Consider the following 242691-nt stretch of genomic DNA (forward strand, 5'->3'; position numbering starts at 1 on the left):
AGCCTATCGAACCACACTAAAGGTAGCCGTGGAGCGCTCCTGACCAGAACCTAGGCGCCTCGTCACAGCCTGAGAAACTAGCTAATCCTGAAGATAGAAAAATAAGCCTACCTTGCCTCAGAGAAATTCCCCAAAGGAAAAGGCAGCCCCCCACATATAATGACTGTGAGTAAGATGAAAACACAAACATAGAGATGAAACAGATTTAGCAAAGTGAGGCCCGACTAGCTGAACAGAACGAGGATAGGGAAGATAACTTTGCGGTTAGCACAAAAACCTATAAAAAACCACGCAGAGGGGACAAAAAGACCCTCCGCACCGACTAACGGTACGGAGGTGGTCCCTCTGCGTCTCAGAGCTTCCAGCAGGCGAGAAAAACCAATAAAGCAAGCTGGACAGAAAAATAGCAACAAAATAACATAAGCAAAACTTAGCTTTGCAGAGCAGAAGGCCACAGGAATGATCCAGGGAAAAAACAAGTCCCACACTGAAACATTGACAGGAAGTATAGATCAAAGCATCAGGTGGAGTTAATTAGAGAAGAAGCTAACGAGCTCACCAGATCACCTGAGGGAGGAAACTCAGAAGCTGCAGTACCACTTTCCTCCACAAACGGAAGATCCCAGAGAGAATCAGCCGAAGTACCACTTGTGACCACAGGAGTGAACTCTGCCACAGAATTCACAACACCCCTCCCATCCTTATATGCGTGGCTCTGCTCCCCCCTCCCATCCTTATATGCGTGGCTCTGCTCCCCGCTCCCATCCTTATATGCGTGGCTCTGCTCCCCCCTCCCATCCTTATATGCGTGGCTCTGCTCCCCCCTCCCATCCTTATATGCGTGGCTCTGCTCCCCGCTCCCATCCTTATATGCGTGGCTCTGCTCCCCCCTCCCATCCTTATATGCGTGGCTCTGCTCCCCCTCCCATCCTTATATGCGTGGCTCTGCTCTCCCCTCCCATCCTTATATGCGTGGCTCTGCTGCCCCCTCCCATCCTTATATGCGTGGCTCTGCTCCCCCTCCCATCCTTATATGCCTGGCTCCCCCGTCCTCCTTCAACCTCCCCATCCACCTTCACCCTTCTCCATCCCCCTGCATCCTCCCTGTCCACCTGCATACTCCCCCGTCCTCCTTCATCCTTCCCCGTCCTCCTTCATCCTCCACCGCCCTCCTGCATACTCCCCCATCCTCCTGCATACTCCCCCGTCCCCCTTCATACTCCCCCGTCCTCCTGCATACTGCCCAGTCCTCCTTCATACTCCCCCATCCTCCTTCATACTCCCCCATCCTCCTTCATACTCCCCCGTCCTCCTTCATACTCCCCGGTCCTCCTTCATACTCCCCCGTCCTTCATACTCCCCGGTCCTCCTTCATACTCCCCCGTCCTCCTTCATACTCCCCCGTCCTCCTGCATCCTCCCCGTCCTCCTGCATACTCCCCCGTCCTCCTTCATACTCCCCCGTCCTCCTTCATACTCCCCCATCCTCCTTCATCCTCCCCCGTCCTCCTGCATACTCCCCTATCCTACTTCTTACTCCCCCATCCTCCTGCATACTTTCCCATCCTCCTTCATACTCCACCATCCTCCTGCATCCTCCCCGTCCTCCTGCATCCTTCCCCATCCTCCTTCATACTCCCCCATCCTCCTGCATACTCCCCCATCCTCCTTCATACTCCCCCATCCTCCTGCATCCTTCCCCATCTTCCGTCATACTCCCCCTTCCTCCTTCATACTCCCCCGTCCTCCTCCATCCTCCCCGTCCCCCTGAATACTGCCCCATCCTCCTGCATACTCTTCTGTCCTCCTTCATACTCCCCCGTCCTCCTGCATCTTCCCCTGGGCCGTCATACTCACCCTCCTCACAGCGCGCTGAACTCCCTGCATCAGATTCTATGTCCCGACTCCCGGCGGCAGCTTCTTCCTGTGTGAGCGGTCACATGGTACCGCTCATTAAGGTCATGAATATGCGTCCATATTCATCACCTTAATGAGCGGTACCATGTGATCGCTGAGAACAGGACGAGCTGCCGGCGCTGAGACCGTGGGAGCTGCAGGCACCGCTGGAGGAGGGTGAGTATGGGCGGGCGGGGGGAGGTGGGCGGACGGTTGACCCCAGACCTTAAAAAAAAAAAAAAACCTTGCTCAGCTGCCGCCCCCTGCATTCTGGCGCCCTAGGCACGTCCTCTCGCATGCCTAGTGGCAAATACGGCCCTGCTTCCATCGTTCAGTCTTGTCCCACGCTGTAAATCCATCTGAAGGGGTTAAATAATTTTACAGCCAGGAGCCTGCGAATGCAGCTGTGCTCCTGCCTGTAAAATCTGGGGAATGAATGGAATGCAGGGGAACGTAGCTACCTAGACTTGTGGTGCTGTGCCCCCTGCAGGTATAAACTCATATGAACTCTAGCGTGAGAAAATATTCAGAAAAATTCCCACGCTGGAGTTAATATGAGTTTATGCCAGCACCGTAAGTCTAGGTAGCTACGATCCCCTGCATTCCATTCATTCCTCAGCTTTTACAGGCAGGAGCACAGCTGCATTAGCAGGCTCCTGGCTGTAAAATTATTTAACCCCTTCTGATGGATTTACATCGTGGGAGAAGACTGAACGACGGAAGGTATGGAATATTGTTGATTTTTTATTTTAACTTTGTTTCAGGGTCTTCAATTGGATTGAGAGTAAAATAAACTATTACAACACCCTGTGTCTTTATTTCATTAAAATATTTTTTTCCTAATGTGTGTGTGTTTTATTAACCATTTACTAGTATTGGATTAATAATGGATAGGTGTCTTATTGACACCTCTCTATTATTAACCAGGCTTAATGTCACCTTACAATAGCAAGGTGATATTAACCCTTTATTACCCCATATCCCACTGCTACAGGGGAGTGGGAAGAGAGTGGCCAAGTGCCAGAATAGGCGATTTACTTTATGTAAACCATGTCTCATATCCTGTCGGGTTTGTGAAGGAGATAGCAAAAGCCGGCAATTGAATTACCTGCTTTTCTGCTATCTAGCGCTGTATTAAATATATATATATATAGGTGTCTCACTGACATATATAAATATATATACATATATATATATATATATATATACATATATATATATACATACCTATTCTATGTGTATATATCTATTCTATTCTAGTACCGTCAGACTCAGCGACGCTGCAGCGATATAGACAACGAGCCTAGATCGCTGCAGCGTCGCTGTTTAGGTCGCTGTAGAGACGTCAAACACAGCAACTCCAGAACGATGCAGGAGCGATCCAGTGACGTAACGGTGACTCACTTCTCATTCTCGCTGGTTGCTATCTCCATGTCAAACAGCCGGAGTGTACCGATCCGACACACATCTAGGGGCCCTATGCTCGTTGCTGGCGTCATTGCTTTTGATGTCAAACCTGACAATACACACCGACCTGGCGACTAAATAAAGTTTTGGACTTCTAGCTCCGACCAGCGAAGGCACAGCGGGATCCAGATCGCTGCTGCGTGTCAAACACAACGAGATCGCTATCCTGGACGCTGCAACATCACGGATTGTTGTCATTCTCTTTGCAAAGTTGCTGAGTGTGACGGTACCTTAACCTGTCAGTGTGATTTTACTGTACACCGCGCTGAATTGTCGGCTTTTCAAAGGACACCGGTGCGTAAAAATCGGACAGAACTCGCATGGTGCGAGTGCTGTGCAATTTTTTTCTTGCACCCATTGACTTACATTGGCGAGTCTCGTTTGAGAATCGCAGCAATACGCAGCATGCTGCAATTTTTTTCTTAGTCCGATTTCAGCTGAGAAAAAAATTGCAGATGAGATGTCACCCATTGAATAACATTGGTCCGAGTGCAATCCGATTTTTTATCGGATTGCACTTGTCCGTTTTTCTTGCAAGTAGAAATGAGCCCTTAGACTGACTGTCATTTGCACCGACCATTTAGGAAAATCTGAGAAGAGTGTCATTTGCATAATAATTTGGAACATGGTGTAAAATAGATCTTTAGAGGGTTAGCTCACACTTGCATATAAAATACCGGTCCCATTCTAATCCAGGAGAGTGGGACGATTTTCTTCTCACTTCTCATCTGTGTGAAATCCGTTTTTTCCTCAGCCGTTATTAATCCTTTACAGGACCATTTACAGTTTCCTATGCTATGCACCAAGACATAGCAGCGCGTACTCAGGTGAGCGGTGTGATCCGCTCTCCATCCCGACACAGAGTTACGGCGCTGCGACAGGGCGAGCTCCAGTCGACCAGAAGGGCAGAGACTGCTGTGCTGAGGGAAGCAGTGTGCCCAGCAGTAATCCAGAGCTGTGCAGAGCTGCACAGAGCGGAGTCGTGTACACAGAGCAGAGCCAAGCAGAAGCCACAGAGAGTAGTGCTCCAGCCGGGAGCACCACCGCCAAGCAGATCAGCGTCACCCACCGCCAACAGGGTGGACCAGGGAGAGAAGGATGTGCGGTGGGTGTCCAGTGACCGCCAGAGAGAACCAGGTGCTGTACACTACGCGATTGTGAGTACTGCACATGGGCTGCCCAAAGAGAGACCACACACGGGACTGACACTAGTGCCCTGATGTGGGCAGAGAATAGTTGTCCTGACTACTGTCCTGAAGGTACCAGAGACCGTCCACTGCCGCCAGAAGACGGACCAACGACTACAGTACCATCCTGGAAAGGGTACTGCGCCCTCCGTTTCTGGCGTTATTGAGTTCGCAGCAGGAGCTGCAGTGTTAGGGCTTCCTGATACGCTTGCTACCGGAGTGTCGTTATTTGTACCATTGCACTTCATTTTGCAATTCATATTATTTAACTCTTTACCTCCCTGCGTGGAGTATCCCCCTGTGAATAAACCCGTTAACCCTTGCTCTGCCTTCCGTCCATCACTGTATCCCGCGTTCCTGCAAATTCTACACAATTATAATTCACCAAAACACCATACATAGCGCAAGCAGATTTTTATGAGAATTTGCCACAAATCTTTCACACAATCTAAAGTTGAACATTTTCATGTATGAACACACTCTTGATCCATCCAGCTAGAAGGAAATCTACATTTATAGGGATGTTGATTAGGACCTTACTAAATAGCGCTCAAACTTCAAACCAAATAATAAAACAGGATTTAGTAATATCTCCCATTCGGCTGCCACAATTTTATCATTGAACCCTATTTATATGGCAGGGATTTGGAACCTTGTATTAGATTTTTAACCTCATACAAACACATCACAAAAATGGTACTGCAACTCAATAATTGAAATTTATAGCAAAATCACCACTGCAATTTGGATATAACGTAGATGACTTTCATCACATTTTTTTTTTTTTTGCATAGTTCTTGTCTGGTCCAAAAACAAAACATTTACACGATGGAGCAGCCTATATGAGGAGCACGGTTTCCTTCCGCATAATTTCCTGCACACTTCAGCTTTTCGCTTTAGGAAACAAGTGAGTAGTAAAAACTTGCAACCATTAAGCACATTGGATATAAAAAGTCTACACACTGCTGTTAAAATGCCAGGTTTTTGTCATGTAACAAATAACACCAAATATCACACCTTTAATATCAGCTATTATCTGTACAATTCAATAGACAAATAAACTAAAAAGTTTTCAGGTGGAAAAATAAAAATTAAAAGAAAAGACGTGTCCCTGGCCTGCGAGATTCCTTCTCCCTGGCTTCATAGTGAGTTAACCGTGGATCCTGTTTCCTGATAGCAGACCCTGCAATCTCCGAGAGGTCCTTTTCTGCCCAGGAGGACATAATCTGCACTGCACAGCTACAAGTGATGTAAACCCTGGGAAGGAAAGTCCTGGGTTAGGCCGGGTTCACATTAGCGTATCTATGCGCATAGATCAGCATGCATCTTGCGTACCTATATTTAACATTGTGTACGCAGGGACATGCGTTGGCATCAGTTTGTGTGCGGATACGTCCGCATGCGTTGTTTCTCGGCGCCCGTCGAACGCAACATGTTGCATTTTTTGTCTCGTAAAACATGCGCAGGCATGTGCATGCGGATGAGTGCATCAAAACAATGCATTACTGTCTATGGGAACGCATTGGAACGCAAGGAGATGCGTACGCATGCATTCGATGCGCTTGCGTACTTCGGACTGCGCATCTCCAAGAACACGCCCATTGAGACACGCCCTCCTGGAAATATCGAACGCATGTGCATAAACAATGCAAACGCACGCAAAAAACGCATGCACACGCAGCATTTTTTTTTGCATCATGCGTAAGCTGATGCGGATAAAAAATGCAGCGTAAGCATGCCTTTAAATGCGTTTTGGCTGCGTTTGCACATGCAGATGATACGCTGCGCACAAATACACTAATGTGAACCTAGCCTTATTCTGTCACTGTAGGCATTAAATCCTATTACAAATCCTATTGCAGTGTCCAACCGCCATCTACTGCCTTCCTAACATAACTACACCATCAACTGAGCATACAGATTTTCCATTTTAAGTCTACTTTTGTTTTCACACTTTTACAGAACAACACTATTGGGCGGATCTTTACACCGGTGGCCCCCAAAACAGCATACCCTTTTTTGACTAAAGTGGCACCAATGCCTAACTTGTCAATCCCTTTACACAGGACTTCTAAGTGCACCCAGGAAAACCCTCTTAAAACTTTGACCAATACCTACATGGAAGATAGCCCCTCTCCTACTTCTCAGTATATCACTCCCTATCATGTTGAAAACAGAAAGATGGGACGCACCTCTGCCAGTACGGATAAGTTCGCTATCCCACATGACAGCACACAGAGGCGCTATCCTCTCCATTGATTTCAAATGTCCACATGTTGCGGGAACTCATACATTCTTTACCAACAAAACAAAATATTGACTCCCTAGCGCAGAGACTTGAAACCTCTTATCAGCAAGCAATTGAGTCATTATTAACCTTGGTGCCTTGGGAATTTGCTGTTTCTCACTGATGGAGAAGGATGTTAGCTCATGGTGAAGAGTTCCATAGTCTCCAACACAATTACATTTTCCTCCTTATAGCTACCCAATTTAGGGAAAGATAAAGTGCTCTACACATTCTTAGACCAATGAGCGATGATCTTAGGGGGATTTTAACGCAGCCTTTGACCCATCTATAGACAATTCCAAGAGAGCTTCCTTCATGTCCCACACAAAAACACATTTTAAAATGCCTGCAAGAGCATCAACTGATACTTGGCGTTTGCTCCACCATGCAGACAGGGATTTCTCCTTCTATTCCAACGCTAATGATGCTTATACGAGAATAGACTACTTTTTACTAAAACATCAAGACATTACTCTATTCCAAAGGGCCTCTATGGACAGCATCTTCTTCTCGGATCACGTCCTTGTTAGTGTTTCGATTACATTTTCTATCTTTAGACCCAAGCAATGCCACTAGCTCGTCTCTTCTCGATTATCGCATTGTCCAACCTCCAGAAATCTATTGACACATATTTCAAGGTCAATTCTATTGGGGAAACAGACCCATGTATTGTGTGCGAGGCAAATAAGTGTGTGGTTAGGGTGCTACTTATTAAACATGGGATGCAGGTGAAACGAGAACGCACCCATGAGATTACCTATCTGCTGGAGAAGATTGGTGACCTGGAAAGTCTACATAAACACATCTCTTCTGAGGGCGCCTGAGGAAGGTCCTTACAACTAAACAGGAAGCCCTCCGCTCTTTATTCTTACACAAAGTGAAAGCCAATTTTTCCAAATGCCGTTGTCATTACTATGAACATGCTAACAAAAGTGGCAAGTCACTAGCGCTGCCCTTGAGAGAACAAAGAAATAACACCTATGTTCCTCACATTCTGGACCACGTGCTATGTCCCTCACAATTACGGGCAGCCGTAAAAGAATCCAAATCAGGGAAAGCTTTGGTCCCAGATGGGCTTTCCTTTCCTTATTCTAAATAGTTTTGTGGTATCTCTTGCTCCCCACCTTATCTCTAATTTCAATGCAATGACTCAGGGCTCCTCATTTCCAGGAGACTCCTCGACAGTTCATACATCAGTCATTCATAAAGAGGGGAAAGATCCATCCCTTTGTGCAAGTTACAGACCCATCTCACTCCTTAACGTAAACATTAAATTATTAGCAAAAATGATTGCGTCCAGATTGACCCATCTTTTAACTGATAATATTCACCCATATCAGGTGGGGTTTACGAGAGGTAGTGAGGCTAGAGACAATACAACACAGACATTAAATCTCATACAGAGAGCTACAGTGAAGTCCAAGCCCCTCATGATCTTATCGACTGACACAGAAAAGGCTTTTGACAGGATAAACTTGTCTTTCATGAATGATACATATATATCCTGGGACTAAAACATAGTATGTTACGTTGGATCTTATACTCAAAACTAATGCTTGAGTCAAGGTTGATGTGTTTCTATCTCAGGACTTTACGCAATGGTAAACGGCAAGGTTACCCTTTATCCACTTTAATTTTTTTTACTAACACTAGAGCACTTCCTTAGGAGGATCCGGTCCAACACTAACATAACGGGCCCTTGTATCCGGCATTCTCCAAACACGATTCCGGTTTACACAGATGACTTACTTTTTTCATATCCATATCTTTAAAATTTAATGACAGTATTCCACTTATACAACAGCCTATCTAATTTCAAAATCAACTTCTCCAAATCAGAGGCCACGAACATTAACATTCCTTCCTTTACTATAGCGCCCTTGAAAACGGCATTCAGTTTAAAATGGGCTAATTCAGCCTTGAATCTTGCTTTAAAAAGATGTAAACCTGACATGCTGGCTCAATTTTCTTAAATTACTTCAGTCAGTACAGCAGAACTGCTCAAGATGGACGAGGAATGCTTTTACATGGTGTGGCAGAAGCGCAACTTTAAAGATGAACATTCTCCTTTGGATCTTGCATGTAATACGAGCCCCGCTCCCCCGGTTGTGGATCCCTTGTCTTTATTCGGGAGACTTGCAGCGGTACAAAGTTTATATGGTCGCGGAAGCCACATCTGATCAGAAGAGCTGTTTAATATCACCCGAATCCTCAGGCAGTATAGCCCTGTCTGATTTCAGTTCCTGCTATATCGCCTCCTACCTTCTAAGAATCTTGAAATGGTGGGCGCAGAGGCTGGGTTGGGATTGAACGAACTTTCACCAATATTCCTCTGATTGCTACTCCCTAGCTGGACTTGACTTTGGTTAAATCACTTAAAATACATCCTGCGATTGGAGCTACACTCACCTGCTGCACCCTTCCTATTGTCTTCTGATATATTATACCGCAATAGTCCCCTATGTAACCCATTCTGGGTAATCCCCTCTTTCCCCCAGGATTAGATGACGACGTGTTTCGTACCTGTTCAATTAGAGGCTATTTCAGAATATCTCATTTTGGAGCTAGACAAACCAAGTCCTCAAAGTTCCAATTTCTCAGCACCACTGCAGCATCCCCCTCAGGAATCTGGAGAGTTGGTCAACTTTCTCATTTATTTCACTCACCCCGAGACCGTTCTATAATCATGATAAAATGACTTTTGACACAGAGTGTGTGGGCATGGGACCTCTAAGACATAACTTATTCTCATATTCTTTATTGATTGAACCCCCTGACCAACTCGTCATCCCATTTCAAACTCAATGGAAGGGTGACCTGGGCATATCCGTATCTAAGGATCAATGGAGACAGATTTTTCAATAACACACAAAACATCCATTTGTTCTTGTTTCCATAAAGCCGGACATAAACTGCTGTCGAGTGGTATAGTGTCCCGACTCGCCTACACTCCATCTTCCCAGATGCCAATCTCAGGTGTTGGAGATGTCGGGAGGAGGAAGGGGACATGCTACATATATTCTGGTCTTGTAGACGTCTGACTCCGTTCTGGGGACAAAGTGCAACAAGTGATATTTAGGATTGCTAATCTGAAATTGGACTTTAAGCCAGCTCTCCTCCTTCTCCATCACTGTGACATTCCTCTGAAAATCTATAAGCATTCTAATATAAAGCACCTAATTGCTACTGCAACCCTTTGATTTGGTAAAAGAAATCCACTCCAACGGTCTCCCTGTGGTTTTCTAAAATGAATGAGGTAATGCTGATGGAACCTCGGACTTCTACAGCTAGTAATTCATATGACTGCTTCTAGAAAACTTGGTTTTACTGAATGGAATTTGTAACTTCTGATGAATATCGGGCCTTGGTCTAGGAAAGCTAAGCCCTTGGATCCAAGACTCTTTGTCTGACTACCTACCCTTTCCTCCCCCTTTATTATTTCTTTTCTTCAATTATTTTGTATTGTAAAATGGTTCATTTGGCATTACAATGCACACTTGGATTTACTGTTATGGATGGATTCATGTTTTAAAAAGTTCAAAGTAGTTCTATGTGCTCTGTATATCCATCTTTATTGATGTATTTCTGTGTTGGTCATTATTACTACTGTTCTCCCAATCTGATCCCCTTAGATTTTTATCTTTGGGGTCATCTGAAGGCAATTGTCTATGCTGTGAAGATGCGAGATGTGCAGCATCTGAAACAACAGATACTGGAAGCCTGTGCTAGCATTTCTTCTGTGGTGTTGCTATCAGTGTATCAAGAGTGGGAGAAGAGAGTTGCATTGGCAATTCAACACAATGGGCAGCACTTTGAACACATTTTGTAAGTGGTCATAAACTTGTAAATAACTCATGAAAGAATAAAGTTACGTTAAAACCAAACACACCATTGTTTTTCTTTTGAAATTCTCCATAAGTTTGATGTGTCACATGACCCTCTTCCCATTGGAAAAAATAAAGATGGATCCAAAATGGCCAACTTCAAAATGACCACCATGGTCACCACCCATCTTGAAAAGTTTTCCCCCTCCCATATACTAATGTGCCACAAACAGGAAGTTGATATCACCAACCATTCCCATTTTATTTAGGTTTATCCATATAAATGGTCCACCCTGTAATACTTTGTTGAGGTGACCCTTGAAATTATGACAGCATTCAGTATTTTTCGGTAGTAGTCTATAGGCATGGGACATCTAGAACTGGCAATCTTTGTCCACTCTATCTTGTAGTAGTGTTCCAAACCTATCAGATTGTAAGGTCATCTCCTGTGTACTTATTGACTTTTCATCAATTTTTGAGAGGCGTCCAGTTCCAGATGATGTCACTGGTGTACCAAAGTAAGCCACTTCTTGATGACCATGTTCACACTGTTCCATGGTATATCTAATGCCTTGGAAATGCTTATGTACCTTTCACCTGAATGATAACTTTCAACAATGAGATGCCTTTGCTGTGTTGTAAGCTGTTTACGGACCATGGCTTTTACTGTAAAATGCAACTAAGAAAATTCCAGAAAAATCCTACTAGAACAGCTAACCTTTATATTGAGTTAATCAACATCAGTGTAGATGATGGCAGCTGTGCACTGACTATTATTTAATATGAGTTTAATTATAAGAGAGCTGTCACAGTTAAGCAACCTATTTATTTTAGTTCTGTTATTTTTATTTTCCCCCTCAAAATGATTTAAGTTTTTCAGTATTTGTCAATAAATTAGTGCAAACTATGAGAAACTATGTAAATCGGAAAATGGGGGTTAGAGCAGACCATGCTGTGCAGTTTATATGCCACGGCTGAAGTCTGAGTGGTGGGTGCCGATACTGCTGGTGAGGTACAGCTGATAATGAGAAGGAAGTCCGGCACGACTACCCAACAATAAAAGAAGACTTTATTTAAATAACACAGGATCCAAAATTACATCTTAAAACCTGACGCATTTAGTCATAGGATATGAAATGGAATCATGTGTAAACTATTTAAATGGGTATGAACCAATCGTATAAGTAGAAACATAGCCACATTTGTCATGTCTCACGACTTAGGAAATCATTCAATGTTTGCATTGCTTGTGTTCGATCCTTCTTTCTAGGCAGAAGTTTGCCTTTCCCTGTATTTTGGCCCAACTCTCTCACTGTAGTCCTGTGATGTATGTTTGTTCCCGCCCTTATTCTCCATTTTGTTATCATTCCTCCATCTGTATGCGTCCTACTACATGTCCTCTGTTGAATATTCCTTTTTACCTGCTACTTTCATCATAATACAAGAATTTCAGTTAAAGCAACCCTCTTTTCCTGGAGTCTTCTTACATGAGATCGTGGCTGAGTTAAGCTGTCTGATTAATCGGTATGAACGTGAGTACAGGTGAATACGGAAGCGCCTAAAAAGAAAGGTCTATCCAGACACCACTACGTTCTACATATCCATGAGTCAGAATAGTAAAAAGGAATAGCCTGCCTTCAGAGACAGTAACTCAAGGTCTGTGCTGAACCTCAGTGGAAAAGGACATTTCCCAGATAGATAGCACCCAGTTCCCAGCCAGACCCCAGCGTGCATAGAAGCACACACTGCAGATAAACAGGAAGAAGTATATCCCTCATCCTCCACTCTTCCTGCCTGCAATCAAATCATGTCTGAAGCAAGGAATACAATGTCCCTACCAGACTTACAAACACAGGAAAGAGACCCAGATCCCCATCCACCAGCTAGTGAAAGGGGAAAACGTACAGTCAAACCTACATGGAAAGTCATGGAGAATTTAGAGACTGCAAAATGTGTCGTATATAGTGATGTGTCTTCACTGTGGGAGAAAGTGCTGAATCACATAGACACTGTATCAAGGCCTGCTTCTCATGAGTTACCACTTGAGGGAGCCCTAGAACAATTATGCACAGCATACCAAATGTATATGGAGAAGACTGACCAATACATTATTCTCCTGAAAAAACTGAATCTGCCACAGACTTTAAACGAATTGCAAAGTTTCCAGCAGCTTAATTCTGAAAGAGACTGCACCGTACGTGACATTAAAACCAAGTTAGAGGCTAAAATTGCACGGACACCAGATGCATCAACTCGCTCATCTAAATTGTCCAAGCACTCAAAACGCTCATCTAGGTCAAGTTCATCAAAATATTCCACTCTCAGGGAGCAGCTTATAAGAGCACGTGCTAAGGCAGAAACGTCTAAGATACAAGCTGCCTTTGCGCAAAGGAGAGCAGAAATGAATGCAGCCACAGCGCAAAGGAGAGCAGAAATGGATGCAGCCACAGCACAAAAGACAGCAGAAATGGATGCGGATGCAGCACGCAAGGAAGCTATGGAGAAGGAATGTGAGCACGCGACAGCCATGGCAGAGTTAAGGATCCTGGAGCGAGCTATCAGTGGGAGTCAAAGAGACAGCATCAGTTTGTGTGAAGTGGAGGCAGAAGACCCTATTGAACGCACAAGAGACTACGTGCTAAGCCAAAATGGCGAACCGCAGATCATTACTAACATTCCTGATGGCGTTCATGCTTCTCCAGGGCACCAGGATGCCGATCCACTTACAGAACCCAGCATTCAAGGTCAGTACAATGCTCCCAAACTTGAACTTCCTTCGTATTCCAGTATGCGCCAAGACCCCGCATCTCACCAAACTCCACAGGCTAATATCTACACGCAACCCAATATGCCGGCAGGTCATTATACTCTCAACAACCGCGCAGTGCCAGCTCCGCATGTAGCAGAGACTATACCCACCAAACCGGTTGCTGGACTAAATGTATATGCAACTCCATACTTACCCACATTTCAAGGCCAGGACGTCTCCACCCCTATGTACAACACTGTTCAGCCTACATTAGTGCATCCTAAGTCAGAAAGAACAGACATGTCCGACTTCGCAAGGTACATGATTCGCCGCGAACTTACTAAAACCGGTCTCACAAGGTTTGACGACCAACTTGAAAATTACAGAAGTTGGAAAAATGCCTTTAGAACCGTAACTAGTGACCTTGGCATCACTGCTACCGAAGAGCTGGACCTGCTAATCAGATGGCTAGGACCACAATCCACAGAGCGTGTTAAGAGACTCAGGTCTGTACATATCAGTAATCCAACGGCTGGTCTCATGGCTGCATGGGAAAGACTAGAGAAAAACTTTGGCAGTCCAGAAGCCATAGAGGATGCACTGTTCAAGCGATTACAGAGTTTTCCAAAGATATCAAGCAAAGACAGTTCAAAGTTCCTAGAGCTCAGTGACTTGCTGTTAGAGCTCCAGCTGGCCAAGGCAGACACCCACCTACCTGGCCTCAGCTACCTGGACACTGCCCGTGGAGTAAATCCCATTATCTCCAAGCTACCGTACAACGTACAAGAAAAGTGGACTACACTAGGGTCAAAATACAAGAAAGACCATCAAGTGTCATTTCCTCCATTCTCCTACTTCTGTGAGTTTATAAAAGACGTGGCAGAGCGTAAGAACGACCCAAGCTTTTCCTACGAAGAATCCAGTGGCCCAGCTTCACCTCCTTCTAAATACGTCAGCACACGCTCGAATTACAGAAACCGCAGGGGTCCAGTGTCAGTGAAGAAGACGGATATTCTTCCCTTACCAACATCAGCCCCAGGCAAGAGTAACAAGGGTGAAAAGATAGAGAACCCAAATCGTGAATGTCCCATCCACAAGAAGCCACATCCCTTAAAAAAGTGCATCGGCTTCAGGAAGAAACCGCTCCAAGAACGTAAGGAGCTTCTAAAGAAGTTCAGGGTATGCTACAGATGTTGTGCTTCTACTGAACACCTTGCTAAAGACTGTAAAACTACAATTAAGTGCATGGAGTGTGACAGTGAGGACTACGTACAAGCACTCCACCCATTCCGTCCTGACTCTACACTTACTCCTTCCCCCACCACGAGCCATGGCGGGGAGGACGCAGCTCAAACTGCAAGCCATACCACAATATCTTCTTCATGTACAGAAGTCTGCGGAGAAGACCTCTGGGACAAGTCCTGTGCGAAGATTTGCCTGGTGAACGTGTATCCCAACGGTCACCCAGAGAAAGCCGTGAAGGTGTATGTCCTTCTGGATGATCAGAGCAACCGATCACTTGCAAGGTCAGAACTCTTTGATATGTTTAACTTAAAGGGAAATGCTTACCCTTACACCTTAGGTACCTGCAGTGGTGTTACAGAGGTTTCTGGGAGAAGGGCCAGTGGTCTTACAGCGACATCTCTCGAGAACACCGTCGAGATACCGTTACCTACACTGGTCGAGTGCAACCAGATTCCATCCAATCGAGAAGAGATCCCAACGCCAGAGGCTGCTCTTCATCATCAACATCTCAAGAGGATAGCAAACAAGATACCAGCCCTCAACAACAGTGCAGATGTCCTGATTCTGCTGGGCAGAGACATTCTCCGGCTGCACAAGGTACGTCAGCAAATTAACGGACCACACGATGCACCATTTGCCCAACGCTTAGATCTAGGCTGGGTAATCATAGGCAATGTTTGCATACACAAGATGAAGAGACCTAACAACATCTCCTCTTACAAAACACACATCTTGTCAAATGGTCGCAGCACCCATTTCCAACCATGCCCACATCACTACTGGGTGAAAGAGAAAGTGAGCAACACCAAGTGGCAACAGGAATCCTTCAACAACATGAACACGCACCAGCCCTGGGATGAAAACCTCGGGTCATCAGTGTTCGACTCTACAAGTAGTGACAACAAGTTGGCACCCACAAGGGAAGATAGAGAATTCATAAAGGTTATGGATAAAGAATTTGCTCAAGATGACTCCAACAGTTGGGTAGCTCCTTTACCCTTTCGTTTCCCAAGAGTGAGGTTGCCGAACAACCTGCAGCAAGCAACTGCAAGGTTCTCATCCTTAAAGCGTACCCTAAAGAGGAAACCAGAGATGGAGAAGCATTTCATTGACTTTATGCAGAACATCTTTGACAGAGATCATGCTGAACCTGCGCCACCACTGAGGGAGGGAGAAGAATGTTGGTATCTTCCATCCTTTGGTGTCTATCACCCTCGCAAACCTAATCAGATCAGAGTCGTGTTTGACTCCAGTGCTCAGTTTGAAGGCCTCTCTCTCAATAACCTGCTCCTAACTGGGCCCAACCTGAACAACAGCCTCCTTGGAGTATTGATCCGCTTCAGACAAGAACCTGTCGCCATAATGGCCGACATTCAGCAGATGTTTCATTGCTTCATCGTGAAAGAAGACAACAGAAACTATCTTAGGTTCCTATGGCACAAAGACAACAATGTCAACAATCCGGTCATAGACTACCGGATGAAGGTCCATGTCTTCAGGAATAGTCCCTCACCTGCTGTGGCGATCTATGGTCTGAGACGGACAGCCCAGGAAGGTGAGAGAGAGTACGGATCCGATGCTCGGCAATTTGTAGAGAAGAACTTCTACGTGGACGATGGGCTCAAGTCCTTACCCACAAGTGAAGATGCAATTGACCTACTCTCCAGGACACAGGAAATGCTATCCACATCAAACCTCAGACTCCACAAGATTATCTCTAACAGTCAAGAGGTAATGAACGCGTTTCCATCTGAGGACCATGCCACAAACCTAAAAGACCTCGACTTGGGTTCTGATGTTCCTCCAACACAGCGCAGCCTTGGTCTACTGTGGGATATCAAACGGGACACCTTCACCTTCCAAGTGTCACCCTATGACAAACCCTTTACCAAACGAGGAGTCCTATCTGTCATAAATAGCATCTATGATCCTCTCGGGTTTGTAGCACCCGTCACTATTCAAGGCAAGATACTGTTAAGACAGCTTACGGCCGAGAACACGGATTGGGACACCCCGCTTCCAACTCAGAAACAGCAAAGGTGGGAAGCATGGAAGAAGTCTCTGGAGTTCTTACAGCAACTCCAAGTTCCACGTTGTTATTCTCCAAGATCACCTTTGACTGCAATCAGAAGAGAAGTCCATATTTTCTCTGATGCATCTACTGAAGCCATAGCCGCAGTAGCTTATCTGATGACCTTAGGAGCCAATAAGGTGCATTGTGGTTTCATCCTGGGTAAGACCAAATTAACTCCAAAGCCTGCACACTCTGTACCCAGACTCGAGCTTTGCGCTGTGGTATTGGCAGTAGAAATTGCTGAAGTTGTACGAGATGAAATGGACATTACAATTGATTCCTTTACCTTCTACACAGACAGCAGGGTGGTACTCGGGTACATACACAACCAAACGAAGCAGTTCTATACATATGTGAGCAACAGAGTAGAGCGCATCAGAAGTTTTTCTACCCCTGAGCAGTGGCATCACATCTCCACCGATTTAAACCCAGCCGACCGAGGTACAAGACTCACAGCTGCTTCTAAGTTTGGTGATAACATGTGGTTGGCGCCTCCTAGTCTCCTGTACGAAGATTTCTGTGCTAACAACACCAAAAATGCTTATGAGCTGGTGGAACCAGAATCTGACAAGGAGATAAGACAAACTATCTCTGCTCACTATACTTCAGTGACATCTAGGCAAGGTTTGAAGTCTCACCGCTTTGAACGCTTCTCAAGCTGGTCTTCTGTTGTACGAACTGTAGCTCGTCTTATCCACATTGCTCGCTGTTTTACAAAGGACAAGCTCTCAGGGTGCCATGGTTGGCACGTGTGTAAGAGTTGTCTTACTGCCGACGACATAGACCATGCTGAACAAGTCATCATCAGGTGTGTGCAACAAGAAGAATATTCACATGAGATTGGCAGTAATACCAAGGGAGTCAGTGTGTCCAAAAACAGCACCCTACTCGACTTGAACCCAGTAGTCGATCATCTCAAGTTTCTAAGAGTGGGTGGACGTTTAAGTAAATCAGACCTATACGATAAGGAGCAGAACCCTATCATCATTCCAGGTCGACATCACGTCACTACTCTGTTGATTCGGCACTATCACGAACGAGTACAGCACCAAGGCAGACATCTTACTGAAGGTGCCATCAGGTCTGCTGGCTTGTGGATCATGGGAATGAAAAGGTGCGTCTCCTCAGTTCTCCATAGATGTGTCAAGTGTCGAAGGTTACGAGGAAAACACCAACAACAAAAAATGGCGAACCTCCCAGCAGATCGACTGAGCACGGACCAACCGTTCTCATATGTTGGTGTAGACGTCTTCGGGCCATGGTCGGTTGTTACCAGGAAAACCCGTGGAGGAGTTGCGAACAGTAAGCGGTGGGCTGTCCTATTTACCTGTCTCAGTATCCGTGCAGTTCACATCGAGATAATTGAATCCATGGATACCTCCAGCTTCATCAATGCCCTAAGAAGATTCTTTTCCATCCGGGGGCCTGCCAAGCAACTCCGGTCCGACTGCAGCGCACACTTTGTAGGAGCCTGCAAGGAACTGCAGTTTGACAACTTCTTGTCCGACAATGGATGCACTTGGGTATTCAACCCTCCACACTCTTCACACATGGGTGGATCTTGGGAACGCATGATTGGTGTTGCACGAAGGATCCTCGACTCCATGTTGCTGGACCATAAACTTCCCCTTACTCATGAAGTTCTGGTCACTTTCCTCGCAGAAGTGTCAGCCATAATAAATGCTAGACCTTTGGTTCCAGTATCATCCGACCCCGATGCTCCAGCGATCCTTACTCCAGCTACACTCCTTACACAGAAGACTGGAGCTGCTACAGTTCCGCCTGGGAATTTCGATAACAAGGACATTTACAAACGTCAGTGGAGGCAAGTACAACATCTGGCTAACGTGTTTTGGCATCGCTGGAAGACTGAATATTTGCACTTGCTTCAAAACCGTCACAAATGGCAGACGCCCAGTCCCAATCTCCAAGAAGGAGACCTCGTTCTCGTAAAGGACAAAGAGGCTCATCGCAATGACTGGCCAATGAGACTTATCGCCAAGGTCCTACCCAGTGAGGACGGAAAGACTCGTAAGGTAGAAGTTAAGGTGACAAAAGGGGGCTCTACCCGAACCTTCTTCCGCCCGGTCACTGAACTCGTGCTGCTTCTACGAAAGGAGGACATCACATGAACTGAACATGCTCCTGGACGTTGCTCACGGCGGGGAGCATTCCTCCTTGTCTCCCAGTTTTATTGAATATTGACATTTTCCATTGGATTGAACTGTTAACATTCCCATTGGATTCTGGGTTGGTGGAAGAGTTGGCATGTTTGCGGCTTCCCCAATCTGAAGATGGGTTTAATATATTTGGACTTATCTTTCGGTTTGATCTACGGGTCGACAACAACGAGTTTGGACTTTAAAATCTTTGATGTTTATTATTGCATGCATGTTTTCTTTCCTCTTGTTTTTTCAGGTTCGAACGACTTCGAAGAATTACGGACATCGTGAAATCCAAGGATTTCAGACGGGGAGTGTCATGTCTCACGACTTAGGAAATCATTCAATGTTTGCATTGCTTGTGTTCGATCCTTCTTTCTAGGCAGAAGTTTGCCTTTCCCTGTATTTTGGCCCAACTCTCTCACTGTAGTCCTGTGATGTATGTTTGTTCCCGCCCTTATTCTCCATTTTGTTATCATTCCTCCATCTGTATGCATCCTACTACATGTCCTCTGTTGAATATTCCTTTTTACCTGCTACTTTCATCATAATACAAGAATTTCAGTTAAAGCAACCCTCTTTTCCTGGAGTCTTCTTACATGAGATCGTGGCTGAGTTAAGCTGTCTGATTAATCGGTATGAACGTGAGTACAGGTGAATACGGAAGCGCCTAAAAAGAAAGGTCTATCCAGACACCACTACGTTCTACATATCCATGAGTCAGAATAACATTGAAAACAAAACAAAAGCTGTGTGCTGCAAAAATCAATAAATTATATTAAAGTATCAATAATATATACTAGTACTTATACTTAGTGCAAACTATGGCTGACATTAAAGGTGTAAAAATTTCTGAAATTCTTCTTGTCGTGATTTTTTTAGGCGGCAAAAAACTGGCATTTTAACAGGGTGTACTTTTTATATCCACTGTACATAAACTAGGCCAAGTTGAGTCTTATCCTGCATAGTCAGATCTTGAAAAGCATTGCAATTCTGCACATTTTACCTAACTCTCACTACATCAGTGGTCGTAACCATGGATACCTAAGGTCCTGCAATGCCAGCACATGAGAAAAGAGCATAAGGAATCAGAAAAACTAGACTACATTTCTAATTGGAGGTATTTATTATTACATCTACTACATATTGGGATATGATCTTGGAGATGGGAATACCCCTTTTAACTGCTTTCTCCACTAAAACATAATCATTTCATTCTTTAGATAAGTGGGGGATCCTCCCACTGATTTCACCACTTTCTATGATGCAAATGTGCTTTTAAAAAGTTAAACTAGAAAACAAATTTGAGTGCAAATTATAGTATAATGTACATTGGGTAAAACCTTCTTTTGCCACAATTTATCCAACACTGTAAAAACGTATTCCCCTACACCATATTCCGAATTTCCCTGAAATCTCATCCACAGGAGATCATCAATTTAGACATACCCTGAGGCTATATGCACACGTAAGGATTTCTTCCGGATTTTTCGAGGTTTTTTCGCTATAAAAACGCTTAAAATCCGCATACATATGCATTCTATCATTTAGAATGCATTCCGCAATTTTTGTGCATATGTTGTGTTTTTTCGCGGAAAAAAACGCAACATGTTCATTATTTTGCGGATTTTTTGCAGATTTCCCACTATATTATTGCATCCCAGAACCTCCAGAAAAATCTGCAAAAAATCAGCAAAAAAAACGCATGAAATACGCGGAAAAAAAAACAAAACACGAAAAATCCGCATGCGGATTTCTTGCAGAAAATGTCCGGTTTTGTTCAGGAAATTTCTGCAAGAAATACCTGATACCCTAATAGATAGTAGCCGGACCATTGGAAGGTCGTAGAGGCATGGTCTAGAATCTCATTGATTGGATTATGGGTAGATAGCTTGCTACTCTAATGTCTGAATTTTCTGATTTTGTTTGTTCATGCCCCCCTATAAATTATAATGTGCTCTGGAATATGATGGCGCTATATAAAAAAAAAATTACCGGTATGTTATAATTATTATTATTGTTGGTGTACCTTTTACTATTCTGAGCTATGCTTTATTTATGTTGGGTAAAGTTCATTTTAGACTGAATGAAAAGTGCCATGTTTGTCCATGATGCAGAATAACATACATACATAATGTAAACCTGCTAAAAAATATCGCTGTTACTGTGCAGTGATCCAAAGAAGCAAATAAGAGATGTTGATAATTTATAGCACGCAGTCAGATGGATTGTAGCTTAAAAGATTTATTACAAGGGTTTTTAAAGGTTAAACATTGAAAGAAAAAAGGCAAATTTAACAATAATTGCGATACTGAAAATGCATAGATTTAATAAATGGTTTGTTCATTTTTAGTAAAAAGGGTTTGCTTTTATTTATTTATTTTTGCTTGCACAAACAACACCACTCTCATTTATGGGACAAGGTGGCAACACGAGACACTGGGAAAGAAACAGAGCAGACCATTTTTTCCTAATCCTAATATGTATAGGTTATGGCATTCTGAAACTGTTAGGGTGCTGTCACCTTGCGTTCTTGTCCACACTCCCATCAGGCTTTGTGTCCGAATCCCCCGCAGTACAGGATTCAGGCGTATGTGCCGACAGGGCCATTGACTATAATGGTGCTGACAGAGTCAATGTGGGCTCTGCCATATATCATTTTCATCCGTATATGCCTACAGGAGGCAGACACATGGATGTGGTAGACTGTGTCTGAGTGCCCAACTCCAGTAGTAGACTGTGTCTGAGTGCCCACCTCCAGTAGTAGACTGTGTCTGAGTGTCCTCCTCCAGTAGTAGAGTGTGTCCGAGTGTACACATCCAGTAGTAGACTGTGTCCGAGTGTCCACCTCCAGTATTAGACTATGTCTGAGTGTCCACCTCCAGTAGTAGATTGTGTCCGATTTTGTCCACCTCCAGTAGTAGACTGTGTCTGAGTGCCCACCTCCAGTAGTAGAATGTGTCTGAGTGCCCATCTCCAGTAGTAGACTGTGTCCGAGTGTCCACCTCCAGTAGTAGATTGTGTCCGATTGTCCACCTCCAGTAGTAGACTGTGTCTGAGTGCCCACCTCCAGTAGTAGACTGTGTCCGATTGTCCACCTCCAGTAGTAGACTGTGTCTGAGCGCTCACCTCCAGTAGTAGACTGTGTCCGAGTGTCCACCTCCAGTAATAGACTGTGTCTGAGAGTCCACCTCCAGTAGTAGACTGTGTCCGATTGTCCACCTCCAGTAGTAGACTGTGTCCGAGTGTCCACCTCCAGTAATAGACTGTGTCTGAGAGTCCACCTCCAGTAGTAGACTGTGTCCGATTGTCCACCTCCAGTAGTAGACTGTGTCTGAGTGCCCACCTCCAGTAGTAGAATGTGTCTGAGTGCCCATCTCCAGTAGTAGACTGTGTCTGAGTGTCCACCTCCAGTAGTAGACTGTGTCTGAGTGCCCACCTCCAGTAGTAGAATGTGTCTGAGTGCCCATCTCCAGTAGTAGACTGTGTCCGAGTGTCCACCTCCAGTAGTAGATTGTGTCCGATTGTCCACCTCCAGTAGTAGACTGTGTCCGAGTGTCCACCTCCAGTAATAGACTGTGTCTGAGAGTCCACCTCCAGTAGTAGACTGTGGGGGATTGTCCATCTCCAGTAGCAGACTGTGTCTGAGTGTTCTCCTCCAGTAGCAGACTGTGTCTGAGTGTCCACCTCCACGCTTGAAAATGATGCACGATAGAGCCCACGTTGACTCGGTCTGCACCTTTATAGTCACTGGCCCTGTCAGCACATACGCCTGAATCCTGTATTGCGGGGGGTTCAGACGCAAACCTCAATGGGACCAATGAGTGTGTACAAGAACGCAATGTGAAAGGAGCCTTAGGTGAGAGTATCACATTTTCAACTTTTTACTTTATTTTCTACACCAAATTTGCAGCTTTCTCCTCAGCCACCATTCTTTAAAAAGTCCTTGATGTCTGAGAAATCTTACTGTAATCCACCTTCCAGTTTATTATTTACCCCCTGCCTTCATTTCTATCCACCCCAAAGGTCTGTCTCTCAGTACTTGCTTCACTTTCACTATTCACTTTCCATAATCCCCCTACAATCCCCAAACATACTCCTATCATTCATCTGCCAACGTACCACAGCTTTCTAAAAGTATCGCACATACTTGGATAAGCCGTCAAGATGGGTCACTTACATGAACTGCTCCGGTAAAGATTACTTTATACACGTTGCCTATAATGGTGGCTCTGATTACTTCAACCAGTATGGAAGTTGGTAACGTAATGGTCGTAATGGAAATGTGATAGCCGGTATCTCCTAATTTTGTTTTCATCTTTATAAAACACTTGTCTATATAAACATGACTGGATCCTTTCAATGTAAGAATATGCTTGGAGTTATTCCAATGCAGAGCTATTAAACATGGCAGCCTAATAATGAAAAATCAAGAACATACGGTCACACAAATAGAAAGGGATGGGACCAGCTTTCTCCAAAGACCCATCAGAACTGCCTCTATATTATGTAAAGATATCTATATGGGCCAGGTGCATTATGATCATTCAAAAATCTTTTTTTCGTTTTTATATTATTATATTTCAGTTTCCCCTTTATATTGGTATGTGACTCATTTAGATTATCGGAATGGTGGATACATTTTATACCTTGGAAATGATTATTGCTCATCCTTTCTTATCAGGGTCTTCTTCAACATGTGCAAAATGCAAAACTGAAAAACCTAAAGTGTTCTTTCCATCGAGATTATTTATGTCATCGCTATCTGATATATGGGGTCCCAGTGGTGCCCCATTTGGGAACACCCCTCTAACAGCTAGTTACCGTATTTTTCGCTTTGTAAGACGCTCCGGATTATAAGACGCACCCCAAATTTTGAGGAGAAAAATAGGAAAAAACTATTTTTTAATAAATTGGTGGGGCGTCTTATAATCCATGCGTCTTATTACTTACCAGGGGTTGTGGTTGTGGTGGATCAGGGTCCCAGGCTCGTTGCCGGAGGCAGGAGTGGAGCATTGCTGCAGGCTGGGATGAGGGGGTCTGCAGGGGGCTCCTGTGCTGCAGGGGGGCTCCTGTGCTGCAGCCTGGGATGAGGGGTCTGCAGGGGGCTCCTTTGCTGCAGGCTGGGATGAGGGGTCTGCAGGGGGCTCCTTTGCTGCAGGCTGGGATGAGGGGTCTGCAGGGGGCTCCTGTGCTGTAGGGCTGTCTCCGGTGCTGCGGGGGGCTCTGGCGACATTTTGTGAAAGACCAGAGCCCCCCGGCAGTTCTTCCATGCGTTCCAGTATGACTAATTCCGGGAAAATGGCCGCCGGAATCTCGAGAGATGAGATCTCAGCGCTGAAATCTCATCTCCCGAGATTCCGGCGGCCATTTTCCCGGAGTCAGTCATACTGGAACTAACTCCGGGAAAATGGCCGCCGGAATCTCGAGAGATGAGATCTCAGCGCTGAAATCTCATCTCCCGAGATTCCGGCGGCCATTTTCCCGGAATTAGTCATACTGGAACGCATGGAAGAACTGCCGGGGGGCTCTGGTCTTTCACAATATGTCGCCAGAGCCCCCCGCAGCACCGGAGCCTTCAGCATCACCCGGGGCAGCAGCGGACAACCCCGGCAGTGGCGGCGGACGACAGCGGCGGCAGGCGGTAGCGGCGGCGGACACCCCCTCCTCCCAGCCTGTAATGGTAAGCGGTATATCCGCTTTGTTAGACGCACCCACATTTCCCCCCCAAATTTGGGGGAAATAAAGTGCGTCTTACAAAGCGGAAAATACGGTATTTAATTATTTTCTACTAAGTTAGAGAACCCAGTAAATAATGGTAAGGAATAATATTGTATTTCATATATTAAAAAAGCTACACAAGCAAATCCCCTTTGAGACCAGGGTTGAAAGTTTTAGTAATAATATATATATTAAAAGCTTTATATTAAAAACTCGCAATGTTATAATTCTTTAATAAAAGAGTAGATATTTTCAGTGATACAGCTGTTGTTATGTAGAGAGCCAGTTATAGTATTGGGGATATTATTATAGTTGGAGCAGGTTACAGATCCAGTGAATCTCTATAGCCCCAGTGGCCACGATGCAGCTTGGGAACAACCTTTGTGCGCCCTCCACCATGTTAAGATTTCCTGAAATGTTCAATGATTTTGCCTAGTCCTCATCTTTCACTGATATGAATGTCTTGTCTTATAGGGATCATATGACTGGCACTATTTGATGGTTAATGCTTGATATTTGTGCTATTTTGCCAACACTACTGTAAGGGAACTACATTGGCATATCTGTGCCATCATTTTGGCAACTGGTGTGGTCCTTGTGTGAAAATAATCTGCTGTGAGTACTACAATATGGAATAGTTTGTAGTCAAGAGCACCGGGTATCCACAAAACACAGTATTGTGTTGAGATTACAGTCAGGGTTTGTGTTGCAGGAAGAGGGATGGAGCAAAAATGGGGCTTACATGTGGAATGGGTTCCTATGTGTCCACGATTGAGGCTCCTACACACAGCTAGTGATTGTTTTGGCCCCCAAAATGCGGTTTGGCAGCAACATCTCCTGTATGGAGGTACAACGACCTACTATACGGCTGTACCACGGTCGAGCTCATTGAGCAAAGCAGAGTGAACTCTGAAGATCTCTTGCCTGGTGGGAGACTGGTCTATGGACGACTTCTCACTCATCTTCTCTTTGTTTTCTAGTCCAGAGGACCTAAAATCTCAGAACATAGCAGAGATACAGTTTGATATAATTCATCAGATTCCATCATTATTCCACTAGGCAAATTACAGAAAAATACATATACAGTTTTAGCTGCTAAAATAACTGATTCTGTTGTATATACTAATAATTTTGTGAATTATTTTACGGAAGTACAATATAGCTTTAATTCCTCAAGGACATAGAGATAATTCATCGAGTAACACATTTATCTAGATAGTCTGTCCAGAGCAGAGAAGCTGTTAAAGGGAATCTGTCACCCCAAAAATGGCCTATAAACTAAGGCCACCGGCATCAGGGGCTTATCTGCAGCATTCTGTAATGCTGTAGATAAGCCCCCGATGTAACCTGAAAGATAAGAAAAACAGGTTATATTATACTCACCCAGGGGCGGTCCCGCTGCGGTCCGATGGGCGTCGCGGTCCGGTCCGGTGCCTCCCATCTTCATATGATGACGACCTCTTCTTTGCTTTCTGCCACGGCTCCTGCGCAGGCGTACTGATTTGCCCTGATGAGCAGGTGCTGGGCCCTCAATAGTGCAGACAGAGTACGCCTGCGCAGGAGCCGCGGCAAGAAGACAAGAAGAGGACTTGATCTTATGAAGATGGGAGACTCCGCACCCGGACCACGACGCCCATCGGACCAGACCGCAGCGGGACCGCCCCTGGGTGAGTATAATATAACCTGTTTTTCTTATCTTTCAGGATACATCGGGGGGCTTATCTACAGCATTACAGAATGCCCCTGATGCTGGAGGCCTTAGTTTATAGGCCATTTTTGGGGTGACAGGTTCACCCATAGTACCTGGAACCAAAGAAAGTATCTTCTCCTCCCATATGAGGGCATTGTAGTATTTAGCTGTCATAAGTATACTATTATATTATATTTTTTTCTGTTGTCTATGTGCTAATATTTAGGAAATTGGAACAATTCTGGACATTCGTCATATTTCACATTGGACATATAGAGCCTTGGCTGTACTCACTTCTTTTTAAACAGTTTTCGGAATGAGCTTCTGAAGCCGCCCTTCTGGTCTGATCTAGGATGATGGTCACTGAAAGATGTTTGCTCCGTTTCGTCCTTATGGTAAAATCTTGCATTTCCATCCATGTGGATATCCTTAAGAGAAAAGCAGATGACAGGTTAACTATTGTGATTTCAGTTCTAGTAATAAGATTTAAAATTAACTGTTATTCAGCATCACAATTAAAAAAAATCTCAGTTTTTTTCTATTTATTCTAAGAAAAGCATGACCCAGGGTGAAGTGAATTCCAGTGATGTGATACTTACTAAGCTGCTTGTTGCTATTTCAATAAAACAGTGATTTATCATCAAGAGATTATCACTAGAGGACTAGTTCTGATGCCATATAGACTTACTCCTTTGTGAACCCTGCCCCCACCAATGATTAGTAGCTTTCTGCCTATGCACAGCGTACAAAGAAAGCTGCCAATCAGTGGTGTGGTCGGGGTTATACAGAGCTCAGCATTCAGAAAACTGGTAGATCCACAGCAGTATAAATAGTGATTTTATCAAACCTACAGCAAGCAACCCAGTAAGTGATAAATCACTGGAATCAGGGTCTCTTCTCCTATATAATGCTTCTTTCAGCTAACAAAGCAAAAACCTGGTGATAGATTATCTTTAAAAATACATAATCACTTTCTCATTTACATTTAGCCCTTGAACAAACACTTAACACAGACTATGATATCTAGTTATCTAATATTCTAAGATAAATAGGATTGGCCTTGTTTTGCAGAAACTCTAGTTTATTGGCTGTGTCTGGCATTGCAGCTCTACCTTATTCAAAGCTGAGCTGAAATGCCAACGACATCCCATGGATAAAAGTAGAACTGTATGTGAAATAAACAAAATAGTTTGTATTAGTTTTACAATTGTGAACGTTGAGAATAGTCCATGGAGTTTCACCTATGATAAAACTCAAAACTCATGTGAAAAAGAACTGTAAGATTTCTTCCGCTACGATGTGTGAGCGAGCACGCCTTATTGAATCTCAAAGGGGTTTTCTAAATATTGCCAGTTATCTCCTTTCCATAGGATTGTGAATAACTTGCTGATGGCTGGGGGTCCAACTCCTGTGACCCTCAGTGATGCCAAGAAAGGGATTCTGCAGAGCCTGATCATAAATGAATCAGTCCGCGTCCCTGACCACCACTTCATTCACTGTTCTTGGGACTGCCAGATACAGCAGGGCGCTGTACTCGGCTTTATCTAGCAGTTCCACAGACAATGAAGGAGAAGGGATTACTTGGGATTTTGGGAAAACCCCCATTTCATATTAGACTGTACTATGATAATGTAGTAGACGATGTCAAGTTCTTACAAAACACTGTGCCACATCATGTGTATTGCACATAGTAGATAAAATCTGGAAGCTTCTTTATTATAACTGGTAAAAAACAGATGCAGCATTGATGCGAAAAAATGAATGATATTAGCAGCACCTAACCATTATGGGCATAGTCATTGTTAGTATTTACTTTGGTCCTTTTATCCTTTTAATAGTTTAGTGTATGTATAGAGAAGATGGTGTTGCTTGGAGAAGAGCGACATGGGTCAAATGTGCCTACTTGTTCCAAAAAAGAATTCCCAGGATATTGGTCTAAAGTAAGCTGATTATAAGGACGAGAAAAATGCCTGACAAGTCCAGCAAGATGAACCACATTTAGCCTCTTCAAGACATATAATGCATCTTCTGCCTGCCCAATCTGGACTGTACCACAATGATACATTTGGTGCATCTTCTGCCCACCTAGTCTAGCTTGTGCCACTATGAACAATTTAGTGTTGGTGCATCTTCTGCCCACCTAGTCTAGCTTGTGCCACTATGAACAATTTAGTGTTGGTGCATCTTCTGCCCACCTAGTCTAGTTTGTGCCACTATGAACAATTTAGTGTTGGTGCATCTTCTGCCCACCTAGTCTAGCTTGTGCCACTATGAACAATTTAGTGTTGGTGCATCTTCTGCCCACCTAGTCTAGCTTGTGCCACTATGAACAATTTAGTGTTGGTGCATCTTCTGCCCACCTAGTCTAGTTTGTGCCACTATGAACAATTTAGTGGATCAATCAATTAGACAGCTTGGTCTATTTTTAAGTCTAGGTTTAAAACTAATAATAAATCTGTCTAAATGTTCTCAAAATGACTAAGTCATGAAATCACTCACCTCTAGTAAAGACCTACTTTCCACTTGTGGTCTCTGTGAAATGTAGAAGGGCCTGTGGGAGTTGTGGGTTGAAGCTGACAGACCATGAGATTGGATACCTCGATCCTGCTTGAACTGCATCCTATTGGCATGGGTACTTCTGGTGCTGTACAACCTGGTAGTCACTGTCTCATGATTTCGAGGGAACTCCTTGAGTGATCGGCTCAGTTGCTTGTTCTTTGCATGAATACCTTCGTGTCTGTAACTACTGTTGCTCACCGGTGACATACAACTCCTTGGCAACGGTTGATGAGAATGGTCTGTTCGGTTGGACTCAAGTGTGAAATTGATTGGCCTTAAAAAACAAATATCAAGGCTGGACTCTGAGGACCCTGCTGAACATGACTCATAAAGAGTCCTATTAGGGAAGGTTTCTTCTTCATATGGAGTCGAAATTCCTATTATTTCACCACCATATTCAAATTCTTCATAGTTGCGGGCAAAGTTTCCTTCAGGTAGAATATTGGATGAAGTTCTCATCGATCTTTCAACATCAAGCATTGCATCCACAGAATTACTTTCATATTCCATTTCAGGGATAGACTGTAGAGGGATGGAATTTGCCTCTTGATCATTCCCAATGAATGTCATTGGTGCTGTGATGTTCTCTGGCCTTTCATGCTTCTTTCCCTCAACTTCCCAATCAGATGCCTTTAATGGTTGGATGGTGTCCAGCGGAGTCTGTCTGCTCTTCTTCATATGAGGAACTAGATGCCTTAAAAATATAAACATGAATAACTGCTTCAATTACAGTGTGTATGATATAAACCTGAAAACTTAAAGGGGATCTGTCACTGGGTCAATAGTGGCCAGTTGTTATCTTACTTTATTCCCACTGCTCCCCTGAATATTCCATTATTATGTTTATTTAAATAAAAATACAACATACAGTACTCAACGAAGCAGCGGGAATAAAATAAGAGCAAAAACTGTCCACTTTTGACCCAGAAACAGATCCTCTTCAAAGGTGTTTTCCTGCCCAAGACTTTTATCAACCATCCACAGAATAAGAGATAAATATCTGTTTATTATGGAGCCCAAAACTGGAACCGCCAGCAATCATGAGAATATTACTCCTCACTTTGTTTGGGAGTAAATGAAGCAGTATGTTAGCTGTCATTCCATTCAGTGTCTATGGGACAAATGGATCGCCCCCCTAAGGCAGTGGGGTACTCGGTACCGGGTCCTTCGGTTCTCAAAGGGGATGTCACGGTGGCAGACCCGGTCCATGGCCCTCGGGAGGTCCGTTGAAAAAGGGGAAAAGTCTTTAAAGGGATAATGTTCGTGACTCCACCTGTGGTATTTGGTCAGGGTGACCGAGGCTGCTTAGGGGTCCGCTGGGGTGATGTTATGGCAGCTGGATGGTATACCTTCCCACAGGTGAAGTATGTCCCCAGGGCTTCCCAGTGTGTGGAGGGTGGATGGTGTGAGGCGCAGTGAAGAACGAGGACACAAGGTTGCAGTCTCTTTACCTTTACTGAAGGCTTCAGCTTCCACAGTCCAGAGCACCAGATCACAGGTCAGGCAGAGTCCGGCCGGTCTGAAGGCAAATCCAGAGTCCCCTTATCCAGGTGGAAATCAGTAGCCTTCCTCTAGCGCCTGAGTGTTGTAGTACCTCCCTGCTGTGCGTTTCGGTAAGGTCCTTACAACTGTTGTAGATGTTCTAGATGTTATGTCTCTTTCTCTCTCTGTCCCCCTGATGGATAGGATAGGACAAACCCATATGATTGATGGCCTGAGGCTTTTTACCGGGACTCTATCACGCCCCGGCCCCCACAGTTGCCACTGTGCCTCCTGGGTATAAGGTCGGGCAACTAATATGGAACTAGCTGTCCTGCTGGTCTCTGGAGCCAGGCTTGGAGACGATGACTCCCTTCGTGTTCCGGCTACCGGCTCCTGCATCTCAGAAAGGAGGCAGCCTTTTACAGGGCAGAACTCATTCTGGTTTCCTCTCCTTTTTGCTATGACCTCGTTTCTCACTCTCTGCAACACAATTCCCTTCAATGTCTCTTTCTTTGGATGCTGCCGCATTGGTAAGCAGGTGCAGCTCCGTGTCCTTCTGTCTAGGCCTCTCACAGGATCCCACCCCTGTCAGGGGCCCACTACCTGAGTGGAGCTCAGAAAGCAGCTCACTGGGTGAAGCCCAGCTCGCTTCTGCCTGACTGACTGTCCAGCCCACCAGTTTTACCTATTTGTGAAGAGTGCCCTAATAAATAGGATATGAGCATAGCTCCCCCTGGCGGACTGGAGTGTGAAGTGTGTTGTGTGGTTTGTGATACCTGGTAAAATGATCTCCTTTATTGCCTTCAGACGTAACATCACTCCCCCTGGTGGAAGAATGACATTACTGCAACGACCAGGACCCTGGGGCGCCGCACTAACAGAGACGGCGGAGTACAGCACATATATCAGCACATATAGACATGACCAGCATAGTAAGATGGAACCAGGAATCAGGGTCCCCACCCCATGGTCGGTGGAGGTCCCAGAAGTGGAACCCCCAGCAATCAAACATTTATCACGTATCCCATGGGCAGCTGATAAGTGTCTTCGTTTAAAAATCAGCTTTAAATGTTTTGTTTGTTGGGTATAACAAAGAATATACTGTAAGAGAGAGATCTGCAAGGAGACACTGTATGTACGGTACTTATTTTATTAAAGATTAAAGGTGTTTTCTGGGCAAATTATATTGATGTACTATCTTTAGGATTTTTAAAAACAGATAGTGTCTGCATGCCATCCATTTTTATTAACACATGTACTGAGTTTACTGGGTGAGTATGATACAAAGAATAGATCAGAGTAATGCATTCTGTGATTTAGGGTTCCCTCACATCAGCGTATTAAAAATCGCTCCAATGTTCATCCTAAAAACTTGGTCAAGTGTCATGCGTGTGTCATGCATATGCCACTCTGTATGTCATACGAGTGCAATGGAGGTGTACAATTTTTTCCTTACCTAGCATCTGTATGACATGCGAATGCAATCCGTGTGCTAAGCTTGATAAAGAACAAACGTGTTCGAAAGGCGTCACTTGCTCTTGTTCAGTGTCTACCATTTTTTTTAATTGTTTTTGGATGGAATAAAGATTACACTGACAATTTTATCAGAAACTTTTTTATAATGCTCTATGTAAATTAAAGCTAGCTTACAAAACTAATAAAGCAATATGATATAAAGATATAGAGAGATAATAGAAAGATGTTAGATATATAATAGATGGATAATAGAACATTTCACAAGCCCCCTACATATAATAAGCTTGTACCCTTTAAAGTGAACCTGTCAGCAGGATTGTGCACAGTAACCTACACACAATGTCAGGTCAGCGCCGTTATACTGAGTACAATGATACCTTGGTTGATGAAATCCATTTTGTGGTTGTTGTTTAATCTTTATTGTCAGTATTTAGTTAATGATATGCTCGTGCCCCGGGGCGTCCTGAGAGGGGTCTTCTTGTGATGCTCTGATTATATATTCATCTGTTATGCTTATGACAGGTCACTGATCCCTCACTGACCTGCCCCTTATCTTACATATTGTATATCCTATTGTTTTGAAAAAAAAAATTACATTAATCATGCAGGTGACGGCGGCGCCTGCGCTGTAGCATGATCGGATCTATAATATCCATATATTCATTTTATTTAGTTATATAAATTTAAGAAAAAACATTTCTTCTTAAAAATGGCGCCGGCCGTGCCTGCACAGTAGAATAATTCAGACCATTATAGATGCTACTGTGAGGGCGCCACCGTGGGTGCCATTTTGCTAGAGGAAAAATAATTTGTCTCCACCAAGATGGCGTTGGTTCTGATAAATGCCACTGCAAGGGTGCCACAGGTGCCATTTTGGTGGAGACAATTTTTTTTATCCTCTAGCAAAATGGCACCGCTGGTGGTGCCTGCGCAGTAGCATCTATTGCAGTTCAAATTATGTTACTGCGCAGACGCGGCTGGTACCATTTTGAGGGAAAAAAAATTCTCAACAAATTTATATCACTAAATAAAATAAAATATGGATATTATAGATCCAATCATGCTACAGCAAATGCGCCACCGCCGACACCTGCATGATGAATATGAATTTGTTTTTTCAAAACAGACACTGCTCAAGAAAATAACACTTAAACAACAGAACACTTAAACAACAGAATATAACTCCAAGTAAACCAAACTTCTCTGAAATCACACTGTCCACTTAGGAAACAACACTGTTTGACAATCAATTTCACATGTTTTTGTGCAAATGGAATAGACAACAGATAGAAATTATTGGCAATTATCAAGACACACTCAACAAAGGAGTGATTCTGCAGGTGGGGACCACAGACCACATCTCGGTTCCAATGCTTTCTGGCTGATGTTTTGGTCACTCTTGAATGTTGGTTGTGCCTTCACACTCGTGGTAGCATGAGACGGACTCTACAACCCACACAAGTGGCTCAGGTAGTGCAGCTCATCCAGGATGGCACATCAATGCGAGCTGTGACAAGAAGGTTTGCTGTGTCTGTCAGCGTAGTGTCCAGAGGCTGGAGGCACTACCAAGAGACAGGCGAGTACACCAGGAGATGTGGTGGGGGCTATAGGAAGGCAACAACCCAGCAGCAGGACCACTACCTCAGCCTTTGTGCAAGGAGGAACAGGAGGAGCACTGCCAGAGCCCTGCAAAATGACCTCCAGCAGGCCACAATTGGGCATGTGTCTGGTTAGAAACCGACTCCATGAGAATGGTCTGAGTGCCCAACGTCCACAAATGGGGGTTGTGCTCACAGCCCAACACCATACAGGATGCTTGGCATTTGCCATAGAACACCAGGATCGGCAAACTCACCACTGGCGCCCTGTGCTCTTCACAGATGAAAGCAGGTTCACACTGAGCACGTGTGACAGATGTGACAGTCTGGAGACGCCGTGGAGAGTGATCTGCTGCCTGCAACGTCCTTCAGCATGACTGGTTTGGCAGTGGGTCAGTAATGGTGTGGAGGGGCATTTTTTTGGAGGGCCGCACAGCCCTCCATGTGCTCACCAGAGGTAGCCTGACTGCCATTGGGTACTGAGATGAGATCCTTAGTCCCCTTGTGAGACTATATGCTGGTGCGGTTGGCCCTGGGTTCCTCCTAATGCAGGACAATACCAGACTTCATGTGGCTGAAGTGTGTCAGCAGTTCCTACAAGATGAAGACATTGAAGCTATGGACTGGCCCACCCGTTCCCCAGACCTGAATCTGGTTGAACACAATCTGGGACATCATGTCTCGCACCATCCACCAACGTCACATTGCACCACAGACTGTCCAGGAGTTGGCAGATGCTTTAGTCCAGGTCTGGGAAGAGATCCCTCAGGAGACCATCCGCCGCCTCATCAGAAGCATGCACAGGCATTGTATGGAGATCATACAGGCACGTGGAGGCCACAAACACACACTACTGAGCATCATTTCCTTGTTTTGAGGCATTTCCACTGAAGTTGGATCAACCTGTAATTTGATTCTCCACTTTGATTTTGAGTATCGTTCTAAATCCAGGCCTCCATTGGTCAATAAATTTGATTTCCATTGATGATTTTTGTGTGATTTTGCTGTCAGCACATTCAACTTTGTACAGAACAAAGTATTCAATGAGAATATTTAATTCATTCAGATTTAGGATGTGTTATTTGAGTGTTCCTTTATTTTTTTGAGCAGTGTATTATATTCAGTATGTAAAACAGGGGGCAGGTCACTGACAGATCTGTGACCTGTCAGAAGCCATGTAGATGAATATGTAAGCAGAGCACCATGTGAAGACACCCCACAGGCCGCCCCTGAGCACGAGAATCTCATTAATTGAAAAATACAAATAAAGATTAACCCCTTAACCCCAGGCTATTTTCCGTTTTTGCGTTTTCATTTCTCTTTCCCCTTCTTCCCAGAGCCATAACTTTTTTATTTTTCTGTCAATATGGCTATCTGAGAGCTTTTTTTTGCAGGACAAGTTTTACTTTTGAACAACACCATTGGTTTTAACATATCGTGTCCTGAAAAACAGGAAAAAAGATTCCAAGTGTGGTGAAATTGCAAAAAAAGTACAATTCCACAGTTGTCGTTTTTTTGTTTTGTTTTATTTATTTTTTTACCATGTTCACTAAATGCTAAAACTGACCTGTCATTATGAGTTCACAGACACCAAACATGTATAGGTTCTTTTTTAAGTGGTGAAAAAAATCCAAAATTTGTAAAAAAAAATAAAAATAAAATGGCGCCATTTATCAAGATTGATAGCGTCTCCATTTTTCGTGATCTGGGGCTGAATGAGGGCTTATTTTTTATGCGCCGAGCTGCAGTTTTTATTGATACAATTTTGGTGTAGATGTAATGCTTTGATCACTTGGCGAAAAAGCGAAATTCTTGCGTTTTTAATTTTTTTTTTCGTTACGCCATTTAGCAGTCGGGTTAATTATTTTTCTATATTGATAGATCAGGCAATTCTGAACGCGGCAATACCAAATATGTGTATATATGTTTTTAATTGTTTTATTTTTGAATGGGCCGAAAGGAGAGGGGTTTGAACTTTATATTTTTTTTATATTTTTAAAAGCCCTTTTCTTTTTATTTTCTGCCTGATTCAATAGTCTCCATGGGAGACTAGAAGCTGCAATACTTTGATCACTTCTGCTAAATACAGGCAATGATCAGATCACCTGTGTGCAGCAGAAATACTCTCTTGCTATGAGTGCCGACCACGAGGGGGGACGGAGTCACCAATGGGTGGGATTAGTGATGTGCTTTCTGTAAGCGTGAGTTAAATACTGCTGTCAGAGATTGACAGCCACATTTAACTAGTTAACAGTCACAGGTGGATCGCGATTCCACCCGTGGCTCTTGCGGGCACATGTCAGCTGTATAGATCAGCTGTCATGTGCCCAGAAAGGTGCGGTCTCAGCGCTGGAACCCACACCAAACAGGGGGAATCCAACATGGAGCACTTGACTTGATCTCCAGTCTAGGATGGGTTCATGAACACGTATCCACGGAAGGCCCAGGGCCCAGGAGAAGTGGATGTAAGAGATGTCTATTTTCAGTAAGCTAGGAGGACTAGACTGTTTTCTATATGTTGACTTTTGAATTTATGTGTTTGTTCTTTGGTTGGTCAAGAAAACATAGACTTTTGTTCATATAAGCCTGTAATATTGACTTTTAAGATAATGTTTGTTGTCAAAACTATGCAAATTGATTAAAAAGTCAAACAAAGCGAGTTAATCTCAACACATCTTCCAATGTCAACAGTTGTGAGCTATATAAATGGGATATGTCCCTAAATATACACATCCAAATATCCAAGACACCCAGACAGCCAAGAGATCCACAAATCCAATGAACCAGAGACTCTTTAAAAAAACCACAACCAGGAAGACTTTATAGAACAGCTCCAAGATCATGGCTCCATCATGAGGGACAGAGATTTGACATTCTACAGGGTGCCAGCTTAGGGGACCACAGCTCCGGCCATCACTAAGCCCATGGATACATTTGGGGAGTTCAGGATGTGGACCCATCGTTCACCTGAGCTCCATGAATATGTTTGGGAAAGCCAGGAATGGGACCCACTGGTCAGCTGGCTCCATGGAGCTGTTTGGAAAAGCCAGGATGTGACCCTCCGGTCACCTTGCCTTGTACCTGAATGGACTGTCAGCTTTCTAACCTTAGAGTAATGTTCAATCACCGCACACTCTTAATAGATGCTTGTGAAGACTTTATTATACAGGTGTGGATGCAGCGATAACACAATTCATGAATAAGGAATTGGTGCAGGGATAGAGAAAATGGTGAGGCGACAAGAACATAACGATTCGACCCTCATAGGGTCTTATTCATTTAGTCGCTGTTGGCAAAGTTCACTGAACGGTGTAAAAGATATCCTGCTTGCAAAAGGACACCTGAGTCCTAGGTAGGTCTTGGATTGTAGGCTATGAGGGTCGAAACGTTACGTTCTTGTTGACTCACCATTTTCTCTATCCCTGCACCAATTCCTTATTCATGAATTGTGTTATCGCTGCATCCACACCTGTATAATAGAGTCTTCACAAGCATCTATTAAGAGTGTGTGGTGATTAACCATTACTCTATTACGGGGATTGCCATCCCACTTCACCAGAACCTCGGATCTCAACAAGAGTGCTCGCCACACTACCTGTATAGCTTTCTAACCTTTTCATTACCTCCTCTCTGTGCTTTCCACAGGTTGGGTAGTCAGCCCTGCAAGCTCTTAAGTCACAGCTGCTCTTATCCCTGCGAATCAGCGAAAGATTGAGAATCTGTAATTTTGCACCATCTTGGGTATTTTGCTTGAACTGTTCTATGTGTTACTTGCCTGCTTTGTGGTTCAATAAAGTATTGCTACACTATTTTACTCTCAACCTGTGTTGTCTGAGTAGTATAATGCCCATGTTAGAAGGAGAGCGGATGTTCGGTTGGATGATACCTGGTCCATGTGGTTTTGGCTAGTGAACTAGAGCACCCGCTGACTCCCCATGTCTCCACATCATGATGGCAGCAAAAGGACACTACTCAGCCTGGTGAATCTGGGGGAGCAGCAGGGCATTAGTGTTCTCAGACACCGTCCAAGGCTCTACAAACAGAAAGGCACACAGACAGACAGGGCTGCCACTAGGAATTTCGGGTTCTCATACTGGCAAAATTTTCAGGGGCCCCCCTTGAAACTCCACCCAGGCTCCACCCCAACCCTGCCTCCACACCTCGAACCATCCACAGTCCCACCGCCCTCTTGAAAAATTTCCACTTCTGCACCACATCCTCACCAATCACACATTTACAGTTCCCATCACCACATAGATAATCAGCAGCTTTTGTTTTGGCCCAAAGATTTTTTAAATCCACCACCACAACAAGGTAGACTCTTCTGGCCGGACTCTACTGTAACTTACTAAACATTTGTTAAAATAGCCAATACAATTTAGGTATATTTTTATTTATTTTTCAATTTTTAAAATGACCAAGAATATCACATACAAGGGACAAATACCACCGTACCATGTCCAGACCACATATTACCACCACAGTGACTGAATAATATCACATACAAGGGACAAATACGACCTCACCATGTCCAGACCACATATTACCACCACATGATGACCAATAATACCACATACAAGGAACAAATACCTCCACACCATGACCAGTCACCATATTACCACCATATAGTGATCAAATAATACCAACTACAAGTAACAAAAACTGACACACCATGACCACCACAGTAACCGAATAATAGCAAACTCAAGGAATAAATACGGCCACACCAGGACCAGATCACATATTACCACAATATAGTGCCCGAATAGTACAATACTGATCATTAATTAAAAAAACACAATACTAATATCACCATAAATGCCATTATACACGGGAGATCTGTACATCATATACAGTGTCCGTGTACAGGTAAAACAGAGATCACCAGTGACATTTTACACAGGAGCTCTGTATATAGTGCCAGTGTACAGGTAATAGAGTGAACATTATACACAGGAGCTCTGTATATAGTGTCAGTGTACAGATAATACAGTGATCATCAGTAACATTATACACAGGAGCTCTTTATATAGTATACAGTGTATAGTGTTATGACCTGGTGGTCAGGACAATAATGGACCTGGTGGTTAAGAGCTCACGGAATGACCTGATATTTACTGATAATGTAGGACGAGCTCTGGGACGTGGGAACTCTGCTGACCGCAATCTCTAATCCTATCAAACACACTAGAAATAGCCGTGGATTGCTCCTAACGCTCCCTATGCAACTCGGCACAGCCTAAGGAACTAGCTAGCCCTGAAGATAGAAAAATAAAGCCTACCTTGCCTCAGAGAAATTCCCCAAAGGAAAAGGCAGCCCCCCACATATAATGACTGTGAGTAAAGATGAAAATACAAACACAGAGATGAAATAGATTTAGCAAAGTGAGGCCCGACTTACTGAACAGACTGAGGATAGGAAAGGTAGCTTTGCGGTCAGCACAAAAACCTACAAAAAGACCACGCAGAGGGCGCAAAAAGACCCTCCGCACCGACTCACGGTGCGGAGGCGCTCCCTCTGCGTCCCAGAGCTTCCAGCAAGCAAGACAACAATAAAAATAGCAAGCTGGACAGAAAAATAGCAAACCAGAGAAATACAAGCAGGCACTTAGCTTCTGCTGGGAAGATAGGTCACAGAACGATCCAGGAGTGAACTAGACCAATACTGGAACATTGACAGGTGGCATGGAGCAAAGATCTAAGTGGAGTTAAATAGAGCAGCCAGCTAACGAATTAACCTCGTCACCTGTGGAAGGAAACTCAGAAACACCCACCAGAGGAAGTCCATGGACAGAACCAGCCGAAGTACCATTCATGACCACAGGAGGGAGCCCGACAACAGAATTCACAACAGTATAGTGTCAGTGTGCAGGTAACACACTGACTCACCAGTGACATCTCTAGTTGAAGTTCTTTATCTTCGCTTTTCATCTTCATCCAGCGCACACCGCCATAACTTCTTCCAGCCAGGACTCGGGTGTGCTGACAGAAGCTCTGACACAGTGGAAAGACAGTGCTCCACAAGGTGAAGTCAGGATGACAGTGAAAGCCATACCAGAAAATATGACCGGACGGAAGTGTGGGTCTGACCAACTCTGGGACTTGGCAGAGGTGACCAAAGGTGTGACCATTGAAGACTGGGAAGCTCCAGGATTGGGGTCCGTCACTGTTAGAAATGGGGACCGCCTGTTCCAGGATGACCGATTGGGTGGTGGTGACTCCCATTCAGATGATGATACCAGCGGAAAAGAGTGCAGTAAGGCTGACTCAGGTACAAACGGCAAGGCTCCAGAAAACCTGATGCTGAGGACCTGGAGTGTGTGAAGTACTCTAAAGTCCCAAAGAACTGGGACAAAGCTAAGGTTAACACCGCTGAGACCAAAGAGAGGGTTGAAGATGACCGTGCTGAATCCAAGGGTGCAGAGGTGGAGGAAGCCACCAAAGGTTTGGGGCCTGAAGCAGATACCTTCTCGAGTGAGGGAAACTCAACCAAACCAGAGGATGGGAGAATCGAGTTAAGGAGGATCCAGGAGGCAATAGAAGCCCATTTGAAGAGGAGCTTCGGAGACAGGCAGCTGAGTGCCGAGTGGGAGCCTTGGAGAAAAAGGTGTCTGAGCTCAGAGGTCACCTGTCAACGTGGCAAATTGTGACCAAGGCCCTAAATTAGTTCTCATGCTTCGCACTGACGAGGGCCAACAGCCCGAAACACCGTGTCTGCGAATTGAGATACTGATTTGGCTTTTATCCTAAGTCATATTGCATGACTCGTTAAAGGGTTGATTGTGACTTGTAGAATCGCTACTTCCAACAGGTGGCGCTATAGAGTTTAAGTCCTCTTTTTTCTGAAGAGGCAATTTGCATATTATATTTCCCAGAGGAGCATTGCATGGCGAATAAGCCTCCTTACCTTGACAAGCCAGAGCTGGTATGTCACTCTCCATAAGGAGAAACGTTGCCCCTTTGACCCCAAGGCCTTAATGGAAGATGTGGAAGTCCTCAGAGAAGCTCTAAGAGGCCCTCTACAAGAGAAAGAGGTGGTGGTTGCAGACATACCGTGGCGGTGCCAGAGTGGTAACAAGGTGAAACCGCCAATGCCCATCCTGGCCAGGGGTCTGGAAGAGTGTAAAACGGAGGAAGAGTTGGTGCTAAAAGCAGAACAAGACAGTCACCTGGTTGTGGCAAATGTCTTGATGGAAAGGTCCATAGCAAAGCAGGCGCCGTCCGTCCATGAAGAGAGTGAGACCCCGCTCTTCAAGTGCATGATAGAGGTACCCGAAGACGTGCAAGACGCATGTACCAGTGAGGATGTGCATGAGGCCTTTAAAAAGGCAGTAGAAACATGTAGTGTGCATTGGGCACCAGAGACAAAACAGTTCGTGATACTGTCGACTAGGGAAGTCACAGTTCCTCCGAACGAAACAGATGATCCTGTTGAGAAATAAGGAAGCCACTCGACGTTTGGAGCAGGCCAAGAAAGCTCAAAGTCGACTGGGCTTTGTGGAAAACATCGTTCAAGTACCCAGAAATCTGGTGGGGAAAGTCATTGGAAGATTTGGGAAAGTGATGCAGGACCTGGTGAATAGATCCGGTGTGGCAAGAGTGAGGATTCCGGATTATGGCTAAGTCCAGGTAGCTGGTGAAGCTGGGATAGTTCCATTTGTCGTAATTGGCTCAGTAGAAAGCCTTAGGAACATTCTAATGCTTCTTGAATACAGGATGACATACCTGAGGGAGATAGAGTAGCTAAGACTGGACCGGCTGCAGATTAATAAACAGCTGCAGAATATAAGATGGCGACCACTTTCAACCCAGGGTATGGAGATACGAAAAGATACTCTAAAGAATAAAAGAGTTCAAAGTAGTGACTCCTCTGTTAGCTCAGGGCTGATTGACCCAGGCGGGAGACCCGGTAGCAGATGAAGTAGCGAAGAGTCAGATTCAGATCAGTCACTAGGCTCAACTGGACGGTGGACTCATGACCGCAACAACAGTGCGAGGCGGCCACGGAAAGAAAGGTCCCGTAAGGGGGTACACTTGGAAAGTGGGTTTCCTAAAAAGGGTATGGTCACACAAACAGATGGTGAGACAAAGGTTGAAGCCCAAGGCCGACCAACTGACCGCTGGGGCAGAGGATGATACCCCAAACCGACTGAGACGGTCCTTTCAACTTGTAGGGCAAGGTGACATGGGTACCTGGTCTCGGGACGCCTGGTTTATGTCAAGTGTTCAACCCCGAAAGTTTGAACAGAGGGAGAGGGTATGTGATGCAGGGTTATAGGATGTTTTGCCCCCAGCAGTTTGCTCCCAGTAGTTCACCCCCAGCAGTTCACCGCTGGGTACATATAGCCCCCGCACATTTTGTCCCTAGCATTTGGCACCCAGGATGATACTTACCTGTCGCAGCTGCAGCTCCTTGGGTCACGGAGTGCAGTCTAGCGGTTCCCCATGACGTCAGATTGAAACAGTTGATTTAACATGTCACAAAAGTGCAGCACTCTGTAAAGTGCTTTTGTGACATTTGGATTGATGACGGATGGGAATTCATGAACCACAAAGACAAATGGGGGTGAACTGCTGGGGGCGAAAAGTACCCGGGGGCGAACTGCTGGGGGCGAACATCCAAATCCCATGATGAAGTGACCCATGTTACAGCCAGGGGGTGCTGTGTATGCGCTTCAGGATGCACTTGGAGGCATAACTATGATGGTGAATTAGGGACTGGCATTATTGTAAATGGCCGGTATGTGTCGCAAAGGTGCTGTGCGCTGTAAGCCCAAAGTGATATGGTTATGCTGGGACTTATAATTCCACAAGTGATTGTTGTGTTTACTTATAAGGGGGGCTTATAGGGTTAGCTGGTGAGCTGGGTAGGACTGGCTAAGCACACACACCACCCACCTATGTGGGTGGTTACAGCTACATAATGTATAATGTGACCAGGGTTTGGTCATATGCTTCAGAGTGTGAGTTCCTGTATAGCCTGCGTGTTGGAACGTCCTGGGATGGACTGGATTCCTGGAAGCACATGGTGAGACCATGGACTGAATGGTCAGTGTGTTGGAATGTCCTGGGATGGACTGGATTCCTGGAAGCACATGGTGAGACCATGAACTGAAGGTGTGTGTGCCTGGGACTGGACTTCCTGAATAGTGCACGGAGAGGCTGTATCTGCAGAGCCTGGAATGGCTACTGTGTTGGGGAAACTACAGTTCTTACTGCGGGTCTGGACTATCTGAGGTGCCCTGGTCACAAGGACGGTGACCCCAGTAAGGCAGCTTTCCCCTGGGAACCAGCACTGACAGAAGTCAGTATGTGAAGCCGGAGCTCCTGCAGAGAAGTATCTGCCATTGGAACAGACTGTCGGTGGATAATGTGTCCCGTTGACATGTATAATGAACTGTTTGTGACACGGTTTCTGAGTCTTAATAAACCGGAAAGACTGTTTATGTGGAGAAATCGTGCCTGAGTGCTTTAATTCCCGTTGCCAAGCGAATTTCCCCAACCCACTCAGGGAGCGTTATCTCACAGTGTAGACCAGAGTAATTACTGCACTTTAGCAGTCATATATGCATTTATGTAATTTTAAAGATTTGTTAATAAGAAATGCACTTGTTGACTATTCCTTACTGATGTGCCAGCATTAAAGTCCAAAAAACTGTTTCTAGTTATTTGTATTTTCTTGGATGTCGAGCACCCAACTACTTTTTGAGAACATTTGTAATTAGCATCTGGGTGTGTCTGAATAGATAAATATAAATTTTATTCTTCAGATAAAGCCCATTGTTTAAGGTGTGAAAAGAGCCTATGTTTGTAACTAAAATGTAGATATTTTAGATGAGAAATTAGAGTGGGGTGCATTTCATTCAGCTTACATTTCATATACCGTAAGTGATAATAGCAATCACGGACATTACTCCCAGACACTGCTTTCCCCACAACCTGCAGTATCGAACTGTGGAACTTGAGTCCACACATTTACAATTTTTTTCCACAGCTATGACCTTTCTGGTCAGTAGTCAAATTCTAAATATTTTGTAGAATTAAAAAGTAATTTAATTAAGAAATACCTCTGTCTGATTTTCAATGTTTATTCTTTAATTTAAAAAAACTGTGTTTAATCCACCAAGATCCTAATATGTCATCATAACCCCGAATCAGCTCTCAGTAATTTCCACTGTGGGTTGACTTACATGACTGATGTGGAGGAGCCTGATGTTGTGGTATAAGGCTGGAGGGTCTCGTCAGACTGGGCAGCATTTTCTTTAATGTTCGCAGAATTATTCAGACTAGAAGGAGCTTCGTGGCCAGACGCTGTGCACTGAGATGCAAGGCCTTTATACAGTTTAATTAGTGATGATCTAAAAGAAATGATCATTTTTGTAGAGGTTGCTATTCATATGATATGTTAGCAGCAACAAAATACCCAGCATCTTAACATTAGATTGTCCAGGATTATGGATAGTTCTGAGTTGTGTGTGGTATTGTAAGGAGCTGAACTGCAAAAATGGACACAAACCACAGTCAGATTTCTGTGAACAATATAGTTATATACTGTAGTACGATTGAAAAAAACAAACAATCAAGTTCTACCGAGAGATGGAAGAGAGTAAAAGGATGTGGTAACGTTACATCCTTAAAGAGTTTATCCAGAACTAATTTTTTTTACTATTGGTCTAAAAACTAACAATAAGGTAGTTGCTAACTATCTGGCTGTTCTACTCGGTACTGGCACAGAGCAATCACTGACCGCTCCTGCCAGCGATTCAGCTGCTCCACATCAACAAAGCAGTTCCTCTTCTGGGCTGCTCTGTCAACGGTGTGTGATGCTGATTGACAGCTGGGTCCCTGGCATTCACACACCATCAACAGAGCAGGTCGGAAGAGAAGATGCTGCTGTCAAGTGACATTAGCGGGAGCCGCCGGGTCTCAAGCAGGAGCAGTCTGTGACTGCTCTGTGTTAGTGGAGGAGATCGGCACTGGGCACAACAGGCTGGAAAACAGCAACTGGATCAACATTCAGAACAAGAATTGTAGCCATATACACATAAATTTATGTTATTTTCTTCTAGTAAAGCATCTTTTCTTTATTTTTAGCCATGGACAGTTTCCACTGTGACCAACTCCTGAGGTGGGTTATTCCACAAATTAATAGGTCATAGTAAAGAAACATTGTCTCCTTTTCATCTCTTCTCAAGATCTCCCTAAAATCCTCCTTTCCTCTTATACGATTTTATGACTCTTATTTTTACTTTTTCTAACTCTAGGGCATAGATTCTATGAACTGGTGCTTAGAACTGAACTGTATATTCAGATTCTGTTGCACTAACACTTTATGAAGTGATAGTATTATGTCCTTTTTGCACAAGAAACCACCAATGTTATTCTATGGGGCCGTGCACATGTCCGATTATTTCCTCGAATCAAGTCTGTCTGAGAGAAAATACACTTCATGCACAATGCTGGCATGGATCACACTCAAAATTGCAAGTCAATGGGTCCATCAAAAAAGTCGGACCAAACTTGGATGACATAAGAGTGCAGTCCGATTTTCACAGACTGACAGAAAGAAAGCATTTTTTTTCCTTCTTCACATCTGAGAATATCAGATCACACTCTGATCAAAGAGTGATTAGCAAAATTAGAGGAAGTACAGCCTTGTATGATCTTGGCCTAACTTTCATTAATGGGGTTGCCCACCACTAGGACAACCCATTCTTAAATTAAATTTTCGGCCCCGATAAAATAATAAAGCCTACACTCACCTCCAGTGCCAGCTCCAGTGACGCCAGCGCTGACTGAGAGCCAGTGTTACATGTCACAACACAGCATCACAGCCCTAGGGAGAGTGAATGCCAACACCGTGGGAACGCTGTCAGCATGGGAAACGAGTACTGGCTTTATTATTTTATCGGGGCCCAATATTTAGTTTAACCCCTTCATGACCAGGGGATTTTTCGTTTTTCCGTGTTCGTTTTTCGCTCCCCTCCTTCCCAGAGCCATAACTTTTTTATTTTTCCGTCAATTTGGCCATGTGAGGGCTTATTTTTTGCGGGACGAGTTGTACTTTTGAACGACATCATTGGTTTTAGCATGTCGTGTACTAGAAAACGGGAAAAAAATTCCAAGTGCGGTGAAATTGCAAAAAAAGTGCAATCCCACACTGTTTTTTTGTTTGGCTTTTTTGCTAGGTTCACTAAATGCTAAAACTGACCTGCCATTATGATTCTCCAGGTCAGTACGAGTTCATAGACACCAAACATGACTAGGTTATTTTTTATCTAAGTGGTGAAAAAAAATTCCAAACTTTGCTAAAAAAAAAAAAAAAAAAAGTGCACCATTTTCCGATACTTGTAGCGTCTCCATTTTTCATGATCTGTGGTCAGTCGAGGGCTTATTTTTTGCGTGCCGAGATGATGTTTTTAATGATAGCATTTCGGTGCAGATATGTTCTTTTGATCGCCCGTTATTGCATTTTAATGCAATGTCGCGGCGACCAAAAAAACGTAATTCTGGCGTTTCGAATTTTTTTCCCGCTACGCTGTTTAGCGATCAGGTTAATACTTTTTTTAATTGATAGATCGGGCGATTCGGAGCGCGGCGATACCAAATATGCGTAGATTTAATATTTTTTTTATTGATTTATTTTGATTGGGGCGAAAGGGGGGTGATTTAAACTTTTATGTTTTTTTTATTTTTTTCACATTTTTTTTTAACTTTTTTTTTTAACTTTTGCCATGCTTCAATAGCCTCCATGGGAGGCTAGAAGCAGGCACAACGCGATCGGCTCTGCTACATAGCAGCGATCTGCTGATCGCTGCTATGTAGCAGAAATGGAGGTGTGCTGTGAGCGCCGGCCACAGGGTGGCGCTCACAGCCACCGGTCATCAGTAACCATAGAGGTCTCTAGGACCTCTATGGTTACAATATACAAGCATCGCCGACCCCCGATCATGTGACGGGGGTCGGCAATGACGTCATTTCCGGCCGCCCGGCCGGAAGCGGTAGTTAAATGCCGCTGTCTGCGTTTGACAGCGGCATTTAACTAGTTAATAGGTGCGGGCAGATCACGATTCTGCCCGCGCCTATTACGGGCACATGTCAGCTGTTCAAAACAGCTGACATGTCCCGGCTTTGATGCGGGCTCACCGCGGAGCCCTGCATCAAAGCAGGGGAGCCGGCATCGGACGGTATAGTACGTCCGATGCCGGTAAGGGGTTAAGAATGGTTTGTCCAAATACAGGTCCTTCTCAAAAAATTAGCATATAGTGTTAAATTTCATTATTTACCATAATGTAATGATTACAATTAAACTTTCATATATTATAGATTCATTATCCACCAACTGAAATTTGTCAGGTCTTTTATTGTTTTAATACTGATGATTTTGGCATACAACTCCTGATAACCCAAAAAACCTGTCTCAATAAATTAGCATATTTCACCCATCCAATCAAATAAAAGTGTTTTTTAATAACAAACAAAAAAACCAACAAACAATAATGTTCAGTTATGCACTCAATACTGGGTCGGGAATCCTTTGGCAGAAATGACTGCTTCAATGCGGCGTGGCATGGAGGCAATCAGCCTGTGACACTGCTGAGATGTTATGGAGGCCCAGGATGCTTCAATAGCGGCCTTAAGCTCATCCAGAGTGTTGGGTCTTGCGTCTCTCAACTTTCTCTTCACAATATCCCACAGATTCTCTATGGGGTTCAGGTCAGGAGAGTTGGCAGGCCAATTGAGCACAGTAATACCATGGTCAGTAAACCATTTACCAGTGGTTTTGGCACTGTGAGCAGGTGCCAGGTCATGCTGAAAAATGAAATCTTCATCTCCATAAAGCATTTCAGCCGATGGAAGCATGAAGTGCTCCAAAATCTCCTGATAGCTAGCTGCATTGACCCTGCCCTTGATGAAACACAGTGGACCAACACCAGCAGCTGACATGGCACCCCACACCATCACTGACTGTGGGTACTTGACACTGGACTTCAGGCATTTTGGCATTTCCTTCTCCCCAGTCTTCCTCCAGACTCTGGCACCTTGATTTCCGAATGACATGCAAAATTTGCTTTCATCAGAAAAAAGTACTTGGGACCACTTAGCAACAGTCCAGTGCTGCTTCTCTGTAGCCCAGGTCAGGCGCCTCTGCCGCTGTTTATGGTTCAAAAGTGGCTTTACCTGGGGAATGCGGCACCTGTAGCCCATTTCCTGCACACGCCTGTGCACGGTGGCTCTGGATGTTTCCACACCAGACTCAGTCCACTGCTTCCTCAGGTTCCCCAAGGTCTGGAATCGGTCCTTCTCCACAATCTTCCTCAGGGTCCGGTCTCCTCTTCTCGTTGTACAGCGTTTTCTGCCACATTGTTTCCTTCCAACAGACTTACCATTGAGGTGCCTTGATACAGCACTCTGGGAACAGCCTATTTGTTGAGAAATTTCTTTCTGGGTCTTACCTTCTTGCTTGAGGGTGTCAATGATGGCCTTCTTGACATCTGTCAGGTCGCTAGTCTTACCCATGATGGGGGTTTTGAGTAATGAACCAGGCAGGGAGTTTATAAAAGCCTCAGGTATCTTTTGCATGTGTTTAGAGTTAATTAGTTGATTCAGAAGATTAGGGTAATAGGTCGTTTAGAGAACCTTTTCTTGATATGCTAATTTATTGAGACAGGTTTTTTGGGTTATCAGGAGTTGTATGCCAAAATCATCAGTATTAAAACAATAAAAGACCTGACAAATTTCAGTTGGTGGATAATGAATCTATAATATATGAAAGTTTAATTGTAATCATTACATTATGGTAAATAATGAAATTTAACACTATATGCTAATTTTTTGAGAAGGACCTGTAGTTGAAAACCCCTTTTAGGCTCTGTTCCCATAATGAGTATTTGGTGAGTTTTCGATGTTGCTGAATTTCTGCATGTATTATACAACCCCTGGCAAAAATTATGGAATCACTGGCCTTGGAGGATGTTCATTCAGTTGTTTAATTTTATATATATTATGGTTGGCGCAAAATGAATTAGAGATGCTTGTTGCCGCTGCAAAAAACAGGACAATAACCACCAGCGTTGTCCAAAATAAATACTATATATAAAAAAGAAACTATAAGTTCGTTTTGCGCTGAACAAAAACAATCTCTACTGGCATTACAACACACTCTGTCCCATATGCCCTATGGCATGTCTAGAGTACCAAATATAAAAGCACTTCAAAGGTACCTGTAAGAATGGTGAAATAAGTCTTCACGGTGGCGGAATTGTTGCACCCGTTGTCCGGGAGAAGCGTGTAGTACCGAAGAAAGAAATATCTTCAGGAATGTAGTCCCGGCCGGTGACTCACATCCCCCTTTTGTTTGTGTCCCCTCTGATGGTGCACAGATAGAGCCGGTGTACGCTCGGAACCTGTGGCGCTGCAGACGCCGAAGCAGGACCTGGCGTGACGTTGGAGATCACGTGCCCGTCTGAGGTAAGGAACGCTGTGTGGACCAATTCCTACGCGTTTCGAAGATCACGAAACGCGTAGGAATTGGTCCACACAGCGTTCCTTACCTCAGACGGGCACGTGATCTCCAACGTCACGCCAGGTCCTGCTTCGGCGTCTGCAGCGCCACAGGTTCCGAGCGTACACCGGCTCTATCTGTGCACCATCAGAGGGGACACAAACAAAAGGGGGATGTGAGTCACCGGCCGGGACTACATTCCTGAAGATATTTCTTTCTTCGGTACTACACGCTTCTCCCGGACAACGGGTGCAACAATTCCGCCACCGTGAAGACTTATTTCACCATTCTTACAGGTACCTTTGAAGTGCTTTTATATTTGGTACTCTAGACATGCCATAGGGCATATGGGACAGAGTGTGTTGTAATGCCAGTAGAGATTGTTTTTGTTCAGCGCAAAACGAACTTATAGTTTCTTTTTTATATATAGTTGTTTAATTTTGTAGAAAAAAGCAGATCACAGACATGGCACAAAACTAAAGTCATTTCAAATGGCAACATTCTGGCTTTAAGAAACACTAAAAGAAATCAAGAACAAAAAATGTGTAGTCAGTAATGGTTACTTTTTTAACCAAGCATAGGGGAAAAATTATGGAATCACTCAATTCTGAGGAAAAAATTATGGAATCACCCTGTAAATTTTCATACCAAAAAATAACACCTGCATCAAATTAGATCTGCTTGTTAGTCTGCATCTAAAAAGGAGTGATCACACCCTGGAGAGCTGTTGCACCAAGTGGACTGACATGAATCATGGCTCCAACACGAGAGATGTCAATTGAAAAGGAGAGGATTATCAAACTCTTAAAAGAGGGTAAATCATCACGCAATGTTGCAAAAGATGTTGGTTGTCAGCTGTGTCTAAAATCTGGACCAAATACAAACAATATGGGAAGGTTATTAAAGGCAAACATACTGGTAGACCAAGGAAGACATCAAAGCATCAAGACCGGAAACTTAAAGCAATATGTTTCCAAAACAGGAAATATACAACAAAACAAATGAGGAATGAATGGTGGAAACTGGAGTTAAGTCAGTGACCGAACTGTAAGAAACCGCCTAAAGGAAATGGGATTTACATACAGAAAAGCTAAATGAAAGCCATCATTAACACCTAAACAGAAAAAAACAAGGTTACAATGGGCTAAGGAAAAGCCTGGACTGTAGATGACTGGATGAAAGTCATATTCAGTGATGAATCACGAATCTGCATTGGGCCTGGTGATGATGCTGGAACTTTTGTTTGGTGCCGTTCCAATGAGATTTATATAGATGACTGCCTGAAGAGAACATGTAAATTTCCACAGTCATTGATAATATGGGCTGCATGTAAGATAAAGGCACTGGGGGGATGGCTGTCATTACATCTTCAATAATTGCACAAGTTTATGTTGATATTTTGGACACTTTTCTTATCCCATCAATTGAAAGGATGTTTGGGGATGATGAATTCATTTTTCAAGATGATCATTCATCCTGCCATAGAGTTAAAACTGTGCAAACATTCCTTGAAAAAAAGACACATAAGGTCAATTTCATGGCCTGCAAATAGTCCGGATCTCAATCCAATTGAAAATCTTTGGCGGTAGTTGAAGAAAATGGTCCATGACAAGGCTCCAACCTGCAAAGCTGATCTGGCAACAGCAATCAGAGAAAGTTGGAGCCAGATTGATGAAGAGTACTGTCCATGCCTCAGAGACTGCAAGCTGTTATAAAAGCCAGAGGTGGTGCAACAAAATACTAGTGATGTGTTGGAGTGTTTTTTTGTTTGTTTGTTTTTCATGATTCCATAATTTTTTCCTCAGAATTGAGTGATTCCATAATTTTTCCCCTATGCTTGGTTAAAAAAAGTAACCATTACTGACTACCACATTTTTTGTTCTTGATTTCTTTTAGTGTTTCTTAAAGCCAGAAAGTTGCCATTTGAAATGACTTTAGTTTTGTGCCATGTCTGTGATCTGCTTTTTTTCTACAAAATTAAACAACTGAATTAACATCCTCCAAGGCCGGTGATTCCATAATTTTTGCCAGGGGTTGTATAAATTAAGGAACTTGCATTTTTTCTTTGTGTTTTTGATGCTGAGTTTTTTGTCTCTTGGTGTGTAGTGCTTAAAATAAACCTGCTTTGTGTTTGATACCTCCTAGAATTTGGCTGTGACAAGACTTTATCGATACAGTCATGAGCGGATAACTTACATGCGTTTTTGGTGCGTTTCTGCAGCGGAAAAATAATAAACATGCATGTGCATTTTTTGCCTGTAGATTTTCTGCATCTAATGCAATCTATAAGAAAAATCTGCTAATAAAACTCAGCGCACCCAAAAGAGAAATTGACATACTGTGGATATGAAACATGCACCGCAGGTCAATTTACGCTGAGTAAAAAAGAAGCACAGTGATCATGAGATTTCTATAAATTCCATCCACTTTGCTGGAACTGTAAGATGTGTTTTTTTTAATGCAGCGAAAATATACAGAGTCAAAAACTCTCCAAAAACTCAATGTGGGCACACAGCCTAAAGGTGTCTAATTAAGACATGTCCATATGGACAAAGTTGTCTGAATTAGACAAGTTCCAATTCTCAGTGCTAGTTCTCTATATTCCTGTTGGATTTTTTTTACACATACCTTCTTGTTAGTTTGTGCACCCCTCCAGCCTTGTACCTGCAGTTTTGCCCCCTCTTTGTATCCGCATTTTGTTCCTACCGTAGAGTCTGATGCTATCAAGGGGTTGGTCTGAGTTGCGAAACCAGACACAACCCATAGACAAGAGTTGTGCTGTTTCTAGACCCTTTCTTTCTAATCGAGAAAATCTCTTGGGAACAATTAGATATAAACAACAAATAGTATTTTAATTTTATTTCATGAAAACATACTTTTTAAGCTTTTTCCGTTTCTGGATTAATAAATCCTCATTGTACTGGAAGAGAATGCTATAGTGTGATATAAAAACACGCAGCCTTTGGACACAAACCAATAGCAAGTAATAATCCGGGTGCTCCTGTTCTGTATACTTCAGGACATTCTGGATAAAAAATAAGAAAAAAGATAAAATAAGCGGATAAAATACAATTTTGTTCAATATGTTACAAAGACAGCTGTTATAATTTTAATGACCACAGTATATTCTTATTTGGCATTTCCAAACTCTACAAAAGGTATATAACAAACAAAAACAATAATTTGTATAAGCTGAAAAGCAAAAATACAATAATTTATTCCAAATTAACAAATCTGTTTTGGATGCATAAAGGTTTATTTTAGTTTTGAAGACAATCATATTTAGGGGTTTTACCAAACTGACATTTATGACATATCCAAAATATGCTATTCCCATGTATCGAGAGAATGAGGTTTCATTCATATCCTTATTTTTTAAAATTGTAGCCTATTGACTTTACAGAAGAAGGTTATACAGCTTGTTCTAGATATTCCAATATTTTATTATGTAAAGAAAATAACTTACAGACTACTACCTATCACTTGTCTGGTGCTGCTGTTTTTACTTTACAATAAGGTGGGCAGCTAATGTCAGAAAATTTCACTAAATATATCTTATTAACCAAAATGTTCCCAACGGTCCACAATGGCAGGCAAACGTACCCGGCATTGTAACAAGTCAGGCCTGAACTTCCAGGTTGTGGGATTTTGACATTCAGTGTTAAGTCCCACAACCCTCTACACCCCTTCATTGTAACTGTGTGAGCTTTTGCCGTTGATTGTGAGATGACCTGCTTTGAATTAGGTTAGCGCTGCCACATCATTTATTAAGCGATTACCAATCGTTAACATCATTAGCGTGGTTACCGATCGGTAACGTCTTAGTAAATGTTGCAGCATCGCTGGTCTAGCTTAAAGCAGGAAATCTTGCGGTAATACTTTCACACTAAGGGGGTCATGGAGGGTTGTGAGATCCTGCTTTGCTTGCCGGGGTCCCACAACCCAGGTGTTAGACCTATTTTTGTGAGAATGCCTTTAGCCTACCATTAAGGACAGTTAGGGACATATTGTTAGAATAGAAAATCATCTGTTTGCAGATCCCCGCTATTTTCTTACATAAAAAGGGACACCGATTGGCTATAGGTACTCTTTAAAGTGGTTATGCAGGACTATATTATTATTTTTTTACTATGAGTTCAAAAATTAACAGGCAGGTATATTCTAGCTACCTGTTCTATCCAGTGCTGTCTCACAGTGGTCACCGATTGCTCCTGCTGGTGATTCAGCTGCTCCATGTCAACAGAGCAGCTCTTCCTCTTCCAGGCTGCTCTGTTGATAGGCATGACTGCTGACATCAAGCTGATTGTCAGCTGGTTCCCCACAGTTATGCAGAGGGGAGCTGGCTATCTATCAGCACGACATCAGCAGTCACGCCCCAGCAACACAGAAGAAGAGAAGCCCCTGTCCTGTCGACGTGATGTCAGCGGAAGTCACAGAATCACCGGAAGGAGCTGTTTGTGACCGCTCTATGCCGGCAGAGATTGGCGCTTGGCAAAACAGGCAAGTAGTTATCAACCAGTTGCCTGTTAGTTCTTAGGCCCATAGTAAAAATGTATAATGTCCTGGATAACCTCTTTAATGCTATTTGGGAAGCATTGATAAAAATGGGAAATTACAATTTAAAGGGATGACAGGTTTACCTGTAGCAGAATAAGATATTCCGGTATGCGTTGAACTACATGGAAAAGCAGAATGTACAGATCTGACTTCAGGTCTTCTTCAGCCTAATCAGGTAACAGAAATTTCCAGACTTAATGTATTTTTAGATAATGAATTAATATTCAATGCATTTCAGCTATGACCACAATTTGGTTTGTCTTATTACGAGAATTACTATGTAAACTGTTGTGAATTCTGCTCTTGGGCTCCCTCCGGTGGTTATGAGTGGTAGTGCTGCGGTCGTTGGATCGCAGCATTTATCAGGTGTATCCATTTTTTGCAATTTGGGCTGGGCTATTTAGTCCTGCTTTATCCTTTAGTCAGTGCCAGTTATCCATTGTTTTTGGAGGATTCACATCCATACCTGGTCTCTCCTGTTTGCTGTTCATTTCAACAAAGATAAGTTCTGGCTTTGTTTTTGCTGTCCACCTGCCGTGGACCTTATAGTTCTGTGCATTTTCATGTTTTGTCTTGTCCAGCTTTGTCTGTGAAGGATTTTTTGCAGCCAAGCTGTGTCTCTGGAGATGCAGATATACCCTCCATGTCTTTAGTCAGATGTGGTGATTTGTATTTTCTGTGGTGGATATTTTCTAGTGTTTTAATACTGACCGCATAGTACTCTGTCCTATTCTTTCTTTTTAGCTAGTATGGCCTCCTATGCTAAATCCTGATTTCATGTCTGCGTATGTTATTTCCCTCTCCTCTCACAGTCAATATTTGTGGGGGGCTGTCTATCTTTTGGGGATTTTCTCTGAGGCAAGATAGTTTTCCCGTTTCTGTCTTTAGGGGAAGTTAGTTCTTAGGCTGTGTCGAGGGGTCTAGGGAGTGTTAGGTACCCCCCACGGCTACTTCTAGTAGCGCTGCTAAGTTCAGGGTTTGCGGTCAGTACAGGTACCACCTTCTCCAGAGTACGTCTCATGCTGCTCCTAGGCCACCAGATCATAACAGTAAACTAAGCAAACTTATATGAACATTTTTGTGATGGAGGAGTCGTGGGTACAGTATGCGTTTACAGTGCATTCACACATACAGGTGTTTTGCAGACAATGGAATTTTTAGCTAGCGGTATAGCTTGCTGAATCCTACAAGTGTGTGATTCACTCACTATTAGGATTGGCTCTCCATATCTCAGTTTCAGTAGTTAGAAAACTGTATACTTGTAGTAATTTACAGGAAAATAAGGTGTCTGAAAATTACGATCATGTCACAATTGTTCGAAAACCGTAAAGCAGAGCAAAATACTAAGTGTGTATATTGCACACTGTCAGAATTAGGCAAGCTAAACTGCTGTCTAAAAATTAGATCTGGTATGGAAAACCCCTAAAGTAGCGCCATCATAGCTAGCACAGTGGCCACTTTATGCTCCTATGAACTGAAAGTTATTCCTTATCCATACGTTAAGGGATAACTTATTGACTGATGGGGTTCCAGCTCCTAGGACCAAAAGGAACTTGAGAAGAGGACTATATAGCCCTATCTGAATGGAGCAGAGATCTAGCATGCGCATCTCAGCTTCATTTACTGTCTATGGAACTATAATGAATGATCCGGTGGTGTGTAAGTTCGGCCTCTGTTCCATTCAGCCGGTCCCTTGCATTGTTTCCATGAGAATCGTGATTTCATTACCAGGGCAAATAATTGTAAATTTGGCATGCATGGTGTGTGATTAGAGAAAGGAAAGAGCTAGTGTGATAGTTCTTTACTTTAAAAGGAATCTGTGAGTAGGATCAACGCTCGTAACCCGTGTATGTGAGCATGCAGGTCATAGAAAGCTGAATAAAATGATACATTGATATCTGCAGTCTGATGTCTTATTCCAGAGAAATCCACGTTTTCATATATGCAAATTAGCTGTTCAAGATTTTGGGCAGGACACTGATCTGTATGAGAATCTGCCTCCAGAGATGATTTTACATGAAGAGACAGTTCCCAGTATGAGACAAGTAACTAACACAAAACAGGAAAAATGACGTGTCTTCTTGTAAACACATTTTTTGCTTCTCTCTCAGCTCTGCTGTGTTGTAACAATATTGCAGCCCTGGTAACACCTACTTCATGTAAAATAATCTCTGGGGGCAGAGTTATCTTCCAGACAGCATCCTCCCCAGAGCCTGGAAAAGATCATTTATATAAAGTGATAAAAGATTATTTATCAATAAGACATTTGATATGAAGCACAAAGGAAGGACTTTTTTTTATCAGTCTACAGAGTGGGCCATGTATATGAATACACTTAAATAAAATAGGAATGGTTGGTAATATCAACTTCCTGTTTGTGGCACATTAGTATATGGGAGGGGGAAAACTTTTCAAGGTGGGTGGCGACCATGGCGGCCATTTTGGATTTAACTTTATTTTTTCCAATGGGAAGAGGGTTATGTGACACATCAAACTTATGGAGAATTTCAAAAGAAAAACAATGGTGTGTTTGGTTTTAACAATAACTTTATTCTTTCATGAGTAATTTACAAGTTTCTCTTTCTTTACAGCCATTGACATGTCGCAGAGGTTAACACGTGAGGAGTGGATAGAAATTGTGTTGATGTCTGGTGAATGCACTATCGGGTAATTGCAGCAGATTTCAATGCAAGATACCCTACGCAAGAAAATTGTCACCATTCCCATGTTATTTAGGTGTATCCATATAAATGGATAACCCAAAAAAGTTTGGCTCATCACTCAACATAATGTTCTGTTTAAACTGAGGGTCCTGTTCCAATTTGTGTTTTGCCCATTCTGCAAATTCAGCGCGTCGATCTGGCATCAGTCGAACATCCCTTTTGCGGATATTAGCTACTCACAAATGGCACCCTTACAAAATCCAGCTGCTGCAGCATCTCAACGAGAATGACCCAGATCGGTGCGCTGAATTTGCAGAATGGGCAAAACAAAAATTGGAACAGGACCCTCAGTTTAAACAGAACATTATATTCAGTGATGAGGCACACTTTCACTTTTTGGGTGGGCCATTTATATGGATACACCTAAATAACATGGGAATGATGACAATTTTCTCGCGTAAGTTATCTTGCATTGAAATCTGCTGCAATTACCCAGGTACTGCGTTCACCAGACATCAACACAATTTCTATCCGCTCCTCACGTGTTAGCCTCACGTGGTTGTAAACAAAGAGAAACTTGTAAATAACTCATGAAAGAATAAAGTTACCGTATTTTTCGGACTACAAGACGCACTTTTTCCCCCCAAAAAAAGGGGGGAAAATGTGGGGTGCGTCTAATAGTCGCAATGCAGGCTTACCATGGCGGCAGAGGTGTGGTGGCAGAGGTGCGGCGGCAGAGGTGCGGCGGCAGAGGTGCGGCGGCAGAGGAGACGCAGTAAGCGGGGTCCCTTTCTCCGGTGAGGTGATGCAGCAGCCCGGTAAGCAGCAGAGCCGGGTGAATCCTGTTGTTATCGGTGGTGGCGGCCATTTTCCTGAGGCCGCGCGTGCGCAGATGGAGCGCTCTGCTTCCCGGGGCTTCAGGAAAATGGCCGCCACAATCTCCATCTGCGCACGCGCGGCCTCCCGCGGCCATTTTCCTGAAGCCCCGGGAAGCAGAGCGCTTCATCTGCACACGCGCGGCCTCAGGAAGATGGCCGCCCCCACCGATAACAACAGGATTCACCTGGCTCTGCTGCTTACCGGGCTGCTGCATCACCTCACCGGAGAAAGGGACCCCGCTTACTGCGCCTCCTCTGCTGCCGCACCTATGCCACCGCAGGATTCAACCGGCTCTGCTGCTTACCGGGCTGCTGCATCACCATACCGGGGAAAGGGACCCCTCTTACGCCATACCTCTCACTGCGCCTCCTCATCCCAGCACCTCCTCATCCCAGCACCACCTCATCCCAGCACCATGCCTCCTGTGACCCTGCTCTGCCACCGCCAGCCCTCAGGTAAGATACTGTAAATTCGGACAATAAGACAGACCCCCATCTTATAAAAAATCTTTTTTTCTGCAATTTTCACCCCAAATTTGGGGTGCGCCTTATGTTCCGGTGCGTCTTATAGTCCGAAAAATATGGTATGTTAAAACCAAAAACACCATTGTTTTTCTTTTGAAATTCTCAATAAGTTTGATGTGTCACATGACCCTCTTCCCATTGGAAAAAATAAAGATTTTTCCCTCCCACATTTTAATGTGCCACAAACAGGAAGTTGATATTACCAACCATTCCCATTTTATTTAGGTGTATCCATATACATGGCCCACCCCCTATAACCTGTATACACATATTAATAGTTTAGATAGGTCAAATATGGTGACAGATTCCTTTAAGAAATACAAGTCTACTTTCCATATCTATGTACAATACTTACCTCTTTAAGAACAACAATGTGAATCACTGATATACTTTCAGGTAAGTCCTTCAAGTAAGCAACATAGTAGTCCAAGAAATTGTTCTTTAAAAAAAATAGACAATTGTTTGCATTACCATAAATTGATTTTTAATATGCAATCATATAAATGTAGGAGTTATTACTGAAGCTGTGACCAACACAGAAAGTAGAGAGGCGTCCCTAATGATATAATGAAGATTAGAAAGGGAGTACACAGGAAGCTCAACATCAAAAGTAATATGTTTAACAAACATATTGAAAGATAAGTACGGTAAATATAATATATTTTATTATTTCAGAGCATTTTGGATGATTTTTGAAACAAAAAAAATAAATCAGTGATGGACAACCCTTCAAGCATTAACCCTTTAACCCCCAAAGCTGTTTGCACCTTCCTGACTTTCAATTTTGATGCCTTTAAATCAAAGAGTTATGTCACACAAAACAGTTAATAAACAACATTTTCCACAAGTCTACTTTACATCAGTACAATTTTTGCATCTTTTTTGTTTTGTTAGGAAGTTAAAAGGGTTAAAAGTTGACCAGCGATTTCTAGTTTTTTCAACAAAATTTACAAAACCATTTTTTAGGCACCTTATTACATTTTACTTGACTTTGAGGGGTCTATATGACAGAAAATATCCCAAAGCGACATCATTCTAAAAACTGCACTCCTCAAGGTGCTCAAAACCGCATTCAAGAAGTTTATTAACTCTTCAGATGCTTCACAGGAATTTTTAAAATGTGGAAGGAAAAAATGAGCATTTAACTTTTTTCCACCAAAATTTTACTTTAGACCTATTGTTTTTATTTTCACAAGGGTATCAGGAAAAACTGGACCCCCAACATTTGTTGTGCATGGCAGGGCTCGGAAGGGAAGGAGCGCCATTTTAAGTTTGAATGCAAAATTTGTTGGAATAAATAGCAGATGCCATGTCACGCTTGGAGAGCCCCTGATGTGCCTAAACAGTGGAAACACCCCACAAGTGACATCATTTTGGAAACTAGACCCTTCAGAGAACTTATCTAGACATGTTGTGAGCACATTGAACCCCCATGTGCTTCACAGAAGTTTATAACATTCAGTCGTGAAAATAATAAAAAAAAAATCACATTTTCCCCACAAAAATAGTTTTAGCCCCAAATTTGGCATTTTGATGAGGGTAGCAGGAGAAATTGCACAGTACAATTTGTTGTGCAATTAGTCCTGAGTACGCTGATACCCCATATGTGGGAAAAACTACTGTTTGGGCGCATTGCAGTTCTCGGAAGGGAAGGAGCGTCATTTGTCTTTTTGAATACAAAATTGACTGCAATAATTAGCGGATGCCAAGTCACATGTGTGGTGAGCAGCTTGAACCCCCAGGTGCTTCACAGAAGTTTATAACATTGAGCCGTGAAAATAAGAAAAAATAAAATTTTCCTATAAAAAAAAATTTGGCCTCAAAATTTGCATTTTCACTAGGATAACAAGAGAAATTGCACCATACAATTCTTCTAGGGGTGCACTGATCATATTGACAACACAGGTGGGTTACAGAATTTTATGCCATTCGGCTACCTGCTTCCTGCACGGCAACTGCTAATAGCTGCACCTCAAATGGATGAGGAAGTGGACCACAACCAGGTAATTAGAATTTTTTTTATTTTCTATACTGAAAGCAGACATATGTGGCAAGGATGGGAGAACATATGGGGAAGAATGGAGACATATTGGGCAAGGATAGGAGAACATATGGAGAAAGGGTGGAAACATACGAGGCCAGGATGAGAGAACATATGGAGTCACATGGGTGGCCAGGATGGGAGAACATATGGGGACAGGAAGGAGACATATAGGGCCAGGATTGGAGAACATATGGAGCAGAATGGAGACACATTGGGCCAGGATGGGAGAACTTATGGGGGCAGGGTGGAAACATACGGGGCCAGGATGGGAGAAAATATGGAGTTATATGGGGGCCAGGATTGGAGAACATATGTGGGCAGAAAGGAGACATATGGGGCCAGGATGGGAGAACATAAGGGAACAGGATGGAGACATATTGGGCCAGGATGAGAGTACATATTGGGACAAGGTGGAGACACACAGGGTCAGGATGGGAGAACATATGGAGGCAGGATGGAGTCACATGGGGACCAGGATGAGAGAAAATATTGGGGCAGGAAGGAGACATATGGGACCAAGAAGGAACAACATAGGGAACAGGATGAAGATTTCTGGGCCAGGATGAGAGAACATATGGGGGCAGGATGAAGACACATGGGGCAAGGAATGAGACACGTGGGGTCCAGAATGAAGTACACATGGGACCAGGATGGGGGACGTTATTACAGGAAGAAGCCAGGATGTGGGACATTATTACAGCAGAGGTTAATTAAGGGATTAATTAAGGGAAATGTATTTCATTTTTGAGGGTACTGTTTTCAGTGAGGGGGTTCTGTTACTGTGCAGTTCAACAATATTTAGCTTTTTTTCTTCATCTGGCATAGTGTATAAGTTGGTGAAAAATAGGGGAATGTGCTCTGGAAGTGGTGATCTAGATATCTGTGTGTTACTTTCTGGAGAGAAAAGTCCTGGCTGGAAGTAGTGAGGGCGATTTGTGCTAGGTGAAGAAGAAAAGAGAAGATGAATATCTTCAACTAGAGAAATCACTGGTGAGTAAGTGTGTTACCTGTAAACTGACACTATACACTGTGTACTATATATAGAGCTCCTGTGTATAATGGCATTGGTGATCACTGTATTATCTGTATACTATATACAGAGCTCAGGTGTATATTGTCACTGTTGAGTCAGTATGTTACCTGTACACTTACACTATATAGTATATACAGAGCTCCAGTGTATAATGGCACTGCTGATCCCTGTATTACTTGTACACTGTACACTAGCTACAGAGTTCCTGTGTAAAATGTCACTGGTCATCCCTGTATTACCTGTACACTGACACTATGTACATAGCTCCTGTGTATAATGGCAATTATGGTAATATTAGTATTGTGGGATTTTTTTTATTAAAGGGAACCTGTCACCCCCAAAATAGAAGGTGAGCTAAGCCCACCAGCATCAGGGGCTTATCTACAGCATTCTGGAATGCTGTAGATAAGCCCCTGATGTATCCTAAAAGATGAGAAAAAGAGGTTAGATTATACTCACCCAGGGGCGGTCTCGGTCCGGTCCGATGGGTGTCGCGGTCCAGTCCGGTGCCTCCTATCTTCATCAGGTGACGTCCTCTTCTTGTCTTCACGCTGCGGCTCCAACACAGGCGTACTTTGTCTGCCCTGTTGAGGGCAGAGCAAAGTACTGCAGTGCACAGGCGCCGAGCCTCTCTGACCTTTCCCGACACCTGCGCACTGCAGTACTTTGCTCTGCCCTCAACAGAGCAGACAAAGTACGCCTGCGCCGGAGCCGCAGCATGAAGACAAGAAGAGGACCTGATCGTAAGAAGATGGGAGGCCCCAGACTGGACCACGACGCCCATCATACCGGGACCGCCCCTGGGTGAGTATAATTTAACCTCTTTCTCTCATCTTTTAGGATACATTGGGGGCTTATCTACAGCATTCCAGAATGCTATAGATAAGCCCCTGATGCTGGTGGGCTTAGCTCACCTTTGATTTTGGGGGTGACAGGTTCCCTTTAATGATCTGTATTGTATTATAAGTTTTAGTGCTCAGACCATGTTCTTGCACGGTCAGATGCAGCCATTACATAGTACACAGCCGGGGAACATTTACAAGATTATCTCAGCACAGGAACATTTTATTTAACACATCCAATTGCAATACATATTTTGAATATCTATATCCAATATCTATTAATTAATATCTATTAATTTAAAAGTACTTTGTTCATGGGACAACCCATTTAAGGACAAAATCATTGTAAGAAGGCAGGATCAGAGAGCTCGCTGAAATCTACCTTATCCAAACTGAAAAGGCAGACATTAACAATAATTTCTGAATGAAGGTATTAGATAGTGAATGGTGAAGATAATAACAAATTTAAGTAAACTTTGAAATACTTTTTGTAGTCAGGTCAGTAAATAATGTTACATTAAAAATAATTTTGACTAGGAGATATGAAGACAAGTGAGATGTGATAAAACAGTATAGCTACCTCATCATTAGTTAACTTCAGGAATATGTCTCCCAGGATTCCTTGCCTAGACCATTTTACTACCCTCTCTTGTAACACGTGGAGCAGGTCCAGGTGATGCTGGATCAAATACCGCAAAGAACTGGGGAAAAAACTGAGAAATGAACAAAAAGTGACCCTTGAAGATGGTTTCATCCTTAATGGAATAAAATGAATAAAAAGATTATCTGATGACACAAGAAGAATACAGACGATAAAAAGTTACAAATACACACATAGTAGATTTGCTGATGAGTTTTCAGCTGAGTATCTTTAGCAAAAACTATGTGTGAACCCAGGGGGTGAAGGAAGAAGCTAACACAAAACGCGCGTTGGTGTTTTGGCGCCCCACCCTCCAGTAATTATTACTGGTTACTATTTACCCTTTACTTATTATGCATGTCTGTTTTTTTACATTGATCACAAGAGAGAATTCACCTCATACCATTTACCTCTGATTCTACTGTCAATATCATTTAAATCCATCTGGACTGGTTTGTACTAATATTTGTATTTATTAAGCATTCTCAATATCCTGTTGTAGGGGAATCCTAGGTCCACATGGATCATTATATTTAAGCACTTGCACTTTTTTCCACTTTTTAGGAATTTCATCACCATTGAGTATTGATATACTGTACCTCTCACCCATGTATGTATTTCTTACTGAACTCAGGTATATTGAGCGACATTTCTTTCATGCATGTATTTGGGATTATATTTATGTTTATGTATTATGGTCCTTAAGCAAAGGTAATTCTGCTGTCTCAGTCTCCCTTTATGATTAAAACTTGTCTTATTTAATTTGATTCTAATAAAATTTACACTCTTGTTTCTACATAGGCTGTTTGACTTCCCTTTTATTTTGGTATTTATATTTCATCAAAAACATTATTTTCATGCAGGACAACGATTCACCGCATGCATCAAAATCTCCACTGCTTGGCTGCCAGTAAGGACCTTAAAGATGAAAGAATAATGCCATTGTCAGTGCCTCACCTGACCTAAACTCTATTGAGAACTTGTGGGCCCTTCTTAAATGGGAGATTTATGGTGAAGGAAAACAGTTAATCTCTCTGGACAGTGTCTGGGACCTTGTGATTTGTGTGACTCAAAAAGTTGATCATTAACATATTAACAAACTGAAAGGCTCAATGGATTGAAGGTTTATGACTTTATTGAAAAGAAGGATAGCTATATTGGTCACTATTATTATTATTATTATTATTATTTATTCTTTTTTAAATATCAGAAATGTAATTTTGTATATTTTGAGTTGTTTGGTTATTATCATTTTAACAACTGAAAATAAACTATAGAGATGGGAAAATTTACGTGATTCATTTAGTTGCATAATAATTCTGCATACTAATAGTTGACCAATAATTCTGCCCAGAGATATTATCCTAAGAAAGACACAACCTCCCTTTTACTTTTTTAGTTATTCAGGTTTCATCTACTATATAATTGTCTAAGAGTCGCTTCCATCTGTCTGTCTGTCTGTCACTGATATTCATTGGTCGCGGCCTCTGTCTCGCAAAACGCCCATGACCATTGCCACGACCAATCAGCGATGGCCAGAGTCTGGCAGCGAAATGGCCGCTGCTTTACTGCCCTGCAGTCAGCGCTGACCGGTCACACAGGGTTAATGCCAGAGTTAGCGGACCGCGGTGTAATGCACTCTGTTAACGCAGCTATTAACTCTGTGTGACCAACTTTTTACTATTGATGCTGCGTATGTAGCATCAATAGTAAAACGATCTAATGTTAAAAATAATAATTAAAAAAAAAGGTTATTCTCACCCTCCGCCGTCGCCTGCTGTCCTCGGCAGTGCAAGCGGCAGGTTCCGGTGCCAAGGATGCTATGCGAGAAGGACCTGCCACGATGTCACGGTCATGTGACCGCGATGTCATTACAGGTCCTGCGCTCATACCAACCCTGAGACCAGAAGCAGCCGTGTGCACCACACACAGGCGCCAGGACTTCAAGGGGTCTTCGGAAGGTGAGTATATGTTTATTTTTTATTTTAAGTCTTTTTTAACCACGCATATAGTGCCCACATTGCTATATACTATGTGTGCTGTGTTACATACTGCGTGGGCTCTGTTATATACTACATCTCAATGCTATATACTATGTTGCTGGGCAATATACAATGTGACTGTGCAATATACAACGTGACTGTCCAATATACTACGTGCTCTGTGCTATATACTACGCAGCTGTGCAATATGTGGCTCTGTTATATACTAGGTGGCTCTGTTATATACTAGGTGGCTCTTCTATATACTACGTGGCTGACCAATATACTACGTGCCTGTGCAATACACTGCGTGGCTATGTTATATACTACGTGGCTGTGTTATATACTACGTAGCTCTGCTATATACTACGTACGCTGTGTTACATACTACGTAGCTCTGTTATATACTACGTCGGTTGTGTTATATACTACGTCACTGTGCAATATAGTACGTAGCCTGTGCTATATACTACCTACATATTCTAGAATACCCGATAAGTTAGAATTGGGCCACCATCTAGTATTTAATAACTTTTTAGATTGACCAAAAGTATTGGGGTTGTTCAATAATAAAAATTTTCCATCAAAAATACAAATTGCCTAATAATACCTCACCACAATCTTCATCCCAACCCTAACACATCTCTTCAACCTGTCACTAACAATTGGTGTCTTCCCCTCATCCTCAAAAAGCTCTCCCTTGAGCCATCCTCTCTGTCCAGCTAGCGCCCCATATAATTTCTTCTCTATGCCTCAAAACTAGTGGAATAATCTGTCTCTTTTGAACTGTCCCTTCACCTCTCCTCCTGCTCCCTCTACCTTTTACAGTCTGGCTTCCAACCACACCATTCCACCAAAACTACCCTGGCTAAAGTCACCAATGACCTACTAACTGCCAAATCCAAGCAACACCACTGTCCTCCTCCTCCTGGACCTGTCATATGCCTTCGACACTGTGGACAATCCCTTTTATTACAGATTCTCTCTTCTCTTGACATCATAGACTTGGCACTATTCTGGATCTCTTCATACCTCACAGACCGGACATTCAGCGCCTCACACTCACACACCACCTCCTCATTTTGCAACCAATGTCTCGGTGTCTCCCAATGTTCAGTTCTAGGACCCCTGCTCTACTCCATCTACACCTTCAGCCTAGGGCAGTTCATTCAGTCCCATGGCTTTCAGTAACACCTCTATGCTGATGATACACAGATCTACCTCTCTGGACCTGATATCACCACAATACTAACCAGAATCCCACAATGTTTTTCTGCTATTTCATATTTCTTCTCTGCTAGATTTCTAAAACTTAACATGGATAAAACAGTTTTCGTCTTCTTTCCCCATCTCACTCAACCCCCCCAACATACCTATCCATCAAAGTCAATGGCTGCCCACTCTTACCAGTTCCGCAAGCTCACTTTCTCAGGGTAACCCTTGATTCTGATCTCTCCTTCAAGTCATACATTCAAGCCCTTTTCACTTCCTGCCAACTCCAACTCAAAAATATTTCCCAGATATGTACATTCCTCAACTAAGAATCTGCAAAAACACTAGTGCATGCCCTCATCATCTCCTGCTTCGACTATTGCAACTTCCTGGTTTGTGGGCTCCCCTCTCGCACCCCTCCAATCCATCCTATACTCTACTACCCGGCTAATCCACCTGCCCCCCCACCATTATTTCCCTGACTCTTCTCTCTGTCAATCCCTTTACTGGCACCACATTGCCCAGAGACTCCAGTTGAAAACCCTAACCTTGGGATACAAAGCCATCCACAACCTGTTTCCTCCAAACATCATGTGACCTAGTCTCCCCGTACTTACCTGCACGCAACCTCCGATCCTCACAAGATCTCATTCTTTACTCCCCTTTTATCTCCTCTTTCCACAATCGCATACAAGACTTTTCCCATGCATCCCCTCCTACTCTGGAACTCTCTACTCCAATGAATCAGACTCTCACCTACCGTGGAAATCTTCAAAAGGAACCTGAAGACCTACCTCTTCCGACAAGACTACAATGTGAAGTAACCCTTGTTCCAGCATACCACTGCATGACCAGCTCTCTCCTCACCTACTGTATCCTTACTCATCCCTTGTAGATTGTGAGCCCTCGAGGGAAGGGTCATCTCTCGTCCTGTACCAGTCAGTGACTTGTTTTGTTCAAGATTATTGTACTTGTTTTTTTGTTATGTATAACCCTTTTTAACATGTAAAGCGCCATGGAATAAATGGTGCTGTAATAATAAATCATAATAATAATGGTGCACACAGTTTACAATGAAAAGAGGGCTAAAAAAGCTGAAGAATTACCGTAACTCAATTATCCTTTTCCAATATCAGCATTTCAAAAAACAGATTTGCACTATGCCTTTCACTAATGCTCCTTTATATGTTATTTATTGCATTTGCCAGCTTTTTCTCTCCATTATCACTGCCACATGTCCCCATGTATAAAGGTGGTGCTTCTTAGGCTAGTTTCACACTAGCGTTTCCCTGATGTGCGGAGGGCTGCGGACTTCCTCTGTGAAGCCCCGCCCTCAGCCGCACCTCCACTTGTAGCTCCACCTACATCTGCATGCGGCCCACATGCGGCCTGCGTACCTATCTTTAACATTAGGTACGCAGGTCGTGCGGGTGTATGCGGATGGTGCCGCATGCGTCGTTTTGACGATGCGGAAAAAAAAAATGCTACGTGGCTGCATCTCCGCTGGTTGCCGCATCGTCAAAATGACGCATGCGACACCATCCGCATACAGCCGCACGACCTGCGTACCTAATGTTAAATATAGGTACGCAGGCAGCATGCGGGCTGCATGCAGATGTAGGCGGAGCTACAAACGGAGGTGCGGCTGAGGGCGGGGCTTCACGGAGGAAGTCCGCAGCCCTCCGCACATCAGGGAAACGCTAGTGTGAAACTAGCCTTACCTCTGCAGCTTCTCGATCTCAGGACTACAATTCCTATAATGCATAGTGCTGCCTGCCATACCAGTTTGAGCAGCCTCCTGTTCGCAAGAGGAACTCTGTGTAGTCTGATGCTATCTGTTGTCTGTAGATGGACTGTCAGTTTTGATGTCTCACAGACAGCCGCAAGTGGAAATCAAGACTGAGCTTTGCATACCCAAGTCCAGGCAGCACAACTTCTAGAGAGCAAAAAGAGTGCCAGGGTGCATGCTCCATTAGAGCTCACCAGTGCCACTTGCTCAGTAAGCTTCAGAACATAGAGAGATGGAACAGCACTCCAAGATAAGCAGGTTTGCCTCAAAATACATAATTTTTCTTTTTAGATCTAATAAGACACGCAGCAGGCAAGAATAAGTGGTGACATACATCAGAAAACCATGGTGGTTTGAGTTTAAGACTCAAGACCACATAGGAATATACCAAGGAGTAGGTGTATATTCAGGAAAAAATTACAGCGAAGAGCCCTCCTACACGTTCAAAGTTTTAAAGCGTAGGCAATTACTATACCGCTACCATGATTTCTGATTTATCCCGTTACTTGCTCTTGCCTGACAAAGGAATTGTGACCTAGAAGGTTGTTCTCGCAAGAAAATATATTCATAAATGCAGTGTGTCTTTTTAGATCTGGAAAAATGCAATATATATGTTTTGAAGCAAACCTCCTTATTTTGGAATCCTGAGCTTTTTATATATGACACCAAAGGTAGATGGAATAAAGATGGCGGTGGTCACATAGGACAGGTTGTACTCATTATTATTTCTGTAGTATTTGCTGGCTGCTGGCAGTCATTGGCTGATAAGCTGCTTTCTTGGACTGTCTTCACTTTCTACAGTCATTGCTATATTTTACATTGACAAATAAAGAGAAATCCAGTACCTTCTTTCCTTAGTGGTCCTCTTGATGTCAGATACTTGTAAAGTGGCCCTTATCTTAAGGATATGAGAAAGATTCAGAACATATTTTCGCTCAGATTCTAGAAGATCTTTGGCAGCAGTCTGTCTTCTTGCTTAACATGGAAAATATGAGAATATTACAACACACACATATTGAATCCATAAATTACTGTAGGCTTTATGACTACAATAAGCTGCCTATATACAGTTGTGGTCAAAAGTTTACATACCCCGGCAGAATTTTTGCTTTCTTGGTCTTTTTGTCAGAGAATATGAATGATAACACCAAATCTTTTTTTCCACTCATGGTTAGTGGTTGGGTGAAACCATTTATTATGAAACTACTGTGTTTTCTCTTTTAAAATCATAATGACAACCCAAAACATCCAAATGACCCTGATCAAAAGTTCATGTACCCCATTTCTTAATACTGTGTGTTGCCCCCTGTACCATCAATGACAGCTTGAGGTCTTTTGTGGTAGTTGTGAGGATAAATCTGGTAAGTTTTAATACAGACTCAGAAGTGATCGCATTATCTTCCAGAAACATTCGGCAGGTGGTTAGTCCATCTTCATGTGGGATGTTAGAATATAGGGATTCCACATCCATGGTGGCTAAGATGGCACCCATGGAGAAGTGATCTTTTGTAGACAGCTTTTTCAAAAGATCCATGGTGTCCTGTAAATAGTTGGCTGTTATTCTTACCAGTGTTTTAATAACATTCTCTATAAATCCTGAGATTTTTTAAGTGAGTGTTCACACCCCTGAGATGATTAGCCTCCCTGGGTTGCCTGACTTATGAATCTTGAGAAGCATAAAGAAAATTCCTATCCTAGGACTCTCAGGTATAAAGTCCAAAAGGTTTGTGGAATCTGTACACAGGCCACTGATGACCTTTCTCAACTCTTTCATATATGTTGGGGTTGGATCATCATCCAGTTTGGTGTAGTACTGTCTGTCAGCTGTCTGTGAGCTTCATTACTGATTGTTGTATTGAGGAAGACTATGGCACCACCTATATCCGCAAGCTTAATATTAATCTCCTTGTTGTTCTTCAGCCTATGAATTGCTCTTCTTTTTTGCACACTGATATTTGATGTTTCCTTTCTCGGTTTATCCAATATTGTGGTCTGCACCAAATGTTTAATGAGTAATGCAACTGAAAGATCTTCTGAAAAAACTGGCATAATGGAAATAAAGAATGTTCTAATTATTGAAATTGGAGATATCCACTATATCAAAACTAATATAACAATAATACCACATACAAGGGACAAATACTGCTATACCATAACCAGCTCACATACTACCACCACATAGTGATCGAATAATACCACATACAAGGGACCAATACCGTCACACCATGGCCGGACCACATATTACCACCACATAATGACTTAATATTACAATACTGATCATTAACCCCTTAGTGACAGAGCCAATTTTGTACTTAATGACCAAGCCAATTTTTACAATTCTGACCATTGTCACTTTATGAGGTTATAGCTCTGGAGCACTTCAACGGATCCCACTGATTCTGAGACTGTTTTTTGTGACATATTTTACTTCATGTTAGTGGTAAAATTTCTTTGATATGACTTGCGTTTATTTATGAAAAAAAATGGAAATTTGGCAAAAATTTTGAAAATTTTGCAAGTTTCAAACTTTTAATTTCCGTGACCTTAGTTAGAGAATCACAGCACAAAAAATAGTTTAAAAATAACATTTCCCACTTGTCTACTTTACATCAGCTCAATTTTGGAAACATAATTTGTTTTTGTTAGAACGTTATAAGAGTTAAAAGTTGACCAGCGATTTCTCATTTTTACGACAAAATTTACAAAACCATTTCTTTAGGGACCACCTCACATTTTAAGTAAGAATGGGGGGTCAATATAACATATATGATAGAAAATAACCAAGTGTGACAACTGCACCCGTCAAGGTGCACACAATCACATTCAATAAGTTTATTAACCCTTCAGGTGCTTCACGAGAAGTAATTTTTTTCACAAAAAGTTTAATTTGGAACCAAACTTTTTTATTTTTACAAGGGTATCAGGAGGAAATGGACCACCAAATTTGTTGTGCAATTTCTCCCCAATACCCCGTATGTGGGGGAAAGCCACTGTTTGGGCGAATGGCAGGGCTCAGAAGGGAGGGAGCACCATTTGACTTTTTGAATGCAAGATTGGCTGGAATCAATAGCAGGCGCCATGTCGTGTTTGGAGATCCTCTGATGTACCTAAACAGTGGAAACCCCCAATTCTAGCTCCAACCCTAACACAGCCCTAGCCCCAACATACCCCTAACCCTAATCCCAACCATAACCCTAACCACAACCCTAACCCCAATACAACCATAACCCCAACCCTAGCCCCAACCCTAACCCTAGCCCCAACCATAACCATAGCCCAACCCTAACCCTAGCTCTAACCCTAGCCCCAACCCTAATCCTAGCCCCAAACCTAATGGAAAAATGGAAATAAATATATTTTTTTATTTTATTATTTTTACCAAATTACGGGGGTGATAAAGGGGGGTTTGATTTACTCTTTTTTATATTTTTAGCACTGTTATATGGTCTATCACAGTGATCAAAATGAACCAATAGGAAAAATCTCCTATTGGTGCTGGCCGGCAGATCTCGACGGGCACACTGCGCATGAGCCCACCATTTTCTTCCCGGAAGAAGACGTCGAGGGCCAGGGGACAGACCTGGAGGGACACCGCAGGTATCGGGGGCTCGGGGGACCCCATTTCTCTCTCCTCTGATGTGGATGTGATATGAGAGGAGATAGAAATACATAGGAAATCAGACTTTTTTTGCAGTTGCCGTTATTCCGTGAATAACGGTGATCGCAACACTGGGGATGGTAAAAACTGACGCAAATCATGTTCTCTTGGGTCTCAGCTACCCCGGTAGCTGGGACCCCGGAGATTTTCCGACTCTGGGGGGCACTATATCCTTATTTCTTAGTGCTGTTAAAAAGCCATGCTGAGGAATAAGTAGAGTAGATAAACAGCACTAATGGGTCAAATTCCCACAAATCTCTTACATGTAGAGGATATCAGCAATAGAGAAAATGTTAAACCATAAATTCCAAGGAAAAAGTGAAATAAGTGTAATTAAAAAATCACTCTTGACCTTGTATTGTTGCCGACTGCACACAGAGATGTCTGTATTTAGTCACATCACAGACTTCAATGCATATGTAGCATATGCAACTAAACCCCGTCCTAGATACCTAAGAGACTGGATAAATTTACAAAATCAAACCACACAATATGTATCCTGTGATCACAGAAAGAGACAGATTTCCCAATGAGTGCCTCTCTTTATTAGAGGAACAAAAATATGTTCCACAATGATCAAAAGATCACAGTACATATGCATGTATATCATGAGTGAGAAACGACAATAACCATATAAACACATACAGTATATAAATCTAGTATGGAACAATCTCACCCATGTATGCAGAGGACGTCACTTGTCAGATGTAATCTCAATCAGCAAGAATTCATCAGGAGGGATGGGGAACAATTGCCCTATTATGTCCTGTAAAGGCTGGCATAACCTGGACCCCAAGACTCCCGCCCTTACAAGGGCAGTCCACATCTGACCCTTGCAATATCAGCTCTATGCTTTCCCTGTGCATTCCAACGCGTTTCATCACTCCGTGAATCTTCAGGGGACCTATTAGCACAAAATGAGCATACTGCTACTGCAGACCTATAGTTATAATGGATCAACAGCACCCGGTATGAATGCATATATGTATAGCTTGTTAAGATTGGTCAGAATAAAGAGTCCAATCATAAGATTACACCCACCGATACTGAATTGACATGCATGCGTGCCATCTGATCGCGCCATGGAACGCATGGTCAATCATGGCAGGTAGTGAAGAATGCTTCAACTGTATTCGCTGACACGCACGCCTGCCTGCTAACCGATCGTCTCCTGGAACGCAAAGTCCTATCATGGCCGCTCTACTTTCGGTTCATCATGCCAGAAGGGAAGAATGCTCCACCACGTAAATGCTTCGTACTATACTGTGTATCATTATTAAACCCTCCGATAGCAACATAGGGAAGTAAATATAGTTCCGGATGGATCAAAAAGAGGCAACAGTTCCGGATTATTTATCAGAGGTAAAAAATAACGAATTAGATGGAAAAATACATCCAAAATGCAATGACCCTTATGATGATAATTACAAACGTATAAGAGTATCATTCTAAACGCAGGATTGTACACTGTGGCCCCAGCAACGAACAACGGAATTATAGCTGCTTTATATAGGATAATTTGATTTATGACAGTCTGTTCTTCTTATGTAGCCAATAGACTGTCAATACCTATTTCTTGTTTAGTAGCTACCTGCTATTTCCTATTCTAGATATTTAATTATCATCTACCTATGAAATGAAGTTTACTGTGTTTTCCCATATTACAGCAATATATGTTTTATATGGGAGTAACTTTTATATTGGGCTCTGGGTAACCTAGGTAGTAGCTTTAAAGAATGATGCTCCAGGAGACAATACAGTGATCACTGGGGACAATATACACAGGAGGACGCACATTCAATTGAAACCAGTGTTGTTACTGGTGGACCCCTTCTGCCTCCACAATTGGTTGACCCTGCTGAAGGAACCATCGAGGACTCAGGGCCCACAGGAGGATCCTCCGGTTTTCCGGCAGATCAGTCCGACCTTGTATATATAAGAAAAGCATGACTTTCTTGGGAATAAGAAATCGGATTGCAGAAATCATTGTATCATTTTATTCAGCTTTCTATGACCTACATGTCCATATAGATGGCTTGGAGGCTTGATCCTACTAAGAGATTCCTTTTAAAGGGAACCTGTCACCCCGTTTTTTGAGATTGAGATATAAATACTGTTAAATAGGGCCTGCGCTGTGCGTTACTATAGTGTATGTAGTGTACCCCGATTCCCCACCTATGCTGAGAAATAACTTACCAAAGTCGCCGTTTTCGCCTGTCAATCAGGCTGGTCAGGTCGGGAGGGCGTGTTCACAGCGCTGGTTCTTCCTCAGCTTTACGTTGGTGGCGTAGTGGTGTCCGCATGTTGAGGTGACTAATCCACTGTGGGCACGTGAACAAGCAGCGCGCGATCTGCGCTGTCATCCCTTTCGTCGGTGGGGGCGGCCATCTTCCTGGGGCCGCGCATGCGCAGATCGAGTGCTCTGCTGCACGGGGCTTCAGGAAAATGGCCGCGGGATGCCGCGCGTGCGCATTAGAGATCGCGGTGGCCATTTTCCAAAAGCCGAGTTTGCATTGTTCACGTGCCCACAGTGGATTAGTCACCTCAACATGCGGACACCACTACGCCACCAACGTAAAGCTGAGGAAGAACCAGCGCTGTGAACACGCCCTCCCGACCTGACCAGCCTGATTGACAGGCGAAAACGGCGACTTTGGTAAGTTATTTCTCAGCATAGGTGGGGAATCGGGGTACACTACATACACTATAGTAACACACAGCGCAGGTCCTATTTAACAGTATTTATATCTCAATCTCAAAAAACGGGGTGACAGGTTCCCTTTAAGTTGAGTTTCATTTGCTGGAACATTTTATTTCCAAACCTGATGATTTTTTTTTACATTATTGATGTGTTTATGTTCATATTGCAACACACAAAGGAATAGACTGCAACCGTGTCCACAATATAAATATTTAAAGTTAAATTTAACAGGGTTCTTTCTATGAGAAGTGAAAGAGGTTACATTTATATTGCCAGAATACTGTCCTAAGCCATCAAACTGACACTCCATAATGACTGTACAGTGGTGGCGTGATACCTCTGAGGATCTCAAAGCACCGTGTAAAGCAGTGTGGTTATTAATATTAGTGACTTTTCTGTCCTTGAAAAGGTGTCTGTAAAAACAAATGGACTTAAAATGAGAAAGTGGTGCATAGGAAAAGATGAATTCAGGTGATTCTGGATGCACCCTGTTTAGCTATAATGAGTGCACCTTGTGAAATACCCAAACGTGCAAAATTCACAAGAAACATTCAGCAGTTTCATTACCAATGCTATCTGGCTGATGTTTTGGACACTTATGTTGGTTGTGCTTTCACACTCGTGGTAGCATGAGACGGATTCTACAACCCACACAAGTGGCTCAGCTAGTGCAGCTCATCCAGGATGTCACATCAATGTGAGCTGTGGCAAGAAGGTTTGTTGTGTCTGTCAGCGTAGTGTCCAGAGGCTGGAGGTGCTACCAGGAGACAGGCCAGTACACCAGGAGACGTGGAGGGGGCTGTAGGAGGGCAACAACCCAGCAGCAGGACCGCTACCTCAGCCTTTGTTCAAGGAGGAACAGGAGGTGCACTGCCAGAGCCCTGCAAATTTACCTCCAGTAGGCCACAAATATGCATGTGTCTGCACAAACGGTAAGAAACCGACTCCATGAGGATGGACTGAGTGCCAGACGTCCACAGATGAGGGTTGTGCTCACAGCCCAACACCGTGCAGTATGCTTCGCATTTGCCACAGAACACCAGGATTGGCAAATTCACCACTGGCGCCCTGTGCTCTTAACAGATTAAAGCAGGTTCACACTGAGCACATGTGACAGCCGTGACAGAGTCTGGAGACACCGTGGAGAATGATCTGTTGCCTGCAACATCTTTCAGCATGACCGGTTTGGCAGTGGGTCAGTAATGGTGTGGGCTAGCATTTCTTTGGAGGGCCACACAGCCCTCCATGTGCTTGCCAGAGGTAGCCTGACTGTCATTAGGTGTTATGATACGGTGGTCTAGGAGCAACATGGAACGAGCTCTGAAGGAAGTGGTAACTGTACTGACCGCAGTCCCTAAGCTCAACACAACACTAGAGGTAGCCGTGGGATGCTCCTAACTCTCCCTAGGCACCTCGTCACAGCCTAAGAGCTAACTACCCCTAAAGATAGAAGCAGGAAAAACTATCTTGCCTCAGAGAAAATCCCCAAAGGATAGATTAGCCCCCACAAATAATGACTGTGAGTGGAGAGGGAAAAGACATACACAGAATGAAACCAGGATGAGCACAGGAGGCCAGTCTAGCTAAATAGATAGGACAGGATGGAATACTGTGCAGTCAGTATAAATCACTACAAAAAATCCACGCAGAGTTTACAAAAAATCTCCACACCTGACTAAAGGTGTGGAGGGTAAATCTGCTTCCCAGAGCTTCCAGCAAGACAGAATTAATTCATACCGATAAGCTGGACAAACATAGAAAGCACAGAACGGATAAGTCCACAATCTATGGACAGAAAAGAGCAAGCAAAAACTTAGCTTTGCTGAACTGGTCAGGATAACAGGGAAATCCAAAGAGATGTGAATCCAACCAGGAACCATTTACAAGTGGCACTGGCTGAAGGAAAGAGCCAGGCATAAATAGCCAAGCAGAAAAGACGATCAGTGGAAGCAGCTGAAGACAGCTAAATCCAAGGAGCAGCCATACCACTAGAAACCACAAGAGGGAGCCCAAGAGCAGAACTCACAAAAGTGCCACTTACAACCACCGGAGGGAGCCCAAGAGCGGAATTCACAACATTAGGTGTCCAGGAGTCTTGCAGTTGGCAGATGCTTTAGTCCAGGTCTGGGAGGAGAGCCCTCAGGAGACCATCAGCCGCCTCATCAGGAGCATGCCCAGGCATTGTATGGAGGTCATACAGGCACGTGGAGGCCACACACACTACTGAGCATCATTTCCTTGTCTTGAGGCATTTCCACTGAAGTTGGTTCAGCCTGTAGCTTCATTTTCCACTTTGATTTTGAGCATTGTTCCAACTCCAGACCTCCGTGGGATATTAGTTGCGATTTATGTTGATCATTTTTAGGTTTTATTGTTCTCAACACATTCCACTATGTAATGAATAAAGATTTACAACTGGAATATTTCATTCAGTGATACCTAGGATGTGGGATTTTAGTGTTCCCTTTATTTTTTGGAGCAGTGTATATATATATTTATTTATTTATTTATTATTATTTATTTATATAGCACCATTAGTTCCATGGTGCTGTACATGGGAAAGGGGTTACATACAGAGTTATAGATATCGTATACAGTAAACGACTTTACAATAACAGACTGGTACAGAGGGGAGAGGACCCTATCCTTACGGACTTACATTCTACGGGATAATGGGGAAGAGACAGAAGGTCGGGGTGCAGCAGCTCGGGTGGTCGTGAGGCGGCATCTCAGGTGGTGGTGAGGCAGCAGACTAGTTATTGCAGGCTGTAGGCTTTCCTGTACAGATGGGTTTTCAGATTCCATCTGAAGGATCCGAGGGTGGTGGAAAATCGAACGTGTTGAGGCATGGAATTCCAGAGGATGGGGGATATTCGGGAGAAATCTTGGAAGTGGGTTGTGTGAGGAACTAATAAGTGTGGTGGAGAGTAGGAGGTCTTGGGAGGATCGAAGATTGCGTGAGGGAAGATATTGGGAGATTAGTTCAGAGATATAGGGAGGGGACAGGTTGTAGATTCCTTTGTAGATCAGTGTTAGTATTTTGAGCTAGATTCATTGGGGAATTGGGAGCCAGTGGAGGGATTTGCAGGGGAGTAGCGAGGAGAAAGGTGGATTAGGCGGGCAGCAGAGTTGAGGACAGACTGAAGTTGTGCAAGAGAGTTAGCGGGGAGGCCACATATATATATATATATATATATATATATATATATATATATATATATATATATATATATATATATATATATATATATATATATATATTGGCACATAGTGTCAAGGTGCTGTGGGCACCTACCTGATTCCTCAAACTAGTCAAACCAAATGTGAGAGGATAAGTATAAACGTTCAAACCAACTCCACGCAGCAATCTCCAGAAAAAACTCTCCAATCGCCAATTTCAAACACTGAACTTTCTCCTTCAACACCAAACCAGGAACTAGAACTATCACTGGCAACTCCCAAGTGCCAGTGCTGAGCATTAGTGATGAGCGAGTATACTCATTACTCGAGATTTCCCGAGCACGCTTGGGTGTCCTCCGAGTATTTTTTAGTGCTTGGAGATTTAGTTTTCATCGCCGCAGCTGAATGATTTACATCTGTTAGCCAGCTTGATTACATGTGGGGATTCCCTAGCAACCAGATAACCCCCACATGTAGTTATGATGGCTAGCAGCTGTAAATAATGCAGCTGCATCAACAAAAACTAAATCTCTGAGCACTTACAAATACTCGAAGACCCCCGAGCATGCTCGGAAAATCTCGAGCAACGAGTATACTCGCTCATCACTACTGAGCATATATACCAGAGGGGAGTTCCCAACACAGAACAGCTGAGGCAACTCAGAATGGAGAGCTCCAGAAGATGAACTGAACTGATTAACCCTTGCCATTACCGAGCAAGGGAAAAACCTGCACTGTTTAATAGGAGGTGAAGCAGTGTTAATAAATGCAGTAGTTCAGGTCATGGTATTGTATAAAGGTAGGGGGTTTGGGGCTCTGAATCAAAATTTGGAGTGCCATCTACTGTATAGATATACATTAGATGACAATCCAAATTTTGATTCAGAGCGCAAAACCCCCTACATTTCAACCATACCATGCTGACATCCTCTAGCTGCCATCAAGGGGATTGGAAAGCATGGACTGAACACAATATTAACACAGTATACAATAATTCCCACATCCCCTTTATATGGTAAATGCAGTCATATCTTTTAAAATCATGCAAATGGAGAAAGTTAAAAATACGTGTAAAATAATATTTTGCTCTCGCATACTTCTTATATAATATTCTGTTCTTGAAGAAGGTGTAGTAGTCTGACTCCTAAATGACCTGAGATTTTGAACATTACCCTACATACATGATACATGCAAATTAGTACAGACCATCCAACCTGCTGCTGTAAAAACTCAGATGATCTATTTTCTGTTATCTGAAGCTTTGGCTATGCCAAATAAACTTAGCAATGTCCATAAAAAATGCTGAGAAAAATGTTGAGAAAACATAGAGCAGATCTGTTCTAAGCTATTATGGGGCATGTTCTTCTTTCCCCTGTGTGTTGCTGCCTTCTTATGATTGGCCATCCTCACATAGAGGAAAGAAGGACACCCCCCAGTGAAATCTCACTGGTAATGCACACTAGGACTTAAAAAATTAACTGTTCCTGTGTCCAATATTTTGATTGTTATTATCTCATCAAAGATTCATTCTACAGCACCTAATACATTGTGTGTTCAGTTCAACATGAAAGATTAGTGAAAGCTCCTCTTTAAATCCAACGTAATAAAATATACCGTAGGTGGAATTTGTATTTTATATATAGCTTGCAGTACCTTTTACATCCACTGCACAATAGACAGAGCTGTGCCACATTTAGTGCACCACAGTACTCGCACAATCATTTAGGGATGGAGTCAGACCCCCACTCATCTAATACTGCAGACCTATCCTAAAGATTGGTCATCAATATTAAAGTCACAGAAAACTCTTTAATTAGGTTAGTCCCATCATCACTATCGATTCACTACTACGAATCAAAAGCAGTCCGAAGCTTATACATCAGTGTTTATAAGAGGAGAGCCAATAAGTAACTAAAGTTTCTGAAATCTACCATATATAAAAATGACTGTATTTTTCAGACTATAAAACGCACTTTTTTCCTCCAAATGTGGAGGAAAATGAGGGATGCGTCTTATAATCCAGATGTACCGGGTCTGTCTGTGGTGGGGAAGTGAGGGAGCGGCATTGGCGGAGCACTGGGTCACAGGAGGCTGGAGCTGGCTGCGGCTATCTCTTGAGCCCGCTGCTAAAGAAAAATGAATATTCACTGCATTCCATGCCCATGGAATGGAGGGCAATGGATATTTATTTATCTTTAGCATCCTGGTCTGATTGGCCCCATCCCAGTCCTGGTATGCATGGCCCCACTCTTATTCCGGTATAATTGGCTCCCCACCAGATTCCTGGTATGCATGGTCCCATCCTTATGATTGGCCCCCACCCACACCCATCCTGGTATGCATGGCCCCATCAGAAAAATAAAAAAACAAACAAAAAAAAACAAAACATTACACTTACCTTCCTGGCACTCCCTCGTAGCATTCTGCTCTGTTGCCAGCATCTGCTTTATGCTTAGAAGCAGCACATGGCAGGGACATCATGTGCAGATTGCAAGCCGAAGGGCAGCTGCCGGAATACTCACTGCTCTGCACACCAGGACTGTGCACACAGAGAGCCGTGAGTATTCATTGCTCTTCAGTAGTGCACACTGTCAGCTGGAGCCTTCCTGCAGCTGCCGGGCTGCGTATGCTACTACTGAAGAGAAATGAATATTCACCTGTCTGTGTGTGGAGAGGTGAATATTAATTTCTCTTAAGTAGTGGCACATGTGACCGCCGACAGCAGAAGGAAGGCTCCGGCTGACACTGTGCGCTACTGAAGAGCAATAAATACTCAGTGCTGTCTGCACGCACAGTCCTGGCATGCAAAGTAGTAAGTATTCCGGCAGCTGTGCTTCGGCTTGCAAGCGGCACATGACGTCCCTGCCATGTGCTGCTTACAAGCATAAAGCAGCTGCTGGCACTGGAGCTGCGAGGGAGCGCCGGGAAGGTAAGTCATGGTTTGGTTTTTTTATGTTTTCTGATGGGGCCATGCATACCAAGACCAGAATGGGGACCAATCATACCAGAATAGGGATGGGGCCATACATACTAGGACGAGATGGGGCCCTGCATACCACGATAAGGATGGGGGCCTTGCATACTAGGAGAGATGCGGGCCCTACATACCAGGACAGAGATGGGCCATGCATACTAGGATGAGATGGGGCCCTGCATACCAGGATAGGGATGAAGCCATGCTTACTAGGATGAGATTGGGGACCTGCATATTAGGATAGGCATGAGGATGATCATTCCTGCCAGGATAGGGATGAGGGGGACCATTCCTGCCAGGATAGGGATGAGAGGGCCATGCACACCAGGATAGGGATGAGGGATCCATGCATACCAAGGTAGGGATGAGGTGACCATTTGTATCAGGATGGGGATGAGGGGACTATATATATCAGGATAGGGGATATTAAGTACACAATTGACCACATTTTTGCTTCATTTTTTTTCCCCTAATTTCCTCCTCTAAAACCTAGGTGTGTCTTATGGTCCGGTGCATCTTATAGTCTGAAAAATATGGTATATCTAAGAATGCTGTGAGCTGCATGTGCACACAATGTTGGATGAACAAAGTTAAAGTTTTTAATAACAGAGACATTTTTTAATATAGAATTTTACCAAAATTACTGGGTTCACTGAGGACATTCTCCACTGGGGCAGATCGGCTCTGTACTAGGTCCCTTGGCCTATGTGTTTGTTCTTTCGAACCTTCTTCCTCCCACTCCCTTCCATCTTTTGGCTGTCTCCAGATGAGGGAAGGCATATACATTCTGGACTGACCTTCAATTGTCACTGAGGACTTGAAACTTTCATCTGTTTCTTCATGAGGAATCCGAGCTAAATTAAAGTAATAATCATAGAACAATTGAGAAAAACATGCACAAAAGAGACAGCCTTACCAAGAGCAGACAGATGGTATATGCACTAGCAGGATACAGCAGGCCTCCATTATATAGGCTGGGGCAGCACAGGTGCACTCTATTGATATAAGCAGCCACTCACACACCTACCAAAATTATGGAGGGGTGGCTGCCTAGTAAAAAAAAATGCAAACAAATAGGGCTTGAGTAGGACACCATTCACATAGGCATGTGTGGTGCAAAGTGTCTGGTTCGCAGCCAATTCATGACGCCCAAAATAATATAAAAGGCGGGCTACCAGTACTAAATACATGTAGCACTCTCGGACCGATGCCCTAGTAAACCCAGCCATCAAAAAGAGGCCTGGCTGCATCCTGCAAAAAAATGGTAAAAAGTGGAAAAAAATAAATAAAAAAATAATAATGCTGCTACAGTGAAAAAAATACATAAAAAATAGCATAAAAAAACACAATGATATAAATCAAAATCAAACAAGTATTGCAGTTAGTCCAAGATAATATGCCTGCAATAAAAAGTAAAAAAAAATAGGGGAAAAGTTTTTAAACTATTAAGTATTTAGTTTAATAAAAATGAACAAATAAAAGGGGAAATATAATTTTAAATAAAAGCTTTGTATTTTTCAAATTTTTTTTAGCAGTTTTTGCTGTCAATTGGATGGGGTCTTTTTATTTTTAATCCAGAAATAAGGGTCACTGCAGTTACATTATCAGAATATACTGTATTTGCAGTCTACAGACTGTAGGTAGGTTATGTTCAATGTAATAAGTGAAGTGGGGAAGGTTAGCCTAATTCCGTGATGAACTAAATGGAAAGGAAAATAAGTGATATTGAGAAATATGCACCTAGATAAGGTAGGGTAGATCACAGCTCAAGGAAGAAAGGTCAGCATGAGCTCTGAACTTCACCAAACATTACTGATAACCGAAAATTTACAATGTATCAGTAATTGTAATGCTCTTTTAGGGCAGTCTCACACGTCCAGATATTTCCGGTACCGGAAAAATCGGTACCGGAATTATCCGTGTCTGTGTGCCGATGCGTTTCTGTGGCACATCAGTGTGGCACACGTGCGGCACACGTGTGCCGCCCGTGTGCCCACTGGGTACCACACGCACCGTGCCGGAGACAGCGCTAAAGTTTAGCGCTGTCCCCAGCATCGTGCTGAAGCCCCATTCATATCTTCCCTGCAGCAGCGTTTGCTGTAGAGAAGATATGAATATTAGTGTGTAAAATCAATATCCAGGTCCCCAGCCCCTCCCACCCCCCTGTGCGCCCCCCCCGCTGTGATTAAAATACTCACCTAGCTTCCGGATCCCTCGCAGCGTCCTTTTCTGGCCGCACCTTGTACTGTATGAGCGGTCACGTGGGAAGATATGAATGGGGCTTCAGCACCAGTGGGGGGGACAGCGCTTAATGTAGCGCCGTCTCCTGCACGGCACACGGACTGCACACGGATAATGTCCGTGTGCGGTACGTGTTTTACACGGACCCATTGACTTTAATGGGTCCGTGTAATACGTGCGCTCCCACGAACACTGACATGTCTCCGTGTTTGGCACATGGAGACACGGTCCGCAAAAAATCAATGACATCTGAAAAGATGCATTGATTTTAATGTGTCTACGTGTGTCAGTGGCTCCGGTACGTGAGGAAACTGTCACCTCACGTACCGGAGCCACTGACGTGTGAAACTGGCCTTAATTTAACAGTAGAAAAACTAATAAAATATAAGATGTGAAAAAAAATTCATAATTTCCATTTTTTTAAGTTGCTTTTTGTTATGTGGTGTTATTCGTTAACTTTTTTGGCATTAGATTCTTCAAACGGAGAACGTGGTTTATGAATTTTGCTCAAAACCAAAAATGCTTTGTTTTTGTCTAACCCATTTTGGGACTTTTTAGAACAAAAAGTTGTATGCTCAACTAAGATGTCACAAATATAATTAAAATCACTATGGGGGGTACTTGAGTACATTTCCAATCAAATTGGCAACTTTTATAAAAAAAATAAGCAAGTGAATACATATAAAATAGACAAAATAAAAGAAGGCAAATTAATAAAAATACGGCGCACATGTAAAACATGCAAGAAACATGGAAAACTAGAAAAAAAAGTCTCAAATTTAATAATAAATCCAGTTCAGAAAGTTAAGGGAAAATTATTGTGATTAAACTTTCTTCTACAATACAAGAGTCTTTTTTTCTTACCTGTGTTGCTGATCGCCACATTGCTTTCATTGCCAGCGCTTAGGGACCTGGATGCAGGTGCTGGAAACAAACATGTATGAGTGATTAAACTTATCTTGCTCTGTTATATTAAAAGATGGATTAAAACAGTTTGCACAAATATATTCACTCCCCTTTTCAACCTTTGTATCTATTCTAGAAACCTTATTCTGACTTTTTGGTTTTAAAAAACTTCTTATTAGATTTCAATGGTTTATACAGATGATAGAGAGACCATAGTAAATTTTGTGGAGCTTGGTTCTGCTACCCAGGACATAAGGAAATTACATTTACTCCCCTACCGCCACCACCAAGCTCTTATTTATCACCCCCTTGTTAGCAAACAATAGTTCCTCTGGGGAGGGAAGTCCTACACTTGTTTTGCAAAGGGACTGAGACATGGATCCCTAAAATGGAAAGTGTGTGGCCTTAAGCTACAAAGTTATTTATTTGGTACAGTCACAAGCTGAATTCATGCCACCTATAAATGCCCTTATGTTGCATTTGAGTGACACAGGCTGGACTGATGCCCTTTGCAATTTTATGATGTCATCTTGGCAAAAAAGAATAATTTGGAATATTTTCTACGAGATTTGAGCAAAAATTATACTGAGTTACTTATTTTTAAAGTATGATTACCATACAATCTGGTGCCAGATTACCATACAATCTGGTGCCATCCCTTCCCATGGGTGGTCATAGCATGGGTTAACTTTGAAGGAGTTAGTGACGTAAATGAAACGTGTGGGTGACATTTCTATGACATGAAACGGTGTGGGAAAGCAAGTGACTTTACTGTCTAATAAGGACGAGATCATTTTTCATGTCAAGCGGAAGGGTGTGGAGAGATAGTGTGGTGTGGATGCCATAACTAAGTGACTGCCTGGTCTTTACTAGAGCCTCTGATGGTGAGGATAGGCTTGAGCCATTATAGTCACCAGGTGCCATTCCAGGGCTGTGCCCAGACTTGCAGCATCTGACAAAGGGTCAAAGGCACAACACAAAGCACCAATGGCAAAGACAGAGACATGGTCAGACAGTCCAAGATTGAGTCAGGCAGCACAGGATCAAAATACAAAGCGGGGGTCAGGAGTGGAGAGGTCAGACAAAATGAGTGAACAAGCCGAGTCGGTAGCAGGAGAGTCAAAACAAACATGCACCTTGACACATTACTAGAGGTGTACTAAAACTAGGAACTTAAGTTCAAGCAAGATGTGGTGGAAAGAGCTGCCTAATAAATCCAGGGAAGCAAAACTCCTTAAGACACAGAAGGTTAAATTCCTGCAGAGTCTGGCAGCGGTGGAGGTGGAGACTCTCTGTCAACAGAGGAATGCAGAAGTGATGGGACTGCTGCAATAGGCAGTTCAGCGCCTGATACTGGGATAAGCAGAGCGGTGAACGCGGTTAGGACGGCGCTGAGAAAGCGTGCGAGTTACAGTCATGACACAAGCCAAGAACACCAAAAAAAAAATAAAGTGGAAAAAGCTGTGTAAGTGTTGAAGTTTGAAATGTTTCAATTTAATCGCATCCAATCGCCTCCAAGACTTCTGCCGAATATCCCCCATCCTCTGGAACTCTCTGCCCCAACACGTCCGACTATCAACCACAGTTGGATCCTTCAGACGGAACCTGAAAACTCATCTCTTCAGGAAAGCCTACAGCCTGCACTGACACCGCTGCCGCCTCATCACTATCGAAGCTACCGCCTCACCAACACCGGAGCACCTGCAACCCCCAACCTACTGTCTCCTTCCCCATAATCCTGTAGAATGTAAGCCCGCAGGGGCAGGGTCCTCGCCCCTCTGTATCAGTCCGTCATTGTTAGTTTGTTTACTGTAAGTGATATCTGTAACTTGTATGTAACCCCTTCTCATGTACAGCACCATGGAATCAATGGTGCTATATAAATAAATAATAATAATAATATATAAATGCATAAGTGTTTTGTTGGGAAACCATTTAATCCACCAGACTACACAGGGTGCAGCGATCCATTTTACTGCCTCCCTTTCACAGACATGAATCCCAAGTTAATTCAGGCAGAATAACTTATGACGAGTATATTGCAAGGAGTTTGAAAATAAATATGGCACTTCTTTTAAAAAATACTTTTTTTTATTAATCCAGATGAAGATTACAACATACGGCTCGGAGCGTGATACCTTCTCCTAATACATCTAATAGTGTCATATTTGGTGGAGGCAGCTCCGCCTGTATATTGTAATCTCCGTATACATTAATAAAAGTAATATTTTTAGAAGATCGATGAGTGCTACACTGATTTACAAATTCTAGAAAATATCTTGTTCTTCTGTGAAATTTTATAAACACCTCCTTGAATTAGAAGACGCACTGACATTTTAATAGAAGCTGACATTGTATTGCCGACGTGCCTGGTGTATTGGAAATTATGGCAAGTATGTTTCCCATCATTTTGTTTTATCACTATGGGACCAAAAATAGCTAGACGTACAAAACTTAATGGTTTTCATTAAATATTAATATAAAAGCTTATGCTAATCTAATAATCTAAGTATTTTATATAACACTTAACACACTAAACATCACAGTACCTTTCTCATATGGGGACGGCTGCACTAGGTTGTTATGATAATTGACCATCAGAGATTCGGAGTGATTGGAATTTTGGAAGGTGCTGTTCTGGACTGATTGGGTTTGACCTGTATGCTCTTCTTTCTGGATCCTTCTAGGGACAACAGAAAAATATAGACAAAAAGTATGTGTCAGAAAATAATTCATACTGTACATTAATCTATCTACCTATCATGCCATATGCTTTATATCATTGGAGAATTTAAAGAGAACATTTGGATTTATGGAAATTCACATCTACATGAATAACGTGTCGCCACATTAAAATCTCTGTGCAATTGCAGCAATGCTTCAAAGCCAATTCTCCCTCAAAATCCACTCTGCCAAAGTAACAAACCCTTAGATTTATGCACATGTCTTCAAGGGAACTTGGGAGTTTTAAGATCACTAAACTAAATACGTTGTTAGGTAGGTTTAGGCAGGGTCACACATACTGACCTGACTGCAAATGGATGTTTCATTGAGAAAATCAACTTTGATTCATAGAATAGTACGCTGATGCAGGACTCCCTCCCACTGATGTGGGCTCCTGCGGTGAGCCCGCATCTTTCCCGGGACATGTCAGCTGTTTTGAACAGCTGACATGTGCCCGAAATAGCCACGGGTGGAATCGCGATCCACCCGCGGCTATTAAATAGTTAAATGCCGCTGTCAAACGCTGACAGCAGCATTTAAATGGCGCTTCCAGCAATTGCGCCGGATATACGCACACCAGTGACCTGTGTCACGTGATCGCGGGTCACCGGTGTGTCGGCATGACAACCAAAGGTTTCCTGGAGACCTCTATGGTTGTCAGTGCCGGATTGCTGTGAGTGCCACCCAGTGGCTCTCATAGCAAGTCAGCAATTCTACTAAATAGAGGCAATCTGACCATCGTCTCTATGTAGCATAGCCGATCGGTCTATGGCAGTTTCTATTCTCTTATGGAGACTACTGAAGCATGGCAAAAGTAAAAAAAAATATGTGTTTAAAATATAAAAAAAATATAAAAGTTCAAATCACCCCCCTTTCGCCCCATTCAAAATAAAACAATAAAAATAAATTCAAACATACACCTATTTGGTTTTGCCGCATTTAGAATCGCCCGATCCATCAATAAAAAAATGATTAACCTGATCGCTGAATGGCATAGTGAGAAAAAAGAGAAAACGCCAGAATTACATTTTTTGGGACGGCGTGACATTGCATTAAAATGCAATAAGGGGCAATTAAAAGATTGTATCTGCACCAAAATGGTATCATTAAAAACGTCAGCCTGGCAAGCAAAAAATAAGCCCTCACCCAACCCAAGATCATGAAAAATGGAGACACTACGGGTATCGGAAAATGGCAAAAAAATTTTCTTTTAGCAAAGTTTGGAATAGACATGTTTGGTGTCTATGAACTCGCACTGACCAGGAGAATCATAATGGCAGGTCAGTTTTAGGATTTACTGGAACTAGCAAAAATCCACACAAAAAACAAGTCTGCAATTGCACTTTGTTTGCAATTTCAACGCACTTGGAATTTGTTTCCTATTTTATAATACACGACATGGTAAAACCAATGGTGTCGTTCAAAAGTATAACTCGTCCCGCAAAAAATAAGCCCTCACATGGCCATATTGATGGAAAAATAAAAAAAAGTTATGGCTTCGGGAAAGAGGGGAGCGAAAAACGAAAACGCAAAACCAAAAAAAGCTCCAGTCACGAAGGGGTTAAATCACTGTAGACACAGAAGCATTCAGAAGGTCGCCGAGTTAAATAGCAACCTATCAGCCCCTTGTAATCGAGTCAAGTTGGGGCAATGAGCTCTGAAAGTGACAGTGCTTATCATTGAGGCCTTTTAAATGCCATTGTCATGTGTGAGAAGGACATGTAAGAAGTTCATTTGCCAGCTCCAATTGCATTAGTTGCTCTCAAGTGCTGGCTATTTAGTGCAGCTTGCACGCACATTGTAAAGAGCAGGCTCAGCTCCTGAGCTTGTCCCATGTTGTAACACAGATCTGCCATTGTACAGTTACACAGCTAAGAGAACAATATAAAGGTAGAGTTGGTACTCCTTAGGGTACCGTCTCACAGTGGCACTTTGGTCGCTACGACGGCACGATCCGTGACGCTCCAGTATCGCACCATTATCGCTCCAGCGTCGTAGACTGCGGTCACACTTCGCAATGCACGACACTGGAGCGATAATTTCATGACGTGTTTGCGATGTAGAAGCTGTTGGTTACTATGCGCACATCGTATACAATATCGTGCACACCTTTGTTACACCATGCGATCATGCCGCCACAGCGGGACACTTGACGACGAAAGAAAGTTTCAAACGATCTGCTACGACGTACGATTCTCAGCGGGGTCGCTGATCGCAGTAGCGTGTCAGACACAGCGAGATCGTAAGTATAACGCTGGAACGTCACGAATCATGCCGTCGTAGCGATCAAAATGCCACTGTGTGACAGTACCCTTAGATAAGTTTCATAATCTGTGGCTCTACAGTTGTTGTGAAACTACAAATCACATCGTGCCATTACAGCCTACTGGGGAACACTGCTTTAGATACATGGCATGTACATTCTGGTGCTACATTCCCCAGGTTAAGAACCTAATCTATACATTACGCGCTAATGAGAGCTATGGATGTCAGGCAAAACTTCCAGGATCTGACCCATTTGGTATTAAAGTGAACCGGTCATCTAATGCATGCTGCCTAAACCACGGACAGCACAAATCAGAGCTGACTGCACGATTGCAGGCAGAGATTCGTTTTTCTGAAATACTCCAGTGTTAAGATCCAGCCGGGGATCAGAGTTGTGCCGTTTCGCTCTCCGGCTGCCTCCTTCCAGCGTTGCTGCAGGTGATTGACAGGTCTCTCCAACTTGTGTGCGTAGGGAAAGACCTGTCAATCACCTGGAGCAGCGCTGTGACCATTGGTTCTTTACAGTTTATCTTCTGTGAAATGCTGGAGTGATTCAAAGAAAAATATTTGGCTGCAATCAGGCAGCAAGGCTCTGATTCATGCTACCCATGGTTTGTGCAGCATCAATCGCCTGACAGGTTCTCTTTAAGTTCTGTGGTTCTAATAAAGCATTTTTTTTCTTTAACAGCTTTATGGAAAAAAAAGATAATTAGATCAGTATCAATCCTCACCCTCCCAGAAAGACAAGAAACCAAACGCTCTGTGAATAACTTCTAATTAGAGGCAGGGTGACCTCATTCTTAATATGAGGAACAATACAGTATTTTATAATTAGTTTAAGTATACTCCCAGGATTTGTGACATCCAAACTGCGACTCTTATTATCCCATTTGTTTTAATTTTTGTTTTCTAGTATTTTCACTTTCAAGCTGCGGTATGTACATACATGGAAGTGAAGGGAGCGATTGTGGTACATTATACAGAGTTACTAAGTCTGGCCAACAACCACTCACTTATTCTTCATTTTTCTGGATTCCCTCTTTTTTTCTTGTTGTAGTTGTTCAATCTTCTGCTGCATCTCTTCCTGTTTAGCGATGATAGCGTGAATCATTGCCATGGCCGCGTTCACCTCTTCCTATAACATTATTGATAAAGGGAATTAATATATTTGATTGTGTTAGGGTACCGTCACACTCAGCAACTTTCCAACGATCACGACCAGCGAGACGACCTGGCCGTGATCGTTGGAAAGTCATTGTGTGGTCGCTGGGGAGCTGTCACACAGACAGCTCCCCAGCGACCAACAATGCCGAAGTCCCCTGGTAACCAGGGTAAACATCGGGTTACAAAGCGCAGGGCCGCGCTTAGTAACCCGATGTTTACCCTGGTTACCATTGTAAATGTAAAAAAAAAAAAAAACACATACTCACATTCCGGTGTCTGTCACGTTTCCCGGCGTCAGCTTCCCTGCACTCCTCCTGCATCCTGTGTAAGCGCCGGCCATAAAGCAGAGTGGTGACGTCACCTCTGTGCTCTGCTTTACGGCCGGCCGGCGCTGACACAGGATGCAGGAGGAGTGCAGGGAAGCAGACGCCAGGGGACGTGACAGGCACCGGAATGTGAGTATGTGTGTTTTTGTTTTTTTACATTTACAATGGTAACCAGGGTAAACATTGGGTTACTAAGCGCGGCCCTGCGCTTAGTAACCCGATATTTACCCTGGTTACCAGTGAACACATCGCTGGATCGGCGTCACACACGCCGATCCAGCGATGTCAGCGGGTGATCCAGCGACGAAATAAAGTTCTGGACTTTCAGCGACGACCAACGATGTCACAGCAGGATCCTGATCGCTGCTGCATGTCAAACACAACGATATCGCTATCCAGGACGCTGCAACGTCACGGATCGCTATCGTTATCGTTGTAATGTTGTTCAGTGTGACGGTACCTTTAGAGTTGCTGTCCGGCCTTAGGCTAAGTCTGCAGTCACTCTATGCGGCATTTTGTATGACTGGTTGTGACTTCAATAAATTTATTTTTGCACTACTCTTGTAGTCCTCGGATTGATCTACGATATCTATGTGACTGCAGACATGTGAATCCTCACATCGCGTGCACTGTGCACTGTGACGATGACTAGTAGAAATCATTAAAAAAAATTATCAAAACAGTGAAATTTGTATATTTAGTGTTATAGAGGTTGACCACTACTTTTTTATTGATAGTCTATATATAATCGGTGAGGGTGCGACACCCAGGACCTCCATCAATCAGCTGTTACCGGCGGAACTGGCAAGGGAAATTCTAAGATTATGCTAGAACACAGCAGCCCCCTCTGATTTCTGTAGTGGCCATGGTGGGTACTACTGATCCATCCACTCAGGGCCGGCGTCAGCACCCGGCACAGCGGGCAAATGCCGGGGCCCTGGGGAGAGAGGGGGGCCCACTTAGCTGTCATAGATACAGCTGGGAGAGCATAGCAGGAGATAACATGCTCTCTCCACACACAAAGTCACTGCTGGCTGCGTTCTCTTAACCCCTATGTGCCAGCTCTGACACAAGCATCTTCTCACTCAGTCAGTGCAGCCAGGCAGGCACACATAGGGGTTAAGAGAAGGCAGCCAGTGTGACATTGTTTGTGGGCAGAGAGAGCATGTTCTCTGCTCTGATCTCCGCCCCTGGCTGGCTGCCGTGCTGCTGAAGTTATGAGGCAGATTCAGGAGGAGCTCCTAGTCCTTCCAGTGCCTGAGTGAGTGGCACTGCTATATACTACGTGGGCTGCGCTGCTATATACTATGTGGGCTGCGCTGCTATATACTACGTGGGCTGCGCTGCTATATACCACGTGGGCTGTGCTATATACTACATGGGCTGCTATATGCTACGTGGGCTGCTATATGCTACGTGGGCAGTGTTATATACTACATGGCTGTGTTTATATGCGATCATGAATCGGGGTATGTGTTAAAGGGGGGGCCCACTGAGACTCTTTCGCCCGGGGCCCTCAAAAACCTGGAGCCGGCCCTGCATCCACTATTCAGATGAATTTCGGGTAGATCTACAGTACTCAGCCACAGCCAGTATAGTTTTTAAAGAGCTGCTGTGTTCCAGCAGTATAAAAAAACTTCTGTCCACCATGACCGCCAGTAACAGCTGATCGATGGGGGTGCTGGGTGTTGCACCCTCACCAATCAGATATATATGACCTATACTAAGGATAGGCTATCAGTAAGTAAGTAGTGGCCAAAGAATCTCTTCTTAATACTCTATTAGTGGTTGAGGTGCAGAAATGCTAAGAGGGGCTTCCTAATCCAAGGCCTCCATAAATTAAGAGCTTACAGAAAGATTATAGATAGATGATACTGTGAAGGTGCCTCCGCTGCAATTTTGATGGAGCCATTTTTTTTTCTGTAGAAAAAGGCGGCGGCGCCTGAGCAACAGCATCAATTGCATTCTGATAGATGCTACTGCAGAGGCTCCGCTGGCGCTATCTTAATGGAGCCAAATTTTTTTTTTCCTCTAGCAAAATGACACTGGAACACGATAGATGCTACCGCGCATGTTCCCCTTACTGGGTAATGTGCAATAAAAAAAAACGTATCACATAGTACCGAGCTCCCACCCAACACAGTCATTATATCCCATTCAGCATTCATACCTTCAAGTTGTTAAGGGAATTTTTCAACTCTGTGACCTTCTCTTCCATGGTACAGCGACAGCTTTTGACTTTCTCCTCCAAGGCATATTCACCATGTTGAATTCGGGACAATTCCTGCATAGCCTCTGTGAAGCCCGTCTTAAGTTCAGAGGCCAAAACCTGCAACTAATAAATATTTTCAAAATAAAATGCCCAAATTCTCTACTTCATATTTTTCTGATTTTTCACCATTTCAGTACTGATTTCTCTGTAGATCAACAACATGCTTAAAGGGAACCTGTCACCAGCTTTTTCCCAAATCCGCAGCAATTCCTGAACGTGGGCACATACCCTAAGACATCACAGCGGTTTTCCATCCCGTAAAGTGATGGCATGTATTGCTATAATACCCAATCTCTTTATGATCAATGGCGATCCTAAACAGCAAAAGCACAAAAAGAGGATTCAGAGATCCTCCAAAAATGAGAAAAAAAAGCAAAATACAGCAGAGGTGCTTACCTGCCTAGGCCTCTAAATAAATGCACTATCAGGATGCAGTGGACCCATGTGGTTAAGATGGAGACAACACAGGTGCAGCATAACCGATGAGGCAGCCACTCACAACCTACCAAACTAATGGAGGGGGTGGCTGCTTGGCACATTGCTGCACATAAAAGACTTGTATGTGGCGCTGTTCACACAATGGAGATGCACAGCATCCAGGCAAGCCTAGTAGTGACACCCTTCTATTAGATCAGGCGGGCCTGCCCAGCGCTATCCAAATGCACCCCATGTGAACAGACACCACAGTTTACAAGACAAAAATGGGCCCAACTGCACCCCGAAAAAGCAGCCACCCCCTCCATTAGTTTGGTAGGTTGTGAGTGGCTGCCTCATCGGTTATGCTGCACCTGTGTTGTCTCCATCTTAACCACATGGGTCCACTGCATCCTGATAGTGCATTTGTTTAGAGGCCTAGGCAGGTAAGCACCTCTGCCGTATTTTGCTTTTTTTTCTCATTTTTGGAGGATCTCTGAATCCTCTTTTTGTGCTTTTGCTGTTTAGAATTAGGGCTCGTAAGCGTGGGGACCCTTGACGCGGGTTACGAGCTTGCGTGTTTTGGCCAAAGTATAAACTAATACCTCACAAAAATTTTATATATTTTTTTGTGTTTTTTGCACTTTTTTTCAGGGTGCAGTTGGGCCCATTTTTGTCTTGTAAACTGTGGTGTCTGTTCACATGGGGTGCATTTGGATAGCGCTGGGCAGGCCCGCCTGATCTAATAGAAGGGTGTCACTACTAGGCTTGCCTGGATGCTGTGCATCTCCATTGTGTGAACAGCGCCACATACAAGTCTTTTATGTGCAGCAATGTGCCAAGCAGCCACCCCCTCCATTAGTTTGGTAGGTTGTGAGTGGCTGCCTCATCGGTTATGCTGCACCTGTGTTGTCTCCATCTTAACCACTTGGGTCCACTGCATCCTGATAGTGCATTTGTTTAGAGGCCTAGGCAGGTAAGCACCTCTGCCGTATTTTTCTTTTTTTTCTTTTTTTATGATCAATGGCGATCCAACGTCTGGAACCACCATTGATCCTCAGAAGAAAAGGCACCGACACTTTCCTATGGCCACTGATGGGGACACAGAACTAAACCAGGACTTCTGCCCTTTCACTGTCAGGACTTCTGGAGAACCTAGTGATATCACATTACTTTCTTTATGAAGTTTGAAATAGCACAATAGTGACCAATAACAAGATATTCATCAATTAAACAATATGCATTGCTATTTTTCCGGTGAAAATGCACAAAAACATGACCGATCCCTGAGTGACCCCACTCATTGCTGCCATTCGGCTACCCCCGCTTCTACATCACTGTAATAAAGTAGAAAATGATTGTGAGGGCTAGAGTTGAGCGACCTTGACCTTTTTAGAGTCGAGCCGGGTTTCGCGAAACCCGACTATCTCAAAAGTCGGGTCGAGTGAAATCGGCCGATTATGACGTAAAGTCGGGATCGACCGAAACACGAAACCCAATGCAAGTCAATGGGGCAGCATAGTCGGCAGTGAGTGGGGGCCAGGAAAACACCTAGAGTGCCCATTTTAATGTCAAAACCATCCATTCTTCTTAATGAAGCTTGTCAAGCGTAATTTACCTTATAATAATTGGAAGGCATTTGAAATTGGGGGTCATTTGGCTAAAGTTGTGGTGGGTAGGGCTGGTTCAAGTAATTAGTGGGCCCAGGAAATCTGGACCACGTCACGGCAGTGGAGCAGGGAGAGGTAAGTATTTCAACTTTGCAAGTGCTGTGAACCTGAGCAAGCAGGGGGGGCCCACTCGTTGGCACTGGCACAGGGCCCCTCAAAGTACAGCGGTGTGTTTGCACGGCGGGGGCGCCTCCCACCGGCAGCAACACTTTTGCGTACTATGAGAGGCCCTGTGCCAGTGACGTCGCCAACTAGTATTCCTCCCCCCACCTGATGAAGGAACCTGCACTTTCCTCTTTGTCCCCGTGTAAGGTGGTATGGTATGCGGGAAGAGCAACCTGACTTTCAGCAGGGTCACAATGTTGTTGTGTAGCGTGCACGGGGAATGTTGCGTTATGGGTCAATGTACCAGCAGACTCATCTATCACTGGCTGGGCAATGGGCAAGATGAGGAGGAAACACAGATATAGGCCCAAAGAATAAAGTTGGCTAAATGCAGTTCAAAATTGGTAACACAGGAATAACCAGGGGGCATTGCAGTGGAGGACAACTGGAATGAGAGGCTGACACAGAGAGTAGGCCCAAATCAGTAAGTAGTCGAAATGCAGTTCAAAATTGGCAACCGTAGTAAACAGGCGGCACAGCTTTGTTCAGTGGAGGAGAACAGCAAGGAGTGGCAGACACCGATAGTAGGCCCCAACCCAACTAGTAGGCCAAATGCAGTCTAACATTAACAACTACTTAACGAGCGCCTGAAAACGGAATTTCAGGACAGGAAACCAGGAGAACAGCAAGGAGCGGCAGACACTGTTAGTAGGCCCCAAACCAACTAGTACGCCAAATGCAGTTGTTCCATTTAACCACAATTTAACGAGAGCCTGAAGATAGAAGCTCAGGAAAGGCAACCTGGAGAACACCTTGGAGTGGAACACACCATCTCTCTCCACCCCATACCCATTTTGTAGGCCTAATGCAGTGTAGTTTTCTACAACTACTAAACGAGAGTCGGAAGACCGAAGCAATGGCAAGGAAACCTGGGGAACACCTTGGAGTGTAACACACCATCTCTCTCCACCCGATACCCATTTTGTAGGCCTAATGCAGTGTAGTTTTCTACAACTACTAAACGAGAGTCTGAAGACCGAAGCAATGGCAAGGAAACCTGGGGAACACCTTGGAGTGTAACACACCATCTCTCTCCACCCGATACCCATTTTGTAGGCCTAATGCAGTGTAGTTTTCTACAACTACTAAACGAGAGTCGGAAGACCGAAGCAATGGCAAGGAAACCTGGGGAACACCTTGGAGTGTAACACACCATCTCTCTCCACCCGATACCCATTTTGTAGGCCTAATGCAGTGTAGTTTTGTACAACTACTAAACGAGAGTCGGAAGACCGAACAGTGGCAAGGAAACCTGGGGAACACCTTGGAGTGTAACACACCATCTCTCTCCACCCGATACCCATTTTGTAGGCCTAATGCAGTGTAGTTTTCTACAACTACTAAACGAGAGCATGAAGATCGAAGCTCAGGAAAGGCAACCTGGGGAACACCTTGGAGTGTAACACACCCTCTCTCTACACCACGGAAGGGCTGATTCTTAGGAAGGAAGGCTGTCGGAAAGAAGCAGGGCGCGTCCGAGGGTGATTATATTCTTATTAGGTATATACTCACCCTCGGACGCGCCCTGCTTCTTTATTTGTAATGAATGTTTATTTGCAATGTGGTTTTGACTTACTCTATTTTTTTGGTAAATAATGATTTTATTATTTTCATTGTTTTGCATCTTCTTGGCAATAATATAAAGAAGACGCGACAGGACAACACTCGGTGGATGCCATATCTGTGTTTTAAATTGAAAAAAACTTTCAGTTAACTACTTGCAGGAGAAAGTTATTGTAGCTGGTGGCCATTTTTAGTACTGTACCAGATTTTTGTTGTATGTGTTTGTTTTTAATGTTAAAATGTCTGCATTTGATATCTCTCCAGTATTTTCTTTTTTATAAGCAAAATACTTATTTTTATATTTTCTGATGTTGGTTCAAGGGGTACACGGGCAGCAGTAGACAGGTCAGTGGAGGCCTAGTGGAAGGAGGGACCGCAGACAGGCTTCGAAGGCCTAACATAATAAATTGGGCTGGCTGTAGGCAATTTAAAATTTGTTCCAGGGGAACACGGGCAGCAGTGGCCTGGTCTGTGTAGTAGTAGTGGAAAGAACGGGCCGCAGACAGGCTTCGAAGGCCTAACATAACAAAAATTGGGATGTAGGCAATTTACAATTGGTTCCAGGGGAACACGGACAGCAGTAGACAGGTCAGTGGAGGCCTAGTGGAAGGAGGGACCGCAGACAGGCTTCGAAGGCCTAACATAATAAATTGGGCTTGCTGTCGGCAATTTTAAATTGGTTCCAGGGGAACACGGGCGGCAGTAGCCAGGTCAGTGTAGTAGTAGTGGAAAGAACGGGCCGCAGACAGGCTTCGAAGGCCTAACATAACAAAAATTGGGCTGTAGGCAATTTAAAATTGGTTCCAGGGGAACACGGGCAGCAGTAGACAGGTCAGTGGAGGCCTAGTGGAAGGAGGGACCGCAGACAGGCTTCGAAGCCCTAACATAATAAATTGGGCTTGCTGTCGGCAATTTTAAATTGGTTCCAGGGGAACACGGGCGGCAGTAGCCAGGTCAGTGTAGTAGTAGTGGAAAGAACGGGCCGCAGACAGGCTTCGAAGGCCTAACATAACAAAAATTGGGCTGTAGGCAATTTAAAATTGGTTCCAGGGGAACACGGGCAGCAGTAGACAGGTCAGTGGAGGCCTAGTGGAAGGAGGGACCGCAGACAGGCTTCGAAGCCCTAACATAATAAATTGGGCTGGCTGTAGGCAATTTAAAATTGGTTCCAGGGGAACACGGGCAGCAGTAGACAGGTGAGTGGAGGCCTAGTGGAAGGAGGGACCGCAGACAGGCTTCGAAGGCCTAACATAATAAATTGGGCTGGCTGTAGGCAATTTAAAATTGGTTCCAGGGGAACACGGGCAGCAGTGGCCTGGTCAGTGTAGTAGTAGTGGAAAGAACGGGCCGCAGACAGGCTTCGAAGGCCTAACATAACAAAAATTGGGCTGTAGGCAATTTAAAATTGGTTCCAGGGGAACACGGGCAGCAGTAGACAGGTCAGTGGAGGCCTAGTGGAAGGAGTGACCGCAGACAGGCTTCGAAGGCCTAACATAAGAAAAATGTCAATACAATGGTATTGACAGTGCCAGGCATTGAAGGATGTCAGCGCATAGACTAAACATTGGTGGAGCTGTGAGAGAAAATTTTGCAAGTGGTAGAGCACTGTTTGAGCTGGGGGGGGGGACTGTCTTGTGGCCGGCGGTACAGGCCCAGGGCCCCTCATATTACAACGGTGTGTCTGACGTTGGGTGCGCACCACCACCGCCAGACACTTTATTGTACTATGAGGGACCTAGTGGCAGTGCCGTCGACCAAAAGCGGGCACACCCACCTCCTCAGACAAACAGTACTCTCACGGGTGCTGGCGCCAAGTGGCGATACCACGGCCCCGTGTGGGGACTTTGGCCATTTAGGGAGGTGTTAACATGTCGGATGCTGGACAATCAGGTGCTGCAAATTACGAGATTGGAAAAGTCGTTCAGAATAGTCCACAGGCAAGACCTTTAAATAGGAAAGCTAGGTGTCAGCCGGGCAAGGTGGGGCAAAAGATTTCGAAATCCAGTTGTGGTTCATTTTAATGAAGGTTAGATCATCTACATTTTGGGTAGCCAGACGAGTCCTTTTTTCTGTTAGTATTGAACCTGCAGCACTGAATACTCTTTCTGATAGGACACTAGCTGCTGGGCAAGCAAGCTCCTGCAATGCATATTCTGCCAATTCTGGCCAGGTGTCTAATTTTGATGCCCAGTAATCAAATGGGAATGACGGTTGAGGGAGAACGTCGATAAGGGATGAAAAATAGTTAGTAACCATACTGGACAAATGTTGTCTCCTGTCACTTTGAATTGATGCTGCAGTACCTGTCCTGTCTGCGGTCATAGCAAAATCACTCCACAACCTGGTCAGAAAACCCCTCTGGCCAACGCCACTTCTGATTTCTGCTCCTCTAACACCTCTGGTCTGCTGGCCCCTGCAGCTCGTGTTAGAACGATCACGGGCGCTGTGTGCAGGGAATGCCAGAAGCAAACGGTCAACAAGAGTTGATTGTTTGGTTGCTAATATTAGTTCCAAGTTCTCATGTGGCATTATATTTTGCAATTTGCCTTTATAGCGAGGATCAAGGAGGCAGGCCAACCAGTAATCGTCATCGTTCATCATTTTAGTAATGCGTGTGTCCCTTTTGAGGATACGTAAGGCATAATCCGCCATGTGGCCCAAAGTTCCAGTTCTCAAATCTGTGGTTGTGCTTGGTTGAGGGGCAGTTTCAGGCAAATCCACGTCACTTGTGTCCCTCCAAAAACCAGAACCCGGCCTTGCCGCGCCAACAATTTCCACTGGCCCCGGAAAAGCTTCCTCATTAAAAATATAATCATCCCCATCATCCTCCTCGTCCTCCTCCTCCTGTTCGCCCGCTACCTCGTCCTGTACACTGCCCTGGCCAGACAATGGCTGACTGTCATCAAGGCTTTCCTCTTCCTCAGCTGCAGACGCCTGATCCTTTATGTGCGTCAAACTTTGCATCAGCAGACGCATTAGGGGGATGCTCATGCTTATTATGGCGTTGTCTGCACTAACCAGCCGTGTGCATTCCTCAAAACACTGAAGGACTTGACACATGTCTTGAATCTTCGACCACTGCACACCTGACAACTCCATGTCTGCCATCCTACTGCCTGCCCGTGTATGTGTATCCTCCCACAAAAACATAACAGCCCGCCTCTGTTCACACAGTCTCTGAAGCATGTGCAGTGTTGAGTTCCACCTTGTTGCAACGTCTATGATTAGGCGATGCTGGGGAAGGTTCAAAGAACGCTGATAGGTCTGCATACGGCTGGAGTGTACGGGCGAACGGCGGATATGTGAGCAAAGTCCACGCACTTTGAGGAGCAGGTCGGATAACCCCGGATAACTTTTCAGGAAGCACTGCACCACCAGGTTTAAGGTGTGAGCCAGGCAAGGAATGTGTTTCAGTTGGGAAAGGGAGATGGCAGCCATGAAAATCCTTCCGTTATCACTCACTACCTTGCCTGCCTCAAGATCTACAGTGCCCAGCCACGACTGCGTTTCTTTCTGCAAGAACTCAGACAGAACTTCAGCGGTGTGTCTGTTGTCGCCCAAACACTTCATAGCCAATACAGCCTGCTGACGTTTGCCAGTAGCTGCCCCATAATGGGAGACCTGGTGTGCAACAGTGGCAGCTGCGGATGGAGTGGTTGTGCGACTGCGGTCTGTGGACGAGGTCTCGCTTCTGCAGGAGGACGAGGAGGAGGAGGAGGGGGTGCGAACGGCTACAGCCAACTGTTTCCTAGACCGTGGGCTAGGCAGAACTGTCCCAAACTTGCTGTCCCCTGTGGACCCTGCATCCACCACATTTACCCAGTGTGCCGTGATGGACACGTAACGTCCCTGGCCATGCCTACTGGTCCATGCATCTGTTGTCAGGTGCACCTTTGTGCTCACAGATTGCCTGAGTGCATGGACAATGCGCTCTTTAACATGCTGATGGAGGGCTGGGATGGCTTTTCTGGAAAAAAAGTGTTGACTGGGTAGCTCGTAGCGTGGTACAGCGTAGTCCATCAGGGCTTTGAAAGCTTCGCTTTCAACTAACCGGTAGGGCATCATCTCTAACGAGATTAGTCTAGCTATGTGGGCGTTCAAACCCTGTGTACGCGGATGCGAGGCTAAGTACTTCCTTTTTCTAACCATAGTCTCATGTAGGGTGAGCTGGACTGGAGAGCTGGAGATCGTGGAACTAGCGGGGGTGCCGGTGGACATGGCAGACTGAGAGACGGTGGGAGATGGTATTGTTGCCGCCGGTGCCCTAGATGCAGTGTTTCCTACTACGAAACTGGTGATTCCCTGACCCTGACTTCTTTGGCCTGGCAAAGAAACCTGCACAGATACTGCAGGTGGTGCAGAAAATGGTGGCCCTACACTGCCGGAAGGGATGTTGCGTTGATGACTAGCTTCATTGGCCGAGGGTGCTACAACCTTAAGGGACGTTTGGTAGTTAGTCCAAGCTTGCAAATGCATGGTGGTTAAATGTCTATGCATGCAACTTGTATTGAGACTTTTCAGATTCTGCCCTCTGCTTAAGGTAGTTGAACATTTTTGACAGATGACTTTGCGCTGATCAATTGGATGTTGTTTAAAAAAATGCCAGACTGCACTCTTTCTAGCATCGGATACCTTTTCAGGCATTGCAGACTGAGCTTTAACCGGATGGCCACGCTGTCCTCCAACAGGTTTTGGCTTTGCCACGCGTTTTGGGCAAGATACGGGCCCGGCAGATGGAACCTGTTGCGATGTTGATGCCTGCTGCGGCCCCTCCTCCTCCGCTTCAGAACTGCTGCCGCCTGCACCCTGTTCCCCCAATGGCTGCCAATCGGGGTCAAGAACTGGGTCATCTATTACCTCTTCTTGTAGCTCGTGTGCAACTTCGTCTGTGTCACCGTGTCGGTCGGTGGTATAGCGTTCGTGATGGGGCAACATAGTCTCATCAGGGTCTGATTCTTGATCAGCACCCTGCGAGGGCAATGTTGTGGTCTGAGTCAAAGGACCAGCATAGTAGTCTGGCTGTGGCTGTGCATCAGTGCACTCCATGTCAGATTCAACTTGTAATGGGCATGGAGTGTTAACTGCTTCACTTTCTAAGCCAGGGACGGTATGTGTAAAGAGCTCCATGGAGTAACCCGTTGTGTCGCCTGCTGCATTCTTCTCTGTTGTTGTTTTTGCTGAAGAGGACAAGGAAGTGACTTGTCCCTGACCGTGAACATCCACTAACGACGCGCTGCTTTTACTTTTACCAGTTTCACGAGAGGAGGCAAAAGAGCTAGAGGCTGAGTCAGCAAGATAAGCCAAAACTTGCTCTTGCTGCTCCGGCTTTAAAAGCGGTTTTCCTACTCCCAGAAAAGGGAGCGTTCGAGGCCTTGTGTAGCCAGACGACGAACCTGGCTCCACAGCTCCAGACTTAGGTGCAATATTTTTTTTCCCACGACCACCTGATGCTCCACCACTACCACTACCCTCATTACCAGCTGACAATGAACGCCCCCGGCCACGACCTCTTCCACCAGACTTCCTCATTGTTTTAAAAACGTTACCAAACTAACGGTATTTGTTGCTGTCACACAACTTACACGGTGAGCTATAACTTCAGTATGATTTAGCTACCCCTTTACAGGTGGGTGAGACCACAACGAAAATCAGGCACAATGTTACACACTCTGTTGTTGGTGGCAACAAATGAGAGAGATGCCACACACGCAGGACTGTCACTGAAGCGCAAATGTAAATATTAATCTCCCACTGATTTGTTTTTTTTTTTAAAAAGGGAGACTTTAGAAAAAAAAAAATAATAAAAAAAAATGATTTTTTAAGGAAGAATTTATAAACCAAATAAAATGAAATGATTGTTTCAGGGAGAATTTAGAAAACAAATAAAAAAAAAATAGGCTTTCTATGGCCCACTGAGTGAGAGATGACGCACACAGGAGTCAGGAGTAGCACACAAGCCCAGAGGCCAATATTTATCTCCCACTGATTGATTTAGTGATTTTTTCAGGTAGATTTTGGAACCCAAATCAAGCAAAAAAATAAATAGGCTTTCTATGGCCCACAATTGGAGAGAGAGAGAGAGATGGCACACCCAGGAGTCAAGACTGGCACACAAGCAGAAAGGGCAATATTAATCTCCCACTGATTTGATTTTTTTTTTTTTTTCAGGGAGACTTTAGAAAAAAAAAATACAAAAAAAATGATTTTTTCAGGAATAATTTAGAAACCAAATAAAATAAAATGATTTTTTCAGGGAGAATTTAGAAAACAAATAAAACAAAAAATAGGCTTTCTAGGGCCCACTGAGTGAGAGATGACGCACACAGGAGTCAGGAGTGGCACACAAGCCCAGAGGCCAATATTTATCTCCCACTGATTGATTTAGTGATTTTTTCAGGTAGATTTTGGAACCCAAATCAAGCAAAAAAATAAATAGGCTTTCTATGGCCCACAATTGGAGAGAGAGAGAGAGAGAGAGATGGCACACCCAGGAGTCAAGACTGGCACACAAGCAGAAAGGGCAATATTAATCTCCCACTGATTTGATTTTTTTTTTTTAAAAGGGAGACTTTAGAAAAAAAAAATACAAAAAAATGAATTTTTCAGGAAGAATTTAGAAACCAAATAAAATTAAATGATTGTTTCAGGGAGAATTTAGAAAACAAATAAAAAAAAAATAGGTTTTCTATGGCCCACTGAGTGAGAGAGGACGCACACAGGAGTCAGGAGTGGCACACAAGCCCAGAGGCCAATATTTATCTCCCACTGATTGATTTAGTGATTTTTTCAGGTAGATTTTGGAACCCAAATCAAGCAAAAAAATTAATAGGCTTTCTATGGCCCACAATTGGAGAGAGAGAGATGGCACACCCAGGAGTCAAGACTGGCACACAAGCAGAAAGGGTAATATTAATCTCCCACTGATTTGATTTTTTTTCTTTTTTTTTCAGGGAGACTTTAGAAAAAAAAATACAAAAAAAATGATTTTTTTCAGGAATAATTTAGAAACCAAATAAAATAAAATGATTTTTTCAGGGAGAATTTAGAAAACAAATAAAACAAAAAATAGGCTTTCTAGGGCCCACTGAGTGAGAGAGGATGCACACAGGAGTCAGGAGTGGCACACAAGCCCAGAGGCCAATATTTATCTCCCACTGATTGATTTAGTGATTTTTTCAGGTAGATTTTGGAACCCAAATCAAGCAAAAAAAAAAAATAGGCTTTCTATGGCCCACAATTGGAGAGAGAGATGGCACACCCAGGAGTCAAGACTGGCACACAAGCAGAAAGGGCAATATTAATCTCCCACTGATTTGATTTTTTTTTTTTTTCAGGGAGACTTTAGAAAAAAAAAATACAAAAAAATGAATTTTTCAGGAAGAATTTAGAAACAAAATAAAATAAAATGATTGTTTCAGGGAGAATTTAGAAAACAAATTAAAAAAAAATAGGCTTTGTAGGGCCCACTGAGTGAGAGAGGACGCACACAGGAGTCAGGAGTGGCACACAAGCCCAGAGGCCAATATTTATCTCCCACTGATTGATTTATTGATTTTTTCAGGTAGAATTTAGAACCCAAATCAACCAAAAAAATAAATAGGCTTTCTATGGCCCACTATTTGTGAGAGAGATGGCACGCTCAGGACTGGCACACAAGCCCAGAGGCCAATATTAATCTCCCACTTTTTTTTTTTTTTCCAGAGAAAATTTATAAACCCAATAAAAAAAATAATAAATAGGCTTTCTATGGCCCACTATCTGAGAGAGAGAGATGGCACGCTTAGGACTGGCACACAAGCCCAAAGGCCAATATTAATCCCCCACTGATTGATTTATTGATTTTTTCAGGTAGAATTTAGAACCCAAATCAACCAAAAAAATAAATAGGCTTTCTATGGCCCACTATTTGTGAGAGAGATGGCACGCTCAGGACTGGCACACAAGCCCAGAGGCCAATATTAATCTCCCACTTTTTTTTTTTTTTTCCCAGGGAAAATTTATAAACCCAATAAAAAAAATAATAAATAGGCTTTCTATGGCCCACTATCTGAGAGAGAGAGATGGCACGCTTAGGACTGGCACACAAGCCCAAAGGCCAATATTAATCTCCCACTGATTGATTTATTGATTTTTTCAGGTAGAATTTAGAACCCAAATCAAGCAAAAAAATTAATAGGCTTTCTATGGCCCACTGAGTGAGAGATGGCACACACAGGAGTCAGGAGTGGCACACAAGCCCTGAGGCCAATATTTTTCTCCCACTGATTGATGTTGTGATTTTTTCAGGTAGATTTTGGAACCCAAATCAAGCAAAAAAATAAATAGGCTTTCTATGGCCCACTGAGTGAGAGATGACACAGACAGGGATGGCACTCTAGCAGAAAAGCCAATCTTAATCTCCCACAAAAAAAAAAAAAAAAAGGAACTGTCCTTCAATTACTATCTCCCTGCAGTAATCTCAGCCAGGTATGGCAGGCAGCAATAAGGAGTGGACTGATGCACAAATTAAATAAAAAGTGTGGACAAACAAACAAGATAGCTGTGCAGAAAGGAAGGAACAAGAGGATTTGTGCTTTGAAAAAAGCAGTTGGTTTGCACAGCGGCGTACACACAGCAATGCAGCTATCAGGGAGCCTTCTAGGGCAGCCCAATGAGCTACAGCGCTGAGGGGGAAAAAAAAAAAAAATGTAGCTTCCACTGTCCCTGCACACCGAAGGTGGTGTTGGGCTGTGGAAATCGCTACAGCACAAGCGGTTTGGTGGTTAATGGACCCTGCCTAACGCTATCCCTGCTTCTGACGAAGCGGCAGCAACCTCTCCCTAAGCTCAGATCAGCAGCAGTAACATGGCGGTCGGCGGGAACGCCCCTTTATAGCCCCTGTGACGCCGCGGACAGCAAGCCAATCACTGCAATGCCCTTCTCTAAGATGGTGGGGACCAGGACCTATGTCATCACGCTGCCCACACTCTGCGTTTACCTTCATTGGCTGAGAAATGGCGCTTTTCGCGTCATTGAAACGCGACTTTGGCGCGAAAGTCGCGTACCGCATGGCCGACCCCGCACAGGGGTCGGATCGGGTTTCATGGAACCCGACTTTGCCAAAAGTCGGCGACTTTTGAAAATGAACGACCCGTTTCGCTCAACCCTAGTGAGGGCCAAAACAATTATAATCCTAAATCGCCGTATGCATTACTGCATATTTGATAAATGCGACTTATTTGAAGCTCAAATTTCACGAAAACCCTTAACGCCATTAACAGGACTGTGCTACGGTTTTGTTGTGATAGACCAATCGAAAAACAATGAAGTCCATCAAGTGCTCCTTTAGATCTGCCCACATCTGGCGCAGCGTTGTGGTTTATGTTGTGCAAAGAGCATAGACATTTAGGCCTACAATATTATGGTCCACGCTATTGATACCCCATCCCTAGGACCCCAGACGCTAATCAGATGACTGGAGTTACCGTGGTGATCTGGGAAGCACTGTCCGCTTCATTGTTTTCCAGGCACACAGTGTCTGTATCTGGTAATGCAGCTCACTGCACCTCAGTCTCATTTAGGTTAATGGGTTAGGACCATAATATTGTAGTACCAGGTAACGCCTTAAGTTTCTTTGCTTTTATGCCAAAGGTAATAAAACTTCACCATCAGTTTCTGCAATAAGTGGTTGGTGTATTTGAAGCTGTACTGTATATTCTATGGAATATTCCATAATGGGTGATCGAGACTGTGCTCATGCAACTTTATCACGTAATACAAACTAAGGTATATCTTGACCTGTATACAGTGGCGTAACTTGAAACTCATGGGCCCCGATGCAAAAGCTCCAACAGGGCCCCCAAATATTTTAAATCTTTAATAGCAATAGTCTTTTTTCTATGGGCCAAAGGGACTTTCAGGGCCCCCTAGGCTCCAGGGACCAGGTGCGATTGCAACCCTATACCTGTTGTAGTTACACCCCTGCCTGTATATATACAACACACAGACATCCATAAAATGCTGTCTGTAGAAATGTATGGGCCATACCTCACCTTGCAGCAGTGACAAGGTCAAATGATCAACATGGAATCTAAAAGGTGCCAACCTTATTAAAATTAGTCTGTCACCAGATTTCTGCTCTTCCATCTGAGAGCAGAATGATGTAAGGGTAGATACATTGATTCCAATGATGTGTCACTTACTGAGCTGCTTGCTGCAGTTTTGATAAAAATACAGTTTTCTCTTCTGCAGATCTACCAGTTCTACTACTTAGACACCCCCTTCTGATTCCCCATGGTTTGCCCCTTTAAAATAAAAAAGCTTATCCTCACCTCCCGTTCTGGTGCCGTTACAGCTGTGTGAGCACTCATGTTTCTGGGGCACACGTGAGTTTGTTATGTCACATGAGGCCTATGTCCGATCAGCGCCGGCTTAACTGTCCCGGTCTTCGGACATACAAGTGATTAACAGGAAGTCACAACTCTCACTTCCTATTGATTGCTTACGATATATGTTGGAAAGCTGGGGCAGTGAAGCCGGCGTTAATTGGGGCAAACCCGGCGTGACATAACCTCACATGAGCCCCGGGAGAGCGAATGCAACACCGCTGGAATGGCAGTGGCATGGGAGGTGAGGATAAGCTTTTTATTTTAAAAGGGCCCACAATGGGAAATCAGAAGGGGGTGTCCACGTAGTGAACAACCCTTTTAACAGTCATAAACTGAGCCAAATTTATCAAAGCGGCTAATGCTACTGGATGAATTTGGCCCATCCTTAGACTATCTTTTTGTAAAGGGGAGAATTATCACAAGTGTATTATTTAATGTTATACTTTGGCTTACTTTATCATGCCATTTATTTTGAGACAAACAGAAAACTCTGGAGACCAAATTGCAAACCTAAAGCAGTTTAATCAATTTACAGGCAAAATTTTAAGAAAAAAACAGTGTAAAGCAAATTAAAAAGACGCAAAAACTTGATAAAACTCATCAAAAGTAGCCAAACGGTTATAAAAAAAATGAAATGATAATTTGTCCCCCGAGGTTATGCCATCTACTATTTGCTTACTTTCATCCACTAAGTTATGCTATATTGTGGCACGATTTTGGCACATGGTATCAATATTTTAGGGCTCACCCATTCCCATCCCCACATCACCTAATGCCCGGTCTGGCATGTGAAAAAAATATTTTAAACGTATAGTAAGTGTGGTGCAAGGCAATTTATGGTGCACATAGCTCAGTTCTAGTCATTCAATCCTGTATTATATGGTACTTGTTACAATGCGCCCTAATATAATGCTATATAATGCTAGTTAAAACGGACCTGTCAACAAGTCAAAAGTTGCATATGTGTGCTTTAATTTTATTCAATCTGGTCCCCTGCCTTCTACTTCTTTTTTTTTTAATCCATAATACAGTTCCATAGATATGGGCGTTAAATAAAAAGCCCCATATTAATGGAACATTATGGCAAAGTAAAAAAAAAAAGAAGCTTACTCATGGTACTTGGTACTTTTGGCCAGGAGAAAGGTCCTTTTTAAAATGCTATGGAAACTGATGACATGATACAATATATGGCCTTTCCTTTAATAATAATGACACAATACTACAATTACACAATGATAGTGAATCTAGATTGTGAGCCCCAATGGGGACAGTGATGATAATGGCTGCAAAGCGCTGTGGAATTAATGGCACCATATAAATGAGTAAAATAAATATGAATTATGTTATACAGTAATCTACAGCAAGCATTTTGGCATGCGTTGTCTGCCAAGAGACGCGGGTTCTGTGCGGAAAAATCCGCAGACAAATCCGCAACGTGTGCACATAGCCTCATAGTGTATGTATTTTCTCCCTCCTCAGCACAGTTCTCCAGGTTTGAAAGTGTAACTTTTGTTTTTGGAGAACTTGCGGCAGAATGTTTGTGTCTGGTGTCTGCCTCCAGCTCCTCCCTCCGCTCGTCTCATTCCCTCTCCAAATGCATTAACTACAAGAGTTAGGTCCATCCTGATTGGGTCACCTTGTCGTGGTGGGATGGCCTTTACGCTTTTCTTAAATCAAAATAACGTTATCTAAGTACCCCATGTTATTTACATGTACTATTGCTATTTATTTAGTTACTACAGGGTATTTGCTCACTCTGTTTTCATCTTAGGTTCTGTCTGTTAAATGGCCGCATTGTGAATGCTCACCTATGCATTGTGCAACATCTGCTAGGGCCATGGGGTACTCGGAACCAGGTCGGACGTCTCTTAAAGGGGTGGTCACAGCAGCAGTGACCCGGTCCGTGGCCCTGGGCACGTAATAAAAGGGACGAGGGAAATGTTTGTAGGGGATTATTCGTGACGCCACCTGTGGTGTTCAGCTAGAGATGGCCAACGCTGCTGTCCACTTAGTGAAACGCTATCGGCATGGTAGGCAGCTTCAGCCTTTTCCAGGTGTCACTCCCTCGTGGTGACTCCGGGCTCTGATATGCGGCTGTGCCTTTGGGTGTCAGTTGTGGCCAGGAGACCTGCAATCTCCTGTCCTCCGGATTTGGCTGTGTGGCATATGGGGTGTCCGCTCTGTTGCGCTCAATCCTGGGGGGAGCTCAGTCACAGCTCCACTTCCAGGCTCTCCTCACATGCTTTCTCTCCCTTCACTGTCTCACACTGAACTCTCTAACCCCACCTCCTGGCCAGAACTTATAGGGAAGCTACCCCGAAACCGTGTTTAGACCTCCCATGTTGTGAGTTCTGTTTTTGGGCTCCCTCTGGTGGTTACTGATGGTACTGGGTGACTTGTCTTTCCTGGGTCTCTGGGTTCCACCTGTTCCATCAGGATATGGGAGTTTCCAATTTAACCTGGCTTTGCTGGCATTTCCTCGCCGGTTATCAATGTATCCAGTGTGTCTTGTTACCTCTGCTCTCTGCTCCTAGAACCTTCTGGTCAAGCTAAGTTTGGATTTTCCTGTTTTGGTGTTTTGCTTTATTTGGTTTTTAGTCCAGCCTGCAGATATGTGATTCTTGCTGCTGGTTGCTCTAGTGGGCTGAAATTGCTCCTCATGTACCATGAGTTGGCACATGAGTTCAAGTAATTTCAGGATGGTTTTTTGAAGGGTTTTTCGCTGACCGCGCAGTTCACTTTTGTATCCTCTGCTATCTAGCTTTAGCGGGCCTCATTTTGCTGAAACTGTTTTCATACTGCGTATGTGCTTTCCTCTCATTTCACCGTCATTATATGTGGGGGGCTGCTATTTCTGTGGGGGATTTCTCTGGAGGCAAGAGAGGTCTGTGTTTCTTCTAATAGGGGAAGTTAGTTCTTCGGCTGGAGCGAGACGTCTAGGATCATCGTAGGCACGTTCCCCGGCTACTTTTATTTGTGTGTTAGGTTCAGGGTCGCGGTCAGCTCAGGTTCCATCGCCCTAGAGCTTGTTTGTATCTGTGCTTGTCCTTTAGTGATCCCCTGCCATTGGGATCATGACAGTATAACCGGCCCACAAAGTGTTAATTGTATTGGCTGAAGTAGGAGGATAAGTAGTCTGAGGAAGTTTTTTTTTTTTTTTTCTTTCTCTTTCCCTCAGAGTTCGCTGCCTAGCCTTATTGCAGCCTGGCTACTTCCTCCTCCTCTTAATCTTTGAATGGCTCTGATCCCAGCTGTTTATCATGGACGTCCAGAGTTTGGCTTCCAGCCTGAATAATCTTGCCACTAAGGTTCAAAATATACAGGATTTTGTTGTACATGCTCCTATGTCTGAACCTAGAATTCCTGTCCCAGAGTTTTTTTCTGGAGATAGATCTCGTTTTCTGAATTTTAGGAACAATTGCAAGTTGTTTCTTTCTTTGAAATCTCGCTCCTCTGGAGACCCTGCTCAGCAAGTCAAGATAATTATATCTTTCCTGCGGGGTGACCCTCAGGATTGGGCATTTGCATTGGCACCAGGGGACCCTGCGTTGCTTAATGCGGATGCGTTTTTTCTGGCATTGGGTTTGCTCTATGAGGAACCTAACCAAGAGATTCAGGCTGAAAAAGCTTTGTTGGCCCTCTCTCAGGGGCAAGATGAAGCAGAAATTTATTGTCAAAAATTTCGGAAGTGGTCGGTGCTTACTCAGTGGAATGAGTGCGCTCTGGCTGCAAAGTTCAGAGATGGCCTTTCTGAGGCCATTAAAGATGTTATGGTGGGGTTCCCTGCGCCTGCTGGTCTGAATGAGTCTATGACTATGGCTGTTCAGATTGATCGGCGTTTACGGGAGCGCAAACCTGTGCATCATTTGGCGGTGTCGTCTGAACCGTCACCTGAGATAATGCAATGTGATAGAATTCAGTCCAGAAGTGAACGGCAAAAGTATAGGCGGAAAAAAGGGTTGTGCTTTTATTGTGGTGATTCAGCTCATGTTATATCAGCATGCTCTAAACGCACAAAAAAGGTTGATAAGCCTGTTGCCATTAGTACTTTACAGTCTAAGTTCATTCTGTCTGTGACTCTGATTTGTTCATTATCATCCATTTCCGTCGATGCCTATGTGGATTCAGGCGCTGCCCTGAGTCTTATGGATTGGTCATTTGCCAATCGCTGTGGGTTTAGTCTGGAGCCTCTGGAAGTCCCTATTCCTTTGAAGGGAATTGACTCTACACCTTTGGCTATGAATAAACCTCAGTACTGGACACAAGTGACCATGCGTATGACTCCCGTTCATCAGGAGGTGATTCGCTTCCTGGTACTGTATAATTTGCATGATGTTCTAGTACTTGGTCTGCCATGGTTACAAACTCATAATCCAGTCCTTGACTGGAAATCAATGTCTGTGTTAAGCTGGGGTTGTCAGGGGGTTCATGATGATGCACCTCCGATTTCTATCGCTTCATCTACTCCTTCTGAGATTCCTGTGTTTTTGTCTGACTATCGGGATGTTTTTGAGGAGCCTAAGCTCAGTTCGCTTCCTCCTCACAGGGATTGCGATTGTGCTATAAATTTAATTCCAGGCAGTAAATTTCCTAAAGGTCGTTTGTTCAATCTGTCAGTGCCAGAGCATACTGCTATGCGGGATTATGTTAAGGAGTCCTTGGAAAAGGGACATATCCGTCCATCTTTGTCCCCTTTGGGAGCAGGTTTTTTTTTCGTGGCCATAAAAGATGGTTCCTTGAGGCCTTGTATAGATTATCGTCTTTTGAATAAGATTACCGTAAAATATCAGTATCCTTTGCCATTGTTGACTGATTTGTTTGCTCGCATTAAGGGGGCTAAATGGTTCACTAAGATTGATCTTCGGGGTGCGTATAATCTTATACGAATAAAGCAAGGTGATGAGTGGAAAACCGCATTTAATACGCCTGAGGGCCATTTTGAGTATTTGGTAATGCCTTTTGGACTTTCTAATGCTCCTTCAGTCTTCCAGTCCTTTATGCACGATATTTTCCGTGAATATCTGGATAAATTTATGATTGTGTATTTGGATGATATTTTGTTTTTTTCTGATGACTGGGAGTCTCATGTTCAGCAGGTCAGGAAGGTGTTTCAGGTCCTGCGGGCCAATTCCTTGTTTGTAAAAGGCTCAAAGTGTCTCTTTGGAGTCCAGAAGATTTCTTTCTTGGGGTATATTTTTTCCCCTTCTACTATTGAGATGGATCCCGTCAAGGTTCAGGCTATTTGTGACTGGACGCAGCCTACATCTCTTAAGAGTCTACAGAAGTTCTTGGGCTTTGCTAATTTCTATCGTCGTTTTATAACTAATTTTTCTAGTGTTGTTAAGCCTTTGACGGATTTGACTAAGAAGGGTGCTGATGTTGCTAATTGGTCTCCTGCGGCTGTGGAGGCCTTTCAGGAACTTAAGCGCCGGTTTTCTTCTGCTCCTGTGTTGCGTCAGCCAGATGTTTCGCTCCCTTTTCAGGTTGAGGTTGATGCTTCCGAGATTGGAGCGGGGGCGGTTTTGTCACAGAGAAGCTCCGATGGCTCAGTGATGAAGCCATGCGCGTTTTTTTCTAGAAAGTTTTCGCCGGCTGAGCGGAATTATGATGTTGGTAATCGGGAACTTTTGGCCATGAAGTGGGCATTTGAGGAGTGGCGTCATTGGCTAGAGGGTGCTAGACATCGTGTGGTGGTCTTGACTGATCACAAAAATTTGATTTACCTTGAGTCTGCCAGGCGTCTGAATCCTAGACAGGCTCGTTGGTCACTGTTTTTCTCTCGTTTCAATTTTGTGGTTTCATACCTGCCAGGTTCAAAGAATGTGAAGGCGGATGCTCTTTCTAGGAGTTTTGTGCCTGACTCCCTTGGAAATTCTGAGCCCTCTGGTATCCTTAGGGATGGGGTGATTTTGTCTGCTGTCTCCCCAGACTTGCGACGTGCTTTGCAGGCGTTTCAGGCGGGTAAACCTGATCGTTGTCCGCCTGAGAGACTGTTTGTTCCGGATAATTGGACCAGTAGAGTCATCTCCGAGGTCCATTCTTCTGCGTTGGCAGGTCATCCTGGAATATTTGGTACTAGAGACTTGGTGGCCAGGTCTTTTTGGTGGCCTTCCTTGTCGAGGGATGTGCGTTCTTTTGTGCAGTCTTGTGAGGTTTGTGCTCGGGCTAAGCCTTGCTGTTCTCGGGCCAGTGGATTGTTGTCACCTTTGCCTATCCCGAAGAGGCCTTGGACGCACATTTCCATGGACTTTATTTCGGATCTCCCTGTCTCTCAAAAAATGTCCGTCATCTGGGTTGTGTGTGATCGCTTTTCTAAAATGGTTCATCTGGTACCCTTGCCTAAGTTGCCTTCCTCCTCTGAGTTGGTCCCTCTGTTTTTTCAGAATGTGGTTCGTTTGCATGGGATTCCTGAGAACATCGTTTCTGACAGGGGATCCCAGTTTGTGTCTAGATTTTGGCGGACGTTCTGTGCTAAGATGGGCATTGATTTGTCCTTTTCGTCTGCATTCCATCCTCAGACGAATGGCCAGACTGAACGAACTAATCAGACCTTGGAAACTTATTTAAGGTGTTTTGTTTCTGCTGATCAGGATGACTGGGTTACCTTTTTGCCGCTGGCCGAGTTTGCCCTTAATAATCGGGCTAGTTCTGCTACCTTGGTTTCTCCTTTCTTTTGTAATTCGGGGTTTCATCCTCGTTTTTCCTCTGGTCAGGTGGAACCTTCTGATTGTCCTGGAGTGGACATGGTGGTGGATAGGTTGCATCGGATTTGGAGTCATGTGGTGGACAATTTGAAGTTGTCCCAGGAGAAGGCTCAGCAGTTTGCTAATCGCCATCGCCGCGTGGGTCCTCGACTTCTTGTTGGTGACTTGGTGTGGTTGTCTTCTCGTTTTGTTCCTATGAAGGTCTCTTCTCCTAAGTTCAAGCCTCGGTTCATCGGTCCCTATAGGATCTTGGAAATTCTTAACCCTGTGTCGTTTCGTTTGGATCTCCCGGCATCGTTTGCTATTCATAATGTGTTCCATCGGTCGTTGTTGCGGAAGTATGAGGTACCTGTTGTTCCTTCGCTTGAGCCTCCTGCTCCAGTGCTGGTGGAGGGAGAATTGGAGTATGTTGTGGAGAAGATCTTGGATTCTCGTGTTTCCAGACGGAAACTCCAGTATTTGGTCAAGTGGAAGGGTTATGGTCAGGAGGATAATTCTTGGGTGGTTGCCTCGGATGTTCATGCTGATGATTTGGTTCGCGCTTTTCATAGGGCCCATCCTGGTCGCCCTGGTGGTTCTCGTGAGGGTTCGGTGACCCCTCCTCAAGGGGGGGGTACTGTTGTGAGTTCTGTTTTTGGGCTCCCTCTGGTGGTTACTGATGGTACTGGGTGACTTGTCTTTCCTGGGTCTCTGGGTTCCACCTGTTCCATCAGGATATGGGAGTTTCCTATTTAACCTGGCTTTGCTGGCATTTCCTCGCCGGTTATCAATGTATCCAGTGTGTCTTGTTACCTCTGCTCTCTGCTCCTAGAACCTTCTGGTCAAGCTAAGTTTGGATTTTCCTGTTTTGGTGTTTTGCTTTAATTGGTTTTTAGTCCAGCCTGCAGATATGTGATTCTTGCTGCTGGTTGCTCTAGTGGGCTGAAATTGCTCCTCATGTACCATGAGTTGGCACATGAGTTCAAGTAATTTCAGGATGGTTTTTTGAAGGGTTTTTCGCTGACCGCGCAGTTCACTTTTGTATCCTCTGCTATCTAGCTTTAGCGGGCCTCATTTTGCTGAAACTGTTTTCATACTGCATATGTGCTTTCCTCTCATTTCACCGTCATTATATGTGGGGGGCTGCTATTTCTGTGGGGGATTTCTCTGGAGGCAAGAGAGGTCTGTGTTTCTTCTAATAGGGGAAGTTAGATCTTCGGCTGGAGCGAGACGTCTAGGATCATCGTAGGCACGTTCCCCGGCTACTTTTATTTGTGTGTTAGGTTCAGGGTCGCGGTCAGCTCAGGTTCCATCGCCCTAGAGCTTGTTTGTATCTGTGCTTGTCCTTTAGTGATCCCCTGCCATTGGGATCATGACACTCCCACTTCTGGTCTGGAGTCAGGAAAGGTGTTGTATGCCGGCGTACCTGTTAAGGGAATCCCTTCTTGCTTCCAGGTATGGCATCAACCTCCCCCTCCCCCCGAGGAAGTCAATGCCTCTGTGGCAATCGGACTCCTGGGTGCCACAATTGTACTTATACCAACCAAGTTTTTTGGCTTCGTTTTAGTTTTTTGTACTTTGCACAAACAGGGGCATGGCTCCTTCTTTTGGGGCTGTTCATTTTGTTTATATAGCTTCTATGGGCAAATGTCACAACAGCCCTGCTTTTCCCTTATCTATATCTACGTCTGCTGACACATAGTGAGGAGAACTACAAGAGCTAGGTACTGGCCCGATTCGGTACACCTTGTCGCGGTGGGTTGGCTTTTATGCATTTTTTATCAAATCAGTGTTAACTAAGTACCCTATAATAATAATAATAATAATAATAATAATTTTATTTATATAGCGCCAACATATTCCGCAGCGCTTTACAAATTATAGAGGGGACTTGTACAGACAATAAACATTACAGCATAACAGAAATACAGTTCAAAACAGATACCAGGAGGAGTGAGGGCCCTGCTCGCAAGCTTACAAACTATGGGGAAAAGGGGAGACACGAGAGGTGGATGGTAACAATTGCTTTAGTTATTCGGACCAGCTATAGTGTAAGGCTCAGGTGTTCATGTAAAGCTGCATGAACCAGTTACCTGCCTAAGTATGTAGCAGTACAGACACAGAGGGCTAATACTGCATAAAGTGTATGAGAACATGATGCGAGGAACTTTTTTTTTTTTTTTTTTTTATTATAAATAGGCCACCCTATGATATTTACATGTAGTATTACTATTTATTTATTTACTGCAGGGTATTTTCTTATTTTTCTTTTTATCTAAGGGTCCATAGACATTAATGAGCAGCAATTAAAGAAAGAAGCATATTAAATAAAATCCCCACAGTTATTCTTGCAGAATGAGTTCTGCATTATATTATCTGTTGGTTTAACCCCTTTCCGACATCAGGCATAATACTATGCCAACGTAGGACTCCCTCCCTTTGATGTGGGCTCCAGCGGTGAGCCCACATCTTTCCAGGGACACGTCAGCTGTTTTGAACAGCTGACATGTGCCCTGAACAGCCGTGGGTGGAATCGCGATCCACCCGCTGCTATTAACCTGTTAAATGCTGCTGTCAAACGCTGACAGCGGCATTTAACAAGCGCTTCTGACAATCGCACAGGAAATCAGCCCACCAGTGACCCACATCACGTGATTGCGGGTCACTGGTGGGTTGCCATTGTCAACCAGAAGTCTCCTGGAGACCTCTATGGTTGTTACTGCCGGCTTGCTGTGTAAGTGAGTAATGCAACTACATATAGGCGAACTGATCATCGGCTATATATAGCTGAGCCGATCAAGTTATAGCAGATTCTAGTCTCCCATGGAGAATATTGAAGCATACCAAAAGTAAAAAAAAAATGTTTTTAAAACATAAAAAAATATATATAAAAGTTCAAATCATCCCCCTTTCGCCCCGATCAAAATAAAACAATTAAAAAAAAAATCAAACATACACATATTTGGTATCGCCGCATTCAGAATCACTCGATCTATCAATAAAAAAATGAATTAACCTGATCGCTAAATGGCATAGCGAGAAAAAAAGTTAAAACGCCAGAATTAGGTTTTCTTGGTCGCCGCAACAGTGCATTAAAATGCAATAACGGGTGATCAAAAAATCATATCTGCACCAAAATGGTATAATTAAAAACGTCAGCTTGGCATGCAAAAAATAAGCCCTCACCCAACCAGAGATCACGAAAAAATGGAGACGCTACGGGTATCGGAAATTGGTGCAATTTATTTATTTTTTAACAAAGTTTGGAATTTTTTTCACCACTTAGATGAAGAACCTAGACATGTTTGGTGTCTATGAATTCGTAATCACCTGGAGAATCATAATGGCAGGTCACTTTTAGCATTTAATGAACCTAATAAAAAAGCCAAACAAAAAAAAACAGTGTGGGATTGCACGTTTTTGCAATTTCACCGCACTTGGAACTTTTGTCCCGTTTTCTAGTACTCGAGATGGTAAAACCAATTGTGTGGTTCAAAAGTACAGCTCGTCCTGCAGAAAAGCAAGCCCTCACATGGCCATATTGACCAAAAAATAAAAAGTTATGGCTCTGGGAAGAAGGGGAGAAAAAATGAAAATGCAAAACCAAAAATACCTCTAGTAGTTAACGGGTTAAAATGTGAACTTCACCAAACAGATAGATTTACCCTAGGAAGATGAATGGACTCAATATACTGTACATCATCCTCTAAAAACTAAAAAGAGTAGCAAAGTACATGTACTCATAAACTATAACTAGCCCAATATACCTTGATGATGATTTCTATTATTATTATTTTATTGTATGATTACCTGATATATCTGGGCTGGCAAGGTGCTTACTGGAACATTTTCAGATTCTCCTGTGAGGGAAAGAAAGGCATTGACCTATAAAACACACATTAAGCACAACATGGAGCAGGACTGTTTTCACAGTAAGCATATGGTACATGATAAAGACATCATTTGATTACCTCTGGGCTTTCTTGCACCGAGGCTCACAACATAAAACACTACTGCCATTCAGAGCAGTGCAGCTGACAAACATTTTCTAGAGATTATACATGAATTGGTCATCATGGGTAGACTTTTACACCATTATTTTATGTTGATCATCGTCATTATAATAATTAGCAATAATCAAAGTATTTAGTAGTAACAGTTCATTATTAAATAAGAATTATGTAGTTCTTACAAGAATCAATTACACCCTTGTTGTTTCAATGTGTAAAGCAGTAATAAGTTTTTCCGCAATGTTTTGATAGTGATTAACCAACCAAGATGTACATGAGATTCACCATGCTCATAAATCGATGGTACTAGAACTGCCATGCAGGACCGGGCCATCCAGTCACATTTTAAACAATAAATGGGTTGCAAGGGGTTATATTCATGGCACATTTCAGTTTGCCCTTCTTCCTAGTTAGTAAAAGTGCAGAGGAGCTGAGATGGAGGAGAAAGGTTGACTGGACAAACAGAATAACTGGAGGCGAGAAAGAAGGTTCTGAGGCAGCAGTAACATATAAAACAGGTGCTGCAACCCTTGTCTCGCTTCTTCTGAAGGGTCTTCCAAGCTGATTTATAACCTAATCAAAGTTTGATTTGAAACAGGTTATAAATTAGCTTACAAGATCCTTTAGGAGAAGAAAGATAAGGATTCCAAACCCTACCATCAGACGAGCTCACTGATGTTTCACAGTTCGCTCAATGTCTAGTTACAATGATACACAAAGGATATGAAAGCCAAGTGGGTCAATATTTTTAATGAAACAGCAGCAGGGAACAAAACACCTTTAAAGGTTTCTCTAGCCTTTAATAGTGCTTCTAAGTCAAATTGCACTTGGGCATTCCTTGTCAAAGGATTATATCACTTTCACCACCCCAAAATCAGCTCATTCTGCTCCTTTTTTTGTTATCTAAATGGGAAGAGACATAGATACTGCCGGGTATTCGAATGATCTCCATTGAAAGAGACAAAATAAAGTTGAAAATGTGCATGGATCTGTCATGTTTTCAAAAAGCTAGGAAATGGGCCACATAGTTTTTACTGTTATCCACTGGTATAGTTTCACCTCTGTATCCCTCAGTTACTGGTACAGTTTCACCTCTGTATCCCTCAGTTACTGGTACAGTTTCACCTCTGTATCCCTCAGTTACTGGTACAGTTTCACCTCTGTATCCCTCAGTTACTGAATATGTGAGATCATGGGGCAGGCATTTTAAACAATTTTGGCATGCCTGTCAATTCAACAAATCGGTGCAGTAGATGTAAAAATCAACTGAATGTTGTTTTTTTTAGAGTTAATATTTATAGCCAAGACTTTGTAACTCTGTCTTTTTCTCATCTGTTGTATGACCACATCAAAGTTCATCTCCACTTTCATGTGGTCTTTGGTGAAAAAAAAAAATACACTTAGAGGAGGTCAGAATAAGTGATTGGTGCAGGTGCCTGGTGTCTGACCCTACCAATCTCATACTGATGTCCCAGACAACACCTTTAACTCATTCAGCAGACAGCAATGTGCTGTGAACCAAAGAGTCTGTTAAAGCCAAAAGGTGCAAATTTGGAATGAAACCCAACTACAAAAATTATTAACAGCAAATAAATAATTTAAGTATTAAATAATCTAAGCAATAAAGGATTTAAGAAAATAAAATTGTCCCTGCAGCTATCTTTGTCCTTAAGTAAAGTTTAATCGAAAGTTTAAAAAAAAAAATTTGATTTCCATTCAGAAACCCCCCAGACGATTTGTCATCTGTATTATCATCTGTATTGCACCCCCTTTTTAAACAGCTGTGAATAACATTTACAAGACCATAAACAATTATCTACGCTAATATTGGTAACATTTCCATCAAAATATAATGCTTTCTGGATGATTCGCATGGGATCTAATTTTTGGCAAATACCATGGACTCGAACAGGTGAATTTCTTCCAAAATATGAAAGAGACCAGTGCGTGCTGCGATCTTTTTCATATGGACATTTTATCCTTGTTTTATCATCTCAACAACCCTACTGAATGCAAATATCAGAGATATCATTGGTGCACTGTGTGCAGCCACACAGGGGCCTAAGAGGCAAGGGGGCCCGCTTTCACCTGCAAATCAGCAAGTAGGCTCTGTCATAGACACAGAGAGGGGCTCACATACTCTTCTTACACAGGGACCCTCATCTTTCTATGTCCGCCACTAAGAACATCAGACTAAACATCAGACTAAAAAATCGAAAAACACTGAAGAAAAACACTTTGTGAAAACCCAAATTGGTCTCAGTCTCAAAACATTTGGCCACGACTGCCCTGCGGTAGGCTGGTATAATTCCAGGCAATGACATCTATCTAGGAGGGTAAGGATGCAGCCACAGGATGAGCACAGTAAACAAAATGTATCAGCAAAGTGCTCACATAGAAGGAGATAAAGCTAAATGAGAATGCACACAGTAATGCCGCATTTTCATATAACTTAGCGCCCCATTATGGGGTAGCTATTGGACCCCCTCGGATGGTATCGCGAACCTACAACCTTTTTATACTCTATATCAATCAGAATTGCTGCCTTTACTATAGGGAGTGATCCAATAATAGAGAAAACTCAAAATATCCCGTTACCCACAAATTACTCAGACCGCCATTTAGGTGGAGGAGCAGACTCCTATAACAGCCTGGATCTGCTGCAGGGATAAGAGGGAGTCTGCGCTGTTACCAGATCACTCACACCTATACAGGGAGTAGGTCCACTGGTAAAGAATTTTACGGAGTTACTCGGCAAGTGCGTGCAGGCTCAATTCTAGAGATAGATGACATGAGCCATATTATTACATATTGATTTCAGTATAAGATACAAATTGTACAGTTATTTATATAGAAAAACATGAACACCACTGAGATATTCTAGGGATTTGGGACCCACCCAATGTGAATGAGAAAGATTTTACCTTCTTGTTTGTTTGAGTCCATGGCTGGCTTTCCCTGTTCTGAAGACTCACAGATCATCTTTGCACAGAGCTACAGTATTCTGTTCTCTGAAAGCAGCTCATGGGGCAGCGGTAACTATCATGTGAGTTCAATGATGTTTCATGACGGCCAATGCCTGTTTTCATAAAAAGGATAAAGGGTTTATTGAAATTCTGGATGTAGAAAATGAAAATGTTGAACTCACATGCAGTGACATGCCAGCTTATGAAATTTAAGTTTATTCTCATGTGATAATAATCTACAGAAAAGAAAAATGGATTCTTCTTCATAAAACCATCTGCATGATCTGTCCACCCAATCTAATAAACTATAATAGTGATGTCATTATACTACATGACAACCAGTATACACATGGCTACAGTTAGGTAGTATACAACATACATAGTAACATACTAACATAGTTATTAAGGTTGAAGGAAGACTTTAAGTCCATCTAGTTCAACCCATAGCCTAACCTAACATGCCCCAACATGTTGATCCAGAGGAAGGCAAAAAAAAAAGATTTGTGGCAAAGAGTAAGCTCCACATTGGGGAAAAAATTCCTTCCCGACTCCACATACGGCAATCAGACTAGCTCCCTGGATCAACGCCCTAACAAGGAATCTAATATATATAACATTTCACATTATACTTTTCAAGAAAGGCATCCAGTCCCCTCTTAAATTTAAGTAATGAATCACTCATTACAACATCATACGGCAGAGAGTTCCATAGTCTCACTGCTGTTACAGTAAAGAATCCACATCTGTTATTATGCTTAAACCTTCTTTCCTCCAGACGTAGAGGATGCCCCCTTGTCGCTGTCTCAGGTCTATGATTAAAAAGATCATCAGAAAGGTCTTTGTACTGTCCCCTCATATATTTATACATTAAAATAAGATCACCCCTTAGTCTTCGTTTTTCCAAACTAAATAGTCCCAAGTGTAATAACCTATCTTGGTATTGCAGACCCCCCAGTCCTCTAATAACCTTGGTCGCTCTTCTCTGCACCCGCTCCAGTTCAGCTATGTCTTTCTTATACACCGGAGACCAGAACTGTACACAGTATTCTAAGTGTGGTCGCACTAGTGACTTGTATAGAGGTATACTTTTGTTATATCAGAGATCAGCTATTAAAACAAAGTTTCTCACTATTGACCCATTCAAAATAAAATAGAGGATCTCTAACCAGCTTTCACAATGTATAATGCACTGTATATTAAGTAGACTTCTTAGACCTTATGAGAGTGGTGTAATTTACTATATAAACCTTTTTGACAGTTTTCTCCCCTGATATTAAATGATCACTACGAGTTCAGATACAGCCAGCGCTGGATTGGAGAAATACAGTACTTATTTTGTCATCAGGTAGGAAAACTTTCAGAAATGATTAAACAGCCATTTGGGTATACATTTCCTTTCTAGTCCTCATATGATACTTGAACCAGCAATTAACTGATCACTTCTACTATTTACTGCTATACCACAACATGTTATATATAGATCTGATCTAATCACAGTCTACTATGAAGCCAGGCCATAGGAAGTACCAACATGGCAGCCATGGGGGCTTTTAGCAGGCCCCCGGTTACTGCGCCAACCTATTGGCACCCTATGATCACATCATGATGAAAATGATGGACATCCAAAACGGATGCCTGGGCAAGATTATGCAGCTAAAGTGTTGCTGATAATGATTGATAGAAGCATTTAAGGGGTTAGCAGCGATCAGATTGAGTAATCAGCCGACACTTGCCCTGTAGGAACGTGCTCAGCTGATGAGCCGCTCCACATATCAAACCCTGTTCCATGATAGATCTATTATTATTATTATTATTATTATTATACCGCCATTTATTCCATGGCGCTTTACATGTGAGGAGGGGTATACATAAAAACAGGTACAATAATCTTGAACAATACAAGTTACAACTGGTACAGGAGGAGAGAGGACCCTGCCCGCGAGGGCTCACAATCTACAAGGGATGGGTGAGGATACAGTAGGTGAGGATAGAGCTGGTCGTGCAGTGGTTTGGTCGATCGGTGATTACTGTAGGTTGTAGGCTTGCCGGACGAGGTAGGTCTTCAGGTTCTTTTTGAAGGCTTCGATGGTAGGTGAGAGTCTGATATGTTGTGGTAGAGAGTTCCAGAGTAGGGGTGATGCGCAAGAGAAATCTTGTATGCAATTGTGGGAAGAGGAGATAAGAGGGGAGTAGAGAAGGAGATCTTGTGAGGATCGGATGTTGCATGCAGGAAAGTACCGGGAGACGAGGTCACAGATGTATGGAGAAGACAGGTTGTGGATGGCTTTGTATGTCATGTTTAGGCTTTTGTACTGGAGGCTCTGGGTAATGGGGAGCCAGTGAAGGGATTGACAGAGGGGAGAAGCTGGGGAATAGGGGGGGGACAGGTGGATTAGTTGGGCAGCTGAGTTTAGAATAGATTGGAGGGGTGCAAGAGTGTTCGAGGGGAGGCCACAGAGCAGGAGGTTACAGTAGTCGAGGCGGAAGATGATGAGGGCATGGACTAGGCTGGTGTTCCAGGGCTGTCTGTTGATTTTGCGAGCTCTGGCATGTGTGAGAGGGGCAAGAGATTCCAAAGCTGTAGCTATTGTGGTGTTATATATAGAGCGGCAGCGTCATCCGCATTGTGTAGGGAACTTATGTCTGTGAGAGGGAGGAGGGATTCAGAAAGTGAATGTAGATCAAGGTGTTTAAGATTTCTGCGAGGGTGTGCAAGTTTGTGGGGTGGGGATTGTAGACAAATCTATCATGAAGTGTTGAGGGGTTTATAATGCATGCACTTTGTGTTCTGAAATGTGGTGACAGATCTGCTCTAAAGAGAAAAAATTATACAAAGATATATGTATTTTTGAGTATGAACATAAAAATTAAGTATGTGTGTTGGTCCAAATGGATAGAGGGATTAATAAGACCAGGGCAATTATTACATTTAAGGAATAACTAAAGTTTTTATAAATATAATTATTGATCAGACTTTGAAAAGATATTTTTTTGTAATATACTTCATTACCTTGTTTCCTTCTCTCCCAAACACTATTTTTTTGTGTCACTCCAATGTCCAGTTCAACTGCCTTTCAAAGCTACTTTCAACTGCTGCTCAGCAACATCCAAACCCTGTATTCATTCAAACAAGCCGTGTATGGGACTTTCCCTCTTTCAGTACTGAGGAGAAGCTCAGAGAAACAAAGTTTCATACACAGATTGTGGACATTTTGCTGAGCAGCAGCCAAAAGGATCTTGAACTGCAGTATAGTGTTTGGGTATGAAGGAAAAAAAATAAGGTGAACAAGTATTTATAACTTCTCTGTAATGATCCAGGTTGGGGTATGCTTCTTGCTTTTCTTTCCTCGGCCTGGTTATGGTGGGGTTAACATTACCTGCCTCTCTTTGGTTTGTGGGTAGCTATTTATTGGTGCCATTTCTGGTAGCATTTGTCAGTGATAGTTCCCATCTTTGGCTTGAGCAGCTGACCCGTATACCCTAGTGATCCTTCTGCCTCTGACTACCCGTATTTGTGCCTGATCCATTCCCTATCCCTGTCTTAGTGTGTGTTTGGTGGTTCCCTACAATGTATGACTCGGCTTGAATTCTAAACCCTGCCTCCTGCTTTCCATCTCTGTAACTATGTTTCCCATCTGGCTTTGACTCTTTGGCTCATACTCTGACAATGTCTTCTGTCTCACGTTTTGGATTCCGAGCTCCCGTCTGGTTCCGATTTCTGACTTGTCTTCGACTGTTAAATATTAATTATTCTTATTCTGTACCGAGCACATGGTTTCTTGCTGACACTATCTAAAGCTATTTCTGTGTATGTAGCTCAGAGTATAAGTTAACTCCATATACAGAGAACACGTGATCCGTGTTGAACATATATAAACGTCTCTTAGGAGGGTGTGGGGGCTTTTTGTCACGTGGGACGGTCACCTCCCTGCCTTCACCATCATTCTCCATGGACATGAGACAAGACACGAGGAACAACAGCTGTTAGCTACTCCATGCCATGATGATCTTCAAACCTCACACAGACAGACGGTTTTACCATTCAGGACCTTGGGAAAGATGAGTAACAAGACAAGCGCTGATATTTACACATGGACACTCTGTTTGTAATTGTTTCATCTACCTTTTATGTTTTTGCTGCGATGGTGGATAACTCAATAAACCACTATACTTTCTTCAGGATATCATGACATTTTTCTTTTAAGAATAACACACCTGGTTAAGTCTTGATTAGATATTTTTGCGCAATAACGATTTTTAACATTGGCCTAGCCAGCCAGTTTTGATTTTTTGTGCTATTTTTGCGTGAATTTCCTTCAATCTTGCACACGGGGGAAGACAGAAGAGTTCCGCTAGATTGTGCAAGTATTCAGGAATTCCACTTCAAAACTTCAAGTCACAAAGAACTCATACAAGAACCTACGAATTACGGAGACTTTAACAGGTGTCAGACGGATTGACAGCAAGCACTGGTAGTGCTGAAGATAGACGTGCTGAAAATAGCCGTGCTGAAGTCCGGAGCCCAGCGTTGTAAAAGCAAAGGGATTACAAGCTGAGATTTCAAGGTAAGACAAATGGATTTGATTAATTCATATGCTAAATCAAGTCAGATAGACTTTGTAAGTTTGTACGGATCTAGCTTAGAAATATTTTTGGTCTGATTTATTTGCAGAATGCAGAATAGCGAATTCGAATTTGAGATTAGATTCTAAGCTAATGTTTAGGAAAAAAGAAAAAGAGCAACTGAAAAATATTTTACATATGGTTTATGTATTTAACGAGTTTGTGACAGAGAAGTCCAAAAAAGACAGCGTAGAAAGAATTTCTAAGGAAACTAATGATGTTCACAAGATTGACTGTAATGGGAAGAGTGAGGAAGATGTGACACACGTATCTGTGATGACGATGACCATCCAAAGTGACATTGACTTTGTGACTCAGGATGAAAAACAAGATGGAGGAAGTGTAGGAGTCATGACAATTGACAAAGATGATCTACGAGGGACAGATGTACAAGGGCCACTAAAAATAGAAGACGACTCAGAGTCCCAACAACTCCAACTTAAATCTAGGAAAATCCTGCTAAAATTATGCAAAATCATTCCTGCATATGATGACAAAATCCATGTGTGCAGAAATTCAGAGATATTTGAGAGTTTTGCTGATAAGTTTGATTTGACTAATCAAGAAAAAAATAAATTGTTCAAAATTTGGCTTCCAGTAAATTTTATTAGAAGATATTCACTAAAAATGCAGACTGATGAGTTCCATGAAAATATGACTGATGTAGAAAGATTAAGAATTTTGATTTTCTGTGGATTAAAAGAAAATTATCCAGATCTTGATATTCTTCTAAAATTGAAGATTGGCCGGGAAGAATGTACGTTTACTTTTATGGCCATTTTTGAAAGGATTTATAAATTGGTCTGTACGAATTTGAATCAACAATCCATGATAAATTGTTTTGTAAACAAGTTTAAATTCTTAAATCTTGTATCTCGTGTTATGGCGTCACAGAAAGATTCATTATACGAATGCTCAAAATCCCTTGATTTTTCTAGAAAACACGAGAATCCTGAAAGGAAAACACATTTTACTAAGTTTTTGAAACCAGGCAGAATTCAAGCTTATCAAAAGCCAAAATCAAAATCTTCAAATCTGATCCAAAATCAAATCTATGAAGTACGAAGAAAATTACATATTTGTTACAAACCCTATGAAAAGATTCAGGATTCTATCAAAGAAATTCCTCTGAAAGGGTTAACCCCTCTGTGACCTTAGACGTACTATCCCGTCGAGGTGCCCTGGGCTTATCTGACCCTGGACGGGATAGTACGTCATAGCCGATCGGCCGCGCTCACAGGGGGAGCGCGGCCGATCGCGGCCGGGTGTCAGCTGCTTATCGCAGCTGACATCCGGCACTATGTGCCAGGAGCGGTCACAGACCGCCCCCGGCACATTAACCCCTGGCACACCGCGATCAAAGATGATCGCGATGTGCCGGCGGTGCAGGGAAGCACCGCGCAGGGAGGGGGCTCCCTGCGGGCTTCCCTGAGCCCCCCGCAGCAACGCGATGTGATCGCGTTGCTGCGAGGGTCTCCTCACCTCCCTCCCTGCTCGAGCCCCGGATCCAAGATGGCCGCGGATCCGGGTCCTGCAGGGAGGGAGGTGGCTTCACAGAGCCTGCTCAGAGCAGGCACTGTGAAGCAGCCTGCACTCCTATCAGATCAGTGATCTGACAGAGTGCTGTGCAAACTGTCAGATCACTGATCTGTGATGTCCCCCCCTGGGACAAAGTAAAAAAGTAAAAAAAAAATTTTCCAAATGTGTAAAAAAAATAAAAAAAAATATTCCAAAATAAAGAAAAAAAAAAAAAATATTATTCCCATAAATACATTTCTTCATCTAAATAAAAAAAAAAAACCAATAAAAGTACACATATTTAGTATCGCCGCGTCCGTAACGACCCGACCTATAAAACTGTCCCACTAGTTAACCCCTTCAGTAAACACCGTAAGAAAAAAAAAAAAAAAACGAGGCAAAAAACAACGCTTTATTATCATACCGCCGAACAAAAAGTGGAATAACACGCGATCAAAAGGACAGATATAAATAACCATGATACCGCTGAAAGCGTCATATTGTCCCGCAAAAAAAGAGCCGCCATACAGCATCATCAGCAAAAAAATAAAAAAGTTATAGTCCTGAGAATAAAGCGATGCAAAAATAATTATTTTTTCTGTAAAATAGTTTTTATCGTATAAAAGCACCAAACCATAAAAAAATGATATAAATGAGGTATCGCTGTAATCGTACTGACCCGAAGAATAAAACTGATTTATCAATTTTACCAAACGCGGAACGGTATAAACGCCTCCCCCAATAGAAATTCATGAATAGCTGGCTTTTGGTCATTCTTCCTCACAAAAATCGGAATAAAAAGCGATAAAAAAATGTCACGTGCCCAAAAATGTTTTCAATAAAAACGTCAACTCGTCCCGCAAGAAACAAGACCTCACATGACTCTGTGGACCAAAATATGGAAAAATAATAGCTCTCAAAATGTGGTATTGCAAAAAATATTTTTTGCAATAAAAAGGGTCTTTCAGTGTGTGACGGCTGCCAATCATAAAAATCCGCTAAAAAACTCGCTATAAAAGTAAATCAAACCCCCCTTCATCACCCCCTTAGTTAGGGAAAAATAAAAAAAAATGTATTTATTTCCATTTTCCCATTAGGGCTAGGGCTAGGGTTAGGGCTAGGGTTAGGGCTAGGGTTAGGGCTAGGGCTAGGGTTAGGGCTAGGGTTAGGGTTAGGGTTAGGGCTAGGGTTAGGGCTAGGGTTAGGGCTAGGGTTAGGGCTAGGGCTAGGGTTAGGGTTAGGGCTAGGGTTAGGGCTAGGGTTAGGGCTAGGGCTAGGGTTAGGGCTAGGGTTAGGGCTAGGGTTAGGGCTAGGGTTAGGGTTAGGGTTAGGGCTAGGGTTAGGGCTAGGATTAGGGTTAGGGTTAGGGTTGGGGCTACAGTTAGGGTTGGGGCTAAAGTTAGGGTTAGGGTTTAGATTACATTTACAGTTGGGAATAGGGTTGGGATTAGGGTTAGGGGTGTGTCAGGGTTAGAGGTGTGGTTAGGGTTACCGTTGGAATTAGGGTTAGGGGTGTGTTTAGATTAGGGTTTCAGTTATAATTGGGGGGTTTCCACTGTTTCGGCACATCAGGGGCTCTCCAAACACGACATGGCGTCCGATCTCAATTCCAGCCAATTCTGCGTTGAAAAAGTAAAACAGTGCTCCTTCCCTTCCGAGCTCTCCTGTGTGCCCAAACAGGGGTTTACCCCAACATATGGGGTATCAGCGTACTCAGGACAAATTGGACAACAACTTTTGTGGACCAATTTCTCCTGTTACCCTTGGGAAAATACAAAACTGGGGGCTAAAAAATAATTTTTGTGGGAAAACAAAAAGATTTTTTATTTTCACGGCTCTGCGTTATAAACTGTAGTGAAACACTTGGGGGTTCAAAGTTCTCACAACACATCTAGATAAGTTCATTGAGGGGTCTAGTTTCCAATATGGGGTCACTTGTGGGGGGTTTCTACTGTTTAGGTACATTAGGGGCTCTGCAAACGCAATGTGACGCCTGCAGACCAATCCATCTAAGTCTGCATTCCAAATGATGCTCCTTCCCTTCCGAGCCCTCCCATGCGCCCAAACGGTGGTTCCCCCCCACATATCGGGTATCAGCGTACTCAGGACAAATTGGACAACAACATTTAGGGTCCAATTTCTCCTGCTAACCTTGGAAAAATACAAAACTGGGGGCTAAAATATAATTTTTGTGGAAAAAAAAATATTTTTTATTTGCATGGCTCTGCGTTATAAACTGTAGTGAAATACTTGGGGGTTCAAAGCTCTCACAACACATCAAGATGAGTTCCTTAGGGGGTCTACTTTCCAAAATGGTGTCACTTGTGGGGGGTTTCTACTGTTTAGGTACATTAGGGGCTCTGCAAACGCAATGTGACGCCTGCAGACCATTCCATCTAAGTCTGCATTCCAAATGGCGCTCCTTCCCTTCCGAACCCTCCCATGCGCCCAAACGGTGGTTCCCCCCCACATATGGGGTATCAGCGTACTCAGGACAAATTGGACAACAACTTTTGTGGTCCAATTTCTCCTGTTACCCTAGGGAAAATACAAAACTGGGGGCTAAAAAATAATTTTTGTGGGAAAAAAATTTTGTTTTATTTTTATGGCTCTGCATTATAAACTTCTGTGAAGCTCTTGGTGGGTCAAAGTGCTCACCACACATCCAGATAAGTTCCTTAGGGGGTCTACTTTCCAAAATGGTGTCACTTGTGGGGGGTTTCAATGTTTAGGCACATCAGTGGCTCTCCAAACGCAACATGGCGTCCCATCTCAATTCCTGTCAATTTTGCATTGAAAAGTCAAACGGCGCTCCTTCCCTTCCGAGCTCTCCCATGCGCCCAAACAGTGGTTTACTGCCACATATGGGGTATCAGCGTACTCGGGACAAATTGGACAACAACTTTTGAGGTCCAATTTCTTCTCTTACCCTTGGAAAAATAAAGAATTGGGGGCAAAAATATAATTTTTGTGAAAAAATATGATTTTTTATTTTTACTGTTCTGCATTATAAACTTCTGTGAAGCACTTGGTGGGTCAAAGTGCTCACCACACCTCTAGATAAGTTCCTTAGGGGGTCTACTTTCCAAAATGGTGTCACTTGTGGGGGGTTTCAATGTTTAGGCACATCAGTGGCTCTCCAAACGCAACATGGCGTCCCATCTCAATTTCTGTCAATTTTGCATTGAAAAGTCAAACTGCGCTCCTTCCCTTCCGAGCTCTCCCATGCGCCCAAACAGTGGTTTACTGCCACATATGGGGTATCAGCGTACTCAGGACAAATTGGACAACAACTTTTGAGGTCCAATTTCTTCTCTTACCCTTGGAAAAATAAAAAATTGGGGGCAAAAATATAATTTTTGTGAAAAAATATGATTTTTTATTTTTACGGTTCTGCATTATAAACTTCTGTGAAGCACTTGGTGGGTCAAAGTGCTCACCACACCTCTAGATAAGTTCCTTAGGGGGTCTACTTTCCAAAATGGTGTCACTTGTGGGGGGTTTCAATGTTTAGGCACATCAGTGGCTCTCCAAACGCAACATGGCGTCCCATCTCAATTTCTGTCAATTTTGCATTGAAAAGTCAAACTGCGCTCCTTCCCTTCCGAGCTCTCCCATGCGCCCAAACAGTGGTTTACTGCCACATATGGGGTATCAGCGTACTCAGGACAAATTGGACAACAACTTTTGAGGTCCAATTTCTTCTCTTACCCTTGGAAAAATAAAAAATTGGGGGCAAAAATATAATTTTTGTGAAAAAATATGATTTTTTATTTTTACGGTTCTGCATTATAAACTTCTGTGAAGCACTTGGTGGGTCAAAGTGCTCACCACACATCCAGATAAGTTCCTTAGGGGGTCTACTTTCCAAAATGGTGTCACTTGTGGGGGGTTTCAATGTTTAGGCACATCAGTGGCTCTCCAAACGCAACATGGCGTCCCATCTCAATTCCTGTCAATTTTGCATTGAAAAGTCAAATAGCGCTCCTTCCCTTCCGAGCTCTCCCATGCGCCCAAACAGTGGTTTACTGCCACATATGGGGTATCGGCGTACTCAGGACAAATTGGACAACAACTTTTTGGGTCCAATTTCTCCTGTTACCCTTGGTAAAATAAAACAAATTGGAGCTGAAGTAAATTTTTTGTGTAAAAAAGTTAAATGTTCATTTTTATTTAAACATTCCAAAAATTCCTATTAAACACCTGAAGGGTTAATAAACTTCTTGAATGTGGTTTTGAGCACCTTGAGGGGTGCAGTTTTTAGAATGGTGTCACACTTGGGCATTTTCTATCATATAGACCCCTCAAAATGACTTCAAATGAGACGTGGTCCCTAAAAAAAAATGGTGTTGTAAAAATGAGAAATTGCTGGTCAACTTTTAACCCTTATAACTCCCTAACAAAAAAAAAAATTGGTTCCAAAATTATGCTGATGTAAAGGAGACATGTGGGAAATGTTACTTATTAAGTATTTTGTGTGACATATCTCTGTGATTTAATTGCATAAAAATTCAAAGTTTGAAAATTGCGAAATTTTCAAAATTTTCGCCAAATTTCCGTTTTTTTCACAAATAAACGCAGGTACTATCAAAGAAATTTTACCACTATCATGAAGTACAATATGTCACGAGAAAACAATGTCAGAATCACCAGGATCCGTTGAAGCGTTTCGGAGTTATAACCTCATAAAGGGACAGTGGTCAGAATTGTAAAAATTGGCCTGGTCATTAACGTGCAAACCACCCTTGGGGGTAAAGGGGTTAAATGCTGAAGGCTCAGATCTCTCTGAGATGTCGAAAATTGACAGATGGAAGCAGGTGAGTATCTCAGGGGGTGCTCAGCTGAACACTCCATTAACACAGCTCTTCAAAGAGTCCATAGGGTTAAAGTTACATTTTGGGATAGGAATTGGCTAAAAATGTAATTATATATTATGATGAGTTATACAATGTATTATTTATTAATGTAATTATTTTATTCTATATAATTCTGCAGTTACATATATTAATATAATATACAGTAAATACTGTAGCATATTTGTATAAGTAGAGATTATATTAACTGTATTTTTATATGTATAGTGAAATAATTAACATTTACTCCAGTAAAAATATTTAGAATTACAATTAAATACATTTATTAAATATATACATATGTATAAGATATTTAAATTATTTTGTTTTTAAATAAATATGAAATTAACCTTTATCTTTCATTTTCTCTTAGAATTTTACTTTCAAAGCAAGGATTGAAAAAAAAAAAACCTGTTTCATGAATTTATGTCTTATTCACACAGGTAGCTATATTAACTGCATGATTTTTAGATATTTAACACTTAAAAATAAATAATATATCTAAAAACCTAAAAATGTGTGTACTACATGTAAATTTTCTTTCTGTAATAATCTAAAACGTGTTTTTTTTCCTCCCACTGCATGGTGTGACATATGTGAGTTAAAAGATATCATATAGCCTTGTTTTTTAGTTTTAGGAATTTTCCTCAGGTTTTGCATTCAATCGGATTCAGTTACAGGCTTGTTCCAGAATTAGCTGTGAAACATTCAACTCGGGTTTCTTGTAAATGGGTCCAGTCCTTTCTATAGGTTAAAACATAGTGTTAGATAATATTTGGGGAATATTCAAAGGAATATTAGAATACTAAATTTAATAGATTACAATGCGCATTGATTAATAATTAGGATACAATATTTTGGGTTAATATATGTGTATTCTTTGTATGTGAAATATGTAGTTTGAACGTCTATATGTGTGTCACATGTGACAGATGACAGAAGTGTATGGGCAGCTGCTAAGGGTGAATCCAATGTAAGAGTGACCAGAGCGTGGTATGTGGAATGTGGAATGTGTATGCACAGTTTGACAGAGGCCTCATGATTTATGGTATGTTTGAAAGAAAAAAAAAAAAAAAAACACCTTGTGTTAATGAGAAAATAAGATTCAGTTAAATTATTAGAATATTAAGATATATTTAAATATTATTATTCAACATATATTTCTTTAGTGATTATTAGTGAATAAGTACAATAACAATAAATATTATAAAAGTCATTTTTTTTTCTCTTATGAAGGGTATTATATGCAAAGTTGCATAATTTAAATATTTTGGTGATCCAAGGTTATGACAACATCTACATGAGGAAAATATTAAGGAAATGTGTTACTGAAACATAACCTCAGCATTTGTCATCAACATATAAAGGTCTTATTCTTATTTTTTATTCTCATTTTTATTTTTAATTTTTCATTTTTTTTCATCAACAAATGAAGGCCTTATTTGAATTTTTCATTTTTAATTTTTTCTTCATTTTTATTTTTCATTTTTATTTTTCATCTCAAGAAAAAAATCAATATTTAATAAAGTAATGTCTACAAGCATATTGCTTTATCAAATATAGTGATCATATGGTTTCATTATATAAGAAATGTTTCAATTCTAAGTTAAATACAACAATTCTTTCACTCATTCATGCATTCATTCATATATATATTCTTATTTTGGTTCATGGCTATACATACTTACATATTATTGGTCTACTTAACATAAATTAATAAAGTTTTAATACTAAATATCAGCACTTGTTACATAAAAGACACACTGACATCTATGGGTTCAAAAAGAAATTACACCTATGACATAAAAATGTCCAATCACATGAAGAATATGGTTAATAATATACTATCATTTATTATTATTATTATTATTATTATTATTATTATTATTATTATTATTTTATTTTCCAAATATAAATTCCATTTTAATATCATTTAATAATTATATGGATATTATTGATTGCTATGGTACGCTGTGATATTATAAGTTAGGGAAATTACCAGATTTGGTATAGAATAGGGAATGAAGACTTCAATCAAGATACTGACGTTACGTTAATAAAGACTTTTCATTTTTCTAAATTCAATTGATTCTTAAAAGTTGCAAGAAGAAAAGCCGTTATCCAGAAGTTCCACAAGGTAACAATGCTATGATTTCTGAGTAATAATAGACTGTGTCAAATACAATTCATGTCACTACTGACAACAACTACAGCATCTATCACTGACAACTGAGTACAGTATCAAAGATGAACTGTGTTATTACGTTCCAGTGGTTTCCTATCACCTATAAGACTTCCATGAAAGCTGGTGAACACTCAGGTAATTGTCAGGACGCTACAACCCTGACATGTGTCCTGTGCACTAAGGACTGGTTATGGTGCTATGTTTGGCAAGGAAGAGTCAATGTAACCCTTGCTGTGCTGACCAAAGACGTCACACCTGTCCCAAGACCAGTGCGGATGATATGAGGATTCCAGATGATTTCCAAGGCGAGCCAATGTAAGTCCAGGTCTCTAAAGGTGACACTGCACAGATATTAAAGCGACATTTCATCTATGAACTTTGTTTTCTTATCAACATTTGAATTTATGGACTTTGATTGACACATGACACACAGTCTCTACATATCTACATGCTATCATCTATTACAAAAGACTTATATTAAAGATTGGTTTAAAAGAACCAAGAAAACATCAATATGAAGACCAGATGACATCAGACCTGAGATGCTTCAAGTAGATATAGAGAAGTATAATTATATATTTTATATGAATATTAGTCACGGCCTACCATAACATGAAGTTACATATCATTATATTATTGAGAACATATAACAATATTATTATTGATATTATTTATTACATCATTTTGCCAAAGAAGAAAGAAGATTTTATTAATATCTTAATTTGAGGGTTCCAATCAATGTCTGTCACCCTCAAAAGGGGGAATTGTTAAATATTAATTATTCTTATTCTGTACCGAGCACATGGTTTCTTGCTGACACTATCTAAAGCTATTTCTGTGTATGTAGCTCAGAGTATAAGTTAACTCCATATACAGAGAACACGTGATCCGTGTTGAACATATATAAACGTCTCTTAGGAGGGTGTGGGGGCTTTTTGTCACGTGGGACGGTCACCTCCCTGCCTTCACCATCATTCTCCATGGACATGAGACAAGACACGAGGAACAACAGCTGTTAGCTACTCCATGCCATGATGATCTTCAAACCTCACACAGACAGACGGTTTTACCATTCAGGACCTTGGGAAAGATGAGTAACAAGACAAGCGCTGATATTTACACATGGACACTCTGTTTGTAATTGTTTCATCTACCTTTTATGTTTTTGCTGCGATGGTGGATAACTCAATAAACCACTATACTTTCTTCAGGATATCATGACATTTTTCTTTTAAGAATAACGCACCTGGTTAAGTCTTGATTAGATATTTTTGCGCAATAACGATTTTTAACATCGACCACGTGCATTGCTGTGACCTCTGGCACTTCATCTTCCTGTTTGTTGCTGACTGGCCTATGTGACTACTCTGCCGCCTCCTAATGGCGCTCCGCGCCCTGCACTGTGGTGCTACACGGTGAGTGCTACCTTTTTCCCCTGACCTGCACCCCCTGGTGGAGGTGTTAGGGCTAGCGGAATGCACCAAATAATTAAATAGATATAATAAGGTGCGTTCGCAGCCTGGGGTCCACCGTGCAGAGATGGAACCTGCTGCTAAGTAATGACGGACTATATGGCGGTACAATGAGGATACACACATGGGTTAACTTCACCCTGTATGAAGAAAGCGAACCCTGTTACGTCACAGGGTCGCGGTACCGCACAGAGAGCGCAAGCAAGGAATCACAGAACTCTATCCCAGGACACAGGATTAGAGTTCGTGTAGACCTCTTGCGATCAACACCCCAATTGGGGTATCAGAGTAACTAATATGCACAGAAGTGCATACTGTGCCACACTAGCGGATGCCACTAACCACCCAGACTTGGGTAAGGTAACCGCTCTAATAGCGCACGGCGCTGCACTGGCGGTCACACCAGTTAGATGCTGTTTACGTGTGGCTTTGTGCTGATAGCTTAGCCGGGCGCTAGATAGCAGACATCCTCTTTTCGCAAGCAGTCATACACTAGGGAGGGGATGCTTAAAGAATGACTTGCACTCATCAACACACACACGTTTTCAAATGTATACTAGCACATGGCCATGCGGCCATGCAAACCTTTTATAGTTGCAGCAAGTACAGGACCTTCCCAGAAGGACCAATGGGAGTCTGCCACAGAAGAAGAACACCTTCAGGACCTTCCTAGAGGACCAATGGGATTTGCTGCAGTATCTAAACATGTGACTACCGACCTCCAATGGGAGGTCGTCCCGTGGGCATGCTCATAAAGGAAAAAGCTGGACTTAGTCCCAGAAAGACCTGCTCGCTGCTGAACATTGCTGGCTACAAGGACAGAGCCTGGAAGGGCAGTAGTAACCAGTCGTCCAGTATTAGCCTGAGCTAGATGCTGGGACCAATGTCTCTGCTGAGCAGACTCCACTGTGGCTGGAGAAGAATGGGAGACCGCAGCGGAGATTGTTCGAGACTCCCCCGGTGCAGAGGCAGGAACTCGACACTTAACATGGGCCCCCCCTCCTTGGACCTCGCTACGCTCAAAAGCAGCAATGAGCTGTGGAGCTCGAATGTGTTCAGCAGGCTCCCAGGACCTTTCCTCTTGGCCATAACCCTTCCAATCCACCAAATAGAATTTTTGCCACGTACCACCTTGCACCCCAAAATAGCATTCACCTCGTAATCGTCCGTAGATTAACCCAATGTCCCGCCAGATGACTCGGAAAACCAGGACATGTATACGGGCTTCAAGAGGGACACATGAAAGGTGTCGTTGATACCCAGGCGTGGAGGAAGGGCCAGACATAGACCACAGGATTAACCTGTTCGAGGACCTCGAAGGGACCCAAGTAGCAAGGTGCAAACTTAGTGGACTCAACGCACAGCCTGATGTTACGGGCAGAGAGCCACACCAAGTCGCCAGGAGCAAAGGTTGGAGCGGGGTGCCGATGTGCATCAGCGGAGCTTCTCATTCTCTCCATGGAGGCCCGAATGGCATCCTGACTGCGGTCCTAAATATCCGGTGCCTCCACAGCCCAGTCTGCCACCCTGGAGTCGACGGAAGACACGGGCATGGGCACAGGGACATGCGGATGCTGGCCGTAATTTAGGAGGAATGGAGTCTGACCGGTGGAGTCGGCTACGGCATTGTTAAGCACAAACTCTGCCCACGGTAGCAAGGATGCCCAGTCATCCTGCCTGGCAGAAACAAAATGTCATAAATATGTGACCAGAGTCTGGTTGGCCTTCTCAACCAACCCATTCGTCTCGGGATGATATGCCGAGGAGAGATTCAACTCAATACTGAGTAGACGACAAAGATCTCTCCAGAATCGAGACGCAAACTGGGGACCCCGGTCACTGACAATTTTGTCCGGCATACCGTGTAGGTGAAAGATATGCTTGATGAACAACACTGCCAGAGCCCGTGCAGAAGGTAGCCGTGGAAGAGGCACCAAGTGAACCATTTTGGAAAAATGGTTGGTGATCACCCAGATAATGGTGCAGCTATGAGACTTGGGTAAGCCCACAACAAAGTCCATCCCGACCATCTCCCAGGGCCTGTCCGCCATCGGAAAGGGGTAAAGCAACCCAGCTGGCCGTTGCCGAGGAGAATTGTTCTTGGCGCAAGAGACACACGCCCGAACATAGTCTGCGATGTCACGAGCCATATGCGGCCACCAGTATGTCCTCGCCAGTAACTCAGATGTCCTTTTGGACCCAAAATGTCCACCCACCCTAGATGAGTGAGCCCAAGAGAGAACCTCCAGATGCAAACTGGATGGTACAAAAGTCTTGCCTGGAGGCACAGACTCTAGCGAAACCGGGGCCACAGTTCTCAGGCTCTCGGTGGGGATAATAAGCCGAGGCTCCTCTTCCTCCTCAGATGATGATACAACGGAGCGAGAGAGAGCGTCAGCACGAATGTTCTTCTCCCCAGAAAGAAAATGGAGGGTGAAATGAAACCGGGAGAAGAACAAGGACCATCTGGCCTGGCGAGAATTTAACCACTGGGCTGTCTGCAGGTACACCAAATTCTTGTGATCTGTGAAGACTTGGAAGGGAAAATGAGCTCCCTCCAAGAGATGTCTCCACTCCGAGAAGGCCAACTTCATGGCTAGCAACTCCCTGTCCCCGGTGGAATAATTCCTCTCTGCTGGTGAGAAGGTCTTAGAAAAGAAGAAGCAAGGATGCTTCCGACCTTGAGCATCCTTTTGGAAAAGGACTGCTCCAGCACCAACAGATGAGGCATCCACCTCCATTATAAATAGATTATCTACATCGGGGCGATGTAGGATGGGAGCACTAGCGAAGTGTGACTTAATGGAGTTAAAGGCCTTGGAGACCTCCTCAGACCACAATTTGGGATTTGCTCCCTTCTTGGTGAGGGCAACCAAGGGAGCTACCAAAGTTGAGAAGTGTGGAATGAACTGGCGATAGTAATTAATGAACCCCATAAAGCGCTTCACCGCTTTAAGAGAATGGGGTTCCTGCCAGTCCATCACAGCCTGTAGTTTGGCAGGATCCATAGCCAATCCCTGGGTGGAGATGATATAGCCTAGGAAAGGTAAGGGACTCCTGCTCGAACACACACTTCTCCAACTTGGCATAGAGGGAGTTTGCCCGTAGGAGGTCGAAGACTTTGCAAACATCTGTCCAGTGGGAGTCAATATCTGGAGAGTAGATGAGAATATCATCCAGATAGACTACGACCGAGGTGAAGAGCATATCCCGGAAGATGTTGTTCACAAAGTATTGGAAAATGGCTGGGGCATTACAGATATTCATAGTGCCCATCCCTGGTGTTAAAAGCCGTCTTCCATTCGTCCCCCTCACGGATGCAAATCAGGTTGTAAGCACCCCGCAGATCTAATTTTGTAAATACCCTTGCTCCCCGAAGCCTATCAAAGAGCTCAGATATCAGGGGCAAAGGATAATTATTCTTAACGGTGATGGCGTTAAGAACCCTGTAATCTATGCATGGACGTAGTTTCCCATTCTTCTTCTGCACGAAGAAGAACCCAGCCCCAGCAGGTGACACTGACTTCCTAATGAATCCTCTTGCCAAATTTTCCTTGATGTACTGTGACATTGCCTCCATCTCCGGGAGAGATAACGGATAGATTCGACCCCGGGGAGGCTCAGCACCAGGCAAGAGGTCAATCGGACAGTCATAGGGGCGGTGAGGCGGAAGGGTCTCTGCAGCTCTTTTGGAGAACACGTCTGCATAGGGCCAATATTGCTTGGGGAGAGAGGATAGATCTGCGGATACCTCAGTAGTAGCAACCTGAACACATTCCCTCTGACATCTACCCCCACAAGATTCACCCCATCCCAAAATTCTGCCTGTGGACCACTCAATATGAGGAGAGTGGTACCGTAGCCAAGGCATCCCCAACAGGACCTCGTCAATTCCCTCAGGAATGACGAGCAGAGATATAATCTCCTGATGAGATGACGACATGGACAGAGTGAAAGGGATGGTCTGGTGTTATCTGTGAGGGCAGTGTCGACCCATTTACCACTCGTACGGTCACTGGTTGAGCTAACATTACCAGGGGAATTGCGTGACGTTGGGCGAAGGCAGATGACATAAAATTGCCCTCCACCCCAGAATCCACGCAGAGTTCTACCGAGTGGGAAAATGAGCCTATAGTAATTGTCCCCTTAAAGGACAATTTGGAGGCAAACGTCGCCGTGTCTAGTGTACCTCCACCTACTACCACTAGACACTGGAAACAGGAACACTGACGTTTCCTCGACCGCTGGGGACATCTGGTGGCAAGATGTCCTGACTGCTGGCAAACATGACAAACCTGGAGTGTACAAGCGGTCCGAGACTTAGATCCCGTTCGTGACACTACCATAGGCTCACGTAATTCAGAGGCCTGGACTGGAGATTCCAAAGGTTTGGCGAAGGTGGGAGCCAGCCGAAACCTCTGCCTACACTGGGTTCGCTCTAACCTCCGCTCGTGAAAACGGAGGTCAGTACGAGTGGACACTGCTATTAACTCCTCCAGTGTGGTGGGAATCTCCCTAGTGGCCAGAGCATCCTTCACGTGGTCAGTCAGCTCCCTCCAAAATATCGGAATAAGGGCTTTATCCGACCACTCCAGCTCAGATGCTAGGGTGCGAAAGTGGACGGCAAAATGGCTGACCAAGGACGAGTCCTGAGTCAATGCCAACAGTTGGAGCGCCATATCATGGGTGACACGAGGTCCTAAAAATACCTGTTTCAGAGTGCTCAGAAACAATGGAGCATTCTGCACCACATAATCGCCACGCTCCCACAGCGGCATAGCCCACTCCAACACCCTGTCCGACAGGAGAGACACAATAAATCCCACCTTAGCCCGCTCTGTGGGGAATCGTGCGGCCAGAAGCTCGAGATGAATAGAGCACTGACTCACGAAACCCCTACAAGATTTACTATCACCAGAAAATTTTTCTGGCAGCGGGAGGCGAGATAGAGTCGGAACAGGGGTGGCAGTGGACAAGGTTGCTGCAGCCACGCTAGCAGCCTGAACAGCAACTGCAGTTACATCCACAGCTGAGGTTGTGTGCTCGAGAGCCGCCAACCTACCCTCCAGCTGCTGGATGTACTGCAAAGATTGTTGTTTGTCCGTCATTACTAGCCAGACCCTGGCGCTAGTATAATGTTACGGCTAGCGGAATGCACCAAATAATTAGATAGAATAAGGTGCGTTCGCAGCCCGGGGTCCACCGTGCAGAGATGGAACCTGCTGCTAAGTAATGACGGACTATATGGCGGTACAATGAGGATACACACATGGGTTAACTTCACCCTGTATGAAGAAAGCGAACCCTGTTACGTCACAGGGTCACGGTACCGCACAGAGAGCGCAAGCAAGGAATCACAGAACTCTATCCCAGGACACAGCATTAGAGTTTGTGTAGACCTCTTGCGAACAACACCACAATTGGGGTATCAGAGTAACTAATATGCACAGAAGTGCGTGCTGTGCCACACTAGCGGACGTCACTAGCCACCCAGACTTGGGTAAGGTAAGCGCTCTACTAGCGCACGACGCTGCACTGGCGGTCACACCAGTTAGACACTGTTTACGTGTGGCTTTGTGCTGATAGCTTAGCCGGGCGCTAGATAGCAGACATCCACCTTTCGCGAGCAGTCATACACAAGGGAGGGGATGTTTAAAGAACAACTTGCACTCATCAACACACACACGTTTTCAAATGTATACCAGCGCATGGCCGTGAGGCCATGCAAACCTTTTATAGTTGCAGCAAGTACAGGACCTTCCCAGAAGGACCAATGGGAGTCTGCCACAGAAGAAGAACACCTTCAGGACCTTCCTAGAGGACCAATGGGATTTGCTGCAGTATCTAAGCATGTGACCCCCGACCTCCAATGGGAGGTCGTCCCGTGGGCATGCTCAGAAAGGAAAAAGCTGGACTTAGTCCCAGAAAGACCTGCTCGCTGCTGAACATTGCTGGCTACAAGGACAGAGCCTGGAAGGGTAGTAGTAACCAGTCGTCCAGTATTAGCCTGAGCTAGACGCTGGGACCGACGTCTCCGCTGAGCAGACTCGACTGCAGCTCGATAAAAATGGGAGACCGCAGCGGAGATGGTTTGAGATTCCCCCTGTGCAGAGGCAGGAACTCGACACCTAACAGGAGGTTGCGTGCAACTGCCTTGCAGTTGCATTACATTCGCAACGCAAAGGCTGATCAATAATTACAGTGGGGCAAAAAAGTATTTAGTCAGTCAGCAATAGTGCAAGTTCCACCACTTAAAAAGATGAGAGGCGTCTGTAATTTACATCATAGGTAGACCTCAACTATGGGAGACAAACTGAGAAAAAAAAATCCAGAAAATCACATTGTCTGTTTTTTTTAACATTTTATTTGCATATTATGGTGGAAAATAAGTATTTGGTCAGAAACAAACAATCAAGATTTCTGGCTCTCACAGACCTGTAACTTCTTCTTTAAGAGTCTCCTCTTTCCTCCACTCATTACCTGTAGTAATGGCACCTGTTTATACTTGTTATCAGTATAAAAAGACACCTGTGCACACCCTCAAACAGTCTGACTCCAAACTCCACTATGGTGAAGACCAAAGAGCTGTCAAAGGACACCAGAAACAAAATTGTAGCCCTGCACCAGGCTGGGAAGACTGAATCTGCAATAGCCAACCAGCTTGGAGTGAAGAAATCAACAGTGGGAGCAATAATTGGAAAATGGAAGACATACAAGACCACTGATAATCTCCCTCGATCTGGGGCTCCACGCAAAATCCCACCCCGTGGGGTCAGAATGATCACAAGAACGGTGAGCAAAAATCCCAGAACCACGCAGGGGGACCTAGTGAATGAACTGCAGAGAGCTGGGACCAATGTAACAAGGCCTACCATAAGTAACACACTACGCCACCATGGACTCAGATCCTGCAGTGCCAGACGTGTCCCACTGCTTAAGCCAGTACATGTCCGGGTCCGTCTGAAGTTTGCTAGAGAGCATTTGGATGATCCAGAGGAGTTTTGGAAGAATGTCCTATGGTCTGATGAAACCAAACTGGAACTGTTTGGTAGAAACACAACTTGTCGTGTTTGGAGGAAAAAGAATACTGAGTTGCATCCATCAAACACCATACCTACTGTAAAGCATGGTGGTGGAAACATCATGCTTTGGGGCTGTTTCTCTGCAAAGGGGCCAGGACAACTGATCCGGGTACATGAAAGAATGAATGGGGCCATGTATCGTGAGATTTTGAGTGCAAACCTCCTTCCATCAGCAAGGGCATTGAAGATGAAACGTGGCTGGGTCTTTCAACATGACAATGATCCAAAGCACACCGCCAGGGCAACGAAGGAGTGGCTTCGTAAGAAGCATTTCAAGGTCCTGGAATGGCCTAGCCAGTCTCCAGATCTCAACCCTATAGAAAACCTTTGGAGGGAGTTGAAAGTTCGTGTTGCCAAGCGAAAAGCCAAAAACATCACTGCTCTAGAGGAGATCTGAATGGAGGAATGGGCCAACATACCAACAACAGTGTGTGGCAACCTTGTGAAGACTTACAGAAAACGTTTGACCTCTGTCATTGCCAACAAAGGATATATTACAAAGTATTGAGATGAAATTTTGGTTCTGACCAAATACTTATTTTCCACCATAATATGCAAATAAAATGTTAAAAAAACAGACAATGTGATTTTCTGGATTTTTTTTCTCAGTTTGTCTCCCATAGTTGAGGTCTACCCATGATGTAAATTACAGACGCCTCTCATCTTTTTAAGTGGTGGAACTTGCACTATTGCTGACTGACTAAATACTTTTTTGCCCCACTGTATATAAACTAGTGTAGTAACTCAGCTGTGGAAACAGTGGACAAGCAAACACTCAGCGTAACATTGCCCATTCGTCTTCCCAGTTCAAAGTGTTCCTCCTCACAGTAGTCACTGTGTCATTAACAAACATAGGAGGATGGAATCCGTATCAGTGACGGTAATATTTTCTACAATCATCACAATGAGCAAATAGTAAGATTGTAACGTTTGTTCTCATTTTTTTCCTTAATTACAATATTTCCCCACATAGAATAAAAGTACATTATACTGACCTCTGGTACAAGTACTATTCCAACATCTAGATATCCCGAGGCTTGCGTCAGGCATGATCCTTTTATGTCACATGAGTCCGGATGCCAAACAGTAGCTGCTATTGGGCTGCTTCATTCTCATATCCTTTGCAAGAGGCTGACACCGAGAAGAGGTGAGAGCTGCTGCTGCTCTCTGACTTCCTCCGAACAAAGTGAGAGTCAAGGGGCCCATTAGCGGCCATTGGTTGGCTGCAAGGCTCATGTAACATAACATCATCATGAGAGCCCTGGGGGATCCGGCGCCGATGTAGATGGAAGTTCGTTGGCACTGGAGGTGACTGTAAGGAGTTTTTATTATTTGTGGCGGAAATTGTAATAGAGAAGGGGATATCCGAGTATTGGACTACTTCTTTAAAATCACTTAATGGTCACTTGCCATTTTTTAGTCCCTTGCATCTTTTTCCTTCCTCAAGCCAGATTTATACTACCATTTTGCCTATAAAGATGCCAAGTTCGGGTCATCACAGTCTGAGTACAGACAGAAAAACACCAATGTGCCTTAATCTATGGACTCAAAATTGGTACAGGATGATAAAGTATTTACAAGGTTCTGCAATAATTTATGTATAAAAAATGTTTTAGATTACTGCTTAATGGGGTTGTCCACTACTCAGACATTCCCTTCTCAATCATCATAGTTCCCCAGTGTACAGTAAAATAATAGCAGCAGCTGTACTCACATTCAGTGCGGATACTGATCCAGTGACATCGGCAATCGCTCTCCCGGGGCTTGTGTGTAGTTGTTTGTCATGCAAGCCCTGCAGCCAATCAGCTGCTGCTTCCCTCTCACTTACTTTGGCTGTAACTGACATACAAAGTATGTCAGAGATCAGCAGCAGCTCTCATATATTCCGGGTGCCAGTTTAATCTGGAGGTACAGTTAGGTCCATATATATTTGGATAGAGACAACATTTTTCTAATTTTGGTTATAGACATTACCACAATGAATTTTAAAGAAAACAATTCAGATGCAGATGAAGTTCAGACTTTCAGCTTTCATTTGAGGGTATCCACATTAAAATTGGATGAAGGGTTTAGGAGTTTCAGCTCCTTAACATGTGCCACCCTGTGTTTAAAGGGACCAAAAGTAATTGGACAGATTAAATAATTTTAAATAAAATGTTCATTTTTAGTACTTGGTTGAAAACTCTTTGTTGGCAATGACTGCCTGAAGTCTTGAACTCATGGACATCACCAGACTCTGTGTTTCCTCTTTATTGATGCTCTGCCAGGCCTTCACTGTGGTGGTTTTCAGTTGCTGTTTGTTTGTGGGCCTTTCTGTCTGAAGTTTAGTCTTTATCAAGTGAAATGCACGCTCAATTGGGTTGAGATCAGGTGACTGACTTGGCCATTCAAGAATATTGCACTTCTTTGCTTTAATAAACTCCTGGGCTGCTTTGGCATTATGTTTTGGGTCATTGTCCATCTGTAGTATGAAACGACGACCAATCAGTTTTGCTGCATTTGGCTGAATCTGAGCACACAGTATGTCTCTGAATACCTCAGAATTCATTTGGCTGCTTCTGTCCTGTGTCACATCATCAATAAACACTAGTGACCCAGTGCCACTGGCAGCCATGCATGCCCAAGCCATCACACTGCCTCTGGTTTACAGATGATGTGGTATGCTTTGGATCATGAGCTGTACCACGCCTTCGCCATACTTTTCTCTTTCCATCATTCTGGTAGAGGTTGATCTTGGTTTCATCTGTCCAAAGAATGTTCTTCCAACACTGTGCTGGCTTTTTTAGATTTTTTTTTAGCAAAGTCCAGTCTAGCCTTTGTATTCTTGATGCTTATGAGTGGCTGCACCGTGCAGTGAACCCTCTGTAGTTACTTTCATGCAGTCTTCTCTTTATGGTAGATTTGGATATTGATACGCCGACCTCCTGGAGAGTGTTGTTCACTTGGTTGGCTGTTGTGAAGGGGTTTCTCTTCACCTTGGAGATTATTCTGCAATCATCCACCACTGTTGTCTTCCGTGGGCGCCCAGGTCTTTTTGCATTGATGAGTTCACCAGTGCTTTCTTTCTTTCTCAGGATTTACCAAACTGTCGATTTTGCCACTCCTAATATTGTAGCAATTTCTCGGATGGGTTTTTTCTGTTTTCGCAGCTTAAGGATGGCTTGTTTCACCTGCATGGAGAGCTCCTTTGACCGCATGTTTACTTCACAGCAAAACCTTCCAAATGCAAGTACCACACCTCAAATCAACTCCAGGCCTTTTATCTGCTTAATTGAGAATGACATAACTAAGGGATTGCCCACACCTGTCCATGAAATAGCCTTGGAGTCAATTGTCCAATTACTTTTGGCCCCTTTAAAAACCGGGTGGCACATGTTAAGGAGCTGAAACTCCTAAACCCTTCATCCAATTTTAATGTGGATACCCTCAAATGAAAGCTGAAAGTCTGAACTTCAACTGCATCTGAATTGTTTTGTTTAAAATTAATTGTGGTAATGTCTGTAACCAAAATTAGAAAAATGTTGTCTCTGTCCAAATATATATGGACCTAACTGTAGGTAGAGAGAAGCAGCAGCTGATTGGCTGCAGTGCTCGCGAGACTAAAAAAATATGACATGCGAGCCCTGGGAGAGGCGCCGACACTGCTGGAACAGCATCGCACCGCAGGTGAGCATAGCTGCTATTATTTCACTTGCGGGAACTATGGTGATTGAGAAGGCGTTGTCGGTGCAGTGGACAACCCTGTAAAATGGAATTTTCCTTTAAGCTACAACACATAATGAGTTGTATAAATGTATTTGTTGGAAACACATACAGATCACAATCACCGCAAGTCATTCTTTATTATTAGACATACATAGCCAATGAAAAATATCCAAGCATTGCTGCATTCTAATTGCTATGGGAAAGTATCAACTTTCTTTTTGTATGCTCGCTTTTCTGACCTTTAAAAACGAATTCTCCCATGCCTGCTTCACGGCTGACTATTAACTAAGTCATCTTTGATTTGTGATGTGTCCCTAGGTCTTTCCTGGATAATTGCTTTGAATCGGCTATCATCTAGTGTATATTTCTCCTTATCAAAGATTACAAATACTCCTGTCCTTAATAATAACTGTATTTTAAGTGCCTTAAACAGATTTGAAATAAAATGTATCAAGCAGTAAAGTAAATGATATATCAGTATATTGTATTGATGTCCCTTTAGGTATAAATTTACCATACGGTATGATCAGTGGCTTAACTTAAAACTCATGGGCCCCAATGCGAAAGCTCCAACAGGGCCCCCAAATATTTTAAATCTTTAATAGCAATAGTCTTTTTCTATAGGCCAAAGGGACTTTTAGGGCCCCCTAGGCTCCAGGGCCCGGGTGCGATTGCAACCCCTGCACCTGTTGTAGTTACACCCCTGGGTATGATAAAGCTGATAGGCACCTCTTTTTTTTTTGCAGGCTTAAAATGAAAATAGGAGTTAGTGCAAAACCAAGAGTAGAGACCTAAAATGCGCTGCAATGGGTGAAAAATTCACATTTATTAGCATGAAAATGATAGCTTTCATGCTTGGTGGCAACATCCAGCGACTTTGATCTAAGTATTAAAAAAACTGTGACCTCCTTGTCATCATGGTGTAGACAAATATCAACATTTGCCATGTGAAAGGAATTAACCCCTTCAAGTCGCGGCCCTTTTTCGTTTTTGCGTTTTCATTTTTCACTTCCCTCCTTCCCAGAGCTATAACTTTTTTATTTTTCCGTCAATATGGTCATGTGAGGGCTTATTTTTTGTGGGACGAGTTGTACTTTTGAACGATACCATTGGTTTTACCATGTATTTTACTAGAAAACGGGGAAAAAATTCGAAGTGCGGTGAAATTGCAAAAAAAGTGCAATCCCACACTTGTTTTTTGTTTGGCTTTTTTGCTATGTTCATTAAATGCTAAAACTGACCTGACATTATGATTCTCTAGGTCAGGGGTCCCCAACTCTAGTCCTCAAGGCCCACCAACATGTCATGTTTTCAGGATTTCCTTAGTCTTGCCCAGGTAATAATTGCATCACCTGTGCAATGCAAAGGAAATCCTGAAAACATGACCTGTTGGTGGGCCTTGAGGACTGGAGTTGGGGAACCCTGCTCTAGGTCATTACGAGTTCATAGACATCTAACATGTCTAGGTTATTTTTTATCCAAGTGGTGAAAAAAAAATTCAAAACTTTGCTTAAAAAAAAAAAAAAAAAAAAGTGCCATTTTCCGATACACGAAGCGTCTCCATTTTTCGTGATCTGGGGTCGGGTGAGGGCTAATTTTTTGCGTGCCGAGCTGACATTTTTAATGATACCATTTCGGTGCAGATACGTTCTTTTGATCGCCCGTTATTGCATTTTAATGCAATGTCACGGCGACCAAAAAAAAATAATTCTGGCGTTTCGGATTTTTTTCTCGCTACGATGTTTAGCGATCAGGTTAATGCTTTTTTTTTTATTGATAGATCGGGCGATTCTGAACGCGGCGATACCAAATACGTGTAGGTTTTTTTTTTTAATTGTTTTATTTAGGATGGGGCGAAAGGGGGGTGATTTAAACGTTTATATTTTTTATATTTTTTTCATATTTTTAAAAACATTTTTTTTTTACTTGTGCCATGCTTCAATAGCCTCCATGGGAGGCTAGAAGCTGGCATAGCCTGATCGGCTCTGCTACATAGCAGCGATCATCAGATCGCTGCTATGTAGCTGAAATGCAGGTGTGCTGTGAGCGCCGACCACAGGGGGGCGCTCACAGCAGGCCGGCATCAGTAACCATAGAGGTCTCAAGGACCTCTATGGTTACCTTCCTGATGCATTGCCGACCCCCGATCATGTGACGAGGGTCGGCGATGACATCATTTCCGGCCGCCCGGCCGGAAGCGCCGGTTAAATGCCGCTGTCTGCGTTTGACAGCGGCATTTAACAGGTTAATAGCGGCGGGTGAATAGCGATTTCACCCGCCGCTATTGTGCGCACATGTCAGCTGTACAAAACAGCTGACATGTCGCGACTTTGATGTGGGCTCACCGCCGGAGCCCACATCAAAGGGGGAGACACGACATGCGCCGTACTAGTACTTCCCAATCTCAGTTTGGGAAACGCTAGCCTTGTAATCCCTTATTTAACCCTAAACTATCAACTGCTCACATGGCTTGTTTCATGAGTTTCAATATTTCTTAGAGTACCCCTAAACATGGATCTACTAGACATCCCTTTTCCAAAGCTTCCATACACTTGCCTTAGAGGAGTTAAGCCTTTTAATCTCCTTTTGGCTTTTTTTATACATTCTTTTAGCTTCTAGACATCACATAACCTCAAAATGTCATTCTGCCGAGCAGTAACTACAAGATTTATTAAATTATTTTAGAAGTTTAAGTAATAGAGACCAACAAAATTACTCTTTTTTTCTGCACCTTTCCCCATTCCTTCTGAAAGGGGTGAAGTTCTTTACTTATAAAACTATAAACTATGTTTAAGTCTCGTCACAAGCTTTGCTTTTACAATATAATACAAAATTCCACTAAAATGGCCCTTTTTTAACTCAAATGCGTGCATTTTGGGCTAAAAATCTTTTTTTTTGCTGTTGGGGTTCATTAAAAATGTTGCTTTGCTTTTTCCCTGTGTTTTTTTTTAAATTATAGTGCTTTGTAAAAAGCACTATATTGTTATTCCACCGTAGTCAACTTCTTCTTATTATTCAGTCCGCAATTAATGCGGCCCGAACCGCTGCACGCACAGTCTCCAGTGAGGTGTCATTTCGAAGCCAGCGTTCCTGGGAGGTGTGCTAAGTATTTTTCGTGTCGATCGGATTTGTAGTTTTGGCGCAATTGGCGTTTGAAAATTTCATCTCAATGCATTTCAATGGGGAAATTGTTCCAATACGGTATAATGGCTGATTTCTGAGGCAATTTCAAAATAACTGCCAACTGCCACCTGGCTGATTAGCTCATTGATATGCGAAGTCAGACCCAGTTACTATGCCAACGCCTACGAACTCTACATGACCCCACCAGGACACAGTTTTGCCAGATAATATCAGCTCTTAAAGTGACCCGCCCACCAAATCGGACCCTGAGGTGCCAGCCCACCAAATCGGCTGCCGAGGGGCCCCGCCCACCAAATCGGAGGCCGAGGGGCCCCGCCCACCAAATCGGAGGCCGAGGGGCCCCGACCCCCAAATCGGAGGCCGAGGGGCCCCGACCACCAAATCGGAGGCCGAGGGGCCCCGACCTCCAAATCAGAGGCCGAGGGGCCCCGACCTCCAAATCGGAGGCCGAGGGGCCCCGCCCACCAAATCGGAGGCCGAGAGGCCCCGACCTCCAAATCGGAGGCCGAGGGGCCCCACCCACCAAATCGGAGGCCGTGGGGCCCCGCCCACCAAATCGGAGGCCGTGGGGCCCAGCCCACCAAATCGGAGGCCGTGGGGCCCCGCCCACCAAATCGGAGGCCGAGGGGCCCCGCCCACCAAATCGGAGGCCGAGGGGCCCCGCCCACCAAATCGGAGGCCGAGGGGTCCCGCCCACCAAATCGGAGGCCGAGGGGTCCCGCCCACCAAATCGGAGGCCGAGGGGTCCCGCCCACCAAATCGGAGGCCGAGGGCCCCCGCCCACCAAATCGGAGGCTGAGGGCCCCCGCCCACCAAATCGGAGGCCGAGGGGCCCCGCCCACCAAATCGGACCCAGAGTGGACCCGCCCACCAAATTGGACCCAGAGTGGCCCCGCCCACCAAATCGGACCCAGAGTGACCCCGCCCACCAAATCGGACCCAGAGTGACCTCACCCACCAAATCGGACCCAGAGTGACCCCGCCCACCAAATCGGACCCAGAGTGACCCCGCCCACCAAATCGGACCCAGAGTGACCCCGCCCACCAAATCGGCCCCAGAGTGACCCCGCAAACCAAACCGGCCCCAGAGTGACCCCGCAAACCAAACCAGCGCCTGAGGGGCACCCAAATGTGAAAGTCTTGCAGGGGCAGCCCGGGCATCATTCCAAAGCACTATCTGTTGTTCCTTCAGGAAATACCCATCTAGTTTTGTTTGTTTCCCCAAAAATTCAAGTTTGACGTGGTCTCTTATCATAAATCAGCCTTAAAGAGTTCTAAATGCTCCTATTTGAACACCACAATAAGCTCACTGGCAGATTCTCAGCTAACCCCTGCTGCAACCAGAAAAAAAGACAGTGCAAAACAGGGGCTATAGAAAGCAAAAGGTGCAAAATTTTTCATGAAACCCAATTACAAAAATTATTTTTATGCCAAAAATACATGCACCTAAATAAGAAAAAAAAATTGTCTCCAAACATGAACATCTACTTTCAGTCAGAGTATGACTATTTAGCTAATATTTGATATAAAAACCAGATAACCACATCGTAACAACACCAAAAACTGAGCAAAACTGCGCAAAACAAGACCTCAAAAAAAGAGAGATTAACCAACTCCATATAATAATGAAAAAATTTGAGAAAAAAGGGAGTAATTAGTTTAAAAGAGAATATTTTATCAACAAATCATAATAGAACTAAATACAACACACAAATTCATAAATGGTGAAAAAGGATGATGTACAGGATCACCGGTGCCACATTCCCCATAAAAGGGAAATATAAAAATATGAAGTGTTGTCTTACTAAAGTGCAAACATATTATGACCAAATGGTCTTCAAGTGAATATATATAGAGCAACACTTACCAGCAGATAGTGGATGGGGTAAATGGCACCAGAATAGATCCAGCAGAGCTCTGGTGCCATTTACCCCATCCACTATCTGTTATGGGGCATGTGGCACCGGTGATCCTGTGCATCATCCTTTTTCGCCATTTATGACTTTGTGTGTTGTATTTAGTACTATTATGATATGTTAATAAAATATTCTCTTTTAACCTAATTACTCCCTTTTTTCTCCAATTTTTCCATTATTTTGCTAATATTGTAGTTTATTACTTTTGATGAGTATAATCATTCCCACCCAATCTCATATATATTGGCGTTTATTGTATTATATTAGCATAAACTCAAATCAGGACAAAGAGTTAAACAACAAAAGGTTGTTTTCATTAAATTCTGCCAGGCATGTTACCCCAGGCTGTCCTGATGATGGAGAATGAAGGTTGCTAGTTCACTGCATACAGTCATACATATCTCATAATGATGAACCTTTCATATCACCCAGTCCAAAGCCGTTCAAGTCTTCACTATTGTTTAGTATCAGTAATTGGATACTCAGAAAATGTCAAAACTCACAAAAAAGCAATACAACAACATCTATATGGAAACATTGTAATAATACGCTACAAAGAATGGTGATTTTATAAGAAATTTGAAAATCATAATTCTGTTTTATCACATACCATAGCAATGTAAGAATAACATAAGTAACATGTATAGAGTCTTAAAAAAAAGTATGTCGAACATAATGTAAAAAATTTTGTAAGAAGAGTTAACATAAATTAATGCTCCAACAGGAGTACTGCAGAATTTTACTTCACAGAATGATATCGTCATCTATCACATCTGATCTAGCTGCAATCAGATCACTCTCTTCTCTGCCCAATTCCATTGTCCTTGTACCACTGGATTTTTGTCTCTTGCAGCTGAAAATATAATTTCAGCTTCATATTGTAAGAGTAATATAGTATGTGAATCCATGTAATTCTTGGCTACAGAGTTTTACAACTCAACTGACTCACACTCCTGTCTTTGTTATCTGTGAGTACTGTGTGCAGTATTTTTAGTGTATATCTGTGAGATGCAGCTTCAGTTTGCCTCCTGCTTGTAAGAACTGACAGGGTGAATCCTTTCACAAGCAGAAGGCAGTGTGACAGACTATGTCACTAATTTATCACAGCTGCCTTTAGATAAGACTGGATGTAGAGCAAATGTAGCATGAGACTCCACTCCCTCTTCAAAGCCAGGGGCACTGTTGGACATATAATCTGTATTAGTGGAGTCATACCAAAGGCTAAGAATGAATCAACTTGGCATACAACCCAGACATATCATACTGCATCAACTAAGACATGTATACATATAGCATACTTAAGATCCTCTACATCAGACCTGGACAAAGTATGGCCCGCGGGTCACATCTGGCCCTCTGGCTGTTTCCACCCAGCTCGTGGACCGAGACAGCTGATGGGCTGAAACCAGTGGCCTACGAGCAACACCTTGTCCTGCGGAGAGTCAGTGCATCAGACAAAGCATAGACACTGGCAGAGTGCCTGGGGAATGGGAACAAGATGAGTATGTGGTGTTTTTTTTTACCATATGTATATAATGTTTGACTGGACATGGGGAGGCAATGGAGTCTCATGCTGGACAAAGGGAGACTGTATGGGGCACTAATGATGGACAAGGGGAGGCTGTATTGGGCTTTTATGCTGGACATGGGGAGGCTGTATAGGGCTCTCATGCTGCAAATGGGGAGGATGTATAGGGCTCTCATGCTGGACATGGGGAGGCTATGGGGCTTTCATAGGGAGGCTATGTGGGGTCTCATGCTGGACATGGGCAGCCTGTATGGGGCTCTCACCAGAGATATGGAGTGCTGCATGTCTTCCAGAGTGACCAAGGGCCTCTTGGCTACTTCTCTAATTAGTGCTCTCCTTGCTTTGGATGTCAGTTTAGGCAAATGGACATGTCTTAGTAAGTTTCAAATCGTGCCATACTCATTCCATTTAGGATCATGGATTGAATAGTGCTCTGTCAGATGTTCAGAGCGTGGGCTATTTTTTTATAACCTGATCTTGTTTACTCTTCTCCGCAACTTTATCCCTGACCTGTCTAGTGTGCTCCTTGGTCTTCACGATGCGGTTTGATCCCTAGTCTTCTCAAACAAACCTTAGAGTCCTTCACAGAACAATTGGAGTTATACTGAGAACAAAGTAAAAACAGGTGCACTCAATTTACTAATAATATGACTTCTGAAGGCAATTTTTCCCTCAGGATTTAGAAGTGTCAGACTACAGGCGGCTGAATACAAATGCACATCACAATTTTCAGGTTTACATTTTTTAAATAATTAGAAAACCATGTATCATTTCCTTTATACCTCACAAACACTTGCTACTTTGCCTTTACACGCACGTAGGGAGATTCCTGTCAATCAAGGGTAGAGGACATGGAGAAGCCACTGGGCACCCTACTAGTCTCTAGCATAGCTCAGTCTCTGGCGGCTTTAAAAGCAAGTTTTTCTCTGAAGCACCGAAGTGTTTCAGAGTCAAACATGGCTGACTGGGATCATTCATTCAGCGCCTGATCCATGCTGTCGGTGGATCAGACAGAATGTGTCAGCTGTCAGGTTCACTTTAAGACTTTTTTATATTTGCTGATAATCTGCTGAGAAAGCAATCATAAGAATAATTGATCCTGATTCCTGATTATTGGCCCCGTGTAGGCTTGGCGGCATTTATATGCGTTCACATGAAGCGATCACACTGTGACGGAAAACTGCAATAGCCCTGTGCCATTGTGGTCTTTCCACTGTTTCTCTACACAATCACTTTATCTTGCAAGTACACAGTTTTTTCACCTGCCAAACTACAGGGCCATTTCGATCAGCCACACGGTCTTGCAGGTGAAATAATAATAATCTTTATTTTTATATAGCACTAACATATTCCGCAGCGCTTTACATTTTTGCACACATTATCATCACTGTCCCCGATGGGGCTCACAATCTAAATTCCCTATCAGTATGTCTTTAGAATCAACTCTTTAAGTGATCAACCACAGCGGTAGAGAACTATTACGGTATTCAGCCGCAGTATGACCATTGCATGTGAACACAGCCATAAAACCATGGTTGAAAAAGGGTCTTTAAACATATGTTCACTGTTATATTGCTGATGGGTGCTCATTCGGACACAAAAGTACACCTGTGTAAATCAGACCTTTAAACTGAGGCTGACATAAGGGGGGGTCCTAAGAAGAAAGGGTTTTCTTTATGGGATATCTGTTTACTAACTTGAGTAACAGAATCTGTTCAAAAGGCAATAAACAAAGTTTAAAGCCAATTAAAAAGCAACTGAACCACATTGCACTGCTCAGCAAAGGGGAATTAAAGTAATTCTCCAATGACTTTTAACTTCTTTGCTTTTATGAGCTGTCAATTAGCCATGCTGTAAAAGTATGATCGGTGGGGGTCTAACTTCTGCAACCTCTGTTAATACGAATTAGGGGCCTTAGGTTTATATCAAACACTGCTACAACATATCCCAGTAATATATATTGCAGTTTACCTAAATCTGTGCTTTCAGATCGGATATTACTAACATCTACTTTACCAATCTTGACTCGTTATGGTTGGACCGGAAGGTATATATCCTATATGACGTTTAATAAAAAAAAGTCAACGGTAAAACATTTAATTAGCAACTTTATACTGAATGGGAACCTAGAAACATTAGTTACTATCAGCTCTAATGAGCAGTACAGAAGCCACGGTGTGATTTTGTTTGCGCGTTTCTTTTCTTAGTCTTTTTATAGCACATGCATATTTAATATGCACCCTACTCATTTCAAATATCCTTCATTATCTTCTCACTGTGTATTTCTCATCTACCCAAGCTAAAGCCTCACACGACTGCCTAAAATTACTGCAGGCTACTGTTTGTCAAATTACGAATATATTTCCAAGCATTTACAGGACAGGGTCACCCTGGGTGAACTGACTACAATGTAACTGGAGCGGATATGGCAATTCCCTAATATATTGCTTTATAATCAAATTTCTTTGCTTAGACGTTCATGATATGAAAGATATGTTATTCATGATTGAAATGTGTGGAAGTGATTAAAAAAAATAACACTCAACACAAAATAGATTTTGACTCAATTTTTCTAATAAACGTTCTACAATATTCTCCAGAAGTAATATTGCTATTAACATTCCAAATAAACAACCATAACCTAATAACAATACTAAAAAGGTTGTACCCACTGAGACTTAGTGCTTGGTTTAAGTACTGGGACCCTATGTATAGTAATGTCGCGCATTTCGAGTTTCATTGGTAATTTGGATTACTTTACTAGTCGTGAAGTTTTACTTTTACTGATTATAGGAAATATAGGTCACTTAATATTGTCCGCAAATCTACTATATAAAGCTGAATGTGTGTGTGTGTATGTGTGTGTGTATGTGTGTATGTATGTCCGGGATTGGCATCTGCACCGTCGCAGCTACAGCCACAAAATTTTGCACAGTCACACGTCTGGACCCCGAGAGCGTCATAGGCTATATTGTGAGGCGAAATTTTAACCCCGCGCGTTCCAATTCACCAAACAATTTTGCCCCTATCTACATAATGGGGAAAAAAGTGAAAGGAAAAGTGTTGGAGGCGTCGCAGCTACAGCAACAAAATTTTGCACAGTCACACGTCTGGACCCTGAGAGCGTCATAGGCTACGTTGTGAGGTGAAATTTTAACTCCGCGCTTTCCAATTCACCAAACTATTTTTCCCCTATCTACATAATGGGGAAAAGTGAAAGGAAAAGTGTTGGAGGCAAATTGACAGCTGCCAGATGTGAACAAGGGGGACTTAAAGAATGAGAGCGATGGCGCCAAAGAGTATATACCGTACAGTTGCTAAGGTGGGGCCCGGACATGAGATACTCACCACACACGGGGATATGAACACACACATAAAATGCGCCACACACTACCACGTGCTTGAACACATATTACCCTCAGCACACATTTCACCACACATACACCAACCTCGCCACATAAAAGTCGAAACACAAAAGTCGCCGCTCAAAACTCACCACGCGCAAAACTCACCACATGCAAAAACTAGGCTCACGCAAAACTCGCCACAAGTGCAAAACTCACCTCATGGAAAACTCGCCACACGCAAAACTTGCACACGCGGAAAAATTTGCAACACATGCAAAAGTTGCCTCACACAAAACTTGCACATACTCAAAAGGCACCAGACATAAAACTCACCACGCGCAAAACTCGCCATATGCAAAACTTGCTGCACACAACTTGCTACACTAACCTGTCACATGCAACTCGACACACAAAAAGTTGCTACACGCATGTTGCCACACAAAACTCATCTCACAAAAGTCGCTACATGCATGTCGCCACACACAACTCAACACACACAACTTGACAAACGAAACTCGCCCTAAAACACACACAAGTCTGGTATTAGCCTTCAAAAATAAAAATCTGATTAATAAGCAGACAAACTACAAGAGTAACAAATGTACCATATAGGAAATACAGCAGCTGTCAGTCACATGACCTGTCTATTATGTGTATGTGGGAGCTAATATATACTGCCAGGGGGAGGGCTTCCTGTTGGCTGGGGATTTATCAGGCTGCCAATTTATCTTACAAATACTGAGGTAAAAATACTGAGCAAATAACGTGTTAACGAGGTCTAATACAGGAGATCACACAGGTATATACTATATACAGGGGAGATGACACACAGATATATACTATATACAGGAGAGATGACACACAGGTATATACTATATAGAGGAGGAGATGACATACAGGTACATACTATATACAGGAGGAGATGACATACAGGTATATACTATATACAGGAGGAGATGACACACAGGTATATACTATATACAGGAGCAGATTACCTACAGGTATATACTATATACAGGAGGAGATGACATACAGGTATATGATATATATAGAAGATGACATACAGGTATATACTATATACAGGAGGAGATGACACACAGATATATACTATATACAGGGGAGATGACACACAGGTATATACTATATACAGGAGGAGATGACATACAGGTATATACTATATATAGAAGGAGATGACATACAGGTATATACTATATATAGGAGGAGATGACATACAGGTATACACTATATATAGGAGGAGATGACATACAGGTATATACTATATATAGGAGGAGATGACATACAGGTATATACTATATATAGGAGGAGATGACATACAGGTATATACTATATACAGGGGAGATGACACACAGGTATATACTATATACAGGGGAGATGACACACAGCAGGTATATACTATATACAGGGGAGATGACATATAGGTATATACTATATACAGGGGATGACATACAGGTGTATACTATATATAAGGGAGATGACAAACATGTATATACTGAGGTGAAAATGAGAGGTGTGAGGTGAAAATGAAAAGGTGTGAGTGCAAAATGAGAGGAGTGAGGGAAAATAGTGTAGTGATCGGAAAATGACAGATGTGAGGTCGAAATGACAAGTGTTAGGCGGGAATGAGAGGAGTGAGGGAGAAAATGAGAGGTGTGAGGGAGAAAATGAGAGATGTGAGGGGGAAAATGAAAGATGTGATTGGGAAAATGAGAGGCGTGATGGGAAAATAAGAGAATTGAGGTGCTCTAACTAACCACAGATATTTACTATGCCCAGGCAACGCCGGGCTCTTCAGCTAGTTATACATAAACCTACACTGTTCTGTAGTCACAACTGGATAGGAGGAAACATTAATTATAAAGGACAAGATTATATTGTAAAGATCTGATTCAAAAAGCGACAGGGACGTCATTGTAATAGATAGAAATGTGCATTCAGCATTAGGGTTAATTGTATCATCTCCTCTTCTCTTTCCAAATGCGCTATTAACCTCTCCCAAAGGAAGAAAGCAGACAGGCGAGGAGACAATGCATGCAGTTCAGAGAAGATCCTGGGTAGTTTGGCATGAGTGCAAAAACTAACCCAGCTGTGCAGTGGTATTTATCCAAAGAACATTCTGTAACAACCATTATCCATGACCGGGTAGCTATAAATATAAAATGGACTATATATATATATATATATATATATATATATACACATATATATATATATATATATATATATATATACACATTTATTTATATATATATAAATATATATATATACATGTATATACACACACATATACGATAATGTAACGCAATCTTCTTACAAAACCCAACATACTTATCCAGTAAAAAAAAAAATACAATAAGCCAGTGATGATGTGAATGAACATGGAATAAATGGAGTCGTAATAGCATGGTGATGAAGGGTCAACTCACCAGCACAGGTCACTTCAGTGTGGTCTAAGGTGCGCCTGTGAGGACCGCTCTGTCTCAGCTGGAGGTGCATGTGAGAAGAGTGGAGGAACTGCAGCCCTCCTTCAGCTCAATGCTCCTGGGCTAGAACTGTCACTAGTTAGTCATTGGTTTTAGAGGCGAGAGGAACTAATGTACTCTTTTCTTCTTGTTACATAACCTTCAGACTCAGCAATCAAAGCAGTGTGCTCACTTCACGCAGAACACAGGCTCTGAACAAGGCTGCTCTGTCTTTCAGTCCCTAAAGTAAGCAGTCCTGCGAAAGTTAATGACATTAACACTTTATGGCTGATTATGCTATGATGCCCTCTGCCCAAGAAGGAATTATCCATATCTACACGCCGGTGCGTACCCTATAGTCTCATATGAATCTAATTAACGTGAAGTATTATAGGCTGTAAATTGATTGGAAGAACATTGAGACATGCTAAACAGGAGACTTACCCTGATAATTGAAGCTCCTTACCTCCTGCTTGTTTATTGCTGCACTGCACCACACCTTTGCCCTCAGCAATTACTTCAATGCACTGACCTGCAGAGCATCCACACACATACTATATACGTATGTTCCCATAGAACGCTGAGAGCTATTAATTTGGATTAATTTCTTATCACATATGCACAACTAAAGGAGATCCTGATTATTTCTGACACATGTCTCGATATAGAATTTGTACACTTGGTACAGGACTATTTGTAGGTTATTTGATCATATAATCTTATAAAGCTGTTTCAAGTTATCAATGTCAAACTAATGGAATTTACTCAGGGCTGGACTTGACCGTCTGGCAAATAGCAGATGGGCCAGTCCAGCAGTGGTTCACATCAGCCCAAAATAAATTTACCTTTATGGGCATCTTCAAAATGCCGATGGAGGGTGTGGTCATGGCAGTGTGGGCTGAATAGAAAAGAAAAGGCAAAATGAATTGCCACGGTTCCACCCCTCAGTGTGTCTGCGATGCAGTTACTGACAGCTCGACAATCCAATCCGGTACAGGGGCGTGCTGAAGCTGTCAGTACTTTGATTGACAGCTTGGCCATTCAATCTGGTAGAGGAATGTGCTGAGCTGTCAGTATGTTGATTGACAGCTCGACTATCCAATTAGTGACTGGAAGGCGTCGGCTGTCTCCAAGTGTTCACTATCCTGGGTGATTGCCATGCTACTTAACCAAACTGCTTCTCCCATACCTCTGCCAGACATGCATTCATCAAGTAGGTTTGTGCTCCCTGTGCCTTGAAGTCTGTATTCATGATCATTTGCTGCCTGACCGTGGACTTCGTTCTGACCATGCGACTGGTTAACCTCTTCTGATGTGATCCGTTATCCTCCTGGTAGTCTGACCTCAGAACGTTACCTGACTACACTTTTGTCTCTTCCTTCTGTTTATGACAAACTCTCCTGGCTTCTGACCTTGGACTCCTTGACCATTCTGACTCACGGCTTGGCCGTGAGATGTGACTAGAGTCACATTACGTCTGTCAGATACATTTTCTTTTTCACCAGTATGGATACTGTTCCCGCGCTTTGTGACCAGGTGAATTTGACGCAGGCGACTCAGGATCTGGCTAAGGATTGCCAGAGTCTGAAGTCATCTCAATATCAGTTGCATTGTCACATAAACAAATTAATTAAGACCCCCTATAAACCCCCAATGCCATCAGTGGATGTGACTTCAGTACCCTCTGATGTACAGTTGGTCCATCCCGAACCTGTGATATACCTCCCCGATAAATTTTTGGGAGAGACAGACCAGTTGAGGGTATTCAGGGAGAGCTGTAAGTTATTTTTTATCCTGTACCCCAAGTCATCAGGGGAGGAGTTCCAACGGGTGGGAATAAGGGGGTCCTCAGAGCTACGCATTTTCTTTGTCCCCACAAGCCCCAGAACGGTTTTCTGTTTACGCCTTTTTTGACAGCTTAGGTTTGACATATGACGAACCAGACAGAATCTAGGTAGCTGAGGCTAAGGTCATGAAACTGGCACGGGGGGTCACACAGCTCAGGACTACTCTACTGAGTTCTCGCAGTGGTCCACAAAGTTCTATGGAACAATGCTGCTCTCAGGTGCCAGTTCCAAAAAGGCCTTTCGGAGACCCTCAAAGATAGTAACATAGTAACATAGTAACATAGTTAGTAAGGCCGAAAAAAGACATTTGTCCATCCAGTTCAGCCTATATTCCATTATAATAAATACCCAGATCTACGTCCTTCTACAGAACCTAATAATTGTATGATACAATATTGTTCTGCTCCAGGAAGACATCCAGGCCTCTCTTGAACCCCTCGACTGAGTTCGCCATCACCACCTCCTCAGGCAAGCAATTCCAGATTCTCACTGCCCTAACAGTAAAGAATCCTCTTCTATGTTGGTGGAAAAACCTTCTCTCCTCCAGACGCAAAGAATGCCCCCTTGTGCCCGTCACCTTCCTTGGTATAAACAGATCCTCAGCGAGATATTTGTATTGTCCCCTTATATACTTATACATGGTTATTAGATCGCCCCTCAGTCGTCTTTTTTCTAGACTAAATAATCCTAATTTCGCTAATCTATCTGGGTATTGTAGTTCTCCCATCCCCTTTATTAATTTTGTTGCCCTCCTTTGTACTCTCTCTAGTTCCATTATATCCTTCCTGAGCACCGGTGCCCAAAACTGGACACAGTACTCCATGTGCGGTCTAACTAGGGATTTGTACAGAGGCAGTATAATGCTCTCATCATGTGTATCCAGACCTCTTTTAATGCACCCCATGATCCTGTTTGCCTTGGCAGCTGCTGCCTGGCACTGGCTGCTCCAGGTAAGTTTATCATTAACTAGGATCCCCAAGTCCTTCTCCCTGTCAGATTTACCCAGTGGTTTCCCGTTCAGTGTGTAATGGTGATATTGATTCCCTCTTCCCATGTGTATAACCTTACATTTATCATTGTTAAACCTCATCTGCCACCTTTCAGCCCAAGTTTCCAACTTATCCAAATCCATCTGTAGCAGAATACTATCTTCTCTTGTATTAACTGCTTTACATAGTTTTGTATCATCTGCAAATATCGATATTTTACTGTGTAAACCTTCTACCAGATCATTAATGAATATGTTGAAGAGAACAGGTCCCAATACTGACCCCTGCGGTACCCCACTGGTCACAGCGACCCAGTTAGAGACTATACCATTTATAACCACCCTCTGCTTTCTATCACTAAGCCAGTTACTAACCCATTTACACACATTTTCCCCCAGACCAAGCATTCTCATTTTGTGTACCAACCTCTTGTGCGGCACGGTATCAAACGCTTTGGAAAAATCGAGATATACCACGTCCAATGACTCACCGTGGTCCAGCCTATAGCTTACCTCTTCATAAAAACTGATTAGATTGGTTTGACAGGAGCGATTTCTCATAAACCCATGCTGATATGGAGTTAAACAGTTATTCTCATTGAGATAATCCAGAATAACATCCCTCAGAAACCCTTCAAATATTTTACCAACAATAGAGGTTAGACTTACTGGCCTATAATTTCCAGGTTCACTTTTAGAGCCCTTTTTGAATATTGGCACCACATTTGCTATGCGCCAGTCCTGCGGAACAGACCCTGTCGCTATAGAGTCACTAAAAATAAGAAATAATGGTTTATCTATTACATTACTTAGTTCTCTTAGTACTCGTGGGTGTATGCCATCCGGACCCGGAGATTTATCTATTTTAATCTTATTTAGCCGGTTTCGCACCTCTTCTTGGGTTAGATTGGTGACCCTTAATATAGGGTTTTCATTGTTTCTTGGGATTTCACCTAGCATTTCATTTTCCACCGTGAATACCGTGGAGAAGAAGGTGTTTAATATGTTAGCTTTTTCCTCGTCATCTACAACCATTCTTTCCTCACTATTTTTTAAGGGGCCTACATTTTCAGTTTTTATTCTTTTACTATTGATATAGTTGAAGAACAGTTTGGGATTAGTTTTACTCTCCTTAGCAATGTGCTTCTCTGTTTCCTTTTTGGCAGCTTTAATTAGTTTTTTAGATAAAGTATTTTTCTCCCTATAGTTTTTTAGAGCTTCAATGGTGCCATCCTGCTTTAGTAGTGCAAATGCTTTCTTTTTACTGTTAATTGCCTGTCTTACTTCTTTGTTTAGCCACATTGGGTTTTTCCTATTTCTAGTCCTTTTATTCCCACAAGGTATAAACCGCTTACACTGCCTATTTAGGATGTTCTTAAACATTTCCCATTTATTATCTGTATTCTCATTTCTGAGGATATTGTCCCAGTCTACCAGATTAAGGGCATCTCTAAGCTGTTCAAACTTTGCCTTCCTAAAGTTCAATGTTTTTGTGACTCCCTGACAAGTCCCCCTAGTGAAAGACAGGTGAAACTGCACAATATTGTGGTCGCTATTTCCTAAATGCCCAACCACCTGCAGATTTGTTATTCTGTCAGGTCTATTAGATAGTATTAGGTCTAAAAGTGCTGCTCCTCTGGTTGGATTCTGCACCAATTGTGAAAGATAATTTTTCTTGGTTATTAGCAGAAACCTGTTGCCTTTATGGGTTTCACAGGTTTCTGTTTCCCAGTTAATATCCGGGTAGTTAAAGTCCCCCATAACCAGGACCTCATTATGGGTTGCAGCTTCATCTATCTGCTTTAGAAGTAGACTTTCCATGCTTTCTGTTATATTTGGGGGTTTGTAACAGACCCCAATGAGAATTTTGTTACCATTTTTCCCTCCATGAATTTCAACCCATATGGACTCGACATCCTCATTCCCTTCGCTAATATCCTCCCTTAAAGTGGACTTTAGACAAGACTTTACATAGAGACAAACCCCTCCTCCTCTCCGATTTTTACGATCCTTTCTAAACAGACTGTAACCCTGTAAGTTAACTGCCCAGTCATAGCTTTCATCTAACCATGTCTCGGTTATTCCCACTATGTCAAAGTTACCTGTAGATATTTCTGCTTCTAGTTCTTCCATCTTGTTTGTCAGGCTTCTGGCGTTTGCGAGCATGCAGTTCAGAGGATTTTGTTTTGTTCCAATCTCCTCACTGTGGATTGTTTTAGAAATGTTCTTACCTCCCTTCTGAGTATGTTTTCTTGGGTCGTCTTTGTTCGAGTCTAATGTTTTTCTTCCCGTCCCCTCTTCTTCTAGTTTAACGCCCTCCTGATGAGTGTAGCGAGTCTTCTGGCGAATGTGTGTTTCCCAGGTTTGTTGAGGTGTAGTCCGTCTCTGGCGAGGAGTCCATCATACCAGTAATTCACACCGTGGTCCAGGAATCCAAATCCTTGTTGTCTGCACCATCGTCTTAGCCAGTTGTTTGCATCAAGGATCCTGTTCCATCTCCTGGTGCCATGCCCGTCTACTGGAAGGATAGAAGAAAAAACTACCTGTGCATCCAGTTCCTTTACTTTCTTCCCCAACTCTTCAAAGTCCTTGCAGATTGTCGGTAGGTCCTTCCTTGCCGTGTCATTGGTGCCAACATGTATCAGAAGAAATGGGTGGACGTCCTTGGAGCTGAAGAGCTTTGGTATCCTATCGGTCACATCCTTGATCATCGCACCTGGAAGGCAGCATACTTCTCTTGCAGTTATGTCCGGTCTGCAGATGGCTGCTTCTGTGCCTCTCAGTAGTGAGTCTCCCACCACCACCACTCTTCGTTGCTTCTTGGCTGTACTTTTTGCTGTCACTTGTTGCTGTGTGCCCTTTTCTTTTTTGCTTGCTGGTATTGCTTCATTCTTAGGTGTGCCATCTTCATCCTCTACAAAGATTTGATATCGGTTCTTCAGTTGTGTGGTTGGTGATTTCTCCATGGTCTTCTTGCTTCTTTTGGTCACATGCTTCCACTCATCTGCTTTTGGAGGTTCTCTGACACTTTTTGCACCTTCTGTGACCAGTAGAGATGCTTCTGTTCTGTCTAGAAAGTCTTCATTCTCTTTGATGAGTTTCAAAGTTGCTATTCTTTCTTCCAGACCCCGCACCTTTTCTTCTAAAAGGGCCACTAGTCTACACTTCTGACAGGTGAAATTGGATTCTTCTTCTGGTCGATCTGTGAACATGTAGCACATGCTGCAGCTCACCATGTAGGTTGTCACATCTGCCATGTTGCTCCTAGATCCTGCTGACTTGCTGTGTGTTTTCCTTCTTGTGTAATCTACTCAGCTAAGCTCTCTTACAATAATGTCCTACAGGCAAAAATTCGCGCGCCGTAAGGCGCGCGGTTTGGTGATGCTTTCGAAGCAGCTGGTCCCGGCTGTACCCAACGATCTTCTAGCTTAGGGAGACTTCGCTTCTCCCAGAAGGCACCTGGAATATGCAAATTAGCCTCCTGAAGCTTGAATCCCTGGTTTGGTGATGCTTTCGAAGCAGCTGGTCCCGGCTGTACCCAACGATCTTCTAGCTTAGGGAGACTTCGCTTCTCCCAGAAGGCACCTGGAATATGCAAATTAGCCTCCTGAAGCTTGAATCCCTGGTTTGGTGATGCTTTCGAAGCAGCTGGTCCCGGCTGTACCCAACGATCTTCTAGCTTAGGGAGACTTCGCTTCTCCCAGAAGGCACCTGGAATATGCAAATTAGCCTCCTGAAGCTTGAATCCCTGGTTTGGTGATGCTTTCGAAGCAGCTGGTCCCGGCTGTACCCAACGATCTTCTAGCTTAGGGAGACTTCGCTTCTCCCAGAAGGCACCTGGAATATGCAAATTAGCCTCCTGAAGCTTGAATCCCTGGTTTGGTGATGCTTTCGAAGCAGCTGGTCCCGGCTGTACCCAACGATCTTCTAGCTTAGGGAGACTTCGCTTCTCCCAGAAGGCACCTGGAATATGCAAATTAGCCTCCTGAAGCTTGAATCCCTGGTTTGGTGATGCTTTCGAAGCAGCTGGTCCCGGCTGTACCCAACGATCTTCTAGCTTAGGGAGACTTCGCTTCTCCCAGAAGGCACCTGGAATATGCAAATTAGCCTCCTGAAGCTTGAATCCCTGGTTTGGTGATGCTTTCGAAGCAGCTGGTCCCGGCTGTACCCAACGATCTTCTAGCTTAGGGAGACTTCGCTTCTCCCAGAAGGCACCTGGAATATGCAAATTAGCCTCCTGAAGCTTGAATCCCTGGTTTGGTGATGCTTTCGAAGCAGCTGGTCCCGGCTGTACCCAACGATCTTCTAGCTTAGGGAGACTTCGCTTCTCCCAGAAGGCACCTGGAATATGCAAATTAGCCTCCTGAAGCTTGAATCCCTGGTTTGGTGATGCTTTCGAAGCAGCTGGTCCCGGCTGTACCCAACGATCTTCTAGCTTAGGGAGACTTCGCTTCTCCCAGAAGGCACCTGGAATATGCAAATTAGCCTCCTGAAGCTTGAATCCCTGGTTTGGTGATGCTTTCGAAGCAGCTGGTCCCGGCTGTACCCAACGATCTTCTAGCTTAGGGAGACTTCGCTTCTCCCAGAAGGCACCTGGAATATGCAAATTAGCCTCCTGAAGCTTGAATCCCTGGTTTGGTGATGCTTTCGAAGCAGCTGGTCCCGGCTGTACCCAACGATCTTCTAGCTTAGGGAGACTTCGCTTCTCCCAGAAGGCACCTGGAATATGCAAATTAGCCTCCTGAAGCTTGAATCCCTGGTTTGGTGATGCTTTCGAAGCAGCTGGTCCCGGCTGTACCCAACGATCTTCTAGCTTAGGGAGACTTCGCTTCTCCCAGAAGGCACCTGGAATATGCAAATTAGCCTCCTGAAGCTTGAATCCCTGGTTTGGTGATGCTTTCGAAGCAGCTGGTCCCGGCTGTACCCAACGATCTTCTAGCTTAGGGAGACTTCGCTTCTCCCAGAAGGCACCTGGAATATGCAAATTAGCCTCCTGAAGCTTGAATCCCTGGTTTGGTGATGCTTTCGAAGCAGCTGGTCCCGGCTGTACCCAACGATCTTCTAGCTTAGGGAGACTTCGCTTCTCCCAGAAGGCACCTGGAATATGCAAATTAGCCTCCTGAAGCTTGAATCCCTGGTTTGGTGATGCTTTCGAAGCAGCTGGTCCCGGCTGTACCCAACGATCTTCTAGCTTAGGGAGACTTCGCTTCTCCCAGAAGGCACCTGGAATATGCAAATTAGCCTCCTGAAGCTTGAATCCCTGGTGATCTGGTCCTCCATCACGCCCCTTGTTCTCTGATAGAGGCCATGACTCAGGCCATAAAAATGGAACGCAGAATCTGTGAGAGACGTGGTGAACAGCAGGCTTCTTGTTATACTTCCCCGGATCAGGTCCATTTACCCGAGATTAAAGTTGCCAGGCTTCGTGTTGCATAGAGAAAACAGAGACAAGAGCTCAGACTCTGTGGTTTCTCTGGACATTTTCTTAAGAATTGCCCAACTTGTCCTCAAGCTGTCAAACCATCGGGAGAATGTCTGAGTTTGGGTGATGGCCGAGGAGGTCACCCAGACTACCAAGTACCTTTTTGTTCCTCTGATAAAGTACTGATAATACGATGTTATCCTTTGAGAACCAAGTGTTATCAACATTGTCGTTCATTGACTGTGGGTCTGCTGCTAACTTTGTTGACTCGGGACTGGTTCTGAAGTTAGGGTTAGAGACAGTTAGTTTAGAAAGACCAGTTCAAGTTATCGCCCTTGACAAGACACCATTAGCTCACAATTTGGTCAAGAGGGCAATGGTTGATTTCACTCTCCAAGTGGGAGCTCTCCACTGTGTATCTCCTCTTTTGTGTTGGATATTTTACCTGCTCGATTGGTACTGGGGTTTCCATGGTTGCAGATTCACAATCATGTTATTGATTAGTGTCAGAAGGAGATTGTGAAATGGAGCCCCAAGTATTACAAAAAAACGTCTAGAAAACATACAAATATGCTCTGCTAGTCTGAAGGTTCTTCCGGGGTACCTGAAGGACTTCTGAGATGTGTTCTCGGAAAAAGAGGCAGAGATATTACCTCCCCATCATCCCTATGATTGTGCTATTGATATTATTCCTTGAGCCAAATTGCCAAAAGCTAGCCTTTGCAATTTGTCGGGGCCTGAACGGACTGCCATGAAAGAAAATATTAACAAATGTTTGCGGAAGGGTCATATCTGTCCTTCCTCCTCCCCTATATTTTTGTTAAAAAGAAAAATGAGGGTCTCCATCCTTGATTTCCGAGAACATGATCATGGTTAAAAATACTTACTGATTTCAAAAGATCATATTTAATGTCTTTTTTTTTTTTCCTTGTCTATTCGAGATTGATATTTGGTTCTCTAATTATATTGATTCCTTTTTCCCTCACCCTTTTTTTTTTTTTTTCTCTCTCCAATATTAACCCCTTCCCCATCTTCCCTTCCCTTTATCCCCTACCATTTCTTATGCAAAATTTCAATAAAAATATTTAAAAAAAAAAAAAAAAAATACTTACTGACTTCCACTCATCCTTGACCTATATAACCAGCTTCTGGGGGCCAGGGTGTTTTCTAAACTTGATCTTAGAGTGGCTTACAATCACCGGAATCACTGGAAGGGTGATGAGTGGAAAACAGCATTTTTAACATCTGAGGGTATTTTTGAAAACCTTGTCATGCCTTTTGGATTATCTAATGCACCTGCTGTCTTTCAAAATTTGATAAATGATATTTTCTCTGATTGAATTGGAAGATATGTTGTGATTTACCTTGATGACATTCTAATTTTCTCAACAGATTTTGACACTCACCAGGAACATGTCTGTGTTGTGTTACAGAAATTGAGGGAGAACACTTTGTTTGCTAAATTAGAGAAATGTGTTTTTTTTCGGTTAAGGAGATCTCTTTCTTGGGGTTTATCTTGTCAGCAGAAGTGTTTAAGATGGACCCTTGGAAGGTGCAAGCCATAATTGATTTGGTTCAACCTCGTGATCTTAAGGCCTTGCAGTGTTTTTTTGGGATTCGCCAACTGTTATAGAAAATTTATCAAGGGGTTTTCGCAGATTGCTAAACCACTTACTTACCTTAAGCGTAAGGGGGCGAATCTCAAGGTTTGGTCTCCGGGTGCTATCAGGGCTTTTGAAAGATTAAAAGAGTATTTAATGTCTGCACCCATTCTGATCTAACCTGATCTCCAAGAACCGTTCATTGTGGAGGTGGATGCTTTGTAGATCGGAGCGGGGCAGTCTTATCACAGGCGCCCAAAACTCTGACTAACCTGCATCCATGTGCTTTTTTTTCTAAAAGATTTTCACCGGCGGAGAAAAATTATGATGTTGGCAATCGGTTGTTACTTGCTGTCAATTGGCCTTTGAGGAATGGAGGCATTTTTTGGAGGGGGCGGTTCATCCAGTTACAGTGATCATTGATCACAAGAATTTTGCTTGCATTGAATCGGCTAAAAGGTTAACTCCTAGACAGGCGAGATGGTCCTTTTTTTCTCTCTTTTTATTTTTTCTATTACATTCAGTCCAGGGTCTAAGAATGTGAAAGCTGATGCATCATCTCGTAGTCTAGTTTCTCCTCCAGAACCTCATCCTCCATTATTCCTTAGGTTATTGTGATGTCTATGGTAACCTCGGGATTGGGGATCCGCTTCCCAAGGGTCCAAAGTATTTGTGCCTGTGTACCTAAGATTGCGGGTGCTACAGGAATTTCATGATTTTGTTTTAAGTGGTCATCCTGGGATTACTGCTACACAGAAAGCCGTTACTAGACTTTTTTTGTGGCCGTCCATGCATAATGATATTAAAGATTTTGTATCTGCTGGTGAAGTCTGCGCTCTTGCCAAAGTCAGTCATAACCGGCGGTCTGGGAAATTGGCTCAATTGCCAATTCCAGAAAGACCATGGACTCAGCGATTCAGCAAAAAAACTCATTTTTTTCCTTTGTCAGGTTTACCTCTCCAGGTTGTTTATTTCTCATATTGTAAGGTTACACGGGTTTCCTCTGAACATTGTGTCTGATAGTGGAGTACAATTTGTTTCTAAATTTTGGACAGTTTTTGCATAAAGTTAGGGATTGACTTGTCATTTTCATCTGCCTATCACCCTGAAAACAACGGCCAGACAGAGGACAAATCAATCTTTGGAACAAATATTAAGGTGCTCTGTGACAGCTCAGCAGGAGGACTGGTCATTGTTTTTACTTCTCGCTTGGTTTGCTTTCAATAGTCAAGTAAATCAACCGGAACCTCACCGTTCTTCTGTAATTATGGTTTTAAACCCCATTTTGGTGAATTTTCTAGGATTATTTCTGAATGCTCTGGAGGTCGCCGTAAAGAGACTTGGGGATGTCTGGAGGGAGGTTCAGAAAAATATTGGGACTTCTCAGATTCACCAAAAACGAAAGGCCGATACAAGACGTTCAGTGGGTACCGTTTTTAAGATTGGGGATAAGGTTTGGAAACATTTAACTTAAAGTGCCATCAGCGAAGTTGGGTCCAAAGTTTATTGGTCCATATGAGATCCTAGAGGTGGTCAATCCTGTGGCATTAAGATTAAAGCTTCCTCCATCCCTTTGCATCCCTAACGTATTCCATAAATCCTTATTAAAGGATCATATCCCTTCTGCATTGTCTCCCTCATCCTCACCTCCTCCATTTTCAGTAGACGGTGGCCTGGAGTATGAGGTTCAGAGGGTTGTGGATTCTCGGAGTGTCCATAATTTCCTCGAATACTTCATCCACTGGAGGGGATATGAACCAGAAAAGAGATCCCGGGTCCCTGCTTGAGATGTGAAGGCCAATCAGTTAGTCAGGACTTGAATCTAAAATTTCCTGGGAAGCCTGGGGGTCCAGTGGCCCCCCTAGAAGAGGGGGTATTGTCACGGTTCCACCCCTCAGTGTGTCTGGGATGCAGTTACTGACAGCTCTGGTACAGGGTCGTGCTGAAGCTGTCAGTACTTTGATTGACAGCTTGGCCAACCAATCTTGTACAGGGGCATGCTAAGCTGTCAGTATGTTGATTGAGCTCGACTATCCAATCTGTGACTGGGAGGCGTCGGCTGTCTCCAAGTTTTCACTATCCTGGATGATGGCCATGCTACTTATCTGAGCTGCTTCTCCTAGACCTCTGCAAGACCTACATTCATCTAGTAGGTTTGTGTTCCCTGTGCCTTAAGGTCTGTATGCATGATCATTCGCTGCCTGACCTTGGACTTCTTTCTGACCATGCAACTGTTTAACTTCTGCTCTGATCCATTATCCTTCTAGTATTCTGACCTCGGAACGTTACCTGACCACGCTTTATATCTTCCTTCTGTTTATGACATACTCTCCTGGCTTCTGACCTGACCTTGGACTCCTTGACCATTCTGAATCACGGCTTGGCAGTGAGAAGTAACTAGCGTCAAATGAATAACTACAATCAGCAAATCACAGATATCTACTGATTTACGGTGATAATAACAGTCATAGTACAGTCGTTCAGTTAAAGGGGTTGGCCATTTTACATTTTTAGTGCAGCTTTCCGCATCAACTGACCAGCTCTTCTGTCCATACAATGGCTCCTGTGGAGGAGAAAGTGAACTGTAAATCTTGCAGTAAATATTGATTTTCTCCAACAGACAGGTTTGAGATAAAGACCCCTTTAAGGAGAAGGGTTGTGAGGGGGGCTGCATAGGTCTCTGTGCTTTCAAACACCAAGGCTGAATTTCAGTCCTAGTTCAGCTCAGAATATACTGGAGTGACAATCAAAGTGATTTTCTAGGGTTCCGTACAATGTTAAAAAGGTTGTCACAACTCAGGAATTTATGACATGTCCACACCTATCTGCACAGGGCCATGCCTTGCACCTCTGCCACCCATAGAAGTCTATGAAGATCATACTATATCCCTCTAAATCAAATGGCAAAACTGGAGAGATAACCAAGTGGTGTAAGATATTATAGGTATGCTCACCTGATAGGGTTGTGACAGTCACAACTCCTATAGAAGCATATAAAGGCTTCAGCAGGACCACTATGAAGATATGTTGCAAAGAATGAAGAATATGGTGGTTCACAGTCCGCGCTGCCCAAGGTTCAAAGAAAAGTAAAGAAATATATGGACATTATGTTTGAAAAAGGATGTGCAGTAACGAATCTTTGCAGTCACATGATATCACATCATATGTTACAATAACGTGATACCATATGACGGTAAAGGTTCGTTACTGGATGCCCTTTTTTAAACATATTGTCTGTATATTCCCGCACTTTTTGGGTTGTATTCTATCATTGTGGTTTGGTCCTGATGAAGAGGTTTGGAAACCTTGAAACACGTTGACAATAAACTGCATTCATGCTTCACCTTCGTGCGTGATCGTACATCTCAAAGGAAACCCGACATTTCATCAGCCAAGTACAGTAAATTCACAGCTAGAACCATCAGAATAGAACAGATAGATATATAGAATAGATAACGTTACTGACTGCATCACTCAAGAGACATGACCGGGAGTGAGCTAAGAAGCGTTGTTCTCAAAATTACTCTCCATAGGTTGCAGTACTGAATCGGTAGACATGGTGGAAACGCCATGGATAAAGTAGGACCTGCAAGCATTTTAGATTAATAAACTGGTGAATGAGGGACTGTTTCATGTTTTTATTTATCTAGTTCTCTCTTTTTATGTCTTTCAGGCTCCCATTTTAGACTACTTCAGATTTCCAGGACAACTTTGAATCGTCATGTTTTTTTTTTTTTTTTAATAAATAGGTCAAACAGGGTTAGAGTCGGGTTTGTTATTTAAAATAAAATATTTGTATGTGCTTCTTTTAACTTAGTGGGTTAGTAATGGGGGTGTCTGATAGACGCCCCTCCATTGTCAACCCCAGTGGCTTATGCCAGCTGATATTACACAGCTCACATAAACCCCATAAACCACCGCACTAGGGCGATCAGGAACAAAATTGCCGCACACAATGTGATGTTCCGATTCTGGGGCGGCTGGGGACTAGTATTTTTAGGCTGGAAATGGCCAAATAACCATTGACCTTCCCAGCCTTGTAAAATAAGCCCCCAGTTGTCTGCTTTAACTTGGCTGGTTTTCATAAATAGGTGGAACCCCATGTCATTTCTTTAATTATAATTTATTTATTTAATACAGTGGGGGAGAAAAAGTATTTAGGCAGTGACCAATTGTGCAAGTTCTCACACATAAAAAGATGAGAGAGGCCTGTAATTGACATCATAGGTAGACCACCACTATGAGAATCAAAATGAGAAAACAAATCCAGAAAATCACCTTGTCTGATTTGGCAAGATTTATTTTTGCAAATTATGCTGGAAAATAAGTCTCTCACAGACCTGTAACTTCTTCTTTAAGAGGCTCCTCTGTCCTCCACTCATTACCTGTAGTAATGGCACCTGGTGGTGGCTGACTAAATTTTTTCCCCCACTGTAGGTTAAATAAGCCTAAAAAATACCCTTTAGTGCCACATGAAATTCTATCTAGGGGCTTGTGACATTAAATATCTACACGACATTTATCCTATTTATTCTATATACCTATCTATTCAATCTATTCTATAGATCCATCTATAGCTGTATATAAGTGCTTTATTAGTTTGGAAACTAGCTTTAAATTACATAGAGATTACAGTATGTAAAAGATCATGTTAAAACGAATTGCATACGGATGTCAGACGGATGCTTGGTGAGAAAAAAAATCACACATGACATAAGTTGAACCATACAGATTGCACTTGCTCAACTTCTCAGGAGCAGCATTGGCGCTATTTCTATACGTTAATGTAAGTGAGCCCAAATGATCGCATACAGGTATCTATTATCGCCTCATACACTTCTATAGGCTCCATATTATGATTACATAAAGCTTGTACAGAACGGTCATGACAATGCGAATTTTACTAGAGAGATGCCATACTGGGATTTGAGAGAAATATGCTGGATTTCAAGATGATTGAAATCATCACCTCATTAAAAGAAATAATATGGGTATTTTTTTACAACTTAAGATTATTTTTGGATGGAATTGTTCATACAGTTAGGGCCAGAAATATTTGGACAGTGACACAAGTTTTGTTATTTTAGCTGTTTACAAAAACATGTTCAGAAATACAATTATATATATAATATGGGCTGAAAGTGCACACTCCCAGCTGCAATATGATAGTTTCCACATCCAAATCAGAGAAAGGGTTTAGGAATCATAGCTCTGTAATGCATAGCGTCCTCTTTTTCAAGGGACCAAAAGTAATTGGACAATGGACTCTAAGGGCTGCAATTAACTCTGAAGGCGTCTCCCTTGTTAACCTGTAATCAATGAAGTAGTTAAAAGGTCAGGGGTGGATTCCAGGTGTGTGGTTTTGCATTTGGAAGCTGTTGCTGTGAGCAGACAACATGCGGTCAAAGGAACTCTCAATTGAGGTGAAGCAGAACATCCTGAGGCTGAAAAAAAAGAAAAAATCCATCAGAGAGATAGCAGACATGCTTGGAGTAGCAAAATCAACAGTTGGGTACATTCTGAGAAAAAAGGAATTGACTGGTGAGCTTGGGAACTCAAAAAGGCCTGGGCGTCCACGGATGACAACAGTGGTGGATGATCGCCGCATACTTAATTTGGTGAAGAAGAACCCGTTCACAACATCAACTGAAGTCCAGAACACTCTCAGTGAAGTAACATAGTAACATAGTAACATAGTTAGTAAGGCCGAAAAAAGACATTTGTCCATCCAGTTCAGCCTATATTCCATCATAATAAATACCCAGATCTACGTCCTTCTACAGAACCTAATAATTGTATGATACAATATTGTTCTGCTCCAGGAAGACATCCAGGCCTCTCTTGAACCCCTCGACTGAGTTCGCCATCACCACCTCCTCAGGCAAGCAATTCCAGATTCTCACTGCCCTAACAGTAAAGAATCCTCTTCTATGTTGGTGGAAAAACCTTCTCTCCTCCAGACGCAAAGAATGCCCCCTTGTGCCCGTCACCTTCCTTGGTATAAACAGATCCTCAGCGAGATATTTGTATTGTCCCCTTATATACTTATACATGGTTATTAGATCGCCCCTCAGTCGTCTTTTTTCTAGACTAAATAATCCTAATTTCGCTAATCTATCTGGGTATTGTAGTTCTCCCATCCCCTTTATTAATTTTGTTGCCCTCCTTTGTACTCTCTCTAGTTCCATTATATCCTTCCTGAGCACCGGTGCCCAAAACTGGACACAGTACTCCATGTGCGGTCTAACTAGGGATTTGTACAGAGGCAGTATAATGCTCTCATCATGTGTATCCAGACCTCTTTTAATGCACCCCATGATCCTGTTTGCCTTGGCAGCTGCTGCCTGGCACTGGCTGCTCCAGGTAAGTTTATCATTAACTAGGATCCCCAAGTCCTTCTCCCTGTCAGATTTACCCAGTGGTTTCCCGTTCAGTGTGTAATGGTGATATTGATTCCCTCTTCCCATGTGTATAACCTTACATTTATCATTGTTAAACCTCATCTGCCACCTTTCAGCCCAAGTTTCCAACTTATCCAGATCCATCTGTAGCAGAATACTATCTTCTCTTGTATTAACTGCTTTACATAGTTTTGTATCATCTGCAAATATCGATATTTTACTGTGTAAACCTTCTACCAGATCATTAATGAATATGTTGAAGAGAACAGGTCCCAATACTGACCCCTGCGGTACCCCACTGGTCACAGCGACCCAGTTAGAGACTATACCATTTATAACCACCCTCTGCTTTCTATCACTAAGCCAGTTACTAACCCATTTACACACATTTTCCCCCAGACCAAGCATTCTCATTTTGTGTACCAACCTCTTGTGCGGCACGGTATCAAACGCTTTGGAAAAATCGATATATACCACGTCCAATGACTCACCGTGGTCCAGCCTATAGCTTACCTCTTCATAAAAACTGATTAGATTGGTTTGACAGGAGCGATTTCTCATAAACCCATGCTGATATGGAGTTAAACAGTTATTCTCATTGAGATAATCCAGAATAACATCCCTCAGAAACCCTTCAAATATTTTACCAACAATAGAGGTTAGACTTACTGGCCTATAATTTCCAGGTTCACTTTTAGAGCCCTTTTTGAATATTGGCACCACATTTGCTATGCGCCAATCCTGCGGAACAGACCCTGTCGCTATAGAGTCCCTAAAAATAAGAAATAATGGTTTATCTATTACATTACTTAGTTCTCTTAGTACTCGTGGGTGTATGCCATCCGGACCCTGAGATTTATCTATTTTAATCTTATTTAGCCGGTTTCGCACCTCTTCTTGGGTTAGATTGGTGACCCTTAATATAGGGTTTTCATTGTTTCTTGGGATTTCACCTAGCATTTCATTTTCCACCGTGAATACCGTGGAGAAGAAGGTGTTTAATATGTTAGCTTTTTCCTCGTCATCTACAACCATTCTTTCCTCACTATTTTTTAAGGGGCCTACATTTTCAGTTTTTATTCTTTTACTATTGATATAGTTGAAGAACAGTTTGGGATTAGTTTTACTCTCCTTAGCAATGTGCTTCTCTGTTTCCTTTTTGGCAGCTTTAATTAGTTTTTTAGATAAAGTATTTTTCTCCCTATAGTTTTTTAGAGCTTCAATGGTGCCATCCTGCTTTAGTAGTGCAAATGCTTTCTTTTTACTGTTAATTGCCTGTCTTACTTCTTTGTTTAGCCACATTGGGTTTTTCCTATTTCTAGTCCTTTTATTCCCACAAGGTATAAACCGCTTACACTGCCTATTTAGGATGTTCTTAAACATTTCCCATTTATTATCTGTATTCTCATTTCTGAGGATATTGTCCCAGTCTACCAGATTAAGGGCATCTCTAAGCTGTTCAAACTTTGCCTTCCTAAAGTTCAATGTTTTTGTGACTCCCTGACAAGTCCCCCTAGTGAAAGTAGGTGTATCTGTCTCTAAGTCAACAGTAAAGAGAAGACTCCATGACAGTAAATACAAAGGGTTCACATCTAGATGCAAACCATTCATCAATACCAAAAATAGACAGGCCAGAGTTAAATTTGCAGAAAAACACCTCAAGAAGCCAGCTCAGTTCTGGAAAAGTATTCTATGGACAGATGAGACAAAGATCAACCTGTACCAGAATGATGGGAAGAAAAAAGTTTGGAGAAGAAAGGGAATGGCACATGATCCAAGGCACACCACATCCTCTGTAAAACATGGTGGAGGCAACGTGATGGCATGGGCATGCATGGCTTTCAATGGCACTGGGTCACTTGTGTTTATTGATGACATAAGAGCAGACAAGAGTAGCCGGATGAATTCTGAAGTGTACCGGGATATACTTTCAGCCCAGATTCAGCCAAATGCTGCAAAGTTGATTGGACGGCGCTTCATAGTACAGATGGACAATGACCCCAAGCATACAGCCAAAGCTACCCAGGAGTTCATGAGTGCCAAAAAGTGGAACATTCTGCAATGGCCAAGTCAATCTCCAGATCTAAACCCAATTGAGCATGCATTTCACTTGCTCAAATCCAGACTTAAGATGGAAAGACCCACAAACAAGCAAGACCTGAAGGCTGCGGCTGTAAAGGCCTGGCAAAGCATTAAGAAGGAGGAAACCCAGCGTTTGGTGATGTCCATGGGTTCCAGACTTAAGGCAGTGATTGCCTCCAAAGGATTTGCAACAAAATATTGAAAATAAAAATATTTTGTTTGGGTTATGTTTATTTATCCAATTACTTTTGACCTCCTAAAATGTGGAGTGTTTGTAAAGAAATGTGTACAATTCCTACATTTTCTATCAGATATTTTTGTTCAACCCTTCAAATTAAACGTTACAATCTGCACTTGAATTCTGTTGTAGAGGTTTCATTTCAAATCCAATGTGGTGGCATGCAGAGCCCAACTCGCGAAAATTGTGTCACTGTCCAAATATTTCTGGCCCTAACTGTATAATGTATATCTTATCATATATTATACATTGTGTATTACCGTATATCTCACAGAATAGATTTCCTCATGTTCCCAGGTGCTTATTACCAATTATTCTGTGGTTTTCAGGTGCTAGAAGGAAATCTAATTCCCGAGCTTTTTCCTTTTCGTACATTTCTCATACCCCTCTACTATCGCCTGCGCTGCCTCAATAACAAGAGATAGATGAATAGTGACATATCTCAGGTTGCCTATTAAAATACATCTGACGGAAGAAGACCCCAATGACGTCTAGTGTGCGTTTCTAGTCACTGAAACCATTTCCTGTGACAAGAGGTACCTCAAACCTTTCATTAAAAGGGAAAAGAAAAATCAACACAGGATCTATAAATTCCCTGAAATTTATTAAATAAGCCGTCTTCGTTGCAGCCATAATAATGGATATTGTTCTTAATGAAACCCTCTACTTCGATAATGAGGAAAGAAACGGACTAGTACACACTATTGACATCTAGTCACAGTTGGACTAAGCAGAGCTTGATGGGGATAGAGCATATACATTTATTAATAGAAATTATAACATGGTGATCCTTGATGTCGCAGGTTACAATCTGGGTGGGTGTATAGGCTCTGATCAGTACAGTCTTCATCTGGTTGTTGAGCTGATGCTATCAAACTTCATTGGTCAGCCATAATTCTTCCTGTAACACATCGGATACTTTTATGAAGTGATGCATAGAAAGTAGTGATGAGCAAACGTGTCAGGATAAGGTGTTATCCATGCTCGTGTGCTAAGCAAGGGACTCGGGCGTGCTCGAATAATATGTTCGAGTCCCCGCAGCTGCAAGTCTTGTGGTTGTTCGATAGTCCCTGCATGTGTTGTGGCTGTCGAACAGCGGCGAGACATGCAGCCGCAGGGACTAAAACATATTTTTCCAGCATGACGAAGACACTCTGTTAGCATCTAAGCATGCTCGGATAATGACTTCACCTTCGCTCATCACTAATAAAAAGCTGTGCAGAATAAGGGAAATCTACCAAAGGCTGAAATGTTCTTCTAATAAGAGCTGGGGTGCATTGATTCGCAGAATCCAGTCTATCAGTCACATCAAGTAAATTATGACTATGGGACGGGAGCCCTGAAAATCGCCTCTTACCTGATGGCTCTCCTTTTGATTAGCTGGCCTGACGTGACATCATCTTTACAGTGAGGTGTATATTTGATGATGTGCCAAGCCAACAAATCAAAATAAGAGCTATGGATGCCATCAAGTAGTATCTGGTTGTCAGGGCTTAATCCAGCAACCCAAGATTACTGGCATAGATTATGGACCTAGGCCTGGATATGAAGAGAGAGAGTATAGAAGGCTAGCACTCGACAGTTCTGGAGGTGACGGTGCAAATGAACGGAACCTGTGGTCCTCTCAATCATAGAACGTAAAATCACTGCACTCGTACGATGAAGATATTCAATTCATGTGGATAATTTTATTAGACAAATGTTCAGGTGAGGCGATAAGTATAAAACGTTTCGGCCAGCCCGTGGCCTTGTTCACTAAATCGCTAAAACAAATAGAACAGAACAGTAGTAAATAACTATGTACAGGGACAAGATTACATATATACATATATACATATGTACAGTTCAGAAAGCATGTCAATACTTGTGTCGAGGAAAAGGAGGCTAAATAGGCCCATACCATCGATAATTAAAGGGAACCTGTCACCTGAATTTGGCGGGACTGGTTTTGGGTCATATGGGCGGAGTTTTCGGGTGTTTGATTCACCCTTTCCTTACCCGCTGGCTGCATGCTGGCTGCAATATTGGATTGAAGTTCATTCTCTGTCCTCCATAGTACACGCCTGCACAAGGCAAGATTGATTTGCGCAGGCGTGTACTATGGAGGACAGAGAATGAACTTCAATCCAATATTGCAGCCAGCATGCAGCCAGCGGGTAAGGAAAGGGTGAATCAAACACCCGAAAACTCCGCCCATATGACCGAAAACCAGTCCCGCCAAATTCAGGTGACAGAGTCCCTTTAACAAGGAACAAAAAACAATGGAGCAAGAGAGATGCACAATAGATAATTAGTAACAGAAGAGACGGTAGGGAAAAAATGTCCAGCGTACCCTTAGGTAGTAGATTCTTCCTACAGATGCGTAAATATTGCTGCTGGGGTGTTAGCCAAGAGAAAAAGGAAAATAACCTGTAACGGGTAATAGGAACAAATGAGCTGGGCTGCTGTAGGACTGGTGTTAGTGTGACCTCAGGTACAGCTATAGACAGGCCTAACTTGGCTGTCATGTATGTATGCACATCACCTTAGTGTTAATGATGATGTAGTCGCCGTATTGCAGGGCAGACAGGTGTATACCAATGGCTGTATGGGTAGATATATATACATTAAATAATCCAGTGTGTACATAACAAGTAGGTGGATGATAAAAAGTAAAGATACATAACTACCTGTGTGCTTTAAGGGACCAGCCAGAGCAACAGTTGAATACCTTGGAAGAATATAACCAGTAATGTGGGAAGATTCGTATGGCTGAAGAGAAGGGGGGAAGGGGGGGGGGGAAGAATGAGAGCGAGTAAATATCTGCAAAACTACTGGCAACGTCTATGTAACAGAAAGAAGGAGTCACTTTTGTATGTACATCACCTTAGTGGTAATGGTGCCGAGGTCGCCGTGGTGCAGGGCAGATAGGTATGTGTACCAATAGCTGTAAGGGTAGATGTAGATACATACAGATCTCAGTGTGTGGGTAACCAATAGATGAAAATGATGATAGAAACAAATATATCTAGCTACCTGTGCGCTTTAAGAGACCCGCCAGAACATAAATTGGATACCTTGGAAGAGTACAACCAGTACTGTGGGAAAGTCCGTGTAGCTAGAGGGGGGCAAGAGAAAATAAGTACCTACAAAGCTACTGGTAATGTGTATGCAGTAGAGAGGAAAGAACACTACCTGCTAGGTTGTGGAGCCAGCCAGGGTCAATGTATACTGAACTAAACCACCGGAATAAGGGGATCAATGTCACTAGAAAGAAAAGGGGACCATGAGTATGGCACTCGGCAAGTGCTTTTAAGCACAAAGAAAACTTATCTGTTGGTGGTTGCTCACATCCGTCCTCAGATGTCCGTGGAGACAGGTAGCCAGGACCAGCGTTGGTGGGCAAGTGGGGAGAGCAGACACTCACAGTGTCACTGCGTGGAGTAGCGCTTGTCTGAACGTGCCCAGAAGGCACCTATTTATGGCCCTGGGTGGTGATGTGTCCATAACGAGTGCAGGGACGCCGGCGCATGCGCAATGGCGATTTCAGCCGCTCGCGCGTGCGCAGTAGCAGCGGAGCACATCGGTCTGCCACAGAAAGCCTGGGCCTGCGCAGTGTACGCAAGCCCAGGTCTGCCAATGACCGAACGGATGCCAAAGCCTATCTAGTGGGAGCTATAGGGGAAGGGGGGGGGGGGCGCGCAATCAGTGTTGCAAATGGAGCGCCCTAGTGAAAAGGGCAGAGGACTAGCAGGCGCTAGTGAGGTGCCATGCATGTAGGAAGGCACTGTTTTGGAAAACGCCGTAGGGGTGTGGGGAATGCGTGAAGAGAGGCTGTGATGTGTAGATGAAGGGAGCGCTGCTATGAGGAATACAGACTGGCAGTACATAATGATCAGTACAATACATGAAAAAGACAGTTACATGGTAAAACATACAGATGCATGGTAGGAGTCCAAACTAAATAAAATTAAATAAAAAGAACCCAATAAAGGAATGAAAAGAATGAAATGAAATGAATGAATGAAATGAATGAAATGAAAAAAATGAACAAAATGAAAAAAAGTGAAAAACGAAAAAAATGAAAAAAATGAAAACAATGAAAAATGAAATATGAAAAAAGAAATGGAAAAATAAAAAATGAAAAATGAAAGAAATAAAGAATGAAAAATGAATGAAAAAAAATGAATGAAAAAAATGAATAAAAATAAAAATGAATGAAAAAAAATTGAATGAGAAAAATGAATAAAAATGAAAAAAAAATAAAGTAAATAAATGAAAAATGATGGAAAATAAAAATGAAATGAACTGAAAATAATGAAAAACTGATCGAAAGTAATGAGAAAAAAAATTGGAAAAATAAAATAAAAATTAAAAGTAAAAAATGGGTACGGGGAAGCACAGTCTTACCGTCTCCACTGTGCAGAAGGGTGAGGCTACTAGTGCAGTTGATTAAGTCTAGAAAAATAAAGTAGATCATGTTAGCCAGTCTATCTCGCGGTTCAAACCCCTAGGGTGAAGGCTATCAAGGGTGTAAATCCAGAACGTTTCTCGCTGTTTTAGCAACCGAATATGGTTCCCTCCCCTTCTCGGGCGAGGGACTCTTTCTATAATCTGAAATCTAAGTTGTGACACGTTGTGTCTTGCCTCCTTAAAGTGCAATGGTAATGGTAGCCATGTTTTTTCGCATCTAATTGTAGATTTGTGGCTCGATATTCGATCTTTAACCCCTTCATGACCCAGCCTATTTTGACCTTAAAGACCTTGCCGTTTTTTGCAATTCTGACCAGTGTCCCTTTATGAGGTAATAACTCAGGAACGCTTCAACGGATCCTAGCGGTTCTGAGATTGTTTTTTCGTGACATATTGGGCTTCATGTTAGTGGTAAATTTAGGTCAATAAATTCTGCGTTTATTTGTGATAAAAACGGAAATTTGGCGAAAATTTTGAAAATTTCGCAATTTTCACATTTTGAATTTTTATTCTGTTAAACCAGAGAGATATGTGACACAAAATAGTTAATAAATAACATTTCCCACATGTTTACTTTACATCAGCACAATTTTGGAAACAAAATTTTTTTTTGTTAGGAAGTTATAAGGGTTAAAATTTGACCAGCGATTTGTCATTTTTACAACTAAATTTACAAAACCATTTTTTTTAGGGACCACCTCACATTTGAAGTCAGTTTGAGGGGTCTATATAGCTGAAAATACCCAAAAGTGACACCATTCTAAAAACTGCACCCCTCAAGGTACTCAAAACCACATTCAAGAAGTTTATTAACCCTTCAGGTGCTTCACAGCAGCAGAAGCAACATGGAAGGAAAAAATGAACATTTAACTTTTTAGTCACAAAAATTATCTTTTAGCAATAATTTTTTTATTTTCCCAATGGTAAAAGGAGAAACTGAACCACGAAAGTTGTTGTGCAATTTGTCCTGAGTACGCTGATACCTCATATGTGGGGGTAAACCACTGTTTGGGCGCACGGCAGGGCTTGGAAGGGAAGGAGCGCCATTTGACTTTTTGAATCAAAAATTGGCTCCACTCTTTAGCGGACACCATGTCACGTTTGGAGAGCCCCCGTGTGCCTAAAAATTGGAGCTCCCCCACAAGTGACCCCATTTTGGAAACTAGACGCCCCAAGGAACTTATCTAGATGCATAGTGAGCACTTTGAACCCCCAGGTGCTTCACAAATTGATCCGTAAAAATGAAAAAGTACTTTTTTTTCACAAAAAAATTCTTTTAGCCTCAATTTTTTCATTTTCACATGGGCAACAGGATAAAATGGATCCTAAAATGTGTTGGGCAATTTCTCCTGAGTACGCCGATACCTCATATGTGGGGGTAAACCACTGTTTGGGCACATGGTAAGGCTCGGAAGGGAAGGAGCGCCATTTGACTTTTTGAATGAAAAATTATTTCCATCGTTAGCGGACACCATGTCGCGTTTGGAGAGCTCCTGTGTGCCTAAACATTGGCGCTCCCCCACAAGTGACCCCATTTTGGAAACTAGACCCCCAAGGAACTTATTTAGATGCCTAGTGAGCACTTTAAACCCTCAGGTGCTTCACAAATTGATCTGTAAAAATGAAAAAGTACTTTTTTTTCACAAAAAAATTCTTTTCGCCTCAATTTTTTCATTTTCACATGGGCAGTAGGATAAAATGGATCATAAAATTTGTTGGGCAATTTCTTCCGAGTACGCCGATACCTCATATGTGGGGGTAAACCACTGTTTGGGCACACGGCAGGGCTCGGAAGGGAAGGCGCGCCATTTGACTTTTTGAATGGAAAATTAGCTCCAATTGTTAGCGGACACCATGTCGCGTTTGGAGAGCCCCTGTGTGCCTATGCATTGGAGCTCCCCCACAAGTGACCCCATTTTGGAAACTAGACCCCCCAAGGAACTTATCTAGATGCATATTGAGCACTTTAAACCCCCAGGTGCTTCACAGAAGTTTATAACGCAGAGCCATGAAAATAAAAAATAATTTTTCTTTCCTCAAAAATGATTTTTTAGCCTGGAATTTCCTATTTTGCCAAGGATAATAGGAGAAATTGGACCCCAAATATTGTTGTCCAGTTTGTCCTGAGTACGCTGATACCCCATATGTGGAGGTAAACCACTGTTTGGGCGCACGGCAGGGCTCGGAAGGGATGGCACGCCATTTGGCTTTTTAAATGGAAAATTAGCTCCAATCATTAGCGGACACCATGTCACGTTTGGAGAGCCCCTGTGTGCCTAAACATTGGAGATCCCCCAGAAATGACCCCATTTTGGAAACTAGACCCCCAAAGGAACTAATCTAGATGTGTGGTGAGGACTTTGAACCCCCAAGTGCTTCACAGAAGTTTATAACGCAGAGCCATGAAAATAAATAAAAAAAATTATTTTCTCAAAAATGATCTTTTAGCCTGCAATTTTTTATTTTACAAAGGGTAACAGGAGAAATTTGACCCCAAAAGTTGTTGTCCAGTTTCTCCTGAGTACGCTGATACCCCATATGTGGGGGTAAACCACTGTTTGGGCACATGCCGGGGCTCGGAAGTGAAGTAGTGACATTTTGAAATGCAGACTTTGATGGAATGCTCTGTGGGCGTCACGTTGCGTTTGCAGAGCCCCTGATGTGCCTAAACAGTAGAAACCCACCACAAGTGACCCCATTTTGGAAACTAGACCCCGAAAGGAACTTATCTAGATGTGTGGTGAGCACTTTGAACCCCCAAGTGCTTCATAGAAGTTTATAATGCAGAGCCGTGAAAATAATAAATACGTTTTCTTTCCTCAAAAATAATTATTTAGCCCAGAAGTTTTTAATTTTCCCAAGGGTAACAGGAGAAATTTGACCCCAATATTTGTTGTCCAGTTTCTCCTGAGTACGGTGATACCCCATATGTGGGGGTAAACTACTGTTTGGGCACATGCCGGGGCTCGGAATTGAAGTAGTGACGTTTTGAAATGCAGACTTTGATGGAATGCTCTGCGGGCGTCACGTTGCGTTTGCAGAGCCCCTGATGTGCCTAAACAGTAGAAACCCCCCACAAGTGACCCCATTTTGGAAACTAGACCCTGAAAGGAACTTATCTAGATGTGTGGTGAGCACTTTGAACCACCAAGTGCTTCATAGAAGTTTATAATGCAGAGCCGTGAAAATAATAAATACGTTTTCTTTCCTCAAAAATAATTATTTAGCCCAGAAGTTTTTAATTTTCCCAAGGGTAACAGGAGAAATTTGACCCCAATATTTGTTGTCCAGTTTCTCCTGAGTACGCTGATACCCCATGTGTGGGGGTAAACCACTGTTTGGGCACACGTCGGGGCTCAGAAGGGAAGTAGTGACTTTTGAAATGCAGACTTTGATGGAATGGTCTGCCGGCGTCACATTGCGTTTGCAGAGCCCCTGGTGTGCCTAAACAGTAGAAACCCCCCACAAGTGACCCCATTTTAGAAACTATACCCCCCCAAGGAACTTATCTAGATATGTGGTGAGCACTTTGAACCCCCAAGTGCTTCACAGACGTTTACAACGCAGAGCCGTGAAAATAAAAAATCATTTTTCTTTCCTCAAAAATGATGTTTTAGCAAGCATTTCTTTATTTTCACAAGGGTAACAGGAGAAATTGGACCCCAGTAATTGTTGCGCAGTTTGTCCTGAGTATGCTGGTACCCCATATGTGGGGGTAAACCACTGTTTGGGTGCACGTCGGGGCTCGGAAGTGAGGGAGCACCATTTGACTTTTTGAATACAAGATTGGCTGGAATTAATGGTGGCGCCATGTTGCGTTTGGAGACCCCCTGATGTGCCTAAACAGTGGAAACCCCTCAATTCTAACTCCAACACACCCCTAACCCTTATCCCAACTGTAGCCGTAACCCTAATCACAACCCTAACCCCAACACACCCGTAACCCCAACACACCCCTAACCCTAACCACAACCCTAATTCCAACCGAACCCTAGCCCTAAGGCTATGTGCCAACGTTGCGGATTCGTATGAGATTTTTCAGCACCATTTTTGAAAAATCCGCGGGTAAAAGGCACTGCGTTTTACCTGCGGATTTACCGCGGATTTCCAGTGTTTTTTGTCCAGATTTCACCTGCGGATTCCTATTGAGGAACAGGTGTAAAACGCTGCGGAATCCGCACAAAGAATTGACATGCTGCGGAAAATACAACGCAGCGTTCCCGCGCGGTATTTTCCGCACCATGGGCACAGCGGATTTGGCTTTCCATATGTTTACATGGTACTGTAAACCTGATGGAACTCTGCTGCGGATCCGCAGCGGCCAATCCGCACCGTGTGCACATAGCCTAATTCTAAAGGTATGTGCACACGCTGCGGAAAACGCTGCGGATCCGCAGCAGTTTCCCATGAGTTTACAGTTCAATGCAAACCTATGGAAAACAAAAATCGCTGTACACATGCTGCGCAAAAACTGCACGGAAACGCAGCGGTTTACATTCCGCAGCATGTCACTTCTTTCTGCGGATTCCGCAGCGGTTTTACAACTGCTCAAATAGAAAATCGCTGTTGTAAAACCGCATTGAAATGCGCAGAAAAAACATGGTAAATCCGCCATAAATCCGCAGCGGTTTAGCACTGCGGATTTATCAAATCCGCAGCGGAAAAATCCGCAGAGGAACAGAATACGTGTGCACATACCGAAACCCTAACCCTACCCCTAACCCTACCCCTACCCCTAACCCTACCCCTAACCCTACCCCTACCCCTACCCCTAAGCCTAACCCTAACCCTACCCCTACCCCTACCCCTAACCCTAACCCTAGTTCTTACCCCAACCTTAGTGGGAAAAAAAATATATATTTTTTTTATTGTCCCTACCTATGGGGGTGACAAAGGGGGGGGGGGGTCATTTACTTTTTTTTTTTATTTTGATCACTGAGATATAACCTATCTCAGTGATCAAAATTCACTCTGGAACGAATCTGCCGGCCGGCAGATTCGGCGGGCGCACTGCACATGCGCCCGCCATTTTGGAAGATGGCGGCGCCCAGGAAAGAAGACGGACGGTCCCCGGGAGGCCAGGTAAGTATAAGGGGGGGGGAGATCAGGGCACTGGGGGGGCGTCGGAGCACGGGGGGGGTGGACCGGAACACGGGGGGGTGGATTGGAGCACGGAGTGGGGGATCGCTGTGCGGGCGGGTGGATCGGAGCACGGGGGGGAGAATCGCTGTGCGGGGGGGGATCGCTGTGCGGGGGGGATCGCTGTGCGGGGGGGGATCGGAGTGCGGGGGGGTTTGATTGGAGCACGGGGGGTGTGATTGGAGCACGGGGGGAGTGGGCAGGAGGACGGGGGAGCGGAGCACAGGACCGAGGGGAGCAGACCGCAGATCGGGGGGCTGGGGGGGCGATCGGAGGAGTGGAGTGGGTGCACATTAGTGTGTCCAGCCATGGCCGATGATATTGCAGCATCGGCCATGGCTGGATTGTAATATTTCACCATTTTTTTAGGTGAAATATTACAAATCGCTCTGATTGGCAGTTTCACTTTCAACAGCCAATCAGAGCGATCGTAGCCACGAGGGGGTGAAGCCACCCCCCCTGGGCTAAAGTACCACTCCCCCTGTCCCTGCAGATCGGGTGAAATGGGAGTTAACCCTTTCACCCGATCTGCAGGGACGCGATCTTTCCATGACGCATATGCTGCGTCATGGGTCGGAATGGCACCGACTTTCATGACGCAGCGTATGCGTCAAAGGTCGGGAAGGGGTTAATGGCCTGAGTCGTCTCTTCTACATATAATAACCCGCATGGGCACTTGATGATATAGACCACGTAGTTTGTGTCACAGGTGTAGTGCTCCTTGATGGGATATGACTTCCCGTTCCGCGGGTGGACCACCTCATTGCCTTTAATGACGTTGGAGCAGCATCGACAACTTAAACAGGGGAAAGTACCAGTTCTACTTTGGCCCGTCAGAGTTCTATTTGAAGCTGTTTTGTGTGATCCTAGATCTGCCCTTACTATTTTATCACGTATATTCTTGGGTCGTCTGGTGCACATTAAAGGTGGATCTTTAAATATGGGGATGTTAGGATAGGCCTTGTGGAGGAGAGGCCAATGTGCTCGAATCAGGTTATGTATTTTATTCATTGTAGGGTGGTAGTTATGTACAAATGGCAGACGTGGATTTTTTTGTTCTTGTACACCTGAGTCTAGATTATCAGAGTCCTGAAGTGCTCTAGAGGATTCCGACCTGGGCTTGCGTACACTGCGCAGGCCCAGGCTTTCTGTGGCAGACCGATGTGCTCCGCTGCTACTGCGCACGCGCGAGCGGCTGAAATCGCCATTGCGCATGCGCCGGCGTCCCTGCACTCGTTATGGACACATCACCACCCAGGGCCATAAATAGGTGCCTTCTGGGCACGTTCAGACAAGCGCTACTCCACGCAGTGACACTGTGAGTGTCTGCTCTCCCCACTTGCCCACCAACGCTGGTCCTGGCTACCTGTCTCCACGGACATCTGAGGACGGATGTGAGCAACCACCAACAGATAAGTTTTCTTTGTGCTTAAAAGCACTTGCCGAGTGCCATACTCATGGTCCCCTTTTCTTTCTAGTGACATTGATCCCCTTATTCCGGTGGTTTAGTTCAGTATACATTGACCCTGGCTGGCTCCACAACCTAGCAGGTAGTGTTCTTTCCTCTCTACTGCATACACATTACCAGTAGCTTTGTAGGTACTTATTTTCTCTTGCCCCCCTCTAGCTACACGGACTTTCCCACAGTACTGGTTGTACTCTTCCAAGGTATCCAATTTATGTTCTGGCGGGTCTCTTAAAGCGCACAGGTAGCTAGATATATTTGTTTCTATCGTCATTTTCATCTATTGGTTACCCACACACTGAGATCTGTATGTATCTACATCTACCCTTACAGCTATTGGTACACATACCTATCTGCCCTGCACCACGGCGACCTCGGCACCATTACCACTAAGGTGATGTACATACAAAAGTGACTCCTTCTTTCTGTTACATAGACGTTGCCAGTAGTTTTGCAGATATTTACTCGCTCTCATTCTTTCCCCCCCCCCCCTTCCCCCCTTCTCTTCAGCCATACGAACCTTCCCACATTACTGGTTATATTCTTCCAAGGTATTCAACTGTTGCTCTGGCTGGTCCCTTAAAGCACACAGGTAGTTATGTATCTTTACTTTTTATCATCCACCTACTTGTTATGTACACACTGGATTATTTAATGTATATATATCTACCCATACAGCCATTGGTATACACCTGTCTGCCCTGCAATACGGCGACTACATCATCATTAACACTAAGGTGATGTGCATACATACATGACAGCCAAGTTAGGCCTGTCTATAGCTGTACCTGAGGTCACACTAACACCAGTCCTACAGCAGCCCAGCTCATTTGTTCCTATTACCCGTTACAGGTTATTTTCCTTTTTCTCTTGGCTGACACCCCAGCAGCAATATTTACGCATCTGTAGGAAGAATCTACTACCTAAGGGTACGCTGGACATTTTTTCCCTACCGTCTCTTCTGTTACTAATTATCTATTGTGCATCTCTCTTGCTCCATTGTTTTTTGTTCCTTGTTAATTATCGATGGTATGGGCCTATTTAGCCTCCTTTTCCTCGACACAAGTATTGACATGCTTTCTGAACTGTACATATGTATATATGTATATATGTAATCTTGTCCCTGTACATAGTTATTTACTACTGTTCTGTTCTATTTGTTTTAGCGATTTAGTGAACAAGGCCACGGGCTGGCCGAAACGTTTTATACTTATCGCCTCACCTGAACATTTGTCTAATAAAATTATCCACATGAATTGAATATCTTCATCGTACGAGTGCAGTGATTTTACGTTCTAGGATATGGTCCAGCACCAACTTTACTTATAAACCTGAACGGATGTAGTTTACAGCAAATCAGCATAGCTTTCATTCTAAATGTTAAAGAGAATCTGTCAGCAGGTTTTTGCTATTTAATCTGAGAGCAGCATTATGAGCAGCAGAGAGCCAGATTCCAGGGATCTGTCACTTATTAGGCTGTGTTGTAGTTTGAAAACAATCAGTATTTTCTCAACAGGAGATTATCACTACAGGACTATGTCTCATGTGCATGGCAATCAGGTCAATCTGTGTAACCCCGCCCCCTCTACTGATTGGCATCATGCTGACAATGTACACAGGAAGCTGCCAATCAGTGGTGTGGGAGGGTTTACTTATAGCCCAAAAGACTTAGCTCTGCTACATCTACAACAGACAAAATAGGGATTCTATAAAAAGTACACTAAGCAGTCCAGTAAGTGACACATCGTTGGAATGAGGCTCTCCACATTATGCTGCTATCAGATTACACAGCAAAAACCTACTGAAGAAATTCCCTTTAACGGACAAGTAGTTTTACAGGTAAAAAATAGTATCCCGTTAAAACTGCACACCCAGTACCAGCCAATTAAAAAATCCTATTAAATAGAACCACATGCTGGTGAAGTTTTTGACTAGATTGCTGCTGCGCTTCATCAAAATCATGAATGCTACGATTTCGTAATTGATGTTTGTGAATAATGAAAAACTAGAACGTCTAAGGATCTAAGCCAATTTTAACAACTGCAAAATTGCGATGGCTCGGCCATAGGGACCCAGCAAATTCTAACTGGTCTTGTGGGTGTTCCGAGTATCAAATATGTACTTACAATGGCTGGGGATAATGTTTCAAAGTAATGCAGCAATCACCTTCAAAAAGAGAGAAGTACTTCCATATGATCACAGAATGATATAGGAATAAATAATACTGCCCTCGTGTCACATACATGATGAGTAACCTACAGAAAAGAACATCATCTCTAAAGTTGTGCAAACAAAGGGTGGCATGTAGGAAGAAATGGTCAGCATGGGAGCGGCATTGGATTGTGAGTGTCAGGGCGCAGTCAGATGGTCGTATTACTCGTGTGAAGATCGTATCAGAATCTTTGGACTGGCAGTCGGATCTCCTAAATTGAGCATCACAGCATGTAATTCTATGCAGCTGTCACTCTCGAGTCAGGAGAGCCGCCGGCCAGTCCGAAGATTGCAACGCAATCCTTGCGCGAGTAATACAGCCGTCTGGCTGCGCCCCTAGGCCACTTTCATGGTCCGTATAAGGAATGCACTGCCTAGACTTACCACAGGTCTCCCAACGGAAACTTACAACCTCATATATAAGTTTGGGTTGGGAGACCCATGGACAGTCCATATACAGACTATGAAATACATCCGTCTCTACACCTGATAGTATGTTAAACTGTTGTCAGCGGTTTATAAAAAAAATTCATGGAGCTGGAAAACCTCTTTAACCCCTTTACCCAAAGGTGGTTTGCACGTTAAAAAGCGGGCCAGTTTTTACAATTCTGACCACTGTCACTTTATGAGGTAATAACTCTGGAATGCTTCAATGGATCTCGATGATTCTGAGACTGTTTTTTCATGACATATTGTATTTCATGATAGTGGTAAAATTTCTTCGGTATGACCTGCGTTTGTGAAAAAAATGTAAATTTGGCGAAAATTTGGAAAATTTCGCAATTTTCCAACTTTGAATTTTCATTCCTTTAAATCACAGAGATATATCACACAAAATAGTTAATAAATAAAATTTTTCACATGTCTATTTTACATCAGCACAATTTTTGAACCAAATTTTTTTTTGCTAGGAAGGTATAAGGGTTAAAAGTTGACCAGCGATTTTTCATTTTTCCAGCAAAATTTACAAAAAAGTGTTTTTAGGGACCACATCACATTTGAAGTCACTTTCAGGGGACTATATGACAAAAATATTTCACGAATCCATTCATTCCTCAACCAAGAATCTGCAAAAACCCTAGTCCATGCCCTCATCATCTCTCGCCTTGACTACTGCAACCTCCTGCTCTGTGGCCTCCCCTTGAACACTCTTGCACCCCTCCAATTTATTCTAAACTCTGCTGCCCGACTAATCCACCTGTCCCCCCGCTATTCCCCGGCCTCTCCCCTCTGTCAATCCCTTCACTGGCTCCCCATTGCCCAGAGACTCCAGTACAAAACCCTAACCATGACGTACAAAGCCATCCACAACCTGTCTCCTCCATACATCTGTGACCTCGTCTCCCAGTACTTACCTACACGCAACCTCCGATCCTCACAAGATCTCCTACTCTACTCCCCTCTTATCTCCTCTTCCCACAATCGCATGCAAGATTTCTCTCGCGTATCACCCCTACTCTGGAACCCTCTACCACAACACATCAGACTCTCGCCTACCATCGAAACCTTCAAAAAGAACCTAAAGACCCACCTCTTCCGACAAGCCTACAATCTGCAGTAACCACCGATCGACCAAACCGCTGCATGACCAGCTCTATCCTCACCTACTGTATTCTCACCCATCCCTTGTAGATTGTGAGCCCTCGTGGGCAGGGTCCTCACTCCTCCTGTACCAGTTATGACTTGTATTGTTTAAGATTATTGTACTTGTTTTTATTATGTATACCCCTCCTCACATGTAAAGCACCATGGAATAAATGGCGCTATAACAATAAATAATAATAATAATAATAATAATAATAATAAAGATACCCAAAAGTGACACCATTCTAAAAACTGCACCCCTCAAGTTGCAAATTAACATTTCACTTTTTTCACAAAAAATTGACTTCAGATCCAATTTTTTTTATTTTGATAAAGGTAACAGGAAAAATGAACCTTGAAATTTGTTGTGTAATTTCTCCAGAGAATTCCGATATCTCACATGAGGGAGAAAATCAGTGTTTGGGCACATGGCAGATCTCGGAAGGGAAGGAGCGCCATTTGACTTTTTGAATGCAAGACCTCCTGATGTCTGACTTGATGCCAGCAATGGATAGTATCCTATTATGGGTACGCTTCATTGATGATGTTTTTATTCTCTGGCAGGGGTCTTTGACATCTCTTGAATCATTTATGCTTCAACTTAATCAAAATCCGTATAATATACATCTTACGTATAAATGTGATCGGGATCAAATTGAATTCCTAGATGTTAGTGTTAAGAGGGGGGCTGACAATTTTCTTCAAACTGACCTATATCGAAAACCAACAGCGGTAAATTCATTTCTACATGCGACGTCGTCTCACCCGAGGGCCATGATCAACTCTATACCAGTTGGTCAGTTTTTACGTCTTCGGAGGGTGTGCTGAAATGAGGAGGATTTTGAGAGACAAGCGGATATCCTAAAGAATAGATTTTTCGAACGAGGATATAGCCACCGTTCAGTCAAAAAGGCTTACAATCGGGCAAAATATACTACAAGGCATGAGGCCTTGTATACTACAAAACCATCTACTGAGAGACAACCCATTAGATATATTACCCAATTCCATGGTCAGATAGATTTGATGCGCCACTATTTGTTAAAATCCTGGCCAATTCTCCAAAGTGATCCCATACTGTCGAAATATATTGGCAAACGTCCTGAAATCACATTCAGAAGATCACGGAATTTGGGTGATTCTCTTGTGAAGAGTCACTATGTTAGTGATTTGACATCCTCCTCTACTTTTCTAACCAGAACTAAACCCCAGACAGGCTGCAAACCATGTGGAAAGTGCGTGGCCTGTCCTAATATTATAAGATCTCAGTCTTTTAAAAATGCAAAGGGAACTAAAACATATAAGATTAAACACCCAATTACGTGTACATCTCGTGCCGTAGTATACTATGCTATATGTCCTTGCTCCCTTATATATGTAGGGATGACGACTCGCCAATTAAAAATCCATACACGTGAGCATGTACGTGGAATACAGGCAGCAAAGGACACTGAAGATATAACAATGTTGAAAACCATCCCTAAACATTTTAAGCTATATCACAACTGTGATGCTTCCCTTCTAAAAGTATTTGGGATAGATAAAATTGAACCAAATGAGAGGGGGGGAAAAATTAGTATACCTCTGGCACAACTCGAAACAAAATGGATCTGGTTACTAGACACAGTTTCCCCCGAATGGTCTGAACGAGAGTTTGAGTTTCGCTCCTTTTTTATGATAATATTGATCATCTTTTATGTATTCCATGTCTGCATACCTTTCCATCCACATGGATATATTTTTACTGATATATACTCATAGATTTTTAGATTTTATATAGTGTATATGTATATTTTAACCTTTTATATTTATTTTTATTTCTTTCTTCTTTCTTGATATTGGAATGTTTACATTATGTTATATTAACGCTTTTATTTTTATATGATTCTAGGCAATTATATTATTTACCTTGTGAGTGCCTATTCGGTGTTAATTCTTGATGGGACGTCATGAACTTTGCGGTTTTTCTTAGGAAATTCTTCTTCCTCCAATGTATGGGATCAAACCACATGGACACCATTCTTCGAATATCTGTTCTGGATGATAAATATATATGAACTTGTGTGAAATAATGATTTATTTAATTTTTTTTTTGTCATAATTTTTTTCATATATATATATATTTTTCTTTCTGATATATATTTTTTCTGATATTTTCTGTTTTTTCTGCTTCCCCTCTTTTTGTAAATTTGGTATGCTTCACTAGCAACATTGTAATATTAGGCCTATATTTATACACTATTGTCACTCACCAATTTTTTCTCATACGTAATCCCCTTTTTATTTAATTATGGTTACCTGTCCTGCGCCCGCGGTGGTGCATGGGCTCGCTCGGCGTCCTGCTGTTATAGCGGTGATGTTTTGTGAGAAGCTGTGCACACTGCGGACACTAGTATCGGCGCCTATATATCTTTGCTGGTTCATATTATTATATGTACTTTTTATTTTTTTATTTTTATTTTTACTTACAGCAGCCCATGTTGTGCTTGTCGTGTTACGCGTGCGCGCCTGGCGCCATATTGTTTGAGCTGCGACATTTGGTAGCCATGGTTACGCTCCTTGTGGCGGTGCTTGCCTTGCATTGTATCTTAGACGCTTTGGAGGTCCGGTTTGCGCACGCGCCGCTCACGCGGCAGGCATTCGACATTGGTGCAGATTAGTTATACTTACATTTCCTTGCCCATATCAGGCCTGCGGCAGTGCGCATGCGCGCCCGGCGCTCTGATGTCCGGACTGCGGCGCCACGGTGTCCTTGGCAACGCCATGTCCTATCATGTGCGTCCGGTCACTTGGTGCTAGATCTGGGACTTCCGGGTTGTCTGGGCGGCGCATGCGCCGTGCATGCTGTGGACGCCGATATCAGCACCTAAATATGATATATAAACCCCTCGGTCACAATTCATTACACCCCCTGACGAAGGAACTTTTTGGGTCCGAAACACGCATCGGGGTGCACATCACCACACATTGGCGGTCCTGGAAATATTCCCCCCAGTTTCATAAGTAAGTGGCATCAGATCAGATCAGATCATATGTTTAAATAGCACTACTTCCTGCGTGGATTATGCACGGCATGCATGACAAGCTGCCTTTTATATAGTTAGTGCACAGTACTTCCCCTGCACTCCTTGCATGTTTTTAATAATATATATTTTTCACTGTTATGTGACACACATTTTTAAATATATTATATATATTTTTTATATTTTTTATAATATGTTTATTATTTTTTTATATTTTTTTATATTCACATAAATTGGTTTCCTTTATCATTTTTTTTACATATGGTGTTTACCTTTGTACTTGTACTTATACTTATATTCATTCTGTCCACTGGGGTATCCAGAGTATATATATTTTGACCTGCCGTGTGCAAATTATATATTGCACTACATATAGTGTGATATGTGCACATATAAAAAAAATGTAAAAAAAACATACATATACACAGTTGTTTTATCTCTATATTTTATTGATCATTTGCTTTTGCTATATAATAAAAGTTAACTTTTTTAAATAATATTCCCTGCCATCATCATTCTTTTCACTGGTTTTGGTTCATGCTCAGTGCATGTTTCTCTTGTCCTTTTAGTGGTCTCACTATATTGCTTTGACACAGGTGGTGACCGGTATTACTATCGATATTGGTTTATGGGTAAACTATTCTAATATTAGCTATTCCTCTTTATATATGATACCTGGTTTTACTCCTGTGTCTATTTGATAAGATTTCTCTCGCGTATCACCCCTACTCTGGAACCCTCTACCACAACACATCAGACTCTCGCCTACCATTGAAACCTTCAAAAAGAACCTGAAGACCCACCTCTTCCGACAAGCCTACAATCTGCAGTAACCACCGATCAACCAAACCGCTGCATGACCAGCTCTATCCTCACCTACTGTATTCTCACCCATCCCTTGTAGATTGTGAGCCCTCGCGGGCAGGGTCCTCTCTCCTCCTGTACCAGTTATGACTTGTATTGTTTAACCCCTTAGCGACCGCCGATACGCCTTTTAACGGCGGCCGCTAAGGGTACTTAAACCACAGCGCCGTTAATTAACGGCGCTGTGGAAAAAGTCAATAGCGCCCCCAGAGGCCGATTTTCTCCGGGGTCTCGGCTGCCGGGGGTAGCCGAGACCCCAGAGAACATGATTCGGGGGGGTTTTAACCCACCCCGCATTTGCGATCGCCGGTAATTAACCGTTTACCGGCGATCGCAAAAAAACAAACAAAAAAAACAAAAAATGCGATCTCTTTTTAATTTCTCTGTCCTCCGATGTGATCGCACATCAGAGGACAGAGAAAAGGGGTCCCAGGTGGCCCCCCAATACTCACCTAGCTCCCCCGATGCTCCTCGTGTCTCCCGGTGGGCGCCGCCATGTTCAAAATGGCGGGCGCATGCGCAGTGCGCCCGCCGGCCGGCACCGGGAGAATCTTTGGGGTCTCGGCTGCCGGGGGAAGCCGAGACCCCAAAGAGCATGATCGGGGTCGGTATTACCGACCCCTGTTTTGCGATCGCCGGTAATTAACTGTTTACCGGCGACCGCAAAAAAAAAAAAAAGTAAAGTGTAATTCTCTGTCCTCTGATGTGATCGCACATCAGAGGACAGAGAAATAGGGGGATTTGGGGACCCTACAATACTCACCTGTGTCCCTGGATCCTCTTGCTGCTCCTCCTGGCCGCCGGCAGGAGAACATGGCGGACGCATGCCCAGTGCGCCCGCCATCTGTCTCCATCTGCCGGCCGGCAGGAGAACAGCAGTTGGGGCTAAAATTAGGGTTAGGGTTAGGGGTAGGGTTAGGGGTAGGGTTAGGGTTAGGGGTAGGGTTAGGGGTAGGGTTAGGGTTAGGGTTAGGGTTAGGGGTGGGGTTAGGTTAGGGTTAGGGTTGGGGCTAAATTTAGGGTTAGGCTTCTTTCACACTTACGTCGGTACGGGGCCGTCGCAATGCGTCGGCCCGACATACCGACGCACGTTGTGAAAATTGTGCACAACGTGGGCAGCAGCTGTAGTTTTTCAACGCATCCGCTGCCCAATCTATGTCCTGGGGAGGAGGTGGCGGAGTTACGGCCACGCATGCGCGGTCAGAAATGGCGGATGCGACGTACAAAAAAACGTTTCATTGAATGTTTTTTTGTGCCGACGGTCCGCCAAAACACAACTGATCCAGTGCACGACGGACGCAACGTGTGGCCATCCGTCACGATCCGTCGGCAATACAAGTCTATGGGAAAAAAACGCATCCTGCGGGCACATTTGCAGGATCCGTTTCTTGTCCAAAACGACGGATTGCGACGGAATGCCAAACGACGCAAGTGTGAAAGTAGCCTTAGGGCTAGGGTTAGGGTTGGGGCTAAAGTTAGGGCTAGGGTTGGGGCTAAAGTTAGGGTTAGAGCTGGGATTAGGGTTAGGGTTTGGATTAGGGTTGGTATTAGGGTTAGGGTTGGCATTAGGGTTACGCTTGGGATTAGGGTTAGGTTTGGGATTAGGGTTAAGGTTAGGGTTGTGATTAGGGGTGTATTGGGATTAGGGTTAGGTTTGAGGTTAGGGTTGAGATTAGGATTAGGGGTGTGTTGGATTTAGGGTTTTGATTAGGGTTATGGTTAGGGTTGACATTAGGGTTGTTTTGGGGTAAGGGTTGTGATTATGGTTAGGGTTAGTGATTAGGATTATGGATCAGGTTGGGATTAGGGTTAGGGGTGTGTTGGGGTTAGGGTTGGAGCTAGAATTGGGGGGTTTCCACTGTTTAGGTACATCAGGGGGTCTCCAAACACGACAGCCAATTTTGCGCTCAAAAAGTCAAATGGTGCTCCCTCCCTTCTGAGCTCTGCCGTGCGCCCAAACAGTGGGTTACCCCCACATATGGGGCATCATCGTACTCGGAATAAATTGGACAACAACTTCTGGGGTCCAATTTCTCTTGTTACCCTTGTGAAAATAAAAACTTGGGGGCTACAATATCTTTTTTGTGGAAAAAAAAAATATTTTTTATTTTCACGACTCTGCATTCTAAACTTCTGTGAAGCACTTGGGCATTCAAAGTTCTCACCACACATCTAGATAAGTTCCTTGGGGGGTCTAGTTTCTAAAATGGGGTCACTTGTGGGGGGTTACTACAGTTTAGGTACATCAGGGGCTCTGCAATCGCAACATAAAGCCCACAGACCATTCTATCAAAGTCTGCATTCCAAAAAGGCGCTCCTTCCCTTCCGAGCTCTGCTGTGCGCCCAAACAGTGGTTTACCCCCACATATGGCACATCAGCGTACTCGGGATAAATTGGACAACAACTATTGCAGTCCAATTTCTCCTGTTACCCTTGTGAAAATAAAAACTTGGGGGCTACAATATCTTTTTTGTGGAAAAAAAAAATATTTTTTATTTTCACGACTCTGCATTCTAAACTTCTGTGAAGCACTTGGGCATTCAAAGTTCTCACCACACATCTAGATAAGTTCCTTGGGGGGTCTAGTTTCCAAAATGGGGTCACTTGTGGGGGGTTACTACAGTTTAGGTACATCAGGGGCTCTGCAATCGCAACATAATACCCGCAGACCATTCTATCAAAGTCTGCATTCCAAAAATGCGCTCCTTCCCTTCTGAGCTCTGCCGTGCGCCCAAACAGTGGTTTACCCCCACATATGGGGTACCAGCATACTCAGGACAAATTGGACAACAACTTTTGGGGTCTAATTTCTCTTGTTACCCTTGTGAAAATAAATACTTGGGGGCTAAAAAATCTTTTTTGTGGAAAAAAAAATATTTTTTATTTTCACGGCTCTGCATTATAAACTTCTGTGAAGCACTTGGGCATTCAAGGTTCTCACCACACATCTAGATAAGTTCCATGGGGGGTCTAGTTTCCAAAATGGGGTCACTTGTGGGGGATTTCTACTGTTTAGGCACATCAGGGGCTCTCCAAACGCGACATGGCGTCCGATCTCAATTCCAGCCAATTCTACATTGAAAAAGTAAAACGGCACTCTTTCTCTTCCAAGCTCTGCGGTGCGCCCAAACAGTGGTTTACCCCCACATATTGGGTATCGACGTACTCAGGAGAAATTGCACAACAACTTTAGTGGTCTAATTTCTCCTGTTACCCTTGTGAAAATAAAAATTTGTGGGCAAAAAGATCATTTTTGTAGAAAAAATGCAATTTTTTTTTTCACGGCTCTACGTTATAAACTTCTGTGAAGCACATGGGGGTTCAAAGTGCTCGCCACACATCTAGATAAGTTCCTTAAGGGGTCTAGTTTCCAAAATGGTGTCACTTGTTGGGGGTTTCCACTGTTTAGGCACATCAGGGGCTCTCCAAACGCGACATGGCGTCCGATCTCAATTCCAGCCAATTCTACATTGAAAAAGTAAAACGGCACTCTTTCTCTTCCAAGCTCTGCGGTGCGCCCAAACAGTGGTTTACCCCCACATATTGGGTATCGACGTACTCAGGAGAAATTGCACAACAACTTTAGTGGTCTAATTTCTCCTGTTACCCTTGTGAAAATAAAAATTTGTGGGCAAAAAGATCATTTTTGTAGAAAAAATGCAATTTTTTTTTTCACGGCTCTACGTTATAAACTTCTGTGAAGCACATGGGGGTTCAAAGTGCTCGCCACACATCTAGATAAGTTCCTTAAGGGGTCTAGTTTCCAAAATGGTGTCACTTGTTGGGGGTTTCCACTGTTTAGGCACATCAGGGGCTCTCCAAACGCGACATGGCGTCCGATCTCAATTCCAGCCAATTCTACATTGAAAAAGTAAAACGGCACTCTTTCTCTTCCAAGCTCTGCGGTGCGCCCTAACAGTGGTTTACCCCCACATATTGGGTATCGACGTACTCAGGAGAAATTGCACAACAACTTTAGTGGTCTAATTTCTCCTGTTACCCTTGTGAAAATAAAAATTTGTGGGCAAAAAGATCATTTTTGTAGAAAAAATGCAATTTTTTTTTTCACGGCTCTACGTTATAAACTTCTGTGAAGCACATGGGGGTTCAAAGTGCTCGCCACACATCTAGATAAGTTCCTTAAGGGGTCTAGTTTCCAAAATGGTGTCACTTGTTGGGGGTTTCCACTGTTTAGGCACATCAGGGGCTCTCCAAACGCGACATGGCGTCCGATCTCAATTCCAGCCAATTCTACATTGAAAAAGTAAAACGGCACTCCTTCTCTTCCAAGCTCTGTGGTGCGCCCTAACAGTGGTTTACCCCCACATATTGGGTATCAGCGTACTCAGGAGAAATTGCACAACAACTTTTGTGGTCTAATTTCTCCTGTTACCCTTGTGAAAATAAAAATTTGTGGGCAAAAAGATCATTTTTGTAGAAAAAATGCAATTTTTTTTTTCACGGCTCTACATTATAAACTTCTGTGAAGCACATGGGGGTTCAAAGTGCTCACCACACATCTAGATATGTTCCTTAAGGGGTCTAGTTTCCAAAATGGTGTCACTTGTGGGGAGTTTCCACTGTTTAGGCACATCAGGGGCTCTCCAAACGCGACATGGCGTCCAATCTCAATTCCAGCCAATTCTACATTGAAAAAGTAAAACGGCGCTCCTTCACTTCCAAGCTCCGCGGTGCGCCCAAAAAGTGGTTTACCCCCACATATGGGGTATTGGCGTATTCAGGAGAAATTGCATAACAAAATTTATGGTTACATTTCTGTTTTTACACTTGTGAAAATAAAAAAAATGGTTCTGAATTAAGATGCTTGCAAAAAAAAGTTAAATGTTCATTTTTTCCTTCCACATTGTTTCAGTTCCTGTGAAGCACGTAAAGGGTTAATAAACTTCTTGAATGTGGTTTTGAGAACCTTGAGGGGTGTAGTTTTTAGAATGGTGTCACACTTGGGTATTTTCTATCATATAGACCCCTCAAAATGACTTCAAATGTGATGTGGTCCCTAAAAAAAAATGGTGTTGTAAAGATGAGAAATTGCTGGTCAACTTTTAACCCTTATAACTCCCTAACAAAAAAAAATTTTGTTTCCAAAATTGTGCTGATGTAAAGTAGACATGTGGGAAATGTTATTTATTAACTATTTTTCGTGACATATCTCTCTGATTTAAGGGCATAAAAATACAAAATATGAAAATTGCAAAATTTTAAAAATTTTCGCCATATTTCCGTTTTTTTCATAAATAATTGCAAGTAATATCGAAGAAATGTTACCACTAACATGAAGTACAATATGTCACGAAAAAACAATCTCAGAATCAGCAGGATCCGTTGAAGCGTTCCAGAGTTATAACCTCATAAAGTGACAGTGGTCAGAATTGCAAAAATTGGCTCGGTCATTAAGTACCAAATTGGCTCTGTCACTAAGGGGTTAAGATTATTGTACTTGTTTTTATTATGTATACCCCTCCTCACATGTAAAGCACCATGGAATAAATGGCGCTATAACAATAAATAATAATAATAATAATAATAATAAAGATACCCAAAAGTGACACCATTCTAAAAACTGTACCCCTCAAGTTTCAAATTAACATTTCACTTTTTTTCACAAAAAATTGACTTCAGATCCAATTTTATTTATTTTGATAAGTGTAACAGGAAAAATGAACCCCGAAATTTGTTGTGTAATTTCTCCAGAGAATGCCAATATACCACATGAGGGAGAAAATCAGTGTTTGGGCACACGGCAGATCTCGGAAGGGAAGGAGCGCCATTTGACTTTTTGAATGCAAAATTTGCTGGAACAATTGGTGGATGCCATGCTGCGTTTGGAGAGCCCCTGATGTGCCTAAACAATGAAAATCCCCCACAAATGACACTACTTTGGAAACTAGATCCCCCCTCAGAGAACTGATCTAGATGTGTGTTGAGCACATTGAACCCTCAGGTGCTTCACAGAAGTTTATAATGTTCTTTTATATTTTTAGCACAAAATATTGCAGTTTCATAAGAGTAACAGAAGAAATTGCACCATACAATTTGTAGTGCAATTTCTCCTGAGTATGCCGATACCCAATATGAGGGAGAAAACTACTGCTTGGGCACATGGTAGGGCTCGGAAGGGAAGGAGCGTCATTTGACTTTTTGAATGTAAAATTTCCTGTAATCGTTAGCAGAAGTCATATCCCATTTGGAGAGTCCCTGAAGTGCCTAAACATTGAAAAATCCCCACAAAGTGACCCCATTTTTGGAAACTAGACTCCTCAAGGAATGTACTTTCATGTGAGCACCTTGAACCCCCAGGTGAGTCACAGAAGTTCAGAAGTTTATAGCATTGAGCCGTGAAAATAAGAAAATCACATTTTCTTCACAGAAATATTTTTTCCCCAAATTTTGCATTTTCATAACGGTAACAGGAGAAATTGTGAGTCACCCACCAGGGCCTGGGGTACCCGGTCCGGTCGCAATTAAAGGGGTGATCACGGTGGCAGTGACCCGGTCCGTAGCCCTGGGCACTCAAGTAAAAGGGGAAAGGTCTTTGAAGGGTTTTAATAAAGTTTGTGTCCATGACGCCACCTGTGGTTCTCGGTCAGAGTGGACAAAGGGGTCCTCTAGTGTGATGTTACTGCAGCAAAGATGGCGATGCTTCCCACAGGTGAAGCGGAGTCCCCAGGGCTCCTGATGTGTTTGGCAGGGATGGTGAATGTCGGTAAATAAATGGAGGACACAGGGTTGCAGTCTTTACCTGGTTTACTGATGTTGTAGTCAGCCTCAGTCCAAGGTACCGGCAACAGGTGTCGATGGAGTCCAGGCAGCCTGAAAGGAAGCAGGAATCCCTTTGTCAGGTCAGTTTGGGAGCCTTCCCCTATGCGCTCGTTTCTAGTCCCTTGCTGCCTGTGGTGTCCTAACAAGGTTTTCTTGCTCTCCTGTCCTGGGACAGCATCTGCACGGTAGGCAACTTGAGCCGTTTCTCTGGGGCCTCTTTACACGGTGACTCCGGGCTATGGAAAGCTGCTGTACCTCAGTTTTAATGTGGGCAAGTCACTTTTAGCTTCCTGCCCTCCGGTTCTGCTGTGGCACCTGCAGTTGCCCACAGCCTCAGGCTCCCGATGCCTGGTTTCTGCGCTCTGCTAAGAGGGGCCCAGAAGCAGCCCTCCTCTAGTTCCCAAGTTTCTCTGTGCTCCTTCACTGTCTGCTTCCAACTGACTACGTCCTCCTTCAGACCAGGATGTATATAGGGAAGTTCCCCTTAAACCAGGTTTAGGGCTCCCCCTTCTGGCCTGAAGTCAGAATGTGTTGAATGTAAGATTACCTGCCAAAGGGATCTCTCCTGTCTCCAGGCATGGCATTACCCTCCCAGAGAGGAAGGCAGCACCACTGTGGTACCCGAACTCCTGGGGTGCCACAATTGCACCACATCATTTGTAGTGCAATTTCTTCTCAGTACACCGATACCCCATATGAGGGAGAAAACTACTGTTTGGATGCACAGCGGGGCTCAGAAAGGAAGGAGCATCATTTGACTTTTTGAATGTAAAATTTCCTGGAATCATCAGCAGACGTCATGTCTCATTTGAAGAGCCCCTGATGTGCCTAAGCAGTGGAAAATCCCCACAAGTGACCCCATTTTGGAAACTAGACCCCTCAAGGAATGTACTTAGATGCAAGGTGAGCACCTTGAACCCCCTGGTGCTTTACAGAAGTTTAAAGCCGTGAAAATAAAAATAAAAAAAAAAAATCACATTTTCCCCACAAAAATGTTATTTTGGCACCAAATTTTGCATTTTAATAAGGGTAACAGGAGAAATTGCGCCATACAGTTTGTTGTGAAATTTGTTGAGTACGCATAGGAAGGGAAGAGGCGCCATATTGGAGTTCAGATTTGAGGGTGCGATGTCAACTTGACATAGCTCCTGAGGTGCTAGAACAACAGAAATGCCCTATGTGAACTCATTTTACAAACTATACTCCCCAATGAATTAATCTAGGGGTGCAGTAATCATATTGACACCACATGTGTCTCACAGAATTTTATACAACTGAGCGGTAAAGAAAGAATAAATTAAATTTTTACCACTAAAATGTTGCTTTAGCCCCAAGTTTTTAATTTTTCTAAGGGTTAAGGGTTAATAGGAATTGTTTTTACTACAAACTGAGGTGCATGTTTTCCTGAGTGCGCCAATACCCTACATGCAATCGGAAAATATTTTTCAGGCACAGTGCAAAGCTCAGAAGGCAAGGAGCGCCAGATTATACTGTTATACTTTGCAGGTGACATGACCTACTGAGAGAGCCCATGAGGTGCCAGAACAGCAGAACTCCCCATACGTGACCCCATTTTACAAACTGCACCTCTCAATGAATTCATCTAGGGGTACAGTGATCATATTGACACCACTGTTGTGTCACAGAATTTTATACCAATGAGCAGTGAAGAACATATAGCTACATTTTTACCACCCAAATTTTGTTTTAGCCCCAGATTTTACATTTTCACACAAGATTTGGGTAAAAATGGCACCAATATTTTTCCCACAATTTCTACTGAACGTGGCAATACCCCATATGTGGCTGTACAGTAATACTCAGATACTTGGGAGGAATGGAGTGCTATTTGCCTTCTGGAGCGCAGATTTTCCTAGAACAGTTTGCAGACTCTATATACCAGGGGTCCCCAACTCCAGGCCTCGAGGGCCGCCAACAGTGCAGGTTTTCAGGATTTCTTTAGTATTGCATCGGTGGTAATGTGATCATCTGCACAGGTGATGATTCCAACCCCTGTGCAATACTAAGGAAATCCTGAAAACCTGCACTGTTGGCGGCCCTCGAGGCCTGGAGTTGGGGACCACTGCTATATACAGAGCCCCTAATTACTAGAAGAGCAGAATACCCCTTCAAGGGACCCCATTTGGAAACTATACCTCTTGGGGAATTTATATACAGGTGTAGTGACGATTTTGACTCCATGGGTATTTTCCAGAAGCAAGCAGCAATGAATGTTGCCGAGTGAAAATTGCAAACTGCCGTTGCAGTGATCAGTACGCTGTAGTGACCAGTACGCTGTAGTCACCAGTATGTTATGCCCAGCATGTGCTCCTGGAGGCATGCACCTGTAAGATAGGCGGGCTGTCATCACTTCAGAAATGTCAAACGTGGATACAATATGTGGTTTAGGTACAGCTACACTGTGAGGCTCAGAAGGGAGAGGGCATTTGGATTTGAGAGCAGAGAATTTGCTGGATTTCTATTGGCCATTTCATTTTTCTCGAGCCTTTGTACTACCAGTAACGTGGAATCCTATATTTCGGTTAACAGATGACAGGCCTGAGTGGGGGAAGGAGGGGACATGCTTTTTCTGTGGATTGAGTTGAAACTTATATTGGCAACATTTTACATAACGTTTTGGACCACAGTTATCTGGCACTCTACGCTGACCACTTACTTTGGGGTTTCCATCTAAATCTCTGAGTGACGTGATTCAGATGAAACCCCTGAGGGATCCTATAAACCCCCTACGGATTCACTATAATGAGGCAGCAAAGTCACTCTGGACTCTGTCTGGCCTCTGTTCAGTGGTGTCCTACTTTTCAGAAGTGCACAAAACTGTGGCCAACAGCACTTTTATGCAATCCTAAAAAGACAGACACCGCCAAATGACAGGTCAGACAGTGTCCACAGTGCCCCATCTGCCTCATTATACGGAATTTTCCACCAGAGGTTCCATGTGAATCACGTATTGCAGAGATTTACACCAAAACCCCAATGCAAGCGCTCAGCGCAGAGCGCAGGATAAATGTGCGCCGAGCCTTACTGCGATCTTTGGGAGGCAGAATGAAAAAAAATCAACAGCAGATGAAGAATTGGTTTTATTTATTTTTTATGCCGTTCCTTGTGCGGTGTAAGTGATTAGGCAACTTAATGCTTTGGGTTGGTGTATAGTTTTAGCATCACCATATTTTGAGAACTATAATTTTTCCATTTTTTTGGCCCACAGAGTGATGTGAGGGCTTGTTTTTTTGGGGGGCTAGTTGACGCTTTTATTGGTACAATTTTTGGGCACATGGCATTCTTTGATTTGATTTTTTCTATTCCGATTTTTCGAAGCAGAATGAAAAAATACCAGCAATTAAGGAATTTTGGGGGGAAGGGAGATTTATGCCCAGGGCTGGACTGGGAACAAAAAGCAGCCCTGCCACACAAATCCCATCAGCCCACATACTATAACACTTCCCACCCCCGATCAATGGATTTTACTTACTCCAGCGGTTGTTTTTTTTCAGCATTGGAGTGGCGCTTCAAGTGTAAGCCCCCTAACCCTAGCGATATTCTCACCCTCCGGCAACTTCCCCAATGTTCGGCACCGCTCCGGTCCCACGGCACCATTTTGCAAGCGCAGCTTCTGACAGCCGGAAGTCAGAAGTTAAATCACAATCTCTCAATACAAGGTTATGAGAGCCATAAAGAGGCCAGGAGGATGGTCTCATAGACTTGTACTGAAAAGTGACCTCCATGCCACTCCATGAAACGCTAGAACTGCAAGCAGGTCTCCAGCATTGCTCACTGAACTGGAGCAATGCTAGAGACAAATGAAGGCAGCGGAAGGTGAGTATGAGACAGGGTGCAGCGGACATCCATTTATAGCACCACTCCAGCCGTACAATAAAAAAATGCTGGAGTGGTGCTTTAAAGGAGTTATTTCAGGAGCATATACAGCGCCCCAGAGTCCTGGTTCGTTGCAGTAATGTTATTCTTTCACCAGGGGGAGTGATGTTACGTCTGAAGGCAATGAAGGAGATCTGCTGTCCAGGTATCACAGCCACACACACACACTTCACATGCCAGTCCACCAGGGGGAGCTAAGGGTTCTATCAGGCCACACCTCACATAGGGTAAAACTGGAGGGTTGGTTAGAAAGTTTGTCAGAGTCAGAGTCAGAAGGAGGAGAGGAGAGTTCCTGGCTGGTGACCGACGAGGAAATGTCTCCCGGTCGAGCTGGCTGGGGTGATCCCTGGTCAGATCCAGACTGAAGTCTGAGGAAGAAAGAAGGAAGGACACGGAGCTGCGCCTGCAACCCATGTGGCAGCATCCTAAGAAAGGACACGAAAGGAATTGTGTTGTAGTGAGTGAGAAAAGAAGTCATAGCAACAGGAGTGAAACATCAGTGGGAGACCAGCTAGAAGCAGGCTGCCTCCATCTGAAGCGCAGGTCCGGGGGCCAGAATACCGAGGGAGTAAAGAGCTCTATGCCATTACTTCAGAGACTGGCAGGGCAGTTGATTCCAAGTTGGCTGCCCGACCTTTTATACCTAAGAAGACACAGTGGCAATTTGTGGGGGTCGGGGCATCTCTAGGGTCCCTATAAACAAGCCTCAGGCCATCAGTCATATGGGTATTGTCCTATCCGTACCATCTGGGGGACAGAGATGAGTAACAACAGTAAGGACCTTAAAGGTAGCTTATGCAAGTAAGGACCTACTACGTTACTGTGCGCAAGGGGAAGGCTATTGAATTCCTCCTGGACAAGGGGACTCTGGATTTGCCTTCAGACCGGCCGGACTCTGCCTACCTTGTGATCCCTACTCTGGACTGTGGATGTCGAACCTTCAGTAAAAGGTAAAGAGACTGCAACCCTGTGTCCTCGTAATTCCCAGAACCTTGCACCATCCACCACCTACACTCTGGGAAGCCCTGGGGACATACTTCACCTGTGGGAAGGTATACCATCTAGCTGCCATAACATCACTCCAGTGGACCCCTAAGCAGCGTCGGTCACCCTGACCGCATACCACAGGTGGCGTCACGAACACTATCCTATAAACTACTGTTCACCCTTTTATTGGACGCCCCTCACAGGGCCACGGACCGGATCAAGCCACCGTGACATCCCCGAGTGCAGAGTGCAGAAGGTAGGGCCCGGATCCGAGTACCCCATTGCCCTAATGTGGGGGCGCTTCACATATGTGAATGGCGCCGCAGTGCGCAGGATCGACCACAGCTCTATTTACATGGTGCTCTTCAGACCCCCGATTCTCAGGATTATGGGGGTCAAAAAGATTGGCAAGTTATCCCATATCCTGAGGAGAGGGGATTACCGCACTTGGGGTAACCCATTTAACCCCTTAGTGACAGAGCCAATTCAGTACTTAATGACCAAGCCAATTTTTACAATACTGACCACTGTCACTTTATGAGGTTATAACTCTGGAACGCTTTAACGGATAGCCGCTGATTCTGAGATTGTTTTTTGTCACATATTGTTCTACATGTTAGTGGTAACATTTATTCAATATTACTTGCATTTATTTATGAAAAAAACGTAAATATGGCGAAAAATTTGTAAATTTTTCAATTTTCAAACTTTGAATTTTTATGCCCTTAAATCAGATATGTCACACAAAATAGTTAATAAATAACATTTCCTACATGTCTACTTTACATCAGCATATAAGGGTTTAAAGTTGACCAACGATTTCTCATTTTTACAACAAAATTTACCAAACCATATTTTTTAGGGATCATTTCACATTTAAAGTCACTTTGAGGGGTGGTCATGACAGAAAATACCCAAAAGCATAGTTCCCAACTGTCCCTCATTCTGCGGGACTGTCCCGGTTTTGAGGCTTTGCCCCGCACTCCCGCACGGGACGCTCTGCTTCCCACAGACAGCAGAAGAAGCAGCCGACACGCCCCCTTGTGTTGAGCCATGCCCCTTCCCCTTCCGTATGCAGTGCAGTACAGCTCAGAGACAGAGAGGGAAAGGGGGCATTTGAGGTACGTAACTGTAGTTAGTAACAGCTTACCTGCTGAACGGGTGCCAGAGTAAGCAGCAGTGGATCTAATGCCTGGGTAATCATGTGTGGCTTGTTATTTTTCGCCACTGGCAGCCTCACCAATAATTCACATGCAATTGAGCTTCATTGGGTGCTGCAGCCTTGTAAAGCCTGACATTAAGCTAAGCCTGACACTGTCTACTGGTTGTCATGGCGCTGGACGAGGGTAAGCGTATGTGTGAGGTCAGGAGGTGTTTACAGTGTGGAAGTAGCAGAGCCGTGTGTGTACGAGGTGTATGGATCGGAGCAGCGTGTGAAGGGTGTATGGAGCGGAGGCGTGTGTGTAAGAGGTGTACGGAGCCATGTGAATGAGGTGTACGGAGAGCAGCCGCATGTGTATGAAGTCTACGGATCGGAGCAGAGTGTGAAAGGTGTATGGAGCAGAGCCATGTGTGTAAGAGGTGTATGGTTCGGAGCAGCGTGTGAAAGGTGTATGGAGCGGAGTCGTGTGTGTGCAAGGTGTACGGAGCGGAGTCGTGTATGTGTGTACGAGGTGTATGGAGCGGAGCCGTGTGTGTATGAGGTTTATGGAGAGGAGCCGTGTGTGTGTATGAGGTGTACGGAGCGGAGTCGTGTGTGTGTGTACGAGGTGTATGGAGAGGATCCGTGTGTGTGTAAGATGTGTATGGAGTGGAGCCGTGTGTGTGTACGAGGTGTATGGAGAGGAGCTGTGTGTGTATGAGGTGTACGGAGCGGAGTTGTGTGTGTACGAAGTGTGCGGAGCGGAGCTGCGTGTGCAAGGTGTATGGAGTGGATTCTTGTGTGTACGAGGTGTACGGAGCGGATGCTAGCTGTGTCGGATCGGAGCAGATATTGCTCCTCGCTCTGACACTGACTGGCACAGGAGACATGGAGAGGCGTCTTTATCAGTGGCGTATCACAGCTGCAGCGACGTGAGCAATTAGCGGCGCAGCTGGATGACATCATTCAGCGCCGCGGGAGTAGAGGCTGCTGCGAGGGAGCGCGGTGAAAGGTGTGTGTGTGTAGTGATGGAGAAGGCAATGATGGGGGTGGGGTAACCATGTGTGGCCATTATACTGTACCCAGCATCATATGTGGCCATTATACTGTACAAAGCATCATGTGAGCCCATTATACTGTATGGACCATCACATGGGGCCAGTATACTGTACGCAGCATCACGTGGGGCCATTATACAGTATGGAGCATAATGTTGCCATTATACAGTATGGAGCATCATGTGTGGCCATTATACAGTATAGAGCATCATGTGGAGCCATTATACAGTACGTAACATCATGTGTGGCCATTATAGAGTATGGAGCATCATGTGTGGCCATTATACAGTATGGAGCATCATGTGTGGCTATTATACAGTATGGAGCATCATGTGGAGCCATTATACAGTATGGAGCATCATATGTGGCCATTATACAGTATGCAGCATCATGTGGGCCCATTATACAGTATGGAGCATCATGTGTGGCCATTAGACAGTATGGCGCATCATGTGGAGCCATTATACAGTATGGAGCATCATGTGTGGCCATTATACAGTATGCAGCATCATGTGGGCCCATTATCCTGTATGGAGCATCACGTGGGGCCAGTACACTGTACGCAGCATCATGTGTATGGAGCATCATGTGTGGCCATTATACAGTATGGAGCATCATGTGGGCCATTATACAGTATGGAGCATCATGTGTGGCCATTATACAGTATGGAACACTATATGGCCATCTTTTTTTTGTTTATAATTATTGTTTATGAAACATTGTGATCAGCAGTGCTAAATGGGTGTGGTTGGGGCGTGACTAGTTGTGAAATGGGTGTGGTCAGAGGCAAGGCCTAAAAACCACTGCGGCGCGCTGCTAACTTTGTCCCTCTTTCCCTCCCTCAAAAGGTATGCGTGAACACAGGCAGCCTTGCTTTGGAAGAGCAGACAGTATGCATTGTGGGTACCTGAGTGGCTCCTCCTTCCGGCTCCACACTCCTCCCCTCAGGTTCTAGTAACAGTTTGTCAACAAGGAGAAGCAGAGAGGTGTGGAGGCTGGTGAGCCACGGAGGAGATCATCCCTGTCTGGTGAACGCCCTGCGTCCCTTCTGACCCAAACAACAGGAAAACTGCAGACAGCTGATAAACTTCCAGGGTTGTGAGGGGTTGAGCATAATCACTAAGAGGTGAAGTCTAATATCTGGGGGTGGGGCCTATTCACTGGAGATAAACCTAATCAACAATGGGCGGAGCCTTATCACTGAGAGGCGGGCCTAATCACGAGGTGCAGGGCCTAATCACTGAGGGGCAGAGCCTAATAACTGTGGGACCCAGGACCAGGAGCAGAATGTACTGAGGTAAGGAGCGGCCTATACGTGTGTCTATAGTGTATATTTACACACGGTGTATAGTGTATGTATGTGTCTATATTGTGTATGTACTGCATGTGTACATATACTGTGTTTATATAATGTAAATACCGTATTTTGCGGATTATAAGATGCACCAGATTATAAGACGCATCCCAAATTTTGAGGAGAAAAATAGGAAAAAAAACTTTTTTTTTAATAAAATGGTGGTGCTTCTTATAATTTATGCGTCTTATTGCTTACTGGGGGTGGTGGCTGCAGTAAAGCAGAGTCCCAGGGTCGCTGCTGGAGGAAGCAAGAGTGGAGCGTTGCTGCATGCCGCAGGCTGGGATGAGGGGGTGTTCGGATGTGTGCCGCTGCAGGTGTTCAGTGGTGCAGGGGCTCTGCCGACATTTTGTTAAAGCCCAGATCCCCCACACTTACATGGTTTCCTATGCGGTGGACTTCGGGAAAATGGCTGTCGGGGCGGCGCATGGGCAGATGGAGATCCCGGCACCAAGATCTCGGGAGATGAGATCTCAGTGATGTGGCCTACAGCAATGCTCCACTCTTGCCTCCTCCAGCAGCGACCCTGAGACCCTGCTCCACCACGGCCGGTAAGGTATATCCACATTATAAGACCCACCCCCATTTTCCCCAAAAGTTTTTGTGGAAAAAAGTGCATCTTATAATCCAAAAAAATATGGTATGTGTTTATGTATTGCATGTACTGCGTGTGTGTATATATACTGTCTATTTTCTGCATTTGTGTATACAGTGTGTGTATATACATGGGTGGATTAAGTGTAGCCAGGGCCCCAGGCAGTTTAGAAGGCACTGGGCTCCCCCCTTTCCCCAAGTATGATCCACCACATAGCCTCCTACATACAATATGACCCACTACACCCGCCTAGACTACACATTGGTGAAGCTGTGAGAGATAATTTTGCTAGTGGTAGAGCACTGTTTGAGCTGGGGGGGGGAACTGTCTTGTGGCCGGCGGTACAGGCACAGGGCCCCTCATATTACAATGGTGTGTCTGACGTTGGGTGCGCACCACCACCGCCAGAGACACTTTATTGTACTATGAGGGACCCAGTGGCAGTGCCGTCGACCAAAAGCGGCCACACCCACCTCTTCAGACAAACAGCACTCTCAAGGGTCCAAGCGCAAAGTGGCGATAGCACGGCCCCGTGTGGGGAGTTTGGCCATTTCGTGAGGTGGAAACATGTCGTATGCTGGACAATCAGGTGAAGAAAATTACGAGATTGGAAAAGTCATTCAGAATAGTCCACAGGCAAGACCTTTTCATAGGAAAGCTAGGTGTCAGCCGGGCAGGGTGGGGCAAAAGATTTTGAAATCCAGTTGTGGTTCATTTTAATGAAGGTTAGATCATCTACATTTTGGGTAGCCAGACGAGTCCTTTTTTCTGTTAGTATTGAACCTGCAGCACTGAATACTCTTTCTGATAGGACACTAGCTGCCGGGCAAGCAAGCTCCTGCAATGCATATTCTGCCAATTCTGGCCAGGTGTCTAATTTGGATGCCCAGTAATCAAATGGGAATGACGGTTGAGGGAGAACGTCGATAAGGGATGAAAAATAGTTTGTAACCATACTGGACAAATGTTGTCTCCTGTCACTTTGAATTGATGCTGCAGTACCTGTCCTGTCTGCGGTCATAGAAAAATCACTCCACAACCTGGTCAGAAAACCCCTCTGGCCAACGCCACTTCTGATTTCTGCCCCTCTAACACCTCTGGTCTGCTGGCCCCTGGAGCTCGTGTGAGAACGATCACGGGCGCTGTGTGCAGGGAATGCCAGAAGCAAACGGTCAACAAGAGTTGATTGTTTTGTTGCTAATATTAGTTCCAAGTTCTCATGTGGCATAATATTTTGCAATTTGCCTTTATAGCGAGGATCAAGGAGGCAGGCCAACCAGTAATCGTCATCGTTCATCATTTTTGTAATGCGTGTGTCCCTTTTGAGGATACGCAAGGCATAATCCGCCATGTGTGCCAAAGTTCCCGTTGTCAAATCTGCGGTTGTGCTTGGTTGAGGGGCAGTTGCAGGCAAATCTACGTCACTTGTGTCCCTCAAAAAACCAGAACCCGGCCTTGCCACGCCACCAATTTCCCGTGCCCCCGGGAAAGCTTCCTCATTAAAAATATACTCATCCCCATCATCCTCCTCATCCTCCACCTCCTCTTCGCCCGGTACCTCGTCATGTACACTGCCCTGACCAGACAATCGCTGACTGTCATCAAGGCTTTCCTCTTCCTCTGGTGCAGACGCCTGATCCTTTATGTGCGTCAAACTTTGCATCAGCAGACGCATTAGGGGGATGCTCATGCTTATTATGGCGTTGTCTGCACTAACCAGCCGTGTGCATTCCTCAAAACACTGAAGGACTTGACACATGTCTTGAATCTTCGACCACTGCACACCTGACAACTCCATGTCTGCCATCCTACTGCCTGCCCGTGTATGTGTATCCTCCCACAAAAACATAACAGCCCGCCTCTGTTCGCACAGTCTCTGAAGCATGTGCAGTGTTGAGTTCCACCTTGTTGCAACGTCTATGATTAGGCGATGCTGGGGAAGGTTCAAAGAACGCTGATAGGTCTGCATACGGCTGGAGTGTACAGGCGAACGGCGGATATGTGCGCAAAGTCCACGCACTTTGAGGAGCAGGTCGGATAACCCCGGATAACTTTTCAGGAAGCACTGCACCACCAGGTTTAAGGTGTGAGCCAGGCAAGGAATGTGTTTCAGTTGGGAAAGGGAGATGGCAGCCATGAAATTCCTTCCGTTATCACTCACTACCTTGCCTGCCTCAAGATCTACAGTGCCCAGCCACGACTGCGTTTCTTGCTGCAAGAACTCGGACAGAACTTCCGCGGTGTGTCTATTGTCGCCCAAACACTTCATAGCCAATACAGCCTGCTGACGTATGCCAGTAGCTGCCCCATAATGGGAGACCTGGTGTGCAACAGTGGCAGGTGCGGATGGAGTGTTTGTGCGACTGCGGTCTGTGGACGAGCTCTTGCTTCTGCAGGAGGACGAGGAGGAGGAGGAGGAGGAGGAGGGGGTGCGAACGGCTACAGACAACTGTTTACTAGACCGTGGGCTAGGCAGAACTGTCCCAAACTTGCTGTCCCCTGTGGACCCTGAATCCACCACATTTACCCAGTGTGCCGTGATGGACACGTAACGTCCCTGGCCATGCCTACTGGTCCATGCATCTGTTGTCAGGTGCACCTTTGTGCTCACAGATTGCCTGAGTGCATGGACGATGCGCTCTTTAACATGCTGGTGGAGGGCTGGGATGGCTTTTCTGGAAAAAAAGTGTCGACTGGGTAGCTCGTAGCGTGGTACAGCGTAGTCCATCAGGTCTTTGAAAGCTTCGCTTTCAACTAACCGGTAGGGCATCATCTCTAACGAGATTAGTCTAGCTATGTGGGCGTTCAAACCCTGTGTACGCGGATGCGAGGCTAAGTATTTCCTTTTTCTAACCATAGTCTCATGTAGGGTGAGCTGGACTGGAGAGCTGGAGATCGTGGAACTAGCGGGGGTGCCGGTGGACATGGCAGACTGAGAGACGGTGGGAGATGGTATTGTTGCCGCCGGTGCCCTAGATGCAGTGTTTCCTACTACGAAACTGGTGATTCCCTGACCCTGACTGCTTTGGCCTGGCAAAGATACCTGCACAGATACAGCAGGTGGTGCGCTAAATGGTGGTCCTACACTGCCGGAAGGGATGTTGCGTTGATGACTAGCTTCATTGGCCGAGGGTGCAACAACCTTAAGGGACGTTTGGTAGTTAGTCCAAGCTTTCAAATGCATGGTGGTTAAATGTCTATGCATGCAACTAGTATTGAGACTTTTCAGATTCTGACCTCTGCTTAAGGAAGTAGAACATTTTTGACAGATGACTTTGCGCTGATCAATTGGATGTTGTTTAAAAAAATGCCAGACTGCACTCTTTCTAGCATCGGATACCTTTTCAGGCATTGCAGACTGAGCTTTAACCGGATGGCCACGCTGTCCTCCACCAGGTTTTGGCTTTGCCACGCGTTTTGGGCAAGATACGGGCCCGGCAGATGGAACCTGTGGCGATGTTGATGCCTGCTGCGGCCCCTCCTCCTCCTCTGCTTCAGAACTGCTGCCGCCTGCACCCTGTTCCCCCAATGGCTGCCAATCGGGGTCAAGAACTGGGTCATCTAATAACTCTTCTTGTACCTCCTGCGCAACTTCGTCTGTGTCACCGTGTCGTTCGGTGGTATAGCGTTCGTGATGGGGCAACATAGTCTCATCAGGGTCTGATTCTTGATCAGCACCCTGCGAGGGCAATGTTGTGGTCTGAGTCAAAGGACCAGCATAGTAGTCTGGCTGTGGCTGTGCGTCAGTGCACTCCATGTCAGATTCAATTTGTAATGGGCATGGACTGTTAACTGCTTCACTTTCTAAGCCAGGGACGGTATGTGTAAAGAGCTCCATGGAGTAACCCGTTGTGTCGCCTGCTGCATTCTTCTCTGTTGTTGTTTTTGCTGAAGAGGACAAGGAAGTGACTTGTCCCTGACCGTGAACATCCACTAACGACGCGCTGCTTTTACTTTTACCAGTTTCACGAGATGAGGCAAAAGAGCTAGAGGCTGAGTCAGCAAGATAAGCCAAAACTTGCTCTTGCTGCTCCGGCTTTAAAAGCGGTTTTCCTAATCCCAGAAAAGGGAGCGTTCGAGGCCTTGTGTAGCCGGACGACGAACCTGGCTCCACAGCTCCAGACTTAGGTGCAATATTTTTTTCCCCACGACCACCTGATGCTCCACCACTAACACTACCCTCATTACCAGCTGACAATGAACGCCCCCGGCCACGACCTCTTCCACTAGACTTCCTCATTGTTTTAAAAACGTAACCAAACTAACGTTATTTGTTGCAGTCACACAACTTACACGGTGAGCTATAACTTCAGTATGATTTAGCTACCCCTTTACAGGTTGGTGAGACCACAGCGAAAATCAGGCCCAATGTTACACACTCTTTTTTTGGTGGCTGCAAATTAGAGAGATGCCCCACACGCAGGACTGTCACTGAAGCACAAATGTTAATATTAATGTCACACTATTATTTTTTTTTTATTTTTATTTTTTTCAGGAACACTTTAGAAACCCCCCAAAAAAAAAAAAATAGATTTTTGCAGGGAGAATTTAGAAAACAAATGTAACAAACTATATGCTTTCTATGGGCCACTGAGTGAGAGATGACGCACACAGGAATCAGGAGTGGCACACAAGCCCAGAGGCCAATATTTTTCTACCAATGATTGATGGAGTTATTTTCTCTGGTAGATTTTGGAACCCAAATCAAGGAAAAAAAATGTAGGCTTTCTATGGACCACAATTGGAGAGAGAGAGAGAGAGAGAGAGAGATGGCACACCCAGGAGTCAAGACTGGCACACAAGCAGAAAGGCCAATATTAATCTCCCATTTTTTTTGGGGTTTTGTTTTTTTTTTTGTTTTTTTTTTTTTTCAGGGAGACTTTAGAAAAAAAAATAATAAAAAAAATATGATTTTATCAGGAAGAATTTAGAAACCAAATAAAATAAAATGATTTTTTCAGGGAGAATTTATAAAACAAATAAAAACAAAAATAGGCGTTCTATGGCCCACTGACTGAGAGATGACGCACACAGGAGTCAGGAGTGGCACACAAGCCCAGAGGCCAATATTTTTCTACCAATGATTGATGTAGTTATTTTCTCTGGTAGATTTTGGAACCCAAATCAAGGAAAAAAAATATAGGCTTTCTATGGACCACAATTGGAGAGAGAGAGAGAGAGAGAGAGAGATGGCACACCCAGGAGTCAAGACTGGCACACAAGCAGAAAGGCCAATATTAATCTCCCACTGTTTTTTTTGTTTGTTTTTTTTTTTTTTTTTTCAGGGAGACTTTAGAAAAAAAAATAATAAAAAAAATATGATTTTATCAGGAAGAATTTAGAAACCAAATAAAATAAAATGATTTTTTCAGGGAGAATTTATAAAACAAATAAAAACAAAAATAGGCGTTCTATGGCCCACTGACTGAGAGATGACGCACACAGGAGTCAGGAGTGGCACACAAACCCAGAGGCCAATATTTTTCTACCAATGATTGATGTAGTTATTTTCTCTGGTAGATTTTAGAACCCAAATCAAGGAAAAAAAATATAGGCTTTCTATGGACCACAATTGGAGAGAGAGAGAGAGAGAGAGAGAGAGAGAGAGAGAGATGGCACACCCAGGAGTCAAGACTGGCACACAAGCAGAAAGGCCAATATTAATCTCCCACTGTTTTTTTTGTTTGTTTTTTTTTTTTTTTTTTCAGGGAGACTTTAGAAAAAAAAATAATAAAAAAAATATGATTTTATCAGGAAGAATTTAGAAACCAAATAAAATAAAATGATTTTTTCAGGGAGAATTTAGAAAACAAATAAAACCAAAAATAGGCGTTCTATGGCCCACTGACTGAGAGATGACGCACCCAGGAGTCAAGACTGGCACACAAGCAGAAAGGCCAATATTAATCTCCCACTGTTTTTTTTTTTTTTTTTCAGGGAGACTTTAGAAAAAAAAATAATAAAAAAAATATGATTTTATCAGGAAGAATTTAGAAACCAAATAAAATAAAATGATTTTTTCAGGGAGAATTTAGAAAACAAATAAAACCAAAAATAGGCGTTCTATGGCCCACTGACTGAGAGAGAGAGAGAGATGGAACGCTTAGTACTGGCACACAAGCCCAAAGGGCAATATTAATCTCCCTTTTTTTTTCCAGGGAGAATTTCTAAAACCCAAAAAAAAAAAAAAATAGGCTTTCTATGGCCCACTATTTGTGAGAGAGATGGGACGCTCAGGACTGGCACAGATGGCACGCTCAGGACTGGCACAGAAGCCCAGAGGCCAATATTAATCTCCCTTTTTTTCTGGGAGAATTTATAAAACCAAAAAAATATTTAAATAGGCTTTCTATGGCCCACTATTTGTGAGAGAGATGGCACGCTCAGGACTGGCACAGATGGCACGCTCACAACTGGCACACAAGCCCAGAGGCCAATATTAATCTCCCTTTTTTCAGGGAAAATTTATAAAACCAAAAAAAAAATTAAATAGGCTTTCTATGGCCCACTATTTGTGAGAGAGATGGCACGCTCAGGGCTGGCACAGATGGCACGCTCAGGACTGGCACACAAGCCCAGAGGCCAATATTAATCTCCCTTTTTTTCAGGGAGAATTTATAAAACCCAAAAAAAAATAAAATAGGCTTTCTATGGCCCACTATTTGTGAGAGAGATGGCACACTCAGGACTGGCACACAAGCCCAAAGGCCAATATTAATCTCCCACTGTATTTTTATCAGGGAGAATTTATACACCCCACAAAAAAAAATACAGAAAAATGAAAAGGCTTTCTATGGCCCACTATGTGAGAGAGATGGCACACACAGGGATGGCACTCTAGCAGAAATGCCAAATTGCCAATCTTAATCTCCCACCAAAAAAAAAAAAAAAAAAAAAAAAGGGAATGTCCTACAATTACTATCTCCCTGCCTGCAGTAATCTCAGCCAGGTATGGCAGGCAGCTACTATCTCCCTGCCTGCAGTAATCTCAGCCAGGTATGGCAGGCAGCAATAAGGAGTGGACTGATGCACAAATGAAATAAAAAGTGTGGACAAACAAAAAAGATAGCTGTGCAGAAAGGAAGGAACAAGAGGATTTGTGCTTTGAAAAAAGCAGTTGGTTTGCACAGCGGCGTACACACAGCAATGCAGCTATCAGGGAGCCTTCTAGGGCAGCCCAATGAGCTACAGCGCTGAGGGGAAAAAAAAAAAAAAAAAAACTTCCACTGTCCCTGCACACCGAGGGTGGTGTTGGACAGTGCAAATCGCTGCAGCACAAGCGGTTTTGTGGTTAATGGACCCTGCCTAACGCTATCCCTGCTTCTGACAAAGCGGCAGCAACCTCTCCCTAAGCTCAGATCAGCAGCAGTAAGATGGCGGTCGGCGGGAACGCCTCTTTATAGCCCCTGTGACGTCGCAGACAGCAAGCCAATCACTGCAATGCCCTTCTCTAAGATGGTGGGGACCAGGACCTATGTCATCACGCTGCCCACACTCTGCGTTTACCTTCATTGGCTGAGAAATGGCGCTTTTCGCGTCATTGAAACGCGACTTTGGCGCGAAAGTCGCGTACCGCATGGCCGACCCCGCACAGGGGTCGGATCGGGTTTCATGAAACCCCGACTTAGCCAAAAGTCGGCGACTTTTGAAAATGTTCGACCCGTTTCGCTCAACCCTAGTCCTGACCACTAAAAGTCTAATACTCCAGGACCCGCTTTATTAATTGAGGTTAATTAACATTGGGATAAGAGTAACCAGGATGTCCCTTTATAGGAACTTTGGTATGAATTAAACCAACATTATAATAGAGGAAGTACAAAGTTAGAGGAAAGAGAGGGAAGGAAAGAGAGGATGGGGTGGGGAAAGAGGACAAGGTCTCCGGTGTCTCGTCCAGCTCAGTTGTTGGATTAGAATTTAAGTGTGTTCCACTACCAAGAATAAACATATATATGAAAACCCGACAGCACCCCAACAGGTTAACCAAGCCAGATATTAAGCTCCTCAGTTTCCCTGAACACCAGCCAAGGGGTCCAGACTCTCAAAACTTTATCCGAGGTTCCGGTATCCTGACCAACCAACTGCTCCATACAAAAGAGGTGGCTCAGCTCCGCCACAAATTCAGATTTTGATGGGGAGTTTGATTGTTTCCAATAACGAGGTATTAGATTGCGTGCAGCTGTTAAAAAATGTCTAAGAAGGCTTTTCTTATATTTGGCGATAGAGAGATCACAAATAGACAGCAGAGCCACCTCCATCGCAGGACAGATCCTATGAATGGACAGTTCGTTGAACAAAGCAAAAACAGCCTCCCAGAACTCCCTAATGGGTGGGCAGGACCACCAGATATGAGCATACGAACCCTTCTCCTCCCAACATCTCCAACATATGTCTGGGGTAGAGGGAAACATAACGTGAACACTGTCTGGACATCTATACCAGCGAGTCAACAGTTTATAACTCCTCTGTTGAAAGTCTGCACATAATGAAGAACGGAACGTGAAGAGAAGACTCTTATCCCTGTCCTCCATTGTTAATGGTTTATGCAAATCGTTTTCCCATCTTGAGAAGAAAGCCGGAGGATCAGACGCAGACATCTGGTGCTCCTGAAACATTTTATAGAGGAGTGAAACCGTACGCGTCGGAGGGTCTCCATCCAGGCAAGCCAACTCAAAGGGAGTAAGAGGTCTAAACAAATCTACCTGTTTGGAAATTTTAGTAATATAGCTTCTAATTTGTTCATAAAAGAACCACGAGCCGGGGGGGGGGGGGAAGGGGGCTCCGACCCTCCAAAAAGGGATTGCACAGATTTAATATTAGATTGGGTTATATAGTCATGTACTATTGGATGGCCATCTCTGTGTTTATGTAGGAACATATCTTTATCCAGACCTGCTGGGAAATCTTGATTGTCAAAAATCGGGGTCAGGGGGCCCGGCACGGACGAGATGTTTAGCTTTTGATTGTTATGTTTAACAAAGAGGGTCAAATTTCTTGTGAGATAGGGCAGACTCCCCCCCGGTCCTTCGCGTCCCCCCTCCGCCAAATGCTCGCCTTGGGATTGTTAGTTAGTATTTCTGATTCTAAATCCACCCATTTTTTTAAATTTATCTGATGATAAAGATCTAAAAGGCATGTTCCGAGAGAGGCATAATTATAGAATGGGAAATTGGGAAGACTCAGTCCTCCCTTTTGTTTAGGTCTGCTCAATAGTTGATACGACAAACGAGGGCGTCTACCCGGCCACACATATCTTGTAATTATTGTCTTGAGCCTGGAGAAAAAGGAAGCGGGTAAAACCATTGGAGTAGTCTGGATAAAATAAAGGAGACGTGGTAGTAGGTTCATCTTTATAGTGTTGATCCTCCCAAGCCAGGATAAATGCAATTTATTCCATCTCTCCAGGTCAAGCTCTGCTCTACGAAGGGCTATTTTATGATTGGCCTCGTATAACTGTGACGTTTTCGAAGTTAGGTTTATGCCTAAGTATCTAAGAGAATCTGCACGCCATTTAAACGGGAAAGAGTGTAACTGGGAGGCAAGAGAGGGTGGTAAAGATATATTTAATATTTCGGATTTATGAGAGTTAATTTTGAAATTACTCAATTGACCAAAGCGATTCAGTTCCGATAGGATATTGGGAAAAGTGGTTATGGGGGAGGTAATAAACATGAGCACATCGTCAGCAAAAAGTGCCAGCTTGTGATCTTCTGAGAGGATCTTCACCCCTTTAATAGATGGGTTATTACGGATCGCGTTGGCCAAGTGTTCCATAATTAGTACATAAAGCAAGGGGGAGAGAGGGCACCCCTGTCTCGTGCCGTTTCGAATAAGCAAGGGATCCGACAAGGAGCCATTGACTTTAACCCCTTTCTGACATCGGACTTCCTATCCCGTCCATGTGGGGTGGGCCCCTATGACCATGGACGGGATAGTACGTCCAGCGCGATCGGCGGCGCTCACGGGGGGAGCGCCGCCGATCGTGGCCGGGTGTCAGCTGCCTATCGCAGCTGACATCCGGCACTATGTGCCAGGAGCGGTCACGGACCGCCCCCGGCACATTAACCCCCGGCACACCGCGATCAAAGATGATCGCGATGTGCCGGCGGTACAGGGAAGCTTCCCGCAGGGAGGGGGCTCCCTGCGGGCTTCCCTGAGCCCCCCGCAGCAACGCGATGTGATCGCGTTGCTCCGGGGGTCTCACCTCCCTCCCTGCTCCCTCCAGCCCCGGATCCAAGATGGCCGCGGATCCGGGTCCTGCAGGGAGAGAGGTGGCTTCACAGAGCCTGCTTAGAGCAGGCACTGTGAAGGCTGCAGCGCTGCATGTCAGATCAGTGATCTGACAGAGTGCTGTGCAAACTGTCAGATCACTGATCTGTGATGTCCCCCCCTGGGACAAAGTAAAAAAGTAAAAAAAAAAAATTTCAAATGTGTAAAAAAAAATAAAAAAAAATATTCCAAAATAATGAAAAAAAAATAAATATATATTATTCCCATAAATACATTTCTTTATCTAAATAAAAAAACAAAACAATAAAAGTACACATATTTAGTATTGCCACGTCCGTAACGGCCCGACCTATAAAACTGGCCCACTAGTTAACCCCTTCAGTAAACCCCGTAAGAAAATTAAAAAAAAAACGAGGCAAAAAACAACGCTTTATTATCATACCGCCGAACAAAAAGTGGAATAACACGCGATCAAAAAGACAGATATAAATAACCATGGTACCGCTGAAAACATCATCTTGTCCCGCAAAAAACGAGCCGCCATACAGCATCATCAGCAAAAAAATAAAAAAGTTATAGTCCTGAGAATAAAGCGATGCCAAAATAATTATTTTTTCTATAAAATAGTTTTTATCGTATAAAAGCACCAAAACATAAAAAAATGATATAAATGAGGTGTCGCTGTAATCGTACTGACCCGAAGAATAAAACTGCTTTATCAATTTTACCAAACGCGGAACGGTATAAACGCCTCCCCCAAAAGAAATTCATGAATAGCTGGTTTTTGGTCATTCTGCCTCGCAAAAATCGGAATAAAAAGCGATCAAAAAATGTCACGTGCCCGAAAATGTTACCAATAAAAACATCAACTTGTCCCGCAAAAAACAAGACCTCACATGACTCTGTGGACCAAAATATAGAAAAATTATAGCTCTCAAAATGTGGTAACGCAAAAAATATTTTTTGCAATAAAAAGCGTCTATCAGTGTGTGACGGCTGCCAATCATAAAAATCCGCTAAAAAACCCGCTATAAAAGTAAATCAAACCCCCCTTCATCACCCCCTTAGTTAGGGAAAAATTAAAAAAATGTATTTATTTCCATTTTCCCATTAGGGCTAGGGTTAGAGTTAGGGCTAGGGTTAGGGCTAGGGTTAGGGCTAGGGCTAGGGTTAGGGCTAGGGCTGGGGTTAGGGCTAGGGCTAGGGTTAGGGCTAGGGTTAGGGTTAGGGCTAGGGTTAGGGCTAGGGTTAGGGTTAGGGCTAGGGTTAGGGCTAGGGTTAGGGCTAGGGTTAGGGTTAGGGCTAGGGTTAGGGCTAGGGCTAGGGTTAGGGCTAGGGTTAGGGCTAGGGTTAGGGCTAGGGCTACAGTTTGGGTTGGGGCTAAAGTTACAGTTAGGGTTTAGATTACATTTACGGTTGGGAATAGGGTTGGGATTAGGGTTAGGGGTGTGTCAGGGTTAGAGGTGTGGTTAGGGTTACTGTTGGGATTAGGGTTAGGGGTGTGTTTGGATTAGGGTTTCAGTTATAATTGTGGGGTTTCCACTGTTTAGGCACATCAGGGGCTCTCCAAACGCGACATGGCGTCCGATCTCAATTCCAGCCAATTCTGCGTTGAAAAAGTAAAACAGTGCTTCTTCCCTTCCAAGCTCTCCCGTGTGCCCAAACAGGGGTTTACCCCAACATATGGGGTATCAGCGTACTCAGGACAAATAGGACAACAACTTTTGGGGTCCAATTTCTCCTGTTACCCTTGGGAAAATACAAAACTCGGGGCTAAAACATATTTTTTGTGGGAAAAAAAAGGATTTTTTATTTTCACGGCTCTGCGTTATAAACTGTAGTGAAACACTTGGGGGTTCAAAGTTCTCACAACACATCTAGATTAGTTCCCTGGGGGGTCTAGTTTCCAATGTGGGGTCACTTGTGGGGGGTTTCTACTGTTTAGGTACATTAGGGGTTCTGCAAAGGCAATGTGACGTCTGCAGACCATTCCATCTAAGTCTGCATTCCAAATGGCGCTCCTTCCCTTCCGAGCTATGCCATGCGCTCAAACGGTGGTTTCCCCCAACATACGGGGTATCAGCGTACTCAGGACAAATTGGACAACAACTTTTGGGGTCGAATTTCTCCTCTTACCCTCGGGAAAATACAAAACTGGGGGCTAAAAAATAATTTTGGGGGGAAAGATTTTTTTTTTTATTTTCACGGCTCTGCGTTACAAACTGTAGTGAAACACTTGGGGGTTCAAAGCTATCACAACACATCTAGATGAGTTCCTTAGGGGGTCTAGTTTCCAAAATGGTGTCACTTGTGGGAGGTTTCTACTGTTTAGGTACATTAGGGGCTCTGCAAATGCAATGTGACACCTGCAGACCATTCCATCTAAGTCCTCATTCCAAATGGAGCTCCTTGCCTTCCGAGCCCTCCCATGCGCCCAAACAGTGGTTCCCCCCCACATATGGGGTATCAGCGCACTCAGGACAAATTGGACAACAAATTGTGGGGTCGAATTTCTCCTGTTACCCTCGGGAAAATACAAAACTGGGGGCTAAAAAATAATTTTTGTGGGAAAAAATTTTTGTTTTATTTTTACGGCTCTCCATTATAAACTTCTGTGAAGCCCTTGGTGGGTCAAAGCGCTCAGCACACATCTAGATAAGTTCCTAAGGGGGTCTACTTTCCAAAATGGTGTCACTTGTGGGGGGTTTCTACTGTTTAGGTACATTAGGGGCTCTGCAAACGCAATGTGACACTTGCAGACCATTCCATCTAAGTCTGCATTCAAATTGCACTCCTTCCCTTCTGAGCCCTCCCATGTGCCCAAACAGTGGTTCCCCCCACATATGGTGTATCATCGCACTCAGGACAAATTGGGCAACAAATTTTGGGGTCCAATTTCTCCTGTTACCCTCAGGAAAATACAAAACTGGGGGCTAAAAAAATAATTTTTGTGGGAAAAAAATTTTGTTTTATTTTTACGGCTCTGCATTATAAACTTCTGTGAAGCACTTGGTGGGTCAAAGTGCTCACCACACCTCTAGATAAGTTCCTTAGGGGGTCTACTTTCCAAAATGGTGTCATTTGTGGGGGGTTTCAATGTTTAGGCACATCAGTGGCTCTTCAAACGCAACATGGCGTCCCATCTCAATTCCTGTCAATTTTGCTTTGAAAAGTCAAACGGCGCTCCTTCCCTTCCGAGCTCTCCCATCCGCCCAAACAGTGGTTTACCCCCACATATGGGATATCAGCATACTCAGGACAAATTGTACAACAACTTTTGGGGTCCAATTTCTTCTCTTACCCTTGGGAAAATAAAAAATTGGGGGCAAAAAGATAATTTTTGTGAAAAAATATGATTTTTTATTTTTACGGTTCTACATTATAAACTTCTGTGAAGCACTTGGTGGGTCAAAGTGCTCACCACACCTCTAGATAAGTTCCTTAGGGGGTCTACTTTCCAAAATGGTGTCACTTGTGGGGGGTTTCAATGTTTAGCCACATCAGGGGCTCTCCAAACGAAACATGGCGTCCCATCTCAATTCCAGTCAATTTTGCATTGAAAAGTCAAATGGCACTCCTTCGCTTCCGAGCTCTGCCATGCGCCCAAACAGTGGTTTACCCCCACATGTGGGGTATTGGCATACTCAGGACAAATTGTACAACAATGTTTGGGGTCCATTTTCTCCTGTTACCCTTGGTAAAATAAAACAAATTGGAGCTGAATTAAATTTTTTGTGAAAAAAAGTTAAATGTTCATTTTTATTTAAACATTCAAAAAATTCCTGTGAAGCACCAGAAGGGTTAATAAACTTCTTGAATGTGGTTTTGAGCACCTTGAGGGGTGTAGTTTTTAGAATGGTGTCACACTTGGGTATTTTCTATCATATAGACCCCTCAAAATGACTTCAAATGAGATGTGGTCCCTAAAATAAAATGGTGTTGTAGAAATGAGAAATTGCTGGTCAACTTTTAACCCTTATAACTCCCTAACAAAAAAAAATTTTGGTTCCAAAATTGTGCTGATGTAAAGTAGACATGTGGGAAATGTTACTTATTAAGTATTTTGTGTGACATATCTCTGTGATTTAATTGCATAAAAATTCAAGGTTGGAAAATTGCGAAATTTTCCAAATTTTCGCCAAATTTCCGTTTTTTTCACAAATAAACGCAGGTACTATCAAAGAATTTTTACCATTGTCATGAAGTACAATATGTCATGAGAAAACATTGTCAGAATCACCAGGATCCATTTAAGCGTTCCAGAGTTATAACCTCATAAAGGGACAGTGGTCAGAATTGTAAAAATTGGCCCGGTCATTAACGTGCAAACCACCCTTGGGGGTAAAGGGGTTAATCTGTTCGGAGGGCAATTCATAGAGTGCCATAATGCTCCTCAGGGCTCTCGTTCCCAATCCGATACCCTCCAAGGTTTGGTGCAGGAACCCCCACCCCACCCTGTCGAAAGCCTTTTCGGCGTCGACTGAAAATATACACATGGGATCCCCCGTCCTGTTAGCTCTGTCTATCAGGGAGATAGCCCTTATGGTGTTGTCCCTTGCCTCCCTCCCTGGAACAAAACCCACCTGGTCCTGATTAATCAGGCGGGGCAAGAGACCTCCCATTCTTTTAGCAATCACTTTGGCATATATTTTAACATCAATATTGATGAGCGAGATAGGGCGATAACTGCTACAGAGCGAGGGATCTTTCTCTGGTTTCGGGACAACCGTTATATGAGCTGCCAGGGCTTGTGGAGGGAAGGATCCCCCCGATGCCACAAAATTACACGCTGCAAGGAATGGAGCGCTTAACAGATCCGCGAACTGTTTGTAAAATCCCGCCGTGTAACCATCGGGGCCAGGACTCTTACCCAACTTCAGATCCCCAATAACAGAGGCCACCTCCTCCAAAGAGAAGTCCTCCTCCAGACTCGCCAATACCTCCTCTGAAACCGCGGGCAACTTGGTTTGTTGTATATAGGTTTTGATTTTGTTATGAAGTGAGTGGGTCGGGAGATCCTTGTAGTGACTCTGTATGTTATAAAGCGAATTATAATAGTCGTAGAAGCTGGATAGTATATCCCGAGTACAGTGGGCAAGTTTGCCCTTGACATTTCTTATGGAAGGTATAAATGTTTGCGGACCCCGTGGGTGTAGAGCCCTCGCCAGAAACTTGCCACTTTTGTTACATAGATGGTAGAAACGGCTCCTAGTCTTTTCCCTGAGGCAGCGAGATTTCTGATCTAGTATTGTAAGTAGCTTTTGCCTAGCTGTAGATAGATTGGATAGGGTGAGCGGGGAGAGATCCTGCTTATGCTGTGTCTCGAGTTTAGAAATCTGGGAGGAGAGGTCAGCTATCTCTGCAATGCGAATCCTCTTAAGGCGGGCACCCTGTGAGATAAGGACACCCCTCAGGACACTCTTTAGGGCCTCCCACTTCACTGAAGGAGACGTGGGGTCCCCGGCGTGGTCCACCACAAAACCCTCGATAGATCGCTTGATCTCTGAAACGCATATCGGGTCTTGTAATAAATTTTCGTTTAGTCGCCAGGAGAACTTGGTTTTTGCAGAGGGATCTAGTTGTATAGAGAAATAAATGGGAGCGTGGTCAGACCATAACACCAACCCCACCTCCGCTCCCACCCCCAGGTCCAGTAAGGAGTGGGACACAAAAAAGTAGTCGATCCTGCTATAGGTGGAATGTACCCGTGAATAAAAGCTATAGTCCCTCTCGTCCGGATGGAGAGCCCTCCACACGTCAACCAAGCGGAGATCGCTCATCTGCTTTCTTACTTTTTTAATGGAGGACAGGAAGTAAGAGGACTTACCCATCGACACTTCGACCAGAGGATTCATCGGAAGGTTAAAGTCACCTCCAAGAATGATCGGTGAATCGCCCGCAAACTTCTCCAGAAGCTTTTTGCACGAATAGCTGAATTTCTGCTGGTCCTGGTTAGGGAAATAGACATTCGCCAAAATTAGTTCACGAGATCTCCAAGCCAACTTCAAGAAGATAAATCTCCCCTCCGTATCAATCACCGAGTCAAGGACCTCCGGGCGGAACGACTTATGGAAACCCACCGAAACACCCCTGGACTTGGCGTTACGGTTTGTGCTTTGATACCACTTCAGGTAATAAAAAGATGTGCACTCAGGGATCACCCCAGATTTAAAGTGCGTCTCCTGAAGTAGCAGGACCTGGACACATTGCTTATGATTGGAGTAAAAGATCTGCTTTCTTTTTTCTGGGATGTTTAACCCCTTGGCATTAAGGGAACAAAATTTAACTCTAGCCATAATCAAGGCGCTGTTTAAGTGATTGATTATTTGAGAACGGACACCGGATTCCTTGGATTGTCATATGTAGTTCCAGAGTTGGGAATAGATAAAGGGATTGGGAAAGGGATAGGAAAGAGACGGGGAAAGAACAGAAAACAAACAGATTTAGAAGAAAAAATAGAAAACATTTAGTGCTTAGTATGTGTACATCTTTAAGCGGAAATCGTGATGCGGTGGTGTAACGAGGATCCACCAGACACATCATTTGGGGTGAGAAATAGCCGAGGGTGAGGCCCAGCCCTCCCCCCCCCCGCGGCCTAAGCAAGTAATGGCCATCTAAGAAAACATTGGTTGAGGTCTGTCAAAATTATCCAACATCTTACCCCACTAAATTAACTTTAAGATCTAACTAAACATGCAAACTGTAGCGGGGGTAATTAGACCTCCTGATCTTTAACAAAACACAAGTCATGCAGTCCACTTGGTTGAAGATTGCCCATATTGTTAAACACGGGCAAACCCGACGTATACCGGGTCAAGGGTTAGGGAAACCCATTAGGGAGTATATATGCAGGTTGTTATACTCCAGGAACAGAAGGGAGAGTAAGAGAGCCCCCTTGGTCTGGGAAGAAGCAGAGCCATTTTTCTTGTGCTGTTTGGCATGCTGAGCCTTCAACCATCTTGGTGGGATGTCTGGGAGCTGGGGGGATCTCGGCCAATCCAGGAGATCCATTAAAGGTAGTTCAAAGGTTCCCAAGAAGGTGGCCAAGTCACCCAGATTGCGAAAAGTTGCTGTTTTCCCTCCCTTGAAAGCTATTAGCTGGAATGGGAATCCCCACTTATAAGGGATGTCTTTTTCCTTTAGAAGTGATAAAAGTGGTCTCAGGGCCCTTCTCAGCTGCAAGGTCCGTCTAGACAGGTCCGATAGTATTAGGATCTGGGTTCCGCAAAAAGTGATGGTACCCTTTTGTCTGGCTGCGGTCATGATGGATTCCTTAACTTTATAATAGTGTATTCTGCAAATGACATCTCTTGGCCTTAGTTCTGATGATGGTTTAGGCCCAAGTGCTCTATGGATCCGATCAAATTCTATGGAACCCTCCCCATTGTCATTTAAGATCTCAAGGAATAGTTTCTGAACCGTCGTGTCCAGCTCGGAAGGGCTCACGGATTCCGTGAGGCCACGAATTCTGATCTTGTTTCATCTGTTACGGTTCTCCAGATCCTCTGTTGTGAATTCTGTGGCAGAGCTCCCTCCTGTGGTCACAAGTGGTACTTCGGCTGATTCTCTCTGGGAGCTTCCATTTGTGGAGGAAAGTGGTACTGCGGCTTCTGAGTTTCCTCCCTCAGGTGATCTGGTGAGGTCGTTAGGTGCTTCTCTACTTAACTCCACCTAATGCTTTGATCCATGCTTCGTGTCAATGTTCCAGTGTTGGACTTGTTTTTCCCTGGATCATTCCTGTGGCCTGCTGCTCTGCATAGCTAAGTTCTTCTTTGCTATTTGTTTGCTATTTTTTCTGTCCAGCTTGTCTAATTGTTTTGCTGGAAGCTCTGGGACGCAAAGGGTGTACCTCCGTGCCGTTAGTTCGGTACAGAGGGTCTTTTTGCCCCCTTTGCGTGGTTTTCTTTAGGGTTTTGTGTAGACCGCAAAGTTATCTTTCCTATCCTCGCTCTGTTAAGAAAGTCGGGCCTCACTTTGCTGAATCTATTTCATCCCTACGTTTGTCTTTTCATCTTAACTCACAGTCATTATATGTGGGGGGCTGCCTTTTCCTTTGGGGTATTTCTCTGAGGCAAGGTAGGCTTATTTTCTATCTTCAGGCTAGTTAGTTTCTCAGGCTGTGCCAAGTTGCATAGGCAGAGTTAGGCGCAATCCACGGCTGCCTCTAGTGTTGTTTGGAGAGGATTAGGGATTGCGGTCTGCAGAGCTCCCACGTCTTAGAGCTCGTTCTATTATTTTGGGTTATTGTCAGATCACTGTATGTGCTCTGACCGCTATGTCCATTGTGATACTGAATTGCCTATCACAACAATCCTCCAGCCCGGTTACCATAGCCTCCAATCTCATAGCTTGGCTTGTAATCACCTCTCTATGGGTTTGTAGTTCCTGCAAGATGAGTTCCTTGGATTTCTCCACATCATCCACCCTAGAGGTGAATTCTGATTTTAGAACCTGCAGTTCCTTCTTATAAATGTCTCCAGATCATTTTTAGTGGGGAGAGTTCTGATAAATTTACCTATGTCGTGGATAGTTAAGTCATCTGAGAACTCAGGAGTATCGTCCCCATCATCCGTAGCTCTATCAGGCGAGCCATGTGAGGCTAAGGAGCCCTGAGAAGAGGAGTATTCCCCAGGGTTTTTTGAAGACATGAATCTGGTATTGCGTTGTGGATTTTTTGTAGTAAGGAAGCAATCAATATCTTCTGTGAGCGCTTTATTATCCAGAGACTGTCCAGTACGCTTTTTGGGTTGGAACATATATACAAGTAGACTTTATAAGGTTATAAGTGGTCGCGGGGGGGCATGTGAGGCAGGAGCAGCTACATCAGGCTACCTTAACCCCCATCGGCAGGTCTCCCTCCCCCAATGCGACCTCCACCCGGTATAGAGATGTGGCCCGAAACCTCCCAAGTGCCGCGCAGCACCGGCGCTGGCATGTCCCAGCAGGGGGTAGGTTACTGCCTCAGGGTCTGCTGGGCGGCAAGATGGCGGCGTTTGGCGCCAAAAAGAGTCCCCCTGACAGGCGTCTTTTATTAGTTTCGTATAGATCATCGTTTATTCTTCATTTATTTTTAAGGTAAAGAGGTGAAAAAAAGCCATAGCTGAGGATTTACTAAGCAAAATGTTTCAGCACTGTAGAAAAAACTGCATGAAAAGGGTGATGCGTTTTGCACCTCATCTATTATGGATGAGATTTACTAAGATTGGTGTTTCATATACTTGTCTTAAATGGGTTTACACGGAAGTAAAATAAACTGTCATAAAACCAGTAAAAGGCAGATCCCATTAATACATTTATCATGTGTTGGGCAGCTCTAAAGGATTTCAAGAAATTGAGATACATGCCTGCATAGTTTTGCACTTTAATTTGCAGCAGCTTGTGTCATATTTCTTCACAAATTTTTCAGCCTAAAGGCTTATTCAGACATCTGTTCCCATTGATCCGCTAAGGCCCCATTCACACGTTTAGTATTTGGTCGGTGTTTGAGCGCCAAAACCAGGAGTGGGTGATAAATACAGAAGTGGTGACGTGTTTCTATTATACTTTTCCTCTATTTGTTCCACTCCTGGTTTTGGCTTACAAATACTGATGTAAAATACTGACCAAATACTGAATCTGTGAATGTGGTCTAATGCACAGAATGGCTGCAGGTTTTCCGACCCCAGTGTGACAAATTCATGTATCTCTATTAGGCAGTCATGCTTGGGTCGGGAGAGCCGCAGCTAGTCCATGCATTGCGGTCCAATCTCAGACCAATCTGCACTGATGTCTCAATGAGCCCTAATGGTGGTCATGCATCCACACGATTAACGCAAACTACTTTTCTTAATATTTTCTAAAAAAAAAAAAAAAAGAGTAAGTGTGATAAATTTTGTACCACGGCTGATAATAAACCGCTATAAAAGATGTGTTGTTTATCTGCACATACATACAATGGCATATAAAAGTTTCAGCACCCCTGGTCAAAATTACTGTGATTGTGAACAGTTAAAGGGAACCTGTCACCTCCAAAATGGAAGTTGAGCTAAGCCGACCGGCATCAGGGGCTTCTCTACAGCATTCTGTAATGCTGTAGATAAGCCCCCGATGTATCCTGAAAGATGAGAAAAAAAGTTTAGATTATACTCATCCAGAGGCGGTCCCGCTACGGAGGGCATCACGGTCTGGTCCGGGGCCTCCCATCTTCTTACGATGACGTCCTCTTCTTGTATTCATGCTGCGGCTCTGGCGCAGACATACTCATACTCAACAGGGCAGACAGAGTACGCCTGCGCTGGAGCGTGAAGACAAGAAGAGGATGTCATCCTATGAAGATGGGAGACCCCGGACCAGATCGCGACGCCCATCGGACCAGACCGCAGCGGGAACGCTCCTGGGTGAGTATAACATATCCTCTTTTTCTCATCTTTCAGGATACATCGGGGGCTTATCTACAGCATTCCAGAATGCTGTAGATAAGCCCCTGATGCCGGAGGGCTTAGCTCAACTTCCATTTTAGAGGTGACAGGTTCCCTATAAGCAAGTTGAAGATGAAATGATCTCTAAAAGGCCTAAAGTTAAAGATGACACATTTCCTTTATATTTAGGAAAAAAAAAAAAATTTTTATGAATGGATGCAAAAGTTTTGGGATCCTTGGAGATTTCTGTGCTCAGATAGCTTTGACAAAGGTTACAGACCTTAATTAGCCTGGTAGGATTATGGCTTGTTCACCATCATCATTAGGAAAGGCCAGGTGATGCAAATTTCCCAGCATTAAAAAAAACAGCCTCCTCTAACCTTGTGCCAAAAAGCAGCAGCCATGGGTTCGTCTAAGCAGCTGCCTAGCACTCTGAAAATGAAAGTGGTGGAGGCCCACAAAGCAGAAGATTATAGAAAGATAGCAAAGCGTTTTCACATTGCCCTTTCCTCAGTTCAAATGTAATTAAGAAATGGCAGTTAACAGGAACAGTGTAGGTCAAGAAAAGGTCTGGAAGACCAAGCAAAATTTCAGTGAGAGCAGCTGGTTGGATTGTTACAGAGGCAAATGAAAACCCCCCACTTGACTTCAAAAGACCTTCAAAAAGATTTAACAGACTCTGGATTTGTGGTACATTGTTCTACTGTTCAGAGACACCTGCATAAATATGGCCTTTCTGGAAGATTCATCAGAAGAAAATCTCCCCTGCGTCTTCACCATAAAATTTCACTAAGAAGTATGCAAAAGAACATCTAAACAAGCCTCATGCGTTTTGGAAACAAGTCCTATGGATTGATGAGGTTAAAATAGAACTCCTTGGCCACAATGACCAGAGGTATGTGTGGAGAAAAAAAAGGGCACAGAATTTCAGGAAAAGAACATCTCGCCAACCATTAAGCATGGAGGGAGATCAATCATTCTTCGGGGTTGTGTTATGTTGTGAATTCTGTTTTCAGGCTCCCTCCTGTGGTCATGAATGGTACTTCGGCTGGTTCTGTCCATGGACTTTCTCTGGTGCCTGTGGGTGTTTCTGAGTTTCCTTCCACAGGTGACGAGGCTAATTCGTTAGTGGGCTGCTCTATTTAACTCCACTTGGATCTTTGCCCCATGCCAGCTGTCAATGTTGTAGCATTGGTCTAGTTCGCTCCTGGATCTTCCTGGTTACCTGTTTCCTCCAGCAGAAGCTAAGTTTCGCTTTGCTTTTTTCTTGTTTGCTATTTTTTCTGTCCAGCATGCTTATGTGAATTTTGCCTTGCTTGCTGGAAGCTCTGGGACGCAGAGGGGCGCCTCCGCTCTGTTAGTCGGTGCGGAAGGTATTTTTCCCTGCACTCTCTGTGTGGCTTTTGTAGGGTTTTGTGCTGACTGCAAAGTGACCTTTCCTATCTTCTGTCTGTTTAGTAAGTCGGGCCTCTCTTTGCTAAATCTATTTCATCTCTGTGTTTGTGATTTCATCTTACTCACAGTCAATATATGTGGGGGGCTGCCTTTTCCTTTGGGGAATTTTCTCTGAGGCAAGATAGGCTTATTTTTCCTATCTCTAGGGCTAGCTAGTTCTGAGGCTGTGACGAGGCGCCTAGGTCATGATAGGAGTGCTCCACGGCTATTTCTAGTGTGCGTGATAGGATTAGGGATTGCGGTCAGCAGAGGTTCCACTTCCCAGAGCTTGTCCTGTGTTAATGTACTATCAGGTCTTTCCTGGTGCTCTAACTACCAGGTCCACTATTTGTCCTAACCACCAGATCATAACAGTACAGCTGGCCAAAAGTATTGATGCATCTCAATAGAGGGATAAGTGAAGCTCTGAGACCATTTTTTTTTTTCTTTGCAGCGTGTTCTGTCTCACTTTTCCCCTTTACCTCTGGGTGGTTCAGAACACAGGTGTAGACATGGACATTCAAGGTCTGTCCTCTTGGATGGATAATCTCACTACAAGGGTACAAAACATTCAAGATTTTGTGGTTCAGAATCCGATGTCAGAGCCTAGGATTCCAATTCCTGATTTATTTTTTGGTGATAGATCTAAGTTCTTGAATTTCAAAAATAATTGTAAATTGTTTCTAGCTTTGAAACCTCGCTCCTCAGGTGATCCTGTTCAACAAGTAAGGATCATTATTTCTTTGTTACGTGGTGACCCTCAAGACTGGGCATTTTCCCTTGCGCCAGGAGATCCGGCATTGCGTGATGTGGATGCGTTTTTCCTGGCGCTCGGATTGCTTTATGACGAACTTAATTCAGTGGATCAGGCAGAGAAAATCTTGCTGGCTCTGTGTCAGGGTCAGGATGAAGCAGAGATATATTGTCAGAAGTTTAGAAAGTGGTCTGTGCTCACTCAGTGGAATGAATGTGCCCTGGCAGCAATCTTCAGAAAGGGTCTCTCTGAAGCCCTTAAAGATGTCATGGTGGGATTTCCCATGCCTGCTGGTCTGAATGAGTCTATGTCTTTGACTATTCAGATCAATCGGCGCTTGCGTGAGCGTAAAACTGTGCACCATTTGGCGGTACTATCTGAGCATGGGCCTGAGCCTATGCAGTGTGATAGGACTTTGACCAGAGCTGAACGGCAGGAACACAGACGTCGGAATGGGCTGTGTTTTTACTGTGGTGATTCCACTCATGCTATCTCCGATTGTCCTAAGCGCACTAAGCGGTTCGCTAGGTCTGCCACCATTGGTACGGTACAGTCAAAATTTCTATTGTCCGTTACTCTGATTTGTTCTTTGTCTTCCTACTCTGTTATGGCATTTGTGGATTCAGGCGCCGCCCTGAATTTGATGGACTTGGAGTATGCTAGGCGCTGTGGTTTTTTCTTGGAGCCCTTGCAGCATCCTATTCCATTGAGAGGAATTGATGCTACGCCTTTGGCCAAGAATAAGCCTCAGTACTGGACCCAATTGACCATGTGCATGGCTCCTGCACATCAGGAGGATATCCGTTTTTTGGTGTTACATAATCTGCATGATGTGGTCGTTTTGGGGTTACCATGGCTACAGGTCCATAATCCAGTATTGGACTGGAAATCTATGTCTGTGTCCAGCTGGGGTTGCCAGGGGGTACATGGTGATGTTCCATTTTTGTCAATTTCGTCTTCTACTCCTTCTGAAGTTCCGGAGTTTTTGTCGGATTATCAGGATGTATTTGATGAGCCCAAAGCCAGTGCCCTACCTCCTCATAGGGATTGCGATTGTGCAATTAATTTGATTCCTGGTAGTAAGTTTCCTAAGGGCCGATTGTTCAATTTATCTGTGCCAGAACACGCCGCTATGTGGAGTTATATAAATGAATCCTTGGAGAAAGGCCATATTCGCCCATCGTCATCACCGTTGGGAGCAGGGTTCTTTTTTGTGGCCAAGAAGGATGGTTCTTTGAGACCTTGTATTGATTACCGCCTTCTTAATAAAATTACTGTCAAATTTCAGTATCCTTTGCCGTTGCTGTCCGACTTGTTTGCTCGTATTAAAGGGGCTAGTTGGTTTACCAAGATAGACCTTCAAGGGGCGTATAATCTTGTGCGTATTAAACGGGGCGATGAATGGAAAACAGCATTTAATACGCCCGAGGGCCATTTTGAGTACCTGGTGATGCCATTCGGGCTTTCCAATGCTCCATCAGTATTTCAGTCCTTTATGCATGACATCTTCCGAGAGTACCTGGATAAATTCCTGATTGTGTATTTGGATGATATTTTGGTCTTTTCGGATGATTGGGAGTCTCATGTGAAGCAGGTCAGAATGGTGTTCCAGGTCCTTCGTGCGAATTCCTTGTTTGTGAAGGGGTCAAAGTGTCTCTTTGGAGTTCAGAAGGTTTCATTTTTGGGGTTCATTTTTTCCCCTTCTACTGTCGAGATGGACCCTGTTAAAGTCCAGGCCATTCATGATTGGACTCAGCCGACATCTGTGAAGAGCCTGCAAAAGTTCCTGGGCTTTGCTAATTTTTATCGTCACTTCATCGCTAATTTTTCTAGTGTTGCTAAACCGTTGACTGATTTGACCCAGAAGGGTGCTGATGTGGTCAATTGGTCTTCTGCGGCCGTGGATGCTTTTCAGGAATTGAAGCGTCGTTTTTCTTCTGCCCCTGTGTTGTGCCAGCCAGATGTTTCGCTCCCGTTTCAGGTTGAGGTTGATGCCTCTGAGATTGGAGCAGGGGCTGTTTTGTCGCAAAGAAGTTCTGATGGCTCGGGAATGAAGCCATGTGCTTTCTTTTTTAGAAAATTTTCGCCTGCTGAGCGCAATTATGATGTTGGTAATCGAGAATTGTTGGCCATGAAGTGGGCATTCGAGGAGTGGCGTCATTGGCTTGAAGGAGCCAAGCATCGCGTGGTGGTCTTGACAGATCACAAAAATTTGACTTATCTTGAGTCTGCCAAACGGTTGAATCTGAGACAGGCTCGATGGGCGTTATTTTTCTCCCGTTTTGATTTTGTGGTTTCGTACCTTCCGGGCTCTAAGAATGTGAAGGCTGATGCTCTGTCAAGGAGTTTTGTGCCTGACTCTCCGGGTGTTTCTGAGCCGGCAGGTATTCTCAAAGAGGGGATAATTTTGTCTGCCATCTCCCCTGATTTGCGGCGGGTGCTGCGGAAATTTCAGGCTGATAGACCTGACCGTTGCCCAGCAGAGAAACTGTTTGTCCCTGATAAATGGACTAGCAGAGTTATCTCTGAGCTTCATTGTTCGGTGTTGGCTGGGCATCCTGGGATCTTTGGTACCAGAGATTTGGTGGCTAGATCCTTTTGGTGGCCTTCTTTGTCACAGGATGTGCGTTCTTTTGTGCAGTCCTGTGTAGGGATTCGGACAGAAATCCGAGAGTGGACCCTCTGGGTCGTGACTCTAGAGCCCCCGGGGTCGAGCGGACCAGATGGAATCACCCCCTATACAGGGAGCGTTAGGAACAGGACCTCGGGGGAATGGAGACACAACAGCTAGAGCCAAAGGGACGACCCAAGATAGATGGAGACTACAGAGCTATTAGAGTGGCGGGGCATAAAAGGAAAACAGGACTTAACTGAAGATGACAGGAACACAGACGATGTAGAACACGGCAGGACCACAGGACTTGGCAGGAGACGGCAGGAACACGGAACTGGGTAGGACACAGCAGGAAGACGGAACTTGGCGGGAGACAGCAGGAACACGAAACTCGGCAGGGCACAGCAGGTACACAGAACTTGGCAGGACACAGCAGGAACACGGAACTAGGCAGGACACAGCAGGAACACGGAACTTGGCAGGACACAGCAGGAACACGGAACTTGGCAGGACACAGCAGGAACACGGAACTAGGCAGGACACAGCAGGAACACGGAACTTGGCAGGACACAGCAGGAACACGGAACTAGGCAGGACACAGCACTGAAACAAAGCAAACACTGAGCAGGGAAAAGATATCGGAATAGGGGAGCCTAGGACATAGGGACACTGACGGCAGACAGTGCACCTACAAAGCAAAGGCGTCTTACCTAGGAAGACGCCGGGAAGAAATACCCGATGGGCGCCGCCATGTTGGGGCGGAGCCACCGGGTCGCGACCTCCCAGAAGGCTCTGCGATGGAGGAGACGCGACCGAGCATGCGCAGTGAGACCGGACGCCGTGAGCCGGCAAAGGAGGAAGCAGAGCGGCGCGGGACAGGATCGCTAGTGCGCCGAGGGATGAGAGAAGCCGGGTAAGTATGTGCGGCGGTCGTAACAGTACCCCCCTCCTTAGTCCCCCTCTTTTTAAGGCTGGAAAGGAATCTTTTCATGATAAGAGGAGCATTGATGTTCTCTCGAGGCTCCCAGGACCTCTCCTCAGGACCAAATCCCTCCCAATCAATCAAAAAATAAGTCTTACCCCTAACTACCTTTTTAGCAAGAATATCTTTAACAATAAAGATTCCATCAGAAGTACAGAGCTGAGGAGAGGGAGAGGTAGCGGAGTGAAAATGATTAAAGACTGCGGGTTTGAGAAGAGACACATGGAAGGCATTGGGAATGCGCAAAGAGGCAGGTAGCTTCAACTTATAAGAGACATCATTAATGCGACTCAAGATAGGAAAAGGACCAATATAGCGAGGACCCAGTTTGCAAGAGGGAATTTTAAGCTTGATATAGCGAGAGGAGAGCCAAACTTTATCAACCGGAGAATATGGCGGAGCATCCAAACGCTTCTTGTCAGCAAACTTTTTCATATTAAGGCTAGCTCTCTCAAGAGCCACTTTGGTCTCATTCCAAATCGTAGAGAATTCCCGGGACAAGAAATCCGCTGCCGGTACCCCCGAGGAAAGAGAAAACAGGAAGAGTAATGCTCGGATGTTGACCATAGACTACAAAAAAAGGAGTTTTGGAGGAAGACTCGCTGGGAAGATTGTTATATGAGAATTCGGCCCAGGGGAGAAGAGAGACCCAGTCATCTTGGTGTGCGTTGGAGAAATGTCGCAGATATGTAGTTAGAACTTGATTAACTCGCTCCACTTGTCCGTTGGACTGAGGGTGATAGGCGGAAGAGAAATCCAAGTTAACCTTTAATAGACTGCAGAGAGCTCTCCAAAAACGTGAGGTAAATTGTACTCCACGGTCTGAGACGATATGATGTGGAAAACCATGAAGACGGAAGACTTGGTGTAAAAAGATCTTTGCCAACTCTGGAGCGGAAGGCAGACCAGGCAATGCGATGAAGTGAGACATCTTAGAGAACCGATCTACAACAACCAAGATGACAGAGCAATTCGAGGAACACGGTAGATCAGTGATGAAGTCCATAGCTATATGACTCCAAGGGACGGAAGGCACAGGCAGAGGATGCAGGAGACCGGAAGGAAGCTGCCTAGGGACTTTATTCTTGGCACAAGAAGGACAAGAGGCGATGAATTTGGTGACGTCTTGTCGGAGAGATGGCCACCAGTAGTGCCGAGAGACAAGAGAAAGTGTCTTCTTGACTCCTACATGTCCTGCAATTTTGGAGGAGTGACCCCAACGTAAAACTCTCTCCTTGTCTTGATTAGCCACAAGAGTCTTGCCAGGAGGAGTTGAAATCACTCTAAGCGGAGCAAGAGTGACGATCTTCGCAGGATCAATGATGTGAGCCGGAGAATCCTCAATGTCCTGAGGCAGAAAGGATCTCGAAAGAGCATCTGCTTTGACATTCTTATTTCCGGGTCGGTCCGAAGAATAAAGACCATCTGGCTTGTCGTGGATTTAGTCTTTGGGCCGAGTGAATATAGGCCAGATTCTTGTGGTCTGTGTAAATGGTGAATGGATGAAGAGACCCCTCAAGAAGATAACGCCATTCTTCCAAGGCTAGCTTGATAGCCAATAGTTCTTTGTCCCCTATAGAGTAGTTACGCTCAGGGGCGGAAAAGGTTTTAGGAAAAAAACCACAGGTCACCAAACGTCCGGACGAAGATTTTTGCAGAAGTACAGCTCCAGCTCCAATAGAGGATGCGTCGACCTCAAGGACAAACGGTCTATTAGCATCCGGACGATGAAGCACAGTGGCCGTGGCGAAACTTTGTTTGAGGGACAGAAAGGACTCTTCAGCCTCAGGGGTCCAAAGACTGGAGTTGACTCCCTTGCGAACTAGGGCAGAGATTGGCTTGGTCAAGGAAGAAAAATGAGGAATAAATTGTCTATAGTAATTGGCAAAGCCAAGAAAACGTTGGATGGCTTTTGTTCCAAGAGGACGAGGCCAATTCAGAACAGCAGAAACCTTCTCTGGATCCATCTCTAAGCCAGATCTTGAGACAATATATCCAAGGAAGGGAAGGGAAGATTGTTCAAAGACGCACTTCTCAATCTTAGCGAACAGATGATTCTCTCTTAACCTTTGCAGAACACGACGGACATCTCGCCTGTGAGTGGAGAGATCCGGAGAAAAGATGAGAATGTCGTCAAGGTAAACTACAACTGAGGAGTAGAGAAGATCCCAAAATACATCGTCCACAAATTCCTGAAAAACCGCGGGGGCGTTGTAGAGACCAAACGGCATAACCAAGTATTCGTAGTGACCGTCACGAGTATTGAAGGCAGTCTTCCACTCATCGCCTGCACGAATACGAACCAAATTGTATGCGCCACGTAAATCTAATTTGGTAAAAATTTGCGCACCCCGAAGACGGTCAAAGAGTTCCGGAATGAGTGGCAGAGGATATTTGTTCTTCACCGTGATGTTGTTTAGGCCTCGATAATCAATGCAGGGACGGAGAGAACCGTCTTTCTTCTTCACGAAAAAAAACCCTGCTCCGGCCGGAGAAGAAGACTTGCGAATGAATCCTTTAGCAAGATTTTCTTGAATGTACTCAGACATAGCTTGAGTCTCAGCAGGAGAGAGAGGATAGATTCTGCCCCTGGGCGGGTTAGTTCCAGGCACGAGATCTATGGTACAATCATAGAGACGGTGAGGCGGAAGACCCTCAGCCTCCGTCTTGTTGAAGACATCAGAAAAAGAGCTGTAGACACAGGGTAAGGCGGGAAGAGAAGAGGAAGGAGAAGAATTAGAGGAAAACCCCACAGTACGCACTGGCAGCAGACAACGTTCCCGACAAAACTCACTCCAGCGCAAGATATTGCCATTGCGCCAATCTAAAATGGGCTCGTGGTTCCGTAACCAAGGAAGACCTAAGAGCATAGGATGAGACAGACCAGCTAAAACATAAAATGCAATTCTCTCCTTGTGCAGAGCCCCAACTTGAAGTTCCACCTCAAGTGTTACTTGAGTAATGGTCTCCTGTAAAGGTTTACCATCCACAGATGCAAGAATCACAGGAGCCTCTAAGGTTTTGACTGGAACGGAGAATTTCAAAACCTCTTCCAACCTGATAAAATTCCCTGCTGCGCCCGAATCCACATACGCATCCAAAGAAATGCCCTTGCCCGCAACATGCAAAAGAACGGACAAGGTAAGGGGTTGAGAGGGATCACACACACCTAGGGAGGCCTCTCTTACCTGACCTAGGCGGAGGAGTTTTCCGGACGTTCAGGGCATGAGCGCAATAAATGAGCAGCACTCCCGCAGTAAAAACATAACCCCTGAGTGCGCCTCTCTTTACGACGTTGTTCGGACATCTTAAGACGGTCCACCTGCATAGGTTCCGGTGCGGACGACTGAGAAGAAATTCTAGGCTGTGGGCTGAGTGGCTTTCGGGTGGCAGGAGAAGGACGAAGAGATCTCCGCTCGCGGGTGCGTTCTTGGAACCGAAGGTCAATGCGGGTAGCTAAGGAAATTAATTCCTCCAAAACTGTAGGGGTGTCCCGACCAGCTAACTCATCTTTTATGCGCCCAGAGAGGCCCCGCCAGAAAGTACCCACCAACGCCTCATTGTTCCAGCACAAATCAGAGGAGAGGGTGCGGAACTGAATAGCGTACTGGCCTACGGATAGCGATCCCTGATGGAGAGAAAATAGAGCTTCAGTAGTAGAGGCCAGACGTCCAGGTTCGTCAAAGACAACACGGAAAGTCTCCAAAAATTCAGACAACCGGGGGCAGGACACAGCAGGAACACGGAACTTGGCAGGACACAGCAGGAACACGGAACTTGGCAGGACACAGCAGGAACACGGAACTAGGCAGGACACAGCACTGAAACAAAGCGAACACTGAGCAGGGAAAAGATATCGGAATAGGGGAGCCTAGGACATAGGGACACTGACGGCAGACAGTGCACCTACAAAGCAAAGGCGTCTTACCTAGGAAGACGCCGGGAAGAAATACCCGATGGGTGCCGCCATGTTGGGGCGGAGCCACCGGGTCGCGACCTCCCAGAAGGCTCTGCGATGGAGGAGACGCGACCGCGCATGCGCAGTGAGACCGGACGCCGTGAGCCGGCGAAGGAGGAAGCAGAGCGGCGCGGGACAGGATCGCTAGTGCGCCGAGGGATGAGAGAAGCCGGGTAAGTATGTGCGGCGGTCGTAACATCCTGTGGGACTTGTGCTCGGGCTAAGCCCTGCTGTTCTCGTGCTAGTGGGTTGCTTTTGCCCTTGCCGGTCCCGAAGAGGCCCTGGACGCATATTTCTATGGATTTTATTTCGGATCTCCCCGTCTCTCAAAAGATGTCAGTCATTTGGGTGGTTTGTGATCGCTTTTCTAAGATGGTCCATTTGGTACCCTTGCCTAAATTGCCTTCCTCCTCTGATTTGGTGCCATTGTTTTTCCAGCATGTGGTTCGTTTACATGGCATCCCGGAGAACATCGTTTCGGACAGAGGTTCTCAGTTTGTTTCGAGGTTTTGGCGATCCTTTTGTGCTAGGATGGGCATTGATTTGTCTTTTAACTCGGCTTTCCATCCTCAGACAAATGGCCAAACCGAACGTACTAATCAGACGTTGGAAACATATCTGAGATGCTTTGTTTCTGCTGATCAGGATGATTGGGTGTCCTTTTTGCCGTTGGCTGAGTTTGCCCTTAATAATCGGGCCAGCTCGGCTACTTTGGTTTCGCCGTTTTTCTGCAATTCTGGTTTCCATCCTCGTTTCTCTTCAGGGCAGGTTGAGTCTTCGGACTGTCCTGGTGTAGATACTGTGGTGAATAGGTTGCAGCAGATTTGGACTCATGTGGTGGACAATTTGACATTGTCCCAGGAGAAGGCTCAACGTTTCGCTAACCGCCGGCGCTGTGTGGGTCCCCGACTTCGTGTTGGGGATTTAGTTTGGTTGTCGTCTCGTTATGTTCCTATGAAGGTTTCCTCTCCTAAGTTTAAGCCTCGTTTCATTGGTCCGTATAAAATTTCTGAGGTTATCAATCCTGTGTCATTTCGTTTGGCCCTTCCAGATTCTTTTGCCATCCATAATGTGTTCCATAGGTCGTTATTGCGGAGATACGTGGCGCCTGTGGTTCCATCCGTTGACCCTCCTGCTCCGGTGTTGGTTGAGGGGGAGTTGGAGTATGTGGTGGAGAAGATTTTGGATTCTCGTATTTCGAGACGGAAACTCCAGTACTTGGTCAAGTGGAAGGGTTATGGTCAGGAGGATAATTCCTGGGTTTTTGCCTCTGATGTTCATGCGGCCGATCTGGTTCGTGCCTTTCATTTGGCTCATCCTGGTCGGCCTGGGGGCTCTGGTGAGGGTTCGGTGACCCCTCCTCAAGGGGGGGTACTGTTGTGAATTCTGTTTTCGGGCTCCCTCCTGTGGTCATGAATGGTACTTCGGCTGGTTCTGTCCATGGACTTTCTCTGGTGCCTGTGGGTGTTTCTGAGTTTCCTTCCACAGGTGACGAGGCTAATTCGTTAGTGGGCTGCTCTATTTAACTCCACTTGGATCTTTGCCCCATGCCAGCTGTCAATGTTGTAGCATTGGTCTAGTTCGCTCCTGGATCTTCCTGGTTACCTGTTTCCTCCAGCAGAAGCTAAGTTTCGCTTTGCTTTTTTCTTGTTTGCTATTTTTTCTGTCCAGCATGCTTATGTGAATTTTGCCTTGCTTGCTGGAAGCTCTGGGACGCAGAGGGGCGCCTCCGCTTTGTTAGTCGGTGCGGAAGGTATTTTTCCCTGCACTCTCTGTGTGGCTTTTGTAGGGTTTTGTGCTGACTGCAAAGTGACCTTTCCTATCTTCTGTCTGTTTAGTAAGTCGGGCCTCTCTTTGCTAAATCTATTTCATCTCTGTGTTTGTGATTTCATCTTACTCACAGTCAATATATGTGGGGGGCTGCCTTTTCCTTTGGGGAATTTTCTCTGAGGCAAGATAGGCTTATTTTTCCTATCTCTAGGGCTAGCTAGTTCTGAGGCTGTGACG

At 43.7% G+C, this 242691-nt stretch overlaps 1 protein-coding gene across 6 annotated transcripts; it reads right to left on the reverse strand.

Annotated features, from left to right (window-relative positions):
- Positions 1-24670: 24670 nt before the first annotated feature.
- ARHGEF33 (Rho guanine nucleotide exchange factor 33) lies at positions 24671-157283 on the reverse strand. Of its 6 annotated transcripts, XM_069769055.1 has the most exons (17): positions 157153-157253; positions 119294-119448; positions 116170-116219; positions 91396-91560; positions 88749-88870; positions 85296-85429; positions 82705-82764; positions 80235-80453; positions 67932-68061; positions 62044-62176; positions 57900-57983; positions 53562-53645; positions 51798-51946; positions 43607-43774; positions 28801-29554; positions 26596-26729; positions 24671-25601 (listed from the first exon to the last, which is right to left on the reverse strand). In XM_069769055.1, exons 2-17 carry the CDS (start codon positions 119349-119351, stop codon positions 25472-25474), a joined length of 2574 nt encoding a protein of 857 aa, XP_069625156.1. In that variant the 5' UTR covers positions 119352-119448; positions 157153-157253; the 3' UTR covers positions 24671-25471. The 6 variants fall into 6 exon arrangements, with proteins under 6 accessions (XP_069625156.1, XP_069625155.1, XP_069625159.1 ...); XM_069769054.1 differs by lacking the exon at positions 119294-119448 and having other exon boundaries at positions 85296-85426; positions 157153-157283; XM_069769058.1 differs by lacking the exon at positions 119294-119448 and having other exon boundaries at positions 80397-80453; positions 157153-157283.
- Positions 157284-242691: the final 85408 nt, after the last annotated feature.

The sequence above is a fragment of the Ranitomeya imitator genome, chromosome 5 (genome assembly GCF_032444005.1).
Source record: "Ranitomeya imitator isolate aRanImi1 chromosome 5, aRanImi1.pri, whole genome shotgun sequence".
Classification (NCBI taxonomy): domain Eukaryota; kingdom Metazoa; phylum Chordata; class Amphibia; order Anura; family Dendrobatidae; genus Ranitomeya; species Ranitomeya imitator.

Coding starts and splice junctions, on each gene's coding strand:
- ARHGEF33 (XM_069769053.1), bottom strand. CDS start 157,222: ATGCACCTCCAGCTGAGACAGAGCGGTCCTCACAGGCGCACCTTAGAC. Junction 68,062..80,234: donor CAGTGAACCCAGTAATTTTG/GTAAAATTCTAT, acceptor TTCCATGTTAAG/CAAGAAGACAGACTGCTGCC. Junction 29,555..43,606: donor GGCTCCTCCACATCAGTCAT/GTAAGTCAACCC, acceptor TATATTTTTAAG/GCATCTAGTTCCTCATATGA.